Genomic DNA, 288,358 nt, shown 5'->3' with positions numbered 1-288,358 from the left:
CTCCCATTTAACACAGTTGCCTTTTCCTCCCAAGTCTCTCTTCACTTGTCTTACCGCTTTCAAAACAGTAGCACATGTTGGTGGTGTCTTTATGGCAACATCTGCTCCAGGTCCATTTTCTGTATCACTTGCCTTCTGATGGTCAAGGAACACATGTTTCCAGAAGTGTTTATCCAGCCCACCAGTGGTCTGGGGTTGGTGGACCACAGCTGGGCTCACGTGGAGCCAGCTTCAGCTACGCATCCCGCCTGGTGCCAAGGCCCCTGAAGACTTGGGTGTGACCCTACCAACTGGGAAGGAAAGAAGAATTCGAGTAATAATCCAGTTTACCACATGTGTATAGCAAAGAAAGATAAAGCACCTTGCTGTCCAGGATTTTGACATGATTGGGGATATGAATGATCAAAATGGATTAGAATCAGATTTTTGTGACTATAGTCTATAAAGCGCATCTTGAAATACATACCATAAAGGTCCATCACTACTGGAGTTCCAGTCAAGGCAGACTGAAGAAAGCTGGAGGCCACTGTGGGTCAGAGATTGGAAGGGTCGATCTGTCTGGCCAGTGGCAGTGGGGAGAAGGTGCCCTTGGCAAGGACTGCCTGGCACCTTCTAATTATTAGGTCCCTGGCTTTGTGAGAGGAAGAAGACCAGGGGGCAGACAAAACCCACAGTGGCTGTGAAAAGCCAGATTGAATGGATGCGTGCATGGTGCTTAATGGATTAGATATTCTTTCTACCCAGATATACCACAGACACAGAGAAAGATGAGAACTGAAGCATGACGCTTCAAGTTGGCAGTCATTGCTCCAGGAGCCTCGGGTTTCCAGAGCCTGTGCATCCATCCATCCACCTCTGTCAGGACGGTCCGGGAAACACAGCCAATACATTCTCAGCCCTCTGACGGGGATGTTTTCTCAAGGATACTCTGTAAATATGCACAATTTCTCTTGAGGATGAGACTCCGGAGGGAACGGATGCCAGCTGATAAAGATAAGAACTGTGATCACAGACGAGAGAGGCAGGAGGATGAGGCGCTGGCATGGTGTGGACGTGGAACCAATGATTCATCAGGCTTTATCGCCACATCAGAATGTCCTAACTCAGAATTCATCATGGTGCTCGCCCCGGAGCGAAGGTTTGCAGACGCGTTTGCAACAACGAGGGAGCCTGTGTCTGTTGTCCCCATTTCACAGGAAAATAAATGGAGGTGCAGCCAGTGGAAAATTTTGCTCAACCATCTCCAGAAAATTCGTCCCAGACAGACATCAGGACTCAAGTTTCAAGGGTTTGTGTCATGGCTGCGGCTTTGCAGGGCACTGATGATAACCCAACCCCCGGGGCTCCTTACATACGTGTTAGGAACCACACACGCCTCTGATTCTGCCTGAATTAAATCTACACAACACTCAAGTCAGCGTTTTTATGACACTTTTCCTTGAAGATCGATTCATAAGCTGTCTCACCAATTCCCACCTGTGTCAGATTTTCGAGATAATGACCCACTCGAAGGAGGAGACGTAACTTCAGAGTAACTGGATGTCAGGTAATTTCCCTTGTCAGCCCCCACGAAAGACTCCCATACGGAAAAGGAATAGATTTTCTGATAGAAAAACAGGAGGAGGAAGGAGAAGCCTGTCACAGTCCCTGAGGAGAAGTTTGTCTTCTCCAGGAGGTAAGGGTTTTGGAAAAGATGGGTTTGATGCAAGTCTGCTTCCACACGAAGGACATGCCATCCTGGAACCAGACTCGAGGGCAGCAGGACACTGCGGAGGGTCCAGGACCACACCGCCCGTCCTGAGGGCAGGTGACCCCAGCAGACACTCTCCCCCTACTGACCTGATCCTGCAACTGCCCCACAATGCCCGTCGGCTCCCCTCCTCCTGCCTCTGCTGCCCCTCACCCCGCTGACCACCATGGGATGAGGTCCACCCCTCTCACCTTCCCTGCCCCACGGCTGCTCTGGCCCACCTCCTGCAAGGCCATCACAGATGAGGGCAAGGTCATCTCTGTGTCCACAAGGGGTGGACAGGGCCACCAGGGCCAGGCCTACTTCTGTGGCGTCTTTCCATGTGGACGTGACAACTCAGACCCAGCATTTCTAACGCAAACTGCTCCTTTCACATCGTTCACTTTTCCAAATACCGTATGGCACCGAGTCCCACTGTGGCCCAGGCCTCAGGCAGGGATCTCGGCTCCCTGCCCGCCCTCCCTCGGTGGCCCCTCCTACAAGCACGATGCTCGCTGAGTTTGGATTCCTGACACCGTGCATGACCCTCCCCCCCTATCCCCCTCACCTTCCTTTTCTGGATTTCTGTCACCACCCTCCTGGGCCACTCCAATATTTCTCCTGATTAGATTAAATTCTATTCAACACACACTTACTGAACACCCTCCAATCACGGGCTGCCCACCAGCCGTCTGAGCGCCTGGCCTTGAACACGGCCCCAAGAACATAACGGCCCACCATGGAGGGCGGTGACCACCTGAGCCCCTCTCCTGTCAGCAAGTTCCCACAAGATCTTTCCAGGTGCCACAATCCCCATGTCACTGGCTCAGCCCACCCACAGCCCTCAGCCCTGCCCACAACCCACTCACAGTCTCAGGTGCTCAGAAGACCCAGTGGGAAATGCAAGCAGGGACAGCCACCCCAGGCACCTGCTCCCACCCTTCACCAACATCCCGGCTGCAAGAATCATGAATAACAACGTGCACACATGCACATGTGCACACATACACACAACGCTTGCATGCATACACACAATGCTCACACACATACACACGTGCACCCATGTGTGCACACATACACATAGATGCATATGTACATGCACACATGCGCACACACAATGCATGCACACATACACACATACACCCACATGCACACACATACACATAGGTGTTCATGTATATGCACACATGTACACAGACACAATGCTTGCACACATACACGCATGCACCCATGTGCGCACACATACACACAATGCTTGCACACATACACATATGCACACATATATGCACAAACATGCACACACTGGCTGGAGGAGTGACAGGAGGCATAATGGGGGCTGGTGAAGACAGGCTGGCACGAGCAGTCTTGGAGTGGTGAAGCCTGAGGGGGACAGATGGAAGCCAGGCCTTCAAGGAGGTGGAAGGTGGGGGGAGGGGGCTCAGTGGGGAGCTGCGGGGCCATGCTGAGGGGCCGGGCTCTGTGAGAGAGACAGAGAGGGTAAGTGTTGATGTCTGTGATGGAGGGAGGAAGGGATTTGCCGAAGGGGAGGCGGCCTGGAGACCAGGGCCTGGGTGGTGGGGTTTGCTCTGAGAGATGCAGAGGAGACCCCTTCTCTGATGGGAGCTGGAGAGGATCTTCTGGAGGCTACAGATGCGGTCGGGGGCAGGGACGGGAGAGCATCCTAAGGCACCAGACTCGGGAGCCTGTGGTTTCTGGCCTCATGTTCTGTCCCTCACAGCGAGGCTGGAAAGTCTCTGAGGCTCGTCCCGTCTCCTGAAGATTCGGGAGGGGCTCCTGCCTGAGGAGGGGGAAGACTCCACATGGCAGCCAAGCCTGAGAACTAGCCGCACCTTGACTGTGAGTTTGCTTGTCTGAGGGTCAGAGACATGGTCTCCAGTTTAGAGACCGTGCTGAGACCTCATGACTCACCAGCCTGGCCCAGACCCCATCTGATTTTTCCGGGAATGATTTTGAAATTGTTTTCCCTTTGTCTACCAGAAATTCAATAGCTGTTGCTCCTTTCGGTTTTGATAAATGTTTTTTAAAAAAGCCCCATCGTTCTCTAGACATGACATAAAGAGAAGTGGGAGGACATTCACAGAAAGGACCATTTTTTAAACATCCTATGGATCATTTAAAGAGAAAAATGGCAGAGACAGCTGCTCAGGCTTGCATTAATTACGACTAAGAATATAGAGAAAAACCCAATAGGAACATTTAGAGAAGAAAACCCTAAAGGGCAAGCAGGGCCTCTGTCCTGGCCACGTGGCCATGCCACCCATCAGCCGAGACCACAGGGCTTCCTGAGGCTGCAGCCACAAAAGCTGGGCTCCTTCTGAAAGCACTCTGTAAATTCCACTAGCAACACCGCCAGTGAGTGTGCACCCCACACAGTGCGCGAAGCAGCAGCGGCTCCTAAAACACACCTGGTCTCGCAAACCCTACAAGCACCACCTGCTCCAAACAGCTCCAGCTCGTTGGGGACAGGGACGTCAGAGCCCCTCTCTCCTCGACACCAGGTCTCCCAATCCTGTCACTTTATTTGTCTTCTGCTCACAGTCATCTTTTCATCACCAGATGAAATGACATTCTGGGACCCGTTTCAGAACATTGGCGATTCCATCAATCACACCAATTAAAATACAACAAACATTTCTTTGTTTGAGGGATTAATATCTCTCAGCACTGTGAGAAATGCCATATATAACGTCCTACCCAAAGCTCTCTTTTTATTAGAACAGAGCCGCCTTCCAGCTGTGGGAAGACAGCTCTGCCTCCGCCTGCCACTTCCCCTTCTCCTCCTGAACGTGGGGGTGTCTCCTGCCCTGTTCCATAAGTGGGTTCAATGAAATGAGAGACGCAAAACATCTTTGCCATGAGCTCTTCAAACAAAAGCTGCTATATTCTTAAGACAGCGTAATTGTAATTATGAAACCCCACAATTGAGAGGAGCCCACATCACAGCCTGCAGCCCGGTCAGAGCACGGGGTACAGGTGGCCATGCCAAGCTGCCCTGCCAGATGGAAGAGTCCAAGGGATGTGGGTGTGCTGGGGTGGATGCATGACCTGTGGCCAGAGGACCCCATTTCCCAGCACTGGAGGGACCTGGGGAGAGAGGCAGCACAACCCTGCAGGATCCGCGCTGGCTCCTCTGTAGGCAGGACAGACAGGAGGGAGGAGAGGCCATCACAGAGCTGGGTGTTCAAGGTCCACAGAGGCCAGGGGACCATCTCACTGCCAGAACCAGGGAATATAGTAAGGAAATGACCAGCAAGTCCTAGGAGCAGCCGAAGACTCTGACCCTCAGGGAAGCCCTCAGCCCACCCTCTCACAAGTTAGAAATCAGAAATAATGAGTGCAGTTGGATGACACCCAGCTGACGCTCTGGATCCACGAGTGAGCACAGATGGCTGAGGCCCAGCTGACACTCTGGACCCACCAGTGAGCACAGATGGATGAATACAGCTGACACTCTGGATCCACGAGTGAGCACAGATGGCTAAGGTCCAGCTGACCCTCTGGACCCACCAGTGAGCACAGATGGCTGAGGCCCAGCTGACACTCTGGACCCACCAGTGAGCACAGATGGATGAATACAGCTGACACTCTGGATCCACGAGTGAGCACAGATGGCTAAGGTCCAGCTGACCCTCTGGACCCACCAGTGAGCACAGATGGCTGAGGCCCAGCTGACACTCTGGACCCACCAGTGAGCACAGATGGATGAATACAGCTGACACTCTGGATCCACCAGTGAGCACAGATGGATGAATACAGCTTACACTCTGAATCCACCAGTGAGCACAGATGGCTGAGGCCCAGCTGACCCTCTGGATCCACCAGTGAGCACAGATGGATGAATCCAGCTGACACTCTGGATCCACCAGTGAGCACAGATGGATGAGGTCCAGCTGACGCTCTGGACCCAACCACACACACCAGCTGAGATCTCTTTCCCAGGCAGCTCCAGAAGCGGCTCCTTGTGGTGCATAGAGCAGGTTCGTTCGTGCAGACGTGGCTCAAATGCCCTGCATGAGCAGAGTCCAGAACGGTGCCGGCACTTTCTTCCCCTGCCCTCCCTCTGCCCTCCTGGCCCAGGAAGGGAAAGCGCCATGCCTGCCCTCGTTCCCTCCGTCTTCTCCCCAGAACTGCCCCAAACAGTCTCTGAGCATGTGCTCCATCTGAGCCTCTGCCCTCTGTGCTGTCTCCCTGTGCCTGGGCCTCTGGCTGCTCTGGACGGGTCTGCCTGGATTCATTCTGGGTGGCTGCTCGCTCCTTGCTTACGTCTGTGGCAGCCACCTCCAACCCAGCTCTGGTAAAGGAGAAAGAGCTCTGCGTCTCGTCTCCACTCTGCAGGGCTTGCGGCTCTGGGTTCAATCACTTGGTTTTGACTTTGACTCTCCAGCTGGTTGAAGAGAAGCTGGGATTTGACAGATTTTCTGGCTTTTTCCCCTTCTGAGGCTGGGAGCGGCATGAACCTGTGCCTTTCTACATCCTGAGGAACGTCCTGATGTTTGCGTTGTGCTTTGCTCAAACTGTGTGTTATAAAATGGTGTGAGAGTGAGTGTGATAATGTGTGTGAGAGTGTGAACGTGAGGAAGTGTATGTGCACGTGTGTGTGTGGTGTCCTACATGTCCTGCGTTTTTCTTCATGTAACAGCTGGATCTTAAGTTAGCGTGAGGGAAGCCATCTTAGGGAAAGGAAGCAACGTTGTAACTACGATCCTGACTCACCAGTCCCTGTGACGTGGTCTGTCCTGCTCGTAGCCTAGATGATTAAGCACCTCTCACTTTACAAAATGTGTGATCTCTAGTTCTTTGAATCTTGCTTACATTTAGCCCCCGGCTGTGATAAGACAATGACTTTTTCCTCTGAGTTCCCCAGGTACATGACGACCTCCAGAAAGAAAAACCCTGAGTCGGTACCCATCACGAATGACAGAAGAAAGAGCTAACTTGGCGCCTTGAAGTTCATCTCACCAGATAGTCCACATCCCTAACCCCTCCTTCCCTGCCCGTTTCCCCTGGGTAACTGCCTCGAGATTCTGCACGGCTTTCAGGCAGTCCTTCCCGACCCTAGCCCACCGTCTTCTGATTACGCCAGCTAATCGTATCAACTTCCCTGTCTCAGCCACCGGTTCCTTTGCAAGTGGTTGGCACCAGATTGTGGCGAGCAGAACGAGCCCCTTTTCGCTTGGCTACATTGAGTGTGTATGTGTGTGAGCCCACACTCACACACCTGTTCCTTCTGACACTTTGACAAGTTATTTCTTTGCTTTGTTTTTGGTTTTAGCCCTCGTTGTGGCCGCCCACACAACAACAACTCTCTCAGGTGTGATCCACCCTGTGAACAGCGATGCTTTAGGAGAATTCACGCCCCACATTTAGACAATTCCACTCCCGCCCCCTCACCCCCTCACCCACTGTTCTCTGCTCATTGTTCCCCCACAATGCGCCAGCACCATTATCCCGTTGATCTGCTTTCAGCATCTTTGATTCATGGCTCTCAAGAGGAGCAAATGGGCCCACTGGAATTGCCTCCCACGTCCCCGAATCATGTCCCCGCCACAGTAACAGCTTGTGTCATTTCCATGTGGGTGGATTTGTGACTCAGTTGCTCCGTTTCCGCTTTAGTCAGACTTGTGGACTCCGCACTAGGGCCAAGCTCCTGTTTGGATTCTCTGCTCACGCCCAGGACTGAACGCCGGCCTCTCCTCAGCTCTGCAAGAAGACTCAGGGGAGCTGCATCCCCGGTCCTTGCCTTTCTAAACTGCTCACCTGTTACCTGGATGCAGACACAGCATTACCCACGTGGAACACATGGCCTCCACTGCACGCCCGTTCTGGTGACGGATGCCATCCTGCAGACCTCCAGCACCTTTGACCCATATCCCTGCTGGTGCTGCCTCGGCGACGTGCGCGGAGAGAGGGAGCTCGGACCACTATCTCCAGCCTTACCACCCGAGGTATCTCCCTGGCCCCAGGTTTCATCTCCCCTTGGAGTGTAAACACACCTCTGGGAAAGTAAAACCCTCTGGATGGCACTTCTCTATTAATGAGGCACAATTTAACATCTAAGGCTCGTTTTGCAGCCCAGCTCCCAAGTTTTAGTAAAATTTGCCCAGAGAGCCCTAACTTTGCAGAAACGTAGAAAATATTCTCTCTACAATCGCACATTATTATATTAGGAGGAAAGTGTTCTTCTTTCACCATTAGCTGTGATGTTAGCTACAGCTTTCTGGAGATCTTTGTAAAATCGGTGAATTTACCTTTTATACCCAGGGTGCTGAGAATTGCTCTCAAGAATGAACGTTGATTTTGTCTGATGCTTCTTCTGGATCTCCTGAGAGGAGCACAGGGCTCTTTTTGTCCAGTTTGTTAATACGATGGATCAATTGATTTTCAGATGTTAAAAGAGCCTCGTATTCCTGAGACAAAGCCTGTCTAGTAATGCATGCTACTCTTTTTATATAATGTTCAACTTGATTTACTGAAGTTTCCTTGGGAACATTCTCCATCTTTGTTCATGAGGGTTATCGGTTTGTGTTTCCTTCTCTTGTGGCGCCTTTGGTTCCATTGTGATGCTGGCTCATAGATGAGTTTGGAACCATTCTGTCCACTTATCTGGAAGAGTTTTTGTAGAATCTGAGTTGTTTATTCCTTAAACATTTAGGAAAATTCAGCAGTCAAGTCATCTTGACCTGAAGTTTTACTTATGAGAAGGTTTTGACCTAAAATTCATTTTCTTTAAAAGAGATGCAGTTAATCAAGTTATCTACTTTTTCTTGAGAGAGCTCTGGTGCTTCGTGTCTTTAAGGAATTTGTCCATTTCGTCTAAGTTGTTCATTTATTGGTATGTCCTTGTTCATCATATTCTCTTATTCTTTTAATATCTGTAGACTCTAGTGGTGCCTCAGCTCTCATTCCTGATACTAATAAATTGTGTCTTACTCTCATTTTTCAATTAGTCTGGCTCAACAATTAGCAGATTTATTTGTCTTCTCAAAGAGTCAGGCTTTCATTTCATTGATATTCTCTGTCTTCTGCTTTCTGTTCCTCTGTTTCCATTGGGATTTTTATTATTTCCTTTCTTCTGCTTATTTAGGGTTTCATTTGACCAGATTTTTTCTAATTGAAAGCTAGGGTCCTGGATTGAAATGTTTCTTATTTTCTAATGTAGTTAATTGACATGTTTTCCTATAAGTGTTGATATATCATCATCCCACAAATACGATATTTTGTGTTTTCATTTATGTGCACTTAAAATGCTTCCTAATATCCCTCTTGATTTCCTCATAATCCACAAGCTATTTAGAAATGTGTTATTTAATTTCCAAATGTTTGGGGATTTTCCAGCAATCTTTCAATTATTATTCATAATTCATTTCCATCATGATCAGATAAATCACTTTATAGGAGTTGAATATTTTAAAATGCACTGAAATGTGTTTTATGGCAAAGATCGGCCTGTCTTAGGAATGTCCTGTGCACTAGAAAATAATTTGTATTCTTTTTGGTTTTGGATGGAGTGTTCTATAAATGACAAATAGAGCTTTTGTTTCAAAGTGTTGTTCAAGTTTTCTATATCTTTTCTGATTTCCTGTCTAATTTGTCAGTTATTGAGAAAGGGGTATTGAGGTCTCCACCTGTAACTGTAGCTTTGTTGACCTGTCTTGTCGTTCTATCATTTCATCTTCATGTGTTTTGAAGACGTTATCAGAGGCGTAAATGTTTAGGGTCATCATGTCCTCCTGATGACCTGACCCTTCGTCATCATGAGATCACCTACTTTGCCGTGGGATTTACTGGAAGAGGTGGTAATAGCTCTGTGACAGAGAGCATCATGTGGTCCATCTCATTGTGCCCCCTTGTTTTTATCCTACTTGAGTCTTTATATGTAAAGTAGGTTTTTGAGGAAGCATAGATTGGTCTTGTTTTCTTGTGAAAATAAACCAATGATTTATTATTTGAAAACTGTTTATCTGTTTATGACACTATAGCACCAAAGTTGTGATCTCTAGAACATTATTCGGGTAAAAATTAAAAGGGATCTCCATTCCCAAGCAGAATGACAGAGAGGTTGGAGGGCGAAAAGACCTCTGCAAAGGGTCCCCACAGATCAACAGGCTAAAATTCAGACACTGTTTTAATGACATCAGAGGGCAGCAGGAGAGTGTGGACTAGACGTCCTGATGCTACAGAGTGCACGGGAGCCCTTTCTAGATGAGCTGAGCCTCACCTGACTCTTGCCCTCTGGCATTATTCACCAAAGTTGCGAGCACAGAGGTTGACTTGGCCCAGATGGAGGAACCCAAATGGGACAAGAGACTCCGTCTGAGCTCCCGTGGATCCAGAGTAACCTCTGACACTCGAGTGTTATTGCTGGGACGGGTTGGCAGGCAGCCTGGGGGGCCAGGCAGAAACCTCCCACATACCAGGCTCTTTTTATTTTTTCAGTTTTGTAGAGCGAATGGGCTAGCAGACAGCATGGTAACTCCAGGTAATAATATTCTGGAAATATCGTTAGAGAGTAGATCTCAGATGCTCTCACCACAAAAGTAAAAATAGAGTTTTAATAATAAAAAGGATAAACTGGAAGATGTGGAGATAGAATTGACCCCATGTACAACTGGAACATACAGAATTATATAAGGTTTTTTGTCTTTTCCAAAAGGTTAGAAGGTTAAGACTGAGCCGACTGGAGAAACGGGAACGTGAAGGGATATGGCAGGCGTCAGCTGCTCACAATCTGCTCCTGAGCTTGTGTTTGGTCAGCTTAGGGATGTGGAGTTGTAATATCACACAACTCACGTAGCGTACAATTCAGGCATTTAAAATATACAATTCAGTTGTTCTTTGTGTATTCATAGAGTTGTGCCATCGTCACCACAGGCAATTTTAGAACATTTTCTCCACCCCAAAAAGAAGTCCTGAGCACATTAGTGGTTACTCCCCATCCTTCCTCAGCCCCCAGTCCCAGGAAAACTCTCACCTACTTCCTGTCTCTGTCGATTGCACTCCCTAGACATCTCCTGGAGATGGAGTCATGGAACATATGGCCTGTTGTGACTGGATTCTTTCACTCAGGGTGACATCGTCAATGCTCATCCATGTTGGGTCAGTGCTTCATTCCTCTATGATTCCAAATATTCCATTCTGTGGATAGACCACATTTTACTTACCCATTCTTCAGTCGATCGACGCGTGGGATGTTTCCGGATTTGGGTTATTGAGAACAATGCTGAGCCTCTCAGTCCTTCCCCGAGAGGCGACATTTACAAGGAGATTCAATGAGAAGATTCCCAGAGGAGCAGCGAGGCCAACCACAGGGCTCACGGGCACCTTCTGAGACGTTTTAATGGGAACCTAATGTGCCGTTTATTCAAAGGTCTGTAATCCACTCTGCACTTTGCAACAGGACTAAGAGCATGAATTCAACAGACAAAACCCACTTGACAAAATTTTAGGAGTAAAAAGAGATTAAAAGTTGTTTTGAGTTACATCCACTAAGGGAGGCAGATGTTAAATACCTATTTACAAATATTTCTGGCTTATTTAGCAATTAACTGAAAACGGACACTTCTTTCTGAAAATGGAGAGTCAATTGACATGGTTTTCACAAGAGAATCAAATATTTCTTAAATATCTAATCTACTTTTAAGTTCATCAGTATATATTATATACAATATATGATAATATACGTTAGATATGTTTCATTAAATATTAGGTAGATGAGTTTGGATTCACAATGAAATTTTAGAAAATCAATTTAGAAAACTGACAATACTCAAGTAGTGTCTTAAACTGAAGTCTTATTTACCATTTCTTGACTTTCGTCATCGTTTTTGGGATTAACCTCTCTATTGGAAGTTGAAATGCACCCAGGCTGTGAGAGATTTTCTCTGAGCAGGCAATTAAAAAATATAAATACAGATAATAATATAAATATAAATAATATAAAATATAAATTACAGATAACAATTGAATAAAAACTCTAGATTAAAGTATACTCATTTAAAAGGAGACAAAACGTTACCCTAAATCAGTCTTGTTGTGAGATCCAAAACAAGCTCTTCTTTGTCTTGGCACAACGAGTTGGCTACACGGGGCAGAATATGGCCGCCTCCGGAGTAGGCCCAAGCAGCTGCGTGCAGCTCTGGCAGCAGAGGGAGGTACATACGAAAGTTAACCTGGCACAGTTTAATCAGATAATTCAAATTTGACTAGGCAAACAGTTATTCCTAAAGTAAGCGAGTGGGTCTTTATATCCATCATTCACCAAATCACAGTCAACTAGACTGACAAAATGGTCGATATCTGTGTGGATAATTCTCGCAGTATTGGCCTGGGAGGGAAAGAACAAGTCAATTCATAACATGCTTTGCTTTTTCTAAGTACAAATGACCAAAATTTATTTTTCTTAATTTGCATTAGAGCCATATTTAAAATCCAGATTTAACTAGTAAATTTAAGGCCTTAGCATCCTTCGTAAATCTTCTGCTGACTATAACTTAGGCCACAAAATCTGTGAGAACATTGATTTAATTAAAAGGTGCTAAATTGGGATGATGTCAAGAAACATTCCCCTACAAAAGCAATGTCAGCTGAATAAATTTGGGACTGTCTGGATATCTTCTCTTTGCACCTCACATGCCTCCCTCAGTTGGCTCCATGCTGGGGATGGGCTGGACTTTTGCGGTGCTGTGCTGGGTGCCCACAAGACAGAGAGACTAGAGCAGTGTCAAAATCATCCTTCCCTTAATGTGGTCTCTGGATCCTGACTTTCAAGAGCAATAGAGGCTATTTTGTGCATCTGCGTCATTTATGTCTCATTCATGTGTATGGCCGTCTCAAGTCATAATCCCAGGTTTCTCCCAGAGAAGCACTATAAGCCAATTATATTTTTCATATAAATAGGAAAAAATTAACCTTCTCTCATATACACATTTTTAAAAGTCTGTCTCCTACCTAATAGACGTGGTAAGCACTTTATAAAAGTTACAAAATTTTTTCATCTGTTGGTTCAACAGATACTGAGTGCAGACAGTGGCCGGCCCCCCATAGAACATCACCATATTCGAAGCTGTAGGTTCCATCTCAAGGTGCTCAGGCCATCTCAGGGGGAGTCTGAAAACAGGACTCTTAACACATCCCTCTATATTAGAAACTGTCCAGCGGTGTCCTCGTCTGTATTTTTCACTAAAATAAATAATTGTTTACAAGGTCATGTGGTTTCAGATGTACGATGAACACATTGGCAGAGCGACTTATTTATTTGTAACAATATATTGAATTTTGAACAGCTGAAATCCTGATTAAGACAATAAACAAGTGAATTTTCAAACTGATGGTAATCTGAATGTATTTATTGACTACTAGGACTAAACTGACATTCAGGCCATGGCTTCCTCTTAGAATCTAACTTGTTTCCTTTAATAAACATCTGTGCAACTTAAAATTATCTGTAACTTAAAATGTCACAGGAAGAATCATCAACAGTGATATATTTAGATAAGAACTGCTATTTCACCATCCAAGTAAATACTCCCAGAAAATTGTGTATCCAAACAGTTTTTGTAAAAACAAAAATTGGAAATTCAATTAACATTTATATAAACTTGTTTTTTAGAAATGCTAAGAAATTGTCTACCTAACTATTCCTGAAGTGAAATGGGTTCTATGGAAGTGGAACCAGGGCGCCCCTTAACTTCTATCCATAAACAACACTCGAAGTGCTACCTGAAACGTGAAGTCCCATTTACTTGATTTCTTCCATGCTTCATCAACAAAATGGATCTGATTTAAAGGAATAACAACGTCAATGTTATTTTCTACAATTACAGTCGGTACCTTAATTTTATGCTGGCGCTGATTCATGACCCTGTTCTGGGTCCAGAGCTTAAGCATGGATCGCATCTGTGGAGGAATTCTCTCTCAGGCCCCCTCTGCCTTGTAAGCAGACACACGGACTGCAGTAGGAGTGTGAACCACTCTCATTAATTGAGTAACTATTTTCCGGCTCCCACGTGTGCTGGAGGAAGCTGGGTGCTAGAGGTAAAAGAGAGCTCAGTGTTCGTTCATTTTTAATTAATCCTCTTATTCGTTACGGGACACTCACAGAGCACCTCCTGTGGAGATGAGGCGCCGTGTGTCCACCTCCAGCTCCCCACCCTCAGCTCCCCCTGCTCCCCTGGGGCTGCATCCTCAGCACCCCCACAGCCACCTCCCCTTCTCCCACAGCTGTGCCCTCACCCCTGGGACCGTCCACAGTGACCCCTGGTCCTGGACAGAACCCTGCAGACATGGGCAGAAGCTACTCTGGATGAATTGTCCATTTCATCCACACACTTTGATTAATGTGTTCCCAATTATTTATAACTTGCTCTAATTTTCTTCAATCCATATGACTGTGCTTGGTTATCTTCCTCTTGGCATTTTCTGTTGGTTCTAGGTTCATCTCTTGTTTACACTGATCTTTCTTAAGACAAAGGATTGTCTTGTTAACTTGTCCAAATAAAGTCACTGGTTTGGTGGTGCTCTATTTTTCTCCGTAATTTCATTCATTTTTCTGCTAATCTCACCTTGTTATCTCATCTACTACCTTTTGGTTAACTCTGTTAATACGTTTGCATTTATTAGTTGAGAACGTGGCTGGAAAATACTTTTCCTATTTTCTAATGTATGGATTCAAAGCTAAATATTTCCCTGAAACCCACCTTTGGATGCAGCTCACATTGTGTAAGATTTTCAGACCTGTTTCATTCTGAGTTCTAATTTTCACCATTATTTCTTCTTTTGCTCATGAGTGTGTGTTTTATTTTCAAACTATATAGCACTTTTTGGCTCCCTTTTCATTTATCGATTTCCTATTCAATTGCATCATGGTCAGAAAATGTGGTTTATTTTGTTAAGGGTCACTTACATTTTGCCCAAGTACATATTTAGTTTTGCCAGTATAGACGTACGCCTACAAAGAATGTTCGTGTTCTCATTTTTACCTATAGAAGTCTATATGTGTCTCTTAGATGATGCTTGGTAATCAAGCTGCTCAGATGTTCTAAAAATTTGGCAATTTTTATTCTGTGGGAATCATAAATTCCTAAGAAAGTTGTGTTGAATTGTGCAAGATAAAGGAGAATTTTTTTCATTCTGCCCTGTCATCATGTAAACTCTTCACTGGTCTGTTGTTGGCTGGTTGAATTTTCCTGGCACACTGGCGTTTCATCACCGGCTCCGACGCCCTCTGTCCATAACGACGCTGCATTCCATTTAGGCTGCAGCCACAGCTGCTGGCTTCCTTTGCCCAACATTCGCTTGTAAAACATTTTCCTCATCTCCTTTCAGACTCCCAGGATCACTACAGTTTTAGTGCGTCTCTGTCAAATACACATTTTTATTCTCTTTTTTTTCTGTCCACTTTGGGGAAGATATAACTCCAATATCTTAATAGAATACTGGCCCTTCACACTTAAGTATGCCCCCGACTTTGTTAAGACATCGAGTTCTTCATTAGTCCCGCCCCCTCACAGACACTACAGCATCCTAAAAATGCTTTTCCTCCTCCTGATCCCCCATGATCATACCCAGGTTGTCACCTCATATTTTAGTTCCTTTGTGGTTTTAAGGCAAATTATTCCAATGAACTCCCCCATTGTCTCACCATTTTAATGAGGGCATTAAAAAGAAGTTTTCCACAATAATGTCTTGTTAAGATACATAGAAATATTTTCCAAATTTTTGCTAACCAATGCTCACTTCCTTGCTGAATTCGAGTTTCTGCATTTAATTTGGCACTTCTCTCAGTGAGGGTCTGAGTGGTAAAATTCTGCAGTGTTTGAACTTGAGAACACGTCTATTAACCTACATCCTAAACAAAACCAATGTTAGCTTCCGTGTGTTAGGTGAATGGTTATTTTCTCCCCCAGAACTTTGAACATATTCAATTTTCTTCTGCCCTTTTACGTTAGTGTTAAAAATTCCATTGTCCATTGTCCATGTAATCAAATTGTTTCATTTGTAGCAAAATTATATTACCTCTGGTGGCTTGCTGGCTTTATTCCAATCTTTGGTGTTCTGTAGTTGCACTACTCTTCAAACTTGGCCTAATTTTTATTTATTTTGCTCAGAACTTATTCAATCTGAGAATTTATGTCTAAAATAGGTTCTGGAAAACTGTCAGTTCAGAAAACTCAGATTTACTCCTTCAAGCATCGTCCCTCTTCCTCTTTCTGATTTTTTCTCCAAAGAGTGATATAGATGAGTATTACAATTCCATCTGCCCTCCAGTTGTAGGAGATTCCTTCTCAAATGTCCATCTTTCCTAGCCATTCCCAGGTCACTCCTAAGTGCTTCTTCTGGAATAGAGACCCCCTCTTTGTTTTACCTGACCCACCCCTCTTTAGATGACTCATCTACTCTTCCATTTAGGTCCATCGCCCACTTTCCATTTAGATTTCTTATCCACTTTTCTGTTAGATTGCTAATTCTTGACAGTGGCAAGTGAGAATGTAAAGCCCTGTGATAGGAAAAGTGACTAATGTTTCGTTAAATTAAATGTCTCACTAATAACTCAGGTGCAAATAACTGGCTGCTTCCCAAGAATCTCTTCCCAGTTCTGGCACACGTATTTAGGACCCTTACATCTTGCTGGTGGAGTGGCCCACTTATCACTCTGCATCAAGGAATATCTTTCCTATCAGCCAGCATTGTCTGAAACTGGTGTACTACTCCACTTTTCTTTTTGATGCTATTTATGCAACATATACATTATACCTTTCAACTTCTACGACTATTTTAAGATCAGCCTCTAAGTGCATATATTTGTTATATTTTTATTCTGAGTAAGAAATTTTGCCTTCTAATTGGAGTATTTATTCCATTTACATGCCATAAAATCACTGATATTGGACATCTAGGGGCCACTGCCTCTGCTTGCTCTTTCTTCTGCCTGTTCTGGGCTCCTCATCGCCTTCTTTGTGCTGATCCATCTCTAGTGATTCTATTCCTTCTCTGCCTCGTGAGCTTCTGGTTGATATTCTTTCACTATTTATGCAGGCTTTATAGCATGCTTCTTGGGTTTAATACCACTTCATGGACAATGCACGGACCTTAGAAGCCCCCTTTATTCTTCCTGCCGTTGGTGTTATTATTGACGTCTTTTTTAACTTCGTTTGAGCGGAGACCCCCAAAGCATTACCACATTGCTTTACACTGCAAATAGGTATTTGTGCCTGCATGTTTCTCTCTTCCTTCAGTCTTTGCTCTGCTGACAACTCTGAGCTGCCACCTGGGGTCAACATCTGCCTATTGTTGTGGGTTCACGGGGGACAAATTCTCTTAGTTATTGCTTTTCAAAGAGTGTGTTTATTTGCCTGGAGACAGTAGTCTGGGTTGGCAGTTCCCAGTGTCAGCACTTCTGTGTACATTTTCCTCTGCGATTCATTCCGCTTGCTGAGAAGTTGAGGGTCATCAACTTCTGCTCTGTGACACGAAGTTCCCATGCATTTCAGTTTTCCACGTTTTGGCCACATTGACCGTCCCCACTGCATATCTGTGGACAGGAACCGGACCTTTATTATCGTGATGCTGATGAACGAGTGAAGATGAAGCGTGCGACACACAGACACCCTCCCCTCACGCTTCGAGGCTGACCCAGGAGGGGCTGGAGGAGACGCAAGGCAGTTCTAGCCAGTTCTCAGGAGTCTGCTTTCCACAAGCTCACACTTGGTCAGCACGCTTCCAGTTCTAAATTTTCTCTTTAGACCTTGTCCCACAGTAATAGATTAAAAAGTGCCATAAGCTTTGTAAATGAACTTTGACATCCTTTAAAAATGTATGTTTTTATATTGAATTCTTTCTTCTTTCAAGTGTAAATTACCTCTACAGTTGCAATAACTTATTATGCAACCTTATTTTTTTTTTAGTTCTATCTAATTTATTTAGCATTTTACGTGCATTGCTGCAAGACTAGATAAATGAAAAATGAAAAATATTTGGAAGGCCTCAATTCTCAAAAATTAGATTTTAGAAAATATTCCAATTTGAGTTCCTCCTGAGTAATAGAAGCTTAATATAAAACTCTTGAAACTATGTTAACTTCTCTAGAAATGACATAGTTAATTAATTGTTAATAGCTAATTAATCTGCAGTTACAGTCATTGGTATTTAATGAGAGTGATAGAAAAAGATCTATTAATATTCAGTATTTACAGTTTCATTTGAGAATATTTAAAAAATAATCTAGTGTATTGCCAAATCAGAAGGAGAACTCCTCTTGGAGTTAGGGTAAATTTGGTAAAAAGTAAAAGTTAAAAAAAAGCTTTTGCATCTTTATGAAGTGAAGTTTCGTATACAGATTCTCAATTAGTTTTTACTGGACATGAAATGAAACACTTGCTTTCGGCTTAAATTTCATTGTAATAAATCGTCATCAGCCCGAGGAAAGATGTCTCTGAATAGAGTATCATGCAGTCTTCTGAGGATACACGACAGCTTGGGCTACTTCTTTACCCTCCAAATGTGTTCGGATTTCTGCAATAGCTTAAAAATTTATTAAATTGAACTCAACTCCAGGTGCATATCCTTTTCTTCTTAGCTCATCCAATCACTATGATCCTACAGTCATGCAATGAGTAGAATTAGTGCTCACAGCCATCCTGCAGGGGGGGACAGCAGGTGGGGCAGCACAGATGTGCAGGGGTGCAGGTGCACAGGGGTGCAGACATGCAGGTACACGGGGTACAGGTGCACAAGGATGCAGGTGTGCAGGTGCGCAGGGCTGCAGCTGTGCAGGGGTGCAGGTGAGCAGGGGTGCAGAGATGCAGGTGTGCAGGGCTGCAGCTGCTCAGGAGTGCAGGGGTACAGGTGCCCAGGGGTGTAGATGTGCAGGGGTGCAGGTGCAGACCCTGGGCTACACCCTGAGGCGCATGCCCATGCTCAGCCAGTGGTGGGTCTCCCTGGGGGCTGTGCTGGCAGAGTCAATGGCTGCTTCATGCTCTAAAATGTCTGAATTCAAATAGAATAACATCAATTCTAAAAACTTTTCAGATTGGTCATAAGTGATAAAAGTAAGATCAGGAAAATCAATATTTTAATTGAGAAAATTTGAATGTGTATTTATCTAAACATAAATCTAGGTTTATTTGTACTTATGAATGTGTTTATATAAATGTAGGAAATTCTGGAAGACACAACACAATGTGTCCAGTGGGTAATGGGGGAATTACGATGATTTTTAACATTTTTTCCGGGTTTCTTCTAATAAGCATATGTTATGTTTTGTTAAAAAGTATGCAACTTTAAAAATAGTTTACTATTTTTAATAGTTTAATGTTAATTCTGTCATGGTCAGTCTGAAGGTCCTGGGACCGAATCAGAACTGGGGGTACTTGTGGGATCAAGGCATCTCCGGGGAAAGTGCTCTGGTGGCGGGGTCATCTGGCGCTTCCAGAGGGTTCTGCAAAGTTCTAAGGAGGCAGTAGGATTACTGTGTAAAGTGGACAACTCCACCACCCAGGTGTAAAGGTGAAGCCGCTCCCCAGGTAGTCCTCCAAAATCCTCCATCCGCCGTCCTCAAGGCCGCCCTCCCTGGCCCTCTGCTCCGGGCCCCACAGTGACTTGGTTTCCCACCTGGTGTTGGTGCAGAGACTCAAACACCAGGAGCTGCCTGCCCACGGCTGCTTCGGGCTCTGCAAGGCCGCACCCCGGCCTCTGCTGCCCCATGGCCCCATTGTGCCCATGTGAGCTGCCACCAGCTCCTCGGGGTCCTCCCATGACTCCCCTCATGCACCTGCAGTCCAGGGTCACAGGGTCAAGGTTGAAGGGCCTGACCATGATGGACACGGCACCCAGCACACCCTGAGGCTGATGGACTCACTGGACAGTGAGTGTCCCCTGCAGACAGTGAGTGTCCACTTCTGTTCCACAGAGAGAGATGAGCCTGCATTTGAGGTCCTACCCAGTCGAGGCCGCCTGAACACTGGGAGGGGAGGGAGGGTGTGCGAGAGCCAAGGGCAGAGGTTCAAAGAGCTTCCTCCGCCGCAACTCTTCTTGTTTCCTAAGAAAAGCTCATGGAGAACAGACATGCAGTGTGACACCCCCGCGTTAGCTGCACTTGAAGAAACGCAAGACGCCACCCCAGGCTCTGCCGCCGTCCTCAGTGAAGACGCTGACACAATCTCCCCCTGGTGCTGAGTGTGTGACGTCGGCCTCGGTGCTCCCGGGGCATCCACAGCCCCTGGTCTGCCAAGGGCCCACTCACGCTTCACCCTCAAGGGCCGTGAGCTGTGCTCAGGTGCGCTCCAGACATCACGCTTGGTGCCTGTTTAAGGACGTTCCTCCTGCACCAGATGGGGTCACGCTCGAGGAGGTGCGTATCTGGCTGCATTTTCAAGTTGCGTTTATTAAGGATCGTTTCTTAGGTTTCACGTGTAGACACAGCTTTAGGTTGCTGTGGTCTAAGGCTGAGTGTCCTCTTTCTGAGGCGCTGTGAACGTGGAGGACATCACACCCGGCTCATGGAGCTCACGGGCTGGCCCATATGTTGGCGTAAACGAAAACGACCACTTCAGATTCTGATGGGCATCACCAGTTGTCTTCCAAAAGAGTTTAAAGAGTCCATAGTCCCATCAACAAAATATGAGCACACCCACTTCCACATCTGTCATGTTTTGAGATGAAATGAGAAATCGCATTTCTCTTATCATTATGTATGACTTGATTAGTGAGACTGAACCTCTTCACACACGTTAATTGGACATTTCTATTCCCTTTACTCTGAATTATGCACAAATATACTTTATTCATTTTCCTCTTGAGACACTTGTCCATTTCTTATTGAAATACAAAGATTTTGTTGAATATCTAAATATTAATCCTTTGTGCCAATTCTTAGCGAAAGGGTGTCTACTTTATTTTTCTTTAAAAAGAATTTAAGGGACCAGCCCAGTGGCATAGTGGTTGAGTTCCCATGCTCTGCTTCAGTAGCCCAGAGTTCATGGGTTTAGATCCCAGGTGCAGACCTACACACCTAAACACCAGGCATCAAGCCATGCTATGGTGGCCTCCCACATAAAAAATAGAAGAAGATTGGCATGGATGTTAGCTCAGAGCCAATCTTCCTCACCAAAAAAGAAAAAGAAAAAAATGTTTAACTTTTAATTTCCTGGGTAAGTTTCCCATGTCCCCTCAGTCAGTTTCTTGGTCCTGACTCCTGATCAAACTCTTGTTCCTTTTGCCAGTTTTGCTTGTCCCTTCTCTTCATTTCTCTTTCTCCTCTTGGGTTGAGTTGACGAAGGTCTGGTTTCTCCTTGGTGTTGTTCCGTGTATTTCTGTCTCTCTTGTGGTTTGGAATGTGTACGCTCTAGGCTTTTTCTTCCACTGGTTATTCTGTGTCTAAAACCAGGTACATTGTAAACAAACATCTTTCAAAACCAAGAGTGGGTAATTGCCACTATATCCCCTGAGCTACAGGATCACTTCTGCATGATTTGATTCTACATTGTTTACCACTTTGAAATAATCTGGGAATTCTAGTCCAGATTTTTTTTTTTTTTTTTTTGTATCCAAAGTAATACGCTGCAACAGAATTTAGGAAAAACTCACATCTTAGAGTTTTATTACCTCATCCTCCCATTCTTTCTTGCTTCTTTATTTTCTGGCAATTCATCGTTTTGCCTTTATTGAAACATATTCTGCTAGGGTCATCCTCTGAAAGGGTCTGTCCTCCCCTCTCTTTGCCTGATGGCTGGGTTTGGAATCAGCCTTAAAATCCTGGGAGGGGATGCTGTGTATTCCTCTGACGAGCTTGGAGATTTAGCTATTAAACCTGCAGTCTTGACCATGGTCATGGCGACAGCTATGACTTTCCCTGAATTAATCAAACATCTACTGACTCCTCCACACACATCGGGCACAGTGTTCTGAGCATCATGGAAACCAGATCGATATTTCACGGTTCAGGTCCTCCCGAGTTCACAGCGTCAGATCTTCACCATAGATGACTCGTAACCCAAAGCTGCTTACAGGGGTTTTCAGGTCTAAGAATTAATACCACATTTCACAAGGAGAAAGGATGGGGGAGTTTAAAAGGATGTTTAAAACTCATCAGCTAAGTTTCCTTGTTGATAAGGTGAGGTGACAGAGAGAAGACAAGGTGGTGGTGGACGCCATACCTGAGAGAAAGTCTCACTTACGTTTTCTTAGAAAACCATGCATCTCTGCAGGCCGCTCTGTGAAGGTGCTTCCTCTGCAAATCGGGACCTACAGCAGAATTTGCTAGGCCTGCGTTAGGGCTTGACAAGGCGCTCAGGGATGCCCGTGAGCTGTGAGGCCGTGTGGAGCACAGTTGCTGAACCACACTCTTTTAGGAGCCATTTTTTCCCGCGTGGCAGGCACAGTGGACACTCGCTGATGTGTGTGTTGGCTCCGCTTTGCCACCCCCTTGTGTCTCAGCTTTGTTTCCTCTCACCCCAGATCCAGATGTCCTCCACCAGGAAGGCGGTCTCTGGCGATCTGAGATCCAGTGCCTGCTCTGCCCTCCCAGCAGCTGCAGGCCTCAGAGAAGCTTCAAAGCTGCTTCTGTTGACCTGATGTTTACCTTTGGTTCATTAACAAGCTCTGACCCTCCTCTCTGTCTCAGGGCAAATTGAAAGTCGCACAACGAGCTCATGTGTGGGCTCACACACATCCCAGATTCGGTTGGGGCACTTGATGGCTGGGGCAGGAGATGGCGGCCTCCTTTTGTGGACCATGACCGTCTCCTCCCTCTTATGGAAGCAGAGGCTCCTGTCCATGGGCTCCAGGAGGTTCTGTGGTATGTTACGCTCAGCCCGGGGCAGGGCCAGGTACATGTCATACTGACAGCAGGTCTAAAGTGACAAGTGACGTGTCTGTTCAGAGGACAGACGGTGACTGTCATCTCTGGTTTCTGCATCACTTCAAACGGTCGTGGCAACAACATCAAAGTTCTCCCAACCCATTCTGGTACAAGAAGTGGTGGAATGGCTGCCGCTGTTCCTAACGGAGATTCAGTCCTATATGGGGAAAGTTATGGAGGCCCCTTGGACCGGCTGTAACTCCTTTCTGCCTGACGGAGGAGAGCAGTTAATCTCCAGCAGCCGCACGAGTCAGGAGGCAGCCGCTTGCCCACAGTCGCTCCATAAATTTGCAACCTGTCCATGAACTGACGTGCAGCACCCCGTGTAGGTGAAGCCGATCTGCAGTAAATCCAGATCAGGGGTGTAATTTAAGTTCTGATGAATCCTTAAAGGGACATCTGGAGAGTCTCTGACTTGGAGGAGGGGTCTCTGAGAAGATTTACACCCTGGACGGTGCTGGTCTCCACAGGTATATGAAAAATAGCTCAGGATCCCAGCTGAGTTGCATTAAAATTCTGTAATTATAGCAACCCTCTCAAATACACTCTGTCTGCATTTTGTAGAGACATATTTCCTGGAGATTCCTGAAAATGCCATCAGTTGCAATCCCCTCCAGTTAATCCTTGTATCTGATACACTGCATAGAAAAGCAAGCCAACCCAACAGCAACCTGGGACGAGGCTAGTTCTCAGAAGTTGCAGTTTTCACCAAATCCTGCTTGAGAAACTGAAGGAAATAAGAGTTAGAGGAAGCAGCTTCTGTGGCCTGACCAGAGACGCCCCTTCAGAGAGAAAGAAGGACAGCTTCCCAGCGCCCAGCCTCCTTCCTGGTGAGTATGTCCCAATCCTACACTCGGAAGAGAAACTTATGAAGGGTCAATTCTTTGTCAAGATGCTTAGAATTATGCCGATTAAAAACGACTAGTTTGAGCAGTACACAGTCTATCTGCTTACTTTTCTCTCCTGGTCACCTCAACTTGCTGTGAGTTTAAAGAGCACAGACTCTGACAGAAACAGAGAGAGCTCAGCTCTAATGACCAATGGATTCATAGAAAGCCGTCTGTAAGAAGCAGACAGTGCAGGCCTACTGTGAAGTGAGCTGAAAGAAAGCTTTAGGTTACAGAGAGGAAGGGAAGTTACATTTCAACAGTCCTGAGGAGTTCCTAATCCTCAGATATATGGCTTTAAATTCACTTTGGGTTGGACGACTTCTTTGAGGAATGTCAGTCGCACGGGCTCCTGAGTTTCGTAAACATTTAGGAGGAGGTGTCAATGATGCTCCTGTTTCTGTGGCACAAAGGCTGAGAGAGGAGGGGCCGTGGCGGTGTATCGAATAACTGGCCTCTAGAAACTGTGGTAATGGCTTTATGCTTTGGGGTCCCTTGGAAGCCTGAGGTTGGCCCGTAGGTCACGGAGTGACCAGGGAGTCTGCAAAGGCTGCGTGTGTGAGGCCGTGAGTCCCAGGCTGTGAGAGACAAGAGGACCCCACACCCAACGCCCTTGTGCAGTTCGGCTTCACTTAATGGGTCTCTCTGCGGGACCGTCCAGAGCAGGTTCTCAGGGTCACAGGTAAGTCTGTCTAGTGGGTTTCAGAGTGGCTGAGTACCCCCTGGTCCTCCTTGGCTTCAAGTGGCACTCCCTCCCCTTGTGCGTTTGTGCACAAGTTCGCCTTTTTGTAAGGACACCTGTCACGTTGGACGAGACTAGATGCCCTCATCTTAACTAATTACATCTGCAATGACCTTGCATCCCAATAAGTTCACGTTCTGAGGTACTTGGGGCTAGGACTTAACATCTGTCCCAGTCTTCCTCTATTTTGTATGTGGGTTGCTACCACAGCATGGCCGCCGAAAAGTGGTGTAGGTCCATGCTGGGAACCGAGCTAGGGCCACTGAAGCAGAGCTTGCCAAACTTAACCACTAGGCCATGGGGCCAGCCCCAAAAGCTGATGTTTTAAATTATTTTTCTCTCTGTATAAAAGAGTTTGCAAGTCCCTCTTATAAACTGCAAGATTTTCTACCAGTTACTCTCCATCAAGCCAGACTATTTTCCCCGTTATTGCATTTCTGTGTTTATTTATTGACAGCCTCTTGAATTCACTAGAGTTCAGGAAGACAGGAACTTTGCTTCTTGTCCTGTTTATTTATTGCCATCTGGGGATGTGAGCCATCACTAAATACATTTAAGGGCTGAGTGGATGACATGAGGAGTGAGGAGAGCTCTTAGAGTGAAAGGAGCATCAGCCACCATGACACATGGCTGAAGTGTCTGCAGTGAAGTCAAACCTCGGTGCTTGCTGCAGGACTGGTTAAATCATCTAATGTTGCAGCTTAGGGCATTTGAAATGAGATAAGAAATTGGACTGAGTAAGACCCCACAGTTATTTAATAATAAGTACACCAAGAGTAGCCTAATGGCCATCTGCACATCCGGATAGCCCAGCACATGGAGGCTCTGCTCACACTTAATTGGAGGCCCACAGGAGATGCTCCCTTCCTGTAAACCAGCCTGGGGAACCAAGTCTTATCAAGCACTGAAGGAGAGGAGTGAAGCAATGCCACTGCTCAGAATAAGGTTGAATTCCAGCTCAGGTGATGACTTGTATCCCAAAGATAATAATTATAGATTCTAGAAAATGCTTTTGAGAAGAATTTGTAGGCAGAGTAGGGCAAAAGCAGGCAGAAGCTGAGATGTCACCCTGTGGAAGAAGGACACGTGGGACAGTTCTCCCTGTATGTGGCTTCCTCTTAGATTCCTCCCCAGTTCTAAGGTGTGGAGTGGCCAGAACACAAGCAAAACCCAGTTTTGTCACCTGGAGATGTCTGAGAACAAAGTTTTGGCTCACTGTGATGGCTAGAACCTGAGGAAGAAGAGGAAAAACATAGATGGGGCTTCAAATTTTCTATAGGCTCCCCACAAATCCTTGGCTGACCTCTGAACTTTAAACACATGAGAACGAGTCTGAAAGCTGGGTGGAAAGCAAGATCCGTAGTCCTGGTCCATCTGAGCTGAGGTTTCAGCTGGCGCCCACCACAGAAGGGCGGAACTTGGAGTTCGAATCCTGCCAAGTTAGAATGGTGAGTAACAACCCAGCTTTGGATGAAACACCAGATGGAACTAAACATTCATGCTAAAATTCAAGAAAAATTGATCCTTATCTTTTTTAAGTCCAAGGTGATCAGCCAGCCACTTAAGTGCCAGCTATAATAAAACAATGCCTCATCGCTCTTCTGAGGGAGGTAACAAAATTCAGTCTCTTCATCAAACCATCCACAATGGTTAGTTTACAGTAAAAACAATTGTTAGATATAAACGGACACAGGAAAAAATGGCCCGTGTCAAGAGAAAAAATGGTCAAGAAAAACAAGCCATGTGATGACTCTGATGTGCAGTTAGCATGTGCTGAGGTTACACAGCTTTCCAAGCATTTTAAAGGACTTAAATGACAAGAGGTCATGATGAATGCACAGATGGGGAACCTCAGCATGGAAATAAAAAGTTTAATAAGAACTCAATGGAGATTCCAGAAACAAAACATGCATATAAGAAATTTTTTAAAAATATTTATGAATTCAAAAACCAAGTGGAGGTGACAGGTGAAATTGACAGTGAATTGAAGCAGATCAAGAGAAATTATCCAATCTGAAGAAGAAGATAAAAGACAGAAGAATCACGAGCAGAGCATGAGTGACCTGTAGGACACTGTCGTGTGGTCTGACATGCGTATTCTTGAAGTTCCAGAAGAGGAGAGAGATGTGGGTGAATAATTTTTTTAAATAATGTTTGAATATTTTCCAACTTCAGTGAAAATATCAACTTATAGATTCCAGAAACTCAGCAAAACCTGTGCAGTTTTCATAAAAAGAACACCATACCTGGCACGTGGTAGTCCCATAGCTGAAAACTGGATATGAAGGGGACATCTGAAAGCAGCTGGAAGAAGAAGACCATCGCAAACACGAACCATGAAGACAGCAGATGGCAAAGGAGCACACATTCAAGTGATGAAGGAAAAATAAAAGCGAAATTGGCAACCTGGAATTCTGTATCCAGCAAAAATCTTGTGTGCATTCTAGAAGGAGGTTTAAGGGAAATGAACCCCAGTGGAAATTGGGGTCTACAAGCAGGGAAGAGAAGCACCCAAATGGCAAATATAGAAAAGTATAAATAAAAATTCTCTTAATTTCTTTAAAGTCAAATTTCTGTTTAATGCAAGTAAAATGAAATGGCATGATTTATAACATATGCATATATAGAACAGATGACAACTATAGCACAGAATAAATAGAAGTCACCATTGAAAAATTCTTAAGTTTGCAATGAATTGTATGTCAATAACTCTAGATAGCAAACACAATTTAAAAGGTTATAAGTAAAGATTTTGGAGGAACTGAAAGAGAATTTTTTTTAAAAAAAGTACCCAAAATGCTAAGAAAGAGAAGCAGAAAAAACATTAGATGTGTTGAATTGAAACAAATAACAAACTGGTCCAGTCATATCAATAATTCATTTAAAGTAAGTGGTATAAGCTCTTTAATTAAGAGCTAGATTGTCAGGAGGAATGGAAAAGAAAGACTCAACTATATGCCGCCCATTTTAGATACAAAGATAGAGGTTGAAAGAGAGAGGATGGGACAGATACACCATGCACACAGTAAGCACGAGAAAGCTGGTCGGCAGCATCAATATCAGATGAAACAGACTTCAACACAGGGAGTATTACTGGAGACAAAGAGAGATATTTAATGATGATGCAACATCAATTCACCAGGAAAACATACAAATCTTAAACATGTGTGTGCACCTGCTAGTGGAGCTTCATCACATGTGATGCAAAAACTGTCTGACAAAGGGAGAAATAGACAAATACACATCACAGAGGGCAATGCCAACAGCCCTGTCTCCGTAATTGATGGAACACGCAGACAAAATTCAGTGAGGGCACAAAATACATGAGCAAGACTATCAATCACCTTGACCTAATTGAAATATTTAGAACATCTCATGCAAACCTGTAGAATACTCATTCTATTAAAGTAAAAATGGAATGTTCCCAAAATAGACCATGTGCTGGGCAGTAAAATAAGTCTCAGTAAATTTCAAAAGGCTGGAGTAATACATTTTATGCTCTCTGACTATCAAGGAATTCGTATGAGTCCATAACCATGAAACATGTAGGAAGGTACCCAATATTAGAAAGTTAAAACATGCAAATGCACATGCACATACTCACACACTCACACGCACACCCACGTGTATGCACATAGACGTGAACACACGCAAATACACTCCATACATATGAAGTCCCAAAGCAGGCAAATGAATCTACAGTGATACATTGAGAACAAGGGTTAACACTGTGGTTGTGTTTTCCTGGGGAAAGCCAAAATAAAACTTCTTAGGGTAGTGAGACATTCTGTATCTTGATTGTGGTGCTAATTAAATGAGTGTATACATTTTCCCAAACTCATCAAATATATCAAATTGTGTAATTTGTTGCATGTAGATTTTAATTTAATAAAAAATATGAAGGAAACAAACTGAAATAAAAGATGGTTAACTACCCTCTCTGCTCCTTTCCCTGCTGGTAATGGAAATAGCCCTTTGTGAATCACAGACACACCTGTTTGCCACCAGAAAACAAACCCCATCGTCCTTCCAGGCAATGGCAGGGGCCAGTCTTGGCTATTAGAGTCCCATGTCACTTTCAGTATTGGGGACGGTAACCAAGGAGTATAGAAAAGAGAAAATACCTTGCAGAAAAAATTCCCTTAAATTCTTTTTCAGTTTTGATTTTTCAGTAGAATTTTAGTATAAAATGAATGAAAATAGTACCTCCACAAAATCTACTCCAGGTGGTTAAACACCTTCTCGTGCGTTTCCTGGCTGGGCCTCAGACTGACTTTCCTTTGCTCTTGCTGACTTCAGAACAGGATCCACGTCCTCATGGATCATCCCGTATTTAAGTTCTAGCCCCTCAAATTCCAGCCCACTGCAAGATTGCTTTCACTTCTTATACGCTGCCGTCTCTCCAGAATCAAGAGAATGTCAGTCCCTAAACTGAGGGACTGTAACAAGGATATTGATGCCACACTGTTATGTTTGAGGAAGCCACTTGTTCAAGCCTGAGATTCCTCAATGTTGATGGAACGTTTACCACACTCTGAGTAACTCAAGGGATGAGGGAACAAAAACGATCATTCTGTGCCCAACACATGACAGAACTTGCCACAAAGTGCAGGCTCATTAAAGCTTATTTTATTGAATTCCTACTCATTATTAATGCTTGAGGAATTTATATTCATAAGATTTACTTAATTAACTTACCATACGGGGGATCCTGATCAAATAACAACCTACGTGAATATTAGCCACACTAGCTGACGTTGAAAAACCAACACCTGTTAGTAAGAGAGATTTATGAGGTCCTGGGGTCAGCCTTGTATTCTTGTTTATTCCACAATTCTCCTAGTATTTGAAAGTTTCCAAAATTTCTCTTAGAATGGAGAGAGCCAGTGATGTCTGATTTTGCCTAAAGTGAGTTCCCGAGATCTCAACTACTGAGATGGGAATGGGTCAATCCCAGGATCTCATTCAGTATGTTCCAAGGGTGAGTTACACAGAGTGAAGTCAGTAATTGTAAGTTGATATGGTTCTTCAGCTGGCCCAGCAATTGGTGATCCATCTCAGAATGACCCAGAGTCAACGAAGTGTAGGATTCCCAATGATGCTCTGCACTGATCATTCCGGTCTTGGAAAAGCCAAGCGTTTGGGGACAAAAGAGTCATCATATGGCCGACACATGGACTTGAAGAGACTCCTACCAGCCAGGTAACTGTCACTGATGCTTTTCACTGATGAAGCCACCTTAAAGAAAGCCATTTTACAGTGATTCTCTAAGAAAGTAAAATACTAACAGGAAAGGGAGACAATATGTAACTGCCGTATTCTGCGAGCAGAGTTCGTTGGCTTTGTTTGCTGTTATTATTTTCGTTGAGTGGCGGGAGTTTATACAGGGTAAAATGATTGCGCTAATGACATTCTTTGTTACTATTCAACCATGAAGAGCATAGAATGAGTTCCAGAGCCAGCCCCACTGGCCTAGTGGTTAAGTTCAGTGTGTCCCACTTTGGTGGCCCAGGTTTGGTTCCCAGGTGTGGACCTACACTGCTCTGTTAGGAGCCATGCTGTGCTGGCGACACACATACTAAAAGATGGAGGGAGATTGGCATGGGTGTTAGCTCAGGGCAAATCTTCCTCAGCAAAATAAAATAAGTTACTAAGTTCTATAGCTATTGACATGTTAACTTGTTCCACGGTGTGGAACGCATTAAAGGATGTACATTTGCATCTTCCACAGAAAGGCAGGTAAGTCTATAAAAATGTAGGGGCATTTAAATTTCTGACAGTGAAAATAGACCCTTTAGATAGGTCTTTGTTTTCATTTCAAAATCTCCTTTGCAAACCAGCCCCGACATTAATTTAAACAGATCTAAGGTTGGAAGGCACCTTTGTTGAAATGACTTTGAGGCAGATGGTACTTTCATCAGCAGGAGCAAGAATAATACAAATAGGCTCCAGCAGACTTCATTTGTCCCCGAAAACCGAATCTTCTTTCTCTATTCATGATTGACTGTCTTAGACAAAAAGGGTAGAGTGAAAATTAAAACACATTTTGATGGAAAATGAGCTCCAGTATGAAGAGTGTCAGTGTGTATCTGACCCACAGTGTGCGAGTTTCCGACAGGATGCCTTGCAGCTTCCTGCAGACTCGGAGCTAGCTCTCACCCACCAATGGCACGAGGCCCCTTTTCCCTCTTTAATCAGCAGCGTCTGGAAGGACAGCATAATCGATTGTGAGTGAAATAATCTCACTCCATTCTGGGGGAAATCATGAGTCCTGCCTAGGAATCACCTGGCCGTGATATGTGGAGCTAATATGGCACTATTTTTTTAATATTATGTTTTTCACAGAGAATTTCAAAGAATCTGTCTCATTCACTGAACAAAAGAGAAGAAAAGAAAAGAACGGAGGAAAAACCTATTTTCAAGGAAATAAAGAAACGGCCACATGCATTCTGTGCACGATATGCCATGAAGAATGACTAGCAAAGGTACAAGGTGACCGCGCAGGCTGGGTGAGGGATTCACAACAAAATGAACCCAAACACAAGTTTGACTGACGGAATTGACACTGCCACCTCCAGACCCCCACACACCACCCTAAACACCAGCAAAGGATGAAACAGAATTAGGCGAAAATAATGGAAAACCCGCCAGCAGTGGATCTCTGGGTGACCAGCCCCAACACCAAAGGAGGGCAGAACGCAGGAGACAAAGCACAGTTTCCAGGGAGCCACCGGGTGGAGCATCCAAGGACCAGCTCCCCACGGTCTCACACAAGGGCATCTCCAAGTACTGATCAAAAAGAGCCATGTGCATTGAAGGACGAGGTTATAGGACCATAGAAAGAGATGAAAGGGGAGCTCATGGACCTCAGGAAAGAGCGGGAGAGAAACAGAAACTGCAGAGACAAGTGCCACATTTAAAAGAAAAACATGATTATAGGAAAGATTGTTGACGTTTCTGAAAAACACAGAGCAGAAAACAATCTTTAAAGATCCCATTGACTAAATATTTTGTGAACTAAATTATGTCTGCAAGTTACAAGGGCATACCTCTTCCCAGGAAACACGCCAGACAACACCTTCAGCCCAAGAATAACCTGGATGTATGCTGAATTAAGTGGGGAAATAATTATAAAATAAATTTAGAATTCAACATGCAAAGGGGAATCCCTGCCAAGTCTAGACGTCACTAAAGCATCTATGACAGAAGAAACGAGAGCACTTTAGACACACTCCAGTTTCCCTAAATTATAGAGGAATTGGACTCAAGCTTATAAACCCAAGAATCTGTCTTAAAAGTACACCAAAAAAATCATATAATAAATAAAATAATAACTAAAGAATAATGAAGTCATGTAAAATAACTGGAAAAAAACTTGCACTCATCACTTTGAAGTAATTTAAAATACACTAAGACTAAACTATGAATAATCAATGCAGGGTAAAAATGTAAATGTCAGGCATCTTGAAATGCAAAAGTAAAAATGCCACTTGCGCAAATCAGGAAGTGAAATAAAGATTCTGTGGAGGTTACTTTTCAATGTTCTCACCTGTTGTGGAGGAGAGTCGATAGGTACGTTCAAAATGAGAACCATTTGAAGAAAACAGCTCTAATCACTGAATATTTTGCAGAATTATTTTCTTAAGTATAGTAGGATCTTTCGTGAAATAACGCTTATTAGGGTATTAGGGTGGATCATTTTTATCAGAATGTCACCAATTTTTTTCAGAATTATTTCATTTTATTTTTTCTGTTAATTCAATTTGAATTTGCAAACTGTATTGAAAAACAAGACTTAAAATCCAATGCATCTCCGAGTGTCGACAATCTTCCTATCTAGCCTTGTCAATGTCTCTCTCCATCTCCCGCCCTGTCTCCTCCCTCTCTCTGTCCGTAGACACGGGAAGAAGTCCAGTAGACCTCAGGTCAAGCTGTCCAACCACAGAATCAAGAGCTAAATAAACGGTGTTTTAAATCACTAATTTTTGGACTGGATTGCCACCGAGAAGATGTTAACTAATGGATCATGTAACTATGCTTTTCCTCAATTCCTCGTCTATGAAGCATTGAGTGAAATAATAGCATCCCTTAGAGTTGTTAGCATTAAATAAAAGGTGCACCCACTTAACACAGTGCCTGCTGCAGGCGGGGGCCCCTTACAGCTTAGTTAGGATTAGGGAAAAGAAAAACAACTGCTTTGCTTACTTATTTACTTAACTATTTTATTGAGGTCGTATTGCTTTATAACATTGTGTAATTTCAGGAGTAGATTAGTATATGTCTGTTTCTGTATAGACTGCATTGTGTTCACCACCAATAGTCTAGTTTTCATCCATCACCATACATGTGCCCTTTCACCCCCTCACCCTCCGCCTACCCCCTCCTCCTCTGGTAACCACAATCTGTTCTCCTTATCTACGTGCCTGTTTCTCTTCCACATATGAATGAAATCATAGGGTGTTTGTCTTTCTCTGTCCGACTTATTTTGCTTAGCATAATACCCTCAAGGACCATCCATGCCTTCACTAGTGGCAGAGTTTTGTCTTTTTTTATGGCTGAGTATTATTCCATTGTGTGTGTATATATATATATATACTACATCTTTTTTATCCATTCATCCCTTTATGGGCACTTGGGCTGCTGGCATGTCTTAGCTATTGTGAATGATGCTGCAATGAACATAGGGACACATAGATCTCTTTGAATTGTTGATTTCCTGTTGTTCAGATAAATACCCAGCAGTGGGATAGCTGCTCATATGGTATTTCTATTTTTAGTTTGGGGGAATCTCCATACTATTTTCCATAGTGGCTGCACAAGTTTGCACTCCCACCAGCAGCGTATGAGGGTCCCCTTCTCTCCACATCCTCTCCAACACTTGTTATTTCTTCTCTTGTTAATTACAGCCATTCTGATAGGTGTGAGGTATCTCATTCTAGTTTTGATTTGCCTCAATAAATGCAGACAAAGAATTTGACAAGATCCAACATCCATTTATGATTAAAAAAAACTCTCAATAAAATGGATAGAGAAGGAAAGTACCTCCACGTAATAAAGGCCATCTATGACAAACCCACAGCCAGCATCCTACTCAACAGGGTAAAACTGAAAGTCATCCCTTTGAGAACAGGAACAAGACAAAGGTGCCCACTCTCACCACTCTTATTCAACATAGTACTGGAGGTTTTAGCCAGAGCAATTAGGCAAGAAAAAGAAATAAAAGGCATCCAAATTGGAAATTAACAAATAAAACTCTTGCTGTTTGAGGATGACATCATTCTATACACAGAAAACCCTAAAGAATCCACCAAAAAAACAGCTAGAAATAATCAACAACTACAACAAAGTTGCAGGGTACAATGTCAACTTGCAAAAATCAGTTGCATTTCTATAGACTAATAACAAACTAGCAGAAAAACAAGTCAAGAATATAATCCCATTTACAACTGCAGCTAAAGGAATAATATATCTAGGAACAAGTTTAACCAATGCGCTGAAAGATCTATACACTGAAAACTGTAAGACGTTATTGAAAGAAATTGAAGAAGACATGAAGAAATGTAAAGATATTCCATGCTCATGGATTTAAAGAATAAACATAGTTAAAAAGTCCATATTCCCTAAAGCAATCTACAGATTCAATGCAATCCCAATCAGAATCGCAATGACATTCTTCGTGGAAATAGAATAAAGAATTCTAAAATATATGGAACAAAAGAAGACCCCAAACAGCCGAAGCAATCCTGAGAAAAAAGAATAAAGCTGGAGACATCACGATCCTTCATGTCAAAACATGCTACAAAGACTAACTGCTGTGGTTGATGACCTCAAAAACATGAGGAGTCAACACTAGTGTCCATGAGAAAAATGTTCTAACATCAGAACCACTTATGCAGATCTCTAGTCTTGATTTGCCAAATGCCTTACCTAGAACTAGTTTGTTAAGTGAACCCAGAACAAGAGAGTGGGTGAATGGAGAAGATGCCCAGGAGGGAGGGGCGGTGGAAGGTCACACAGCTTCCTCACCCACGTCTTGTCCCCATCCTGGCCAATCCTCTTCCCAGACTAAGAACAAAATCACTTGTTGTTATTTCCCTTTGATTTTTTTCACACAACCCTCATCTACAAATGTACTTTTGACTGAGTCTTCTCTAAGATCCTACTCTGATACTATTCTATTTTTTTAATTTAATTTTATGTTTCCGTGGTTGCATTTTATTTAATGTAATCGTTTAACTTTCATCAATTTTGTGCAGGAAGCAAATGCTTTCATGGGAGAAGGAAGGTTGACACCAAAGTGTTCATCTTTAGATGCTACACATCTAAAGATTCATGTTATCAAACAGCCAGCGGTTCTGAACAGGAAGATGCCAGTTCCCCAAAAGGAAGAAAGGAAGTTTCAGGGACAAGGAGGTAAACACTTGGAAGAATCAGCATCCAGGATTATTTGTATCCACATAGGACATTCAAAGAGAGAGAAAGGAAGAAAGAGGGTTTGGCTACAAGAGTTGCTTTCAGACTCTTGACTGTGAAGGACTCTTTTTAATTGATCATGTAACGGGAAGGGGAAAAAAAGCTGTAACAAGTAAGAAATTGTAACATTGGAAAAAATTAAATCCTTCCAGTGGCATGTTCTTTAAATATCAGGTAATTACAGATGTTAGGGAAAAGTTCAGGAAGCAACATCGCACATCTTCTGATAAACAGAGCAGAATCCGGCTGCGTTAAACATGTCTGCACACGTCCGCCCACCTCTTCAGCTGTGGAGCAGGGACATCTGTCAGCCAGCATTGCTGCACGTAATCTTCCCCAGGCTGTGACTTCAGCCTATCATTACTTTATATATTTTATATACGTAGGTTATTGGACTTGCCCCTGAAAATTTTTGGTGGAAGCACCTTATGTGTCTGCTGTTGGGAGAGGTGTATGCTCGCTCCCATAGCGAGTTCCTTTTGAGGCTTGTTTTATTTTGTTGAGACGAAGTGTCTCAGTGGGAGCCATTTCTGAGATTGACAGCAGCAGGTGCCTTCCTCTGGACCGTGGGGGTAGTACTGGTTCCTGACACGAACGGCAGTGGTACTCATGCTGAGAGTGACGGGAGTGACTTCATTCCTGACACTAGCAAGGGGAGTCATTCCTGAGAGCGAGTCTGCTCTTCTGCAGAAAACTGGGATAATATTGGTGTTTAGTGAGTATCTAATTATCAGTTATTCCCTGTTAATGTAATTAGTAATTATTCTCTGGTAATAATTCTCTGCTTCCTTACCAGTATGGATTAATTTATGATCTGGCCTCTCTGAATTGAAAGACACACGTATTGCTTTAAAGAAATGAAATTTCCTTTATATTTTTAGATGAATAAAATATTTTACACTTGTGTATGAAAAGCTAGATCCAAAGGCACAAAATTGAGCTTGTATCTAAATCACCAAATTCAGATCTGTGAAGAAATGCAGGTTCTAACTCCCAGCTGAGCTATAGCCTTTCACAGGTTAACCCCCTCCTCTCAAAATGAAAGCAATCCTCCTGCTTCTTAGAACCAGCCTTCTCCAATAACCCAGAATTAAATTTGTGTGGTTGCAGGCTTTTGTGTTTAAAATTCTTCATTTTGCCCATGGCATACCCATCATTTCACTTCAAGCTACATATTTCCAGCATAAAGATCATTCCTTCCAGCAAAAACGCCTGACGTGAAGGCAGTCAGTCCTTTCATTTTTGTCTCTTTGCTTGAATTAACTTGTTTCTGACATCTTATGCAGAACAAATTCGAACTTCAGAAAGTCGTCCCAATTGTGCACAGAACACCCGTTTGCCCATCACTTGGACTTACAGATTGTTGATGTTTTACCACATTTTCTTGATTTCTCATTCCCTCACTTCCTAATCTATCTACCCATTTTGAAGGATTTTTGCTGAATACTTTGAGCATTATTTGCAGACGTCAAGACAATTCCCCTAAATACTCCAGCACGTGTCTCCTAGTAACCAGGACGTCCTCCTATGTATCCCGACTCCTCCGGGCACCTTCTCTTCTCCAGGATCCATCCCCGACCTGGCGTCGAGTTCAGCCTCCCGTCCCTGTGGTCCTCAAGCTGATGAGTCCCGCCTTCTCCTCTTCCATTACACTGACATTTCTGAAAAGTCCAGGATGGTTGTTTTACTTAATTCCCCTCAATTTGGAGTGGTTGCCTGCCTCTCCCTGATGAGATTTGGAACAAACAGTTGGGGCAGGAACACTGCAGAAGCAGCCTTGAGTTCTCCTCAGGCAGCAGGGAGCAACAGGATAGGATCCCCTCAGTGGTGGTGCTAATGCTGCACATTTGGTTAGAGTGGTGTCTGCCAGGTTTATCTGCTTCCAAGTGCCTTTGACTCTGAAATTAGTTGGCAATAATAAATATGTGTCGGTTACATGCATATAATAAATATGCCTGGTAAATATCACCTGAGGGACGGTATTTAGAGAGTCTGTGTTTATCTTAGTAATCGTTCACCCAGTGGCGGGTGAGTCGGGGCATGCAGGGGGTTGTGCAGGGATGTGCAGGGATGAAGAACGCTTCCTTCATGAGGGGAGGAGTCGCTGTGCTCAGACCTGAAGACACCTGCGGGTGAGGATGTCCACCCGTCAGCCTGGAGGACCCACCTCATCACACGACACGCGTGAAAGCTATCACTTCAAAAATTGGGCGTTTTTTCTTTTTACTCAAATTAGAACTAAATTTGCCTATTTAATGTTTGTCCCATGTGGATCCAAGGTACGCTCTCTACATGTATTTCTTCCTACACATTCCAGTTATTAAGTTCTGTGTAAGCAAATCTTTTTCATCATACTTCTGTTGATGATCAGTGAAATGGTTCATGTAAAAGAATCAATTCAAAGTGTCAAATAAAAGCTCTTTTGAAGTTTAACGTAACTCTTTAAATCACCACGCCTCTCTGAGGAATATGATTTCAATCAATACAGGCAAGGAAAGCGTGTAACTACCAGGAAGGACAATAGATTACAAAGTCTCTCTCTGAGCACTTCCACGCTTGTGGCGAAAAGGCCAGGAGGGCTTTATGTGTCACGGTAGGTTGTTTATTCAAGTAGAAATAAGGCAGAGAGGAATTCTGCTTGCCTCTGCGGTATAGAGAGGGGAAGGGCTTTGTTCCCATCCCGACAGCAGCAACGCTGGATAAACTACAGAGTCACCCGAGTCCACCCGAGACCCGAGGGGACAAGGAAAGCAGGTGGCCAGAGAGCTGAGAAAGGTCGGCCCTCCAGGAGGGTGAAGGCAACACCTGCATCCTGGAAGTGGTGAGAAGATGAGCTGAAATGTTTGACCCCTGGCCACAGACCCCATGTGCCCAGGGGAGGGAGCCACACACAGGGGGCCCGCAGCTGCTCTGGGCTCTTCTACCAGGACTCAAAGGAGCCTGTACCACCTTGGGGCACGTGGGGCTGGAGGCACCTCCACTGGGGAGAGACCCAATGGCCCACCCCACCCTTCTCCCCTGGGGACATCTGCTGGAGAAAGAAGCTGTTACCTGGCACCAAAGGGTCGGTTCCCTAAGATTAATTCCAAAAGCGTGTGTGTAACAACAGAGCTTCTGACAGCACGGAGCAAAAACAAGGACTGACCGAGAGAGAGGCGAATCAGTTAAGTTTGGAGCTCTCAGCGCCTATCAGTAATCAATACAGCAACTAGATAGAAAACTAGCAAGGATGGAGAAGAAGCGAGGAGCACCGTCAGCCAACCGGACCTCCTCATCTGAAGGACATTTCCAGAACAATCCACCAACAAGAGCAGGATGCACTTCCTCCATGTGCACTGGATCCACTCCCAGGATACACCATGCTCGATGCCATAAGGCAAAACTCAGCAAATTTTACAAATTTGAAATCACACCAAGTATGTTCTCTAATCAGGACAGAATTAAACTAGAAACTGGTAACAGAAAAATATCTGGAAAATTCTCAAATGTTTGGAAATTAAATGACCCTGTTCTCAATAATCCATGAGTCAAAGAGGAAGCTAGAGGGAATAGAGAGCATCTCAGAGGAGGGAACCTGAGGACACAGGTGCCTCACTGCTCAGAGGAGCATGTCTCCACCCACGGCTTACAGCAGAAAACACGCAAAATCAGTTATTGAAGATCCTACCCGTTAAACTAGTAGAAGAGAAGAAATTAAACCCAAAGCACCATAAAGAAGGAATTAACAGAGAGAACAGAAATCAATTAAATTGACACAGAAAAGTACTAGAGAAAAACAGTGAAATGGAAAGTCGATTTTTTATAAAGATCCATAGAGTTGATGAATGTCTAGCCAGACTGATAATGAAAATTAAAGAGAGAAGAGACAAATTAACAATATAAGATTGAAAGAAGAGGTTTTATTAGATATCTTGTGGGGGTTTTCAGATGAAATGGGGCACACTCAGGTAAATTTTAACTTCAAATAACAACATACATGGGACAAACCCACACTGACAAAGTACTTGTTCTTTTATCTGAAGTTCAATCATTATTATTATACTAAGTCTGGCAACCCTACATACCACGGACATTTAAAGGACAGTAAGTTAGTATTATGAAAACTTTATGCCAATACATGTGACAATTTAGACAAAACGTACAAATTCCCTGAAAGACACAAACCTCCAAAGCCCGCTCACAGAGAAACATCTCCCATATCTATCAGAGGAACTGACTTTGTACTTAAAATCCTTTCAACTAAGATATTCATGGTCAATGTGGTGTCACCGGAAAATTCTACTAAATAATCATAGAAGAAAGAAAGCCAATGCTTGAGAAATTCGTCCAGAAAACAGAAGAGAAAGGAAGATTCCCAATAACTTGTGTGGCCAGCATTACCCCGATTAAATAAAAAACAGACAAATACATTATAAGAAAATTACAGACATATGTCCTCATAAAGACAATTGCAAAATCTTTAATGAAGTATTAGTAGATAAAACCTGATAACATATAAGATAGATATGACCAAGTGAGGTTCATCCTGAGAATGTAAGATTGGTTTTTAATTCATTGTATTAACAGACTAAAAAAGAAAAGTAGTATGATCATTTCGAAATGTAAAGGAAAAGCATTTGAAAAAGTTCAACATCCATTTATGAAAAAGCATGCAAACTGGAAAGAAAAGAGAAGTTTCTTGACCTGGGGAAGGGCGTCCGTGAAGCCCCACAGCTGACCTCACGTGCGTGGTCTTAGACCAGGACCACGAAGGACGTCTGTCTCACGCTTCCTGCCAAGCATCTAACAGGGGTTCCAGCTGGTATAACACGGCAAGAGAAAGGAAGAGCAGGCGTGCAGATTGGAGGGGAAATTAAAATTGTCTGTATTTGCAGACAACATGATTGTCTAGGTAGGAATACTAAGTAGAAGTAACAAGTGACTCTGGTGAGCTTGCAGGATACACAGCGGAGATAGAAAATTAACTGTAACTCTACATGGTATCAACGAACAACGTGAAATTGAAATTTAAGAATACAGTTTTCAACAGTACCAACAATACATTGAAATACTTAGGTATAAATGTTAATAAAAATGTGTACAAGTTCTGTATGACAAAAACTGCAAAACACTGAGAAAGGATAACAAACAAAACCGAAATAAATGGAGAGAGATGTTTGCTCATGGATTAGAAGTCGCCATACTTTGAAGACATCAGTTCTCCCCAAATGGAGGTACAGACTCAGCACAATCACTGTAAACATATGAGCAGGATTTTCTTGTAGAAATTGACAAGTTGATCTAAATTTATACAACAAAGCAAAGGACCCAGAACAGCCAAAATGATTTTCAAAAAGGAGAAGAAAGTAGGACCGACCCTACTTGATTTCAAAGCTTAGGATAAAGCTACAGGAATCAGTATGTGTGGTATTGGCAAGTGGGTATACACACAGGGCAAAAGAGAACTGAAGGTCCACAGACAGACCCCCACAGATGGGGTGACTGATTTCTGACAGCGGCCCCTAGACAATTCCAGGACAAATGTCAGCACTTTCGGACCCAGACATCCACGTACAGAACACCTGTCCAGAACGCCTAGGGCTGTGGCTCCCAGTTCAGACGTCGGTGACATGCAGCTGTGGTCCCCCCACAGTGAGAAGGGAGAAGGGAGGACACATAGAAAGAAGATGAACAGAGAGGGATGGAAAACACGCAGGACAAGAGAAGAAACGGAGACGCAGCTCTCACAGCCTGAGGCTTCTCACAGCTGCTTTGTCCTCATTCCTGTCGGAGCTCCTTCAGCCACCTGCAGGCCGTTGAGTATCAAGGGGCCCTTGTCTCCATGCATGAGTGATTCTTTAAAGGAGGTGATAACATACTAATGGATATTAGCTCAGTTTATCAATTTTGAGTTATTTTCAGGGTGGAAACAGGTTGACCATTATTAATGAATGCAAACCACGATTTTTTTTTCTTTTTCCTAATTCTCAACCAAAATTCCTAACATCTCAAGAGGGTTGACTGGATATTTGCTACTCTTATATTATAGATATAAATACAGAAGTAAGATAAAAGTTCTGTTCAGCTGTGTGACCTTTCCGGCGTCTTTAAAGTTACTAATTCATCTCAAAATTATTTAAAAAGTAAACACAGGAAAGAAACATAAAGTAGTTCATTATCTTCTCTATCCAGTGTGCTGATGATTCTCTTTTTTTATATTATTAACTAAAAGCAGGAATTTTTTTTTGATTGGCCCTGAGCTAGCATCTGTTGCCAATCTTTTTTTTCTTCTTCTCCTCAAAGCCCCCCAGTACATAGCTGTATATTCTAGTTGTAGCTCCTTCTAGTTGTGGCATGTGGAACGCCACCTCAACATGACCTGACGAGCAATGCTGGGTCTGTGCCCAGGATCCGAACCGGTGAAACCCTGGGCCACCCAAGTGGAGCAGGTGAACTTAAGCACTCGGCCACGGGCCGGGCCCCAGGAAATACTTTTCATTAACAAATATTTTAATTGCACAGTTGCAGTTGAGGAGAAAGAGCAATTTTGCAGCAATTGTAGCAGTCCTCAGATATGGCTCCAGTGGCGCGTGGTTGACTCTCTCCTAATGTTGCTGCTTAAAATAAACACATGCATCTCCTGTGGTACCTGACACCATTGGTTCCCAGATGGCTGCAGCAGGTTGGCACAGCCCAGGAGGGGCAAAGGCTGGTGGCGTGAGCTCACTACACCCCCTGAGCCACTCTCAACTGGTGACCTCAGGTCAGATGACGGTGACAGCACCGCAGCAGTCTAAACTCTAGCTTCAAAACGAAACAGCACAATGGGAAGACAATTCAACCCCACGTGAGTCCTTTCAGGGAGCAGACCCACTGTGTGTTCATTAGGTAGATGTCAGGCCCCACATGACCGTGAGCCTCTGCTTGTCCTGCTAGTTTTCCCAGGGGGGCAATGCTGCATCCCCACAGCGTGTGTCCTTTCCCAAGTCCAGCTCTGCGATTCCCCTCCTTTGGGTCCTAAGAGACCCATTTGTCCCTCTCTGTGCCGTTACTGAAAGCTCAGTATCTTAGTAGTGGTCTCATTTTTATTTCGTTTATTTTGCTTTGTGATGGTGGTCTTGTCAAAAACATTCTGTGGGACCAGGGTGTTTGATTCCAACAGCGGAATTTGTCTGTCTGTCTGGAGGTCCACTCTCTCCCTGCTTCTCCTGAGTCAGGCGTGGGAAGTTACTACTGCCTGATCATCACGTAGAAAGAGGAACGTCCAGGTTATGCCCAGCGTGCGTGAGGAAGGTTCCCAGGGAAGGCAGCTTTAGAGGAACGTCACGATGTCTGCAACATTTTGTTCTTAAATTGCACCTCAACTGATTATATAGAACATAAGTAACGGGGCCACAACTTGGGCCCACGTGCACTGCCTGCAAATCCCATTTGAGAGCTGTCCTTGGGAGAGAGGCCCCCACATCAAGGTGTCTAGCTGCCAGGTGGACAGACGTGGGTGTAGGTTTAGATAGATACAGATGTAGGTACAGGTGTAGGTTAACATTCAGATCTGCATTTGGATGTGGGCATGTTCATGTATCTGCGTGTTTGGATTTAAGGGTAAGTGTAATAGATAACGAACCTGTGACTCACCTGAGGGTGAGACGGAGGGTTAGGACGTGGGGGGCATCCTTCCTCAGGGCAGCAGGAGGCTCCGTTACAGGATACCTGCTGAGTCACCGCGCCAGGAATAAAGGCTCACTGAGCTGCCCCAGTGCCTGTTGCTGCTCCGAGAGACAGAGCTGCTCTGTGACTGTGTCCCACTCACAGCTTCTGCTGTAAAAGACTCTGGTTAATTAGTACCCTAGTGATAAACTCTTATTTGCATGACAAACTTTCTAGAACGGGGGTGTTTGATCACCCCGCAGGCAGGAATATCCAGCCGGCTGTCTTCTGCAATTTAAATAATGTAGCCGTATGGTTTTCAGTTCCCACTTCTAAAGGTTTTATGGCCTAACTTACAATAAATAAAAGGCTGTTAGGCTCTTGTAGACTCTGCAGCATAAAGCACGTCATGCGCCTGTGCATGACCACATGACTGTTCTCACACAGGCCCGGCCCTGGCTGGAGAGACCCATGTGCGGGGAATGTGAAACAGGCACCACATTTGACAAGTCCTTTTACTAACCTTCTCATCCTCCAACGCTGACCACCCTTCTTCTAACCCTCCGCTGATTCGGGAAGGGGTCTCGCTCCCTCCAATTCAGAACATTCTGCTCTGTCTTCGAGGAGTCGCTGGTCGTGTCTTTCCACAGTCAAGGTCTCAGGCCCAGGATGTTTGCTCCCAAGTGGTCGCTGAGTAGATGAATCGATTCACCAAGGATCCCCAAAGACAGACGCATCCTACGATGACTTCTGGATCAACAAAACACTAAAAGTAGCTTACTTATGTCAGTGAACATAAGTCTTGGAGTGGAGTGTTTCTAATTGATTTTTTTTTTCTTTTTTCTTTTTTGAAGAAGATTAGCCCTGAGCTAACTGCTCAGACTTCCATCTCCTCGTGATTCTGCTACGTCACAAGGACAGCGACCTCAGGGGGACATGATGAGGACTCAGGGAGTCTCGCCATGAAGCCCATTGAGCTGCTGGACATGAGCAGCTAATACGTCTCAGCTGTTGTTTCCTTTTTTTTTTTTTTCAGGAAGACTGGCCCTGAGCTAACATCTGTGCCCATCTTCCTCTACTTTATATGTAGGACGCCTACCACAGCATGGTGTGCCAAGTGGTGCCATGTCCATACCCAGGATTTGAACTAGCAAGCTCCGGGCCACCGAAGCGGAACGTGCACACTTAACTGCTACGCCACCGGGCTGGCCCCCCTCAGCTGTTGTTTCTTTTTCCTTCCTTTTCAACTGAAGATTTAATGTTACTGATGCATAAAATGTTCCCATTACTTGGATCTCGTCTCTTTGGGTCTGTTCCTCTTTGGTTTGATAAATGGTGTGGATGTGAGTGCTATTTTCTGTTATTATTCACTGGGGGTGTACAGTGGGCATCCGCTGGGCTGCTCCCCTGGGGTCTGTCCTGTGGCAGCTGGAGGTCTGGCTGGGACGGCGGCCGGCAGCAGCAGGTCCTGAGGGGTCTGGGTCCAGGATGGGGCCCCCGAGTTGGACCCTGAGGTCTGATCTTGGACGGTGAGCCATCTCTTATGGGACTTAGTAACAATGTGTTTATTTAATTTCCTATGATTTACCTGAAGTCATTTAATGTAGGTACAGGTGGATTCTAATAAATAGGGATGTTGTGTCTGGAGCCACTGTGACAAAACAGAGAGGGACGCAGCTATAAAGAAGCCAGCAGAGGTGTTACAGTGGGTACTGAAACCATTTAATAAAATACATGCACGAAAGGAGAGACAGGAAAATAAAGAACGGATGAGATGAGTGGAAAGCCAAGAACAAAATGGTGGACTTTGACCCAGCACGTCACTAATGACATGAAACGGGGATGGACTGAGCCTTCAGCCAGAGCCCAGTCTGTCAGTCTGGACTGACAGGACCACTGATGTGCTGAATGTAAGAGTCACACAAAGGGGGGAATCTTCTTGATTTTGGGTACACAAACTTTTCTTAGAACACAATAATTACAAAATATAAAATTAACAAATTAAAATTTATCAAAATGAAACAAAAGTGTTGTTTGGCAAATACCATTAAGGTCTGAAAAGCCAAATCACAAACTTGGGGGAAAATATTTGTAATGCATATGTCAGACAAACGAATTGCATATAATACACAAAACCACGTACAACTCAACAACAAGAATGCCAACAACCCAATTAAAGACATGCAAAATATTTTAACAGGCACTTCTCGGATATAGAAATAGCCAATAAGCACACGAAAAGGTTCTTAACACAATTAGTAGAGAGAAAAGTGCAAATTAAAACCACAATAAGATCTCAACATAAAGATACAGTAATTTAATTAACCACTCATCCTTTACGGCATTTTGTATTGATAGCCTATTGAGAAAAAGTGAATCAATATTTGTTTCCTTAAACATCTGTTAATAAACCAAACAAGTTTGAACGCCCAAGTTATGATAACCTTGGGACAGAATACCTTATTTAGTAAAACATCCAATCACACAGACTGCCTCTGAGCCCTTACTCAGGAGACGCTTTAACTAAAAATCAATTTATTTTCATAGTCAGCTATTGCACTTATTGACCTGCATCTTCTCCCCAAATGTAACTGTACTTGTTAGTGATGGAGAAAAGGGAACGTTATCTGGAAAGCGGCAGATTCCATCTGTGGTTGGAGGACGCTGTGCTGGCTTCCGACGCTCTGGTGCCGAGTTCTCCGTGGTCCAGGACAGAGCAGAGAGCATGTCAGGAGCTCGGTGCCCTGAAGAGCAGGCTGTGCCAGGCTCTGCTGAGAACTGTATTAATCCATTTCTAAGGAGGGAGATGTCCACATTTTCATGAGCTTGCTGGGCCCCAGTGGGTAGGCATGACCTCATCCATTTCCTGGGTGAGAAGCACAGAACCGCACTGCACCCCGTGGACGCCCCACCTTTCTCGTCCACGTGGGTCATTCTGAGTAAATCTGCAGTCCAGGGAGATCTCTGTCTCCACCCGCCAGACAGAGAGGACTTTAAAAGTGGACACTAATCAGGATAATACCGGCTTCAAACACTCCAGGCTGGTCCTTCTGGCACGACCCAACTGTCTTTCCAAACAGCAACGCAGACACAGGGCACTTCTGGAAGCTTCCTCCATCAGCACAGACACTGAGGGGGGAGGACACGGCTCCAGAGAAACCTCCAGAAGCACAGCTCAATTTAAACCCCGCTCTACACACATCCTGCACTAAGTGATGGAGAGAAGGCACAATGACAAGGGCACTGCCCTGGAGGTCATCTCAGCCTCGTGGGTCAGGTGTGCTGGGAGCCGGGATGCAGGGGAGATGAGTTGGGTGATGGCTTCTGAGACGAGGGCCCGTGAGAAACAGCCCCAAATCCGCACCTGTGACATGTGGGACGTGGCAATCGTGAGAACGTGTGGACATGCTTGTACGTTCACAATAAAGCAAAATAAAGCTTCTCGCTCCAGTCCCACCCTTATCTCCTCGAGTCCCAAACTCTGCTTCTGCCCCACGTCTCCTCTTGCCTCTGTTTCAGCCGCAAACTCGCCCGCTGCACCTCCTTCCCCCGGAGGACTCCCAGCCTGAGTTCCCCTCAAAGCGCTTGTCTCCGTCTTCCTTCTTTCCTGTTCTAAAGAACCACATGTCTCCCAGAACTTCCATTTCAAAATCCGGGAAGAATGTCTGACCCGTCTCTCTGTGGTCCCCTGCATCCAGAATGGTCACAGGTACCGATGGGTCTCGGCTGAAATGCCCCCTGTGTCTGTCTGTCCATCCCAGCCCAGTCCAGTCCTCGTGAGCCCGACCTCCAGCTGCGTCTGCTCCATTCTCTGAAGCTGCGTCCTGACCCCCACCTTCCAGCGCAGGGCAGTGCTGATTAACTCCTGCTGGTGCAGACTCGAGGCATTAACCAGTCTGTTCCCGCCTGTCAGTGTCCTCCCATCACGTTGGGCCTGATCCTCCCTCCTATGTCCATGCCTCAGCACAGGCAGACTCCGAGCTGAGCCCCGAGGATTTCCTGAGTTCACGCAGTTTTATCCCAATCGTGGCATCTGTGCGTGGGTCACACACGAGCAGTCCACTTTAATCTTCAACTGACAGGTTTTGTGACCTTTAGGGGCCTCACTTCTTGTGGGATCTCTTTCCGGCTCTCGTCCGTGGGGAGTTCCCTCACCCACGTGGTCATGAATCCCCCGGGTGTCTATTATTATGCACCGTCATGCGCCCTGGCTGTTGGGGCTCTAGGAACCCATGCCTGAGGGCACAGAGTTTATATTCCAGGGGAAGGACGGGTCAGCAATACACAGACAGGAAAACCTGCTCTTAGAGAAAGAAAGCTGGATGCTGGGGTAGGGGGTCAGCTGCTGCCCGAGGCCCATTGAGGACCAGAGGGAAGCAGGGGAGGGGGAGCAGGCACCTGCTGGGCAGGACTCAACTCTCCAGCTGCTCTGGCGCTGAGTGAAGAGGCCGGGGCAGGGGGGATGGGGTGTCCTTGAAGAGAGAGGGTCTGGGTGGCATGGAGGGGTGACTCAGTGTCTCCTGGGGGCGGAGCGGTGGGACTCGCTGAGATGGACGGGGAAGTTTGTCCTCGTCCCACCAGCACGTCCTCAGTGAGGCCTCTGCTGAGAATGTGTTTGCTGACGCAGGCGTTCCTCCATTTTAACAGCACTTCCTGAGAAGTGAATCCCACATACCGACTCAAGTCATATTTAACCCAGATGGCAACGCCTCGTGTATCTGGTTTCTGTTTGAGTTATTGTTTTTCACTGTTGCCCATGTATGTTGAGGGAGAGTGTGTAAGATCTCGCTCACGTAAATATTTTGTTCAATATTTTAATTCAAAAAAATCTATCAATTAGGGGCTGGCCCGGTGGCACAGTGGTTGAGTTTTCACGTGAGACTTTGGCGGCCCAGGGTTCACCGGTTTGGATCCCAGGTGTGGACCTATGCACCGGTTGGCAAGCCATGCTGTGCTGGCATCCTACGTATAAAGTAGAGGAAGATGGGCACAGATGTTACCTCAGGGCCAGTCTTCCTCAGCAAAAAGAGGAGGATTGGCAGCAGATGTTAGCTCGGGCCTAATCTTCCTCAAAAAGAAACAACAGCTGAGACGTATTAGCTGTTCATGTCCAGCAGCTCAGCGGGCTTGGTGGTGAGACTCCCTGAGTCCTCATCACGTCCCCCTGAGGTCCCTGTCCTTGTGACGTAGCAGAATCACGAGGAGATGGAAGCCAGGCAGCACCCGGGGACCCCATCCTAGGTGGATGGTGTGGTGGAGGCATGAAGCCCCTGCTGGCCCCCATGCACTGTGGTCAGGTCACCTTTGCTGACGAGTGACTGCAGCTCGGCCCAGCCGACCAAGTACACAGACGGAGACGTGGACGGGGTTTCAAAAGTGCAGTTTGGGTTATTTGAGGCATCGGGGTTCCAATTCTGAATTGTCTAATTAATTTTTGTTTCAGATGTGTGGCTGCCTCTTTCCTGTGCAGACACGTGATTGAACTACACGAACACACATGGGGCCTGAGAGAGGCTCCCTGTGCACTGTCTGCTGGTTTGCTTACTTTGTAAGCCTGAGCAAGAGATAAGGGAAGAGGGAGAGTGAGACTTTGCTGAGAGGATTGGAGGAAAGCGGAGAACAGGAGACGATGGAGGCGGTGCTGCAGACAGTGAGAGACGGGGTGGTGTGGAGGGCGTGGACCCGCAGGCCAAGCGCATGGAGGGCGGAGGTGGGAGGAGGCCCAGACCACAGGGTCCTCAGGGGCTGCAGGTCAGGGGAAATGCGGCCAGAGCCCCTTGCTCCAACCCCCAGAGGAACTGGGAAGGCAAGGAACAAACAGAACACATCCTATTTCAGAAACTTTTGTGACTCCTTCATTCTTGAACCATTTTGCTTGTAGAGAAAAACACACCTCACTTTTTATATTCCAAGAGCAAAATAATAAAAACAAATGTTTCAGAAGCTACGAATCTAAGATTAATCACTTAACTTGCTATGAAAATCCCACCAGCATCCCCGAGCAGTCTGTTCTGTGCAGTCCTGTCTGTAAATGGCCCCAGGTCTTCATTCTGGGGATGAGAAAACCCAACAGAATTGCTAACTGCTGACGCCCAGCGGGCTGAGAAGCAGGCGGGGTTGGCCTGAGCCCACGGCCAGAGTCAGCTGCCCCTCAGGGTAATAAGCCACTTCGTGCCGGTGCCTTAAAACTGAAGGCGTCCGTGACTGGAAATGGTGGCCGTGGACTCTAACATGAGCCACCCACCGTTACCAGGGAGGTTTTGTAAATGCTACGCGCCCTATTATTACATTAATTTACATGAAATGCTCATCTTCAAATATCAAGTGATAATTTTCTTTTAAAGTCCCTAAGTATAGACTTTTTTTTTAAAACGGAAAAGTCACCTGAAACCAGAATTCCTTGCATCCAAGGATGGAGGAGTATTGAGGTTGCACAGATACGTGCCCGTGCCGCCATATGGCCATTTAGCACTTTTTAGACTAGAATACCGTTTGTATAATTGTTTCTATTTAATTAAATGCTACTTATTTGAACAGGCTGTGGATAAAATCTAAATGATCCTGAAGGCGTATGACGAAATTAAATCTGGTTTTTAAACAGGTGGCAAATGATTGGTTTTCATACAGTGCTTCAAACTTTTAATATTGTACTCTACAAAATGGATAAACCTTCTTTAACAATGCTTTAATTTAAAAAAAGTAAAAAGATGGCTTGTATTTCATTTCTGTTGGGAGAGCTGTTGAGAAGTAATTCTTTTATCCTAAAGAGTCCTCGCTGTTCCCTGAGATTCTGGGTCTCCTGAGGCTCCTTATTTTCTGGAGAATCCCTAAGTCCTCTTTCCTGAAGGGCGTGGAACGCAGCCCTGCTGTCAGCCTGGGCTTCTAACAGGCTGCGGGGAGAGCAGACCGGGGAGCAGGCCCACCCTCGGCGGGGAGTTCTCACATCTCAGTTCAACAGAGCGAGGCAGGCGACAGCACACCAGGGGTCACCTCTGGAGACAGCCTCTGAGGACATGGGATTAGAGAAGTAAGCTTGGTGTGGTGGCAGAGGTTTATGTTTTCAAAAACAGCCAAAAGGAACTGAATCTTAATTTTCTCATTTGCAAAATAATAGCAGAAACTAAGATTTTATTGAAAGACTGAAATCTTAGCAAAAACTATGTAAATCCAGTATTTGAAACACTGAATGGGAAACCCCTGGTAGGATTTCTTGAAATCGCAGTGTGATAAGGAATATTTCCAGGCTGAGAGATGACTTACCCAGAGGGGGTCTAAGGAGCCAGGGCCGAGTGAGTGATGCGAGAGCATAGCGGCACCCTCCTCACAGCACGGGGAGAGATCCCGTGGGAAGTTTGCCCTAACTCAGCTTCTGCGAAAGCTGATAACCAGACCAGAGCCAGTGTAAATGCTGCCAAATGTCAGTGAGGATGAAGAGTTTCCTAAGAACATGGGATGACCCAGTTAAACAGTCACAGCCAAGAGTCGCTGAGCGTAACAGAATTTAGGGATCTCAGAGCTGGCTTTTTCTGATTCAGGACCCTGAAGGAAAGAGGGTGGAGAGAGAGCCCCCCCCCCAACATCCACAGGGCCCAGCGCCCCGTCTCCTGTGTCACCTTCAGGCCCCAGGTGTGAGCACCAGTCTCCTCGTCTCCTCAAATCCCACTGGAGAAACAGGGAAGGAACTTGAGAGGAACAGAGGGCAGGAGGTGTAGGAGGAAACCCTCCTCCACAGAGACCCAGGCCCACCCAGCTGGGTGGGGTCCAGTTCTGGGCTGGTTCTTACGTGGGTCCAGGTCCAGTGGGCCCCTCACCACATATTTACAGCATGCTGGCCTTATCCAGCTTCCCCTGACAGGAGTGGCAGGTGGGGGTGGCTCTCTGGGTGACCTGAGCTGGGCGGCTCTGGGTAACTCCTGCAGTCCAGGTCGAGGCGGGCTGATCCCCGAGCTGAGGGCGTGGGAGCTGGAACACTCCACCCTATGAACCCGGGGACCCTTCACCCGGGACCCCCACCTCCGTGCCCCAACAGCCAGGTGCAACCTTGACACTTCTCACCTCCAAGTCCTGCAAGAGACATGGAAAGGCCCAGGGAAGAGGCCTCCACATGCTGATACAACTCTGTGGTCTTGTAACATCCCCCTCCCACTATCTATAGTGAATCCTGCCAGAAGACAGACGCCTGGGGTCTTGGGAAAGCTGTGTCTCTCTCCAGTAACTGCGAGGAACAGGAGAAGGGATTTGTCACCTGACCACACTCTGTCTCCTTGTCTTTGGAGGTGATCATGATGCCCAGCACCCTGGCAGCCATCTTGTCACCACAAATGACACTCTGAGGGATAAAATCCTGGGTGTCAGGATACCAGGGAGGCTGGACAGTGCCCAGGGAGCACACACTGTCTGCAGACATCTGGGCACTTGGGGCAAATAAACATTTGTCGATTTTAATCAGAGTTGGCTTGGTTTGAGGCTATTTATAGCTTAAAGAATTCCTAATCAACACTGTAATAACATCAGCAATGACTTGATTTAACTTAAAAAGTACTGTAGCTGTGCTGGGGGCAGAGGGTGCGTGACACTGGGGGAGGGTCTGGGGAGCTCAGACCTCGCCTGCCCCAGTGGGAGCAGACGGCTGGCGGGATGGAGACACAGCAGCAGCAGTAGCTACTTTGCAAACCAGGGCGGTCAGTTCCTCAAGAGGTTAAACATAGAGTCACCACGTGATCCGGGAACTCCACTTCTAGGCAAGTACTCAAGAGAATTGAGAACTCACATCTGCCACGGACTTGTACATGAGTATTCATAGCAGCGTTATTCTTTTTTTTTTTAAAAGATTTTATTTTTTCATTTTTCTCCCCAAAGCCCCCCAGTACATAGTTGTGTATTCTTCGTTGTGGGTTCTTCTAGTTGTGGCATGTGGGACGCTGCCTCAGCGTGGTCTGACGAGCAGTGCCATGTCTGCGCCCAGGATTCGAACTAACGAAACACTGGGCCGCCTGCAGCGGAGCGCGCGAACTTAACCACTCGGCCACGGGGCCAGCCCCCATAGCAGCGTTATTCTTGAGAGCCAAAAAGCAGGAGCAACCCCAATGCCCGTCAGAGTGTGATGGATGAGCTCAGTGTGGCCCCGTCCATCCGACAGAGAGCTGTCCAGCCACAGAAAGGAGTGAGGCGCTGACTCGGCTTCAACATGGACGGACCTTGACAACACGCCCGTGAGAGAAGGCAGACACTGAAGGGCACGTAGTGCATGACTCCACTCCTCATGAAACGTCCAGAATGGGGACATCCACAGAGACAGAAGGCAGGTTGTTGTTGCTCAGGGGGGCTGGGGGTTAGGCAGGTGACAGCTGAAGGCTGTGGGGGTTCTTCTTGAGGTGATGGAGACGTCCTAAAGTTGACTGTGGTGGTGGTCACACATATCTTTGAATATACTAGAATCCATTGAACTGTACACTTCAAATGGGTGAATTGTATCTCAGTAAAGCTGTTAAGGAAATTTAAAAATCCCAGCCGTGAATGTCTGGAGGTGGGTAGTGGGGGATCGGTGAGAGTGACTGAGGCGCTCTGCGAGGGGGTCCGGGTGGACGTGACTGCCCTCAGGGTGGGCTCACCAGGTGAGGACTCCCCAGGCCCAGGGAGGGGCTGGGAGTTTAGAAGCGCTAACCCAATGGTTCTTCAGGTGAACAAACTGAGCACAGAGAGGCTGAGCCACCTGCCCTGGGACACGTGATAATGCTTCTAATCAGGGTGTCAAGTTCTCCAGTATAGGTCTTTGAGTGTTATTTTGACTTTTTAATTTACTCAAATATATTATTTTTTCAAATAACGTAGATTTCAATCTAGCAGAACAATTTACTTCCTTTATGCTTTTCCGGAGAAAAAATATTAAGTTTGCAACACAATATCACTAAATCATAAAGTTGAAACATTTTAGTACTAAAGACAATGCGAAGTTTGCACCTGAAGGCAGACTTGCTCTGGCAGCAGGACAGGCGGCTGGAATGACCAGGGGAGCAGTCACCTCTGACCGGTCCCCATGCAGGGCCCCCTTTTGTTTGTCCTTAAACAGCATCAGCAGTGGGGGGCTGAGCACATCCACTTTACACAGCAGGGGCCTAATCGCCCCTTTTCAACTGAACAGGACACATCCCCCACAGACTGCGGAATCGATTTTCAATTAAAGGACATCTGTTAAAACAAGGACCAACGCAAAATGGATTAACCCCTTCCACACTCTTCTCCCACCAACAGAAAAGCCAGTAACATTTTCCTCCAAGGAAGTTTCTTGTTCATTTTTTCAAAAAAATCAGGAAAATTACATACATTTAGTAAAAAGTTCCATTCATATGCTGAGAGCCCAGAACCAATTGCTGGGTGAGATTCTGGCGACACGGGAGTCCCCCAGCACCCCCAGCGCTGGGCGTCCACTCAGGAGCACGGCCCCCCCACCTGCTGCTGTACACTGACCTCCACGTCCGGGGACTAAAGAGGATGGTGAGAAATTAAATTTCATGTGAAATGCATCCTTTAGGGATTTTAACAGAGTTTATACATTGGAGAAAGAGGACATTTTTGTTGATTTTAAATGACGACTGGAGTGGTGGAGATGTTCATTGTGATGTGAGAAGAACAAATTTTAGTAGAAAAAGAACAGATGATATTTCTATACAGAGACGTTTTAGTGAGTATGTGTGGGTGTGCTAGAGGGTGTGGAATTTTATTGTCAAGTGTAGTCTGATGAGATTTACAGTTCTATAAAAAATAAAGATAATAATCTTGTCTTCTTTTCTATTTCCACATGGAGTTTTACTTAACATTGTAAAAAATATTTTCCTCCAATTTATAGCGAGTGATTTTAAAATGTAATCTAATAGTGCTCACTGTGTAAGATTTATGAAGTAATGACATAAATGTTTGATGGTTACTTCATTTCTTTGTTTGGATGTGATAACCTTTTATAGAGCAAAGTAAGCAAAACCCCATAGTTTGAGCCCAGCAGACACTCGGTCACATTCCGGGAGAGGTCGCATGGACGGTTCTGTGGATGTTTCCACAGCTGCGGAATGTCCGGAGCTGGTGAGGTGGGACATGTGCTTGAACCATGAGCCTCTGAAATGAGTCCAGAAGAAGCATCTATAGGACAATGACCTTCAAGATTGTGACCAAAATAGAGAACACCAAACCCTCTTACTTCCCTGTTGGGTTACAATTCTGTCTCACACTTGTGCTAATGTTTGCATGAATTGACTTTATACTTGTGAGCTAACGTAACATGAACCCCCAAAACACACCCCCCCAGATGGAGCACCACAGCCAACTACTCCTGTTTCAGGATGGAAATCTGTCCAAACCGGAACTCAGGGTCCAACGTCACAGCCACGATTCCTGCCAAAGAAAATCCAGAGAGCTTTGCTCAACACGGATATTTTGGATATTTTACCGAGGGAGAAACAAGCTATTTGGCAGCAGGGAGACTCCCCAACCCAGGCTTGAGGAGCTGCTCTCGCAGTTACAGCTCAGTTTACAAAGCCAGGAGGAGGGAGTGCTTGTGCTCTGTCGGGACTGGTGGCTGGAAACCTGCATTCCTTTCCATGCACAAGCTTACTTGTGTGCAGCTGATCCAAAGCTGGGAGGTCACGTGGATGTGAAGGAGGCTGAAGTTTTGTTTGAGATCAGAGTCAGCATTTCAGGAAATTAACAGGATTCTACGTTTTGGTCATGTGACTATGAGCGTTTGGTCTAGGGGTATATTCAAACTGTGGCCGTTGTTTTGTTTTTTCTTTAACACTCCTAAAATCAGACCTTACCATGTCTTAAGTTTAGCAGGAGAGTAAAGGAAGAAGGGGAGGGAGGGAGACCAAGGGAGGGAACCTTGTCCAAAGGGATGCTGAGAAACGTGATTTTTACTCTACCTGTTGGAGGCAGAGAAGAATGCATAAAGAGAGAGGATGAAAATTAAAAATCAGGGATTTTTTTCTCTCTTAAACAGAGAAATCAAACAAATATATTTGTTGAAAGAAAATTATGTAAACATATGTGTGTGTGTATATATGTGTGTGTATATACCTGTGTATGCACATCTACCTATATCTGTAACTCTGTCTCTGTATCTCTATATCCATCCATCATCCATCCACTACTCATCCATCTATCTATCCATCCACCCATTCACCATCTATCCACCCATCAACCACTCATCCACCATCCCTTTATCCAGCCAGCCATCTATGAACCAGTGCTTTTGACTTCTAAGCCTGCTCTCAGACGTCCTCAACTTTCAAATAAGGGACATGTGCTTCTCGATTATGTGCCTTCTGTTTCACTATTCAAAGTGCATGCTGTGTTGATACTACAAGATACTCAGAGACACAGTGAAAATAAAAACAACCAGAAGACGGGAGTGATTACTCCCCACCCTTCTCCCCTCCACCTCCCTCTCTCCCGCCCTTCTGCTGGGTCCTCAGTTCCCCTGGCCTTCCTGATGCACAGCCCGCATCCCCAAGCTTCCTCTAGGCAAGGCCTGTCTCTGCCGTCCCTCCTCCTCCCTCCTGATAAGAGGGCCACCACCAAGTTATTGTGCTGGTTAAAATGAAGGCAGTCTAGGTGACCGGCCCTGTGGCCGAGTGGTTAAGTTCGCGCTCTCCACTTGGGTGGCCCAGGGTTTCGCCCGTTTGGATCCTGGGCACAGGTATGGCACAGCTCCTGAAGCCATGATGAGGCGGCGTCCCACACAGCACAACCAGAGACACTCACAGCTAGAATACACAACTATGTCCTGGGGGGCTTTGGGGAGAATGAGAAGAAGAAGAAAAAGGAAGATTGGTAACAGTTGTTAGCTCAGGTGTCAATCTTTAAAAAAAAATAAAGGAAATCTAAATGCACAACATCATTTTCTTCTCCCTTTTTTGGGGAAACATTTGTACAAGAATCCGAGATCAAGCTGTCTGGTGTTTTCTCCTTCCACAAGAGGGAAGAAGAGAACGCAGCTGAGGCTCTAGGTGGAGAAGCCCTTCAGTGAGGGACAGGCATCCGCAGACATTTACTTTAGGCTCCCTGGTTTACGTTTGATCCAGTGAGAAGTTCTAGTCTATTCTAACATCTCTGAAAATGAGCCATGTGGTCAGAGACACTATGGCTGCAAAACTCACGCTGTGTTTAGAAGTGAGCTATCCAGACCTTTGCGCGTCTCCTCTACATGAGTCGTCCCTGAGATGAAGGGCCATTCCTCAACAAAACAGAATCAGATCGCTGATGGGCGCCTCACTGCTGATCCTGTGAAAACTCCAGTGACTGAGGCCAATGTCAACCGAGTCCATATAAAACCCCGATAATTTCAAAGATACCAGATTTTAGTAGAAAGTTGGCGGTGAGTAATCCCAAAGCTCATCTCCCTGGCCTACGAATGTGGGACGAAACCCTGGACAGGTGTTGGCGCTGGAAGCCAGTCCACTGAATGACTCGTCCTCACTGACAGATGCTGCGTGGCACCTGAGCACGTCGGGACTGGGGCTCAGTAAACGCGTGCTAAGACGTGCGTCTTTGGAAGGAAGACTAGTTCGTCCAATGCCTGACGGGTCCGAGCGAAACTGGGCGGCCCGGAGGTGAGGTCTGAGTGAGCAAGCCCGCTGTCCTGAGCCGACTCACGTCTCGTCTAAGCTCAGCTCAGTCTGCCGTTCCTGCATGTCTTCTGTGGGAGGCAGTTGTTGAATTATTCAATAATACCATGGTTTTCATTACTCAAAACTGTTTTACTTGTGGAAGGGCTGTAATAATGAGGATACCATTTTTCTCATATATGAATTTAATTAAAACCCCACTCTATGGAAAGCACACCCACAAATGTGATAGGAATAAACAGAGGGCGGGGTCACCAACGGCACACGTGGGCCACAGCTAGTCTCATCTTGGGGCTTTGAGGGATGGGCTAGTGGTGTATGAAATGAATAAACCTAGACAAATAGTCAAACGAAAAGATGAGGGGCCTCTGTGGGCCAAAGAGGACAGTGTTTGTAAGAAAAGCCTGGGATTTATCCAGTTCTGTGTTTCTGAGCCCCTTAAGCCGAGAGGAGTCCAGGCTGAGGGAACTGAATCCGCCCAGAGGTGCACGGCGGCCGGCAGCAGAGACAGTGTGCACCCCGGCCGGGTCAGGCCTGGCTGTGCTCACTGTGTGAAGCTGGGGTGACCTGAGCCCGTCCCGATTCACTCTGCATGTGTCTCCCCAGCACACGCTTGTTTTCTAAGCTAATGTTACACCAGCTAAAACAGGTTCCCCCTGTAACCCCTGCTGACCCATTTCCTCCCCACTTAGTGTCACAGTCCACCCTGGGCGGGAGAAACCTCTCCCCAACCTCATCGTCCCTCAGGCAGCAAAGGGTGTGCTGGACAGTGACTTGGTGGGAGTTCACCTTATTTTAAATTAATAGAAGGGTCTGCCTGGTGGCACAGCAGTTAAGTGCATACATTCTGCTTCGGCAACCCAGGGTTCGCCGGTTGGGATCCCGGGTGTGGACATGGCACCACTTGGCACGCCATGCTGCGGCAGGCATCCCACATAGAAAGTAGAGGAAGATGGGCATGGATGTTAGCTCAGGGCCAGTCTTCCTCAGCAAAAACAGGAGGATTGGCAGATGGTAGCTCCGGGCTAGTCTTCCTTAAAAAAAAGAAAAAGTAAATTAATAGAATTTTTTAAAATCCAGTTTTGGAGTGATAGAAGAGATTGAGTGAAAAGTACAGAGAGTCTCCTTACACCCCCTTCCCCCTCTCAAGTTCCCCTATAATTAAGATCTTGCATTAGTGTAGTATACTGATTACAACAGATGAGCCAACATTGATCCATGATTGTTAACTAAAGTCTGTAGTTTACATAGGGGTCCACTCTTGGTGGTGGACATTCTGCGGGTTTGGAGAAATGTGTAATGACATCTATCATCACTACAGTGTCATACAAGGTATTTTCACCACCCTAAAAATCCTCTGTGCTCCACCTACCACCCCTCACCACCCCTGGCAACCAGGGATCTCTTTACTGTCTCTATGATTTTGCCTTTTCCAGAACATCACACAGTTGGAATCACACAGCGTGTAGCCTTTTCAGACTGACTTCTTTCACTTAGTGATGTGCATTTCAGGTTCCTCCATGTCTTTTCGTGGCTCAATAGCTCATTTCTTTTTAGCACTGAACAATGTTCCATTGTCTCAATGGACCACAGTTTATCTATCCATTCATTTGCTAAGGGACATCTTGGTTGCTCCCAAGTTTGGCAATTGTAAATAAAGTTACTATAAACATGCATGTACAGGCTTTTGTGTGGCCATAAATTTTCAGTTCCTTTGGGTAAATACCCAGGAGCATGACTGCTGGAACACAGGGTGAGAGTATGTTTAGTTTTGTAAGAAACCACCAAACCACCTTCCCAAGTCGCTGTAGCATCCTGCGTTCCCGCCACAATGGACGAGAGCCCCGTTGCTCCACACCCTCGCCAGCGTTTGGTGGTGTCAGTGTTCCAGATTTTGGCCATTCTAGTAGATGTGTAGTGGTATCTTGTTGTTTTGATTTGCATTTCCCTGATGATGCATGACGTGGAGCATCTTCTCAAATGCTAGTTGCCATCTGTCTGTCTTCTTTGCTGAGATGTCTGTTCAGATCTTTCGCCCAGTTTTTAACTGGGCTGTTGGTTTTCTTGCTATTGAACTAAAAGCACTTGACTTTTAGTTTTAAGACTTCCTTGTCTATTTTGGAGACCAGTCCCTTTTCAGGTGTGTATTTGGCAAAGATTTTCTCCCAGTCTATGGCTCATCTTTTCATTCTCCTAATTTTTGCACCATTTTAAAAGTTGAGTATATTTTAAAGGACAGGTAGGAAAGACTAGGACTCCAGATGTCACCAGAGAGGACAAGCCCAGGGCGAGGCGTCCTCTCCTGTCCTGTGGACAGCAGGTGACAGAGACGTGGGAAGAGCATTTCTCTCCCGTATCTCAGCTCTTCCCTGGTGGAGGGTTCCCTGTGGCTGGAGGATATTTTCTGCTCAAAGATCCGACAATACAATGAGCTTCAAAGTAAATAGCTCTTACCTGTTAGGTTCTTCGGTTAGTTCACCAGCGGTGGTGGATGAGGGAACGCTTCTCGGGCTGGAGTTGCCTCCTCTGTTCAACCTGGGAAATGAATGAGCTTGTGGCCCTGGACCTTCTGAAGGCACCTAGAAAGCCAGTTGAACTTTCCGTTGTTCTATTTCAACAAACATTTGCGTTTTACAGTCCTTTACTATATTCAGAACACGGAATTACACCAGGGCAGTTTACTGAGTGACTCAGTGATGTTTCTTCTCCTTGAATTTTCACTCTGGAGACCATCCTGGGGCCCCTCTGAGTGACCAGTGTGAGAACAGCCCGAGGGTGGGGGCCAGTCCCACGGCTGAGTAGTTAAAGTTCTGTGCACCCCACTTCAGTGGCCTGGGTTTCACGGGTTCGGATCCCACATACAAAGTAGAGGAAGATTGGCACAGCTGTTAGCTCAGCAACAAACTTCCTCAAGCGAAAAAAAAAGAGGAAGACAGGCAATGGATCTTAGCTCAGGCTGACTCTTCCTCACAAAAAAAAGAACATCCTGATGGAGAGCGTGAGTGAATCTAGCTCCATAAAGAGACGAGTTGGACACCTGAGGGTCAGGTGGAAGGGGTGCTGTTGAAGGCGAGATGGACTGGCCTCCACTGGCCACAGGGGCAGCGATGGGGGCAGAGAAAGGGCCAGGTCCTCACCGCTCACCCAGATCAAGTCAGGAAACACTTTAGTTGTCTTCACGCCGTAGAAAATGCACCTGAGTAGGGCGTCTTGTTTAAACAGAACATCAGAGTCTTGTTTGTTTTTAGCCATGATGTAAAATCTATTTGAATAAAACACCTGGGGACCCACCTATTGCAGGCACGCTTGGTTCTCACAAACGAGGAGCTGCCTGGGACTCAGATCGAGCTCCTGCTCCTGCTTAAAACCCTTTCTCCTCAGCCTCAGCCTCTCTTCCGATCCTCAAGTCCTCATGTGCCCCTGCCATGGTGCCCTGAACCCCTGCCCCACACTTAGGGTCACACACGTGTGTCAGCACCGCCACGGAGTTAGTCCCCACAGGGTGACAAACCAAAATGCCTCCCCACCTTGCCACAGTCCAAGTGGGGCCACATCACCCCCAGCTCAGAACCGCTGACCAGAGGCGCGCCTGTGGCACGTTACTCGGTGGCTGAGGGCACCCAGCAGACCTCTGCACACGGATGAGAGAACTCTCTGCAGACACACGTCCCCACCCACCTGCGATGCCAGGGACAGAGGCACGAGTGTGAGCATACATGTGTGTGTGCGTGCACACGCGCGGGTGGTCTTTTGTTTTCTTGAGTAACTTTTCATTTTTCACATTACGCATGCATTTGCTTTACATCTCAAATCAATCTAGAAACATATCTTTTAAAAAGGCCTGTCCACAAACACTAAAAGCTGCTTTTAATCATTATCTAAATCTCATCCACTCATGATATAATTCATTGGCATTTATATAAAAATGATAAACCAAAGTAAAAAAATACTTGCTATTGCAATTCTATTCCTCTGTAACTCTATCTGAATTATGTAACAAGTAGCCACAATAAAATAAAAAATATTATCTTTTTCTGTTAACCACATAAACAGGAACTTTCAGAGTTTTTGAGAAAAGTTTTGAGAGAAAAGTAGAAGAAAGTAAAATTACAACATACAACTATTTTTATCGATTCTGTGCACTATTTTTCAGCAGACAGCCTCAAATGTCCCAGACATAGAAGCTGCCTATAATTTTTATTTTTTATCAGTTAAATCAAAGTTGCATAATAGTTCATGTTGATAAAATAATAATGTGCATTTCTAGAGCTTTAAATTCCCAACGTCTGATCAATTCAGAGCATGATATTGACAAAGTAACTAACTCTGCTAATTTTGATTAAAGTGTTTACAGCTTGGCAGGAGCAACTGTAACAATGTAAAACTCGCTAGTAGGCACCCAATTATTTTAAGGGACTTTGAGTCCCTCAACCAGAAAGTAAAACTGAACACTTACTACACAAATTTCAGCCCCAAAGATGAGCAAGGCAGCAACAGCCACAGTTTTTGGCCCTCTGATCCGAGGACACCGGGGCGCTGGGCCGCAGCTCTCCCTCTGCTGAGCCACTGCGTGCGGACTTCCTGCCCCCCGGACGGATGCTGCGCTGAGCCGGGCAAACTCTACTCACAGCCAGACGCAGAAAACGTGTGTTTTGTACCTGACACCAGAATTCTCAAGTATTTGTTTTCAATTCATTTTTTTTAATAATAGAAGACAAATCTTCCTCTGAAATGATCTCTATTTTTGTTTGATGTGACAAAATTTAAATATGACAAGAGTCTACCCCTGACATTTTCTTAGCTGCACGTGATTAAGCCTGACAATTTCAACAGCAAAGTTCATAATTTTTAAAAACCCCTCTAATGCTGACTACAGTTGACACAATTATAGATTTTCTCTTGTAGCAATAACCTAAACTTAAAAACAAACAAATGTTGTCTGTTTGCATCCCTGTTCTGGGGACGAGGGCCCTGGAAGGGACCCCTTTTCCTTCCCATGAGGAAGAGCATGTGCAGAAGGCCCTTCAGAACTGTGATGAGCTGAGTAGGAAGAATGGCAAGGAAGCCACTAAAATCCTTTCTATACTGGGATTACATCTTAAATTATCTGTAATTTAAAAACAGGGTAATACAAACCCCTTCGTTTTCCCCCCAAAGAGATGAGGTAATTTTTCTTTGAGATGTCCCTCATAATATTAGGAAAGCATCTTTTCCAAAAACTCATGTAGCTGATTCAAATGAACGTGTCAATCTTGGATTGGCATTGGGAATATAAGGAAATAGCTTTCTCCCTCCTTATCCTGCAGGCGCATTGTAGGCACTTAATAAATGTCAGAGCATCCCGGCGACCAGGCGTCTGTGAAGGCGGGCTGGCGAAACAGCCTCTCAGGGGGGTTTCTGTCGAGACTTCTTATTGGACCAGTTGACTCCGAAGTCCATTTTACTTTTCAGGCTGCATGAGCCTGTTAGAGACAGAACATCAGCAAAAGTGTGAACGTGTGCACGCACGAGCGTGTGAATGTACTCAGATCTTTCCGTGCCCGTGTGGACCACTGTGTTTCACTGACAATAATTTCCATCATCAGAAGATGTAATGACAGCCGTTTGTGGTTCGGAAGCAAGAATTAGTGCAGTCCACATTTCAAACGGAAAATGTGAAATACAATTTGAAAGGGAGAAAACTGCTGAGTGGACACTCAGAAGAGTGAGAGGTGTTGGGAAGTGAGTAGACGTCACCAGCCCTTCGCTTTTCTCTGGAACGATGAGAGCCCCAGCGCCCACGGCGCCTGTGCTGGCGGGGGTAGGGGAGGCCACCTCTGGGCAGACTCTGTCTACGCACAGTGTAGATGTCCAACCCTGAGTGAGGTGTCTGTGGGTTTCCTGCCATTTTGGGGTGATTAAATGCCTCATTCAGGCTCCAGTTTGCGGCTGGCGGCAATTAGAAATGCACTCCCTCCCTCGCACTGAGACGGTCATCTGTGGCATCAGAAGCAGCAGCAGATGACTATGTACACTCACACTCTCCATTTCCATGTGAGCACAGGGTGAAGGGACCCCACAGGTGAAGCACCCCCCATCAGGCACTGCTTTTGAGGCCTCGACCCCGGCACCTGCCGACACCACAGGAACCTCTGGGGTGCTCGGCACCTTCTGTCGTGGGCGCCTCTGACCCTTAGGTGGGTCCTGTGTGGACTCAGAGCTGCCCGGTGAGGGGCAGCCCTGGCATAGACCTGCCCAAACATCCGTGGTGCATCCCCGGGCAGGGAGTTCCCCCTGTGTCTCCTGGTGATGTCCTGGGCACTGGTGTCCTCATCTCCATACCTCAGATGAGAGTCTGGGTCCCCTGTGGGTGTATGCCACAGCGTCCACACCCATCCTCTCTGGCCGCTGGCCCTGTGGCTGTGAGCAGCAGCTGGTGCCATGGACGGAAATGCTTGTCTCCGGAGCAGGGCCAAGCTTCTCGAGGGAGACGTCCACTGAAAGGCCCCACCCTTTCTATGACCCATCTCACCTCTGATGTGCAAAATTCCACCTTGTTGATCATTAAGAAAATCAACTCCTTGCCCAAAATGTGCCACTGGGATCAAATGCCCAGTCGCTTTTCATTCTGATGTACATGGATTGATCCGCCTTAACTTTGTTTTCTCAATTATTTTCATGTCAGAAACCTGATACAGACTTTTTGTGTGATGAGGACTTTGTCAGTCCTTCTACTGAGCATGAGGGACCCAGTGTGATGTGAGGCTGGGAGAGTGGGATCCAGGAAGGTGCCTCCCCCCTTCACGGGGTGCTCAGGCCCATGACGCCCCCACTGAGGTCCAGCCTCCTCACCTGCCAATGATGCTTTTGTCACTTATCTGTGTGCTCTGGGGTTATTCTGTAAGACGCCGAGCATGCACTCCTGCACCTTCTCCACAGCATCACTTACAATGGCCAATGTTGTGCTCAAGAAACACCCGTGTCCCTGAATGAAGCCTCTAGAGCCACAGCTCTTCTCAGACGAGGATGCCCCGGACCCTTCTCTCCATCCCTTTGCTCGTCCGTCTCACAGTCTCTTCACCTGTGCAGGGTCCTCAGCAATCCCTTCCCTTGGGGTCTCTCCCATTCCCACGCCGCCCTGTGTGTGGTTAGTGCCAGGGGTCTCTGTGTGCCTGGGGAGGTGTTTCAAGCTCATTCGCAGGAGACAGAGTTCATTTAAAAACTTGGAACTTGCCAAATTAAACCCATTTGATTCATATAATTGGCATAATGTTCCCCCCAAGAAATTGACTTCCCCAAGGTACACTGGGCACGGCTTTGACACCTGGCAACCCAGAGCCTCTGATCCCAGAACTGGAATTTATGTGGGAAAAACACTCCAGCTGAAGACAACACCTTCTGCATAAACAGAAGACAATGATTATTCTCCCAGAAATGCGAGAGCCGTGTCCACAATGACACCTGCGTTTTCCTCTGTTCTACCTCGTTCTGAACCCACACACGAAGGTGTCACTGCAACAGCCCCTTCCCTCAGCAATTCCTCCTGTTTCACTTCTGGCTCCTGCCACCGCCAAGCCAGTGACAGGCGACAAAGCTCAGGGCTGTGACAAGGACAGCCGCCTTCCTTCTTCCAGCACCACTAGGGGGAGAAGAGGTTTGAGGTTCATTCGAAGGGGAGCAGGAGGAGGGAGCCGGCTGTGAGAAGCTTCTCTGCCTGGGGCCATCCTGCAGCCCAGCTCTCATCCTCTCCCACCTGTCACCGCAAGGGGTCCCCGCAGGTGGAGGCCACAGATGCCTGGGTCCACGCTTCTGGAGAGGAGGGAGCTCAGCCTGCAGCCAGGAACACTGTGGCCTGGAGGGGGCTCAGGAGGGGCGGGTGCAAGCTAGAAAGAGGCAGGGCTGAGCTAGAGAGACGGAGGGAGGAGAAAGAGAGAGAGAGAGGAGGAGGAGAGAGAGAGAGAAAGAGAGAGGGAGGAGACAGAGGGAGCGCTGGGGACCTGGAGCCCCACCGGCAGCCAGGAAGTAGCTCCCCGCACTGAGCAGCCGCCCTCCGGCTGGATCGCCCGGTCTTGGGGGCCTCGGGATCAGGACCGGGAACATGGGGTCGGTCCCTGGAGCCTTCCTCCCTGTGATCCTTCTTCTGTCGGCAAAGAGCTGGGGTCCAGCCATGGCAGGAAACACAGGTAAGTGCAGCGAACGCCTTAGAACTTGCATGAGGCTCTCCTGAAACTTTAAACTGTGTTTTCGTTCTACTGTTAGTGTTTAGAGCTGGGATCACAGAACACGTTTCTGAAAATGAACCATCTTGGAAAAGCAGAGAAGGACCTGCTAAAGTGTAGCCCCAAATAGGACACGTTCGGATTGCTTCTCCTCTGGTCTGGTCCGGGCGGTTCACGGTGTGTTTTCTGTGGTTTTGTCTAAAAACAACACACTGTGTCCTTGTCTCTGAATATTCACTGAAAAAGCTCAGTTCTAGTAAATCCTGAAAGGGGCGTCTCAGGGGATAAACAGCCTGCTGGCGTCTCCGTGGGTTCCTTTCTCGCACGACTGCATTTTAGGGATGAAGGCTGATGGGGAAGCAAGTAGCAGGCTTTCTATCAGGCAGACTTCACCGGGATGTGGCAGTTCCCAGGTCTGCAGGCAGCGCAGGCCACACCTTTAGAAAGAAGGAGACACCTGGGTGCTTCCCATGCCCTCCTGTGCTGACCTGGAGCTCCAAGTGAGGCTCCAACCGCTCCAACCCGGAGGGCTTCACAGTACAGCCCGGGGAGAGAAGGCACCAAAGCCTGCATTTCCAAGAGAAGTATCTCATTAAAGGAAGACAGATAAATCACTCTCCTCTTCCCCACGCTCCCTAAATAGCAGACGTGGAAATGATGGTGAGAATGACAATGCTTTAAGCCCTGGGTTATGGAACTTAATTTCCTTCTGTCAGTCAGCACCCTGTCTCTGTAGGTTCAGAGATCTCGGTCCTTATTTCTAGACTAGCATGTGGCTCTAACCCAAAGACGTTGTCCAGAAAAATCCAGGAGAAGCCACTTCACTGTGCACATCACAGCCGAAAGTTTGAAGAGTTGTACTTGGCTGGAGATATCTGTCGAGGAGATTGCTCCCCTTCTGATGAGTGTGGAGCCCGTGAAGACCCGGCGCTCCATCCCTCCTCCAGAGCCAGCCTCACTCTCCTCTCCATCCCTCTAAGTGCCCCGTGCCCTTCTGCTGGGGCATCAGGGGCAGGGGTGGTGGGCACCTTTAGGAGTTTGCAGCCCTGTGAGCCAAGCCCCCCGGACAGGAGGCGGCCCCCCAGGACGTCCCTGCACGTTGGGGGTGGTACAGGTGCAGGGAAGACCATCCCTTCTCTGGGGCCCCCACACCCGGGCTGCATGACGGTGGGATGGCTCTCATGAAGCCTTGGAGGTTGTCACCCCAACAACGGGCGTTTGACGCCTGCCAGTGGGCAGGCACTGCCCCGTTCCTCCTCCCTGTGTCTGTGCTCTCCGAGAGCTGCATGCTTTAATGACGGGAAATTTACACACACGGCAGAAACGCTCGAGCCCTGCGGTGGCATTGACATTTTCCTTAAAAACAGAGCCACAAAGAAATACTTTTAGAAACGACAGGCAGGTAATTGAGAAAAGACTGCTGATTATCCCACCAAGTGAGGCACCAGAGGCCACTGTTAGGACCCTGCAGGATGCCTCCAGCCTCCCAGAGAGATGCCTCTGAGCAGGGAGTGGGGTCAGGCACCTGCCATGAGGCTGGAATAAACACCAGCGCCTTCTCTATCTGGCGTTTGCTCTTCCAGGTGAACCCAGGGAGGGGGTAGGGTGCCAGAGGGGTCGGTGGCTCTTTTCTAAGCGGGCTGTTATTGGCTTGGCCCTGAGGTCCCCCCTTGAATTTCAGTGCTTTCGACTTAAGAACTGGCTCCGAGACATTCAGCGGTCTTGTATTCAGAAAGTGTTTAATCTCCTTACCAAAGAATCAAAATTTCAAAATACCCATGAAATTAAATTAGTAAGACCACTTTAGATGTGAAAGTTGGAGTCCTTGTCTCCACACCTGTGGTAGAAGTTACAGTTCTTCATGCATTAAAATGAAGTCTATTGACTTTATGACCCGAGTTCATCTTTTAGAAACAAGAAATCTGCATGTGCTAATTTCTTGTTCATCTCATTTTGAGAGTATTGTTTTTAACAGGAGAGATACTGATGAAGTTACTGTGTGTGGATGGCAACTTGATATCTGAGAGTCGTGACAGGAGGGAATAACGTTGAGGCCACAGTTGCGAGATTTGAGAGATCAGTTAGAGATGGGAATTCTGAGCGTTTGACAGCAGAGATGAAATTCAGCACGTGAATAAAATACCATGTGCATATGCTTTTAAGTGGCACACATTTTGGTTTTTTTTTCCTTTTGAGAAATGGTTTGAACTACTCATGTGATGCCTCCAGACAAGACTTTAGCCCAACACAAATGAAGCAATCCTGCGGGTCCCACGTGAGCGGGAGGATCGAGGTCTCCTCCACGAGGCCCCAGGACTCTCCCTCTCCGCCCGCTGGTTCTGCACACCCTCCCTGTGTGGGGTCGGGTGTGAGGCGGTCTCAACCGTGGGCACCTTTACTGGAGCTCCACGGAAGTCAGAGTGCCCCCCACAGGTGAAAACAAGATGGTGCTTGTCTCTGTGATTTGGGGGTTGTGCTGGACTCCCCCTCTTTCCACTTCTCCGGTGTGGAGTCACCCCTCTGAGCCCCTCTGCTCCCGGGCAGAGAGCCGGGCCCCAGGCAGAGCTGGGAGCAGAGTGGAGGCGGGCATGTCCCGCGTGGCCCGCAGGCTGTGGTGGCCTCGGTGCCCGGACACGGGGCTGGGGTTCCTCTGTGCACATCACCGTGTGACGGAGGACCCTCTGGGCCTCAGGATGCTGAAGGGAAGGGGCCTGGCTCTCCCCCAGCGAGGAGGCTGATCCACAGCACACAGTGGAAGGCTGGCCTCACTTGGCGAATGACGTCCCCGTTGACGTGAGGGCTCATTGGGGCCCAAGTGGAAGGGACCTTCTGGACAAATTCTTTCCACAGCTCTCATCTCGCATCTGGTCCCACAAGAACGGGCTAAGGCTGATGCAGACTCTGATCAGCTGCGTGGGGATGCGGCCTACGGGTGGAGATGGACTGACTCTAAACTGTCAGGTTGTGTAATTCCTGATAGGAGCTGCCTTCTGTTTACCTCTCCTGCCAAAAGCTCCTTCTCAGAGCAAAAACTCACTACAGGGAAGGCTGAGACACTGCACAACATCTGTGGCATGGGCTGGGTGGAAAAGGAGGCCCTTTGGCTGTGAGCACCAGCTTTCTGAGCCGCAGCGAGCAGGCTGTGCCCTCCTGACAGCGACTACGGGCCACAGTCACTCTCGTATCAGGAACCACGGGGCCTCACCTCTGGGCTCAGCTCAAGATCAACCCCCCGTTGAAACTCATTACAAGTCCTCACCTGAGTCCGTGTTACTGCCATGGCTGCAGCATGGTGGTTCTCCCTCTGCCCATCGTTCTGCAGCGACGTCCAGTTGTGAAAGGGCGTTGCTCCCCCGTCCGCTCACGCGCTCACTATCACACACTCACATCTGTGTGCACGGTGGCTCCTGCCTCACTCAGTGGGTCGCGTCCATCTCTGTTCTGATTTATTTGATGCTCAGACTGTCGTGGACCTTCCGCTTCCGTCCCTGTGTGTGGTCTCGGTGTCCTGGTCGCCCTCCAAGCAGGGCCTCAGGTTCTGGCACAGCAGCACCTTCCAGGCTCATCTTACGCTGTTCCCGTCCAGCTCTGGAAGAGCCAAGCTCCCGGTAGGAACAGAACTTGGAAACAGAGGGCTGGATGGGAGGCGAGCTCTTTCCCGGCATCGGAGCGAGCTGGGACGGCCTGTGTACTGTGTGCGCACCTGCCTCCGTCGGACGACTCCTCCAGCGCAGTGCGGGTTGGTGGAGAGCTGGTTCCTCCTCGTTTCTGATCCCTGGGGCCTCGTGAGTGCCTCTATGAGTCAGACGGGCTGTAAGTTATCTCGTCAGTGAAGAATCCTCCATCCCTGGGTTCTGAGAATGTGTCCTCATCAGAGAGGGCATTACACATCGTGAGAGGCATTTCAGCATTTGGGCCATAACCCTGATTTTTCTCTTTAGATGTGAATATGGCCAATTATGTTAATAGAGTTTCCAAAATTGGATGGTCTTCTCGTTCCTGGATAAGCCCCTGGTCAGGGTGCATCATGTTCTCAAGGAGAGTGTCATCCAGCCAAGAATATCGTAGTTAGTGTTTTTAACTCAATATTCTTGAGTGATTCTGGTTTGTAACTTTTTTCTTTTTTGCTCTTTTTATCAGATATAGCTATTAATGGTACTCTCGCTGCCTAAAAAGCATGGCAATTCTCCCCGTTTCCATGCTCTGGAGTAATTTATGTGGCGTTAGCCTCTCAGTTTTGCAGAATCACCCATGAAGCCATCTGGGCCTGGTGATTTTACCAGTTTTTCCAGTTTGTGGATTTGTTCTTTGATAATCTTCACTTTCTTTGACAGAAATTGGTTTGTTTAAGCATTCCATCTCTAATTTTGCTAAACTATATTTTACTTGGAAATTATTGTTCCGTTTACTTTTCAAATTTACTTGCACAGAGGTGTGCAAATTAGCCTGGTGTTTTTCTGCTTCTGTTGCCATGTGCTTTCTTTCCCTGTCATCTCTAATTTTGTATTTTTGTACTATCTTTCATTTTTTCTTCATTTGTCTGATGGTTTATTATATTGATTTTTTTCAAAGAACCATGATTTTAGATTATTAATTTGATTCACTGCTTTCCGTTATCTCCCTTATTAACTTCAGCTTTTATCTCTATTTTTCTCCTTGAGTTTATTTTGGTTTGAACAGTGGTTCCTTGGCTAAACGTTTGAGTAGTGGATTTGATTTCACTTGTTTTCATTCTTCTATTTATAATGACACTGACGTTTAAGGCTATGAAATATCCTCTGATCTCTGTTTTACTTATTTAACAAAGAATCTATCTGAAATGTAGTGTTGTTATTGTCATTATTTTTCAGAAATCCTCATATTGTGTTTGTATTTCCTCTTCTACATAAAAGTTGTTTAATGGAAGGTTTTATTTTTTTCCAAATGGAAGGATTGTTTTGCTTTTATTATTTATCGCATTGTGATCAGAGAATGATACCCATAATATTCTGTTTAATGAGACTTGCTGATACTTTTTTGTGACTAATTATATGACCAATTTTTATGAATGTTGCATATGTGCTTAAGAGAATAATCTTTATTAAATGGATATAGTTTTTAATCTACAGAATTTCTTTAAAGATTATGCTATATAATCCTCTATGTTTTACTATTTTTTCTTTTTCTTTCTTTCTTTCTTTCTTTCTTTTTTTTTTTTTTTTTTGCTGAGGAAGATTTGCCCTGAACTAACATCTGTTGTCAATCTTCCTCTATTTTATATGTGGGCTGCTGCCACAGCATTGCCACTGACAGATGAGTGGCGTAGGTCTGTGCCTCAGAACTGAACTGGGCTGCTGAAGCAGAATGCGCTGAACTTTACCACTCGGCCACTGGGGCTGGCCCGCTACTATTTCTCATCTTGTTCGCAGAGGATGTATTAAGATCTCCTTTGATTCGTGTTTCTATTTCTCGTTACATGTCCCATAATCTCTGCTGTATGGGGGTGGTTGTCATGGTCTGATCACAGATGTTTGTGGATATTGTATCGTCGCTGTGGATTGTGGTGTTGTTGCTCTAGGGTGGTCTCTGTTTGTGAGATGCTCCAACCCTTGACTTCTACCTCGTCCGCCATCAGGGCCACTTGGTCCTTTCCATGTGCCCCCTGCTGGCACATCTGCCCACTGTCCACTCCTGGTCCTCACGAGGTACGTTGTTTCAGACGTATCTGTTGGACTCGTGTTTGGCTGGGATTTTCTTTGGTAGCCAATTTCAAAACACTTCATTATTTTTTCTTTGTAACAGGTATGTTAAGCCCATATGTGTAGTTATGGCTGATCTGTCTGTGCCCTGCTGGTGTGACTTTGTTATAATCAGTGTTTGTTATCGCCCATGTGTTTTTACTCTCTGAGGTTTTCTGTCTGTGCCCTGCTGATGTGACTTTGTGTTATAATCAGTGTTTGTTATCGCCCGTGTGTTTCTATTCTCTGGGACTTGCCTTGTTTGCTCCCTCTATTTCTTTCTCTCTTTGGGTGTTGGGGAGGTTTGTTTTGTTCTACCACTCTCCTTTGCAGGAACACCTTTTGTGATGCTCTTAGGATCCTGACAATCTGGTTTGTAACTTTTGAGTCGTATTGGAATCTGTTATCAATACAATAGTCAGTGATCATCTCTGACTTTCCTTTTCCTCTCACTACTAGTCCCATATTTTTCTTGTATTCTTCTTACTTTCTCAGACCGTACAATATCCACATGCCTTTCTCCACACGTCTCCAGGCTTCTCTCAACCTCTGATCTAGAACAAAGTACATTGCCCCCTCCCAGCCCCCGTTCTGAAGTGCCCCCAGTCGTCTTAGGCTGATAATGCCCATTCTGCATGGAGTCGCTCTCGAATTTTTGGCTCAGGATGTCTTTGCACTGTGTGTGTTATCAAGGATCCCAACGAGCTTTACTTACGTGGGTTAGAGTTACTGACACTTATGCGAGCAATTAAAACTGAGAATTTAAAAATGACAAGAAGTCAATTACATGTTAACAGATTAATAAATTTTATGAACAATAACCATATTTTAAAAAGCACAAAAAACGGAAAAGTCACATGGTTTTATATTTTTGCAAATTTTAATATAAGGCTTAATGGAAGAAAACTAGATTCTCACATCTTTTCCATTTGACTTGTGGGTTCTTAGAGGGTGCTCATGGAGAAAAGCTGGCCTCATGCAAACATGTCACTGGGAAAAGGAAGAGTCTTTTGGCAGCTGTTTCAGACAATTTTGGATACGTCATGAAGCCTCTGATGCACTCAGAGAATGAACGTAAACAGGCAAATCGCATTTTACTATTTTTATGTCACTGTTTGGCATCATGGACCCCTGAAGTGGTCTCCCAGCTCTCACACGGAGATCTGCTTCCGCAGTGGGCTCAGAGGAGGGGCTTCAGGTGCTGCTCCAGGAGCCGCGGGCTTGAGAACTGACGCTCTACAGCCCGGGTGATGGAGGGCCACTCGGCAGGACACAAAGTCCTCAGCTTGACTTTCCTTTCCATGTGCTTCCTGAACACGCTGTTCCACAACTCAGGCGAAGTCTGATATCAGCCTGATTTTCTTACCTTTCTAAGTAAGGTGGTCCTTGGACCAGAGGCCCTGACTTTTATTTTGTATTTAATTCTAACAGTTTTGGTAGAACGTGTTCCTCAAGCATATGGCAGGCTTTTCAAAATGAAGAATTAGATTTTTCCTTATTTCTGGAAAGTTTTACTGGATTAAAATGTTAACATATTACTTCTTTTCCATTGTTTTTATATTTTTATTTTATAGGACCTCAAGATAGATGATAGATAGAGAGACAGATACATACACAGATGACAGATAGATGATAGGTAGGTGATAGATAGATAGATAGATAGATAGATACACATATACGTAGATAGATGATAGATAGGATATTTTCTTTTTCTGCCTTCTATTTTAGCCACTTTTTCTTTGATTAGTTTCCTTTTTTAAAAAAAAATCTTATTTTCATTCTCTCAATTGGATTTCTGCAGTTCTTCGATGTCCTTTATTAAATCTCATTTGAATATGTTCTCTCAAGCATCTTGCAAATGCATCTTCGTTAATGAAAGTCTTACACTTTTCTTTATATATACTCTTCTTGCAGCACGGTCCATTTCTCTCCTCTTTAACAGTTCTGATTTTGGGCTTTTCTGTACGTACGCATTTGTGTTAGAGGACTGAGGTTCTTTCGTTCGGGCTGCGGTGTTGTGTCGTAGCTCTCCGGGCTCTGTGCCGGCCTCCACGTGGCGGGCGGAGGAGCTGAGCAGCTGAAACATTTCCCTTCTCCTTCCTTGCTTTCCTCTCAGCCCTTGGCATGGACTTACTCTGGTTTATGTTGCGCCAGCATATTATGGACAGGGCCTCAGTCCGAGGACGCCCTCCTCAGTCAGTGGGATGGAGGTAAAATCTGTTGGGGTGATAAGAGGTGAGGAGAGGGGTGGCCATGGCCCACCTTGTGCTGTTCTCTTCAAAATGCGTCATTTCCCTCACTTCCTTTTCCCTTCCCACAGCCTCATCTCCTAGGAGCGGCTCCCTTCTCCATTCATCTCCTTCTCCTGAGCTGCCAGCCCCGTCCTGAGCTGGACTCACCCCATCGAGGTCCCTGGCTGCAGCCCTGGGTCCCCACGTTCCCACCTCGTGGGCAGGATTTCGCACTTTGTGCGGGACTGTCTCTTCATTCCGTGGTTTTCGCTGTGCTGTTGTCCACGTTCTCCATGCTCCTCTCCACCTTTCTGTGGGGAATCTTAGGCTCCTGCCCCTGTCTGTGCCTCCTGCAGGAGGAACTCTGAGAGTCTGGTGCTCACTTCTCTCCACGGTGTAACCTGAAGCCTGTGGCGGGCTCCATCTCTGGTGACGCTAAAGGCACGAGCCATGGTGGTCATACTTGTGATTCTTGTTCATCTTCGTGAACACATATCGTGTGTGTGTGTGAGGATGGGGTTCAAGGAGCCACTATAGTCCTGGCATTTATTTTCTGCTGTTTTTCTGAAGTGCAGACGCCTGTGAACATGGACCTTACGGGGCAGTTTCAAGATTTCATGGGGACCCATCCTGTCTTCTCCCCCATTAGAGGAGAGAATGGGCGCTGAAAACCCTAAAAGAGAAGCTACCACCTCTCCAGCTTCCAGGTCTTCATATTGGAACTGGCAGATGGATATTTTCAATGGTCTCATTTATCCAATTAGAGACTTTATTAAAAATACCTTCATATTTTAATTGATTTGTCCTTATTAGCTTTCTAGGCTGGGTGGATCTGGCCCTATTTTTGTTGCTTTTTAAAAATATGATTAGTGAATACACGACAGAATGCGTGTGGATAGAATAGACGTTTAGTGAATTAGCTAGAGCTGGGGAAATATTCTGACAAAATATAAAGAGCCTCAGAGTAAATATTTCAGTTATGAACTTTCAGAATTACTCTTTATGGCACTGACTTTCTAATTATAAAAAGACCATTAATAGTAGCATCCATAGTCCTTGAAGCGTGTTTAATAGAAAATGCCACATTTAGATTTTGTTGTTCAGTTGAAGGAGAACAGGTTCAGAGGGACAGGACCAGTTGGCCATGTTATGTAAAGTCAAGTAATCAAATGAGCTTAAATTCACTCCTTTTCCCTTAGTATCAAAAACGTAGATTGACCATGAAACGATTGAAAAGGTGTTGCATCAACTTTCAGGGAATAAGAGAGAAGTGGTTTTCCTGCAACTCTAGGTGCATTTCAGAATAACAGATGTGTGACTGACTTCCGGCCTGTTCCCCTCTTTACGGAGCTTAATGGCTGTGCTGTCAGCACTCAACATCTTCAGAGCTACCTGAGGGGGCTGTCGTCTGACCGAACGCTTCCCAGAGGGGGACTGTTTTCTTTGGGAGAAAAATGAAGTTCCGATGGCTCTAGGTCATTTTGCTTCAATAAAATTTAAAATAACTGTAATCCTTGTGTGTGTGTGTGTGTGTGTGTGTGGATGTGTACACATGCCTGCACACGTGCACACACACACAGTCCTGGGAAGGATGACCAGTGCAGCACAATATGACATGGTATCACTAAGGATGCGTTTTTTTCTAGTTCTATTTCTAGAGCACGAAATTTCTTGCTTAAATGTCTGTGTACAGTTTCGTTATCTGGCAATGAAATCCGGTGTTTAGTAATAATAAGGCTTTCGTATGCGAGTTCTACAACATGCTTCCATAGCAGGGGAAGCCTGCAGTGAGCAAAGTTCTCTGAGAAGCAGCATCTTCGGTTTGGTGGTTGTTTTTTTCATGACAGTTTTCCATCACTGTCTGTGAGAAAATAAAACTGTAAGCAATAAAACAGGGACGTGACACAGCCGCAGGAACGGCCCTCTCCGGGCTCCCACTAATGAGCACTTTGGGTGAAATAACTTGCAAAGTGATTGAAGCTGGAAACACTTGGGATTTTAAATCAGTAATGGTGGAATTATTTAAATTCCACACCTATTTAATTGAGCAGGTGGAAAACTACCTCTGAATTTTTAAACCCCAAAGGTAAAGAAGAAAGTACCCACATGAGTGCCTGTGTGTACACGAGTGTGCGTGTGTGCTTGTGTGCACGTGCATGTACATGTGTGGATAAACAGATAGAATTACCTGGTAGCCGTTAGAGCGACACGTCACGGCTTACAGCTCCCAGAGGTTATCTCTCTGGCAATTACAGAATTTATAAATGGGACTTTAAGGGGAAACTAGATTAGATCAAAACATGCCAATTATTTAAATGCATCTGTCTTCAAAAATTCCACTTATTATGTGGTTTTGGGCAATTTACAACGAGATTTCTTACTTCACTTAGCCTGCGATTTTACTGCATCAAGGTGGGTTATAAATTGCACTTTCTTTTTGGACAAATACATCCCTGCACACTCAGCCATCGGTGCACACTCACGCATCCCTGCACACAGAGTCCTCCCTATGCACTCTGACACTTTGACACACACAGACATCCACACACACTCAGCTGCCCTTGCACACTCAGACATCCCTACACACTCACCCTTGCACGCACAGCTGACCCTGCACTCTCAGACATCAGTGCATTGACTTCTGCACTGGTGGTCTCCTTGCTGAGGCCCCCCCACTACTGCTCAAACATCAGAGGTGCCAGCTTCCCACAGAGCTGACGTGCAGACACTTCTGGTGTGGAGACACATCTATGGGCCACGTTTTTTCCTCTTGTGGGTTTTATTCCTCGTTTCCGGTGATCTCTGAGGCTACAGCTGTCGTACGTTTTAATCTCGCTGCCCTGGTCCTCTGCTCTCACCATTTCAGAGCCAACTCTGTCTCAAGTCTGTAGCTTCACCATCACGTGGCTCAGCTTCCCAGCCGAGCAAACCGGGGCTTGTAAAGAAGCCAACTGCTCGTGAACCCTTTAAAAATTCCTTGAAGACGCATTTTATGCACTGTCTTTAACCACGGTCTCCAGGAGGAAACATCAATAAGACGTGTGAGTCTCTGGGCGCCTGTGTAGAGCTGCCGTCCCCGTGTGGACAACACCACAGCCTCCGGCTCTCAGCACAGCTGCTCGTCCAGTGACGGGCAGTCGGGGTGCTGGCTCCGGGGGAGCCAGCATACTTTTCACTCTGGGGTTCGCAGCTCAACGTTGATGACTGTTTTCCCGGAGAAAACTGGACTCGCTGCTGCCGGGCAGGTGTCGTATGAACACTGGGTGACGAGCCTCAGCCTCATCTGGGGGACAGAGGGTCGTAAAGCCTCTGATGGGAGATTGTCCTCACACATGGGCCCGTGGCAAACATGGGGTCTTGCTACTGAGCCAGAGTCTGCAGAGTTTCCTGAAGACAAACCTAAATGGTCACGTTCTGCAGTGAGCACCAAGATGCTGGAAGACAGGCGTCCTTGGACTAAAATTATAATTATAAAATCACACCTGGAGAAGAGGGATGGGCAGAGTCAGGAAAGTGATAAAGAGAGAAGCAACAAGAGGGACGGACACCATCTCTGTGTCCAGAGGTGCACACGGCACCCACACAGCTGAGGATTTGTCGCGACTCCAAATGATCCTGAGCCAAGTCCTTTAACTAAACTGAATAATATGTAAGTGGAACTATTTTACTGTTTTCCAGGCAAAAATTAGGAAACAATGTTCAGATAGGACTTCCCGATCCAGGAAAGCAGAGACTGGGCTGACAGAGGTGACAGGAGGGGACACATATGCGAAGCACCCATCCCCCAGACACGCTCACGGCCTCGTGTCCTGATGCCCCAGGAGCCGAGGGTTCTCCAGTCTTTGATCATCTGAGAGCGCCTCTCTGGGATCAGCGTGGGCCGGGCAGGTGGATCGGTGTTGCTCCGGATCGCTCAGCGCCCTCAGCAGTGTCGCTGCACCTGGGAAGTTTTCACAAGGAGACGACGCAGCCCGAGGAGCCTAGACAGGGAGGCTGGTGAGGAAACCCCGCAGTGGCCAGCGCCACTCCCAGTGCTGATCCGAGGGCGCCCGCGGGTCCTGGGTCAGCTGCTGAGTCTGCCGGGGGTGAACATCCCGCGGCCTCCACGCTTGATTTGTGTGTGCGCACGTGTGTGTGCAAGTGCACGTGTGTGCATGTGCAAATGTGTACAGGCTTGCGTGTTTGTGTGTGTGTGTCAAGAGTGAGTGAGCAGGAGGCACAGAGAGAGGGAAAGGAAGGAGCTCATGCTGAAAGAACATTTGGGAAAACACCACTGTTTTTGTTTCAAAATCTGTGTATTTCACTGGCCATGAAAACGCCGTTACTCACAATGTAGGATAAAGGTTGACGGCGTACATTCCTACTATGTCTCAAGTTCACAACCTCATGCTGCCTCGGTATCTCCAGATGGGCCCAGCCCAGCTCACCGCCTCTTTCATCTGGACCATGAGCTGAGAATACTTCCAATTTAAATGACTGAAAAAAATCAGAAGAAGAGTAATACTTTGTGACCAACAAGAGCTTTATGGAATTTGAATTGCAGTGACCATGTACAGGAGCCTGGCCACACTCCTTCACCTGTGTGTCACCTGGGGTGGCTTCCAGGCCACCACCCAGAGCTGGGGCCCCGGCAGAGATGGGGCGTGTGGTCCCATCACCACAGGCTGCTTGGTCCCCACAAGAGAAGGACCATGCTCGTAACTGGTCAGCATCGTTGCATGGCCACAGTCTGGCTGCCAGAGGAGTCCACATTTCGGTGGATGGGCTTTTTGTCCAGGGGTCCTGGGTGTCCCTGTCCTGGCAGATGAGCAGGAGAGGCCCCAGGGCATTGATAGCATTGCCTCCAGATGGCACATTTTCTCCCAGTAACATCTTCCTCCACTTTATACGTGGGTCGCTGCCACTGCATGGCCGACAAGTGTTGTAGGTCTGCGCCTGGGATTAAGATTTGATTGAAGAAAAAAGATGCACCCAAAACTCTCAGGAGAAAACTACAAAAAAAGTGGGGATTTTCAAGCCTAGAGGAGGCAGAGGAGCAGAGGAGATGGGAGGCCAGCAGACACTGGCAAGGGAGGCCAACCAGCCTGAGAACCCCAGCCCGGTGCTTCCAGAGACGAGCCTGTGGAGATGAGTGGGGAGCTGGCCCGGGTGAGCAGTGTGGGTCTGTGAAAAGGCAGGGCTTCAGCCCAGGGACTTTGGCTCCCAGGGGCATGGGGTCCTCTACCCCAGAGATGCACTGGGGCCCCCCCACAGCCATGTGCCCACCCTCCCCACCACACACACAGGAGGCAAATACAGCGGCATTTACACAGGAGGGCAAAAGACATCAGAGCCCAGAGGTGACCCTACAACCCAGACCCACCGCCAGTCTGGGAAAGTCATTCTCTACCGGAGAATGAAAATCCAATGAAGAAAAACGTCACAACCAAAAGACGGGCCCTTAGGTGAGGGCCCTGTGCGCCTGACACTGTTACCACTCCAAGGACACGATCTGCTTGCCGCGAGATAAAAGCCAGTCGTCGAGAAGCAAGATGGTGGCAGAGAAAGGGCATTTGATCACAGCTTGCTAGCAGGAGGGAAGATGGCTGACTAATGGCCAAAAGAATCATCTTAAGGGGGCACAGAGTCTTGAAGCAGTTATACAGGCCAGTGGGAGATGGGGAGGGTTAGGAAGGTTGACCCTCTGGTGTTACAGACTGGGAGCGGTCACACCAGCTCCTTCGGTTTTCATTGATGACGGCTGTCAGCATAGACTCTCTGTTTGGGGGGTCATCACATTCCTAAGGCACTCAAAAGAACAAAGTTATCATCTTATCGCAGCTGGGAGTTATATGCACTAGCAGGGCTCATAACATCTACAGAACAGATGGATCTGGAGGGTGCAAATTTAGCTGGGTTAGTTAGTCAGAAGTCATTCAAAGTTACAACATGGTCTCTTTTCTACAATATGGCTTCCCTTACGTCAACCCTGTGTTGAGCTGGTTTCAATACTCAGATTGAGGGAGAGAATATCATATTTAAAAGCAAAACAGGCAGCTGGTTATCTTGAAAACTGAGTAACTCTCTCACTGCTGTGGAAGAAATAGAATCACCCAGAAGACTATCAGAATGGATGCTGCTGGACACTGAGTTAGTGAGAGGGAAGATGGAACTGAAAACTTCTCCCAAAACATCATACCAACAGACAAAGACGTGGAAGTTCAGAGTGAGAAACATGCACACACACACACACACACACACACACACACACACACACGGCGTTCATGGGGTCAGACTTTCAGAGAGAAGACTTCAGAGTTGGGGGAGGTCTTCCAGGGCAAGGTGCTCTTGGTTCCTCTAGAATGCCTAAAAGTCCTGGATAAGACGTTCAAAACCAGTTTAAATGTCCAGTTCAGAGGATGGGAAAGTAAGAAACCCACAGAGGCCAGCAATGGGGACAAAGTGTGAATTCAAGAACAAAGGTGAGCATTGAAGCCACATCGTCGGGCGTCTGCAGCCTCCTTGGGGCCCTGAGGCTGGTTTAACCAGCTGCATGCCCGTGGGGAGTGGGGTGCAGGGTGCGGGTCTCCTACCAGGGCAGGTGGGGTCCACCACCCCCTCCTCCCATGTCGTTCTTCCATGCGGGGCTGGGACAGAAGCCACACTCTGCACCATCTGGCCGCCACCCCTGCACCCCGTCCATTTGTTCCAAGTCTTAGTACAGTTCCAAGAATTCGTGTGAAAACAGGGGAGAATTTACCAGAAGCTGAAGAAATGAGGGTTTAGGTTGACTAGTCTTAACTCATGCTAAGAAATGGCAAACAACCAACGCGACCATCTCAGTTGAAGAGACACAGCTCCAAAACGTTCTGCAGAAATAACAGCAATTACCCGCAGAGGAAAAACCAGACTTCCAATGAGAAGACGGGTCAAAGAGGCAAGGGAGCAATACACTCAACATCCTGCAGAGCAATAACCGTGGGACTAGAGCTATTTACACAGTGCAACTACCAACAAATAGGAGACTACAACAGAGACCATTTGAGACCCAAGGACGTGGAGTTATAACTGTCCGCAGACCCTCTTAAAGCCCCCGTGGGTGCTCTTGAGAACAAGAAGAGGAAAAAAGTGAAGGAAAATTGAGAAATAAGAGGCTAATGTGCAGAAAAAATAAGCAGGAAAACAAACTCTTATGTTTAGATGTGTGTTTAATGTTAAAGTAAGTTTTTACGACGTCCAGTAAAAAACAAGCCTTGACTAAGACAGGACAGACTTCATCACAAGGATTACTGTCACCTTGTGATCTCCGGGGCACAGAGGGCTTTCCTTTCAGGGGAGGAGCCAGCCCGGCTGGAAGGAGCAGGCACAGACCTTGGGGGACCTGATGGGTCAGTGGATGGAGAACGTTTCCCCGAGGCCCCTGTTCTCGGGCGGGGCCCCTGCTGGCTCAGGCCGGGTGGGCACAGTGCAGGCGCCTGGGTGCAGGAGAGGAGCAGAGCCAAGGTGTGGTTGACAAGCAGGTTGATCGCTTGATCAAGGGGACAAGCAGTTGAGCTAGTCAATCATCAGTGAGGACTTTGGAGGGTCTCTGTCTAGGTGAATGGGACCCAGCACTTCTCAGCTGCGTCAGTGTGAAGGGGGCTCTTTGTAAGAGTGGTTTCCAGAACACGAAGGGTGGGGCGTGTCTGTCTGTCTTCACCAGGCCCACAGGCTTGGTGAAGTCCATCATTGCCGGTCACCCTGCCTAAATTCACAGATTGTACCAAGATCCGAAGTAGGAGGTGGTAGAGCGAAGAGACGGGAGGGGAAGCAGATCAAAGCAGCTTCCATCTGGAGAGGGAGGGGGAAATGTTTGACTCCAGTCGTTGTTAAAAATGGACGGAGGTTACAGAGGTTACAAATGTGCAGGAAGTCGCCAGGATGTGACAGAATGGACAGTTCAGGATGTTTTCAATGTTGCAACTGGATCACGAGATGGATTATTTCTCTTTGGAAAGAAAATCCACACTGACTGCATTATGATTCTATCAGATAGGGGTACAAATTGAATAGCTTTTATCCATTGTTGTTTAAAGTATTTATGTTAAAAGACAGTACTTTTATACTTTGTGAGTTGCCGGGTGAGATCACTTGATATCAGCACGTGGGGTCTTTCTCCCGGCGTGGCATGCTTTCCTTCTAGAATGCTTATTCGCTTGTGGCATCTAAGCTGCGCGATGCTAACACGAAGGAACAAGACGGCTGGTTCTGGAGTAGCTGACAGCATTTAACTCATGTTATTAATGTCTACACAGCTGAAGGGGACCACTGTGTCCTTGATGAGATTTTACAACAGTGCCAGAAAATTAGCAGCTTTCTCAATCAGGTAACTGGTGATTTCTTAGTAAAGATTCCTTCATGTTAAAAAAAAAAAAGAGCACAGTTTATCAACTGAATAAATTACCTCTTGGTTGAAAAATGATTACAGCAAAAAGAGAGAAAACATGCTTGTGTGTGACACAGTGTGTCTACCCGCATCGGATTGAAAGAATAATGTGACTTTTCTCTTTAAAATCCCTGCCAACGTTGCATGTTATGATTCACAACTCCATCTAGGCACCTTTATCTTCCTCTCCCATCTCAGAGCATTATAATCATGCCTTTTACTAACAAGGGGAAGTGATTTCCAGAGGTTGTTAGTGTCATCACATGGCCTGAGAAATTATTATCATCATCAAACTTTTGAGAAGCTTTCAACTTGTCAGGTATCTTGCGGAGTCCTTTAAATGGAATAAAACACTAGTCTTCATCAGACATTGTGAATTTGTTTTTCTTATCATTTTAGTGTAAGTTCAATAAGTGTATAATAGCAGTATCTCCCATGAAAGATCAGAATATTCCTATAAATGAATTTAATTTTAGCAGCCAAAATAATTCCTAAAATTCATGGATACAGGTTTAGATTTACACAGGAAAATAAAAGATACACACACTGTAGGATTCTACACATTCTGAATCCTGTTGATTTCTGAGTAAAAATGGACTTTCAAATTTTTATTGCTATCTTACTGAGAAGATCTAAGGAAAATTGTCTCAAGTAGCCTCTTCAGGTAAATTTTCACCTGTCAACTGTTTCCTCATGAAAACAATATGAAACACGTCAATAGCTGTACTTGTTTCATTTGTATAACTTTATTTAGTGAGAAATAAGAGGCCCTCTGTTTATTTAAAGGTACTCTAATTTTGCTCTGCTCTCTCTACAAACACACACCCTTTTAAAAATGACCTAATTTTCTGCTTTGTAATGGGGATGGTGTATCGTTTTGAATAAATTTAATAGTTAAGTGAAATGCTTATCTTCTAGAAGCACTTTGGTGTTTGCCCAATATTCGCTTATTTGATTATATAAACTCATAGAACTTTTAGCTAAAAGACGTGCTAAAGAAAATGGGACCAAACAGCCTCGAACAGCGGTTCATTCTCAGAGTGTTTGGTCTCAGCAGTCCTTTGATCTTAGGAATCACTGAGGACCCCAGAAAGCTTTCGTCTTTGTGGGTTGTATCTGGTGGTAGCTATCAAAGGAGATGTAAAACTGGGAATGTTTTAAAATATTTGTTAACTCATCTAAAAATAACAACAGCTAACCTATTACAGGTTAACATAAGTATTTTGAAGAACACCTCTATTTTCCAAAGCAAAAGAAGAATTAGTGAGAATTCTTGAGAAGGAAGGGGAAGCCTTTGGGGGGACGACTGATCTGTGCAGTGTCTCGTCACACGGAGCTCGGTCTTGCTCGCTCACACTCGCCCTGCAGCCCCGAGTGGTGCTGACGAGTCAGAAGCCCGCCCCACACAGTCTCGCAGCTGGAGGAGGGGTCCTCCAACGGCTCCTTCAGACTGCTGGGGACGTGCAATGCAGCTTCTGGAAAGCTCCATTCTAGATTTGTAGGAAATGAGGGAAAAGGCAAACACCATCTTAGAATTATTACTCAGCTTTGCCATCACAGGTCCCCAGAGCCTAGGGTCCCTGAGACCCACGCTGGGGAACGGCAGCTATGGGAGCCCCGGGGTGAACTGGTGACGGGGTGTCCACATGACCTTCTGGGATGGAGGGCTTTTCCCCAGCTGCTGGCTCACCGGCCTCAGCAGTCATCTCTCTTCGGGACGTCCCTTGGCTGAAGGGTGTCCCCTCACCGGGTTCCCGCCCCTTCCAGGGCTGCCCATGTCTATTACTGGTCAGCAGGAGGGCACAGAGACCTGGCCCCTCATTCAGAGTCTGGACGCCTCTGCAGGGTCGGCCCAGAGTCAGGTGCCCTGCAGGGTCAGCTGGATCCTGCTCGTCCCCAGTCCCCCTCCAGGGCCGCCCACCTGTGGACCCACAGGTGACCTCCAGGTTACCTTACCTGCAGGGGTGCCTCCTGGAAATAAACCGAAATACTTGGTAATTCATCCTGTTCAACCTTAAGAATGATCTGAGCCTACACCCCAAAGACAAGCACCCGGTCCACCTCCCCAGACACTGTGTGGTTTCAGAGCTGCAAGCTTCTTGTCTCCTTTTCGGTTGCTGATGGTAGATTTCTCTTCCAAGAAAATCAGAGAAAGTGTGTCAATGGTCTCTGGAAAACAGCCTTGTCCAGAACAGACTGATTTTAGTTGCCTTTGGGCAATCCAGCTTTTCTCTCTTGGTGAAAAATGATTAACCAGGAGGACACAACCCTCCGTCGTAGGGTGTCACCTCCAGGAGCTGTCCCGGGAAGACGCAGAGCCCAGAGTGCCATCCTCAGAGGCAGTTAGATTAACTCTGGAACCTTCTGCTGGTTCAGTGGCTACAGCAAATACTCCATTCCTGAAATGACCCGTCACCCTATTCCCACATCAGCAGTTCCTTGGCTTACGGGCATTTTAGTTATTTCCTTCAACTTCCATATTCCAGAGAGTGTTCGATATATCACAAAGATCTTTCCAAAAGGATGGAAAATAATTTCTCACATAACCTAGATTTTACTTTAAAAATATGAAAACAGAAATGACATCTCTGAAGAAATTTGATAGTGTAGTTCCTAAAAAAGAATACGTGATGTCACAGGGGAGCGTTACTCTGATTATATTGCGTAATATAAACGTGTGCGACAAATCGCAGAGAAGTTCTCGTACTGGGTCCTCCTGAGGAATTTTAAAGCCATTCCTCTTCCCAACCCGGAAACGCAACGAGATCAGCCTCAGCTTTAAATATCTCGCAGATTCGCCTCTAACTGTAAATGACCACATGCAAGCTATCAGAGACATAAAAATGTGCCACAAAATATCGCCCTGATTTTCATTTTGTCTCCCTTCTTGTATACCCACTGTGGACATATTGAAATGATCTCATTACGGAAAATTCACTCTTTTGTTCTCTTTCTTAATTATTGTGGATTTTTTTTTAAATTAACCAGTTCGCTGTTGTTTTAGCAGAGCATCAAAGAGTGATTATGACGACCTCCACAATAGTCACACAGTGAAAATTAGATACTTTGTCCAGGAATTCGGGGGAGGAAACTGAAGTGCTGGACAAAGCTACAGGGTAAATGACGTGGCCATTCAAGCCTTCACCAGGCACTGAATTTCCGTCAGATGCTGCTTCGGTTTCACAGATGGTGCCGTAAATAAGACTTTCTTGCTCTCGTGCAGCTGACATTGGTTCTGTCACTTTGTCGACCAGGCAAATACCAAGTGGTCTTGGCTCAGCCTGTCTTTTGGGGACAGGCTCTGGCAAAGTGGTATGACTACAGAAAAGCAATTCTTTTTTCCTTCTTTCTTTTTTGTTGAGGGAGATTGTCTCTGAACTAATGTCTGTGCCAATCTTCCTCTATTTTGTGCGTGGGTCGCTGCCACAGCGTGGCTTGAAGAGCAGTGCTTAAGTCCGCGCCTGGGATCCAAACCTGCAAACCCTGGGCCGCCAAACTGGAGCACACAAATTTAACCACTACACCACCAGACCAGGCCCCAGAAAGCAATTCTTGAACTCAATTTTCTTTTCTACAATTTCAAAGCTATCTTAGTCAATTATTTTCCTGGTTTCTTTTGAGTTTATGGAATAATTTTTACGTTTCTGTTTTATCCCCACCACAGGCTTATTAGCTATAGTGCTTTAAAGAATAGTGGCTGCTCTAAGGTTTGGAATCTACACGTTTAGATTCTTCTTTCAGTCTGCATGCAAATTATATCTCACCATTTCATGCATAGTTGTAAGAATTTAGGGCTGTGTACTTCCATTTCTCATTCCCATCCACTGTGCTATTTTTGCTATACATTTTATTGCTACATATTTATAAACCACACAATACACTGTTTCTCTTTTTGCTTTGGGCAGTCAATTACATTTAAAGCAACTAAAACAAATTAAGTATCCTTTATATTAACCCTCATTTTTACTGTTTCCAGCACTTTTCATTTCTTTGTGTAGGTCCAGATTCCCATCTCATATCATTCTTCTGCCTAAAGAACTTCCTTTAAAATTTCTTCTCATGAAGGCCTGCTTGCAGTGGATTATTCAGCTTTTTTTGATCGAAAATGTCTTTGCCTTACTTTCCTTTATGAAAGATACTATTGCTCACTATGAAACCTGGGTGGATACGTTGTTTCCTTTCAGTGTTTCAATGACATGCCCCCACGGTTTCCAGCACGTCAGCTGTGAGCGTGGCTGTGCTCTCAAGCTCGTCTCTTCCCCTGGTGTGTGAGGCATCATTTTCCTCTGCTGTCTTCAAGATTTACACTTTGTGACTTTCACCAGTTTAATTACAGTGCATCTACTAAACATAATGTTTTATTTTTTGTATTTATACTGCTTGGGTTTATCTGAGATACTTGGATCTGTGCCTTTTTCTCTGTCATTGATTGTGGAAAATTCTTGGCCATCGTCTGTTCAAATATTTGTTCCTTCCTTTTGTTTCTCTCTCCTGTGGATTCTCTAACTACACACAGATTGGAGAGTCTGATATTATCCAACAGTTCGTGAATGTTCTGCTTTTTTTTACTCTCTTTTTTCTACATTGTGTTCCAGTTTATATAATTTCTGCTGATTTATCTTCAAGCTCACTGATTCTTCCCTCTGCTCTGTTCAGCTGGCTTGTAAGCCCATTGACAGAATCCTTTACCTCTGACAGCCAGCTTTTGATCCCTAATATTTCCTTTGGACTCTGAGATTTCAACTATGTGATTTCTGAAATTCCTCATCATTCATATATTTGTCCATCTTTTTTTCTGGATCCTTAACACATGGACTATAGTTATTTGAAGGTCTCTGATGGACTACGGTTATTTGAAAATCTCTGTTTCAGAGACCCAACATGTGGGCCATCTCTGTGCCTGCTTCTGTTGACTCTTCTTCCTCTTGACAATGGCTTACATTTTTCTTTCTGTGTGTCCTGACAATTTTAATTGAATAACAGAGCTTCCCCAGGTGGATTTCTTGGTGGTTTTCACGGGGTGGTCCCAGGATTGGCAACTACAGCATTGCCTGGGACCTCATCAGAAGTGCAAAGTCTTGGTTAAATCCCAGATCTGTCAAATTAGAAACTCTGGGGGTGGTGTCAGCAATCTGTGCCTTAAGAAGCCCTCCAGGTGATTCAGAATAAAGTGCAGATCTGCTAGATAGGGGCCTGGAGTTCCTGATCTCAAGGAAGGGGGAGGGACTTACTGTTTATAACAGACTCTCAGCACACCCTCATCTTCAGTCTCCACTTGCCTCTGCCTCCTATGGGGCCTGGAGTCCCCCTCACTGAGCATCCAGGAGCTCTGCAGGCCCCATCAGCCATCAGCTCCTCCTTCTCTGAGCTTCTCCCCCGGGAGGGAGCGATGGCCTCCAAGAGGGTCTGGCTAGCATGTCTCTGCTTAGGAAACCATGCTACATTCACGTTGTAACTTGCTAAAACCACTCTTCCGGTTTCTCTCCTCTGCCCATCTCTTTCTTTTTAAGTTTATCCTTATTTTATTAATTTGTTGCTATTTTGTCTTTCTCGGGGTACAGAAATATGCCATAGACAAAGTTTCATTCTTATGTTCTAGGATAATTCAATATATCATAAACCTATTACATTGCCAAAATTGGTATACAGAAAATTTGAAAGTTACGTTTATTTTCATACTTCGCCATTTACCTTATCTCATGCATTATTATGTGTGGCATTATATAATGCAGTTTATGAGGATGAGAATAATTTGGTACTTCTTGTGAGCAATCACAGAAACAACCATCCATTGAGTATTTTGCAGCTCGAAGTATGAGTTCTGTCATTCTGATGCTTTAAGCAATGTTTGTTGGACAGTGACTCAACAATAAGCCTGTAAATATCTATACAATCAAGCCATTTCTCCGGTTTATAATTTAACAAGTCACTTTGGATAGATAAATTATTTTGAAGCCACATTTTTAGGACAAGATTAAATGATAAAATGTAATAGTAGTTGAGTTTCCAAAACTATGTTTTCTGTATCATTAGTTTTACAGATCTCCAGCTTCTTACATCCTTCACTCTAGAGTCAGCTAGTCATGTGGGGAGCATCCTGCTGCTCAGACACCACAGGACACCCCACAGACACTGCTGTCACCCCTCCTGGACTGAATGCCATCCGATACACTGCAGGCAGGAGTGTGAGAGTGTGCATGTGTGTGTGCACATGTATGTGTGTGTGTTCATGCATGTGCACGGTAGTGAGTGTGCGTGCATAAGAGTGTGAGAGATCATGCGTGTATGTGTGCATGAGCCTGTGAGTGTATATGTCAGCATGTGTGAGTGTATGTGTGCACATGTTAGTGTGCGTGCATGTGTATTTGAGTGTGAACATGTGTGTGCATGTGTGAGTGTGTCAGCACACGTGTGTGTGTGTGTGTTGACAGTACCATCTTCTATGAAACCATGGCTGAGGCAGACCTGCCCCTTCCTGGATCTCTCCCCTCAGCTCCCGGTGTCTGTGGCCGCCTGTCTAGCATGTGCTCCATCCTTGAAGCCCACAGTCCACATGTGCTGCCTGTTCGGAAGCCAGGGTTCTGCTTCGCACACCGTGTGGTGTGGCTACAACTGTCCCCTCCCTGAATCAGACACTGCCACCCCTGCCCCACTGAAGGCCCCAGGCTGGGTTCGCAGCGCGTCCTGGTCTGTGTGGAGCATTGGGTCCTCCGGGGTCTGGGCCTCACCTGTGAGGCGAGCTCTGGACCCCAGCTCTACTTTGAGGAAAATATTTAAACTCCCTCTGTGTTTGCAAAATGCTGGCCTAGCTATTTCTAAAGGTTCTACTGCATAGAGTGTGCATTTGGAAATTCTATGATTTCACTCAGTTTATGAACTTCTCCCATAAAACGCCACCTGGGAAATGTTTTCTGGAGCCATGGATACTTATTGACTTCCTTTCCTTTGAGCAGCAAAAAGAGGATCTTCTAGTATAAATACTTTGTGGGGGATTGGTTCTCAACACCGACAGTTTTCCTTTATGGCTGTTCCCTGCCTCCAGTCACTGAAATCTCAACACCACACAGGCCCCACTCGCCCCTGGCCAGGGTGGTGGGTGGAAAACACCCCCTCTAGAAAAAGTGCCTCTTCCAGAACCGTGCGATTTAGACCAATGCAAGTCAGGGAGAAAGTGTGTCCTTGATGTGTAGACATTCGGGGATTAACAAAATGGGAGCGCACAACCCACTAAATGACAGCGGTGTGCTTTACAATTCTACAAACACCCACCCACGCCCGCTCAGGCCTCAGCATGACATGTGGGGCTGAGAACTAAGCTGTGGGGCTCCTGGTCCAGTGTCAGTAAGGCATCCTGGATGTGGTCTGTGGGACCGTCACGTCCTCTCCATCCACTCCTCCTGCTAAATGTGGAGATGAGCACGGTCCATGAAGGTCACGGGGCTGTGGCCCTGGTCCCTGGGTGTTATGGATGCCCCTTCATTAGCGGGTAGAACAGAGCAGTCAAGGAGAAAGGCGGACGTCCCTCCTCCAGGGCCCAGACGCTGGGGTGTGTTCTGTGCGGTCACAGCCTGCAGAGGTTTGAACGCTTGCTTCCTCCCGGTGCCACAGCGAATGAAGCAGCTAAGTTTCAAAATGTGCCCCTGGACATATATCTACTTACGGAGAACAACCTCCAAGGTCAGGACTTATCTGCTTCCTCAGCAAAGCTATAAATACACCGACTTTGCTTTTCCATGAGTGAGTCCGCCTGGCTGCTGACGGAGAAAAGACAAAGCGTGCCTTGTTCTTGAAAAGGGTTTCTGGATATGAGAGTCCTAGATTTTCTTATGGTCACCGGGAGGCCATGTTAACTGACAGGCATTTAGGATGCGACTCTGGAGTGACGTTAGCCCTCAGTACATGGATTTTATTCTGTTATTTTTATTTTTAATATATACTCAACACTTCCTTATTCTAATTTCAATGTCCTATTCTGCTATTCTGTTATTTCAGTTTTTAATCTATATTTGGATATTATTCACAAAAATACCCAGGTGCTTTTATGGGACATGATTTATTTCATCTCAAGTAGGATTAACAGCCCATCGACACAGCTCCGTGAGGCCAGCAGGAGGTGGGGGCCGCCGGCTGAGACCTGGGCTGGACCATGAGCGCCTGTCGCTGGATCCTGAGCCCTCGGCATCAGAAATGCCTGCCCTCCCATTTGGAGCTGCTCCTGCCAGAGCCGAGGCGATATTTCCAAGACTTAACTCGGCTCAAGTTACCGATTTATCCCGGCTGAAATGAAGCAGATTTAAACTAGCTTCTTCATCAATTTGCTAACAGAAAAGAACGTGTTCTTCGTTTATTGATTAAGCAAATGTGTGTAGTGCTGACTGGCTATCTATTCTGATGGGCTTTTTTCCATCACATAATCTTTTTTTCTCTAAAATGCCCGTTTCAGACATCTAGTCCATTGAGGTTGGGTTATTAATTGTAGGAGCCCAGAGACCTCAGAGAGGGAGTGACTGTCTCCTCCTTGACTCAGGGGCCAGTGGGAACCACACCCGGGACCTCTACCCACAGAAAAGTGCATGAGTCACGAAGTCACAGCCCAAGGGGGTTTCACAAACGGTGCTGGGGTCACAAACGGTGCTGGGGGAGCCCCACCATGTCGAGACTCAAGCACTCGCTGCAGCTGAGCCCACAGGGACCAGCAGTAGTTTCTGTCACCATAGGAAGGTTTCCTGTTTAGGGTCCTATATACGGGAGTCACAGGATTTGTTCTCCGTCACATATGGCTGCTGCTGCTTCTATGCCACCACGTCTAAGTTCATTTTGGAAATTTCTATGTGGTTTCCATTGCCTAACTGCTCCCAAGCTTATGTATCTGTTCTAAGGCGCTGAGCCTGTGGGCTGTTTCCATTTTGGGGGTGTCATGAATAACATTGTCGCGGATGTTCTTACGTGTCTTTTCGTGGACCTGGAGGATGTTTTCTGTTGAGAAGGTATCCAACAGCGGGCTTGTGAGATGGTGGTTCCAGCCCAACGGGTTTGCAGAGCGCCCGTCTCACCAGCCCACCTGCAATGCCGCTTCACGCCCTTGCTGATGCTTTAGTTTTGGAGGTTATTTTGCAGGTGTGGTATGGTCCGACTCTCGGTAAGTGTCTTCAGGTTTTCATACCTGTTCGACTTGTACTAGGGCACATTTTGGGTCAAGGGCACATTTCGGGTCAAGGGCACCTGTCATTCTTTATTCCCACCAGCTGAGAGGTGGCTCTCTTTAACACACTCACACATGATGGAGAGAGGCAGGAAGCACGCTCTGTTTTGCAATAAAATGCTCACTTTTTATCCAATTTAGAAAATATATTCTTGAATTTATGTGTGTTTTTTATACCTTTAGTTCTTTTCCACACATGCCCGAGTGAATGGGTCGACCGTGGGACAATCCCTACCTTCAAGAGCTTCCATTTTAAAGTACTCACATTGGACGACCTTCTTAAATAGCACATTTTTTAAAATTTCATTGAAAAATTCAGAAAACATCTGATTTTTAATTTAATGCAGTAGTTTTCCTGAGGTTGGAGATCATTTTTATGGACTCAGAGAAAAATATACCTCATTTCAAGAAGATTCAATTTTTTATTCCTTCAAAATAAAGCCTCCACAATGTTTTAAGAACATAATTCAGAAATTCTGAAATTGGACTCTTTAAGAAAATCTTTTTTAATCTTACACTTCATAGTTCATTATCTGGATTATTTGATAAGCTTTTTTATAACTAATCTGATTCCACTCCCTAGTTCTTGCTCAGGAAAACCACGGTTGGGAAAGGAACTGACTCCAGATGTGTGCAGAGCAAATGTGTGGTGACAGAGGACGTGGCTCCACTAGACGCGGACCCACTGTAACTACACACACGCACATCTGCACGCGTGTATACATACATGCATACATGTATGACGGCATATGTACAGACACGCAATTAAGTGGCACCAAGCATAGAAACCTACTGTCAGCTCCCTGGGGAACTGCGGGAGCCTCGCAGTGCTGAGATCAAGTGTCCAAGTGCGCGAGCGTTACATCCTGACCATGGTCCAGGGTGCCCCGCAGCCATGCCCACCACAGTGGGAGAGGCCCCACTGAACTCCCCACCCTGAAACTCCTCACCTGCACCTCAACAATCTCTCTTCAGAAGGTTCTGTTATTGTCACTAATTTCTGCTTCCTCCGATGTTTGTGATTCTTTGCAAACTTTATTTCCAAATATTGTTTTACTGAGATGTCACCAAGTGCTTCCATTTTTTCAGAGCCTGTTACCATCCTTAAACTCCTTAAACTGCTAGATCTGCCATCAAAAACAGTGGGCTTGTTGGGGTTGGACTGGTGGCGTAGTGGTTAAGTTCGTGCACTCTGCTTCAGCAGCCCAGGGTTCGTGGATTCGGATCCTGGGTACAGACCTACCACACCGCTCATCAAGCCATGCTGAAGCAGCGTCCCACGTACAAAATAGAGGAGGACTGGCACACATGGCTCAGTGGCAATCTCCTCAAGCAACAAGAGGAAGATTGGCAAAGGAGGTTAGTTCAGGGCCAATCTTCCTCACCAAACCCGCCTCCCCCAAAAAACAGTGGGTTTGTCTTCACTTATCTAAATTCTTTCTATTTATTATCTCTGACATGTCTTGTTTATTCCTATATTTCTTGGATTTTGTTATAAACAGATATTGTTTTTTCCATGATATTTTCAGGTGTTTGCATGCATATTGGAAAGCCATTCATTTTTTATATTAATTTTGTAGTTTTCTGTCTAAATGAATAACTTTAGTGCTTATCATAACTTTCGAGTTTGAACACTCAGATTTTTTTATCAGTAGGTTCGGATATTCCAGTTTCCCTGATGTCCTTAGAAGAAGAGCAAACAGTCACGGTGTCACTGACATTCCTGCTTGGCCTCTTCCTTTAATCAGATCATTTCTAGTGTTTTCTCACTACGATGATGCTAGTGTTGGTCTGAGAGAAACATGTGCAATGACACTGATGCCCAAATGGACGCATCCTCTTAACCACGTTATGAAGTGTCTGTATATTCCTAACTTGCGAAGATCATTTAAAAAGCCAGGAAAAGATATTAAATGTCATCAAAAGCCTTTTCAACTTCTCTGAATGTAATTTCCACTAAAATCTATTAAGGAAGTTACTCATTTCAAAAAAGAAAAAACCCACCAGTCTTCCATCCTTAGCATGAAAGCCACGTAGTTCTGGTATATATTACATTTAATTTACCATTGAATTACTTTTGCTAATATTTCACTTAGATTTTTCACGGTTATTTATGAGTGAAATGGCCTGTCCCTTTCCTTCTAATTTGCCACCGTTATCAGCTTGGGAATCAAACGCCACTTCAGCCGGATCGCTCAAGGCTTTGGATGCATTCCGTGGCCTTTCTGGTGGCGTTGCAGGCTTTTAATGTCGTAAAACCCCAGAGAAGGGAGGATGTGAGCAGAGAGGCGTGTGGGGCTCCCTTACCGCTTCTTCCCTCCTTGAGGGGACGAGGCCGAGACAGGGGACCCCGAGCGTGGCATCATCGCCAGGCTGACTGGTCTCCTGCCTCCCGCCGCATAATCCCCCCGAGAGCGGCGCTCCATCCCGTCTACGCGGTCCCTACAGTTCTTGAGAGGCGCTCCCTGCCGCCTCGCCTCCCTGAGGTCTTTGCAGACGAAGCATATAGTGTGAGAAAGGACCCTGGGGGTGAGAGCAGGAATGGGGGTCCGCGTGGACGGCAGCTGGAGGCACCGCCTCGGCGGGCAGGTCTGGGCACCACAGGCTCAGGGGGTCTCGCTCTCACCACGCTCCGGCGAGCAGTCGCTGCGGAGCCACGTGCGACTCCAGAGGGACATACCCCTCCCAGGGGCCAGTGCCTCCCACGGAGCACAGCTCGCAGCAGGGCTGGGCCGGGGTCTGTAACAATCACTCGCCCATTCCTCTGCTGAGCTCTCCGCGCAAATCCTCCAGCTCGATTGCGACAATAAAGGCGTTTTACTAACACGAGTAACCTGAGCTGGCCCCAGACTCACGGAGGGTCCGCTGAGAAGGTCCCCAGCTCTGCGCTCCTCCCACCAAGTGGAAGAGTCTACTGAGAGCTCCTGAATCTGGATGAACTTGGGACTTGCTCCTGCCCCACAGACTGTGCCCATCTGGGCCTCCCCTGCCTCCCCCGGTCATCCCGCCACCACCAGCCGCAAGCCGGGCAGCCTGCGAGTGGGAGAGCCAGCGGGAGCCTCCCAGGGAACCTGGGTCGGAGCCCAGCCAAGACACTTGGTGAGGACGCGAGCGTGTGGTCACGGCCTCTGAGCTGCGGGTGGGATGCAGCTACAGACAAAGAGGCCTCGGCTGAGGGCCTGGTGGTGGGACGGGCCCATCATCACCCGGACGGAAGGGGACAGCACTGCTCGCAGGACGCTGCCCAGAGACTTGGTTTGGGCATTTTCTGAGTTGCGTCATCCGAACCCTTACGCCCTCTCAGAGGATGTATCTCCCCGGATCTGTGGCGCCGTCCTGGTACTCCATCCCGGTTCTGTGCTTTTCCCCAGCGTTCGGGGTCCCTCGTTTTGTGCAGGGTCTAGTTGGGGTGGCCGTCTGCAGCCCGTGGGAAGGATTCGACGACCTCATCCCAGCCCGGCAGGAGAGCTCGGCGATGGGCCTGCAGTCATGACTCTCTTCACCAGCTGTGCTCTAATTAAAGAGAAACGCGTGTGGCGCGTGTAGTAATGTAATGATAAGATTAATGAAGAGTGTTTGCCTCGTCTCCCAAGGCAGAGTCTCAGGAAGGCTTTGGTTCCTGGAAGGTATTCCCAGGGGTGGGGGCACCGGGTGAAGATGGGGAGGCAGAAGCCTTGCCGGGCTGTGCTGTTGAGTTGCGGCCCCCTGGGCCCTGCGTCTAGGTCCCCTGCACCCGCTGTCGAGCGTGTCCCCCTGCCTCCCCGCACCGTCTCCCACACAGCAGCAGGGAGCCAGTGACGGGCGAGTTCTCTGGGCGGCCCAATGGACTCCCCACCTCTGGGCTGTGGTCCTGCCTGTGTCCGCCCGCTAGCCGGAGAAGCTGTCCCTGCCTCTGTGGCTGAACCCTCGGGTCCTCACCACTGGAGACACAGTCATCTCCACTGACTCAAGGGGCCAGCTCTGCATTGTGGGCTCTGGAGAGAGGACAGCTGACTGCTCTGCCCCCTCACTGGCCATGCTGCATCTCCTCCTCGATCACTGCTGACCACCCCCTGTGGGCGCAGGACCTCTGCAGGGAGCCTGGGCCAGCGCTGCAGTGTCACCAACCCCCGTCACCATCCACCCTGTGCCAGTCCTTCCAGGCCCACCCACCCCAGTTTCCTGGATCCCGATGGTTTGCGTTCACTGGGTTTGAGCTGTTTTCTGCATTTCTGTCTGGCGTTGTACCAAGACCTGACCCTCTGGCCCTGGGCATTACTCTGCAAGTACTGGGAGGAGGGCCGATTTGAGGAGGACCATGTGCACACAAGGTGGGGAGGCCTGGCCTGACCTCTGGCCTCCAGGTAAGGGGAGCTCTGTTCTCTTTGGGGGGGGGGGGGGTGGGCAGGACTGCCCCTTCAGGTCCAGAGGGCCCGGGATTCCAGGAGCACTTGCCCAAATGACCCTGCCCAGGTTCCAGACACCCTCACTGCCTCTGGGGCCTAACTGTGGTGTGGAGGGCCACGAGGGCCCACGCTACCACCCCGTAGCTCAGCCACACGCTGGCTGTGCCGAGGAAGCTGCCACAGCCATCCATCCTCCACGGTGGGCCCCTGTGGACGCCATGTTTCGTCTTCATGGCTCCAGAGCTGCCTTCCTCAGTCTTCCACCACGCCACCCCTCAGCTGCCCAGGCACGCCACCACCAGGAAACTGAGGCTGCCCTCCCCCTGCCTCCACCAAGTGCTGCTGAGACTGGCTAGGCAGCGAGCCGAAGGGGCAAACAGAACTAGTAGACAGAACACAATCTACATTATTCAATGGCACAGGGGACCATCAGCCTCAATGGCTGAGGTGAGGTCCCTCGGATCGCCACATATTTTTTTGCGGGTAAAGAATCTCAAGCAAGTACGATAGCGGGAACTCATGCCTGCAAGGACACACAAGCCCAAGTCCAAAGGTTCCATTCTTCATCCCCCTGAGGCACACCAGCCCAATCCCAGGTCATTCCCTTGGGGAGTATCTTAAGAACAATCAGCAAGGTATGCAGGCAGCGGTCCATTCCTGCAAGGGCCCGACGTTCCTAAACCCCCTGCCTTCATGCCTGTTAACGTGTTCCCCTCCGACCTGAGAGTCCAAACCACAAGCAATCTGGTATAATGATTATGAGACTCAGCAGATCACACATCCCCCCAGTCACCCAGTTGGAATTTATTTTCCCTAGGCTTAAAGCTTAGCAAGATGCTGCTATGATCTCCTGCAGCAACCAAGATTCTTCATAATTAGGATGCTGGGTGTGGCAGGTGGTCACCACCTCACCTTCCAGGAGCCACGGGCCCGTTAGCCCCTGAGCAGAGTGCCCACCTGCACAGTCCCTTCCTGGGACTCTGCTGTCAGTGCTTCACCCCGGAATCTGGGCTGAGACGATGCTGTCTGGAGAGGTGACCCTGGGGAGCGAGGGCAAGAACAGAGCCAGACAGAGGTAGCAAAGGCTGGTAGATTGTGTGCTGCAGTCAAGGACGTCCCAGCTCTGGGCCCGGGCTCCACCCCCCTGGACCTGCTGAGAAGCAAGAAGAATGACCCTCAGAATTCTCCCCCATCCACCCCGACCTACAGCACCGGTGGGGGTGACAGAGAGGCCCCAACGCCCCCTGCACTTCAGGGATGCATGGTTCCATGTGAGTCAGCTGTTGCCACCATGATGCAAAGTAACAGCCTGCCCCAGTGCAGCATCTTAGATAGCAGACATTTATTGTCACTCCTTGGGGGAGAGAGGGCAGCGGGGGTGGGGACAGGCTGTGTGTAGGGTGGAGCAGGCAGAATCCTGGAAACCCCAGTGAGGACCTGGAGGAGAGCACGCGGGGGACGCCTGGCCTGGTCAGTGCAGCGTCAGAAGGAATGGCTGTGCGGGCACCACGGGGACATCTCCTGGACAGACGCGGGCCCTGCACGGGTTCAGCAGAGCTGGGAGGTCACTGTGAGGGTGTCACCGCCTCGGCTGTTGTGTTGAAAATTGAGAAGGGCAGAGACAGGTACTGTCTGCATCTAAATGAAGAGGGTGTGGAAGTAACTTCAGAGCCAGCCCCACGACCACGGCCCCTGTTAACATAGCTAATAGCTGGATTAGTTGAGGCTGCACATTCCTCTCCTCATTATTTCTACTTAGAAAATGCAACGGCCAGACTTTGCCTGCCTTCCGTTCACCCTATCTCCTCCTTCGGATCACTCACTCAGACCTCGTCCTGGGTTCTTTTGTGAGGATTTTCTACCTATCTGCACAGCAGTCATAATGAAAATAATGCGTTTTGATAGTATCTTTAATATTTATTCTCTCTGCCTATTAAAGAGGAATCTCAATATGCCTTAACTTTTTCATATTAAGCCCTGTGTATATAAAACTTGAACTTGGGGTGGTTTTTTAAGTCCATTTGAAAAATCACCTTGCAATTCTACTAAAATAACATGATAGCACATATTCATATGTAATGTGATTGGTTTTGAATGGAAGCTGTTCTACAAAGAAGCTGGAGGACGGCTGGTTGTTCTGGGTTGTGTAAGAATGTGGTCGTATAATAGGTTTTGAAACCAACCTATGATAGTCGCCTTTGACAGATGACAGCTTATGTGCAGGTGTACGAAGAGACGAGGAGCCACGGCGACACTTGCCTCATCTCACTTTCTCTTGAGGGAAATTTGCAGAATTTTCTGCCTATTAGCTTCCATCTTCCGTACAATAAGCCCAGGCAGACAGAATATACAACAGGGAGACGGATTTCTAGTCTGGGATGACTGCGAAGAACTGGCTCCTCTCATGCCGGTTTTTGTTGTCAGTGTGTTTGTTTCTGTCCTCTCTTAAGACTATGCTGGTCTTTACGGAAGGTGCAAAGTGGAATAATTCACCATCCCACGCCCAACAGACGTACGCTTTAGTGATGGGCGAGGACTGCATCCTTGACCTTTATTTCACATTTCTGGAAGCTGCTCATTTTTCTCCTTCCTCTAGAAGACTCAGGGACCAGGTTTCACCCACCCCTTCCCTCTGCTTCTCCATTGTCGCCCTGCCTACGTGGGGCTTACGGACGTCTGTGTTGGTGTCATTGAATTTAAAGAGCGATGTGGGGAGAAGAAGCATCGTTCACAGTGCTGAGTCCTCCTGTTTGTAACAGTCAGGGTTCAACAAGAGAAGCAGAACCAGTAGAAAGTGATCGTTAAGGGACTTGTGCAAGGAATCAGCTTACATGACTGTGGGGACCGGACGGGCAAGTCCAGGATGGGCAGGCTGGAGCTCTGGGCACAGGCTGGAGCCACTCTGCACAGGTGGCATTTCTTCTTCCTCAGAGAAGTCTCACTGCTGCTCTTAAGGCCTTTGAACTGGTTGGACCCGAGCCACCCAGACTGTCCAGCAGAATCGCCCTCACAAGTCAGCTGATGTTGACTTTGATCCTGTCTGTAAACACCTTCATGGCAACACCTGGATCAGTGTTTGATGTAATAGCTGTCACCATATTCTAGTCAAGTCAACACACAAAACTAACCATCACTGTTCACCGTTTGTCAACTTGGCGCCCATTCGCATCTCCTTAAACCAACTCAATCTCCTAATAAAGACAGTAACAAAGGCACACTTTCACCTAATGTGACACAACTATCCTTTGTGTAGCCACAAAGATGTTAACCCTTCCGCCAGAAGAGGACACAGAGTCCTCAGTGATGTTCACTCTTCTCCTTTGATGCCCTGCAATTTAAATAGTAAGATCTAAAATTGACTGCTATGAACACATCTACCTTAGATGACAATGGAATAAGAAGGGGAGGAAAACAAATATGTTAGCTCAATTTATTATCTACCTATCGCCTATCTATCTATATCCATCAGTCTATGTACACACACACAGACAGACATTGATGACAAAATAAGGAACAAACACTCATGATGATTACAGTCACTGTAACTAGGTCACCTGGCCATGGCTGGCACTCTAACCAGACTCTTCCACCTCCCAGTCTGTGTTCCCTTTGCCCCAGCAAGCACCTCAGCTAACTGTGGTCTTTGCTTGATGGGGTGACCCAAACCTTCATTCCTGAAGGCTCTGGGTCATTGTTAGTCCTGCCTGGATTGGATTGTAGTTTTCCATTGACCTTAACCACAGGGCATGGTGATACTATGAGATGCCCTAAGGATCTCCTGTGTTCCAGACATGCTCTTCCTTACTCCACTGTGGAGGAGCAGTCGGATTTCCCCTTGGTAGTCAGGATCAGCCACCCAGCCAGTGCTGTAACTCTCTTCTTCACCTATTGATCCAGAGGCATGAGGAGCCCAAAGTGGCCAGGAGGTTGTCTCCAGTTCCAGTTCAATGGACTCATTGTCGTGTCTCCTGGTGGAAGCCTTCCTCCCTCTGGAACTAAGACTTCTAGTCTAACAGAGTATAAGTTGCAGGAACAGAAGAAAAAGATGGGCTGGTGAGTTGCTAGTGAACCACAGCCATTTCTACCCCTTGATTCTGGACCTGCGGATCCTGGCTGTGGGAGAAACAGCACCATATACTAGATGCTGACTCAGAGCATGAACCGCCTCCTGGAGAAGCTTGCTCCAGCCCTGAAAGGTCTTGCCACCCAGCTAGTACTATAACTGAGTCTTCAAAAGGTCATTCCACCATTCTATCAAGCTGGCTGATTCAGGAGGGTGAGGAACATGGTGAGACCAGTGAATTCCATGAGCGTGGGCCCACTGCCACACTTCTTTTGCTGTGAAGTGAGTCCCTTGATTAGAAGCAATGCTGTGTGGAAAACTATGTGGTGGACAAGCCATTCTGGAAGCCCATGGATGATAGTTTTTGTGAAGTATTGTGTCCATGGAAGGCAAATCTTTATCCAGAATCTGTTCCAGGAAGGACAGAATGCTGTCCTTCCATGATGGAAGCCCCCCAGTGTAATAGACCAGCCACCAGGTAGCTGCCTGATCTCCAGGGAGGGGTACCATAGTGGGGACTCAGTGTTCGTCTCTTGGCAGATTGGGCACCCAGCAGTGGCCATAGCCAAGTTAGCCTTGGCGAGTAGAAGTGCGTGTTGCTGAGCCCATGGTGTGCTTCTCGAAGTTCTGCCCACTGGGAGGACTTCCCTTCATCACATCCTTCGGGGATGTCCCAGAGAGGCACTATTTGCTCCAACTGTCCACCCTCAGGTGGTGCCTGCATATCCTGCAGAACCACCCGTCAACCAGGCTGAGTCTTCTCTTCCTCTGACGACTGATCACAGAGAACTCCCCATGAGGCCATCGTGCAGGGTGGGAGAGAGGAGTGTAGCAGGAATGGGGGCCATGGGCATTTGGGCCACTTCTTCATGTGACTTTACTTGAACCCTCAGGACCCACTTGAGCCTGACCTCATACATTGCACTTCCATTGATGATGGAGTGCTGCTGGCACACCCAACTTTGTGGGTTGGTGGGTCAGGTAATACCCAGTTCATAATGGGCAGCCCAGGCTGTATGGTAACTTGGTGGCCTGTGGTCAAGCGTTCAGTCTCTTCTAACGCCCAGTAGCAGGCCGACTTGATGAATCAAAAAGATGAGCACACTGTTCACGAGTATGGCATATCTCTCCACTTACATATGTAAGGTCTTATGCTAGGTCCATCACTAAAGTTTTATAATTTTCTCCACTACGTCTTAAACATCTTTTCAGAAACATTCTCAGGCATCTTATATTTTTCTTGTTATTATAAATGGCTATTTTTCTTTTTTTACTATAGTTAACCATTTGGCATATAGAAACATGATCCATGCTGGTATATTGATTATATACCCTGCCTCTTTGTGACATCTTATCATTTCTGATAAATCGACTGTGTTATTGGTTTTGCACTTTCCTTTGTCTATGAATTGTGACAATTCTCTGTCACCCTCCTGTTTCTTAGACACCTCACTCCCTTTCCTGTCTTGTTGTGCTGTCTGGGACAGTGGGAGCTGTCACAGTGGACATCCTGTAGTTTTCTAATGCTTCTGACCTTCCCCATTAACACTGGGTTTGCTCTGGGGTTTGTAACATTCTAGGTTACGATTTCCCAAAGGGCTATAACAAGTGTGTTAACCCGAATTCTTGGTTTTCCTCCGACAGATAACTGTGACAAGCCACTCGTGTCTGCCCTGCCCCCATCATCCTTCAGCAGCTCCTCGGAGCTGTCCAGCAGCCACAGTCCTGGGTTCGCAAGACTTAACCGAAGAGACGGTAAGTCAACTTCCTACCTTGCATTGATCTGTGGTGGGCTCCTTGATTTTCAACAATTCTTGTATTTCTTTTGATAAAACATTACAAGTGAATTATCTATTGCACAGAAAATAAAATTCCAAACAAATATTTAAATAGATTTACAGGCATGCTTCCATGTGACATTTCTGGTGTGTGGATATCGTCTGTTGATCGCCAAGAATGGCAAAGCTGGTTTCTCTCTTGCACGTTGGGGCCATGGAGGGCATGATAGCTGAAATGGCTGTGAACTACACTCATGTACAATCATTTCACCATGAAAACATTTAAACACCTTTGAATTTACCAAGTTATTTATCTAGGAAAATATTTTTTTCTACAACAAATATTCAGTTTTATGGGTACCTTAGCCCTGATTATTTAATGATTCATCTGCTTCAAGTTGAACAAAGAAATTGGAAGGTGTATAAGCTTCTTGTTGCTGCTCTAACAGATCCCACTCAAACCTCAGCAGCTAAAACAGCACAAATTTACTGTGTTACAGTTCCGAAGGCCAAAGGACTGGAATGGGTCTCACTGGGCTAAAATCAGGGTGTTGGCGAAGCTGCTTCTTTCTAGAGTCTTCAGCGGAGAATCTGTTGTCTTGCCTTTTCCAGCTTCTAGTAGCCGCTTGCACTGCTGAGCTCATGTCCCTTCCTCCATCTTCAAACCAGCAATGGCACTGGAGTCCTTCTCCCGCTGCCATCTCTCTGACCCTTCTGCCTTCCTCTTTCCGTTTAAAGACCCTCGTGATTACGCTGGGCCTGCCTGGATGATCCCAGATAATCTCAAATCCAGCTGATTATCCAGCTCAATTCCTTCTTGCCCTGTAAGGTGACACAGTCTCAGGCTCCAGGGAGCAGCAAGTGGACATCCCTGGTGGGCCGTTATTCTGCCTACAACAGAGGCTAGAAAGGCATTCTAAAAAGATATTTGCCAATTTTAAAAAAAGAAAAAATATTTGATTTCCTTCCCTTAACATCTGTTGTGGAGGAATGGGAATCAACAGCTACCTTCACAGCTCCTCATGGGCATTCTGTGTGTATCTTTGGAGACTTTGCTCCAGGAGCATGTACCCTGTGCCTACACTTAAGGAGAAGAGCAGAAAATTGCTCTGGTAAAGAAAGAACCACAAAACTTCCAGTCACAGGGAAGACATCCCCCTGAGCCTTCCCATGAAGTGCTGAGGCAAAAGTCTGCGCATAAATTCCAGGGAAACATGCAGAAAATTCCTATAGAAACCGCAGCTACGCAAAGAAGACATGGAATCGTAGACTTTGCTCTTCAGCCCCCACCTTTTAAGTCACTTTCTCGGCACTTTTTTTTTAAGCTTCTTGTCCTTAGTGCTCAACATTTGACCATTTTATTACGGTGAACATTTGTGACATAATAAAACGTAATTCCCATACAGTTTCTTAGGTATTTTAGATTTTCATCATAGATAGATGGACAGATAGACATTCTTACCATAGCGTTTATTCCAAAATAGAGGTTTGAAAACTTTCTGCCACTTTTATATGATTATTTTGTATTTCCTTCTATTTCCCTATTGCCTGTTGGTAACATGAGGTGAAGAGTAGGCAGAGTTAAGTGAACACAGGCGTCTCTGCCTCTGTGGGGCAGCGAGTACAGAGGGGAGCCCCACCTCCCACGTGGCCAGTACTTCAGCGCTGGCTAGTGATCATGTGGGTGAGGGTGCCTCGTAGTGTAATCGCTTTGGTGTGCATGTAATCAATGCCCCCTGCTTCCCTGAGACAAATGGTTTTTGGCGGCAAGGATGCAGCCTCTGTTGACTGCAAGCCAGGAGACCCAGCTCGCCCCTGGTGACTCCCCCAGTTTCTGCAGGCTCCTTCCTGGCTGCCCTGGCCCTGCGTGTCCTCCACTCCCTGGTTCCTGCTGGTTCATCCTGACTTGGCCTTGTTGGAGAGGGGAGAATTTCCCCCTTTTCCCCTTCTGGTTCTTGTGGCTGGTCAAATAAGTAAAATGACCGAAGGCAGGTTAGCAGGAGAAAATCAAACCAAGTTTAATACCTGCACACAAGGAATTCATGTTAGCGTGAAGAATCCCAAAGGGAGTGAGGCTGAGTGAGGTACATATGTCTTTCTGGAGCAAGAAGAACGAAACAGAGGTCCAAGACAAAGGGGAAGGAGGCCATTTACAGGAAGATGAAAACAGTTAATATTTGGTAAACAAATGTTTGCTGGGCCATTTGTAGACAATGGGACCCACGAGAGAGCTTCAGTAAAATGGGCCCTACTGGGTGCCTTCCTGTCTACCGCACCTGGAGTTATCTATGGCGCTGGCTCCCTCTGGGGACAGGCCTTCTATCTTAAATTCTTTCAGGCAATTTGTGGGAGGTCAAACATTCTTCCTGAGTCTTCTGAGCCTTGATTGTCTTCAGCTCAAAATAATTCACATGGCAGAGTGGTGCATCCCGGGGAAGCTGCCCTGAACCCCATCAGCCTCCATGGCTAGACCCCCAGCTGGCTTTCCTTCTGGGCCCTTAAACAGATGGCATCTTGGGAGGCCCTGTGAGCGCCAGGCCCAGGACCCCCTGCTCTGCAGCCTGACCGGTGTCCCTCAGCCCCTCTCTCCCCTCATCACTGCCTCTTACCTGTGCTGAGCCTCCCAGATTACAGGGGTGACTGCCACCACAGGGTTATTGCCAACCCTGTCCTCTGTTGTCAGAAATGCAGTCAGATAAAGGATCCCTCACACACACTTAAGTTGGAGGCCTTCTTTTGTTCTGATGGTACTTATTGGGCCCTGTTCCTTGGAATTTCTAATCTCTATCTAAGTGGATCAACGTGATAAACACTAAGGAAGATCAGATTCGAGCCCCTTCAGGCTCTTCTTGATGACAAGATGGATTTATCCAAAACTATCATGGTTAAAAAAAGGGGGGACATTTTTGTGCCAATAAAATACAATAAAGGAAGAAATATTTTAGGAAAATTCAATGTTCATTCTCATTTGAATTCTAATCATTGTACTCAGTTTGGGAGAAACATAGTATTTTTCTTCTGAAAAGAAAATAGAAAAGTCTATATTTCAATCAATTACTTTTAAAGTTTTCAGAATGAGAAGAGATACTATATTTAAATCGGTAAATTTATCTCCAGCTTGTCTATATGTTCAGTAAACGACAACTGAATTTATTCACCATGGTTGGGTAAAATCATTTTTCCCACCAGGATTTACAAGCCTCAGGATTTTCTATCAGTGGAAACCATTTTAATTCTCTATTTTGCTGCAGCTCGTAATGAAGCAAGATATCAACCTTAATGAATTTTATTTGCATGTTAATTAAGTTTAAAACAGCCCATTTTAATTATCTTTTACTTGCTAATTCTTTGTTTTTGATTGAGTTTTATTTTTTCCCCCTACGATAGCCTGCAGCATTCACAAAGGAGTTGCAAATTGAGACTGAGTTATTGAAGGCTGTCCAGTGTTTCCATTGTTTTAACATCTCTCATTTGGTGTGGATCAGGCTGTGAATGATGACTACACAAGTGATCTGAACACAAATAACTAGACTGACAAGTAAAGTACTTAGAGTCAGAAACCTGTCAACATTAGGTCTTCCCCCTGCAAGCCTGGGACCCTCATAGCTAAAGGAGCAGGAAATAGTCATCTCTAAGGAGATCACTCACTGCTTTAGCATCTCTGATCTAGGGTGGGGTCAGGGGTGGGGTTGTGTTAATAACCCCAGTGCATGGTGGAGGGCAGAGAGGTGAAGGGGCAGAGTAACTCGTCCATTCTCCTGAAGGGAGAGGAGCCAGCATTCCCTGGGTGTGGATGCCACTGGCAACACAGTCTCCTCACCTGAGGATGGACTGCAGAGTCATCATTGCTATCAGTAGGGACTCACTCCTTATTCCTTAGTAGAAGGAATTCAGTTTGTCCATGAGAGATTTCATAGCTCAGAGAGAATAATCCAGAATTACCTGGCAGCCGTAACAATGCTTCAGTGACAGCCCCTGCAATGCTCTGATGGGAGTGAATGTTTCTCTTTCTTTATCCACAATTTCCATGCACAGGATACAGGTAGAGCTGTAATTTTAGTATTTCTCTTTAAATAACGTGCACGGTCTTTCGTCATAAGTACTGTCTTAATCAAGCAGTCTCTGGGCACTATTAACATGTGAAATCATCTCAGGGCTGAACATGAGGCAGCGCGTGTGGAATGCAGAGGGGCTCGCTGGAGCAACAGCGTCTTCTATGTCAGTGAGACTTTCTTAGGCACTTGTTTACATCAACAACAAAAGAGGAAAAGGGAAAAAAACTCTTTTTACGAGGATTTCACAGCACCGTAGGGGAGGCAGAACTATTCTTCTCCCCTCTGGGTCCTTCTGGCTGATCTAAGAATTAAATTGACACCACATGGAATAACAGGAGAAAATCAAACAGTTTACTAACATGTATGCATGGGAAAGACCCAGGAAAACTGAGTAACTTGCCAAAATGTCTGAAACCACTACCTTAAATAGCACTTTCAGCTAAAGATGAAGGAGGAAGTTGGGGGTGGGGGTTTGGGACTTCAAAGGGGCAGAAGGCAATTCATACAGAGATGGAAAAGCAAATGCTTGGTCAACAAATGTTTACCAGGCCTTGCAGAGACAATGGGGTATGGAGAGGACTTGACTAAATGGGCCTTGCTGAGTTCCTCCCTGTCTACCACACCCTAGTTTATATGACACTGTAAGTGTCTCTCTGACAGCTCCTTCCTGGAACAAGCTTTCTAGGTTAAATTCTTTTAGGCAGTTGGGGGAAAGGTCAAAGTTTCTTCCTGAGTCTTTCTTCTTAAAAATAATCAAGCCAAAGAGACGTATTTTGGGGTGGCATATTCTGATCCCCCATAGCACCTTCTGGAGCCAATGCATGGTTTTCTATAATTCTCTTTTACCTGCCGAAAAGGGTAAAATCTTCTATTCTGGCTAAAAAGGGCATCTGCCCAAGTGCCTTGTCATTACCCTTGTCCCTCGGGTTGCTGGGTCCTCTGGAGCAAAATGGATGCAGAGAAAATGTCCCTCTGTCCAGAAGGAAGGCAGTGGTGGGCATTCCAGACACTGTGGGCAAAGGTGGCCCCAGGGAAGGTCTCTAACCAGCTCTGGGCCTGGCCAGCCTAAAATCGTTAATAGCTTCTGGATTTTCTCCATGGGCAATAAACACTTCCAATGATCATTGATTTTGGACCAATTGAAACAAATAGATGGACATCTGGTTTATTTAGTAAACATGGTCATTGCTGAGTTTGGTCCAGCATGTGCATAAGACAATTGTTTTCATGCAATAGCCTCAGCTGATGAACATTTGGGCATCTATCCTAGTGTCAGGGGAATGCTTTGTCATCTCAGGGCATGTGAGAAGGATTAGGGTCTCGGTGGACCCTTCCACTTGCTCTAGACACAGAAGCACCTGTGTGGCAAACACCCCATCGGTCCCTGGACACACTTTACTGCAGGGTCAGCCCAGTTTGTACCACTCTTCTTTTGTAACCTCGGGAACAAGCAGTCTTTGTGATTTTTCTTTCTTTGAATCCTTTTCAAGTTTATTTCAAGAGAAACACCAGGCTACTGTAAATGTGACAGAATTTTGAACACCAGGACAAAAACACAAGTTGCCTGGAGATTTCTCTTTTCCTCCAGCCATATGGAGCCATTGTTATCCTGAAATCTCAGATTTCAAATATCCTCAAAGTGAAAGGAGATGTCACACCAACAACTAAGATTACCACTGCCCCACTGTTTAACACTTCAATTCTCACTAAAAGTGGTCTTCCTGCAAATCTCAAGTGCATTTAGTATTGAGGACATAACCACATTGTTGAGGTTTGAAGAAAAAGATTTTCAAGATTTCCAAATACACCATTAACGTGTTTCAGACATTTATGTTATTGTAGTTGCTTGCTGTCATTTTGTCTACCCCTGCTGACAATATGCCTTGTTATGGTTGCAATGGGAATGCATTTCTTTCTGTTATTTTTTTCTTTTAGCTCCTACAGAGTAAAGATGATGCATAATTTAAAAACACTCTTTTCTTTAAAGAAAGAGAACATAGGACTTTGCAGCTGTAAATTTCAATGTTCCCAAGATTGAAATTTTTACTTATTTCTTTTTCCAATATTATTGTTTTATTAACATCTTTAACTTGGCAAATGTATGCACCCATGTAATCACCTCACCAATAATGTAATTAAAGACACTCTCACCCTATAAAGTGCCCTCCACCTTGTTCCCGTCGCCCGAGGCAGCTACTGTTCTGATTCTCGTCACCTCGCGACAGTCTGTCCTGGTGTAGACATAATGGAATCTTACATCATATACTCTTTTGAATCCAGATTCTTCTGCCTAATGTGACATTTTCTGAGACTTATCTATGTTTTCCTGGTGTTTCAGTTACTTTTAATTTCTGAGTATTATTCTATAATATGACTAGAACACAATTTGTATATCCGTTCTCCAATGGAAGGACACTCGGGTGGGTTTTGGTCTGCGGATGCCATGAATCAGCTGCTCGGAGCATCGCCCTGTGGGTCTGTGTGCAGGTGTTTTCATTTCTCTTGGGTAGAATCCTGGGAGTGTTGTTGCTGGCTGAAGCCTTATGTGAAGCCAAAGTGTTTTCTAAAGTGACTTTTGCCATTTTGCTTTTCCACCCACTGTGCTGGGGAGTCGGGCGCTCCACACCCCTCCAACCTGTGGTTTATGTAGTTTTCTTGGTTTTAGACATTCTAATAGATCTGGTTTCCAACTTGTACTTCCCTAGTGGATAATGATATGGAGCATTATTTCATGGTTTATTGTGGTTATCTTCTTTACAAAGGCATCTGTTCAAAATCTGTGCATTTTTTGTTATCGCATTGGGTTATTTTGTAATTGTTGAGTACTGAGAGTTCTATTTATGTTTAGATGTGTGAGCTGCACATGCAAATATTCTCCCTCAGTATGTTGCTTGTCATTCTGTTCTTTGAACAGTGTCTTTTGCAGAGTGAAAGTTTTATCTTAAGGATGACCAATTTACCATTTTTTTTTAAAGAAACAGCCCTTTGGGGTAAGGTGTATAAAATATTTTATAATGCAAGGTCTTGACAGTTTCCTCTTCATCTATGTGTCTTCACCTCTGCTGTCTATAGTTAGCTCTTATATGTAGGTTTATGATCCGTTTTGAAAAAAAATGTATGCGGTGTGTGGTATGGAAAAAAGTCCTTTATAAATATATGGATATCCAATTATTCCGGCACAATGTTTAGAAAGGACTATCCTTTTCCACTCAATTTGTCTTTGCACCTTCGTTAAAAAGCAGTTGACTACGTATGACTGAGTTGACTCCTCTTCTGCTCCATTGATCTGTCTTTACTCAACACCACACTATCTTAGGTACTTAGTTTTGAAATAGTAAAGTCAGGTAATTAAGTAGTGTAGTCATTCTTCTTTTTCAAAATTGTCCTGACTGTTCTTGGTCCTTCAAATTTTCCTATGAATTTTACAATGTTTACCAATTTCTACAAAAATTACCTTCTGATAGTTTTTCCCATTGGGATTACCTTGAATGTGGAGATCGGTTTGGGAACGATTGACATCTTAACAATATTGGTTCTTCACATCCATGAACATAATACATGTCTCCATTTATTAGGTCTCACATAACATCTCTTAGTGATGCATTGTACTCTTTGCTGTACACCGCTTGCAAAATTTTTGTCAGATTTATTCCTAAGTGTATTGTATTTTGTCATGTTTTGTAAATGGATCTTTAAATTCTGTTTCCTACTGTCCCTTGCTAGTGTAAAGAAATACAATTGATTTTATATTCTGAAAACTTGCTAAAACCATATACTGGTTCTAGTATCATTTCTTAGATTCCACAAGACTGTCTACATCAATGGCCATGTTGTTTTGAATAAAGACTGTTTGGCTTCTTTCTTCAATGAATATGGAGTCCTTTTATTTCGTTTTCTTTCCATATTGCCTTAGCTGGACTGCCCCTTGTGGTGTTGAATCTGTAAGGGCAGACATCCTTGCCTTGCTCCTGAACTCAGGGAGAAATCATTCATCTCTTACCATTTTGTGTGATGGTACCTTGTAGGGTTTTTACAGATGCCCTATTTCTGTTTGTTGAGAGGTGTTTTGTTTTGTTTTTGTTTTAAATAAGGAACCAATGTTGGATATTTTCAAATGCTTTTTTTCTGCATATATTTTGATGATCATATAGTTTAAATTTTTTTACATGTTCATATGCTAAATTACACTGATTAACTGTCTAATGTTAAACCAACCTTGCATCCATGGGATAGGTCACACTTGGTCGTGATGTATTAGCCTTCTCATGTAGTGTTGGATTTTATATGCTAACATTTTGTTAAGAACTTTTGCATCCATATTCATAAGATAGATTGATCTGTGTTTCTTTCTTTTCTGCTAAATTATTTGTATTATTTTGGTATCAGGATAGTACTGACCTCAGAGAATAAGTTGGAAAGTATTTCCTCCTTTTCCCTTTCTGGAGAGTTTGTATTGAATTTGTATTAATTCTTGCATAAATTTTTGATATAATCTATTTGTAAGCCCCTTAGACCTGGAGTTTTCTTTGTGGGAACTTTTAAAACACAAATTCAGTTTCTTTAAGAATATTAGCACTATTTAGGTTCTATTTCTTCTTGAATGAAGTTTGTTTCTATCTTTCAGGGAAAGTGTCCATATCATCTAAACCATCAAATTTATTGGAATAAAATTAGTCATAAGGTTCTTTTATTGTCCTTTAATGTCTGTAGTGATGTCCCCTCTCATTCCTTATATTATTAACTAACGGATTCTCTATTTTTTGCTGATTATTGTAAATAGAAGTTTATCAATTTTATGGATCTAAAAAGTAATTTTTGGTTTCACTGATTTTTCTCTACTGAGATTCTGTTGTCTATTGCATTAATTTCCATTCTGATCTCCATTATTTCCTTACTTCCATTTAAGTAAGTGGGTTTATATTTCTCTTCTGTTTCTAGTTTCTTGCAGGTGTGAAAGCTGAGGTCATTGATTTGAGAACTCACTCTTCTAGTATACTTGTTTATTCTTAAATTTTCCCCAAGTAGTGCTTCAGTGGCATCCAAAAATTTTCATAAGTTCTATTTTCATTTTTATTCAGTCAAAATACTTCCCAGTTTACCTTGGATCCTTCCTTTGACTTAAATTATTTAGCATGTGATCTTAGTTTCTGAATATTTGAGTATTTTCCAGATACGCTTCTTTTACTGATTTGCACTTTCATTTTGGATAGAGAATATGCTTTATGTGACTTAATTCTTTTCAATTTATTGAAGTAAATTCTGCGGCACATGATGTAGTCTATCTTTATAAAAATGTCTCGTGTTCACTTGAAAAGAATGTGTGTTCTGCTGTTCGTGGTGGGCTGTCCTACAAATGTTGGGTTGGATGTCCTACAAATGTTGATTAGGCTGAGTTGTTGGATATTGCTGCTCAAGTTTTCCATGCACTCGCTAATTTTCTGTCTCCTTGTTCTATCCATTATTGATGGAGGTGCTAAAATGTTTGATTATAATTACAGATGTATCTATTTCTTCTTGAATCCCTATCAATTTCTGCTTCATATATTTTGAAGCTCCAGTATTTTGTATAAATAACTTTAGGATTATTATGTCCTCTTGATGAATTGACCACTTTATCATTGCAAAATGATTCTTTTTCTCCCTGGATCTATGTCTTATTCTGAAATGTCCTTTGTTAGCCATGACAACTTTTATTTTTAGCTAGTGTTAGCATTATATATCATTTTCCATCTTTTTACTTTTAAACTACTTGTGACTTTAGTTTTAACTACCTCATAAGCAGCTCATATTTGTGTCTTTGTTTTTATCCAATGTGACAATCTACACCTTTTCACTGGAGATTCAGACCATTTACATTTAATGAAGTTTTTGACATGGTTAAGTTTAAATCCACCATTTTACCTTCTGATTTCTGTTTGTCCCATCTCTTATTTGCTTCTCTTTTTTTTTTCTATCTTCTTTTGGATCACTTGAATATTTTCATGATTCCCTTTTATCTCCTTTTCCAGTTTACTAGCCATAACCCGTGGCTGTGTTATTCTGGGGGCTGTGTAAGGGTTTGGAGTGCACAATTTCTACTATCACAGTCTTCATTGAAGTAACATGAGTGCTGATATGTTTAAAAAGTTTACAGATTGATTACTATTTCTCCTCTCCTAGTGTTTATGCTATTTAGAGGTATTTGAGTTAAGACATATTTTATCTTTGCCCACGATGTTATCATTTCTAGTGCTCTTTATTCCTTTCCTTAGATCCAGATTTCTGTATGGTTCTATTTTTCTCCTGGTTGGAGACTTCCCTTAATATATCCTGTACCTCAGGTCAACTACTGATTAATCCATTCAGCATTTTCTTATCTAAGAGTCTTCATTTGGCTTTCTTTTTTTTGAAAGATATTTTCCCTGGGTATGGATTCTAGATTGGCAGTTGTTGTTTTTGTTTGTTTTCAGGGTGTTAGAAATGCTGTTCCGCCATCTTGTCTTATGACTTGCACTGTTTCCAGTGAGAAATCTGCCATCATCCTTGTCTTTGTTCCTCTATATGTAGTGTATCTTTTTTCTCTAGTGGTTTTAAAGGATATCCTGTTATCACTGGTTTTTGAGAAATTTAATCATGATGTGCTTTGGTGTGGTTTTCTTCATCTTTCTTTTATTTGAGAAGGGTGGACCATCTCGTATTTGGGGGTTTATATTTTTCCTAAAATTGGACAACAGTTGGCCATTATGTCTTCAAGAATTTTTTTTTTCTGTGCCCTACCCTCTCTCTCCTCTCCTCTGGCAGCCCCAATTCCCCAAATATCATACCACTTGAAACTGTTACCCAATTGAATGATGTTCTGTTTATTTATTTTCAGTCTCTGTTACTCTCAGTGTTTAATTTTGGATAAATTCTAGTGCTATGTCTTCAAATTTACTAATGTTTTCTTCTGCAATGCCAATGGGCTCTTAATCATTGGGTGAACTTTTTTATGTCAACCTGTAATTTTCATAGGTAGAGTTTTGATTTGGGCCTTTTTACATCTTCCATATCTGTACTTCACACGCTCAATCTTCTTGCTGAATTTTGACATGTAGAACACAGTTATAATAATTCATAGTTTAAGGCTCTTGTGTATTCATTCTATCATTTATATCTTTTCTGGGTTGATGTAAATTGAATGACTTTTCTCCTTATTATGGGTTGAATTTTCTTCATTCCTTGAGTGCCTAGTAATGTTTTGCTGGGTACCAGATTTATTTTGTTGAGTTTTGGATTCTTTTGTATTCTCATAAATATTCTTGATCCTTTTTGTGGGAAACAACTAAGTGACCAGGGAAGGATCTAATCCTTTCTCATCTTGGGTATAGGCTCTGCTAGGTGGAGTGAACGTGTAGCCTAGGGCTCATTAGTCCCCCTGAGGCACCACACTTGACTCCAAATGGAGTGATTTCCGAGGGTTGTCCCCCTTCCTCCTATCCTGCGGCTCTTTCTGCAGCCACAGGAACCTCCTCAGACACATGTGCTGGTCAGTGCTCAGTGAAGGCTGGATACGCCCCTCTGCACGCTCTGCACTGCTCTCTGTGCCATCCTCTCCTCTCCTCTCTGACTCTCTGTCCTGAGAGCCCAGCCTCTTTGGTCCCCTGGGCTCCCAGCTCCACCTCCTCCACTCAGGTAGACCAGCAGCTCCACCTGGGTAGTCCCTCCCTGTGCCACGCCCAGAAACTCTCTCCAAAAAGCAAATGGGGACAATCACAGATCTTTTCTCATTTTTTTCCATATCTCAAGGATTTCTGTCTTGTTTCCTGATGCCCAGAGTCCGAAAAAAATTATTTTTGTGTATTTTAAATGGCTTCTTATTTGTTTCAGCCAGAAGGCTAGATCCAGACGCTGCTACTTCATCTTTCCTTGTACTGAAAGTCCTGATGATTTTTTAAAAACATGCAAACCTGTATCATAGACATAGTGCTATTGCACACCTAGTGGACTATAGTGTGTAATAGTGTAGACATAACTTTTGTAGGAACTGAGAAACCAAACACGTTGTGGGACTCACCGTATAGCAGTCATCTAGAACCGAACCTGCAACATCTCTGAGACACCCCTGCATTGAGGACAATCTAAGTTCAACTGTTTGGGATTTAAAATGATATAATGTTGGTGATTATGTTGAAGTTGGCAATGATTTGTAAAAGTTGTATCTTTTAGAGAACTGCATGCATGGTGTTCTGAAAACCACACGTCAGACTGAATGTTTTAGAGATAATTTTTCTACACTCGCGTAATGGTGATGATTTTGGGGTTACCCTCTCATTTCTCGTGCTCTCTGGAGGTGCCTGAGGCCCCAGTTTGTATAAAGAATTGGAAGTGCTCCCACTCCCAGACCAGGGCTGCTACTAATAACTCTATGAGTCAAATCTCATTAAATAGCCTGTTCTTGCAACAGGCCTCCCAGAGTGTGTGGTGGTGTTGCTCTGTGGACGTGCAAACTGAGGTCAGAGCAGGAAGGCTCCAGGAGGTGGCCGTGGGTGTGTCACGCAACCCCACATCACTGGCTTAAATGATTCACACCATCTTCCAATGCTCCACGTTGAATTCCTCAGGGAAGGAATATGAAGGGACCAAGCTCACGGTGACCTTCTGACACAGGAGAAGGACTTTGGGTCACCTCCATCATCACTGGGAGGAAACTCAATATCAAAATGAAGCTGCCAAAAGGGATATTTCCCAAATTAAAATTGATCACCCACCAAGTGCCATGGGGATGGTTCTGGACTGTGTGCTTCCCACCTGCTCTGGGCTCGGTCAGTCTTGGTCAGCAGGGGCCAAGGGCCACAGTGGGATCTGGCCACCAGCAGCCTGGGGAGATGGACAGGGCCTCGGTCCTGGCATCAGACAAACCTGGGTCAGTCGTTGGCCCCAAAAACTGTAAGGAAATTAAAATACTAAACCTTACATTGCCTTAAGATGGAAACAAAAATACCCATCTCAAAGGACTGTGCCAAAAGCACCTAAACCAGAAGTTAGTGTCCTTGGCCTTCAACTGTCTCAGCACCTTTATTATTTGAAACTTTCATTCCTTCCATTTGCTCTCAGAGCTAATTCCATCCTGCTATCTTTCTCTCCTCATTTACATTTAATTTACAATTTCCTCCAAGACAAATAGGCAATTATTTATAAAGCCACTGGATCCAACAAATGCCAGCAGAGATGACAGGACTTGCTGGGGCAGCTCCAAGAGGAAGCCGTTCTGTGCCAAGATGCTGTGGGGTGGACGTCCTGGGATGGGCGTTTGGAGCCTGAAGATGACTCAGGCAAAGGAGGAGGACGGAAAACAATGGGCAAAAGAGAAACAGGGATACGGTGGGTTCAGGGACCCCTGTGGACATGCTGACCCTCACAGGCCTCCAGAAACCAGTCCGTGTTTGAGGAACGGGCAGAGTGATTCATTCCAATTTTGCAGAAATAACTGGTAGGTTGAGGCTGGATGGAAGGGTGAGGGGCTGAGGTGAGGAGGCTGTCTCGGCAGCTACGACTGACGACCCTGGGCATCAGGCAGGGACCCCCTGCAGACCTGCCCCCCCCCAGGTGACCCCCCCCCGGACCCTCTTCCTGAGATGTCTTGCCTGTTTCATTGCCCCTATCTTTTACGTTTTCTATGTTTCCTTTGTTAAGGGTGTAAAGTCATCGTTTCAGGACATTCTCCAAACTTACAGAAGTTTACGAAATGCAAGAGGTGTACCAGAGTGTTCCTCTCAGCATCATTCATCACAGGCCAAAGTGGAAGCAACCCAAATGCCCATTGACCCATGGATGGATATCACGTAGTGAACTTTCCTCCCCTTTCTGTCATAGTTCTACCCCCATGTCTTGTCACCCTGTGAAGACAAATCCAGAGTGTCCTCAGATGAGTGAGGCAGGGTCTCCCCGGGTCAGGAGATGCCAGCATGGTGTGTGCAGGGACAGGTGCGCGTTCACAGCTTGTCTACGGTGCCGCCCCAGGTCCTGAGCTCTGCCCTCTGCTCTGATCCTTCCATAATGACTCAGTAGCTATGAAAGCCCAGGAGGGTCCCTTGGGCCTCTTTCCCCTGAGCTTCAATGAGGGCACTGAAGGTGTAGGCAGAGAGAAATGACCCCACATCACAGGCGGGGCCAGGCATGCGGTTGTGGGTTCCCCCAGAGGCAGACCTGAGACAAGTGCTGGGGAGAGTAGTGGACTTCAGGGCAGTTCCAGGAAGCCATGGGGGGAGCCAAGGGTGAGACAGTCACAGATGTGTCCTCGATCCAGCTGCATCTTGCTGGGGCCTCAGCCAAGCAGAGCTCCCCTCAAGCCCCCCCACCGAGAAAGGACGCTGGGCTCCAGGTTCCAGCTGGGCTGCTGCCCGGGGCATTGATGACTGGCCCTGGGTGCCTCCCCCAAGGGTCTGCTGGTTCAGCCATGAGCATCGGGGTGCAAAAGCTTTAAGATTGGAAAGACGATCCCAGCAACTCTGTCCAGCTCTCTCCTTATCTATGTCTCTACCCATCAAGCTTCTCTCTGGCTGGCTCATGTTGTTTTATTACATATAATTCACCTAAAAATGAATAAACTGCCTTTGGGGGGTTAGACACTTAACCAAACAAAAGATTCATAAGGATGCTTGGACTCACCACGTGTAACCAGAGCACACAGTGATGATTCTCCTAGGGAGGACATCCAACCTCTAAGCTTTACCAACAGGGAGTTTATGTTAACAAATGAATTAGCAAGATACTGGCTTGCCTTTGTCTGTGCTGTCACCCACCACCTGAGGCTGGGGACATGCCTAGCAAGAGAGAGGGGTGGGTCCAGGGCCCAGGAGGAGGGGATGGCTTCAGGTAACCAAACATGGCGTCAGGAAGGGGCAAAAGATGTGGCTCAGCCCAGGCAGTTGTGGCTTGTGGGACTTGCTTTCATATTGTTCTTGTTGACCCAAACAGGTAAAATAGCCAGTTAATCCACCAGCAAAATAGGTTTATTCGGGATAGAAGAGGAATTGCAAATAGGGACAAGCAAGCTATAGCAAAAGCCATAGGCAAGTCCAGCAGAGTTACTTTATAGGGAAAAAGGAGGACGTGGGAGGGGTTGTCATGAACAAAAGTCCACTGGTGGAAAGGGAGAGTTCAGGGTGCTGACGGCTCCTCATTGGGTGAGTAGCTGGGTAGTCGATTTCCTCTTTGGATGCAAAGGTGTACTTTTCCTGTCGGGTCTGTAACTGACAATCCTTCCTGCAATTCACCATTTGACCTGTAATTGACATCCTTCGTGTAATTTGCATTCTTCTTGTGATGGACATTCTTCCTATAATTGACTCCTTTCCCGTAATTGAGGATCCTTCCTGTGATTGACATCCCTCCTGTGATTGAACATCCCTCCTGTGATTGACATCCCTCCTGTGATTGAACATCCCTCCTGTGATTGACATCCCTCCTGTGATTGACATCCCTCCTGTGATTGAACATCCCTCCTGTGATTGAAAATCCCTCCTGTGGTTAACATTCCTCCTGTGATTGAACATCCCTCCTGTGATTGACATCCCTCCTGTGATTGAACATCCCTCCCGTGATTGACATCCCTCCTGTGATTGACATCCCTCCTGTGATTGAACATCCCTCCTGTGATTGAACATCCCTCCTGTGATTGGACATCCCTCCTGTGATTGACATCCCTCCTGTGATTGACGTCCCTCCTGTGATTGACGTCCCTCCTGTGATTGACATCCCTCCTGTGAGTGAACATCCTCCTGTATTGACATCCTTCCTGTAGTTGATATGGAGTAGGAATGCATGAGGGCTGCCTCTTCTGGCCTCTCGGTTTCTTCTATTCAGTTTCATGTTCTGGACTCCTTGTGCCTCGTGGAGATTGCTCCTGTTGTTTTCTGTCTTGAGTCCCCTGTTGGCAGGTTCCATTTTACTGATGAGCCTGGTTGCCTAAATTGAATCTTTTGGGGAGTTTTGCTAAAAATCAGATGACTCTTTTCATTACTCAGATAAGTCTCCAGCTCAGATGCCCCGTCACTCAGATGCCTGTGTACTGGGGTAAGTTCGTGTTTTCCTGTGTCTGCTCATCTAATCAGGCTTCTCACAACAGGCCAACACCACATCTCCATCTCCATGTGGTGGAAAATTTTAGATGAACCTTTTGGGGTATAATTTACATTACAAGGAATTGCACCAGTTTAAGTGCGGTTTTCAATGAGTTCTGATAAACGCGTAGACCTGGGCAGCCACCACCATCATCACATAGAATTTCCATCATGGCCTTCCAGTCAGTGCCCAGGACTTCCCCATGACCACTCTGCAGTGCTGATGCCACGTCTGTCTTCTAGTTTCATGTCAATGTGCCCAGCTCTCAACTCAGTGTAATCTCTGAGATTCATCCATATCATTACGTGGACCAAGAGCTTAGTCCTTTCTGTTGCTGTGTCATATCACGTTGTACAAACAGACCACAATTTGTTTATCTACTCACCTGCTGATAGACTGTTGGATTATGTCCAGTGTTTAGCTACTATAAATAAAGTTGATATGGACATTTGTTTATAAGTTTTTTTGTAGACATATACTTTCATTTCTCTGGGTAAATGCCTGGGAGTGGAATGTCTGTGTCAAAGTAGATAAACGTTTAACTTTTCAAAATTATTAACCAGTTTTAGTTAATAAGTGATCGGACTATTTTACATTCCCACCTGCAAGGCGAGATGGTCCTAGTTGCCCCATGTCCTCACCAGCACTGGGTGCTGTCAGTCTTTTAAATTTAAAAATTCTAGCAGGTGTACAGGGATATTCCATTTTTGTTTTAGCTTGCATTTCCCTGATGGCTAAAGATGTGAAGCATTTTTTCACGTAATTACTGATCATTCGTATGTCTTCCTTAATGAAGTGTCTATTCAGATCTTTTGTCCATTAATTTATTAGGTTGTTTATCTTTGTTATTTTTTAATCTTAAAAGTTCTTTACATCTTGTGGATAAAATCCTAAACAAAAAAACTAAGCGTATTGAACTTCTAGAAGAAAACATAGAGTATCTTATGAACTTGGGACGGACAATGATTCTAAGACAGGACATAAAATTATGAAACATAAAAGAGAAATAATAACTTGGACTTCATCAAAATTGAAACTTCTCCTCTTTGATAGTCACCATAAACAAAAAGAAAAGTCATGCCATAGACATGGAGAAAATATTCACCATACATGTGTCTGGCAAAGAACTTTTGTCAAATATATAAAGAGCAGCTCTCGTTCATGTTTATGACACTGGAATCCAGTCTCCCTAGACTGCCTGGTCACTCTCTTCTCCGAAATGCTGGCGAAGTCCAGGGTCACAGGGTTGGGGCCTCCCGACACTGGCCTGTGTGGGCTGGTGGAGAGATGGCGAGTGTCCCTCCAGTTCTCAGGAGAAAGGAGAGTGGAATCTGAGCTGAGAGAAGTTTCCTGCTCTAAGGGGTGGTGTGGGAACCTGCTTTCCTCTGTTCTATTATTTGGAGAATGGGGAGTGTTGGCGATTCTGTCCTTGACATTAAGAAATAGGATTTTATTCCGTATGAGAGTCTATGGAGCACAAAGACAACCACACAGGCGGGTCAGTCACAAGGAGAATTTGACACATTTCTGAGCTGCCCTAAGGTCTGTGGGTCATTCACCTCTTATTTCTAATGCTACCAATTGGTGGAATCATATCATAATTTCATCATTATGTGGTTTCAAACAAAGCGTACGTATTGCGTTTGCAAAATAGGAACCAAAAGGAGACCAAACCGTGAGGGTCTCACAGTGGGGACTGTTCCCCCTTCCATATGTTGGTTCAGGAGTCTGGTCATCAGTGCATGGGGCAAAGACTTGCATCCTGCCCACCGCCCGCAGGTGTCCTCTTCCGTCCCCCAGGAAAGCCACCAGGGTGAACACACTAACTGGTCAAGTGCTCCCCTGGTGTCCCTGGGGAACTGGATGCACCTTTTGGGGACCCAAACAAGGCCCCTGCTTTATCCCCATAGTCTTCACTACTAATGCTGGTTTAAAATGGCCCACGTGGCTGGGGCTCCTGGTGAAATGACAGGCCCAGTGTCCCTTTACAGAGAGCATCCCTTGTCTGCATCGGGGCGTGGCCGCCTTGACCAGGAACCACACCCTATACCTGGCTATGTGGATGCTCTGGGACCCTGAGGGGGCGGCACCTCTCTTATGCACGTGGTTTTCAGAGCAGGAAAGTGCCCGCCCCCTGAAGAAGAATTGTTTTTCACTTTCTGTTCTTTTTGTGTTTTCCTCCCAGAAGTGTGGTAAGTTATACACACACACACACATATATATTCTGAAAACGTGAAGTGAATCCTGAAATCCCACAGTTCATTCATACCTCGCTGGCTGCTGTTGTTGCTGTTAAGAAATCTGAGCTCTCGGAAATACTTGGCTTCCCTTAACAAGCTGGGCAGGGCTGAAACGAAATTCCCCAGAGTGAAATGTCATCGCTGCCTCAGAGAGAGAAGAGCAGTGAATCTGAAGACAGAGGCTCTCCCAGAACCGCAGTGGTTTGATTGGAGCGCAGGACCGTCCTCCGCGGCTCCCTTCCTCACATGTCTCAGGGACTTGATGAGTCTGCTGTGAAACAAGAAGTAATTAGTGAGAAGGAAAAAGGCACAGCCTGATGACCGACATGTGAAACGACGCAATTATCCCAGAAGGAAACTTCCTCCTGACAGTTTCGATGAAGCTGTTTGTGTGAAATGCAGATCACCAAAGAGGCCTGTCTGTGTACTGACGTCTGGAAACTTCACCTTCTTGCTTTTGCATCCTCGGAGAGCCTGCTGCCCATGCTTCTTAAGTCCCAAAGTTCCCTATGTAATCACCCCCTTGGCACAGTCGACATGTAACACGGGACCCGGGAGAGCTCCTGCCTTCCACGTGTGACCCCACAGCACACGTCAGGCCTCTGGTCAGGGAGAGAAGAAATGCATTAGCAGCTTCTCAGGTTGGAGGACTGCTGCATCCCCTCTAACTTCTCCCTACACACCTATCGTGTCAGACCAGGCTCAGGCACGCAGACACCCAGAGAGAGCACCAGACGGAATCACGACTACAAAGGCGTTCTGGCCCCGCTGTTTATAACCAGTTTGCAGTGAGTAACTGCTCCATTATCTGAATCACTCTGCGTGAAACTCACCACCGGGGCTGACAGAAGTATAATTTCAAAGTGGAGTAAAAAGTGAAAAGGAAAAAAAAAGAGCTGAACTAATGTGGTCAAATAAACTTTAAAGTATTTTTTCTTAATAACGACCACTAACTGCAGGATGTTGGTCAAACTTACTCAGTCTCTGAACCTCCATCTATCTTCTCATCTGTAAAGGGAGATGATAAGCAACTCCCTCTAGGTTTTTTTTTTTATAAGTTAATCATTTCCAGTGAACATTGCAGTGGTGTTGAGCACATTCACAACGATGTGTAACTGCCACCTCCATCCAGTTCCAAATCTCTTTCATCACAACCCAAAGGAAACTCCTTACCATCAGCAGGGTCTCCTCAGGCCCCCCTCCCTCCACCCTGGTACCCACCAATCTGCTTTCTGTCTGTGTGGATTTACCTATTCTACATGTTTCATATTAAAAAAATACTATGATGTGCGACCTTCCAGTCTGGTCCATCCGTGTGGTGGCGTGAATCGGTCCTCGTCCCTTGTCACAGCGGAGTCACACCCATTGTGTGGGTGCCCTACAGTTTGTTTATCCATTCGGCAGTTGATGGACACGTGGATCGATTCTTCTTTTCAGCTCTTGCGAGTAACCGCTGTGAACATCCACATACAAGTATTTGTTTAAGAACCTGCTTTTTAATTCTTTGGGCTGTATACCTAGGAGTGGAATTGCTAGGTCACGAGGTAATTTTACTTTAACTTTCTGAGAAGCCATTCTAGATACATTTAAGATTTAAGTAAGATGGTGTACCTGGAAACAGCTGGTGGAATCCTTAGCATGTAATGGAGGCTCACCTTCCTTAACTAATTGAAAAATATCTAACACAATTTTAGCTGCTCCTTCCAACTCTTTTTTAAAAATTAAATGTGTTGATTTTTATTGAGGTAATGTTGGTTTATAAGATTCCATAAATTTCAGGTGCACCTCATTATATTTCAGTTTCTGTGTAGATTACATCATGTTCATCTCCTAAAGACTAATTACAATCCATCACCATACACGTGTGCCTGGTCACCCTTTCCACCCTCCCCACTCCACCCTGATACCCACCAATCTAATTTCTGTATCTATGTGTCTGTTTGTTGTTGTTTTTATCTTCCACGTATGAGTGAAATCATACGATATTTGACTTTCTCTGTCTGACTTATTTCACTTTGCATAATACCCTCAAAGTCCATCCATGTTGTCACAAATGGCCAGACTTCATCTTTTCTTTATAGCTGAGTAGTGTTCCATTGTGTATACACACCACATCTTCTTTATCCATTTGTCCCTTTTTGGGCACTTCAGTTATTTTCAAGTCTTGACTATTGTGAATAATGCTGTGAATGAACACAGAGGTGCAAATATCTTTAAGCTTCGTACCTTAAGATTACTCCCGGGTGTGAGGTGCCGTGGCTAGAATGGGGCTTTTTTCTCTCCAGAAAGGAATTTCTGCCTCTTCCACCTCAGTCAGCACTGTCCCTTGTTGTGGGGGTTCTTTCTATCCAGTTTCCAGCACTTTCTCAGGAGTAATTGTTCTCAGCGTAGTTGTAGGTTTGTTGTGTCCACGGGAGGAGGTGAGTTCAGACTCCTCCTATGCTGTCATCTTCCCGGCATTCTCTTTCGGACTCTTGTAGACTGAAAATGGCCAGTAACAGATAAAAGAGCTACTGTGTCTGTGAAGATTTAGGGATTTGTAAAAAGTGCAAAAGTGGACACACACCCTGTGTACTCACTGCCTTGCTCAGAGTCACTATAACTCCTTTATCGTCTGCAAAGACAGCAACTGCTATGCCCCAAGCATCTTCTGTGTGTCAGCGAAACTGCTACAGAGTCAACACGCTGTCCTACCCAACCTTCGCCATTGTTGCGGAGTCACAGAACACATCCCCAAAATGTGCCTCTTTGGCATGAGGATGACTTTGATCTGATTATTTTAAGAATCAGCAGATGCAGGAGAAGCTCTGAAAACAGAGTAGAAATTGCCCTTTTGTAAGATAACTTTGCATCCATAAAGGAAATCGGCATTTGCAGAGGTGTCTCCCTGTCTGCACTAGGAAGAGGAGGATGGTGAATCCACCAGACCCTCCTCAGTGGAGACGGCAGGGGCCTGAACCTGCTCCACAACCCACCTGTGGCCTGCTCCCTCCGGTCCCCCCAGAACTGCCCCCACAGCGTGTTCTCTTTTATCTTTAGAGAAGGCAGCATTTGAGCTGGTGGTTTAGGCCACCTGGGGAGTTCCTCATTTCCCCCGGGTCTCTGCCATGTGTACTCCAGCTACACGTCAGTAACTTCTGTTTGCTTTTCTCATGTTAATCCTTTTATTACAAGTGTCTCAGAAAGGTGGAGGGAAATTATTTTCCTCCCCTACATTGTACTATCTGTTCTTAAGGCTCCTATGGTCGAGGACAAGGATTTCATCACTACATGGGACTTCACACAATCCAGGGGGTGAACCACACGTGCCGGGAGCTCAGGCCAGGTGGTGTCTGAGCGGGATCATGGGGGCCTCTGGGGTTTGAGGGCAGCCAAGCAGGGAGGGTAGATGGATGTGACTTCTGAGAGCTGTCCAGGCTTCCCAGGGCAGGCCCCACTGGGCCCCATGATGGTAATTTTTTAAGTGTCAAAGATGAATTATAATATCTTATTTGTGTAGATCTTACAGCATCATTTTTACATTTAGTAAAAAACAGAGTGTTTTACTAGCAGTTATCTGTGAGAAGACCACTATTTCCCCATTTTTAAACACAACAGCAATGCAGACTTGGCCATGTTATCATGGGGAGTGAGGGCATTAGCATGGGCCTGTCTCCTGGGAAGCCTCAGTTTCCCTATTTTCGCTATGCCTGGTTGACTTTCGTATCTGCTCATGGTTGCCTTGTGTAACGGTGGTGGGTCAATCCGTCCTGCCAGCCTAGAGTTCTTAGCATCTCTCTCCCTTATCGTCCTGCACTTTTAGACGTCTTGTTTTGAACTAAGTATAGACTACAGAATGGTTTTGAAAAAAGTAGGCAGAGGCTCCTCCAGTATCCTTCACCCCACTGCTAACATCTTACTCAACGGTCAAGGTCAGGAAGGGACACCGGTACAATAGTGCAGACCCAACAGCTGAGCCTGGTGCATTTGCAACAGTTCCTTCACCATCCTTTCTCTGTTCCAAGAGGCTACCCTGGACCCCAAGGTGCATTTACTAGTTATTCCTCTGTAGGCACCTTCAGTCCCTGGCAATTCCTCAGTCTCCCATCTTTTGTGACTGTCATACTTTTTTGCAAGCCCTGGTCAGGTATTTTGTAGAAACTTCCTCTGTTTGAATGTGTACAGTATTTTCTCTTGACTGGAATGAGGTTATAAATTTTTGGCAAGAGCACCTTAGAAATGCCGTCATGTCCTTTCCATGTGTCCTATCAGGGGCCATGATGTGGATTTGTGTGCCAATGCTGATGTCAACCTGGATCTCTTGTTAGTGACAAGCCACTTGGGGGAGACACTTTGAGACATGAAAATGTGGTTTCTCCTCAAAGTTTCACCCACCAGCCTGAGCATCCATCCCTGGGCCTCACCTTCAGTTCTCATGACTGTGGTATGTGCCTAAGGCGATTCTCTCTTTACTGATGCACCAGTGGGCATTCTCCTGTCAGGAGGAGCTGCCCCTTCCCCCAAAGTGTGCATTTATCTGATTATTCATTTGTTTATATCAGCATGGATTCATGGATATTCATGCTATTCTGTGGCATGAAATCTGCTTTTTAATCTTTCTGCTTCGACTGTCCCAGGGTTGGCCAACCTTCAGATTGGCTCCTGTGTTCTTCTGAGAAGGCTCCCCTCTACTTGAGCCCTTCCTTACTTTTTGGCCCTCAAGACATTCTAAGCCCATTTTGCATTTTCAGTGGAATCAACCACTTCTCCAGGGACCCCAGGATCGTTCTGTTGGCGACAGTGTTGGGTGTGCTCATTGTTACTGAGTGCCATGGCTTCAAGGCCTCCCAGCAGACAGATGTGGGAAATATAAGCATAAAAGTAAGCCATGAGGACACATACGTAACTGTATTTCTGTGTCTACCCATATTTGCATTAAAACCAAGATGTATGCTGAGCCTTCTGATTCCAACCCCACACCAGGGTTCATTTCTCCTTTCCTCATTCCTTATTTAGAAGAGTGAGTCCTTCCTCTAAGGATGAGAAAGCTGGCTTTCACTGCCTATAATACATTGACTTACTGGTCACTATGCAATTTATTCTTTTTTTAAATTAATAGACTACTTTTAGATCAGTTCAGTTTGCTGTGAAATTGGGCAGAAAGTACAGAGTTCCCATTTACCCCCTCCAACTCCCCCCACCATGTACACACACATGCAGAGTTTCCCCTATTATTAACATCGTGCATCAGTGTGATACATCTGCTATAATTCATGACCAATATTGAGGTATTATTATTAACTAGAGTCCATAGTTTACATTAGGGTTCACTCTTGGGTTTTGGCAAGTGCATGATCTCACACATCCACCGTGACAGTATCACACACAAGAGTCACTGTCCTAAAAACCCTCAGTGCTCCATGTATTGATCCCGCCCTCCTCAGCCTTGGCCGACACTGATCTTTTTACTGTCTCCACCATTTTCCCTTCTCGAGAATGTCACATAGTTGGAATCACACAGTCTGTAGCCTTTTCAGATTGCTTTCTATCACTTAGCCATATGCATTTAAGTCTTCTCTATATTTTTTCATGGCTTGACAGCTCGTTTATTTTTAGCACTGAATAATATTCCATTGTCTGGATGGACCACAGTTTATTTATCCATTCACCTGGTGAAGGACATCGTGGTTGCTTCCAAATTTTGGTAATTATGAACAAAGCTGCTATAAACATCCGTGTGCAGCTTTTTGTGTGGACATCAGTTTTCAATTCCTTTGAGCAAATACCAGGGAGCACGATCGCTCAATCCTATGGTAAGAGTATGTTTCGTTTTGTAAAAACAGCCAAACTGTCTTCCAAAGTGGCTGTAGCATCCAGCATTCCCACCAGCGATGGACGAGCGCCCCTGTTGCCCCAGCGTTTGGTGGTGTCAGTGTTCCAGATTTTGGCCATCCTAATAGGTTTGAAGGTATTTATTCCTTATTTTAAAGACAGTTTTGTCTTTTCCTTCCATTTCTTTCCTGAACTCAATCCATTTCTCTTATTACTTGATTTTTTGGTCCATTTCTGTTCTTAGTTTTGAACTTCTGATTCAAGGTGGTATTTCCGACCCTCAAAGGCTTGTTCGAGGACAGCTTATTTTTCGTGGAGTTCCTTTCACTCCATGATTGTTTTTAGGACGTAGGGATTTTCCTCAATTAATATTTGTGAATATTTGTTTCCTGATTTTCTGCAATAATTCTGTAAGGGTTTTACCATCCTCTCACTCAGTTTGGTGTATTGGACACTGTGTGGATTCTGAGCTTAATGGCGCCCAGTCCTGTCAGCCAGCAACGTGCAGGCTGCGTAGTGGTTGCTGTTCTGTCCTTCTTTCTCTTTCTTTCCTTCCTGCTTTCTCCCTTTCTTCCTTCCTTCCTCTCTCTCTCCCTTTCTTTCTTCCTTCCTTCATTCCCTCCTTTCTTCCTTCCTTTCTCTCTCTGTCTCTCTTTCTTTCTTACTTTTGCGTTGGAAGGGGGTTGTAAACCCTCAGGTGCTGTGGTTCTCTGCTGTCTTGCTGGCTTTACACTTCCCTCTCCATTCCCGTTGTCACTTTTATCTCCAAGAAGCGCTGTGCTCAGAAGACTGGCTTTGAGTCACACCTGCTCCTTTGAGCCTGGGTCTGGCCCTAATGGTGTGAGCCTGAGGTGAGCTCCACTTCCCAGTCTCTCCCCTGCCCCTCCCCTGGCCTCTGTGTCATCCCCACAGGTTCCCGCTCTGTCCCCTAGAGTCTCTGCTCAGGGCTGGGGTCTCAAGGAGTACTGGGCTCCACGCTCTCTTGCCGTTCTTCCTCCTCTTGTCCTCAGTCGCTTTGTCATCTATCTGTTCTCCGTCTGCAGGAGCCTGAGGTGCAGTCTGTTCTGTGAGACACCCCCCTCACTGCCCTGCAAGGCATTTCCCATGATTCCTTCTGCCATCACCCCCCCATGGGACTCACCTGCAGGACCACCCCCCAGTGAGTTCCTGAGCCTGCTACAGATGCCTTGATTTTCGTTTCTCCCAAGTCTGGGAACTCCTTGCCACAGAACAGGGTCCTAGCATCCTTGCATGCCCGGGGCTGAACATGGACATCAGAGGTGGGGCGTCCCTGATAGATGTAGACTCCACTGTAAGTTAGCTGCACCTCCAGACATCCTATAAGGTGTTGAAGGCTCGATGATAAGCAGCCAGCACAATGGCCAAGGAAACACTGTTGTTCTCTGGGGTTCTCTGCTGGAGTGTGCACCCATCACGTGCAGCAGCTGGACCCTCAGTGGACACCTGACCTCCAGTGTGAGGAGGTCACATGACTCAGGGGTGCACAGATGATTCAGGTCAGTCATTCATTACTCGATGAATACAATCATGGGGCATTTATTATAGGTTTGGAAATGCACACATTCTCACCCAGGTCTCTCCTCCTTCCAGACAAATTCTAACGTTTACTCCTCTTCCTGTGTCCTCTTCCACAACAAGGAGCCGGGGGCTGGACGCCGCTCGTGTCAGACAAGAACCAGTGGCTGCAGATCGACCTTGGAGAGAGGGTGGAGGTCACCGCAGTGGCCACCCAGGGCGGGTACGGGAGCTCCGACTGGGTGACCAGCTACCTCCTGATGTTCAGCGACAGCGGCAGGAACTGGAAGCAGTACCGGAGAGAGGAAGGCGTCTCGGTAAGTACGTCCCCTTTACGTGACACAACTTGGGGCCGACTTAGGGTGACTCCTCCCGCAGTCACAAAGCTCTCAAATCCACCAGAGAAACAGAACCTGCAGAATTGCTTTGCCAAGGTTTTTGTGCATTTTCAGATGCATGAACATGCATAATTTAGTAAGTATCTAAATGTGAAATCGTTTTATAGCATACTGGAAAAATTGAAGAAAAAGTCCTTTTGTTTCCATTGAGGGTGTGGATGGCGCCGTGTGTAACATGCTGTGTGCAACAGCGTGGGGGCTGCACTGTCTCCGTGTCGTTTCACACCCACACAGGGGCCATTGTCTTCACTCCTTCTTTGATCCGAGGTTTCTGAAGGGCACGCATGGCCGACCTCCGTTCCTGGCATGTGCCGAAACGCAGAAATTGCCGCACGCGGTCTGCGGGGTCTGTCCTGCAGTCTGTGGCCACGTTCAGCGAGTCTTTGGGTAAAGACTTTGATGGGATTCAGTGACCTTGTGTCTCTGAACACCAGGGCTTCTTTGGGACAAATTGTCTTTGTTTGGTTAACTTTTGTGACTTTTAGGAAGTTATGTATTTTACCACATCTCTTTCATTACAGAATCATTGAAGTAACTTTGCTAACCTTTGTTCAACCTTACCGAGCTCTGACAATGGTTTAAAATGTTGGGTTTTGTGGTCGGAGTGTGGGCCGATAAAGGAGAGACCATACAGAGGCAGGTTATTGAAAGGCGGTGGTGATGACAAAGTCACAGGTGACTGGAAACGAGTGTGGAAGGAGGAAGCTTGAAGGAGGATTTCAGGTGGAAGACATCATTCTTTTCTGATGTAAAATGACATAAAAAGGTTAGTTTGGGTTTGCACCCACAAGTACCGTGTCACAGCCAGATAACCCTTGATTTCTTTGTTATGAGCTGTTGTGACTGACGGGGTGGGGGGTGCAGGAAGTAACCACCAGTGACAAGCAGACGGCGAGGGAATCCGAGAGGGGCTTTCTCTCTGGAGTATCCACGTCCTTTCCTGAACCTCCCAGCACCCGGGTCTGCACCATCAGCTCCTGCGGGCGTCGCCTGGGTCTCCTCACCCTTGTTGTAGGGTAAGGAGCCCAAGAACCCCCCAGACTCAGAGACGTGAGCCAGGAGGCAGCAGCCCCACCTGCCAGGAAGTTGGTGCCGTATCACCTGATTCTTGTTCCAGACCAGGTGTTAGCTTCAACATGGTTGATTCCCATGTAAGGCACGTTAACAATTATATTGGTTAAGATTGATGCTGTTGACCCAATTTTTAAAAAGAGGAAGAAGGTGGAGAAACTGTGAGAATTTTTATTTTCCTGTTAACCAGCTTAGGCATCATCTCCTTGTTGCTTATTCTCAGGGGAAATAGAGCTGTGACTGACCCGAACAGTGGAAACAGGTGTGGGTGTTACTACACAACCCTATTGCTTGTGCGGAGGAGGAAAATAAGTTCCCCGTACCCTTCTGAGTTCTTGGCTGAGAATCCTGTAGGAAAAGAGATGAGCAAGAGAAGAACAGACACAAGTCTGTGGACATGTGTGTCTCATGTACACACGAGAGGTGCCCAGGGAAAACGAGGAACTCCTTGAGGAGGCTTAGAATTTGGGCTTAAAAACCAACTTAATAGGGAAGGAGGGGGACATGGCCTCTCATTTTTAGGGAAGATGACTCAGGAGAACAGATGGGGGGGACAGTTTGTGACAGAGTCTGGGTGTGGTGTCCACTTCTGGTCACCTCTCCTGTGACAAGAGTCCATCTTACAGGTTGGTGACATTCCCAGGGAGGGAGTTGGTGACACTGGAGTTCCTTTTGGAGGACCTGTCATTAGGCAGATGAGAGGGGTTCAGAGGAAGCCTTTCCCTGCATTTGCTGTTTTTCAAGTGTCTACAACTCAAAATAGTCAACGTACTGAGGCGGCAGGTTTTGGGGTGCTGTGTCCTGAACTCTACAGTCATGTTTTGGGGCAGCGTGTCTCCAACTTCTGCAATCATGTTTGGGGTAGCGTGTCCTGAACTCCTGCCATCGTATTTGGGGTAGTATGTCCTAAACTCCTGCAGTCATGTTTGGGGTGACATATTCTGCAGCCTTCATTCCCAGGAGACTTCAGATTGCATCATAATTGTTGGCTTTCTCACTTCTTTCCAACTCTTACTGCATAAGCCCCTTTAACATAAAGGATGTCTTTTATTCATCACTTTATTTATTTTTGGCATGCTTTCATTGTGTTAAAGATACATAATGTGAAATTGACCATTTTATTCATTTTAAATGTACAATTCGGAGCCATTAGGTACATTCACATTGTTGTGCAGCCATCACCACCAACATCTCCAGAATATTTTCATCTTTCCCAACTGAAACTCTGTCCCCATTAAACACTAACTCCCCAGCCCCCAGCGCCCACCATCCTCCTTTCTGTCTCTGTGCACCTGACTCCTCTGGGGACCTCAGAGAACTGGGATCATGCAGTATTTGCCTTTCTGTGTCTGACTTAGTTCACTTCAGCATCCTGTCCTCCAGGTTCTTCCATGTGGTAGCCTATGTCAGAATTCCCTTCCTTTTTATGGCTGCATACTATTCCATCGTATGTATAAACCACATTTTGTTTATCTTTCATCCATCTATAGATACTTGAGTTCTTTCCACCTTTCGGCTGTTGTCAATAATGCTGCTGTGAACATGGGTGTACAAATGTCTCGTGGAGATCCTGCTTTCCTTTCTTTCCCCAGAAGTGGAATTGCTGTATCATATGGTAATTTTGTGTTTAGTTTTTGAGGAGGAACCAGACAGCTTTCCATAGCAGCTGCACCGGTTTACATTCCCACCAGCAGCACCCACGGATTCCACTTTGTCTACCTCTGTGCCAACTTTATTTCATTTTATTTTTTGTAAAGCAGCCATCCTACTGGGTGTCAGGTGGCATCTCACTGGGGTTTCGATTTGCGTTCCCTGATGAGCAGTGATGTTGAGCATCTTTCCATGTGTTTATTGGGCATTTGTACATCTTCTTTAAGAAATGTCTATTCAAGTCCTTGCCCATTTTGTAATCTTGTTGTTTTATTGTTGAGTTATAGGAGTTTGTAATGTATACTAGACATTGACCCCTTATCAGATATATGATTTGGGAATTTTTCTCCCATTCTGTGGGCTGCCTTTTCACTCTGTTGAGAGTGTCCTTTAATGCACAAAAGTTTTTCATTTTGATGTAGTCGATTTCATCTACTTTTTTTGTCTTGTTTTATTTATTTTCAAACAGGATGTTAACAGGTGACACTGGAATAGCTTACCCTAAAGTAGTTTCAGCTGAGCTATAATTACCATTTACATCCTAATCTAGATGTTTCTCCTTTTTAATTTTCTTTTAACCAGAGCTGTTTTTACTTTCAAAGAAATAAAATCTCACTAGGTTGATAATTACTAGTTTTACCCTGTTGTCCTCACTTGAAATAAAACCGGCTGATCCTGGTGTCTCCAGCACCGTCATTCATAGTTAGCTCCTTTATGGTGAACTGGCATTTTATTAGAACTTCTGCCTTTTCCATAGGCATTTAGGCATTCGTTTTAGATTGGAATTGTAAAAGTCAGAATTAACTATTTACTTGCATCACCAAAAATATTAACACCGTTGTTAATGAAAATAACATACTCACCATTAGCTGCATCAGCGTGTTTGTAGCCCTCTGACTTTTGAAATCGCCTTCAGTGTCTCTGCCTGTGACGTGGGGATTCCTAGTTTAGTCCAAGAGTGTTTCACAGGGGCTCAGGGGGCCTGGGGGTTTGCTGGGGGCACGTCTGCTGCCTCCCGTAGACTTCATCCTCAGGCTCCTCAGGATGGGAGGCCCCCGCCCACCCCGTTTCCCGTGGGCAGAGTCAGCAGGGGCAGCAGCTCTGTCCCCTTGCAGCCTCATGGGGGCATGCTGTGTGCACAGCCCCCCACCTCGCACCCCATCTCCCCTCACAGCAGGGCCCACAGGCTCCTTCCACATGCCGCCCCCGCCCTCCATCCTGGTGCGTTTTCAGGTGTCTGTCATCCTTGCTCACTGTGCTCGCCATTAGTACTGACCTCCAGGGACTGGCTGATGAAAACAAAAGGAAAGGAAAACTGTCCTTTGTACCAACTCTATGCTCAGTGCGCCTCACTGGTCATTTGTCCAGATGACGGGCTTGTCTGAGAATGCCCTGGATTTGTCAGGAAAAGCGAGAAAAGGAAAAGAATCGAGAGACAGGCTTAAAGCCCCTGGAGTTATGAAGGCTGTGGTCAAGAGAAAAGGCCCATTTTTACTGCAGTTGTGGCATCTGGACGCTTCCTGAATAATCAGTATTATATTCAGGGGACAGGTGACTCTCCAGGGAGGTATGATCTCACTCAATGCTGTTTTAAGTGTGGTTTGGAACGGTCCCCATGTCCAGTCAGGTCTGAAGGGTGGACACCACAGATGCCGGGCAGGGGGACACGGATATTCCACCACCTGTGTAGCTTCCCGGGGGTGCCTGGTGCCACGATGTAGGAGTTTTAACTCCACACTGGGGTCGGTGCTGGGGTAATGGAGGTTTCAAGGTCAAGTTTAACAGTTCTAGAGTTCAACAGTTCTCGAAAAGTGTGCAGGGGCCATGTGAAGGAGCTCGGGGCCCGTGGACCACGGAAAGAAGACTGGCCCACAGGCGGTGGGTCAGCGGCCTGGGCGGTTCCTCCTCACAGGGCATCTGCACCAGTTTACTATGTTGCACGTGTCCACAAACCAGCAGCTCAAGCAGCACCCACACTTACGATCTCAGCTCTGTGGGTCAGAAGTCAGCGTGGCCTGGCTGGCTCTCCGTCTGGTGTGTCATGGGCCACAGTCAAGGTGTCGGCTGAGCTGGGCTCTCACCTGCAGGCTCTGGGGGACCGTCGCTTTCTTCCTGGTGGCAGATCTGGTGGGACTGAGGTCCCTGTGTCCTTGCTAGCTCCTGGGGCTCATCCATCTTCAACCCAGGGATGGCACCAAAGATCCTCCTTGGGCTCCGAATCTTTCCTTCTCTGACTCCTGGATCCCGATTTAGAGGCACATGTCATAGGTTAGGCCCTCTTCTCAGGTCAGTGGCGTCCTGCAACTTAGCCTAAAGGAGAGGGTCCCTCACGTCCTCCGTCCCAGGATTGCACAGGGCCTGTGCATTGGGGCGGGGAACTGAGGGTCATCGGAAAATTCTGCCTGTCACACACTCTACTGCTCCTGTGGGAACTGCCGATTGCCCACCTGCAAGGAATATGGTGAGAGTCCCGGACGCTGTCCTTGGAGCCCTGGTCTTAAAGCCAGGCTCATCCTGTGAGGTGGGGCTGGGCGCCTGCTCAGGTGAGGGAGCCATGGGGACGCACAGCCGCCAGCTCAGAGAGGATGGGGTCTTAGTGGTGCCCCCATGGGTGGGTGGATGCTGACACCCGTGGACTCTCCCCCTTGGCTGGGAGCGTCTGAGCACAGGCCGCCTGTGCTCCCAGCACACGGCTCTGTGATAACCCTCGGGGCCCAGCGGTGCCTGAGCAGGTGGCTGGCCTTCCCTCCAAGTGGCCATGACCGCAGTGGTCCTCACAGATGGCCACATCTTCAGGGCCCTCTGGGTCTCTACGGTGCTCTGTGGTCCTTGAGTCCTGCCCTGTCTCCATCATCTCAGCTGTCCTAACAAACAGCACAGGCAGCAGCCACCCAGCAGGCGCGTTGCTCACAGCCTGGAGACCGGGCGTCCGAGATTGGAGGTGAGGAGCTTTGGTTTCTGATCACGGAGGCCCCATGCTCAGGACCTCAGTCGCCTTAATCTCCTCCTCGAAGCTCCATCTCCAAATGCAGTCCCTCGAATCAGGGCTCCCACGCGTGAACTCTGGGGACACCGTTCAGCCCGCAGCAGCCCTGTGCAGTTTGTGCCCCGTTCTCTCCTCCTTTCTTATTTCTCCCATTTTTCTCTGTTTCTCTCCTTCTGTTACCATCCTCCCCACGCTCATGCCTCGGGGCCGTCCATTCCCTGTGCTGACCCCACTGCCCCCCGTGGGCAGAAACTTGTCCCGACGGGGACACAGAAACCCCTCTGGGTATTTCTGAGAGGGCCAAGCGTGGAATCGACAGTAAAATTTAGGAGATGATGGAGGAGTGAAAGGAGAAGTGTTAAGGGAGATTAGGAAGTGAGGGAGCCAACACCAACCCCCAACCCCAAAAGGAAAAGCACTTCTGCGCCCCCCATCACAGCCGGTCACAGGGCGGGGGCCACCACTGGAGGCTGCAGTCTGGACCCAGGGCCATGGTCAGCAGCACCGGCCCGGAGAGCCACAGAAGCTGAGGAAACTCATCTCCTGCCTCTGCCCCCGACAGCCTGGCAGAGCCTGCAGACAGGACCGTCCAGGCCAGGTGGTGGGTCTGCGGACGTCCTGCCTGGGGAGAAGGAGGGCTCCTGAGCCCTCTTGGTGCCACTCCCTCTCCCAGAAAACTAACTACCCAGCTAGTTGGTCAGTTAGTTCTGGTGGGAAGCCCTCTCTCCCCAGCCTGGTGCACATGGCGAAGGGACGCGGTAGAGACGAGCTCAGATCGGTCAGATTCCCAGGCGCACAGTCAGCCCCTCAGACGTGGACAGATGGACAAGGGAGGATGGGCGAGGACGGGCAGGGCTGGGGCCTTGCCATCAGCCCCATTCCCCTCCCTCCTTCTCTCCCTGTGCTGGCCTCTCCCTCCTGCTTTCACCTCGAGTATCCGTCACTCCCCTTGCCTCCCATCCCCTACAAGAGGCCGGCCCCAGACACGGCCAAAGGACAGTCCTGTCTCGTGTCAGCTGGTGCTCAGGGTACAAAGATCCAGTTGGTGAATCCTCTGCAGACTTTACTTTGGGGACGACTTCTAACTATTAGAAAGAAAATTCCTCCTTTTGGCTCCACCTGCATCGGAGGTAGCTCACCTGCCCAGGTGTCCTGAGAGCTGGACAGGCCAGGCCGGGGGAATGCCCTGCTGTCCTGAGAGCTGGACAGGCCAGGCCAGGGAAGCCCTGCTTCTTCCCCCACTTTCATAGACAGAGCCCCAGGAGGTGGGCCCGTGAGGACCAACTGCACTTTCCGCAGAAATAATGGGAGCTGCGCTGTCCTCGTTAGGAACCATTAGAACTCAAATTTAAAGGTCACGTGGATGTATGTGAACTTGAGGTGTGAGCTGTTCAGGATTCGATGACAACTTAAAATTTAGGAAGGTTTTTCCTGAGGTGCAAGATCTTTATGTGACACATACACCCGTCTATAACATTCTGGGAAAACATATTTGAGAAGAATGAAGAGGAAATTAATTAAAGTAAGTTTAAGTTTTAACATAAAACCAGTGTTCCACTTAATAGACACTTTTCTTTCTGCCTTCAAGAATCATGTGCCGGCAGGCATTCAGGATGGAATTCAGCAGAATTAGGGAATCATTTGCAGCCATAGATCTCTTGGACATCTTCCAAATAGAAGCAGGAAAATAAAATGGAAAGAGGAGGCATCTCGAGACAGGTCTCAGTTACACGGCAGTGAAAGAACCACGCAGCTTCCTGAGGAAGCAGAACAGGCAGCTAGCGCGTGTTAACACAGAGAGACGGTGGGGGCGTGTGGGGTGGACGGGAGGCTTCCGGCCACAGCTGGAATCTTTGTTTAACCTTTGGAAGATCTGCAGGACTTACAGAGAAGGTCGGAGTCGGTTCAATCCAGTCTTGTTTGTCTTTTCTTCTGTTTGCTCGAAATATCCCAAAATCTAAGTGATCATAATGAAGACATCCTGGATGCACTTTTAAGAGGAGTTAATAGGAACAGGAGGATTGAGTGGCCTCATGTGTTTGTTTTAGGACAGATAGTGAAACTGAGTGGGACCAACTTCAGTTAATTTAAAACTGCATAAAGGCTAATTGATCCCGACCCACGCTGGCTTTGGAGGTTCTGATGGGCAGTTCACACGTGGGTTCCATCAGGACAGACCCTGAGTCATCAGCAGAGCCATCGTGGCTGCTTGTGCACAATGAGGGCATCAGCATGACCTCAGGGTTGATGGTGTCAGAGCCAAAATTGCCCCAGACAAAGTGGAAAGGCCAGGGAGACCTTGCAATGGGAGAGAGAGAGACCAGACGCAGACTGAACTCTGCTCCGAGGAAGCAAAGGGCGGGGGAGGCTTTGGTGCTGGGACCCCCGTGGCCTTATCCAGAGGAACAGGCAACTTCTCACGTCTCCGAGACAGCAGTGGGTTTGCAGCGTGGAGACAGGCGCCCCCTGAAGTCAGGCTCCTGTACCCCTGCAGAAACTGGGGGACGGGCACCACCTCCTCGATGATCACGTTTCAAAGGGACAGCTCCCAGGTCCTTGGGAAAGAGGGTCCCGGGTGTGGAACCGGCAGCTCTGAGGCAGCGTCCCTGGAGCATAGCCAGAGAAGGGATGAACCCCGCCAGGCACCCGCCACCTCTGAAGATCTAGGTACAGAGTCACATTGGGATTCTCAACCTGGCTAATGATTTTAAAGAGAAAAACTGAGCGAAAGCCAAAGACTTCAGGTTCCATTTGAGGTGCAACTTGGTGGCTCATATTCCACACAGCCAGAGGTCACTGAAGGAGGCAGCAGGTTCTGTGCTTCCAGGAGGCCCCCTGAGGGGGGCCGTGGTCGCCAGGGTGCAGGGCATGAGGACCGCCCACTTTCCTGACCTTGCCCCCATGCAGGTGAGACCTGGTGTGTCTGTGGCTCTGGGCCCTCCCGTCATCCCTCCCAGCCAGGATTCACTTTGCAGAGCCGGTGTCCCCGGTCACTCGGGATCTTTGGGAGCTGTACCTGCTCTCTATTTTCCCAGGGGGCCCGCTAAGTCTTGCTGGCCATAATCTCTTCAGGAACGAAGCTCTCACACTCCAGGAGGCCGGCTTTTTCTACATCAACCTTCTTCCCTTCGATGTATTTTGGGTGGTGCCATTTCCTTGATATTTTTTTTAGTTGAAATCAAGATGTTGTTCAGACAGACAAACTAGAAAAATATGACACAATTTTTAACAATAATGCAAACACTATGCACTAAAGGATGTTAAAGTTTCCTTGCATTTGTAATTCCGACAAAAAATTAAAACACGTTTTTTTAAAATTCAGAGGTGGCCTAATTTCTGGCTAGATTTCACTGGCTTTTGGCTCAGCCCGGGCCCCCGGAAGGTGGGTCATCACGTCACCTGCATCAGCCAGGTGCCCTGAGCCCCAGGGGTGGGCTATTCTGGGGATAGGCTGCTGGGGCTCAAGTCTAGGGCAGTGGCAGAAAACCCCAGTGCACGGGGAAGTCACAGTAGAGTCACCGGGGGTTCTGAGTACCCGAGGCCCAGGCTGAGCCCCCAGTTGACGTAGGGAACCCCAGAGAGACCTAGGCAGGGCACTCTGCAGCACCTCTGCGGGTGGCGCCTATTTGCAAACCACCTGGAAGCTTCTTAGAAACACAGCGTCTCAGCCCCCCTCTCTTCTGAAGCCTAATCTTCAACCATCAGCTGCCGGGTGATTCTCTGTGCATTTCGGTCTGAGCATCACTCCCCACACGCTGCAGGGCCTGTGCACGAGCTCTGGGGTATGTTCCATCATTTTGAAAGAGTAACACATATCTGTTGTGTCTTATAATAAAATAAAACCTGGGCTTGTGTGTTTATGACATAGAGAGAACTTGGTCCCGAATTAGCTGCAGAAGTTAATTCTACTGCAGAAAGACGTGAGAATATGCCAGACCTGCCTCGTGTATTCAGGACTCTCGTGGGAAAGTCAGGCACGTGGGTGACCCCTTCTTGGGCATCGTGCACCCCCGATGAGTTTGTTTGGAGAATGCAGATGGCGGGGCGGTGACGCACACCCTCGAGGAGGAAGTGCTCTGAGGTTGAAGACATGAGATGCAGGAAGTCCCAGGACACCTGAGCCAGCCACAGACGGACCACACCTGTGGGCCGCCCAGCTCCCTGTGGGCCCGAAAGTTGTTCTCTTCGTGGGAAGAGACCATCTCTGGGACAATAATCGCATGGAGAAACCTTGACAAAGAAAGTGGACACATTCACTTCCACCCCGTAGACACATGTTAAGAATAAGTGGGAAATTAGCTCATCCCAGGCATCTTTTAATAAACTTGAGATGATGACCATTGGAAAGCAGAATTTGGTTATGTTACTAATTAGGTAAGCGGTTCTTACTGAGCCTGTGTTAAAATGATTTTCTTCCCCTTTACAACTCTAAAGGAGAAAATGAGAAGAAAAACTGTCGGTCGTGTGCTATCCAACATTGGTGTTAAAGAGGTTGAAACTCAGAGCCGAGAGAAACAAAGACAGTATGATGGCAGAACATTGATTATGAATCAAGAAGGAAAGACTAATCAACACCCAGTCGGAAAAGGAGGAAAGGTTGTTGTGAAGTGATTCATCAGTAGAAGAATGTAGGATGTTTCTAGAAACGGGAGCCAAGAAGTCAAGCAGACAGCAATACATCTAAAAATCATCTCATTGGAGAAGAGTGCATGCAAGAAGATTAAACACGCGGAGCCCTCCCGCCACCAGCCCCGGCCAGGCGCTGAGCCCCAGAGGAGGGAGCTTCCGGCCCCCCCCAGCGTCCTGTTCTTCGTCTCCTGGCTGAGAACTATCTGCACCTTGAGCCAGCAGCCTGCGAAGCTTCGGGTTGGCTTCCCCCTGGCTCTGAGACCCCCCACGTGTGTCCGTCCCTGTTACCTGAATATTAGACAATTTAACTTAACACAAGATGCAACTTGAGCTCTCTGGTCAGTTGGATGGCCATGCTCAGTCCCCTGTCGCGGGACCACCCCCTGTGGGAGTGGATGGGGCGTGTCTGCTGCCCATGGCGTTGGGCTCGGCCCGTCACTCACTTTGAGAGGGGACGTTGGTGGTGAGCGGCCCTACTACTCCTGTGACCCCCACTTGGTATTTGTTTCTCATGGACCTTCTGTCAACAAGAGAGACTCATCTGAGTGGTAAATGGAATGAGGCAGAAAACCAGGACCTGGCAAGTTGATCTGAGGATGTGAACAGTGAGAATCCGCCCAGTGTGGTTCCCACTCTCTCTCCTCTTCTCTCACTCTCTCTCCCAATCTCTCTCTTTCTTACACAGAATTGTGAGTGTCTGAAAACACCTGATACAGTCTCCAGCTGCTGTTTCTCTATAATGAAGTTTCCCTTTATCGCTGCCCCAGTTCCTGGATGCCTTCGCCCCAAGCCCACCCCCAGGCTTGTCTCCCAGCACAGACATGAGCTGAGGCTCTGAATAGGGGCACAGAGCTGAAGGGGCATGGAGAAAGAGGGGAGGAAGACGAGGCAGAGGAGGGGAATGTGGAGGAGGAGGGGGTATGGGGAGGAGGAGGACGTGGAGGAGGAGGAGTGGGTATGGGGAGGAGGGGGAGGCTGGGTTTCCAGGCCACATGCTCTGTGTCCATAGGTAGCCTGGGTTGGTTTGCACCCTCCTAAGAACACGCCCTGCAGGGACAAGACTCCGGGTGTCAGCAGCCCCACGGGGTCAGCCCACTGGCTGGAGGAAGAGGGAGGGAGGAGGGTTGTTGGGATTGAGTCTCCACGTGCAGCGCACACTGTATGATTTTTCCATGTGTCTATGGTAAGAAACACAGAATCTTCCCGGGTGTGGATGGGTCGCAGGTGCCATGATCTAGAGCAATGCCTGTGAAGGTTGAGTGACTGCTCTGCTCGGTCACCACTGGAACTGGCAGCGATCAGCCCGGGAGGAACAGCTTGTGGTGTATGTTGGATAGAAGATGAAACAACCTATTTTTTTTATGGTGTAGTGATAAGTGGCAGAGAGGTAATCGTGGAGGCCCCACATGAGTTGTTTGAAAGCTGCATAAGTGGGGACACGTCTGTGACTAAGATCTTGTGTGGACGCAGCTGTCGGCTAAGGATCTTGCAAGCAGGACAGAGCCCTGGGGCCGGCTCCTGGGGCCACTGACCACAGAGAGACCCTGGCCCGAGTCCTGAGCCCTGAGTCCATGCTCAGGCTGAGCTTCCCGCTGGCCGGGGGACAGGCTGGCTGCTCCCTCAGTCCCAGATGTCCAGCGGCAGAATGAATCACCGGCCGTGGGGGCGTCCCTCTTCCTTCTGTTTCCTGCGAGGGTCCGATGGCTCACCGGCTCCTACACCAGCTCTGAGATGGACTGTGAGCAATTGCATCTCAGCTCCGAGGAGGGACAGAACGAGCCCGAGGGTGCTGCACTGGGCACCTGACCCAGATCCAACCGAAACCCAGGTGGGTGCTGGCACTTTCTCCTTCCACAAGATGCAGACACATCTGTGAGTTGAGGGGCTGGTCTCCTCACCCAGAGGAACCCCGCCAGGGACACCAGGAACGCAGGTGTCATCCAAACAGGACAGTGCCCACCCAGGTCAGCGCTCTCTCCCTCTCTACTCGAGTATTCAAAACACTAAGAATTGGGCTGGAGTGATCAAATAAAGAGAAGGAACAGAAATCGAGACAGAGCACCCAGGGGTCAGCAGGGTGTGGAGCCCAGACCTCCTGACCAGAGACCACATGGGGCACCGTCACTGGGGAGCGGGGGGCGGATTCTCAGGGAAGCCTTTGCTGGACCGAGGAGACTCAGCCCCCTCACGCACCCACACACTCATGTAGGTATTCTGTTCCCTTTGGGCTGAGGTTTAAACAAAAGGAAAAACAAAGGCACCAAATTTCTAGCTCCAAGAAATGTAGCCAAACGGAAGCCGGGTGAGACGGGTGGGCAAGCCCTGCGGGGAGGGGCTGCTGGCTCCTGCTTGGTCTTCATTCATGGCAGGGCACAGAGGGGACAGCGACTCGCGGCTGAGCCCCAGCTCCCTGCTCCGGGAAGGGGAAGGTTACTCTCATCCACCCATTTCCTGCACGGAGAGATTCGTTTTGAGCTCAGAGTGAAACATAGGGCTGTAGTTATTTTTGTTTTCTAGAATTGCTGAATCAAGACGTCTTTACTTTCTCAGTAAAAAGCCCAACACGGCTTTAGAAACACATTTGTTGAAAATTAGATATTTGATTTGACAGATTCTGAAACATATTTGGTTGAATCCAGACTGATGAACGTTTTCTCTAAATGCAAAAGAGCTTCCATCACTTGTCAGCAAGTGCATATTTTTGCACAAACAAGAGCAGAGCTTCCACGATGAGCTTTCTCTGAGGAGCGGAGCAGGGCGTACGCGGAACCCTTGCTTGAGGGGATGTGATGAGGGGACATCTGCACGCGGCTATTTAGGCATCAGCCATTGTAGCCCAAATTCCACGTGGACACTGACCTCTGAAAAAGGGAACATTCATTCAGAAGTTCTCAAACTTAGGTTTGGAGAAGAATTATCAGAGTTTGTTTGGTAAACAATCATATCTTGCACTTTAGGTATTTGTAAGTAATTCATTTTGTAATAATCGAGGTTTATAACTATTGTCTAGAAAGTATTTTTTAAAGATATGGGCAAGCAAGTCATTTTTAAGATATTTTATTTATTATTTGTATTTTTTGTGTTGTCATAAATATAAGAACTCAGTGTTCTAGAAAATATTAATAGTTCATATATTAACAGACATCAATTTTTCATAGCGTTTATTGCAAGCATGATTATCAGTAACATTCTTCTGTAATACAAAATTCGCAGTCTGGCGATCTGAATCATGAGAGCCACAACACTGCTTGTTATAACCAAGGTCCGGAGCAGGAGCAGAAGGCGCCAGGTGCCCAGCCCGCAGGTGTCGTTTATTGCCAAAGGGTCTTCAGAAACCCTGTCAACCATTTCCTTTTCACCAATTAGAGTACTGAGAACAACAACTAAATGCCTCGCCCAGCCCCACAGACTGGATGCAACAGCTCTGGTGCCAGCATCCACCCTGCTCACCTGGAGGGCTTCACCTGGGAGGGTGTCTCTGCTGCAGGGAGCAGGCCCAGAGCACACAGCATCGTGTGCCATGTGATCTCAGGCACAGCCTGGGTGAGTGAGCCTGAGTTCAGCCCGGTCAGTGGACACAATAAGGGGAAGTTTTCAAATTGTGCTTGAAGCCAGGGCTTGGAGCCTCGTATCACAGTAAAGGGGAGGAATGATTCCTGCTCCCTCCCTTGTTCTAATTGTTCACTGAGTGTCTTTTCCTCGGGCACATCCTCGAAAACAGGGTATTTTTGGTGTTTCTGTATCTGTGTATGTAATAGTGTTTTATCTGCCATTTTACTTCTGTTTTTTAGTAAGAGGCTCTCATGTTGCTATGTACACACCCAGGATGTGGCTTCAGTCACAACATTGCACACTACTGATGCCCCCACCTCACGTCCACTCTCCTTTCTCCTTGTGACGGGCGCCCAAAGGGCTCTGACTCCCTGATGCTACAGATGACCCTGGGGTGGTCAGCCCGGACCTGTGTCCTGTGCCCCTCCCCTGATCGTTTCCTCACGTGTATTCCCAACTGCAGCAATGTCTGCCCACGGCGTGTGTCTGTGACCCACAGGTGCCGACGGCACCTGGGGATAGCTGCATCCATCTTCCTTCCCACCACGACCCACAACTGCTCTTGTGTACCCACAAACACCCACATTTCACACGATGTCTCATCGTCCCCATGTGCCCTGTCTTGATTCCTGGGTTCGTGGGTTCATTGGCTTTTTCTGTGTCCACTTCTGTGTGGCCCTAGGAAGTCACTGGATTTTTCTGTGCCTCTTTTCTGGAGGGAAAGTAGCAACTTCCCCCCTCACAGGGAGGTCATGAGCTTCAGAGTAGAGATTGTGCAAGAGAAGGGCGGCCCGGCTGCCAGCGCACGCCAGCAAACGCAGCTACCCATGCTATTTTTTCACTTGCCAACAAAGAAAGAAAGAAGATGGTGCTTCAAGAGGAAAAGGTAGACAGCTTTTGGAAGGGGAGCGGGTCCACAGTGTATGCCCATCCCAGTGGTCAGAGGACCATGGCCAGCTCTAAGGGGGTCGCTGGGTGTGTTTATGAGGTGGGTAGAACCACAGTGAGAGGATGATGGGGGCCTGGCCAGGGAGACGCTGGAAGGAGTGAGGCGAAGGCAGGAGGTCGGACCCTTCGCTGTAAGGAGGGGAGAGCAGAGGGAAAGAGGGAACGCTGTTTCTGACATTCTGCTTACGGCATTGAACTCTATGAGTATGGTAACCAGTGAGAAAACAGTACAACAGAGACATTAGCAATAACCCACAGCCACCCCCATCCTGTAACCTGGTAGGACTGCCAGCTCCTCCAGGAGCTCCCCCGTGCTGTCCCGGCTCTAACTGTCCTCTAGCTCCTAATTACATTGCTCATGTGATGCTGTCTCATGTCACATGCTCCTGTTCAGCCATCTACCAGAGCAGCATTTTACTGGCTTCATAATATTCCATCCAGTGCTCGTTCAGGCTGATTACATTTTTAATGCTCTGAATTTAATTAATTCAATATCTTCAAATAACAGACATCACAGATATCCAATTACCTTAATCAGACAGGACTAATCTTGCCAACGTGCATGAGACGGTGTGCCTAATAATCGTGTGTCTTTGCGCAGCCCCTCAGGAGACACACTCTGTTCAGTGTTGTCACCCAGAGATGCCACAGCTGGGCAAACAGATGCCTCACAGACCCTGGGGCCACCCTGCTGTGCCCCGTTGTGAAGTGGTGCCCCTGCCCCCCTGGGTCCCTCCCATCTGCCTGCACCTCTGTAAGCGGCCCAGTTGCCCCTCTATCCTCAGGTGACAGTGTCTTGGGCGCCTTCAGCTGTGCCGAAACCCTGGCAGGTGCACTAGGCAGAGAGGGTCTCATCTGACGCCTCTGGGGTGGGCGGGGCAGGCCCGGGGCAGCACAGGCAGCAGGAGAAGCAGGAATGAGAACCCAGGATCTCAGGGAGCATCTGTGGTCCGAATGGCGCCTGCATTCTCACCAGAACAGCTGGAAGTAGGGTCCACGGACATCTTCATGACATTCTGACGCAAACTCACATTTCATGGGTTTAACTCGACTTTCTCCCACATTTTCTAGAGCATTAAATGAGATCATGTGAAGCTGATTACTACTCATAGTTTAATCCATGCTTATCAAAAACAAACAAAAAGGAAACTTCCATTGAATTCATTGTTTCAATCGGTATCACTCATATTTTCAAATTAGTGCTCTCTGAAGACACACATGCTTCAAACACGGGGGAAGTTTCACTCGATTCTAAATATAAACGTGAAGTATTTTCTTCAATATAACCATGGTCAGTAAATCTCTCATTTATGAGTCTCTCTGGAGTTGATTACCTGCCTGGACAGGTGTGACCCCGACCGGGAGTGGTGGGACATTATCCTCAGACCATCAGATCAACGCGTGACAACAGAATTCATTCTTATTTATTCTTACCTTGAAACTGAATTACACAGGAAAGGGAAGATTACTTAGAAATCCTGACGTGATACGAGGCTTTGTCGTTTAGGTTTCACTGGCAGGATTGACAAACAGAGTGAAAGAGAGATTTGACTTCATACTGATCAGTACTTGATATTGGTCATTCATTCCTAAACATACTATTTTGAAGACCATTTACAGCCAGAAAACCCCACAGTGGTCACCGTTATACATCGCCAAAGAATGTGACTTATTGAACTTGGTCATTTATTAAACAGCAATTAGCTTTGATTACTGAATTAGAAAATGGCTGTGGGGCTTTTAAAGCTGTTGGGCGTTGTCCATATTACAGCAAATCGGTTCTGTGTCCGACCACATGGCTGAGCTGGCCTCACGTCCTAGGAACCCGTGGGAAAGCTGTAGGAGTTACAGGATGTGGGTGGGCTTGGACCCCCAACACTGTAACCCGGATCTTCAGCCTCTTCAAGTAAATACCCCGTCGGTACTTCACCGTAACGCATCCCCCTGCCCAAGGTCACATGTCTGTTAGTAAAAGAGAGTTGGGATTACAAGGTCTGTCTACACCATGTGTCAATTCCAAATCCCGGAGCTAAACCCTATGCCACTCTGCCTCATCCATTATTTGCGTCACTGAATCTGGATCTGAGCTTCTGAAGCGCTGCCTGAGGGGGTGCATTTTCAAAGGGAAAACTTGCTCCTACAAGCATAGAAACCTAACTTTCAGATTTGAGGAAATAAAGCAAGAATAGGTCTTCGTGTCTGTCCTCTCGTCCACAGTTGCTATATCCGTGAGGGTCCGGGTCCATTTTGGAAGATTCAAAACGAAGTTTGGAGACACTATGAACAAGATAGAATCTATGTGTTTGTTTTTGTAAAGATAAGCATTAATTTAGCACAACAGATAAGACCGTTATACTAGTCATTCCCAATCACGACGTCCCCAGCTTCCTCAGAGCTCGTTCCATTAAATTTCTTTATCTGTTAGAGCAAGTGCTCTGTCTGACAGCTTAAGGAAATAGCTATAGTTGTATGTAACCTACAAAATGCAATTCCTTAAAATTCACATAAGCAGGACTTGTATTACCACACGGTATCCAAATACATTTAAAACACGTGCAAATGCACTAAATACTTATTTTGCTAACAAATATCAGAAGGTTTACAAAATAGCATACTTGTCTGCTACTCTTCCTGAAATATTAAAGCAGATGGTACAGAGTCTAGAACTTGGGTCCTAAAAGGAACCAGGGCTCCTTGGAAGAGGAGCTGATGACAAGCAGAGGCAGGAGCTCCAGTTGAGCTGGGAGGAAGGGCTGCACGCTCATGGGGTTGGTGAGGGGTCTCCCCTGAGCAGATTTGCACAGTTTGAGAAAAAGGCAACAATGGTAACACAGTCCAAAGGAGCCGTTGAACCGTCTGCATCGTGAAAGAAAAGAAACAGAGAGAAAGCTCTTCTAAACAGAAGAGCATTAAGGACTCATCTGAAGAAATGCCGACATTGCATCTCCATTTCCTAAACCCGGTGTGGTGGCCGGTTCAGCCAGGTTCACAGAGGGCGCTGAACCACCACACGAGAAGTTTCCTGGGACAGGATACGCGCACGAGCTCAGAGGACCAGGCTGTCTCATCAACCAGCTGCAAAAGCAAGAGTCACTCTTTTCACCAAGTGATCAGAGTTCACGTCACCAGGAGTGCACGACTGAGGTCGTGTCCATGGTGGGTCACAATAAGAGGCTCACACCGTCACCAGGCCGTGTTCTTGCTCAAAACATGCGGCCTGACCTCCATCGGGAGGAGGCAGTCAGAAAAACCCAGCACGGCCCGCAGTCCATTAACCATGAAATTTTAATGTTCAATTTGGGCTGTTTTGTTGTTGCTCTGTGCACAGGTATACTGGTAGTTTTTCATTATATTTTTTCACAGTCCAATGCCATTTGCAAGATGTGAAAAGCTAGGACATTATATTTTGGGGTTTTTTTAAAATTACTATTTTATTGAGGTCATATTGACTTATAACATTGTCATATTTCAGTTTCTGTATAGACTGCATCATGTTCACCGCCCAAAGTCTTGTTTTTATCCATCACCATGAATATGTGCCCCTTTGTCCCCGTCACCCTTCCCCCGCCACCTTTCCCTCTGATAACAACCAATCTGTTCTCCTTAGCATGTGTTTGTTTATCCTCCATGTGAGTGAAATGATACGGTGTTTGTCTTTCTCTGTCTGACTTATTTCACTTAACATAATACCCTCAAGGTCCATCCATGTTGTTGCAAATGGCACGATTTTGTCTTTTTATGACTCAGTGTTCTGTTGTGTATATATACATCTTCTTTATCCATTCATCCATTGGTGGACACTTGGGTTGCTTCCATGTTTTGGCTATTGGGAATCATGCCGCAATGAACATGCGGGTGCATAAGTCTCTTTGCATTGTTCATTTCAAGTTCTTTGGATAAATACCCAGTAGTGGGACAGCTGGATCTTATGGTATTTCTATTTTTAATTTTTTGAGAAATCTCCATACTGTTTTCCATAATGGCTGCACCAGTTTATATTCCCACCAGTAAATTAATGCCATTTTAATAGAGTTTTTATATTGTAATTATATAATTGTATTATATTTTGTATTATTAAATAAGATCTAAATAGGAAGTTGAAAGGCACCATTTAGAGTGATCTTAGTGTTCTATAATAAAGACACAAAACTGGTAAAGACCAATGAGGCATTCTTGTAAAATGTATTTTCCTGCTTTTTGATGAACATGAGCAGAATTGAAATCTTTATTTTCTCCTCTAAACTATTATATTTATTTAGCTGAAAGCAAATTATTTACACCATAATTGATAAGGTTAATTTGAGGCTGAAAGTTGGTTGTGACTTCAAACAATGAATAAGTAGCCTTTAGTCTTTACAATGTGATATAAAATGAGGTAATAACCCTGAGCCTGGGGGCTGCCATGTCCCTGCCACATGGCCAAAGCTCTGGTCAGAGTAAGGGTCTCCCTGCCAGCACTCCCCCCCAACTCAACCCGCAGCTCCAGACACCCAGACTCCCAGGATCTCGGGACCTTCTTGCTTTCTTGCTAGAACTCGGCCTTCCTACTACAGCCTGCCAGGCAGCGCCCAGGAGCTGCCACGAGAAAGCCCCTCAACGTGATTCAGACCCACGTGGTGGTTAAGACCGGAGACCTAGGGAGACACAGCCCTCATGTGATGGGGAGATCTCACATACACACCCCCCCCGCAAACCTGACCCCCAGCCCCATGTTCCCTCCTGAATTAGCCGCCACCACATTAAGTGTAGACGCCCAATGAGGACACTCGCCGGCAGCTGATGCGCCATCCTATCTTCCATTTTTCAATAGTGGAACCCGGTTACAGGCCTCATGCCACACATCTTTCAGAAAAATCTAATTCCATCCAGAGCGTGTTAGGAGGAGCACGGCTGTGGGCTCACTGTGGCCCTCCGGCAGGAGGCCTTCCTCCCTGGAGGTGACATGAGCAGCACCCAGCACCCTCTACTGCCGGCCGGGCAGCCGAGCACACGATTCAAGATCGAGGCCCCTGGTTGCCCCCCAACACCAGACCGTACAGCGTTGAACTGTCCATTCAGTCAAGGAAACAGGGGTCTCTGCGCCTCAGGCTTGTTTCTCTACAGTCTCTGGGTGCAGCCAGGGGCCAGGAGCAGCGGCTCAGAGCTGAGGTGACAAGCGACACAGGCCCCAGGGGACGAGGCTGCAAAGACACAGGGCAGGGAGCCTTGCTGGGACTCGGAGCTCAGCAAAGACCCGTCTCAGAGAGTGACAGCCGAGCTGAAGGAGGTCCCAGGATCATGGAGCACACAGCCTGGGAAAAGCTCGAGGCTGAGGAACCTGGTTCCACACGCTGGGGACCTGGGGCTGCCCTCCCCCAAGGCCAGCACAGAGCGGGCCCCTCGCCCCCTCGTCCCTACAGCCCGGCCTGGTGGGGCAGCAGGAAGGGAAAGGACAGGCCGAGCCAGAGCTGCCGTGAGGTCTCAGCAAATCTCATCTCCCGGACCCAGTCCCCTGGTCCACCATCAAAGGGGTTTGATACAGCGACTTCAGGGACTCTCCTGCTGGAACCTGTAGATCCCAGTATAGATCCCTCGGACGTTGTCACGTGTTTGCCCCCCAAGTGTGTGTTGAGGGGGAATCTTTACTCCCCGAGGTCAGGACCCAAGTGTCCGTGGTGAGGGCTGCTCAGCACCAGCTCTGCAGGAGGCTCCAGGTTCCAGTTGGTTTAAAGGCTTGAATCAGCACAGGGGGCCCGTGGACTGGCCCCAAGAGGGTGGGTGGTGGTGTCCTTCTTGCTCTGTGACCGCAAACCCTGGTGGCTGGTGAGGAGATGGTTCCAGGTTTTCCTGCCTCTTTAACCCTCCGAGGAGCGAGGAGCCCCCGGCCGGTGCACTCAGGCCTCCCTCTCTTGCAGGGCTTCCCCGGGAACTCCAACGCGGACAGCGTGGTGCACCACAGGCTGCGGCCGCCCGTGGAGGCCAGGCACCTGCGCTTCCTGCCTTCCTCCTGGAACCCCGACAGTCGGATCGGGATGCGCGTGGAGGCCTATGGATGTCCATACAGTACGTGCGGGGCCGGCGGGTGGGCGCCTGCAGGTCTGCCGCATCCTGCAAAGATGCAGAGAGAAGGGCTCTTCCTAAAGTCTTTACCAGGCATAATTGACTCCACCCCGTGTTGGCGTAGGAACCCAGGGAGAACTCCCAGCCGTGCTTCCTGGATCTTCTTGCTGAGGGTCTGTTCCCAGGGCTCATGGCCATGGCCCCTCTCTCCTTTTTCTGTCTTTCTATCTCTCTGTCTCTGTCTGTCTGTCTGTCTCTCTCTCTCTGTCTCCTGTCTCTCTCTCTCTCTGTCTCTCTCTATCCAGTTATTTCACAAGCCCCACTGGCCCGCGTGGGCGGGTTCTCACCTCCCAGCCACATGTACACCGAGGTTCCCAGAGGTGGGGCTGTGTTGAGCAGCGTCCTGGTCCCTCGATCGCTCATTCATCACGTCCACACTCGTCAGGACTTGTTCTTTGCAGAGAATTACAGCAGGGATGTGATGTGGAAAGTGGGTCTATTTTCCTTACAATGAGGAGATGACACATGGATTATGCAGAACAAGGGTGACGGGGACAGCCTGGGCCAGGGAGCTGCCTAGGAGGGCTTGCAGCTGTGAACAGGGTAGAACAGGCGTCTGGTGTGGGTCCATCGGGGGGACACCCAGAGCTCAGGGGTCAGACTGGGAGCTGACGCTGTCACCCCCACAGGGTGACCTCGCGGGAGCCATCGAGGCCGCCGTCCCTCCTGACACTCTCCACCCCTCCCCGTGCCCCTGCCCTGCACGGTCCTGAGGGCAGTGGTCTCAGGGTCCTTTCGCCCAGCGCTTCCACCACCCGTCCCCTCACCCCGGACACCCTCATCTCGGAGGTGTTCACGGCTGAGACTCCGACACTGGATGTCCCTGGTCTCCAGTTCCCTGAGTTCCTCCTTCTGAGGGGGACGTGCGCTCCGATAAGGACCTACCATCAGCTGCAGCCACGTCAGCTGAGCTGGACCCGGCCCCCGAGGGAGTGCGGCCCTGCTGTTTCCACGGGATCAGCAGCACCCTCGGATTTAGCAAAACCGAGTCCCTGGGGACACAAGGTCTGGGTCAAAACTCAGATCATTTATGACTGTGATGAACACACAGCCCAGCATCTGCTCCCGGAAAAGGGAGACGCTGCCTGTTTATCCCCATCAGGGCGAGACCTGGCTGTTCACGCTCCGCTTTCACAGCCCTGGCTCCGCTGTGTGATCGCGGGGAGTCCGCCTCCTGCTCCGCGCGTCCCCCTCGACCTCCGAGGAGCCCCACCTGCTCCCGCCCCGCGTCCCCATGGCTGTCATCCTGCGCCACGCCCCCCGCCGAGCCCTCCCTCACGCCCCCAGCTTCCAGGCTGGGACCTCACTGTCGGCATAAACCCGTGTTGCTCCCCGCGGGCCGGTGGCCCCTGGACGAGCCTCCCTTGGTCTGGCCTCGGCGGCTCCCGAGCCCCACGTCCCCGCCCACACGCTCTCCTCCTGCGCGAGGTTGTCCCCTGGTCGTGCGCTCGTGGGTTCCAGGGTGGGCTGAGACGATGGGGGGACCTCATCCAGGACTCGCTCTCCACCCGAACTCAGGGAGGAAGCCGGGCTTCCCGCCCACAGGCAGGGGCGGGGACGAGACTCCAGAGGACACCTGGGGGCGGGGCTCTCTCCGCTCTGATGCAGCAGGGTTCCTGCTAAAACTGGACCGAGCCGGCGGAGGACCAGCCAGGGACTCGCGAGCAGGATGCAGAGGAGCCGGTGGCATGCTGGTCGAGGGGATCTCCTTCGCTGGGAGTGGACGGCTCGCCCGGCACAGGCTCCTTTCGCCTCTGTTGGGTGGAGGACGTCCTTCCAGGGCCCCCGGGCCCTTTGCACATGAGTGTCCCCCTGTGCCTTCAGCACCCCACTGCTCTGGGACGCCTCCTTTGGCTACAGTTGAGCATTCCCTCTAGCCCCCGACCCCAGCACAGTTTAGGGCCCCAAGTCCCCTCTCAGGGAGGGGACCTCCCTTCTCAGTTACTGGACCCAGTTACAGCAGAGCCACCCCAGCCCAGTCGATCCCGGGGTTCCAGCTTCCAGTTCATTTTCAATCCACCCACCCCACTTTGTCCTTCACCCTTGGGTTGAGTCCCAGATAACCGTGGCAGCCCCGGGGGTATCTCTTGACCCCTGGAAATGCTGCCTTGGCTGCAGTGAGCAAGAGCCTGCCCACCTGCCAACCCAACAAACACATTGGCCTTTGTCCCCAGCTGGGGGCCTTCGCTGCAGCCGCATTACTTCCTAATTCCCCGGCTGTTTCCCTCGGTCCTGCCTCAGGTCTGCTCCCCCACCCACTCAGGCAGCAGAGGAAGGAGCTGCCCCCCTGCAGCCAGGACGACCGATCTCAGCCCTCCAAAGTCACCACCATGTCTCTGGCGGCTTCAGGGCCTTTGCACAGACAGTCTCTGGTGTCCGCCGTGCTTAGCCTTCACTGTTTATTTTAAGACCACATCTGCTGAGGAGTAACATACATACAGGAAGGGACACAAGCCGCAACTGCACAGCTGTGAGTTTCCAGTGGCTCCTTCCGCCCTCAGGGCACCGACCCTTCACCCTGAGGGTCACACTGAGATTGCATCCGAGCTTTGAACACTGTGCACTGAACGCTGAGGACGGATAATTGCCCTGGCTTCTTTCCCCCACCTCCGCTGCTGTGCCTACTGCCTCTGAATCAGCCCCAATTCGCCTCCTTTGCTGATAACTCCCGGCGCCCCTGTCCGGGCTGGTGTCATGCCCATGTGCTGCCATGGCAACCTGCTCTGTCCCCATGGCAACCTGCACATCCTGGGGCAGAGTTGTACCCGTCCACTGGTCCACAGGAGGGAAATGGATGAATAAGGGAATGCATCATCCGGAGTGTGGAGGAGGTGGGCAGAGGTGCCCACCCAGGAAGGGGTCTGCTCATCCTCCATGCAGCCTCGGAGATCAGCTCTCCGCCTGACGTTAAGGCCAGAAGGGGTCGGGCGGGGCTCAGAGTGGACCACATGCTGCAGCTTCCAGGTGCCTGGATGCTCTGATTAAACGCAGATTGCCTGAGGGGAACCACTGGTGGGTCATCTCACCCTGCGATCCTGTGTCAACAATCCAGCAGGGCTGTGAAATTCTCTACCTTCAGGAGGGTGTGTTCTGTGCTGAGAAGGAGGGGCGAGCGGGAGCCACACACAGACCTTCCTGCTACTGCCGCTGGCTCCGCTATTAGCCACTTCCACTCAGGATACATTAGGAGCAAATAAAACAGCACCCGTGGGAGAAATATCAGCCTCACTGAGGAACCCTTCCCGCTGGAGAAGAGAGCTGGTAAGATCTCTGTGACACAAGCGGACGCTGGCTGGCGAGAGCCCTTGAGCCCACGAGGGCTTCTGTGCAAATGCAGATACGAGCTGGCAGTGGAGCTACCTACGGACCGTGACACGTGCATTCGAGGGACAGCCCCAGGGGAGGGTCTGGGCATCGTCACTGCTGCTTTGACAGTGGGGACATGAGGCCTCATGAACACCAGTCTGATGACTGATGGACGGACGTGTCCCCAATTGGAAACAGGGCATTGCGACCGATCAGAGGACAGAGGGCTTCACATCCTCACAGTGACCTGGGGCCTCCAGGCAGAGGACTCTGGGTTAGTTCTCAGCCGTGTCACCCTGGAGGAACCCTTAAAACTGAAACGATTTTCTGGTTTCAGAAAATAATGAAAATACATGCTAATAATGCATGAAAATAATTCTCTCTCTGTGATGTGTGAGTTCTCCTGAGAGTGCGTGTGCATGTGTGTACGTGTTTATGTGTGTGTACACGGGCATGTTCCTTGCCACAGGAGAGCCCCATAAGGAGGCAGAAGATGGCAATCCTCCTCAGTCACCACCCAAGTCGGAGGGTCCTGAGTGGAGGCCGGGACCCTCCTCTCACCTTGTCTACAGAAATCACCACCGTGGATGACTCATGTGCCCATTAAGCACAAAACAGCCAAATATAAAACAGATGGGCGTGGTGAATGACTAAATGAGAAACTGCAAGAAAGAACAAAGGAAACTTTATGGTATAATCCGTCTATGCCACAGGCTTCATGTTTTGCGACGTTTACAACCAGCTTAGTGATGCTTCAAAATTCCGTCTTCAGAATAAAAATGGCCCTCTGATTTCCTGTTGCCCTGAGAGCTTCTAGTCCGTGTTCAGGGGTGAGGGAAGGACACAGAGGTCAGAGACAACCATCCTCCCCCAGGCCACCAGTCACGGTCATCAATGACGTCCCCTCCTGTGTCAGTGCCAGAACTGGGACAGCCTCTGCTCGCAGCCACCCCAAGGGAGTGACGTCCAGGGGAACGGCCATCGGGGCGCTGGGCCTCGTCCATGACCACGGCAGAGTGCTGAGGGTGGGCACCACTGGTTGAAATGTTCATTCATTCATTCATTCAGTGATAGGGAAGATGAGCTTTGCCCACACAAAGTAACATTGAGGTCACTGCAGAGAGAGCAGAAACGGTCAGTGAATTACTCTGGGCGACACATTCGTTGGAGCACAACTTTGTCTAAAGCAAGTTGCACGTGGGCGTCAATACCACTGGCCATCGTCCCTGCCCCTCGGGGACGCGAGCCCAGCGTCACCGAGTCTCTGTGGCTCCAGCAGGGTTCACAAGGGCGCCTTGTGGCAGCTCTCCTGTCTGGCTGCACATTGATAATCATAGGACACACTGTGTTTCTTGACATGGAGTCCTGTGTTTTCATCCAACTTCACTCAGAAAGAATAATTGGCTAAATAACATACTTTTTAAACAGAATGAAGGATTTATTCTTTGTGCACTTGGTAAATAAATTATTTCTAAGTTCATTAACAAGATGTAAGAAAATAAAACATGGATTTTAAAAAGATCTCCTCCTGCGGTGGGCAAGAGTTGTTATTTGTGGTTTATTTTGCATGGGATGGACCCTTTAAAGGACGTGTACATCCACATACACAACTGCCAGCATTTGGGGCTTTGTCAGAAATAAGTCATGCGAGGGAGTAAGTGCATTGTGTTGTCTTGGAAGAAATGAGCCCAACAGTTCAATGCCCGCAGCCGTCCCCATTCGCGTGGTCAGGACACTGGGGACCCCCACAGCGCGATATGGAGGCCGGAAGCTGAGTCTGTGCTCCTGGATCCACCCCTGGGTGCCCCTGGGAACCCTCTGGGCAGCTCTCCTCTGTGTCTGCGACGCTCTACCGCAGCGTCGCCCAGGGCTCCCCACAAGTCGGTGGCCATGCCCTCTGTGCGTCACCCCCTTCCGAGGAGGCCGAGGGTCCTTGTGACCACAGGCGTTTTTCCAGGATAACTGCCTTTCCCCTTTAAATGGGCACCTTCTGGATGACGGGGCCCTGCTCTTCCATGCAAGTGGACCGCGCACGCATGTTCTACAGAAGAACGGGACACGTGCGCCCCGACGGGCAGATGGGATTCTTGGAGCCGGCCTGGCCCCCAGGACACCCTCTCCTGATGCTCTGGCCAGGCAGCTGCCCCCGAGACCAGGTGAGATCAGGTGCCCGTTAGCACCCGTGGTGGACAGAGGGGAGAGAAGGAGTCGCAAGAGCAGCGTCTCTGCAGGACGACCTTTACTCACGGAAAACAGGGCTTTAAAGGGAGCGTGTGTGAGAACGGGAAGTCACATCACCATCAGGAGCAGCAGGCCCGTCACCTGAGAGATGTCAGCTTCCTCAGCGGATGGAAACCAAGAATGTCTCCAAGGATGCTGCTCAGACAGGAGCGTCTGAGAGGCCACATGGTAGACACCGCCCACGATGTGAAGGGACAGCAGGCATACAAAACAGAGTCCAGGAATATTTCCATAGGAGAACTTTGAAAACAAATAGTGTTATATTGTTAATACACCAACGCCTGCTGGGAGAAATCATGTGTCATCTGATGGTTGGGCCGGAAATTTGCTGTGTGTGTGTGCGTGTGAGTGCAGGGATGCACACGTATGTGCCCATGTGTATGTGGATATATGTTTGTGGCTCTGTCTGTGTGTGCAAGGATGCACACATATGTGCCTCTATGTGTGTGGGTACACGTTCATGGCTCTGTGTGTGCGTGCAAGGCTCTGCACATCTAAACGTATTAATGAGAATCATGCTGGCGCCTGGTACAACGTGTGCCATCTTTTCTGCAGGATCCCAGGTGATTGATTTTGATGGAAAAAGTTCCCTGCTCTACAGATTTGTTAAAAATACCAGCAGTTCGGCAAAAGACGTCATCTCTTTGAAATTTAAAACCATGCAGAGTGATGGGGTTCTGCTCCACAGAGAGGGAAGAGGGGGAGACAGCGTCACCCTGGCATTGGTAAAGGGGACACTCTTCCTGCTCATCGGTTCAGGTAAGAGCACCAGGCAGGGAGCTCCACCATCTGATCGCCTGGTTATCAATGATATGGAAGTATTTTTGCACCCAGTCTTGTAGCATCATTACAGATGAAAGCCTGTCCTCACGTATCCTGTGTTTTCATGTAAAAGTGTGTTGTAATGTAATAATTGCACTGGCAGGCGATCCTTGGGGCTCTCTGTATCCTTCAGATAGAGCTACTTCACTGCATCCCAGGGTTTCTCAACCCCGGCACTACTGATGCCTTGGACCAGAGGATTCTCTGGGGGTCCGTCCAGTGCGTAGTAGGAAGTTAAGCAGCATCCCAACCCTCTACACACTAGAGGCCGGTAGCACTCACACCCCAATGTGAGCATCAAAATGTCTCCAGACATGTTCAGTGTCCCTGGGGAACAAGGTTACCCCATTGAGAACCTCTGGCCCACCCTAATATAAGTCAAGAAAGCGGTGGCCCTAATGAGTTCATAGCAAAGACAGTGTTTCCAAGGAAAACAGGCAAAAGGCCTTGATAATGAAAAGAGATGGCCAAGGATGGAGCTGGGATGGGTGAGAGGGACACATGTCCAGGGAGGGAGCTGGGATGGAGGGAGGGACACGGGGTCCAGGGAGGGAGCTGGGATGGGTGGGAGGGACACAGGGTCTGGGGATGGAGCTGGGATGGGTGGGAGGGACACGGCATCCAGGGAGGGAGCTGGGATGGGTGGGAAGGACATGGGGTCCAGGGTCAGCTGCAGCAGCTTGCTGAAGAGAGCTTGGTTTCTAGTGGGACCTAATGATGCCCATTCTCCTCTGCCCAGGTGACAGCTCACCCCTGTCGCCCTCTGGCCCTGGTGGTGCGCTGGGCAGCCTCCTGGATGACCAGCAGTGGCACTCAGTCCTCTTTGAGCACTCCCGCCAGCTCGTGAACCTCACGGTGGACGGGCGCTCACAGCAGTTCCGGGTGTGGGGAGACCTGAGCCAGGAGGACCTGGATCCTGAGGTGCGGAGTCCCAGTCAGTTGCCACGGGGTTAATGAAGGATTTAAATGTGACTTGGGCCCAGATGCACAGAGATGCCCTTTCCTGGTAGTTGAGGTCTGGGGTAAAAGTGAGCTGTCCTTGCTGTGGAAGAGCTTTGCAGCCTGGGGCCTGCAAGGCTGATGCTCAGGGGGAGCTGAGGAAGCACACTTCAGCTTTTAACCCAAACTAGGCGGAGCTTCCTCCTGCACAGCGAACGGGACTGGTTCCTGTGCAGACCTGAGGGGCGGGTCGTGCACTCCGGGCCGGTGCATCACAACAGATTCACACGCACCGTCCTATCACTCAGTTTTTAAAAGCACCTGACATATTTCCAGCCCTTTGCACATAGATATCTAAATTGCACTAAGATATAACATTTTCATGCCATTTTTGTAAAACATTTTCAAGTTCATGAACTATCAAAAACTAAAAACTGTTTCTATGCCCTTTTGGTATAAATGGACGTGACTGATACAGAAAACGGGCACTTCTGACCCTCTTTTGCATCATCCATAATCTTATCACCCTAAACTCTCAGTGTGCCGCAAAGACAACACCATGATATTTTATAAACAGATGACTGTATATTCCAGCCAGAGGTGTATATTAACTAGAAAATCATTTTAGGTTTTTGCCCAGGTTTGGTTTTGCACGGATCCGTGGACGTAAAGGTGGGGTGTTCCCCTCATCAGGGATGTGCCACAGTCAGATCTGTCACGTTCCCAAGGAGATCAGTTAATCCAATAGTGACGTTACTGAAGGGGCGGCTGCGCAGACCAGCTCTCTGGGACACTAAAGATGTGGCCTTGGGAAAAGCAGTGAGGGGACAGGGCAGCAGGACAGGGGGGCACGTGGTGGCACGGCGGAGTCAGGCAACAACTCTCAGGGCCACTCAGCCTGGTCCTGTGGGGACTCTGGAGAGTGGGCTGAATCCCCACGTCTCCCACCTAAGGCCAGGCCACTGGTTCTCGGGCCGTGCACCTGCCAGCATTGGAGAGGGTCCATCCTGGGCGGACGCGGCTTCCCCAGCTCTGAAGGGAAAGCACAGGAAGGTGTAGGAGGGAGGAGGGATCCACACGGGGCTGGTGATGCAGGAACAGACGCGACCCGGCGGGGCTGGTGTTCTGCTCCAGGGACCCTGAGTCCTGGTCCACCTGCACCTGTCGCCCCGTCAGGAAAGTCAGCGCCCCCCTCGCCCTCAGTTTCCCGGTTGGAGGCTAACTTATGCAGCCTCCCCAGTTATGGATGAAGATGCTCTACTGTGCTGGGGAGCAGCCTCCTGTAAACTTTCAGAATCTGTGTCTTAGAATCTCATCTAAAATTAACCAGCACAGCTCCACGCAGTTATGCAGAATTGGTGTCCCTGTGACTTCCGGCTACACCTATGAGTCACCGATGTTCTCAGCAAGTTATCAGAAAACCACTGAAGAATATCATTGATGCCATTTTTCTTTCTAAGATCAGCTTTGGAGGGATTCTAGCACCTGGAAAATCAGTGACCTTTCAAAGAAAAAACTTCGACGGATGTTTAGAAAACATTAATTTTAACGGAGAGGACATCATCGATTTGGCTAAGCGGCACGGACCACAGATTCTCGTCACGGTAAGAGTCCACGCGGGGCAATCGGGCGGGAGAGGCGCCAGCTCCACTGAGGGGAGTGGGGCCTCCCTAAACGGGGCATCAGGTCAAGCATGGCGCTTATTAACCTCACAGCCTCACCACCTGAGAAGTAGACACCGACCAAGGCACCCGTGGCTCACAGTTATTTGTTTTTATATGAGATGAAGAAACATGTGTTTGGTGAAATTCTACCACCAGGATGAAGTCTCAGCATGTGCTTCCCTGGGTGGCGATATCTTACTGTCCAGAGACCAGTTCTGTTAGCGATGAGCGTCCACCGTGAGCTGGAGCGGGTGCTGACCACCCACAGAGGGCCCGAGTCCTCGTCTTGAATGCCGAGGTGTCTGAGACCTTTGGAAGAAAGCATTTGCCGTGGGAGTTTAGACACACACCTGTTGTCGATGAGCTGTGGTGGTATTTTCTATGATTTACAGGGAGATGATAAAGATCTGAACGTGGGTGACTTTACATGAGAGGCCAAAATCCCGGACACGCCTCCTAATAGCCGGGTGATTGGGGCCAGTTGTAACCTCTCCGAGCTGTCCTGTCATTACTAGAGATTAACTAGCATTTCATTCTGGTTAGAAGGCCACTGTCATGAGTGTTAACCGAGTCCCCTCCTGAGAGGTGAACTTTGTCACAAAGGGCTGAGCCAGTGGCCTGAGGCTCAGGTGTCTTTTGGGGCCTTTGGGCATCTCCCCTGAGACACCAGGCTTTGTCCCGGCTGTTGATCGAGACGTGTGTAAAGCGAGGTCCCCTGGACTCGGGGTGAGAAACAGGCGTGGCCACGTTGCTGTCACCAGGGAGCTGGTGCAGCTGGTACGTCTGGGGGCGGATGGGGGCAGAGGCTGGAGAGCGCTGGGGGTGCTCATGCTGGTCAGCATCAGGCAGATGCCATCCTGGCTGAAGGCAGGATGCTGGTCTGGGAGGGGCCCCAGGGGGACACCTGGGTGACAGCACAGCCCCCACCCAGGGCCCCGGCCGCTGTGATGGGCAGTGGAGCCTCCTCAGATCTCCTCTCCTTCGTTCTCAGGGGACCATCTCCTTCTCCTGCTCTCGGCCACAGCCCGTGCCCGTCACCTTTCTGAGCGCCGGGAGCCACCTGGAGCTGCCAGGCACCCTGGGGCAGGACGGGGCCACCGTCAGCTTCCAGTTCCGGACATGGAACAGCGCGGGCCTCCTGCTGTCCAGCCGGCCCCATCAAGGCTCCGGGGGGCTCGTTCTCGCTCTCCGTGATGGGACCCTCAGGCTGGGTCTGTCCTCATCTCCAGGACAAGCCCAGAGTGACGTCACTGCAGGTAATGCCGCCCCCAGTCGCAGCCCACACGGCGCGTCCCAGAACCCACAGAATGTTTCCCACAAAGTGTACGAGTTTTCAAAACGGTTCCTCACGTCCCTAAGACACGCCGTCCCCACGTCCAGATAGCTGCGTCCTGTCCTCGAACACCGGCTCCTTGTTTATAGTCACGTAAAACCAGCTTAGTGCCCAAAGTGGCCTGAACAGAGACACCCGGCCTGCCTGTCCCCCAGACCGGCCACCGGGGGAGGGGTCGCCTGAGGAAGCCCCTCCTCACCCCGCTTCCTGACCCCCTGCTCCGTCCCTTCCCCCAGTAGCACTTCACAACCAGACACCACGGCTCACATCGCCTTTTCCACATCTGGCAACTTCTGGTGTGTTTGCTCTGCCATAAGATGTGACAGCAAGTGACACTGTTCTTGGTCTTTGGTGACGAGGGTGACAGCATCGCAGCTCAGCCCTTGTTAGCCGTGGAGCCGTGTCCACACCGTCTGGCTGGAGAACTCAGCCTCCCGAGCCCAGTGGTTCGTCTGTAAATGGCGCCTGAGCTCCACGTGGCTGTCACAGTCGGAGGAATTGTCACCTTCCCGGGCAGACACCCTCCTTTCTCTTAGTCTCCACTCCCACTGTCCAGTAAGGAGCTATTTGTGTTGGACAAAAGCTCTGATAAGGCTTCTGAGATGCAGGCTAACGTTCTTAGTTACAGTAAGTGATGGCTGGTCGTTTTTGGATGGAGAACAGGAGGGAGAGGAGAGAACGTAGGGCTGTGGGCGTGTTCTGCTCCTGGGGTTTGCAAGTTGGCATCAGGTCTGGGTGTCACCAGGGCAAAGGGGAGGAGGGAAGAGGGGGCACATTGACCGCACAGCAGCCAAACCACAGCCAGGGCTGTGGGGGCCCCGCTGAGGGGGTCACACTCTCAGAAAGCAGCGCCCTGGAGACCCGAGATCCGATCCGAGCATGGTGATGGCGGGGACCATGAAAGCACGGCCCTGAAACCAGTGAGGAAGGCTGTCAGGAGCCCCTCCAGGGGTGAAATGGCCCAGCCAGTCTGGCTCCCTTCTGCAGGCTCTGGGACCTGGGCGTCTCCATTTGGGAGAGGCTCTGCAGAGGGAAGCCAGTGTTCAGAGAGGCTCACACTGCACAGGGCAACCTCAGTGCCTTCTCCACGAGCTCTTCTGTCACACAACTTACCGCTGAGCGCTCTGTCTGGGGAGGAATGCCCTTCCTAGGACCTGGGAGTGCTGGCCGCCTGGGGACTTGCCACCACGTTTGAGCACCACCGTGTCATTTGCATGGTCAGAAATGATGTCACTAAAGGGTCTCTGATGGGGTCCTGCACATGACGTCCACTCCAGGGGGCTGCATCTGGTGAGGACGCACCCATGTCCATGTGGGATGCGGGGTTCTTGACCAGGGAGCTGTGTCAGGTCTTCGCTGGTTTAGAGCAATGTTGAGCCCCGTCTAATCATTGACCTCTGATGTTTAAGTGACTGGAAGTGGACCAAGTCTTTCTCTGTCAGGGAATCTCTGCCAAGAGCAATAAAATTTGAAGCTAAACACAAAGAAGGACAGGCACCTGCATTTCCATACACAGCCCTGCAACATAGTTCTGTTTTGCTTCACCCATCACTGGAAATGTGGGAGCTCCCAGACTCTGTCCCTTCACTGTCTTTAAAGGGCTGTCCTTTGGCCTCTCATGAATGCTCACAACGGGGTCAGTCTACAGAAGTAGGTGCACAAGACAGAAGGAAAGCACACTCAGGATCTTGACAACGGGCTGGCTTTGGAGACTAGCGTCAGAGCAAAGTTAATTTATAGCCAGTGTGCTATTCTCATGCATTTTACAGTGATGAACCTGCTGTGCTCTCAAGAGGTTTCAGTCATGCCCTGGCTGTGAACGTCTAGTAGAAGTTGAGCCAGGAGCTGGCTCTGTGGCGTATGGTTAATGTTCACGTGTTCTGCTTTGGCAGCCCGGGGTTCACTGGTTCAGATCCTGGGCACAGACCTACACACCGCTCATCAAGCCATGCTGTAGCAGCGTCCCACATAGAAGAACCAGGAGGACATACAGCTAGGATATACAACTATGTATTATGGGGCTTTGGGGAGAAGAAAAAAAAAGAGGAAGGTTGGCAATAGATGTTAGCTCAGGGCTAATCTTCCTCACCCAAAAAAAAAGTATACTTAAGAAAAAAAGTTGCTCTGGCACAATGTTACTTTAATGAGCACCATGAAGCCAGTGTAATTTTTAACCCATCAACTGGTATGAATATTTGAAAAGTTGCTAGGAATAAAATTACACGTGATAATTGATTTTCAAATCTTTATATTCATGTTTATATCCAACACAAGACTCAGTCATGGCTTCTAGGGGGGCACCCCTGAGCTGGTCCCCAGGGATCCTGCCTCCTGAGGTTCACGGCCCGCATAGTCCTCTCCCTACAGGATGAGCTGGATCCAGTGTTTTGCTACCAAAGAACAGAATGTGATGAAAGTGATGGCTGTCACTTCTTTGATCAGGACACGGAGTGATGGTGCCTCCATCTTGGATGTTCCTCTCGTGCCCTCTGAGGGAGGCCAGCAGCCATGCTGGGTCTCCCCGTGGAGGCCCCCATGGTGAGGGACCGAGGGCAGCCGCCAGCCAATGTCCACCAGGAAATAGAGACCCTCAGCTGACAGTCCACGGGGAACTGATTCCTGCTGACAACCAGGAGAGTGAGGGTGGAGTGGACCCTGCCCGGCTGAGCTGTCAGATGAGACGGTGCCCCAGCCACACCCTGCGGGGACCTCATGCAAAACTGTGACCCAGAGGCAGCATCTGAGCGCCCCCAGATTCCTGACCGGAGAAGCTGTGGAGTTGGGGGGCAGGTGCTCTGCAGTGACAGGTGTGGACACAACATCAAAGCGTTAGTGTGATCGTGGTCATCGCTACTGTGACACAGATTATCCGTGAGTGTAAAAGCAGAACAAACACGTTTACATGGGATAAAATACTTTTGCTCTCTGCTTAAGACGACCTTTTCCCACCAATTCCCACTTTTCGTTTTTCCTGTTTCTTCTGAAATTTTTATTGATTACTAGATTTAGTGAAGCAAGTGAATTTTGTAGTTGAAGATTAAAGGATTAAAAGATTAAATGATCTATAGATGACTTGACAATTTTCTTCCACTTAGGCAAAGATCTCTGACCTGCAGTTCACGTGACCGACGTTTGATCATCAAGGTAGCAATTCAAGCAGAGCAGTGAGAATTCAGTATAGTGGTCCTTTAATGAGAACAATGTGTTTATTTATTAATTATAATAAATTAAATAACTAAGAAATCATGTTAAATTTCTATTAAATCAGAGTGGCTTTTTTCTCAGCTATTAACATTTGAATTGGAATCTGATATGTGTTAAGATTCTGACATGGATTCAAAACTGAATTGTGTTGAGCATGGAGCAAAATTGAGTCACAATTTGCATAAATGTTTGAATTATAGGGTAAAGTTTTCAACATAGTCGCCAGCTTTGAAAATTTTCATTTTAAATTTTTAAGAAATATTACTCCAGCCAATTAGAGCTCAAAAATAATTCTGCATGCCACAGAATGCCTTGTAGATCTTTGCCACCCTTGTGCGTGTCAAACCACAAGAACTTCAGACGCGGCGGGGAGCGAAGAGGACCCACGACGTGACAGCGTGTGATTCCATGTTTCCTGGGTTGCGAACAGCGCCTTTTCCAGCTGGCCTCACGCTCGCTCAGGGCTGCAGACGCTGCCAGTCCCGGGCGATAACTCACCTGTGTTTTGGTTGACAGAGCCTTTTCTTTTCCGTTTTTCTTTTGAAGCAGTAGCCAACATTTAAAAATCAAGAGATTTGACAGCAAAGTCCTGATGCCTGGTTTCCTATGAGATTTGGGGGATCTGGTAGCACTGAGGAGTGAGGCTGCCTGTAGGCAGCACCCCCCTCTGCTCCCCAGAGCTACATGGCTGTGCATCCTCGCACCCACGCTCAGGCCCTGCCCTGTCCCCAGGCCTGTTGATGGGGACGAGGGGGGCCTTTGGCCAGTGGGGAGAATCAGGACTGTGAGCACGTTTGTCAGGAGCAGCAGCCAGAGGTGCTGAAACATCTGCCACGCACCTGCCTGGTGCCCTGGAACAGCCCCCACCCAGGGGACCCCCACCCCAGCCCTCTCCTGCTCCCTGGGCCTGGCACCGCCTCACCTCCCCTCGGCCCCTCCCTACACACAACCCTGCTCCCTGCTGGGGCGTCAGGATCCACAGCCCCCCACGTGGCAGTTACGTCTGACGAGATCGGCCTGGACGCACCACGTCCTGCGGTCCAGGGTGGAGTGTCTGGCCCTGTGTCAGAAGGTGCTGAAGAGCAGAGCCTGATGCAGCCCTTGTGCGTCTGCAAATGTGTTTGCTTCCACACGTTGGAACATCGGAGGTTCCCTCTGACACGGCCCAGCGGACGGTGGTCTGGCTGTCACAGTGGTCGCTGTAGAGACTCAGATCCTCATCCGAAGTTTGTGAAGCAGGAGCAGACGGCATGAAGCTTTCTTGCATTCATCCTGGAATTTGGGGAGGAGCTGCTCTTCTGAATGTCCCCCCAAACGTTAAATTACACAGATGGGAGCGGGAAGGCAGCCTGGGCCAGGCGATGGGCACTCTTAGACCCTGGGGGCTGTCCGGCCGCACCGGGGGTGGATGGGACCCCGCACCCTCACCCTCTGCACAGATGGGGAGCTCCTCCACCCTCCCTTCCTTCGGGCTCCTGCACGTGCTGGGCTCACTATTCACATGACTGTTTTCAGCGCGATGGGGGGCCAGGCGGTGCGTCTCTACCTGACTTTAACCTCCCCAGGGGTCGGACTGAACGACGGGCAGTGGCATTCGGTCTCCCTGACGGTGAAGAGGAATCAGCTCAGGGTGACCCTGGACCACGATGGGGCCGCCAGCATCCACGCCACGCTGCCTGTGGGGACCGGCGCAGGGGACACCTACCGCTTTGGAGGTGAGTGGGGGGCTGGGACACCTCTGCCATTGACCCGAAGTTCACGTGCCCTGCTCCCACTGGGGCAGCCGTGGCGTTTTCCTAATACATCATGTGTGGCTGGTTCCCCAAGATTCCAGCAGACGTGAGGAACTTTACTCTTTTCTCAGCTGCTTTATGGAGGTAAAATTTACATTAAAACGTTCGAGTCTCTTTATCCTCAGGATCCCGTTCATCCAGTCGTGTTTATTAGCAGCTTACTGCTGAGTCATTCACCTTCCTGTATGCGGCATCCCGGATTCAGAGAGGCCCTGCGTCCGTGTGTCCGTCTTCCTCCCCTCGCTCTTCCCCTGCTGTGGGCTCACCGCAGTGTCCAGGCGCCACTCTCGGGTCAAGGAAATAGTCTGTGAGTCTTCTCTGCACACGGCAGAGCATGTCAGGCTGGCTCCCAAGGGTGGCCAGCAGGGTGGCTGGTCTGTTCTGGCCCCGCGCTGCTCTCAAGCCGGCTGCTTAGGAAACAGAGCAGCCCGCCCCCACGTTGGAATTCTGCTGGTGCTGGTTCCCTTCACTTTTCTCCCCCAGCCCGAGCTCCCCGTGTGGGGTGTGCTCCAGCAGCTGCATGGTCCGCTGGCACAACTTCCTGCGTTCATCCCGTCAGGCCCATCTATGGCTGCCTGGCGTCCACCCCTTTCCTCCAGTGGAGTCTCTGTGCTGTTCCGTTTCACACTGTGTGTGGCTTTGGGTGGACGCCAGGCTGGGGGCACCACATCCTCCTCCGCTGCCCCCTCAGCTGGGGGAACCTGGTGCAAAGACACAGGCAACAAGCCACCTGCCGCCTCCGGCGGGCCGGCCAGCTGCTCCCCGGCAGTGCCACATAAGCTCCTGTCAATCAGGATTAGTTTTCTTCAGAAATGTTTCTATTCAGAGCCTCCACCAAGGGGCTCGGCTGGACCCCTGCTCCTTGCCCCTGCCTCTGATCACAGGGCAGCAAGCTGAGCGGCACCTTGCGTGTGTCTTGGCGTCCTTCTTTGTCGAGGCCCTCGGCCAGGTGCATGCGGAGTTTCTCTGTGTGGCTGGTCTCCATGGCTGCTATGGCCTCTGCTGTCAAAGCTTCAGCATCTGTCTTGTTCTGGAAGCGTTAAAGGATACGTTTCATGAGAAAGGGAGATCAGCAGAACTGTTAGTATTTCAAGAAGATAACGGTTGCCCCCCATTTTTTCCACACTAATATCCTCTAGCCCTAACATATTAAATGGCGGAAAGTGGAGCAGACTCGCGTGCAGAGATGCACCGAGGACTGTGGCCCGTCAGCCTCAGCGGATGCCTCACTACTCGAGCTGCGTGTGTCACCCTTAAAATAGGAAAATGTGAAGGAAGCTGACCAGATCCTTGTGCTGTGACTTCGCATTTCCCCTGGGGCTGGAATGGAGCCTCTCGCTGTGCTTCCCAGGGGCTGGAAACACACCTGTATTTGTCATGTAAATGTAGCTTATGGGGAAGAGAAAGTACTGGAGGGTTATGACTGTTTTTGAAGCTTAACTGGACACATAACTATCACGGACACTACGAGGCAGGAAGCCTACGCGGCTGGTGCAAGAGTTAAAATGCTCAGTGATTCTCACTCTGTTTAGTGACATTTATGACTGTTTAACTTAGGGCCACAGGGAGTTATTTTTTAAAAAATGACACATAAATTTGGTGGGTGAAGTCTATACTTAAAATAACATGTCAACTTGTTAAAATAACTTAAAATGATCATAACACCTCAAATCTAACATTATAAATAGTAATATAATTTGATAAGTTCTCATATTTAAATAACTGGAAGGTTTTCTAAGTTTAAAAACAATTGTTAAATAATTTTTCTTGGTAATTCGGGAAAAATGATGCTCCAGGCATGGAGATTAATGAGGCATCACTTTAGGAGGTAAGGAAAAAGTGGAGTAAAAGTAAGTCTCAAATCAAAAGAGCACGGGAAGGTTTGGCGTTAAATGATATGAATGCTTAAAACGGGTGCCCACGTGTGCTGTTTGCACTGGAAAATTTAATATTAATTGAGCGCATGCTGGATCTGCCCGCACAGTGACATCAACCACCGAACGCCACCCTGTCCCCACCCTGCACTGAGGGGCCTGGTTACACATTCCTGGTGCAGCAGCTCCCACATCCATGTGGTGGGACTCGGGGCAGCGGGGGGCACAGATGGGCCTCCACGTGATGCTGGGGTGCTGGAGCTCATGGTGGCTGGGAGAGGAGAGGCCCCTGAGTGGCCCCAGGACGGCCTGGGAGCCCTTGAGGGTCGAGGCTGTGACTGAAGGAACAGGGATGCCTGACGCCGGAAATTATCAAATGCCGGTTTCTTCTCTCATCCACATCCTTCAGGATGATGTTTTGGATGCTGTGCTTGCTCTCCTGTAGATGGTTATTTTCACGATATTAAGATGACACTGTAGACATTTAATTTTTGATTCTGTGTTTGACAAAATCGCCTGATACAAATCTGAGTGCTATAAAATACAGATATATTTTCCTTAGTTTGCTAAGCGAGTCTTTAGGATCCGCACTTGAACCAGCCTGTGGGCGTGTGCACTCCACACACGGGCCTCGCGTGGTTTCTGGATGAGTGCAAGGTGCCTGGTCACCTTCTGACTTAATACCGTTTTTCAAACACCGTAATTTCAGCAATGTCTACATATAATAAAACGATCTGTTATTTCATTTACAATTTTAAATCAATGTGCATTTAAATTTTTCTCGCGTACGATGCGTGATGCTAAAAGGAGTTAGATCTTTCTAGCGTGCTTCAGAAGGGGATCCTGATTTGAGTTCAGTCAGAATCTTAGATCATAATGTGCCTTCGTCTCTTTGATGTTCCCGACCCCAGTGTTAGTTCACACCCGCCCACCTCACTTTCGCTCTCCACCCTCCCGAATGAGCAGAAAGGACTTCTCCTCCAGAGGAAGAAGCCTCTGAGTGCCAGGCGTCCTTGAACGGAGTGGATACATTCAGCTTCATGTCCTGACGCTTTCTTTCTCTTTTTCCTGCGTCTGAACATGTAGGCTGCCTCCTCCCCGGCTCCGGCTCCGGGCCTGAATGTGAGGGGTCTCTCGGCGGATTCCAGGGCTGTCTGAGACTCGTCTCCATTAACGCCCAAGAGGTGGACCTGATTTCAGTGCAGCGGGGGGCGCTCGGGAATTTCAGCCACCTGCAGATAGACGCCTGCGGCATCCTGGACAGGTGAGGTTGGTTCCCCGACTCCCACACTCGAGATGGGAGGGAGGGCCAGAGAAGAGATGCAGTGGGAGACGGCCCCTGTCTCTCTCTCTGTCTCTGTCTCTCTCTCCCTTTCTCTCCCCACCACTCCTGCTGTTCATAGCAAGTAAGATAGTTATATTTCCCATGGAAAGTTAAGAAAATTGCATCTATAATTGTATAAAGCAGCTTCTTTCAAATGACAGCATCTGGGCAGAAGGCACATGCTCCTGAATGCTGTTCCTGTGTGCCCACCAGCTCCTTCATCCAGAGCAAACACGGCTGATGTGGCCGCAATTGCCTGTGGGTGGAAATAGGTGAATAATGTGTCATGGAACAAAACAGATGGTGATCATCAAATGCAGGAAACCAGGGGCCCCTGTGGTCAGGGCTCTGTTCCCACTGCCACCCCGCTGGGTTGGGTGGCCTTGAGAGTGGGACACCCGAGCCTCGTCCCAAGTTCCCCAGGACAGCAAAGGCTGGCCCTGCCTGAGGGGACAGGCTGGGTTAGTGCTGGGGAAGGAATGAGGGTGATGGCGGCGGAGCTGGGTGGAGCGCAGCTCACGATGGAGGAGAAGAGAAGTGACGCGACAAGAAGGAACTCCCGTGTCCCCAGGGCGGGAAAGCCAGGCTCTATAAACAGAATGTCTCTTCATTCATTCATTTTGCCTGGGGAACATCAGAATTCTTGTATCTGTGGGTTTCCAACTTTTATCAAATTTGGAGAAGTTTAGGCCACGATGTATTCAATTGTTTCTTCTTTTACCCCGTTTCCTCCTTCAGGAACTTTAAACACACGTCCAGCTGTCCACGTGGAGCCGTCCCTACAGCCCACGGGCCCCGTGGTTCATGAAGAGACGTCACGTTCTCTGATCTTTTCTGCAGCCTCTAGTCATCTGTGAATTCCATTCAGCATATTTTCATGTCAACACTGTGCTTTCACGTCTAGAAACTCAGTCGATGCCTTTTTTATATCTTCCAGTCTCCGCTTACAGTTGTTAATTTACAGGAACCGCCTGTCTGCTGAGGGGGACCTGTCAGCTCTGGGCCGTTGTTGGTTATTTTTCCCCGGTTTTGGCTGCGTTCTGCTTCTTTGCAAGCTGGTGACGATCCATGGCGGCCACGCATTTGGATCCTGCCCTTTCTGTTGTGCAGTCTGTGTTCCCATGGGAGTTCCTGTCTCACTTCTCAGTGGTGAGGGTCTGGGGCTGAACAGCACAGGGTCTCGGGGTGGCCGTTTTCCAGGCGGAGGCAAGACCACCCTGAGTGGCCTCCGGGTGGTGGGGGCGTCCTCTTGGTTGGTGGACAGGCACCCCCAGCCCTGTGTCAGCTCTGGCTACTGTCCCTTCACTCTCACTGGTCGTGGGTGGTTTCCTCACACCACACGAGGACCAGGACTCTGCCGACGGCCCAGGGCCCCCTCAGACCCCTGAGCAGCCCCGTCCTCTCCAATCACCCATCCTGTCACACGAGCTGCCTCGGTCGCCCTCAGCCCTCAGCTCCGTCTCCTCACCTGGGGGGTCCTGTGGCTCTGTGGGGTGCCCGCCCTTCCTTCCTCACCACCTGGAGAGGCCCCTGGGACAACCACATGACGTATCGTGTTTGCTTTCCATCTCGTAGCAGTTACCATCCGCCCTTGCCTCACGGCCAGTGTCTCAGAAACAAGCTGTCATTTCACATGTTTCATCCTTTTCGCGTGTTTGTTGCAGGCGGGGTGTAAATCCCGTCCCTGTCGTTCTGTCTTGGTCACTGCTGGCAACTCTGACGTATCGACGTCCACTCTTGGTCTGTGTCCACTCTCCACGACTGAACTGAGCACACTTCCACCCCCTGGCCGACTCTGACACTTCAAATATTTAAACATTTGTGACTTTATATGATTTTCTGAACACTCCTTTTTCCAGGTTAAAATTCTCTAGTTCTTAACCGTTTCTCAAATGTCGTGTTTGAGGAACTGCCCAGACCCCAGGTGCCCTCCGCTTAGTGGAAATGTATGGTCCACACGCCCCCTGCTGCCTCTCGCACCCAGGGCCCCACTGTCCTCGCCAGGGCAGCAGTCACACAGCAGCCCACAGAGGGCCCTCCTCCCTGTGCGTGCAGAGTCCACATCTCCACTCGTGTCAACTTGTGCTCCACTGAAAGCCCAGATCCAGGACCCTGGAGAGGAGTGAGACTCATGCTTGTTTGACACACTCACACACTCACCCAGTGCTCACACACACACTAACATGCATGCTCACACTCACTTATCCACAGCCCACACATTCTCACATACACTTGCACACATACACAACACTCACACACGTGCTCACACACTCACCCAGTGCTCACACACTTACACACTAACAGACATGCTCACACTCACTCACTCAGTGCTCACACACTTAAACACTAACAGACATGCTCACACTCACTCATCCAGTGCCCACACACTCACACGTACACTTGCACACATATACAACACTCACATTCACTCACTCACCCAGTGCTCACACATTCACACTTGCACACATATGCATAACACACACACAAACACTCACACACACCAACACAGAGCGTGTGGCCTTCCTTCCTGTGTCTGGTGGCACATGTGGGGAAGTCAGGCAGCTCCTTCGGGGTCAGAGGGACTCGGGTGGGGGAGGGACAGCAGCTGCTGGCCCAGAATGGGGGCGGGTGCGCTCGGCCCTGGTCTCTGAGAGGAGGAGGGAGCAGCAGAGAAAGACAGCCTCTGTTTCCAGGAAGTCTGATTCCAGCTTCTCGATTGGAGACTTTGAATGGAGAGAACGGGTGTGAACTGTGCTCTCTCACACCACATGCCCTGTGGCTAGTGGCTGGTTTACCTGGACTAGTTCACACAGGAGGAAAGTCATGAGGAGACGCCTCGGGCAAAGGGGGGCGGGCAAGGTGCGCTCTGCACAGGAGGGCGTGGGTGGAGGGGTCTAAGGCCCCGGGCCACCGGGCAGAGTGTCATCAGGAGTCACAGCCCACGGGGACCACCTTGAAAAGAATGAACACGTGAACGCTTTCTCCTTCGGTTCACAACACTGAAACTCCCAATTCCAACGCAAAAATAGGAAAAGTGGATTCAGCCAATGGATGGTGAAATGCAGGTCAATGAGAGAATAGCACACGTACCACAGAGTGAGAGCCTCTGTCTCTAGTTTCTACATGGAGTGACTTAGCTCTTCACACGCTGACCTGATTTTCTCTGGAGTCTGCCCAAAACCACCACCACCGCCACCCAGGTCTGCCGTTTGTGAATCTGATCAATCGCTGGTGTTACTGCTTTTCTGTTGACCTCAGTTGTTTATGGACTCTCTTCATCATACAGGTTTCTATTAAATTTGGATCTATACCTTTTTAAATAAACTACGGTAACTATGTAATGGGTTTCTTTGAGGGATAAAATGTGCTGAAACAGGCCAGCAGTTAAGTGCGCACATTCCACTTCGGCAGCCCAGGGTTCGCCGGTTTGGATCCTGGGTGCAGGTCTACACACTACTTGTCAAGCCATGCTGTGGCAGGCATCCCACATATAAAGTGGAGGAAGATGGGCATGGATGTTAGCTCAGGGCCAGTCTTCCTCAGCAAAAAGAGGAGGATTGGCAGCAGATGTTAGCTCAGGGCTAATCTTCCTGGAAATAAATAAGTGCTAAAACAAATATAAATTGGTTACTTGGAAATTCTCATGGCACATTAATGAATCATTGATAAGAAATTTGCAAAATATCATGTGGTTACATTTTTATATGCTTAGATATAAACATATGCACATGCATAACTATAATACTTATTTTATAGGCTGGGATTTCAAATCATTTTGACTTTCTTTTTTGTGTTCTGATAGATTGTTTGAATATTTGATAATGAGCATTTACTTTCTATCTTTGATAAAATCAATTATACTATGACCAATTAAAATGTGCAAGTCCTGGAAGTGGAATTTCAAGGGTCCCCTTCTTAATTTTAATTGAGAAGATGACAAAATATCCATCCTGCGTAGACGGTTATTGGGTTTTCCTGCTTATTTTCTGATTTATTTGTTTTTCTTGGGCAAACATAATGCATGTAAAATTTTGGTCCCAGCTGGCCTTTTATTCCAAATTCCAAATGGAAAAAGAATCAGAAGGATATGCTCTCTGTGCCCTCTTTCAGGTGTCTGCCCAACTACTGCGAGCACGGTGGCAGGTGCTCCCAGACCTGGACAGCCTTCCACTGTGACTGCACCAGCACCGGCTACGCGGGCGCCACGTGCCACCACCGTAAGCATGCCCACCCTGCTTCCTGTTGCCTCCGGGCTCCCCTCTGTCCTCCTCCTTAGGACAGGTAAACGTGCCTCTTTCTCTGCAGCCACAATAAACACACGTGTGTTTCCGCATCCAGTGGAAGGCTAGGTTGCTCATTTAAAGCCGCTTAGAGAAACATGAAAATTGATGGGAAAGAAGAAGATAGCAGAAAAGGGGAAAATAGACCGAGAAAATCGATTATAATCAAAGAGAAACATGAAAGGAATTCAAGCCGAATATCCTCTCGGGTTTGGTTTCTTGAGTTGGGTCCCGGGTTTGCTTTGAGCTTCCCGGCAGCACCATCTGATGGAAAGATGGTTGTTACTAGATCATCAGTGTTGGTAGAATTAGACAGAGTCCCAGGAGAATGTGGGCAGCAGCTCCTCGCATGCCGTAGGGGTTCAGATTTCAGAGAGAGCCCTGTGGACCCTGATGCCCTTCGACAATGATGGTGATAATTGTTAGTGTGACTTACGGGCATCTCAGACGTCAGGCCTGGTCTCCTGACCCGTGTGTGTTGCCTAATCCTGTCCATGCAGCAGATGCTACTAAAATCCTATTTTCCAGTGGGGAGCCTGAGCTGGTTCCGTAACCGCCCGGCCATTCTTCACCTGATGTGGGGTTTCTCAGCCTCGGCACCGCTGACGTTTGGAGCCGGTGGCTCTCTGTTGTGAGGCCGTCTGTGATCGCAGGATGATTAGCAGGGTACTGGCCTCCACCCACGGGACTCCAGTGGCACAAAATGGCCCCAGTGGAGGACCCCTGCCGGCGAGATGCTCTGCGCTTCGTACTTAATTTAGCCCAGATGAGATTGCCTGAAGGACGGCAGTGCAGGGGTCGCCATGAGGCGCTTTCTTACGGTGGGGCCTGCGTTTCCGTCTCAGGTCTTAAAGTCTCGTTCTCAAGGAGGAGATGAAACCAGACCTGGGCCCCAGGCTGGGGTCTCACAAAGAAGCTTGGGAGGAGGGGAGGGGTGATCAGGAGGGGCTTAGCTCACCCACCGTCAGCCCTGCTTCTCCGCGTTGCCTGTGGGAGAGCTGGCTGAGGAAGCACCTGCTGACCAGTCCCCATTTACACGGAGGCGGTCGTGGAACTGGGCCCAGGGCCTGACCCGGGAGGAGGGGCCCCCATAGGCCGCATCCTCTCCTGTGTTATTTGTTCCCCGTCGTGCCCGGCACAGAATCCTACACAGAGCAGATGCCGCTTGAATGTGCTCTGATGCATTGATTTTCTTGTTTAACTGTAAGGAGCAACTTTAAACGCAGGAGCTCTGAGAAAACAGTCGTAAGATAAGTGGATGGATTTTCCATCTGAGCCGCTTGACCTGCCAATGGGCTTGACTGTGGTTCCTCACAGATAGAGCAGAGGGGGATGACATTGGCCAACCCACAGTGACGCCCCGGGGAGGCCGTTCTGAGAGGTGAGGCCAGGCAGAGAGACCCAAACTGACCCGTTACAGCCTCTTTTCTTGATGGGACTGAGAGAAGGGATGAGGAGTGAGACAGACGCAGAAAGAGTCAGGTTTCCCTATTCAAGGGCGTGAGCCGGCAGAGAAAGATGGCGCACTGTGCGTGACGCGAGGCCTCCGAGCAGACACTCGTCATGTTTCCTGGTGATGTCACAGTGAACCAGATCTACCACTGGACTGAGTGATTTTATTTGCCATTAGGTATTTAAAAGTGTTATAAAAATGCTCGCAGGGCCGGCCCTGTGGCTGAGTGGTTGAAGTCCCACATGCTTCGCTTCGGCAGCCCGGGGTTTGTAGTTCAGATCCCGGGCACAGACCTACTCCACTCATCAGCCATGCTGTGGAGGTGTCCCACATACAAAATAGAGGAAGATAGCACAGATGTTAGCTCAGAAACAATTTTCCTCAGGGAAAAAGAAAAGAGGAACATTGGTAATGGATGTTAGCTCAGGGTGAATCTTCCTCACCCAAAAAAAAAAAAATTGCAACATTCTTTTCTTCTACTTAATTAAATGGAACCGTATACATTACTTTAAAAAATAGTTTTGTATTTGAAGATATGGTCACATTATCTCCTGGAGGGTAAAAATTTACCACAATGCAGAACTTGGAATTTTCCTCCCCTCCTAATTAAAAACGTTAAGGTCCTCATTCCGTTTCATTTCCGGTGGATGACTTCCTGATGTCCCCAGCCCTCTACGAGCAGTCCTGTGAGGCCCACAGGCACAAGGGCAGCCCCTCCGGGCTGTACCACCTCGACCCGGATGGCAGCGGGCCCCTGGAGCCATTCCCGGCATTCTGTAACATAACAGGTGAGTTCTAGTTTTGACTTACAAGTTAGACTTGAAGACTCTTGTTGAACACAAAATCACAGCCCATCCAGTAGAAATCTACCTGGTCAGCAGCTTTATTAGAAGAATCTTCAATAGTAGGTCATTATTCAATAAAGGTGTTTGATACAAATTTAAAAAAAATAGTTCACAAGTGAAAATTTGTGGAATATTTAGAATTAAAATTTTGACCATCAAATCCTAAGACAAAAAGTTTCAAGACTTATCTGATTGGATTAACGGATGTTAAAGTTAAAGGAAATTTCACTTTTTTAAAATAAAACTTGCATATATTGAAGCAATCAGCACAATGACTTGACACGCATATATGCACATGGCATGTCTGCTGTAGGAGAGATGCACAGGGAGATGACGGCTGCAGTCAGGCAATTAGCGTCTCATCCCCTCAAGAGCTGCTTGTAAATGAGGGTGAACATATAGCCCGTTTGCCCTGAGCTCCAAATTCCTGCCCAGATACAAGGCGTCTAACCTACGATTGCTGTATCTGCTCCTGTAACAGCGGCCACATCGCTGCATCTTGTCCCCACTGGAGTCCGTGCCTGCAGCCTGCCTCCCCCACCCCACGCTGACCGAACCCCTCCCCACCCAGGGGGGCTGCCTTCCGTGATGCTGGAGTCCACGCCTGCCTCCCCCACCTCACGCTGACCTAACCCCCACCACCCCCAACCCAGGTGGGCCGCTGTCCATGGTGCTGTTTCTCCATCGCAGCCTGTGACAGTGACAGGTGACTCAGCTGCAGTCTCTGGATGGAATTGCTCCTTCTTTAAATTTTCCACTCTGCTAAGTTTCAGCACAACAGAAACAGCACAAAGTAAAGCAGGGCGCATATGGATGGTAATTCAGATTTTGAGTGTCTCCCCGTGCCCTAGGTTGGATGGTGTACCCCCAAAATTCATGCCTACCTGGAACCTGTGAGTGGGATCGTATTTGCAAATAAGGTCTTTGCACATGCCATCAAGTTGAGGCAAGGTCCTGGTGGACTAGGGTTGGTCCTGGATGCAAAGGCTGGCATCCCCATGAGGAGAGGGAGGTTTGGAGACACAGGCACACCTGAGGGACGTGGGCCATGTGATCATAGGGGCAGAGGTTGGAGTGAGGTGGCTACAATCAAAGATCACCCAGGGTCCTGGCCACCACCAGAAGCTACAAGAGGCAAAGAAGGACCCTCCCCTCCAGCCTTCAGAGGGAGCTCGGCCCTGCAACCCCTGGGTTCCAATTCTGGCCCCAGACCCATGGGCAAATCAATTCCCGTGTTTGAGTGCCTGATCTGCGGTTCTCTGTTACACCAGCCCTAGGAATCAGAGATACCTGGTTAGAAATGCAAATTCCCTGATAAGAATCATTTGTGGGTAGGCTTTTTTGTTTGGATGACTTTTGAGTGGCTTGAAAACCATCCTCGGGAAATTTTGGATTTTTGTCTCCTCAATACTCAAGTTAAAATCTGCCTTTGCCTTTATTCGATGGGTTTGCCCAGGTGGGTCAGGCAGGTCTTCTGGCCAAGGACATAGACGGAGCTGGAGGATTTGGGGCAGCGGGCACAGAATGGCTTTCAACATCAAAGCCAGGAGAGCCGCAAGGTGGACACAGGCTCCCCTGTGGGGACAGCTCGGGCCCAGAGCAGAGGGCAGAGAAATCCCAGGGAGGTTTTGTGCAGGGCGTCTCGGTTCAGGGTAAACACACCCTCCTCCTCATTTCCTTCCTGAGAACTCGAGCGCCTGCCTGGTGCCCGGCACCTCTGATGTCCATGTATACCGAGGGTACGTCCTTGCTCTGGAACATTCTTCCAAGGTCACAGCAACGTGCTGGAGAGACCCCGTCCTGGTTCATCTGCCCAGAGTGTCCCGCTGTGGGTCCAGGCACCAGACTTTCAGACGATGTGATGGTGTGTCTGAGAAATGACTGTCCTGTGAATAAGAAAAAAAATGAAGGAGCCGGCCCTGTGGCCTAGTGGTTATGTTCAGTGCACTCCGCTTCAGCAGCCTGGGTTCCGTTCCCAGGCACAGACCTACGCTGCTCTGTTAGCAGCTGTGCTGTAGCCGCAATCCACGTACGAAATAGGGGAAGATCGGCACAGGTGTTAGCTGAGGGCAAATCTTCCTCAGCAAAAAAAATAAAAGAGGGATTGCAATGCTCTAGAAGACCAGAAGACGTGCCCTTATGCGTGTGTGCAGGTGTGCATTTATGTGCACACATACCATGTGCATGTACACGTGTTCACATGTGTGGGCACACAACGGCTAGGGTGGTTGCCCGGAGCGTGTGTGCTGTAGCTCGTATGAAGCTGCATGTTCCACGGACATGATCTTTTGGTCCCTTGGATTCTGACTTGCCACAATCATGTGGGATTCTCTGACATCTTCAGACTCTCCCCGGTGTTGCACAGGCCATCTGGCTGACAGCTCAGCTCGTCACACCTGCACAGTGAGGGCGCGGGGCCTCGCCAAGCGCCGGCAGATGCCAAGGTCAATGGAAATTCCAAAGCATCATGATTAATTTGGCAGGTTCTTGACTGTGAGGTCTGGTGTCTGCGGGAGTTTTATTGACCACCCGCTGTTAATTTCAGAAAGCTCAGGGCCAACTTTATGAAGACATTTGCCCCATCAACACCATCCAGACCGTGACTGTCCCCTCTTTATGGCTGCGGTGAAGGCTGGGGGTCCTCAGAGGGGCAGCAGTGCAGCTTTCCTCATCCCGTCTTCTCACTCAGCGATGTCCTCCTGGGACGCCCCGCTGCCCGCAGGGACTCTGCTGTCCTCAGAGAGGTCAGCGGGATGATGATGCGATTCGGTCACTGCCCGCAGTGCTTGCTCTGCAGTTCTCGCTGCCCCTCTGTGACAGTGAGCCCCTGCCCGGAGCAGGGGTGTTAGAGCAGACATCCAAGACGAAGGGACAGCTGGGCTCCATGCAGTGTCAGTGAACCCCAGAATAAGGGGGACAGGGCCTCTGATGGCTTGGGGTGGGGGAGTGCAGAAGACAGACCCCTGGTGGGACCTCGCCCCGGCCTCCCTCCACCAGGCAGCTTGATGCCAAGGCCAGTGAGGCCTGAGGAGGGGCAGCTGGTGGAGAAGGCCCTCCTCTCGGGTCTGCATGAGACGTCTGAGCTGACGGGCCTGAGGCAGGGTCCCCAGAGCCCCACCGCCTCGCGTGGCCCCAGAGCACATGGTTCCTGTGCACTGGGAATAGCATCACAGGCGTCTGGGAGCCCAAAGGCCATGGTTGGATGGACGCTCGTCCCGGCTTTGACCAAGGGCTTCTCCGCGTCTCCCACTGGCGGGGATGGGCTGGCGTCCTCGTCAGGGCACAGAGCACCCGCGAGCCCTGTGCATGGGTCTCAGAAGATGGCGTGTGGCACAGGGAATGGAAGTGACTTTCCTGGCTCCTGTCGCCAGAAACGAGGCGTGTGCCGCCGCCTGCCTCCGGTGACAACGTTTGGCACAGATGGGACTTCCTCTCGGCCCGTGTGAGAAAGATGCATTCACCCTCGTTCTCTGGAGGTCAATTTCCAAGTCGTAACCTCCACGTTTTCTCCATGCCACTCTTCTTTTTTCCTCCTGGGGACGTGGGCAAGGGGAGCAGGTGCTTCTGACGTTGTCGCGGGTTTTCCTTGAGGTGCGAAATCCACCACCTGTTTTCTGCTGACACATGTGACGAAGGTGGACGTGCCGTGGTAACAGGGGCATTGTAATGACAACAGAGTCAGTGTCACTGCTCGAGTCCCCGTGGGCCCAGCCCCTTCCTGGAATTAGCCTGGTTTCCGTAACTGAGAGTTCACCGGCTGAGTTCAGAGAGTGACCCTCGGTCTGCAAATCATCAGCGGTCGGAGCAGACATGGACGAGCGCCACCCACCATCCGACGTCCTGCCTTGGGTCCCCTTGGGCTCCTCTGCTCTTCACTGTTGATTTGCAGCCCCTCAGCTACCTCGAGGACGGTCTTGGCCCCTTTCCTGGGCTCCGACCCCTCACCTGCATCAGGTGGGGCCCAGTGAGCCTCGAGGAGTCGGGAGGGTGGGACGCCGCAGTTGGCCATGGGCTGTGCACATGTCCACATCCCCCTCCTCAGGCCACATATCCCAACGTGCAGGATGAGATGCATAGGATAGAGCAAATCAACTAAACCACAACCATGGACGGCTTTCCAGGCCCTTTAACTGGACAGATCCCAACAAGAACAGACCACTTGACCAGCTCTTCACAGATGACGCCGGGGGACTGGACCCACATGTGGACTCAGTGCCACGGGGCCCGCAGTCCAGTCCTCGTGTCCAGGTGGACAGAGGTTCTGCTGGGGAAGAGGTGGCCAAAGATGGTGCCATCTCAGGCCGGGCCTCCCACTGTGGGCAGGGGCCGGCGTCCAGCCGGGGGCAGGCTGCTCCTGGAGCCTCTCACGTCAGGCTGTGCTGCCCCCAAGGCCACGGTGACCTGCCTGACCATGAGGGCCGGGAACGCACAGGTGCTGATGGTGCAGGCAGTGCGCGATGGACGCCTTCTCCAGCGAAGAGAAGGGTTTGTAAGAGTAGAAAGCTGCTGTTTGATTATGTTACTTTAGATTATTTACAGAAATTTAATAACTCACTTCTGCTCCTTTCTCTCTCCTGTAAACATTCCAAATACGCAGAAGTGCGCGTTTTCCTGAAAGGATCAGCTGAGACACACACTGACACGAGTCGTGCCAGGAGGATGCCCTCCCGCGGCTTAAGGTTTAGGATCCCGTCTCGTTGGCCCCGTGTCTCCCACTAGAAGGCGCTGAGCGCGCGTCCCGTGTCCAGCTCAGTGACGCTCCTCTTTCTCTCCCTCTCTCCCGAGAGACGTCCCGTGGACCATCCTGCAGCACAACGGCTCGACCTTCACCAGGGTCAAGGGCACAGACCGGGAGAACCCACACAGGGCCACGTTCCAGTACGCAGCCACAGCAGAGCAGCTGTCGGCCACCATCGCCCGCGCTGGGCACTGCCAGCAGGAGCTGGAGTTCCACTGCAGAAGGTCTCGGCTCCAGGACACTCGAGGTGAGTGGCCCTCAGCCCCTCGGAGCCACACCGACAACCCCAGGTGGGACGGCCCTTCCTGGACCTGACCTGACCTGGTGAGTGAGGTGCATGCAGGTGGGGTGCAGGTCCGGCTTGATCCAGGGACAGCTTGCTGACCCTGCAGAGGGTAGACAGTTACCCCAACTATTTTCCATGCTCTGTCTTGTGTGTCCAGTCGGCTTCTAAATGCTGGTTCAGGGTGTGCATTTTCTCCCTTCAGAACATCTGACTATGTCACTGTTTCTCTTCTGTCCCTGTCAACTCCTCATGTCCCCATTCTTCATTGCTGCAAGGCTTCCATCCCACCCCCTGTTTCTGGCCTCTAGATTTTCCAAATTGTCCAATGGTTCGCTCTCTATGAACAGACAAATCTTTCCAGATTCTGGTGTCTTTCTGGACTTTGTTTCCACCGTGCACTCTCCTATTTCAGAAGCCCTTGGGCCTTGCTGGGCACAGGGACCCCCTGACACTGCCCCCATGACTTAACCTGCACCTGCTCCCCAACTCCTGGTTCCTTAACTTGGGCCTGGGTGTGGCACGCTGAAACTGATTTATAATGACTTTAGCTTGTCCTTGAATTTTGCAAATCACTCCTCTTTCTACCAACTGGGGAAATGAGAGAAGAACATAAGGGAGCCTCTAATTAAAACCACGTCAGCCAATATCACCTTCACTCCATGTCTTTTCCTGCAAAGGAGCAGAGTCACAGGTCAAAGGTCAGGACAGCCAATGGCTCCCGGCCCCTGGTGTGAGCTGTCATGATACATGTCGTGTCCAGAGGACGCTGCTGCCCGGCCCCTGGCCCTCAGGCAGGTCTCAACTCTGGGCCCCACAGCCCGAAGGGTCAGGTCCCCCCACACCTGGGGGCTGGCCACCTGCTGTCAGTGTGGCCTTCCTGCCTCCCCCCCAGATGCAGAAGCCCCTCCTCCTGGCTCCCTCGGAGCTCAGCTCTGCCCTCGGCCAAGCCCCTGGTTCTCCCATGCCTGGGACCTGAGGGAGGTGCTGGGTCCCCTGAGCCGAGGGTGCTTGTCAGGATGCCCTTGTCATCCACCCCTGTCCTGCATTTATAGGGAACATGAGACAGCCCAATGCTCATTTCTTAGTGCATCTTTGTTGAGTTTTGACCACTGAATTAAAAACAAAAGGACATGTAAATATTGAAGTTTGTTCTGAGGAGAATGAGCAGAAGAAGGTGCCCTGGGGTGACAGAAGCCTGTCACTAAACAGAGGGGAGGCAGCCAGCAGGGCCCCAGGGAGCGGAGTGCAGGGGCTGGCCATGAGCACCCCACTGCCCACAGGTGGGCCCCTCCGAGACAGAAGGAGTGCTCCCAAACGGGGCGGGAGAAGGGCTGGAACCCGGGAGGAAGGCTGCACTTGCCAGAGGAACGGCCCTGTGCCTGCCCCGAAATCGTGTCCACCCTCACACGCAGGGGTGACTCACACCCGAGAACGTCCAGTAAAACTGTCACTTAGACGTCCCAGAGCCTCTGAGGGGACAGCTGGAGGCAGGAGGCGGGGATTTTGACGTCATAGTTTGCACACTGTGACATGGGGTCCCTTGGGGCCCAACTTGTGCTGCAGGTGACTCAGAGCGTCAGCTCTGTCCCGGGCGTGGGCGGGGTCCCAGGGGCTTAGCGGGTGGTCCGAGAACAGGCAGAACCCAGGGGCTCTGTGCGTGGAGCCAGGAGGCAGCTGCCTCCTCCAGCCTCCAGCCTCCAGCCCAGGGCTGTCTGACTGAACGCAGGTGCGCACAGGTGGCCCTGGGGCACGGGGCGGGTTGGGCAGACAGCGCCAGTGCAGAGTCTTAAGGAGTTGGGATCCGGGTGGACCTTTAACGATGGATGTGGCCGGAGCAGGTTTCTGGGCAGGTCCAGCCCTGGTGTCCAGCAGGTCCAGGTAGAGCTGCTGGGGTGAAAGGTCAGAGGACAGATGGCAAGGATGCTTCCACCTGGGCTGGAGGAGGTGTGTGTGGGGGCCTGTCTGACGACCACAGAAGGAGCTTTGTGTCGAGGTGCCAGCGCCTGGTGCCCCCACAAGCTTCGTGCAGATGGTCTGGGCCTCAGCCTCCTGTGGTCCCAGCCCTCCCAGGTGGATCTGGTGGGAGAGCATCTCAGCAAAGACGCTCCAGCGAGGGTGACAGCACCGGGACGAGGGCCATGTGCCTCCTGCAGATCCCTCATGTCTGCAGGGCCAGGGTGTGAACGTGGATAAACACACAGACAGACAGACCCAACGAGCCAGTTGTGGTGGAGACAGAAGGAGAAGAAAGGCCAGGTGGGGGTGAGGTCAGGACGGGGAGGGAGAGAGGTCCCAGGGCCCAGAGGCTACAGGGGCAGAAGAGGGAGACGGGGAGGGAGGGCCTCAGCTGAGCATTTAGGATCCCGAGGGTGGTTCAGACGTGGGTGTGGAGGGAGCAGTGCTGGGGGTGGGGAGGCTCCGGGGAGAGGAGCAGCACCATGCTGCCCGGGGGCTGTCTGCTGGGGGGCTGGGGCCTGAGGCTCAGGAAGTGTGACTCTGGGGGTCTCCCAGCCAGAGACCCAGTTAGGAGCTCTTGGAACGCGACTCCTCATGCACCAGGAATTTTCCTATTTCTGTCTTTATTTTCTTCTTTATATCTTCCCTTTGTTTTATTAATTATTTCTTACACCTTCCCCAAATCTCTAGAATACTTAAAAATTCCAAAATGCAACCAAAAGACCCCAGATGTCATTAAAAGCGTTTGATAATTGCTGTTTTATTGGAAAGATTGGGGATCTCACGTTAAAAACGCAATTATAAGTTGGATTGCAGTGATGTTTTTCCTCTTTGATTTCTGAAAGCATAATTGTGAAGTAATTAAAATTTTAAAGCGTCATTATCAAAATATCTATTAAATATTTTAGAAACCTTCTGCCTCAGCAACAAGCTCTTGGCTTAATTGGGAAAAGATGTGTCTTTGCGCACAGCTCGCTCTCCACGGCCGCTGGGAGCTGGCGGCGGGCGGTGGTGGGTTTGCTCATGAGCGGCTGTCCAGTCTCACAAGGGGAGGGAGGGTCCCAGTCTGACGGGAGCTGGGCGCGGGCACACATTCTGATACTCCGGCCCGTGGTGACCACTCATGGCTCAGAAGGGAGTGTGGAAAAGGCCAGCATCTCTGAGAGTGGATGCCTTGGACGGTTCTTCAGGGCGTATCCACCTCCTCTGGCCCCTCTGGGTGGTCATGCGCCCACACGCTCTCTTCGCATCACCTTCTCCCAGGTTTGGGTGCTTCCTGGGGCTCTTGGCAACGCCCGACCATCTTGTGCTGCAGGCCTGGGCGTTCAGGAGGCACCCAGTTCTGTGTTGGAATCCTGGCCAGGCGGCCATGGGCTCCAGGCCACAGTCAGGGGCACAGCTGGCCCCCAAGCGCAGGAGGAAGGTGTGTCTCTGCAGACGGACAGACAAGCTCTCGGTGCAGCTGAGCCCAGACAACGCAGGCCCCCGCAGATGGTGTACCACTCGGGGCCCCACAGTGCCCACTCGAGGCCTGCAGCCTGGGAGCCTGGGTGGATGCACAGGGGGAAGTCAGGGCCTCCCGGAATGTGTGCGTTGTGTTGTTTTGATCCAACAGGCATGTCAGCTTCCCCATCAGACATCGGCTTCCGCTTATAAACAGCCGCTGCTACTGTTTTAATTGTGACAGTGACTCATTCTTTAATGTGGTTCTTAAAGAAACCGCATAAATTTGCCTATTAAAAATTACTTCATAGCCTGACTAAAGGATTAGGCTGTATTGTTCTGTTTGTGTGAAGGAGAAAGTCATCGCTAAAGCAATTTCTCTTTGCTCCGTAGGTTTCTTGATGATAAGCTGGGAGGGACGGGGCTGTCTGGGTGGTGGGGACCCAGCGGACGTCACCTGTCTCGCACTTGTCTTTCAGATGGAACCTCTCTGAGCTGGTGGGTTGGAAGAAGCAACGAGACACACACTTACTGGGGAGGTTCTTTGCCTGAAGCTCAGAAGTGTCCTTGTGGCTTCGCGGGGACCTGCATAGATTCCCGATATCATTGCAACTGTGACGCTGACCGGGATGAATGGTGAATTGCCTGATTTCCTTCACAAGACCTGGTTTTGTTGTTGCTTAAAATGCGTCTGTTCAGGGGCCGGCCCCGTGGCGCAGCAGTTAAGTGTGCACGTTCCACTTCTCAGCCACCCAGAATTTGCTGGTTTGGATCCCAGGTGCGGACATGGCACCACTTGGCAAGCCATGCTGTGGTAGGCGTCCTGCATATAAAGTAGAGGAAGATGGGCATGGATGTTAGCTCGGGGCCAGTCTTCCTCAGCAAAAAGAGGAGGATTGGCAGCAGATGTTAGCTCAGGGCTAATCTTCCTCCAAAAAAAACTATGTGTCTGTTCAGGTAGGTATTGCACAGCTGGTCCAAAGAATGAGAGACTGAGGTATGTCCCGGCAGGTTAGGAACCACGTGGTGATGAAATAGGATCCAGTTAGTCTGAAGCCTGATCATTAAGATCAATGATTCGCTGGTTTTCTTTCTTTCTTTGATTTATCTGTTGTTTCATATTTCTGACCTGTTTATTGTGGACAAGGTCAAACTGTGAAGAGACAATAATGCTAATGAACCCATGTACCCATCACCAGCTCATGGTCAGCCTCCACTCCTTCGTCCCCCGCCCGGGTTATGTGGAGAAAACCCGTGTAGCACGCCATTTCACCTGTCAATATTTTGTTTTGTGAAAAACAAAACGGTGAAAAAATTCCGTGTGAATCATGTACATTTTTTTTGCTCAGATGATATCAGCCTCGTTAAAGGTTTAAAAAGGTTTAAGTTCTACCTAATTAAGTTCACTTCAGAGATCTCTCGTTGACAGGACATCATTTCGGAGGTGTGCCCCTCCAATGTTGTTGACACTAAGGGGGTCCCCAGTCCAATAGATGGCGCTTCCTGCAGGGGGTGGGCTGGCACCACAAAGGCTCGGAGACGCCCCCAGGAAGGCGTCCACCCAACTCCCAATGGGGTCCAAAGGTGTTTGATCATGTGGTTGGTCAAATTCATGTATGTCTAAAAACATATATCACAGCGTGGGCCATACTCTGGAAATACCAACCCACGGAATACCGAGGATTTAAAGACGGTCCTCACAACTATTATACGGGAGGAGTGTCTCCCGTGGATAGAAATCTGTGAAACGAGAAAATTTGTTCATTACACTGGAGGCTAACCATCTTGCATTTTATTGCATATTGGTTTTGTTTTTTTTAATTTATTTGTAAAGCAAAAATGTTTAGAAATCTCTAGGACTTGTGTTTCAATATGGATTGCCAATTCAGAAACATTTCAGTCAGCCCAAAAGCTTCAGATGTTCCATTTATATGCTACCCGATGAGCATTGGTCATGGACCCCAAATCACTTTTAAAAAGTAAAGTTTGATCAAAGTGCTGTATTGGGCTGCAGAATGTTTGGTATCCTCAGGAATCAGTCCACTCAGAAGGGAGCCCACCGTTTCCGTGGCCAGCTGTTCGTCTGGGTCACCCGGCGTGCACAAAGACCAGGACACTTTGGTTGTAGGATATGATTGCAGAAGTCAAAAAAGGTGCTGAAATAGAGTATCCTGGAGGGCAGTCTACATGGAGAACGCTGGTGCTTTTAAAATGCATCCTTGTGTGAAGGACACTTTCCCTCTTACTCATTTCCAAGTTAAAGAGGCGCCCAGGCCACAGGCGGGGCCTCCTTTCTCCCTCTGCTTACAAATCCCAAACAATATCCCACTTAATCAAATAAATGCAATTTCATCTATCAGAAAATATATTTTAGCCTTACTTTTAAAATGTGAGCACCAATCATTTTTCACAGTCAGTGTCTTTCACAGCCAGTAGAATAGCCTGTAGGTAAGAAGATTTTTGATATTAAATGGAAACACAGCCTTTGCTATAACAAAGACAGTCCCTTGCTGGCCCACTGCAGCGAGACCACCACAGGCATCTCCTGCTTCCTCTTCCTTGCGCCAAGTCGCTGGCCATCTCCCTTTGCGCCTCCATCTCACTCCCAGCTCTCCAGGACACCCCAGTTCTACACACCCCCAGAACTCCTGCCTCCCAGCTCCACATAAGCAGTTGGGAGCGAAGGCTGGGCCACCTACTATGAGAGAGTTTGGGTTTGCAGGAGCCTGGATCGCCCTGTGGTGACCTATGCACACATTTAGAGAAAAAGCTATGTCCTTCTTCCAAGATCCCGTGGAGCACTCTGCTGGGACTAGCGCCCTCATATTACTGACTTTACACTTGGGAGAGGCGGCGGCCACAGGGGAGCTGGGCTGGGATCCTGGGCCGGTGGCTCCTGACTGAGCCGTGCGGAGGAGATGAGAGGACCCAACGCGCCACTAGCCAGGTCTGGGTCGGATCCATGGAGCGGAGCAGATGGCATGCATGCCTCGGACAGTAGACTCCGTCCTTTGCTGGAAAGAAAGCTTGGGAAGAAACAGACTGGCAAAGCCGCCGCATCCTACACCCTTGTCTTGACTGTTTGGAAGGGTTTGGAGGCTGGTTGCATCTCCATGAGGGTTTATTTGTGCCATGTTTGTACACGTATCTGGTTGCAAAGACCTCACCTGAGGCAGGTGCCTTGGTTGATCCGTGTCCCACTGGAGATTCAGCCTCGCCTCACCTCGCTGGCACATGCTCTGGTCTTGGGAAATGGACTGAAGACTCGGAGAGGTGTACATGCCGGAAATGACTGACTCTCTAAGACTCACCTCCTCTCCATGTCCCCAGGACAGCCAAGGGCACTGGCAAAGGGAACGCCCCGTGGAAGGGGCCCTGGCTTGGCTGGGAAGAGCAGGACTGGTGGGGAGGGGTATTGCTATAAGGCTGAACCACAGGAGCAATGGGGTAGAGAAGATTCTGGAATGGCACTTAACCGCAGGAAGCCAAGTGGATGCAATGTCTGGAGGGGCGATAAGTCGGGGTTACAACCTGCCTTAGAGGGGTCAAGGGGACAGCTAACAGACCTAGAGGAGGGTAGGGAAAATGGACAGCCGATGACAGCACTGATGGACCTCTACAACCAGAAATGAATCCAGAGAGGTGGTCTGGAAAATGGCATAGGAAGTCGTGATCCCTTTTCCATCTCAGACCGTGGTTCCGGGAAGGCCAGCATCCTTGCGGAAGGACGCTGTGATGCCAGCAGGTGCGTGGAGTAAGTGGTCCCGCTCCCCCCTGCAGGGTCCCCTTGCACGGGGTGGGGGGGGGGGGTGGACAAGCTGCCCTTCTGAGGGTGGTGGTGCAGGGTCAGTGTGTGACCTGACTGATACCTTGTTGTGAGTCGTTGGTACAGGCTGGTGAGCATCGTACCCTGTTGATGTTCACACTGCAGCACGGGGCACCACAGGACCCTAGGAATTATAAGTGGTGGCCATGTAGCAGTGAGGTAGTGACACAAGTATGTCATGGCGCAAGTGGTGGCATAAGGGATGGACATAAAGGTGGTGATTAGAGGATGTCTGTGGGGTGGGAAAGGGCCGTGCAGATCCCTGGGGTTCTGGAGGGCTGTGACTTGTCTTCACTAGGAATGATCTGTTTCCAGTTGTGGGTTTGCCTGTGGACCCTTGGACAGTGCCGTGGCTCACAGAGGGTCTGATGTGCACGTGGGTGGGCAGAGCATCCTCTCAGACGCAGAGCTGTGGCTGCACACGTCCCTCATCTCTCCACGTCCCTAGTGCACAGGAGCTGCCGGTCACACAGTGTTGGACTAACGGTCACTGAGAAGCTCAGCCAAAGTGACAGTTTGGGGATAAACCCTGTGGGATCAGGTCAAAGCAGTGGTGGTTGTGTGGGTCTCTCCCCAGTACCTGCAGCATCGCTGACCCCTCTCGTCATCCCGTCCGACGACTCAGTGGGGGAATCTGTGCTCCTCCTCTGCACAGCTTGGAGTTGTGTGGTTCGAGGCCCTGGGGCGACACTTCCTCCAGTGGACACTGAACCGGAGCCACAGACCTGATCCCTCTGGGCGACTCGTGCCGGCGAGCTCAGGCAAAGGACGAGCTTCATGTTTGTGGCTGTGAGGACTGGCTTCTCCGTAACGGGGTGGGGAGTCCACCTGGAACCCTGAGCATCCTCTGGCACCGACACACCCAGCGTTATCAATAAAGGGCCGGCACAGCAACCGTGGCTGGCAAGGGAAGGCTGACGGTCAGACCCTCGGGAGCAGGTCTTGGTCCACCTCTGGGTGGGCAGCCTGGACCTGCAGCAGTGCCTCAACAGAGGGGACTCTAAGACGAGCAGGGTAGGGAGCCAGTGAACTAAGACCTCAGAACCCCCTGCAGGAGCTACGGCGTGGCCCCTGGGGCTGCTGCTGCCACCACCCTGAGAGTCAGCGATGGGACAGAGTGGATTCAGTGTGGACCCAAGTGGATCAGTGCAGGGCGAGGGGCGGACTGTAGCGAGCCTCCAGATGCCATGCAGCCAAGAACGCCTTCACCTCTCAGCCGGGACAAGTGCCGGCCTCGGGAGTGGGCTTGCTGTGCAAGACATGAAGGCGAACCAGAGTGTTAGCACGCCCAGCACACCCCGAGGATGGTGAGGAGTGACAAAGTGTGCACAGGGGCTCTCTGCTGCAATGTGTCTGTTAGTCTGGAATTAGTCAAAATAAAAGTTGCAAAATAACTCAGACAGAGGTGTGTGTGTATGTGTGCACACGTGCATTGACAAGCTGATTCTAAAGTTTAGATTGAAAGCAAAATAGTCAAGACAATGTTAAAGAAGAAGAAGAAAGCTGGAGGATTTGTGCTTCTGGATCTAAAACCTGTCAGTGGCTCTACTGACCAAGAGAGTGTGGCATTGGTGCAAAGACGGACAAGGATCAACGGCAGCATAGCGTGTGCCGAGACAGAGTCACAGACACGCGGTCCACACAGACACGGACGGGAGGGTCTTTTCAGTGAGCAGAGCCGAGTCAACTAGATGTCCATGTGGATGAAGTAAATCCTGACCTTTACTTCATACCACACAAGGGTCAATTCCAGGCAGATTTCCGAACACATATGAGAGGCAAGGGAATAAAGACTTTAGGAGGAAACAGGAGAGCGTCTCCTGACCCAGACCTCCAGAGGGTTGCATTCCCATTTCCCATTTTTACGACCACATAGTCCCTCTCTCCTTAATAATTTATCTACTTATTTATGTTGGTGTGCACTTGTGCATTTTTAATTTCTTCGTGTGTTTCGATCCTCTCTTATCATTATTTAATTTGATGCTTCCGCTGTTCCAGATTTGGCTGGCGGGAGCCATTTCAAGCTGTGTCCTTTGACACGTCCTCATCGTTCTTTGAACATTTTGTTCCCTTCTGGCAAAACAGGAGCTTCCAGACTCACCTCGTCCTTTCTCTGTCCGGCATTGGAATCAGCCGTTCCTCCACGGAGCCGGTTCCTTTCAGGGAAGGGATTAATGCTCAGAAACTAACTCTTGGCGCTACTTCTGTGTCTCTTGGGAAAGTTTTAAAGTTTTCTTCATACTCATTTGCTGCATTTTCTGTTAAGGTTGGTGCTAAATCATTTTCTCTGGTTTCTTGGTCTTAAATGGAGATATCGTTATTTCCTCTAGCTGGTTGTTACTTACGTATTTGAGGCCATGTTTTTATTGAATCCTGTTGGTTCACTGAATTCCTTTATTGTTTCAGTTCGTTCTGGCAAAGATGCTCGAGGGTTTTGGGGACATGTTCACATAACCCACAGATACGGCTCCTTCTTTCTGGTGACTCGCCTCACTGCTTTCTCTCTGCACGGAGCACCGGCCGCTCCTCCAGCTCCATGTTGACAGCACTGGCGCCCTGGCCTCGTGGTCTTAGTGGAATGTCCCCAGTGTGCTCGTTAGGTGAGATACTGGCTTTAGGATGAAGGTTTTTAGATGACATAAATGTTGATACCCTAGATGCAGATATGGATGTAGATACAGTGTTTGCCTCAACAAAGAAACTCCACTTTGGGGAACTTCCTGGTATTTTCTCTGCAACAGACTAAATGATCAGTTTGTGGCGGTCCCACATGATCTTGGGAAGAAGCTGTCTTGTTTCTAATGGGATGTAACTTTTGATCACTACTCGTAAGATCTACCCACTGATGATGTTGTTGAGGTTTCCTGTATCCCTACTCATGTTTGTCTCCTTTTTCTGCGAGATTCCCCTGTTGTCTGTGGGTCTCTATGACCCCGTGCGTTTTCTGTAGATCTCACTTTGTGAAGGCGGTTGGTCTGGTATTTGATGCAAGAGTGTTGATAACCGCTGTGCCTCATCACGGTTGTGGCTTTTGGCATCGGCGCCTGCCCCCTCTGTCGCTTGCGGGTCTTGGGTTGGATTCCACTGTGACATGGCACCACCACTCATGCACCTGCAGGTCCTCTGCTCCCTTTCTGAGTCCCTGTGTCCGAATCAGGTGTCTCTGGTTTACAGCCTGCAGTGGTGTCTTGGTTTAGGGGCCAAATTTGAAAACTTTTGTCTTTTAAAAGGTGAGTTAAGGCCATTCACATTTATTGACAAAACTGATATGTTTGAGTTCAACCTTATCATATTATTTTATGTGATGGTTGTTAATACAAATCATTATATTTGCTGTGTTTATTTTTTTCCTGATGCATATTCATTGATCTTTTTAAAAATCCTTTCTTCGTTAAGTGGGGAAGCTTGCTTTTTGTTCCTGTGGTTACCTCTGCAGTCGTTTCTTTTTAAATGACTTCATCCTGCTGTTTTCTTATTTAACCCATTGCTGTCCGGCTTGTAGGCGGCTCTGCTCTATTGCCCGTATGATCATCCGAGGCTTCTCATCTCCCCCTCTCTCCCCTCCTACCCTCCACATCGTTCCTGTCTCGTCAGAAAACAGCCCTAACGATGTACAGCCTGCGTCACGTGAAATGCCCATTGTCGTCCTCACCATCATTTCAGCCTCAGGCCTGCAGTTGAACATAATAAGGCTCCATCATCATCGTTTCTGCTGAGGTTCCCCGTTTCCTCTGGTTTGGCTGATGTGCGTGTTGCAGGAGATGCTTCAAGAGCACAGTGGATGCCTCTGACGATCGATCCCCGGTCTGTGAATGCTGGTACTTATTCTGCAACCTCCATACTTAAAGGACACTTGGCTGGAGAGGAAACCCGTGGTTCCACGTTTCCTTGAATATTTTGAAAACGATATCCTCCTGGTACCTTGACTTGCACGTTACTTTTAAGAAATCTGATGCCCTTGTTCGTTATTTCACCTTTTTGCCTCAAAGCGCTGGTGATTTTTCCTTGTGTGTAAAGTCCCGTGCTGTCACCAGGACGCATCCTGGGGTGACAGTGGCGGGACGTTTTCTCCGGTGCTTCTGCGTCCCTTCATACACAGCCTCGGGCTCCCTCTCCCTTCAGGAAGATTTACTGGATTCCAGTTGTGAATATGTTATGGTTTCATTGTTTCGTTGTTTTGTGTTTCCTCTTAAGGGCCTCCGATTACGTAGACATTGGATTTTCTTTGTCTTCCTTCCATTTCAACATTCTGATCCACTTTACTCTTTTCTTTATCAGATTTTCATTCTTTGAGTTGTTTTGTGGATTTTCTGCAATGACCTTTATTACGTTTTTGCCTGAATCTATTGTCTCACTGGCATGTTGTAATTATTCCTCATTCTTGTATGATTTTATAGGGTTTTTATATTTATTCCTTAATTTCCATCAACTCTTGTTTCCTTTCCTCCTCATGGTCTTCCATTTTTGTTCTTAATTTTTGAATTTCTGATCCACGGTATGTTGGCACACCTTCTCCTACTTGTTTGAGGATATTTAGTTTAGTTTGGAGGGTCTGTTATAGTTTTATTCACTTCCCTGGAGGTTTTTTTCGGGGGTTCACCCCATTGCTGTTTTCATTTTGTTTTGCTTTGTTTGATAGTAGATTTGTATTTATAAAGATGGTCCGTTTGGCTTTCTGAGGGCGAGGCTGGCGTTGGCAATAATTTACATTCTCCGAGGTCCAAGCACCCCCTCCGGTTAGCAGCTTTCTCAAGGATGACCCTCCACCCCCTGCATTGAGAGTGCCGTGTGAGGGGAGGGCTGCGTGTCCACTGCCATTTTTCTTGATTTCTTTCTCCTTCCAGGACCCTACGCTCTGCGCTTCCTTCTTTTCCATCACACCACACGGTTTCCATGGGGGCGTCTCCTCCTTCCTCCTAACCCTCCTGCCCAAAGCGTTTCCTCGGCAAGCTTGCCTCCCTGAGTCCTGCGTGTGTTATGTACCCCCTCTCCCTGTAGCCAGTGCTCTGTGTCCACGTGTCCAGTATTTTCACACTTGGGGTGGACTTCCCCTGTCTCTGGCTGTGGTTTTGGACAACTCTTAGGTTCACATCTAGCTTCCCTCTTCTCTTTCATGTTCTTTCTCCAAACTGCCCTTGTTCTCTGCCAGCATCTGGGACAGAGTTGGGCCAAGGGCTCCCTTGTCTTCTCCATGTTCTGTTTATAGACGACTCGTACACATGCGTCCTGTCCTCCAGCTTCCAGGTGACAGGTGTCTGCAGGGATCCTCGTTCATCCCTGGTCTTGATCTTGTAGAAGGACACAGCTGCCACTGCTGCCATCGACACTGGTTGGGGATGGCGTCAACACTTCAGATAAATTTAGAGGGGTGGACGTTTTTACGTTAAGGAGCTTTCCAACTCTAATTTTTCTCATAAGTATTTTATAGCAGTCAGTAGCAAAGTCTTAAGTACCTTTCATTAGTTTTATCCCTAGAGATTTTATATCTTTGATGTTATTGTGAATTGTATCATTTTACCTTTCATTTTCATTTTGTGTTCCGGGTACATAGAAAAACAATTGACTTCTGTATAATTGGCCTTGTGTCTGGTGGCCCTACTAGACTTGTATTTTTAATCTTAATAGTTATCCTGTAGATTCTTTTGGATTTTCTGCACACATAATCATTTCATCCATAATTAATTACAGTTTTGTTTCTTCCTTTCCACTCGTGATATTTCAGTTCTTAAACTTAGATGGGTACATTGGTGTTTATTGCATTGTTATTTAAGCCATTTTCAATGTCTGATTTATCTCTAATATGGTAAAAAAATGTAAATGACTAAGCAAGATTTTAGTGATAACTTTTTTTCTGTAACTTAAATTGTTATAAGAAGGTCAACATCTATCTCTCCATTCATTTGGAACTGTCTCCACATTTAGTCATAAAAGTTGTTCTCAGTGATCTTGCAGGCAATGGGAACACTTCAGTTCTCCCCAAAACCGTGGCTAATATTAGAGCTGGCTCAGCATCTCTCCCCTCTTCCTTCCCAATTTCTGAAACTATCCTGAGCCACACTTTGTGAACCAAAAGTCCTCTCAAAACAATGAGAATTTTACACTTTCTTGGAAAGTCATAAGTATCATTTCCATAGTTTTAGGAGTTCCTAAAAATGAAGTTTAAAAGTTCTCTTATTGAATTCTTGAGGTCCGTGAGAGCATGTGGCAAATGCACTGTTTCTAAATTTGCATCGCAGTGGACGCTTTGAGAGAAACAGAGAAAACACGGAAAAACCCTGAGCACCTCTTAGCTAGGCAGGTCTGTAGGAGTCTACACTCACCCGAATAAGACGGGGCCCTGGAGCCACGTGCACTCACACCACACTGGTGAAGGCCATCTTCCCTCAATTAGGCAAGAACATGGTTTTCAAACCGCACGGAACAGAAACTTACTTCGTTATCTTTCTTAACACACAGCAACACACTGAGACAGTTGTTGAGTATTCTCAACACTCTGGAAATATTGCTAATGTTAGAGCCTCAGTAAACAGCCGTGGTTTCTGAAAAATAGATCTTTAAAAATTCACAGACCCATAAAGATAAGTACAACACCTGCATTTCCCTGAAGTGTGCTCTGTCTCGACAGGCGTGAGGGTTTGTGCCGTCCGCAGAGATGACGGTCGAGGACAGTCATTAATGTGATTGCTTTCTATCACGTTAATGCCCCGGCTGACTGATCACACATCATACACATCCATACGCCATGGTTCTCCCTGTCTACTCTCTGTTTATCCCAATGTCAAGTTTAATGGGTCTGGGAAATCCAAGATGTATCTTCTTCTTTGTCATAAAGAAATAGAAGCTTGGGCCAGCCCTGGTGGCCTAGTGGTTTAGTTCTGTGTGCTCTGCTTTGGAGGCCCAGGCTCAGTTCCCAGGCACAGACCTACACCACCACTTGTCAGTGGCCTTGCTGTAGCGGTGCCCCACATACAAAAGAGAGAAAGATTGGCAATGGATGTTAGCTCAGGGTGAATCTTCCCTGGCAGAAAAAAAAAGAAAAGAAAAGAAATAGAAGCTTAGGGGCTGGCCCTGTGGCCAAGTGGTTAAGTTCACACGCTCTGCTTCAGCAGCCCAGGATTTCGCTGGTTCAGATCCTGGGTGCGGATGTGGCACCACTTGTCAGGCCACACTGAGGTGGCATCCCACATAGCACAACCAGAGGCACTCACAGGTAGAATATACAGCTATGTACTGGGGGGCTTTGGGGAGAAGAAGAAAAAAAAGAATAAGATTGGCAGCAGATGTTAGCTCAGATGCCAATCTTAGAAAAAAAAAAAAGTAGAAGCTTAACTAGGTGAAGCAGAGGATCGTTGAGGCTAAATTTGGCAAATAATCCGGTTCCTCCAGTAGACTATGTCTCACTGTTCAGATTTAATATTGATTTCTTCGTGTCTCAGGATACACACTGCGTACAGCTACAGGATTGTTTTTAACAGAGGAAGACAAATTTAAATAACAATTTCTATTGTAGTTTGATCTAAAAGTAAATGCTTAATTTATCTTTGATAACTTTTTATTTCTGGTAAATAGAGAACTTTTAATTGCACAAAAAGTAGGAATGACAGCGTGTCTAGGAACTCGACTCTTTTTTCCAAGTCTGGACAGAGGCGTGATTAGCAGGTGTATAAAGGATAGAAATTAGTGCTCACCCAGTCCCCACAGAGTCAGGATATTAGAAGGTCAAATCAGAAATCCACATGAAGTTGAAGTGCCCCAGAAATACATGAGGATGTTGCAAAAAGTGTAAACAACCCCTTGTTTCAGAGAAGTGGAAACTGGCCCAAGTGGAGTAGGTGTGCGCCAGGCCAGCAGCCCCTCCAAGCCCTGCTTGCACTTTTCCCAGAGGTGTTGATGTGTTTCCACCAAACGCTCTCCTACAGAGCCGCACGGACGGCAGTGCATCTCCTGGTAACTGAGGGCCGGGGTTACATGTGTGGCCAGTTCCCCTGCAGGCATGTGGGAGGACACCTTCCCACATCCCACCAACTGACCAAAGTTCAGGGAATATTGCACTGAATTTTATTCCCAGCCTGATTTCAAATAAGTTTTTTTAATTATAAAATCAATAAGGAGGGACAGCGAAAAACTTAGCTTTTCTAAACGACGAAAATAAAATTCTGAGCAAAAAACTATGTTTACATTTATATATTATAAAGAATATTGTATATTAATATTTAACTTCACCACTGCAGGGTTCACCCACAGGACACTTAGTAACGCATGAATGCATAAATACTGCATTTAAATCCCGTGCTGGTACCATACTGAGAAGAGCAGTCGGCCGTTTAGGTTGAAGCGTGACCTCGGGCTGGCCCGATGACCTCGCTTCTAAATCTGCCACCAGCCTCCTCTGAGGTCAGTCAGTGGATGCCAGTCTGTGCTTGGAATGGGCCCACAAACCGTGTTACATGTGGGTGTCTGGTGGGCGACCCACCCTCCCTGGCAGGTAGGCATGTGGAGCCCATTCCACTGGTCCCACACGCTGTTAACAGGTGTTTCTCCCACAGGACCAATGACACAGGTGTGCTCTCCTACAAGGAGCACCTGCCCGTGATGCGAATCGTGGTCACAGACACGGCCCACCCGAGCTCCGAGGCTGCCTACAGGCTGGGGCCTCTGCTGTGCCAGGGGGACCGTAAGTAGCTCCCTGAACTCTTCTTTTCCATCAGCGGCCAGTCAGTGTGGACGGCAAGGGGGCTGCAGGGTCTAAAACAGCACCCTGCACCTGGAGACCCGTGCTCCATCAGGGGTTGATGAAAAAAGAGAGATTACGTCCCTTTCTAAAATTAGGAAATCGATTGATGCTGTGTCGCTGTTATTCAATATTTGGTGAAATATTTACTTTGCTGTGAAATGCAACACAAGAGCCTTTGAGAAAGTCTTCCAGCCACTTGGAGACACCACAGCCCTGTCCACTAGAGCAGGTCAAGTGCCCTGGGAGGAGAAGTTTCCAGAGAGCCCGCGGGTGCCGTCAGGTGCACAGACACCCTGTTCCATCTCCATGGCCCAGTAAGAGAACCGCAGATCCACGGAACACTGTGAGCCTCGGCTTTCCAGCGGGCACGAATGGCTGAAATCAGAACATCAGCTGGAAACAAGCAAACTGATGGGACGGTGCGAGCTTTCTCTCTCTCCTTCACCTCTCAGCTCTCGCTCTCCTTTCTCTCTGAAGCGATGGCCCCTGCCGTGGCGTCCGGTCACCATGTCTGCGCTCTAAAGCAGCATTTTACAAATGCAAATGGCAGTTTTTATGCAACTGTACATTTCCATCAGACTGTCTCCGTGACCTCTTCCCACTGGGATGACACAGGGGGCGTGTCCCATCAGGTGTGCCTCTGACACCACGTGACTTCTGATGCTCCTCACCATGTCTGTCCCCTCATTCATCAACCCTTCTCACAGATTTTCTATTCCAAGTCTTTGACCAAAACTTGAAATGAAAATAGAGGAAATATTATTCTAAATTAAAACTGTGCTCGAGTTTATGTTGTTGCCGTTGCTATTGGTATTTGGAAGAGCAGGTGTGTTTTGGAAACCACGGGAACTCCAGAAGGTGTGCGCTATGCTGTAGTTTGCGAAGCTCAGGCAGAGGTGGGGTGCACAAACAGATGTGGATACCAGCTTGCCCCCCGCCCCCAGCATCACCCCCGATTTTTACCCAATTCTCGTTCAATTGTGACCCCCTCCGCCATCTGTGGTGCAGGTGGAGGGAGGGATCTGCAGCCTGAGGCACAGAGAGCGGGCAGTAAGACCCTCTGCTGCTCGCCCTCGGGCTCCGGGTCTGCCCCCATACAGCAGTGACCCAAGACTGCTGAGTGCAGAAGTCACATGCTGATTCTGGGGTGGACTTTTCTCCAAGATTTTACTTGGCTCTTTCCTCTTTCTTGGCTGCCAGCAGCCCCCACTTCTCCAGGTTCAGGATTATTCTTGGGAGAATTTTGATTCCATTTCCCGATTAGGGTCTTAGTCTGTGGGTGCAGACAGGGATGACATTCATCTTGTTTAAGAACCATCGCAGGCTGGAACTGACCTGCCAGAACAACCCACAGCCCGTCAGACAGAGGCTGGATGTCAGCTGGAAATCAGGTCAGGACCCGCACTGGGGTTCAAAACAAACTTGTGAGAGTTATGTTTGCTGCCAACGGCACTTTTTAATTTTGCTCATTGTTCTTCATGCCATCAATTGTGGGGAGAGGTAAATTCTGTAAATGCTCTTCATGGCACCGTCTTCACCCAAAAGTCTGTGTGGGAACATTTCACGTGTGGAAGGAGGTATTTCTCAGGTGCACTTTCCATTCAAGGATCTGAACCGCAAAGCCCTTTTAAATCTTTGACATTTGAATTCTGCAACCCATTTTATTCACTGTGTTTCTTTTCAGATAGGTTATTCCATTAAAATTTTGAATTTAAGCATCTGTCTTGCTGCTCCTGCCAAAGACGTGCAGTTGGAAAACTGCTCTAAGAAGTGTCCTGTGGTCTGAAAAGCCATAGTTGGGCCACTGAAATTGGTTCTTTCATTCTGTGTGCAGTGGGGAGCCAGAGCTCCAGAGTGCATTGCCGTCTGAGGTGCGCACAGCCCCAGGGCAGAGGACTCGTAGACAATTTCATTAATTTCTCCTGCATTTGGCTCTGCCACATCAAAACCACTTCAGACGAAGGTGGATCACTCCCATTTTCAAAGACCCCCAGACAATAGCCCTGAACAGATTTCTCTGGTGTCGATTCCACCCGGGACCTCGTAATGCCCACCATTTTGAAATTGCTACAGTATTCTTTCTTTTCTTCAACCTCCCTGACTGCCCCACCCTCCACCCCCTTTCTCTCCTCCTCTCCCTCCATCTCCCCTTTCTCCCCTCTCTACCTCCTACTTCTGTTTCCACAAATAACGTGGTCAGGATTATAGGAAGATGAATTATGAAACCAAAATGAAAGGAGTGTCCTACCTTCTCTTTGGCTAAAGAAAAGAGGAAATATTGTCAGGACATTTGGGCAAATGCTTATTGAGTGCCTCCAGTGATGCAGCAGGGGGCAAGACAAAGGGACAGCACCGTCCTCCCAGGGCCACATAAAATGAAGAAGCATGTCTGTGCGCACACGTAGGTAGCCGTAGACTAAGTAGGGAGAAGATGGAGGAAGGTGAGGGGCTGTGGAGTCTTCCCTGGAAGGTACCATCTGGGTGAAACCCCACAGGACTCCCGGACACACACTGGAAGCACGAGGAAGGGTGTTCCAAGCAGGGGGAATAGAGTGTGGAGTTCCTGGCCCGGGAGCCAGCACTGACTGAACCCAGGGCGCTGGGGGTAGTGAGAGCTGGGTTGAGATTTATCTGAAGGTGAAGGCAAAAGAGTTTAAACGGCAGATCGATGTGAGTTATGAGCAGACTCAAGATAACGCCAGGCGTTTGGTCCAAGTGACAGAGAATGGAGCCGCCGTTAATGAAATGGGCTTTTATCAGCTGGGGGACCGATATGAAGAGCTCAGGTTTGAGCACACTGATCCAGATGCTTGTGAGATGAACTTGGTCTCAGAGATGAGAGGGAGGAGACTGGACCTGCTCACGTGGCATCCCGGGGAGAGGCTGCCCGCCGTCTACAGGAGTCATCAGAGGAGAGGTCTCCAGGCGAGTGAGTGTCCAGAGAGAAGGGAAAAAGTCAAGGACAGAGTCCTGGGGTTCAGAGGTCAGGAGGTGGGCGATGGTCCAGGATTTCTGGGCAGACAGAGCCTGAGAGGAGGAGGAAACCGAAGAGACGGGGCAGTGCCTAGGGAGGAGGAGGCTCCCTGAGCAGAGCTGCTGCGGACCACGCAGGAAGGCAGGAATGACCATCCGACTTGGTCGTCTCAATTCCTCCAGTGCCAAATCCAGCTCCCACGCTGCACCCAACCCCACAGCTGCATCCACTTCAGTCTGAGATGCGTGAGAAGTCGCAGAAGTGGTGCATGCAGAAAACTAAAAACCATCACTCACTAATTCCTTATCTAGCACCAGAATAAGGTGGGAGAGCTACTCAGACCTCTGAGTCCAGTTACTTCCTTCCACTTCCTGCGGACCTCTGATTCTAAGTGTCTATAAGAATAAACAGCAATACTGAGAAAAAGCACAACGTGTGTCACTATGCTCTAGACCCTGAAAGCATCTGTGTGTGTCTTTGGAATATTAATAATTTTGTAGGAGCTCCAAATATCGGAATAGTTGTGCACAAATCCGGAAGCAATATGAGCAGTGAAGACCCATGAATGCCTTTTCTCTGAGGTGGCTTCTAAGGCTGTTTGTCGTATGAATGACTCTGAGGAATAATTATCACTTTCTGTTTGCCATACCAATTCATGCCGCGTGTGCCTCGGTGCGAGGTAGTGGATTTTCTATGGAAACATATATGAATAGCTTTGTTCCCTTCCAGCTGAGCTATGAAACAAAAACTGTAATTATATCCAGCATAGTCCATCATTTTCATTTCAATTTTGCTTTATATTTGATCCCAATTATTATTTTCCAAAATATTTGAAAACAGCATTAGGAATTTCAAAAGAGGAACCGCAGACATGAAGGATTGGTGCCTCAGTCTTCAACCTTCTCAGAACAGGAGTCACAGCCACCTCGGGTTCTCTCTTTGTTAAAAAGCCACGCTCACCAGTTCGTTTTCTTAATGCTCAGAAAGATGAATTTGACTAAAGAAACAGTTCTCATCCTAGCATTTTCATAATTTCTATTCCCAGTCTTAAAAAAGCAGATTGTTTATCTTTTGTGTATGTTTGATTTTGGAAGCAAACATCCTTGTTTTGTAAAGTAATGTGCCTTTAACATGATCTCTGTTCCTTTTTAAACGACAATTAATTTACTATTAAGATAATGTATTAATGGGTCAAAGAAAAGTTTAGAAAATAAAATATTTACAAAATCGCCCTTACTCCAGTCAGGCTAATGAAATTCATTTCCCTACGTGGGCAATGTCTATCCGTGTGTCTGTCTATTTATCTCCCTTTATATGTTTATGTATGTACACACAATGTGTACACAACACATACACCATATATATACATACTGTATACATACATAGACTATACATGTAATGTATATACCAAGCACTACAATGTATATATAGTTTATATACATGTTATATACATGATACTGCTTCTCCCTCTACTATGTAAATAACTATTTGGATTATGTAACCATTTTGTAACATACACACAAGCACATGCACAGGAAACAAAGGTCGCCTTCAAGCAGGCCTGTTATCAACTTCGACCTTTAAGGGTCATTTGAAACTGTCACTCTCTCCTGACAGGTGAAGTTGGTCTTTATCTTCTCCCAGTGACACAGCAGCGCACGTTCACCTCGGCACCTGGAGCTCACGGCTCCACATGGCGTGGCCCTGGAGCCCTCTCTCCAGGGAAACCGGGGCACCCAGGAACCCCCACCCCTGGATCTCCCCCTCCTCCCTCGAGGCCCCCAGAGGACTGGGTGTCCCTGAGGGTGCAGGTGACTGCAGTGGTGCTCACCCTCCTGGTCACCCACCCAGTTCCACTGATGACTTGGTGACCGGTCAGAGCCGACATTAGTCAGAAGGCTTCAGCAAGTGGGGGACAAGTGGTGTCACCCCTAGACGTGGTCATGGTCTAGACGGGCAGCCCATGGGAAACAGGTTCTAATCTGCTCATTTAAACCAGTCGCAGAGCTTCCTCTTCGGTCTACTTATAAAATTGAAATGAAATAGACCTTTAGAATTTTTTTTCTCCAATTTGGGTTTTTAAGGAGCCCAAAGTTTCCTGATGACCAGTCAGCCCATTTTGGGGAGGAGTCGCTTATTTTCTCTTTAATGCCATCTTAATTCAAGCTTTTTCTGTAACAGTTCAACTAGAAGAGCATTGTGGTCCTTCCACATGTGGCTGCAGGGACCCCAGGACCACAGACGAGAAGTTATCCTGTCAGCATCTGGCATAGCCTGCTTCGCTGGGTCCCTAGGACAGACGAGCGCAGGAAGAGCTGGAAAGAGGAAACTAAGATGTTATGCTCCAGACAGAGAGCAGTAAAACATCTTCAAAATGTATTCTCCAGGGGAAACACAGCCAAAGGAGCTGTTGGCCGCATAAGAGCCGTAGGAAAACCTGCAAATTGACTCCTTGATTTGGGCCCCCACCAGAGAAAGCTGGAAAGCAGACAAGCAATGCTCTTGAGCTTTCACATGACAGAAAATCAATGCAGATGCACGCATGGCTCAGCGCAGAGGCGAGCCCGTGGTGGCATCTGTCCTCTGATAATAGAGTGGAGGGGTATCTGGGGTCACTGTTTTCTGACCCCAGTGCATAAACTCATTCTTCAGGAAAAGCAATTTAGATGTGAGGATGTTATCAAATATTGTCAATTATATGCAGTGTGCTGCGTAAATTAAAGATCTGTATTTCCGATGCATGCCCCTACGACTTTGGTGGCAACGCCAGCCCCTTTCAGAGCCCAGGATGGCACAGCTCACTGACCGGTCGACACCGACTCCTTGGGGACAGGTCACATTTCACCATGCTGCATCAGTTTGTTCTGTGCAATCCAGCATCCAGCCAGATGCAGGACAGCTCACAGCATCTTCTCCAAAGGGAAGCTGTGGACAGCCAAGAACAGAGTGAAGGGCAGACTAAAGCTGTAGTGGGACAGTCCTGTAAACTCACCTCTGTCACATGATCAGACGTCTTTTTAAATTTCATTTCAATTAATTTGCTAATCTTTGGGAAGGTGCTTTTTTCAATTTTAGAAACTTTAGATGTTTTAAGGCATTTATTTTTCACTGATTTTGAGCAATATGAAGTGACACCAGCAGAAACCAGTGTGAGCAATGTGACAACTTCCCAACCCGCCTGTGTAAGGAACAATGGCAACATGCTAGTGTGGCCGTGAGAACGTCATGGTAACTTGAGATTCCTGTTCTCCTGGTTGGTCTCTGCTTTCGAAGAGGATGTGCCACCTCCTGGCCCCAGTTAGGGTGGGAGCTCCCACCCTGTGGAAGTGGCCTTGACTGAGGGATGGGCCCTTTGACCTGTCTGGATTGGTAGGTTAGGATGGGCAAGCCTTTGGATTTCTGCAGGATTTTGCTTAATTCAAAGTTATGTGGATGCCTAAAATTTAAAATGATGAGTAAATTAAGGTGTGATAATAAAAGCGTGGTGGGACATTATCGGAGCAAAGCCATTTCCTCCTAGATGATGTGAAGGGAACGCTGTTGCCCGGGGTCCCTTTCCCCACGATGATGGAGGGCGCTCTTGGTTGACCCCACGCTCCCGATTCTCCTAAGATCGTCAGGTTTCCATTCAGGGTCCCGTAAGGTATGTCAGGAGAAGGTCACACAGGAGACGAACACGACCCCCAGGGTTTGCCCACCCTTGACAGCAACCTTTCCTCTACTGTCATGAGCTTGTTTTCTGACGTTTTCCCTCCTTTCCCACAAGGATTGTTCTGGAATTCAGCCTCCTTCCACACTGAGGCTTCATACCTTCACTTCCCTACTTTCCACGGAGAGCTCAGCGCCGACGTGTCTTTCTTTTTCAAGACGATGGCTTCGTCCGGGGTGTTTTTAGAGAACCTGGGGATCACAGACTTCATCAGCCTCGAACTGCGCTGTAAGTTTCCAGAAAATTCCCTGGGGTGGTCATTATTGGACAAAGAGCCCTAGAGATGGTCCCCTGTCTAAAGTGCTCTATGCCTCCTGCACCAGCCAGGGCCGTCTCTTCACTCATTTCTAAGATTCTGTGAATTCCACGAAGCAGCTGTAAGATAAACTGCATGAGGCTGATAACACACTTGAAAGCAGACAGGAAGAACCCGTCTTCACAGGCCCAATTTAGGAAGCGTTTCGCTGGGTGTAAACAGGGCTTTAAATTTGACTAGCTCTTCCATGAAGTGCTCACTGATTGCCCAAACACTCTCATTGTGCAAGCCCATAACACGTGGTCCACGCCCCCGCGGCTTGCTTGTAGAAGCATATGAAGTTCTAGACTAAATTCCGCATGCAAATCCAGGTCTTTATGGTGTCTCTGCATGGGAAATTATCTTTTCAATTCAGTACGTATCAAAATGAATAGCACATTCTGAGCTTAAATTCTTTAAATCAGTATTTTCCCAAATATAAGATAACTTTGCCCCTCCAACCTCCCTCAGAAGATCATTTCCTGCATTGACATTAATCCACGTGGGTGTCAGACACTCGGGCTGTTCCCGGCGGATGCTCTCCCTGGGGACATAACTTCATTCTCTCTCGTCTGATTCCAGCTCCGGTGGAGGTGACCTTCTCCTTCGATGTGGGAAACGGGCCCTGCGAGGTCACCGTGCAGGCACCCACTCCCCTCAATGACAACCGGTGGCACCTGGTTCGAGCTGAAAGGAACGTGAAGGAGGCATCGCTGCAGGTGGACTGGCTCCCACGCGGGACGCGCGCTGCCCCCGAGGACGGGCACATGCTCCTGCAGCTCAACAGCCAGCTCTTTGTGGGTGAGTGCTGCCCTCAGGGCCATCCCAATCACACGGCTCCGGTGGGGGCAGCTCCAGAGAAAAGGAGACGATAAAACAAGGATAGCGGCACCCGCAACTCCCCAACCACGCTGCTGTCGGCCCATCGGGCACCTGTGGCTCCAGGCGCCGGGCCGGGCACTTCCTGCTTGATCTTATCCTCATGGCACCTGCCAACAGGTGACTTCCCCCGCTTCACGGACGAGGAAGATGTGGGGGAGGACAGCACACAAATGCCTGGCGGCTCAGGGCACCAAGCCCGCCCAGGACTTGCTCCCAAGCGGTACCTGGTGTGCGCACACTCTGGCCACTCTGTGTCCAGTGCAAAGCGTGGTGGTCAGCTGTTCGCACCTGCTGCTGTCTTTGCTTCCAGGTGCAGAGACGCCTCTGCCCAGGGAGCCCCCGAAACAGAAATAGAGGGAGACAGGAGCCAGTGGCCCTCGTCTGACATCCTCATCCCCTCTCGTGCCCCGCCCTGACCTCCGCCTGACCCCGGCACAGCCTCCCGGGTTGCAAACAAACCACGTGGGCCTCCTTCTCTACTCGCTGTTCCTCCCGCAGGCCTGGAGCAGCGTCTCTGCTGCGGTGGGGGCCCTGGGGTTCACTGTGGGTTGTGTTGTCCACAAACAACTTTATTCTGATTCGGGGTTCAATCAGACAGTGGAATCAGCCCTTCTGTGGCCACCCCACACACTTCATACACATAAGGACGCTAGTTATTGCCAACTCCAGTAAATGAAAATAATCACAAACTATTCCTGGAGTATCAGAGGTACAGGTTTGAGCTAAATTCCTAGGAGTCCTACTCATTTTCATTACTTAATCAATCAAGTCTTATCAGCTTCTTCTAGCCAAAAGATTAAGCTTATAGTCACATTTGACAAACACAATTTTTAGTATTTTCTGTGTATTTGTTTTTGCTTTTTTCAACTATTTTATTTAATTGGAGAGATTTATTGAGATTTCTATGCCTAGGACACTGCATCAGATATCCTCATTGTGATCATATGGACAAACTTAAACAACGGATGTAGAGAGAGTTTTTTGTAGTTAAGAGTAAATTTACATAAGATATGAAATTCTTGAAAATTCATAGACAATGTCATTTTGCTTCTTACACCTTGTTTTTTTGTTGACTAAAATGTCTACCGACCCCATTTACATCTCAGTTTTCATGCTGGGTTAGTTCATGGTAAATCCATGAATTTTCAAGGTGTTTTAACATGAAATCTCAGATATGATTCTACATCAGCATCTGTCCTCCTGAACTTGGCAGTGCAATTGTGCTGTGATCTTAAAGAATTTGAAAACTCAGAAATAGCCTTCTTACTTTGAAAACGCAGAGGATGGAAACTGTCCTCACATCTTGGAGTGGAATCTGCTCTACTTCTCCTGCAGCTGCTTCTTGGAGCGTCTGTGAAGTTTTGAACCTGTTTCTAGAGTCAGTGTCTCCTGTTCTGCTGAGGACTGACTTCAGGCAGCATTCCTACAAGTCGGAGAAGTTCTTCAAAGCTGGCACACTGTCAGGACAGACGTCAGCCGCAGTCGTCAGCCGCCGGGCATGCTCTCCAGGACTGGAGGAGTTATTCTCCACGGGGAGTCTCTCGTGTGTGGTCAGACCCACAACCGGAGCTCTCTGTACACCCAGATAGCTCTCTCCTCCTCTCACCTGCTCTTCACTGCACTCAGTTGCAGCTACTATATATATATATATATGCATTTTGGAAGACATTTATTTGCATAGAAACCCTTGATTAAAAGTAGCCTCAGAGTCTGTGGCTTGATTTTTTAAGCTAATACAAATAATTGTAGTTGTTAATTATGGGAGATTAATTTAATAAGCATAGTACACACATTTTTGAAAAGGCTGCTTTTCTCAAAACACCATTTATTTCTCAATTGTGAAATAAGAGAAATTTGGGCTTGATTTTAATAACTTATTTTTTTACCTACTTTGATGAGAAAAATAAAAGATGGGCTGCAATGCAAATAAAATGTCAGCCTTTGGAGGCTGGCCCGGTGGCATAGCTGTTAAGTTCACGCACTCCACTTTGCCAGCCTGAGGTTTGCAGGTTTGGATCCTGGGTGTGGACCTACACACTGCTCATCAAGCCATGCTGTGGCAGGCATCTCACATATAAAGTAGAGGAAGATGGGCACAGATGTTAGCTCAGGGCCAGTCTTCCTTAGCAAAAAGAGGAGGATTGGCAGCAGATGTTAGCTCAGTGCTAACCTTCCTCAAAAAAAAAAAAAAAAATCAGGATTTCCAGCATAATCTAGCACAGGAATTTAATTTCTCATTTGATGTTTCACCAAACCACATCCTCCCAAGATATCACAGCTTTTCTGGACTTTGTTGCTCATTTGAAATTTTATTTGTCTACCTTTAGTGAAATTTAAATTGTCTTTACTTCATTCTCAATAATGAGAATAAGATCAAATATCAATACCACACCCAGGTTCTCAGAGTTGTCTATTCACTTAATTCCAAGTAGCTATTGAGGAAGTTGGTGACTGCAGATCTCCTGCGGTTTATTTCTGGGTGTTATCCAGGAAGACCCCCTAAAGACCGGTGCTCGTGTCTGTGGATGGAGAGGGGCTGGTTAGGACGCTGTGCCCGGCAGGGTGGGGGCTCAGAACCTCCATCTCAGCCCTCCACTTACAGAGAATCATTTTCTCAGAAAAGGTCTCTAACAAACCAATAAATACATAAGGTGTAAACCACAATAACAGTTTATTACCTTAAAGTTGTAATACAACCATCAAACAAATCTCAGTATTTATAAGTGTGGATCAGCCCATTCTTCCCCATTGGTGGGTTAATAAAATTCATAGCAGAGTTTGCCTGGAGTCAGAGCTGACTGGTCATTGGGAGTATCTGCGTGTGAGTATGTATTAAGTGCCGAGGGCCGAGCTGTGTGAGAAAGGGTTGGGTGCATGATCTGATTACGTCCCATTTCCATTTGAGAAGCAGCGGTCCACAGGGGAGCGGGACGTTCCCGCGTCCACAGAGCTCACTGGGAAGTGGTCTGTCCTCTGCCTCAGCTTCATCTCAGGGAGCCCACTCCTCCCCACCTGCCTCTGTCTCCCAAAGTACAAGGGCACCTGTTGGCTTCCCTTCCCCAGCAGGGGAGTCCAAAGCCCCTCACAGGTCCCACCCCCCCCCACCCCCCGTGTCACCCTGCAGGATATCAGATGCATTGCTCACGACCTTGGGCTGGCCCAGCACGCTTGTATTTGAAGTGTCACCACAAACCTTCACAGGAGATGTGTTCTGTCCTCTCTGACGGCCATCACCTCTTGCAGGTGGTGAACATGACCTACAGTGACGTAGCTGTCCCCATCTCCGTCGATCTATATGGCTCCCTAGGCAAAATGCCAAGGGAGTTCTAATTTCCCTTATTTGCAAGTTCTAGGGTGACAGCTCCCAGTGTGCTGTGTGCCAGCCCACAATTCTGAGAAAGAAGTTACTGGTTTGTACTGCTACATCCTCTGTAGACGTGACACACGCTTACTAAGATGACAGGAAGTTTTCAGAATTGCTGTTGCTTTATTTTTGTAGTAATAGTTTTCAGCACAGACTGCATGGAAGAAAAGTCTTTAAAAATTTAAGAAAAAACTAAAAAAAGAAAGTTAATGGCTTTCCATGCAGCAATATCATAGAATTTAGCAATTAGGATCCTTTTCGCTTGAAAATAGGGCTGGCAGAACACATAATAAATCATTCAGTGAAATTCAGGCCTTCTATAAATTTGTTAGATTAGAATATAAATATGAAACAGACGTTGCACCCTCATGCATGGGATAAAGTTTACTTGAGATGCTATCTCTAAGGGTTTCATCAGAAACAAGCAGATTTCTTATTTAACTAAATGCTAATTTTCTTTAAATTACATTCTACATTTTATTATTCCTGTGCATCAAGGCCCATGTGGTATTCTGGGATTACATTTTAGAAGATCAACTTGCTGGCCTCTCTCAAAGGATGGTCTGAGGGAAAACATGGAGAATCCAGGCTGGTTTCTCCTGTGAAGATCATGTCTTCCTCAGATAAGATCGCCAGTGAGAAAAACCATAAATAAGACCAAGAATAATAACTGGGGAATCCACTGCACCTCTGGCTCGATCTGCTCTGGAGAACTTCTATCAAAGGGTGAGCAGAGAACTGTGTGGCAGAGACACGTGTTCCCATCTCAGGTCACGTCCTCAATTGACGAAATCACAGCGACGAGGTCGATGAAGAAAAACACTGCAGAAGAAATGAGGCAATTAAAACGCATTTCCCCATGCGGCGCGTCATGGCCCCACAGCTGCCCTGGACTCCTTTGACCTATTTTGAACATCCTGTTAGTGGAATCGTACAGTGGGAATTCCTCTGAACCTGTCCTGGTTTGTCCAATGTAATGTTTGTGACGTTCATCCTTGTCGCTGCACAGGCCTACTTTGTTCCTCTTAAACTGCTGGGAGTGGTCCATTAAACGGACGTGTCACAGCTTGATTACTGCTTCTTCCACGGACGGGCTTCAGGCTGTTTTCGAAAGGCTCTACGCTCTCACAGGTGGAGCTGCTCTGAGCATTTTTGTGCAAGTCTATCTGTGCACATGCGCACTCATTTCTCCCGGACGTGCCCACAGGAGGGGAATTACCGGTTCATGGGGGGGCTGGATCTGCAGTTAACTGTACTAGAAATCTCCAAAAAGTTTTTCAAAGTTTTTCCATTTTTTTCATTCCCACCAGGAATTTGTGAGAGTTTTACTTGTTCCATGTTGTCATCAACATGTGGGTCACGCTGCCGTGTGCTCAATTTGCAATTCCTTGATTACTAGTGAGGTTGAATATACACTTTATATGTTTATTACTCTCTTGAAAATCTTCCTAATGAGGTGCCTATTTAAGTCTTTGGCTCAGTTTTTAATTGGCCAATTTGCCTCATTATTATTGATTTGTAGAAAGTCTGTATATTCTGGATACTAGTTTCTTATTGAATACACTCATCACAGCTATTATCTACCCGTCTGAGGCTGGCTTTAGCTTTTCACCAAGGTCGCAGTGAGCAGTTTTAGTTTTGATTAAACTTTGCATTAAAAATATTGAAGTCAATTTATCAAAGATTTCTTTTATAGCTAGTGCTTCTTGAGTCTTCTCTAAGAAATCACTGTCTACCCAGGTTTTTGCAGAAGTTCTGTTTTCTTTGAGAAATTTTATATCTTTTGCTGTTTACTTTTAGGTCTATGATCTATCTCAAAATATTTTTATATATGATATGAGGTAGTGTCCACGGTTTAATTTTTATACCACTTTATTGGGGTATGATTGACATGTTAAAAGTTACACATATTTAGTGTATACAACAGGATGCGTTTTCTTCCGTTTGTGTACCCGGTCCCACAAAGCCGGGCTGTAGTGACATCATGTTGATGTTTCACAGAGTGACATGCTAGGAGATCTCGTTGTTTCAGATTCCATGGTGCGGTTTAATGTCCACAGAGCTCGTAGGAAATACCAAAGGAACAATTCAAGGATAGTTAGTGATATCCACTCTCTTATTCATATTGATGCTTAGATGCTACCATTGCTTTGTGGATAACTTCTAGGAGATATTTATTTTTAATTTTTTAAGTGTTCCTGGTAAGATTTTTTCTGGTTTTATTGAGATATAATTGACATATAACATTGTATGCGTCCAAGGCGCACAACAATGATTTGATATATGTGTATATTGTGAAGTGGTCACCACAATAAGTTGAGTTAACATCAATCACTTCACACAGGTACAAAATTTTTTCTTGTCATGAGAACTTTTAGGATCTACCCTCTTAGCAGCCATGCAGTACTGTTGACTGTAGTCATCAAGCTGTACATTACATCCCAGAACTCATTTGTCTTATAACGGGAAATTTTTTACCTTTTGACCACCTTCACCCATTTCCCCCGCCCACCACCCGCGGCCTCTGACAACCTCCAATCTGTTCTCTGTATCAACGAATTTGGTGTTTTTAGATTCCACATGTGAGAGAAATCACACAACGTTTGTCTTTCTCTGTCTGACTTACTTCACTTAGCATAATACCCTTCAGGTCCATCCTCCAGATTGTCGCAAATGGCAGGATTTCCTCCTTTCTAATGGCTGAATACTGTTCCGTTGTATATATAGACCGTATATTTGATATAAAACCCTATGGGTTTGGGGGCAAGTATACACCCATGAAGCCATCACCACCATCAAGGCCGCAGACATACCATCACCTCTCAAAGTTTTCTCCTGTGCCTTCTATTATTTTTTTTATGGTAACAACACATAACACAAGATCTAACCTCTCATGAATCTTAAGTATATGATACAGTCTTGTTAGTTATAGGCACTAGGCTGTCTAAAGATCTCTAGAGCTTATCTTGCAAAACAAACTTTGTACCCTTTGATCATCAGCTCCCAGTTTCCCCTTCCTTCCAGGACCTGGCAGCCACCATTCTACTCTCGGTTTCTGTGAGTTTGACTATTTTGGATTCCACATACAAGTGAGATGACATAGTATTTGTTTTTCTGTGTCTGATTTATTTCATTTACTATAACGTCCTCCAGGCCCATCTATGTTGTTGAAAATGGCAGGATTTCCTTATTTCTTAAGGCTGAATAATATTCCGCTGTGTGAATATATCACATTCTTACATACAGTGTGAGGTATTCATTCCTTCATGGACATTTGGGTTGTTTTCATATCCTGGCAATTGTGAATAATGCTGCCATGAAACTTGGAATGCAGATATGTCTTCGAGATACCGATTTCAATCCCTTTGGGTAGATACCCAGCAGTGGGATGGCTGGATCATATAGTAGTTCTATTTTTAGTTTTTTGAGGAATCTCCCTACTGTTTTCCACAGTGGCTGCTGCACCAATTACATCCCCACCAACAGTGCACCAGGGTGCCCTTTTCTCCACATTCTTGTCAACATTCATCTTTTGTCTTTTTTACTAATAGCCATCCTAACAGGTGTAAGATAATATCCATCCTAACAGAGGCTTTTGATTTGGATTTCTCTGATGATTATTGATATTGAGCACCTTTTTATATATCCATTAGCTATTTGTACGCCTTCTTTGGAGAAATCTCTATTCAGATCCTCTTCCCATTTTTCAGTCAGGACATTTTTATGTATTTATTTATTTTTTTGCTATTGAGTCGTAGGAGTCCCTTATATATTTTAGATATGAACCCCTTATCAGATTTGTGGTTTAGAAATATTTTCTCCCATTCCATAGGCTGCTTTTTCATGTTGTTGATGGTTTCCTTTGCTGTGCAGAGGCTCTTTAGTTAGATGTTGGTCCACTCATTTGTTTTTTCTTTTGATGCCTATGCTTTTGGTGCCAAATCCAAAAAGCATTGTCAAGACCAATGTCAAGGAGCTTTTTCCTTATGTTTTCTTCTAGAAGTTTTATAGGTCTTACATCTATGTCTTACATCTAGGTCTTCAATCCATTTTGAGTTGATTTTTGTGTATGGTATAAGATATGGGTCTAGTTTCATTCTGTTGCACATGGATAATCAGTTTCAAAACAGTATTTATTGAAGAGACTGTCCTTTCTCTATCTTGTTTTTTGGTGTCCTTATTGAAAAATTTGACTGTATATGCTATGCGTGGGTTTAATTCTGGGCTTTCTATTCTGTTACATTAGTTTATGTATCTCTTTTTATGCCAATACCATGCTGTTTTAATTACTTCCAGCTTTGTTTTTCTTGCTCAAGATTGCTTTGGCTATTTGGGGTCTTTTGTGGTACATATGAATTTTAGGATTTTTTTTTTGTTTCTAGTGAAAATGCCATGGGAATTTTGGTAGGAATTGCAATGAATCTGTAGATTGTCTTGGGTACAACAGATTTAACAATATTAATTCTTCCAATCCATGAACGTTGGCTTTGTCCCATTTATTTGTGTCATCTTCAATTTCTTTCATCAGTACTTTAAGAGATGCCTGGCTAGCTCAGTTGGTAGAGCATGAGACTCTTTCATCAACATTTTATAGTTTTCAGTGTATAGACCTTTACTTCCTTGATTAAATTTATCCCTAGATATTTTACTATTCTTGATGCTATTGTAAATGTGATTGTTTTCTTAATTTCTTTTTCTATATTTCATCGTTAAAATATAGAAACACAACTGATTTTTGAAGGTTGATTTTGTATCCTGCAAATTCACTGAATTCATTTATCAGTTCTAATAGTTTTTTGATAGAACTTTAGAGTTTTATATATAAAATCATGTCTCTGCAAACAGAGACAATTTTACTTCTTCATATCCTAATTTGGATACCTTTTATTTCTTTTTCTTGGCTTATTGCTCTGGCTAGGGCTTCCAGCACTACGTTGAATAGAAATGTCAGGAGTGAGCATCCTTGTCTTGTTTTTTATCTCAAAGGAAAAGCTTTCAGGTTTTCATTGTTGAATATGATGTTGCCTGTGGGCTTGCCATATATAGCCTTTATTATGTTGAGGTACATTCCTCTGTACCTAATTTGTTGAGAGTTTTATCGTGAATGGATGTTGAATTTTGTCAAAGGCTTTTTCTGCATCTATTAGATGATCATGTGTTTTTTATCCTTCATTCTGTTAATGTGGCTTATCACTTTGATCGATTTGCATATGGTGAATCATCCCTGAAATATCCCACTTGATCATGATGTAAGATCCTTTTAATGTGCTGTTGAATTCAGTTTGCTAGTATTTTGTTCAGGGGAGAAACATTGGAAAATTCACAAATGTGTGTAAGTTAAATGACACATTCTTGAACAACCAATCATTCAAAGGGGAAATCAAAGGGAAATTGAAGAATCTTAAGACAAATGAAAATAAATGGAAACACAACATACCATCGTGGAACATGGCCTGTCTTTTCTGCACTTGTTTCCCTGGTCCTCATCCTGGACCTCACAGAATAGTGCTCAGTAAGATATGTTGAGCTTGAGTGAGCTGCAAACCAGATGAGATGTGTGCAAGAAATACAAACCAACATGGCAGAGTGAGAGTAAGAGCAGAAGCCCTGGTTCCAGTCCTAGGTGCTGCCGTGCACAGCGCTGGACGCTGGGATGACCAGTGACCTTCTCCAGCCCTCCTCTTCCTCATGAGCAGCATTAAGGTCAGGATGAAATGTATGCCTACCTTCAGTTAGAAACTGTGTTTTTGCTCAATTATTGCATTCATACAGTCTTCCAAGTGATGCACAAGGCACAGGGGATACAAAAGTAAATTAAGCAGGCTTCTGACCTGGAGAACACAGTCCTCTTCCATCCGTAGTGCTCCGTGTCAAGTACAGCAATGGTTACGTTTTTGTGTTAACTGGGCTAAGGGATGCCCAGATGGCTGCTAAAACACTATTTCTGGCTGTGTCTCTGAGGGTGCTGCTGGAAGAGGTTAGGATTTGATTTAGTAGATCGAGTGAAGAGATTTGCCTTCATCAACATGGGTGGATGTCATCCAATTCATTGAGAACCTGAATAAAACAGAAAGGCATAAAAAGGATGGATTTGCTTTCTTTCTTCTTGGGCTCAGACATCAGAGCTCCTGGTTCTCAGGCTTCCATCTCTGTCTGGGAGCTACACCATCATCTCCCCTGGTACTCAGGTTCTCAGACTTGGCCTGGGGAACACTGACTAGAGAACACTGATTGGGATTATGTCAAATCTGTGGATGAATTTGGAGAGAATTGACATTTAAGCCATATTGAGTCTTCAGCTCCATTAATATGGTGTATCTCTTCATATATTTGGTCCTTCTTTAATTTTTCTCAACAATATATTATAGTTGGATGCATATAAGTCTTGTACATCTTTGATTAGATTTATTCTTGATTATTTCAGACCTTATGCTATTGTAAATTATATTTTAAAATTTTAATTTCTGATTGTTTTGTTGCAAATGTATAGAAATGCAGATGATTTTTTTCTATCTTGATCTTAACTACAGCCATGATAACTATACTTATTAGTTCTAGTAGCTTTTTTGTGGATTTTACCAACTTTTCTTCCACAGACAATCATGTTATCTTTATATTTAATATTTAATTTAATATTTATCTACTGTTTGACCCATATGTTCTTTGCTCCCTTTATCTATTTCTTTTTCCATTTTAATTTGGATTGAATAATTTATGTGATTCCATTTTATCTCCTTGTTTTGACTTATTTGCTATAACTGGTGTGTGATATTTCACTGGTTATCTTGAGGGTATTTAATCATCTTTAATTTATCACAGTCTACCTTCAAGGGATATTTTCCCACTCTATGTGTAGTTAAGAAACTTAGGGGGCCGAGTGGTTAAATTCGCATGCTCCGCTTCGGTGGCCCAGGGTTTCACCGGTTCAGATCCTGGGCACAGACATGGCACCACTCATTAGGGCATGTTGAGGTGGTGTCCCACATGCCACAACTAGAAGGACCCACAACTAGAATATACAGCTATGTACTGGAGGGATTTGGAGGGCAAAAGCAGAAAAAGAAAAAAGATTGGCAGCAGTTCTTAGCTCAGATGCAAATCTTAAAAAAAAAAGAAGAAGAAGAAGAAGCTTAGAATAGAATATTTTTATCTCTTTCCTCCTGGGATTTGTGCTTTTATTGTCACACTTTGTGTTTATGTAACATACATAGAACATGTTATAAACCTCAAAATACATGGTTAGTACTTTTTATTTGGTCAGTTATACTTTCAATGGGTTTTGCAATACTGAAATGTTTCTGTAATTTACCATGTGGTAGCCCTTTACAATCTTCCTTTGCGCGTGTGCAGATCTCAAATTCCGTCCGGCAGCACTTCCTCGACCTTGAAGAATTTCCTCTTATGTTTCTTGTAGCGCGAGTCTCTTGGTGATAAATTCTTTCAGCTTTTGTTTACCAGAACAAAAGGCTTATTTTACTTTCACTTTTCAAAGATATCTTTCTGGGCAAGAATTCTGTTGTCAGTGGGTTTTTTTTCTTTCAATACTTTAAAGTTGCCACCCCGATGTCTTCTGGCTCACATTGCATCTGATGAGAAATCTCCTTTCACCTTTATCTTTGTTTGTATGTGTAATGAATCTTTTTCCTCTGGCTGCTTTCAATATTTTTTATTTATTCATGCTCTTAAGCTACTTTTAAATGATGTGTCTTAGTTTATTTTCTTTCTGTTTCTTGTGTTTGAGTTTTATTGAGTTCCATAGATTCTAGGTCTATAGTTTTCACCAAATTTGGAAAATTTTATCTATGACGTTTTTGGTCCCCTGCCCTCCCCTTTCAGGAACTCCCATATTTTGATGGCTTAAAGTTTTCCTACATCTCAGTGATACTCTTTTTTTTATTAAAGATTTTATTTTTTTCCTTTTTCTCCCCAAAGCCCCCCAGTACATAGTTGTATATTCTTCATTGTGGGTCCTTCTAGTTGTGGCATGTGGGATGCCGCCTCAGCGTGGTCTGATGAGCAGTGCCATGTCCGTGCCCAGGATTCGAACCAACGAAACACTGGGCCACCTGCAGCGGAGCGCGTGAACTTACCCACTCAGCCACGGGGCCAGCCCCATCAGTGATACTCTTTTAATCTTTAATTTCAGTTTGTTTCCCCTCCCCTTGCCCCCTGTGATTTGTTTTGGCTAGTTTTACACTGCCAGGTATTCAGGTTCACTAATCTTTTCTTCCGTCAAGCTTAATCTGTCATTAATCCCATTTAATGTATTTTCCCTCCTCAAAAATTATAGTTTTATCTCTAAAAGTTCAATCTGAGTCTTTTTAATATGTTCCATTTCTCTACAAAATAATGTTCAACCCTTCCTCTTGCTTCTTGAACATATGGAATTCAGTCATAATAACTGTTTTAATATCTTCACCTGTGAATTCTATCATCTATATCATTTTTGGAAAACTCTTGCTTTATTGATTTTTCTCCCCTTGACTGGTCATGAATTCCTGTTTCTTTGTACGCCTGGTGATATTTTAATTATATCTGGACTTTGTGGATTTCACCTTGTTGGACGCTGGATATTTTTCTGCTCCTTTGCATGTTTTTGAGCTTTGGTCTGGAACAAGATTAGTGTTTGGAAACAGTTTTATTTTTTGTGTGTTCTCACTTTTAAGCTTTTTTAGGTAGAACTGGAGTGGTAATTAGTCTAGGATTAATTTTTCCCACTATTGAGGCAAAATTATTTTAGGTTCTGTATCAGATGGCTCTTGAATTTTGTGGTTTGTTCCACTTGCTGTGGGGAACAGACAGAATCCCAGTCCTGGGAGAGCCCCAAGCCCTGGAGCCTAGTTCTAACTCTAACCCTAGCCCTGACCTAAGTCTGTGGGAGCCTCTCTGTCTCCTGAGTCATTCCATCCTGGCCTCAGATGTTTCCTCACAGAGAATATTGGCCAGTCTTGAGCTCACTACATGAGTGGGAGCCTCTGCAGACCTGCAGCCTTCTCTCCACTTAGTTCCCTCCCAGGAGCTGAGGAACGTGAGCCCTGCTGCATGCCCAGCTCCGCCTGGGCTCCCACCCCTGCATCTGGGCCTGGAAACTCTCCTGGCAGAGACCTGGGGGCAATTATAGGGCTCGGCTCATTGTTTTCTCATATCCCAGTGATCTTTGCCATTTGTGTCCAAATGCCCAGTGATTCAAAACTACTGTTTCACTTTTGTTTTTTTAAGTTATTTTCAAGATGGGAGAGCAAACCCAGTCCCCATTGCTCCATCTTCGCCATCAATGGAAGTCTGTTTTTGTTTATGCTAAAAAATTCTCACATTTTAGCTAATCATGTCAATGTTCACCATATTATAGGTATTACAATAATATTGGTTTCATTAAGTCCCGTTCTTATTCTAAGGAGACTGACTTAAAAATAAATCCCTTGGTTAATTAAGGAGGAATCTGTTTAGAATAAACATTAACCAAAGTCAAATTTTTTTTAAAAATTAATTTTTTTAGTGTTCTTGAATATCTCCCAACTGCATCAAAATTCACGTTTTGAAAATTATATTTGTTCATAAAACTTTTTGAGAAGTCACTATTCTCACATCTTTCCGTAAAGCCCTAACTGGACGAGGTCTGGACTCTCCTGTGCTTCTGTGTAGGCGGCACGGCCACCAGGCAGAGAGGGTTTCTGGGATGCATTCGGTCTCTGCAGTTGAACGGAGAGACGCTGGACCTCGAGGAAAGAGCCAAGGTCACTCCAGGAGTGGAGCCCGGCTGCCCAGGACATTGCAGCACCTACGGACACTTGTGTCACAATGGAGGGCGATGTCGAGAGAAGCCCCGTGGATTCTCCTGCGACTGTGAGCTCTCGGCATTCACAGGGCCCTTCTGCTCACACGGTGAGTACGAACGAGGAATGTGACCAGTAGGAATGAGTGGGCTTGTGTTGGATATTTAAAAATCGAATTAAACCCTTTCTGTGTAGCTGTTGGATAGAAGTATTTCAGTTCCTAAATTCCTTTTGTAAATCACTCTTTTACAACCAATCTTATTTTACTAGAAAGAAATGTGACTCTACTCTTGAAAAGCCAGTGGCTACACTGTAGAATCCACCATCGGTTCTGTGATTTTCTTGAAATACCATCCATGCATTCTAACTCTTTCTAGCTGGTGCCTATGTTCTCAGAAAATATGTTATTAAAAATCTGCCCTACACAGTCCTTGCTTATTTAAATATCACTTTAGGTGTCATTTTTATTTAAAGTAATAGCTTCCAGTAGTACAAGAAGAATTTTCTTCCCAAAATATATTTTATTGGCATAATAAACACATTTTCCATTATATTAAGATGGCTAAAACACAGCCACTTAAACATATTGCTCTGGGGCTTGTTGATTATCTCTTGCAACAATAAAAGTGATAGAATATTTTTTAGTCTCTCTTATTCTGAGAAGTCACAAGCCGTGCTTTGAAATGAAGAGCTGATTGTAGCATGGACATAATTCTTGGAAAGTACTTACGAGTTTTATACTTTCGTAGATATTCACGGAAAACTGCATCATCAAAATAAATTCCAATGCCTTCATTCAGGAATCTCTGGGTTGTTGCATTTTGACCTTAAAAACCCACTGGGTTTTGGGGTACAAACTGGGATACCAAAATTGGATTTTCAAAAGAATTAACTGCCCAGAAATGTTCAGGACACCATTATATAAGCTATATTTGAAGATAAATCTGTGATGGTAAATCAAGTCTTCCATCACCATTCCAAGACACTTTTCACCTACAGAGGTCAAATCCAACTGGAAACTTCTAGTCATGTGGACAGAGTGAAGTGGCCATGCAAACCCTCCCTCCCAGCGTCCCAGGGTAGCAGAACAGCTGTAACTGAGGGGGAGAGCATTGGAAGCAAGGAAACCGCAAAATGAACAAGTCCTTGAATTTGAATGTGGCCTCTGCCCAAATCCTTGCCTGACTCCCAAGTTGTACAGACTCGGGAAGACTTCAGAGGCAGGTACAACAGCAAAGAGATGAGCAGACTCATACCATGGGACACACAGGACTGAAGCTGGAGTGCAGACGTGGTAGCCATCCACTACAACAAACAAATAAACACAACCACCACAAAAGAATGAACAATAACAACACATGGAGTTAAAAATATTTACCAGGAGTTATCTATAATGTCCAATTTTCAATAAAATATAGTAAATATGTAAAAAATCAAGGAATTGTGTTCCATACTCAGGGAAAAAATGCAGTTAAAAATTCACTCTGAGTAGGTCTGTTTTTTGCTTTCAGCAGACAATGGCATTCAGTAGTTATCACAATACATTCAATCAAAGAAAATAAAATTCAGAGAAACAAAGAAAATAGACAATCAATGAATAAACAGATATGAAACTTCAGCAGAACAATGAAAATCATATTAAGAAACAGAGCTGAAAAATACAGTTATAGAAAATTTAAAAATGCTTACTAGATGAGCTCAACAGAAGAAAGAATCAGTGAACTTGATGATAGGGCGATAAAAATCACCCCTCTGAAGAACAGAAAGAAAAAAATGAAGGAATTTTGAAGAGTCTGAGAGTCTTCTGTGACAATATCAATAATTAAATACTTTAATTCTAAATAATCCATGAGTCAAGGAAGAATTCATAAACAAAACTAAAAAAAAAAAGATTTTAATTGAAAATAAAATTGCACCATGTTAAGTTGGAGAGATACAGTTAAAGCAATATTTAGGGGGAAATTTTTGACTTTAAATTATTTCATTAGACAATAATATAAGGGTAAAATCAATTATATAAGTTCCCAATTTAGGAATCTAAAAGAAGAATAAAAAGAAATCCAAAGAAAGTAGAAGTAAAGAAATAATAATAAAGGTAGGGCAGAAACTAATGAAATAGAAAATAGAGAAAGAAGAAAATCAGTGTAATCATGAATGAAATAGCATCATGTAACTACATCAATGTAATCAAAAGCTGGTTCATAGAAGAGATCAATAAAATTGATATATGTCTGACTTGAGTCTCAAGAAAAAAGGAAAGAGGACACAAATTACAAATATCAGTAATAAAAGATACCAAAGCAGATGCTACAAAAATTTAAAAGATAACAATGGAATACTATGAACAGCATTATGACAATAAATTTCACAACTTGGGTTAAATGGAAACATTCTTCCAAAGACACAAATTACCAAACTGATACACAATAAATATAAAATCTTCATAAGTTATAACTACTAAAGAAATTGAATTTCTAGTGAAAGGTCTTTCCACCATGAAAATTCCAGGACCAGAAGAATTCACCGGTAATTTCTACAGAACATTTAAGAAAACGATGATACCAGTCTGACACAGGCTATGTAAGAATAGAAAGGTGAACAAAATGTTTCCCAATGTAATTTATGAGCCTACTAATACTCTGATACTAAAATCCAACAAAGACTTTACCAGAAAGAAAATAAAACAAACAAAAACTACAGAAATAAACTCATGAATACTGACAAAAAAATACTTAAAAAATTATTAGCAAATCAAATAAAAAATATAGAAAATAAACACATCATGGATAAGTGGGATTAATCCAAAAGGTACAATGCTGATTTAATTTTCAAAAAAATCTCAAGGAAAGTCACTATATTAACAGAATAAAAGAGAAAAACAGATAAGTGTTTGAATATATACAGAAAACACGTTTGACAATCTAAGAATATAAGGTAGATTTCCCAACTTGTTAAAGGATACCTGACGTCGTATCACTAACATACTTAGTGGTGAAAGGCAGAAAGAGAAAAACAAAGATTTCTACTCCCACCACTTCTTTTCAACATGCTGCAGGGCTTAGCTGATGCAATACAACAAAAACAAAATGAAAGAAATAGCGTGCACACATTAGAAAGATGAAGTAAAACTCTCTTTAGTCATAGAAGATATAATCATCTATATAAACTGTAAAGAATTTACTAAAACCTACTGGAACTAATGAGGGAGTTTAACAGGGTCACAGAATACAAGGTCGATAGACAAAGGTCAACTGAATTTCTATGCCCTACTTACAAACAATTGGGAAAAATTTTTAAATAAAATTCCATTTACAGTAGAATCCAAAAACATGAAATATTTATGGATACATTTAACAAAATAAGTTTAAGACCTCTACACTGAAAACTACAAAAGAAATTAACATCTAAACAAATGGATGCATGTACCACATTGATGAACTGGATCACTACCATTACTACTGTATCATTTATCCCCAAACTGATCTATAGATTCAGCACTCCAACTAAAATTTCAGCAGAATTGGCAAGGTAATCCTAAATTTTATATGGAAATGGAAATGGCTTTGAATTTCCAAAATACTTCAAAAAGAATAACTTAGCAATGGAAAAGAATAGAGAATCCATAAATGAATATATATATATATGCAACTTTATGCTTAACCCACACATATACAAATGCTAACTTGAGCTGAGCAACAGACATAAATGTAAAAGCGAAAATTATAAAAATTCTAGTAGAAACATAGAAGAACATATTTGTCACCTTGGAGTAGGCAAAAATTTCTTGGGACACAAAATCATGAATAATAACAAATTGAAATTCATCAAAATTAGTGACTTTTACTCTTCAAAAATATTATTAAGAAATGACTATTTAAAATGACATAACATAGATCTGTCAAAAACTTGTATCTAGAATATACAAATAACTTTTACAGCCCAATAATAAGACAGACAACCAAAAGGAAAAACAGGCAATGATTTGAAGAGACACATCACAGGAGAAGAGATATAAATGGTGATTAAGCACAAAAATATATGCTCAGCATCATCAGTCATGAGGAATATGCAAATTACACCCATAATTATACACCACTACACAGGCCCTGGGATGGTTAAAATTAAAATGACTGACACTACCAGGGCCGGCCTGGTGGCACAGTGGTTAAGTGCACACGTTCTGCTTCGGTGGCCCGGGGTTCGCCGGTTCTGATCCCGGGTGCGGATATGGCACTGCTTAGCAAGCCATGCTGTGGCAGGCGTCCCACATATAAAGTAGAGGAAGACGAGCATGGACGTTAGCTCAGGGCCAAAATTCCACAGCAAAAAGAGGAGGATTGGCAGCAGATGTTAGCTCAGGACTAATCTTCCTCAAAAAAAAAAAAAAGGACTGACACTACCAAGTGCTAGAACTGGCATTCCAATTCACTCCTGGTCTGAGTGTAAAATGACACGATCACTTTAGGAAACTCTTCGGGAGTTTCTCTTACATACACATTCATGCAGTCATCACGTGATCTAACTATCGTAGGTATTTACCCAAGTATGTGAATTTCAGGTTCACCCAAAGATTTGTACACAAATGCCCATGGCAGATTGATTCATAATATCCCCAAACTATAAACAACCCAAATGTTGATCGATAGTTGGGTGGGTAAACAAACTGTGATGCATCCATAGAATGCAATGCTGCTCTTCAACATCGTGGCTGAATTTAAAAATCCTTATTCTGAGTGAAAGAAGTCAGACAAAAAAAAAGACAGAATGTGTGATTCCATTTACATGAAATTCCAGAAAATGCCAAGTAATTTAGAGGAACAGAAGGCAAATCAGTGGTTGCCTGAGCATGGGGTGTAAAGAGGCAGTCGACTGCCAAGAAGCAGAAAGGGGCAGAAGAAAATTGGAAATGTTCTGAACATTGGCGGTGGTAGTTATTTCATGGGTGTGCTCATCTCTCAAATTTTATACCTTAAATGGGTGTGTTTATCGTACCTAGTTATACCTCAGTGAAGTCCATTAAAAAGGTATTTTTCTTCTCCTGGATGGCTCCGTATCCACCTCCATTAAGTGTGATCTGAGTGTTTTAATTCAGGCAAACATTCCATGAGAAGTTGATGTTGTGGGTGATGAGGAAAAAACTCTGGTTGGTCAGAGGGCAGTGGGTTTGCAGGGAGGTCACTCAATGTCCATGCCCACTGGGCATGGATCTGCTGAAGCGATGGAGACAAGCAGAGGCACAGTGGCTGGACTGCCTATGCTCTCCCCTCATCCTCGTGCGCACACACATCTGGAGATTCATCTTGTGTAAATGCCAGTGAGACACTCTTGTGAACTGATTTAGGAAGAACATGGACAGCCTTCTGGCCCCTGCCGCTCAAATGACCACTTCCCACTCTCAAATTCACGGAGATGCCTCAGCGCAGCTTCCTTTTCCAGTGAGCAGTAAATTAAGCAGAGGACTAGCACACTGGACATCTGTCTGTGGGTCTTTGAAGGGCAAGGGACCCTCCATCTCCATCCTTCATCACTCTTAGGTGAGATTGCTACCTGTGAAGCAAAAGACTGACACTGATGAAAACATCAGGAAGGAGCCAGGAGATGGAGCAGGTACCTTGTTCTGCTTGAAACCAGACAGCAGTGCACTGAGCTTTACTGAGGACTGAGCGTATGTGGTTCTAACACCAAGATCTATTGAGGACTGTCCTGAGTCCCAACAACTCACTGTGCTCTTCCCTTCCGAGATATGCAAGTCCTTGTTACATCCTTCTCCACTCTCTCATCTATGAAAATGTTCTGAAAATTAAAAGACTTTGAATGTCCACAGGGATACCTAAAATTAACACTTAATCTTTTATAACTTAAAAATTGCATATCATATCATTTCAGAGATTTCTGCCTACTTTGGACCTGGGTCCTCCGTGACTTACAATTTTCACGAATATTATCCGTTAAGTACAAACTCCAGCCCTCACGCTGCTTCGTTCCAGGGGGACGTGACACTAACCAGAGAGCTGATCACATTCAGCTTCCTCACAGCACAAACCCCGAGCCTGCTGCTCTATGTGGACTCCTTCTATGAGGAATACCTGTCAGTTATCCTTGCCAGAAATGGTGAGTGTTGTTTCAGGGTCGGAAAATTACAACGCATCACTAGAACTGTACGTGTGAAGTTTTGAGTGTTCAAGCCTCTCACACTGCAAACAAGAGACAAGTTGCAGGCTCTCCAAATGCCATTTTGTTTGTGTTTGTTTTATTTTCCAGGACTACAAAAATATTGTTGCAAAGATACCATTCCAGTAATTACACTGAGATTCTTTCTTCTAGAAAATTTTTTATAAATTTGCATGTCTCAGGTAAACAGGAATTTTATTATCACTGGAAGCTCTTTATTAGAAGTAAAAGGTGTTCAGTTACATGTGGAAAATGTTTCCTCCTCTTTCTAAGTAAAGGGGGGAATAATTAGGTGGGTGCTAACACACTAAGGCGGTGCAGAAATGACTGTCCACACCCACGAGATAAACATTGTTTTTACTCTGTCCATGGTCCTGAAGTGAATTAGCCCATAGGCACTCGAAGATGGAAAGCACAATTACAGCCATCAGCCAGCTCCCGTTTTTCCATGGTGGGGAAGTAAGGAAGGGCTTTGGGCATTGTAAGTGAAAAGTGAGGGCACTAATTATATGTCTGGGAAAACTTGCAAAACTTTCTGGCTAACAAGGTTTTAGCACAGCCCCTGTGACAGAGCGTGAGGGTGCCTCTCTGTGGAGCAGCTCAAGCTGAGCCAGATGTGGATATGCACAGATCTTACATCCTGGAAAAAGTATATCACTGTATCCCACTTCTGAATTTTCTTGTTATGGATGCAGATTTTAGAAATAGAACCTCTGGTGTGTGAATAAACAAACCAACATACTGTAAGCCATTTCAAATACGACTCCAGGGACTTTGATATCCAAAGTATACATAGGAGTGTTAAGTAGGAATATTTAGCCTTAGTTGTAGATTTAAAGTTGTAAGCCAACAAACGGTAGGAGCATTTCATTGACACGTTGGATGTTACCATGGGAAGTGCAGTGACTCATCAGCCAGTATATAAGCAAGGAAAACTCATTCTAGAGGTACACTTTGTTGAGATGCACTTCCCCCTGGCCAGCATTTAAAATCTGAGCCATCACCAACTAGAATTATCTTCATGGTCCCTCGAGCCTCTGATAGCCATTGGCAGCCCAACAATTCCCAGAGCCTACTGAACTTTCTTTTTATTATTCATCTTTCAGAATTTGGGAAATATATTCAAAGAAGACAAGACTAAAAAAAAAACAAGAAATAATTTCAGTATTTCACAAAGCTTCAGCTTCAGCATTTCTTAATGTTCTTTTTGCAAAGATGGAGTGGAATTTAGATTTGGGATGTCTTCAATTCAGATGTTTTCTTTTAGAGAATTGAGGGTTGTAGGAAAGAGAGTTCTTATTAACAACAACTCTGGTCTTGACCGTGCAGTGGCATGAGTAGAGCGGGAGGTGGGACCAGGGGTGACACTAAAGAAGCAGTCATCGTTCCAGGGAAAGTGATAATTAAGAAAATAACAGTGCATCCAAATGCACCGTGTCAAGTAAATTCCAACAGCAAACTTTTGCTCCTGGAAATGAGTGAACAAGAATAACTCTCTGGATTATGGAAAAGCAGTTTAAAACATTCTGTTGTTTAAAAAATGTTATTCTTTCTACCTTAGGGAGTTTGCAGATTAGGTACAAGCTAGATTTACATCAAGATCCTGATGTTTTTAACTTTAATTTCAAGAACATGGCTGACGGGCAGCTTCACCGCGTGAAGATTAGCAGAGAGGAAGGAGTGGTCTTTGTAGAGGTAACAGCGTGTCCAACCAAGCAATAGCTAAAGTCATAATTCCCCAGTATGTGTCACCTAAAGCAGTATTTTGATAATGAAGCATAATACAAGTTCCTTTTTCTATTCTATTCTCTCATGTGTTGTGGACAAGAAATCAAATGTGGTCTGGCATTTTTGCCCATTTGTTTAGTAATGGGAATCTGCCAAATAGAGTATAAAATTTTGCCTACTTAAATTTTCCCTCATTCATTTTAATTTAATTACTAGAGAAATATTGTCTATTTTATCATGGTGAATTACAGGCAGAATTTTTTTAATGATTCTCCAATGTGAATCCATGAATACAAACGTGATGACAAGTTAAAGAGATGATTCGTATAAAATATGATTATGATTAAAATTTGCAAAACTAACAAAATAGACAAGTCATTGGAGAGTAAGTGACATTATGCACTGTCAATACTTTTGAAGAAAAAATATTGGTGTGTTTGCTCTCTACACGGAATAGCATACTTTGGCTTCACTCTTCAGGTTTTATTTTGAGATTTGTAAAAGCTTTGGGCTGGGAAAGTCTTTCACAACTTTTTTGTGGGTTCTAATGATTAGAGATCATTCCTACTGTATCAGGAAGTAATAAGAACTAGGCAGAAAAATATGGGAGGGTTAGGGCTGGGCTGTGAGTGAAGGGTATCTGAGATAGTATAAAATTAGTTATGAACTAGTATTCTACCGTTGAAATGGTAAATGCCGCCCAACCAGGCTTTTCCATCCTGGGCAGCACTAGGTTCTTTTTCTGTGATCATTTTTGTCCCATCGCCTCCCTTTGCTTCCCACCCTGTTACTGACCAATAACAAACGTGTTTGTGTTTGCTTCTCACGGGGCAGGTGAACCAGAAATCCCGGAGACAAGTGAGTCTGTCCTCGGGCACGGAATTCAACGCTGTCAAATCCCTGGTGCTGGGCAAGATTTTAGGCAAGTAGACACAGAGACCCCACCCCTCGCCCCCACCTCGGGTCACAAAGTCACACTGCCAACACAAAAACAAGTTCCTGTTTTATTTTCATTACACCGCTCATGCCAATCAGGGCAGAAATCACGCTGTGTTCAGAGTGCACCCATAATCATGAGAAACAAGTGCACGCCTCTAAAGATAGAGCCACACTTCTTCCCTCCTTCAGCAATCAGCACCAGGATCACAGCGATTTTCTTACCACAGAGAAGAGCAGTGATCAAAACAGACACAAAGTTCACAGATGACGCGTTAAACAGCTGCAGGTCCGGAAACCTCACGAGGACGACGTTTGGAAGGGGACCTGGAAAGAGCACGTGTCTGTTGTCCTTCACTCAGGATGGCACCCTGGGCAGGGATGCGGTCCTGCTTTGCTGCTGTGCACAGAGGTGGCTCTGCGCCCGGTCACCATGTCTGCAAATCAAACTACACATTTCAGTCTGCTCATACCTGTCAATCACCACTGGTCATGGCATGAGCGTAAATGCAGAGCCCGGGCATCCTAGGATCAAATATGCATGCTTGCGTTTCTCCTTGTCTCCCAATATTAAAGTAAAAGCAGGTAAATATCAGAGGGCTTGCTTTTTAGTTATAAATAGACTACAAACTCCATAGATTTTCACGTTACTTTGGGGAGAAGGCTCTTGAGGTTTGTTTCATATTAATGGTCTTGTTTTGGCACTAATGGGATATATTTTATCCAAGGTAATGATTTTTTAATCTTTTCATTTATTGTACCTATATTCCTTAGTCATTCACATTTTTACTCATATAGAAGCTCAAAATCCTGAGTTATCATGCGTAGACACACAGGCAGATGATAAAAATATAAATCACTGAAAAGGATGATAGCTAGGTTTTTAACCCTGCTTATGTTAATGTATTTTCAAACATGATGTTGAGCATTAAAAGTATGCATCCCCTTCTTCAATCAGCATGGGAAATGCTATGAATTATGTTCTACCAGGTTGCTACACTGAATAGAAGAAAAATAATATTTGAAAAGCACTACTTTTGTATTGCAAGTTTAATGGCAAATTCAAAGTGAGCCATATAGTGTTTATATATATGTGATTCCTTTCAGTTAAGCTTGAAATATGTAAGAAGGCAAATTTTGTGTCTATATATAATTTACTTTCAGGATAAATGTGTAAGTAATAACAAAGTTGATTTAAAGTGGTGATTCTGCTTTGGCAAAATGCTTTAACATTTGATTAATACTCTGATGATTTTGTGAGAGATAAATAGATTGCACATTAAGTCCTGCCATGTGATTATCAGTTTTAGTCCCAATTCATACTTAGAGAAACAGTGACTAGCCACTCCCATAAGAAAACAATGGCAACAACAAAAACAAAATAGCTGTTTTGAATTCCAAATGCACAGTTCATCGTCATTGACTGGTTGACCAACATGTGCCGGGGCCTCCGCTGACAGAGGAGAAACCACGTCAGGCAGACGCAGCCCCGGTCTCGTCCTCCATTAAGCTCTACCTTCTGGCCCCAACTCATAGATATTGTTTCTGTCTGAACAAAGTGAGCTGTTGATGATCACAGAGGTGTCCAAGTTCTGCAAGCCGAGGCGAGGCTGCCTCCCCACTGAATCCATGCATCTCATGAATGGAAGGAAGGAGACAGTCTTTCCCAGCAAGCTGACCAAGTCTTCACTGAGAGAACACGTATTGATCAAGTGTCTCCCAGTTCAGTAAACTACATCAGGTGCTACGGCAGATGTGGTGTAAAAATATACCAGTTCTGTCCTCGAAGACTCAGAGTCTCGGCTCAAAGATGAAGAATGCACACAAGTAGTTTAACAAAGTTAAAAAGCATTAATCATTATTTAAAAGCCTTGACAAGAGAATATTTTTAAAAACACAACTTAGGTTCAGATGAGATGTCAACATTATTGATGAAAAGGTTCTGTGCAGGAGTGTGCAGTATACTGAGTAACAAACTGAGAAAGTGGACTGCATCGTATGAAGTGTAATGAGTGAATAAAAACGAAGCGTGTAGTTAGTTAACATACGTACATTCCCTTCAATCAATTGCGTAAAGAAGATTAGGATGGAATTGAATGTATTGATGCTTCTCTTGAAGAATTGTATGTTCATTGGTGTGTTATTCAGACTCTAGAAGAACACTGAAGTTCAAGCTGAGCAGTAAATTTTATAGCTGACGCAATTGGGATTCATGAAATTTTAAATAAAACTTCATTTATAATATGCATGGGGGCATGGATTTTGACCAAGTTCTAATGAACTTTCCACGTTTTGGTAGTTTTAAGATTTTTCTCGCCATAAGCCTGATAAAATTTCCAAACCATTTTGCAAGCCCAAGAAAACTGAACCTTCGCGTTCCGGGTTAGAGCACGACATGAAGTGCCTTGTGATCCAGGCGGCCAAGGTCTGCTGAGAAGGGGGTTCCTCGTTCCCAGGTCAACACCGAGCTTAGAAGCCAGCTTTTCTTCCTGGAAGCCTATAGGTTTATGCTCCGCCCATCCCCTCTGACAACGGCTTGTGAGCATCTCCAGGTGGATTCTGAGGCAGAGGCCCTGTCCCGAAGGCCACACCCTCCCGCCTGGAGCCCCTCGTGAGGGGGTGTGGCCAGGGGTGACTCGAGTCGCCAGAGTCTGCACTCTGAGGCTTCAGACAGAACTGTCCAGAGTCCTCACTGATTAAAATGTGTGTTTAAACGTCACCACTCCGAGGGGTCTCCCTTGCTGATGCCTGTTCCAGTTATGTTTTCTCAGATTCCATACAATCATTTCAGAGTAAGACACTTTTAAAGGTAAACTCTTGAGAAATAAGATTTTCTAGTTTTGACTATGACCAAGAATATGTCCCTAAAATATGAGAGCTTTTCAAACACTCTCCCTTAATCACAGAGTTGCAGCTTCTTATTCAGTGGTGACGCTGAGGAACTCTGCATAATCGGGACTCTGTCAATTCTGAATTTTATGGGCTATCAAACCAGTGGAGGACCAAAACATAAATTCTAACAAATAAGCAAACACAACTCCTCTGAACTGAGGGAGGTCTTTCTGGGTTAGAGTTGAAACAATAAGAAAGGAATGCCTGTTCTACTAGAGTGACAGCACAAAGTGGTCACGTTCCAGCCCGCGGATGCTCCGGGTGAGCAGGGGGCCTCCATCGCAGGCACATGGCAGCATGTCAGGGTTCCAGGTGTGAAGGGCTCAGAGCCAGGCGTCCCACTCAGGTGTCTGTGGGAAGATGTCCCGGAACCTGGATCCCGCGTGCTGGGCATGACTCTTATCAGTGCCCATTTAGCTCTTTTTGAAGAAACGTGATAGAGAGGAAAGATACAGGAATGTGGAGCGTTGCAGGATGGATCTGAAACTGTGCACCATGGACAGGAGGGAGCAAAGATATCACCATGCCCATTAACGTCTCCCAGCGGTTGTCAGGCCCCTCATCCTATGGGAAGCCTGGGCAGGAACTCTGGGTCAGCCACACAGACTGCTACCTGCTGGTTGTGGGGCCATCTGCCAGTGACCAGCTCTGTGCTCAGTTACCCACCTGTAAAACGGGATAATGATGCGAAGGGTGCCTCACAGAGCAGTTACAAGAAAAAAATGAGCACTTAGAACAGTGGCTGCTACTTAATATGTAGCATCTGAATTTTCACAATACGAGTAAAAATGGGCTAGATTAGGTCTACGATTGCTCTCAAATATAAAATTCTTAGGTCCTACAACAAAAGCAATCAGCCATTAGAAGCCACTTCAGACAACAGATTTCTTGAGGTTTTCAAAATTATACATCAGAGACTGTCTGCTGACTCTCTCTGGGGTTTTCTCCTTCTAAGTTAAAGATAATGTTATGCTTCTCAGATTTCCCCATTTAATTCCATGTCCATTGGGACATTCGTATTTCTTGAACCTTTTAAGTATAACATATGTAGGGGAAAGTGCAACATTTTTAATGCACAGCTGGAAGAATTTTGACAAAGTGAACACAGATTAACCAAGAAGAGAAAGTGACCAACCCGTAGACACCCCTGTGGGTCCCTCGCCAATGGCAGCCTCTCCCAGCTTTCAGCAGCACAGACACAGCCGGCCCGTTTCTGAACTTCACATGGAAGCATCCTACAGTACATGCTGTTCAGTGTCTGCTTCATTCCTTCCACCTTCGATGCTTGTGAGATGAAGCACTCGCTTTCTTGGTGAGCTTTCTGACTATTTTATTGGGAGGAGAGATCCAGGAACGCAGGGTAGTTTCCCAAGGCTCTGCCTTTGCTGTTGCACCCGCCCCAGAAACGCTCCTCCCAGTGCCCAGGGGAGACGCTCTTCACGCAGCTGTCAATGTCCTGGTATCTGATTATTCCCTTAGCCCTTGGGTTAAAGAATTTATTCTTCAAAAGAGCAGAAGCTGTTCTTTTCATGGAACACACAATTCACACTAATGGATAAGGCAAAGCTGCCTAAAAATCTGAGTGAGGAGGGAGTTTTCACAACCTGAGATTTCAGAAATTTGATTTTCTTCTCAAGAGTTAGAAAATTTTGTTCTTAAGAGAGAGGTTTAAAAACAGTAATGCTTTCATTTGAGACACTCTGACCAGTTCTACTGAAAATCACAAAGCAGAGGAAACCTGTGCCAGCTCATGGTCACCCCACTGCCCGACCCTTCGGGCGATTACCCCAAACCCCCTGCACTCTCTCCCTGGACACCTGCTCCGCTATATTTTGTCCTGAGTCTGATCTCTCAAGAGAGCAAAAGACAGTGAAGGAAAGACGAGGACGAAGCTTCAAGCACTAGCGTGTGCAACCCTCTCCACATTTTTCTAAGGACATATATCTTACAAAAGATGTATAGATATAGAGATATGCAAACACACGTTAATGATGAAAAGAGGTTTACGCTAAAGAAAGCATGAATGGTGCAACTCCAGGCATCCACAGGGAAGACACTCATTTTGGCCTCTTTCCAGCACGATTGTTAGGTCAACCGGGCAGCAAGCAGGTGGGGTGGGGCCGAATCAGCTCCTGTGGGCGGGTCCCCCTGGGCTGGAGGGAGCCTGGGGGAGCACCGAGAAGCCACTGGGGCAGAACCCGCCTCCTGGGGTCGCTGGAGAAGGCCTGTCTGTGGATCCCGGAACCGGCTATCTCCAAGGATCTGGACCAATCTGAGTGTCCGGCAGAGGGGCCTGAGGACAGCCCTGCAGGACACTTGGCCGTCGGGGACGCGTGCTGGGGCAGCATCTACATCCCACGGAAAACAACCCGACGCCCAAGGGACTCACAGTGAGAGGGACGAGTCCCTACAAAGTGAAGCTGTCAGCGGGACAGGAGCGCCCCCATAAAGCCTCATGGAAGGACAGGAGATCTGAGTAAAGTAACAGAAGAACGCGCAGGAACCTCAGCTGAGAGTCAGCAGACGAACCGGAGGAAAGGGGTCCCCGCTGCCGCTGGATTAGAGTGCCCGAAAACGTATGAAACCGCGTCAGAAACCCCGAGAGCTCCAGGAGGATGTGGAGGAGCATCCAGGAGGGGGAGGGGCAGCTGGAACCACGGGAGGAGAGCGAGAGAACTCAGAAGGAGCAGCAGAGCGTTTCTCTGAGCTGAAGCAAACCCCAGTAGTGACAGGGGTCGCCGAGGTCCGCCTGGCTGAGTCACGTCAGATAAAATGCAGGAACTGCCATCGCGGAGAGAACCCTACCGGCCTCCGGTAGAAACAGCGAGTTACAAAGACCAGAGCACGAGGCTGGCGTCCGTCTCCTCTGCAGCGACGCAGGAGGATGCTCTGGGGCACCAAGCAAGTTTCCCCTCCAGCCCTAAGAGAGGAAACCTGATCCATCAATGCAAATCAGAGCCCAGAAGAGGAGAGCAGGAGGAGGGGCCGCAGCGTGAGCTGGGAACGTGTCACCCCTTTAGGAACAAACGCACCCTTATATCCGCTGTCCATCTAAATGGATAATGATAACCTGCTTGGAAACACGATCTATACGCACTAAATAAAGATGCTGAAGTGTTCTCTGCTTCCCACTATCTGCACCCCAATTACTGCATCCCTCTAAGGCGCCTCACTAACCGCGCTCTCCCTCCCGCAGAGCCCGGCGGCCACGTGGACGCGGAGACGGCGCGGGCGGGCGCGCGGGGCTTCTCCGGCTGCCTCTCCGCCGTGCAGTTCGAGCGCGCGGCCCCGCTGAAGGCTGCGCTGCGCCCTGGGCGCCCCGCGCGCGCGTCGGTGCGGGGTCCGGTGGCGGCGTCTGACTGCGGGGCCCGAGGCGGGGACGGCGCGGCGCGGGAGCGCACGCACGTGCGAGCAGGTGGGCGCGGCGCGGGCACGGGGGCGCCTCGAGGGCCCCGAGACATAGAGACCCTGGTGTCTGTCGTTCGGGCCTAGACTCTGGCACGGGCTGCTGAAATCTCAACCTTCCGCCCCTTTGGCCAGTTGTACGAGCTGACGATTCTAAAGTTAAAACAACATAAACTCCAACTTTATGGGATGATTCCACTCTGGTTTAGCATTGTGGATTTTTCACTCACTTTCCTTTCTCCCGCTGTAGAACATTCCGGAGTGATGGATGAGGGGGAGCCCATGGCTGACGCCACCAGGGGAGACTCTGCAGTGATTGGAGGTGACTAGAGGGTGTCTTGGTGACAGCCAGGCTGGCGAGTGGGTGGAGGTTGAGACAGGGGGTCTAACTAGGTCCCTCTGCTGTGACTGACTGCCCAAAACACGGTTACCCGGAGCTCGCATTCTGCTCCCCCGCCCCAGCTGTTTCAGCTGCCCAAACTGTTCAGATGACCTCAGTTTCTTTGGACAGTAACTGAAGGTGAAGTTATTCTTGATCGTCACCAGTCTTGCCATGAAACCAACCCAGAATTGAAGAGACAGACTTCTGCGTGGCTCCTATAGTCCCAGAGGCGCCCCATGGCCCTACTGCCCCTGCCGGTATGGAGGTGACCATCACTTTACAGGCAAAGTCAGCTTCTTTCTTTACTGCAAATTACAACAGACCTCAGTGTGGAGGTTGGATGAAATCTCTCTCTCTCTAAAGCAAAGACCTCTAGTGAGACATCCAAATAATTATAACCTCTCTGTCGTTTTTTTCCAAGATGAGACAATGCACATCAGCCCTGGAATGCTGGCTAAGATGCAAGCTGCTCCCCTTCCTGGCAGATGCAGCAGCATGTGCTCATTGCCTTCCTTCTGCCACCGTTAGAATCCGCGTGTGCAAACGCTGTTTTGTGGGCTCAGTTTGCTGCAGGCTCTGCCCAGCCCAGCATGTGCCCACAGCACATGGGCCTAATTAGGCCAGCCAAAGCTCGGAGTCCACAGGACTCCACCACGGTTTCACGAACCACCTGCACAGGGACGGCAAGCTGTTTCCATGGTTGTTTCAGTAGCAACCGTGTTTTCTGATGTTCAGTAATGGCAGGACACGTCAACACCTGTATTAACGACCCTCAATATATATAACTGGGAAATGACATTTGACATTTGTGTACTAATTCTGCAACTTAGAGTTGACATCTAATTTCCACCGGTACAATAGCGTGAGTAAACATTTTGCTATGATATAGCTCGGTGTTTTTCAAACTTGAATGTGTGTAAGTATCGTTGAAAAGCCTTCTAAAACCATCAATTTCTCCCACCTGGAGATTTTGGTGAAATTTGTCTAATGTGTGCCAAAGTTGAGAACCACAAGCTTTGGTTTTAATCATCAAAACATTTTCAGGGGGAGACCTCAAGTCACTTGGATCCCATAAATTCCCACATTCAATACATTTCTATAATAAATTTAGTGACAGAGACCATTTTCATATTGCTAAAAGTCACTCTGCCATACCCAAGTTGTTTAAAATTAATTTCACTAAAATGCATGCAACTTAGTTTCCTTAACAAAAATACTGAAAACTTTGGGAAGGTATGATGATACATTCTATACTTTTAAAATAATTTGAACCTGTCTGCTTCCTAACACGGACAGTGCTCATGGTCTGAGGCATACGCTTATTTACTTCCGGAAGCATTAAATGAATCCCATTGTAATTTGACTATAAGGGCATAAAATAGAGCAATCCGTATGAGGTTGGTAGAACTCAAACTTTAGGATACCACCTGACGTAGAAATCCCTGAAGCTTCGATGCCCAAGCTTATAACAGAATCTGGGCTTGATGGGCGTAGAAAGTGATCTGATTTGGACCATCAGCAGTGAAGCCAGGCTAGCATGTGCTTGGATACAATGCTACCATTTGAGGTCTGATGCCGCGTTCCCTCCTCCCTCACCAGGTGTCATAGCTGTGGCGGTATTTGTCCTGCTGTGCGTCGCTGCCATAGCCATCCGCCTTTATCAGCAGAAGAACTTGTACTCAACCAAGGAGGCAAAGCCACCAGAGAACCCAGGCCACGCCCCAACCGGGCTCCGGTGTGAGCTCAGCCTGCAGAGCGCAGTCTGCGGAAACCAGAAGGAGTACTTCTTCTGAGCAGGAGCCAGGGTGGACGCAGTCTCACAGCAGGCTGCCCTTCTCCTGTGCCTGGGGCTCCCCAGGGCCAGAAGTCCCCTTTGCAAATGCAACAGTTTGAGACGCAACCGTGCGGCACAAATCCCGCCTCACAGAGGGTCTGATGGCATTATCCCTTAGCTATCGTTAGCGTCACTGCATTTTATGTCACCATGAATCAGTATCGTCATGATCCATGTTTGTTTCCAATGCTCTAATGTGCTTTTAAACTGAATTTTAGCTTGCTTAGCCGCTGGGGTTTTGAAAGGGAAACTGGCCCTCAGCCGTCTGTCCCAGTGGGACCTGAGGCTCAGCTTTACTCGCACAGGAGGCTGCGTTTTGTGATCAAAGAACTGAACATCCTTCTTGACCACGTTTGTTGAATATTCACATCTTCTGTGAGCCATAGCCACGTGGCCAAAAATAAACAGCCTTTCTGCCTTTCTCTTTGTTGGTTGATGCCAAGCAGCACTCCTCTCTCGGGGTATCATTGCTGGTTTGTTTGCATTGCTTTTATTTAATGTTTCCTTCAAATGCCCACGGTGAGTACGGATGCTTCTGGCACTACGTGCTCGTCTTCAGGGGTAGAGGTACGGCGTTCGGACGGTGCAGAGCGGACCGTACATGCTTTACTTTTTTCCTTCATCTTATGCCATCGAGGTCCGTGATTGACATTTGGCAGTGCCCTGACTAATGTTGATTTCACAAAGTTTTTTTTAATTGAAATTGAAAAGCAGATAGAACCACAAATTCTTAATACTGAAAATGTATTTTTTTGCATCTGAGATACCTGGATGATACATAATAGTAAATTTATTTCCCTAAACGCCCGGTCATTTGTCAGTGTTCTTTGTCATGGTAAATTCTTCTGTTTCTTTGCTGTTTGTTGGCTTGGCTTTTCTCCAAAGGTCTCCCCAACTTTGCTCTGCTCTCCCGAGACTGTATTCCATGGAGCTTCTTTCTCGAATATTCGAGAGCAAGTCACTTTATGACTTTTCTAAAGCTCGGACTGTTTCCAGCATAGACTCCCACGTGCATGGCCACCCAGTCGCAAAGTCCTACACGTGCTGACTCTGAGCCACAACCACGCCCCAAGCTGAGCAACCAGAATCACCCTGAAATTCATTCTCCTAGTCTCAGTTCCAGGATGCAGAGATCCATGTCTCAGAGCTCCCAAAACCGGTGGGAGCTTCTTGGGGAGCAGACCAGGAGAGCAATGGATGACAGGGGATTCCAAGGAAACTGTCTAGTCATTAATTTTGGAACCCCGATAAATGAACCCTCACGAGGAGCCTGCAATTAGGTCCCATAGAACCAGTTGACAGAAGACACGCTCCTGCCCCTGCTTGCCCTGTGCCAGAGAGCGGGGATCCTCCAGCGTGTCCACGTCAGGAAAGGGAAGAAATGCCTGGCCTCCATGTTGCTTCTCCTGTCGATCTCACATCTACTTTTTGGTGTCCTTTTCCACATCACCTCTGTCGCAATTTGTCTGTTAATAATTGCTATTCTTTTTTATATGCTAGGACTTGCTGGGGTTTTATTTTCCTGTAAATCTAAAGTTCTCAACTAATACAGTCACTTAAAGACAGATCTTGGTGAATGGTGCACACGTTTCCCCATTTGTAGCATCGAGACAGAGATGGTAAGTTGGACGATGCAGAGCTGGCTACAGACTTGGTGACCTCCAGGCCGCCTTTACAAGTGAGGGGGGCTCACTGGCACCCGATGTCTCAGGAGGACAGACGGGGGGGCTGCACGGCTCTGTTGCCCACCTCCCACCCCGAAGCCCCTCCATGCGTCCCGTGCCCTCACTGTCCTTCCCTGATTTGTAAAGTTTACCTTCTTGTTTGTTAATAAAACAAGACTTTTAAAACAAAGTGAGGGATATATTTTAAGGGAATTTATATAACATTTTACAATTATGCAATTAGAGTTTTTCAAACAGTAAAAAAGTGTAGCTGTACGCATTCTGCACTGGTGTGTGTATTTCTTTACATGTCATAGGCGGTCCTAGGATTGATATTATTTGCAAATTGGTGCTGCAGTTACCGTGGTATTTTCTTTTTAATTTTAAATGGCTCAAATAGAAAGTGGGAGGAAAATGGTAGCTATTTACAAATTGCTACAGTAGAAGTGATCTGCAATTGCAGATACTCATTGTAGACTAACCATCAGGAAACCATTGGTGGTGCCCTCAACACAGGATAAGTTGTTTGTCGTGTGCGTCTCCTTCCTAGAGCTTGGTGGGGTGGCCTGTAAGTCCTGGGGTGCTGGCTGGAAGAATTTAGCGCACTCATAAAAGTTAAAATGCAAGAATACATAACTGTTTCTCTTTTCAAATTAAAACAATATAAACACTGTATAATTGGCACTCCCTTTGAGAAGCCTGAGCTTTTCTTTCCTTAGCCGCTCCCTTTCCGGTAGGAATCAGAACACTGCATGTCACGCTGCTTACCTCTAATGGTGTCGCCTGACTCCCAGAAGCAGCGTCACGAGACGGCTGGGCCCCCCAGGGCTGGGCTCCAGTGCTGGGTCCTTGCCTGTATCTCATGCAAGATGTGAGAATCGCTTGATGGGGAAACAAAATCATTTGAATGTCTTCCACTGGGGGTTGTGGCCCTTCCTGGGAGACAGAGGCACCGAGTGGAAGAGATTATGGATTTGAAAACAGCTTAGATTTTGTTTTTAATAATCTGACTTGTCAATTTACAAATGAAGAAGCCAGAACACAGGCTTGTGAATGAATTTCCCCACAGGGCTGGTGCTCACAGGCGGTGAGGTGGACAGAGTCACCAGCCTACCTCTCTCCATCACCACGTGGCCAATGCGGGTGCTTCCATCCTGTTAGTCCCAAAATGTTACTTGAAGAGAAAAACACCTGCAGGACATTATCTTATTTTTCTAAATCAATGTATAATTATACATCTGTTTCCACATCTTTTCTCATTGAACGTCAACTTTACACGATGGATCGTCGATGGGTCACTGACATACGTATATATCAGATTATTCTGAAATCTAAGCATCAGTTAGGTTTGACTGCACAGCTGAGTCATCAAATTATACTCAAGATGGAGAAGGATGGAATGGCTTTGCCGTAAATCAAAGTGTGCTTGTTGGATGCTGGATTTTATAATCCATGGACCTGCACACGTCCCCAAACATTTAAATGCTTCCTGGCTTCCTGCTTTCCCACTGGGTGATGAGGATTGTAATCATGAAAGAAGTGCAGAGTCTGTCCTTATGTCCGTGTGTTGGGGACACGCCCGTGAATAATGTGTGTGTACGTGTATGTGAGTAATATATGAGCACGTGTGTGAGTAATACTGAAAGAGTAAAGGATGGAAGAGGGGATAGTTTTAAGTGGCTAATCTACTGGAGCCCGTGGGCATTTCAAATTCTGGATCAATAAGGACAGAATTCACTGCCTTAGTTGAACAAAAATAGTACCAGTGATAGACTCTTAGCTTATGAACCACACATAAAAACAGCAGATTTTTAGCCTGCAAAAGCACGCTCATTGCCACGTCTTGTGGCGTGGGGTTTGGCAGGATGACGCCCATGTTCCTGGGACCCTGGATGCCTGCATCTTGTCTGGGATGTGGAGGTCCCTCAGAGGAGGATCCCACTTCTCGTCCTGAGCGCTGTGGAAACCGGCTCAGGACAGGGGAACTGGGCTGTCCTTGTTCTGAATGAAGGGTTTTCTTTATCCGACATCTTCTGGGAGGCCCTTTACCCAACTCCTCCCTTTTCCATTTCCAGTTGTTTCTGTGGGATGCTCTCCATCCGCGCTGAGTCCCACCCCATGCCCTGCTGTCAGGGCCACCAGGGGCCTCTGATTCTGCAAAGTTCAGGGACCCGGGCCCCATTTGCCCTGTTTCCTGTTTGCATCTCCAGACGCTTGGTGGGCGAGCGAACCTCGTGACCCGTCTCCCTCTTCCCCTCGGCATCTCTCACAGGTGCTTGTCCCCTTTCTATTTTATTTCATCTTGCAGGTTTTTTTACCTTTGTGCATTTTTTAAAACTGAATTGCAGTCAATATAGTGGAGTTCTAAGGATAAATGGAAGTTGAAGTTTTTCTGTGTTTAGCTAAAAGTCCCCTACCTGACATTTTCTCATTTTTAAAAAGTGTAGGCTTCCTCATGTGAAATCTTGTGATGCTGTGTGCCTCCATATCTAGGAGAGTTAAAAGCATAATGTGCATCCCCCATCTTCACGTAAGTGGCAGCACTTTCTATAATGGTAGAGACTCACGCAGAGAACACGGTGGCACCTGAGCTTCTCCACGGGGTCTCCACATGAGGAGTGAGCAGTGGCACCTGCCTCCTCCCTGTTCTTCGCTCCCAGGGGAGAGGGAAAGCTCTCAGAATGGGCGTGCTCTGTGCTAGCAGGCAGCATCAATATTGTTTTCTGTGAAATAGGAGCTATAACCATTATTCTGAACAGACACTGAATTGTTGCTGTTCATTACACTCAGCTCGTCACATTAGCAATCCAGCTAGCCGAGTCTGCAGTGATGTTGTTACACAGCAATAGATAACTGATACAGGGTGTCACGTGTGTGCACGTATTTGCAAAATTTGTATTGTACAAATGTGTTTGAAATATCCAGGGGAAAATGTGGGATTCTTTCAAAAAATAACTAAGGTCCACAAAATGCAGGGCAGTCTGCTTCAGCACCTCCTGTGAGCATCAAGGTAAGGATGTCACAGACAAGTCAGGAGACGGGGGGACATCCCAATCCTGTGTCCTGGAGGACAGTGCCCAGAGCCTGCCCCTACCATGTAGGGGGGCTGAGCAATGAAGAAGTATTTTGGAAAGTAAGATAGTCTAAGAAACAAAAAAATCTCAGAAATTTCAATGCCCTAGAATTTTCAGGACAAATTCAAAACTGTGATGCTGGGTTAATTAAACCAAAGCAATTAGCAGGAGCATAAGGATGAGAGTACAGGGCCCTGCACACAATTTAAGATGTGCCTGGACCCTGCACGCAATTTAAGACGCGCCTGGATCCTGCACACAATTTAAGACCTGCATAGACCTTGCAGACAATTTAAGACTCCCCTGGACCCTGCACACAATTAAGACCTGCATAGACCCTGCACACAATTTAAGACCTGCATAGACCCTGCACACAATTTAAGACCTGCATAGACCCTGCACACAACTTAAGACCTGCATAGACCCTGCACACAATTTAAGACGCCCCTGGACCCTGCACACAATTAAGACCTGCATAGACCCTGCACACAATTTAAGACGTGCCTGGACCCTGCACACAATTTAAGACCTGCATAGACCCTGCACACAATTTAAGACCTGCATAGACCCTGCACACAATTTAAGACCTGCATAGACCCTGCACACAATTTAAGACCTGCATAGACCCTGCACACAATTTAAGATGTGCAAAGCATAGGAGAATAAGGAGGAAATCAGAGTTAAGTTGAATTGTTCTCAAAAGCAGCTGAAATGGGCTTGGCCCTGTGGCACAGTAGTTAAGCTCAGTGTGCGACACTTTGGTGGCCCAAGTTTGCAAGTTCAGATCCCGGGCACAGACCTACACCACTCATCAGCCATGCCATGGTGGAGAACCACATATGAAATGGAGGAGGATTGGCATAGATGTTGGCTCCAGGCTAATCTTCCTCAAGCAAACAAAAAAAGGGGAAGATTTCCTCAGTTTAAAAAAAAAAAAAGCAGCTAAAGTCATTGAAGAACATTTTCTATGGTAATATTCTTTGATTCTTTCATTCTGTAATAGGGTTCTTCCTTGAGTAACATGCAGAACTTAAAAATCACTGAGTGGGTAAATAACGAAGTTGACTTTTGGCATTTCTGTCCCAGAAACCCAGGGTTTTGTTGTGACCACCTGTGTTCCATCAGCAGACGTCCAGGTCAAGCACAGTCCTCGTAACTGGGCGGTCAGCAGACTCTCAGTCTGAAACAAGCTGCACCCTGGTCAAGGAGGCCCGGCAAGCCTCTCCTGAACCAGGCGGCAAGAGCTCGTTCCTGACTCAGCTGTGTCCACAGGGAGTGTGACCTTCCCACCCTCCCTTGAGGAATAACCCTCACGTTTCCTACAGTGTTTTGCTACCCTTTGGTTTAAGATGCTGCTTTTCCAAAAATGCAGAGGACTTGTACCCATGGGAAACTATCAGCAGAGTGTGCGTGGTTGCCAGGTAACAGGCCATCATCCCCACACCTTGTCTCAGATGCATCCCAGCAGGGACCTCGCCGAGCAGAGGGAACCAGGGCGCCTTCCCTCAGGGTTCCCTGAGCCGCTGGGCATGAGGCCAGCACGGCAGCAAAGCAACCGTCAGAGATGAAAGAGAGCTTCTCATGCTGTTTGAAAAATGAAAGTTTTTGTAATTATGCATAACATTTTATTTCCTTTCTAGTAGTACCATTTACTTTACTCTCTGAAAATTGCTACAGGTGCATGAGTCAACAGTAAACTGTCTGGGTTGTTCCTGAGGAGCCACGTAGGGTTGGCTTCAGGACTCAAAACGCATTTGCCGTAAACGTAAATTCCTCACATTATAAATTATGTAAAAGAAGAGTATCAATATGGAAAACGTGAAAAGAGTTGTTAACAGCCAAACTGCTGAAGAGGGTAAACAGGTGCCTACAAGTGCAAATCTTTAGCATAAGTATATAATATGATGCCCCCCCCTTTTTTTTTCTGCTGAGGAAGATTCGCCCTGAGCTAACATCTGTGCCAATCTTCTCTTTTTTTTTGTATGTGAGCCACCATAGCACGGCTGCCAACAAGTAGCGTAGGTCAGTGCCTGGGAACCAAACGCAGGGTGCCAAAGCAGAGCATGTTGAACTTAACCACCAGGCCATGGTGCTGGCCCCTATAATATGACACTTTTAAAAAGCGTTTCATTACTGTAAAAGTAAAATTTAGTGATTTTATGGCTTTGAGTCCTCAGGCTTTCTCTGAGATTTCCTTACTCGGGCATTGGCTAGACAGGTCAATTAATAATCGTAAATGAGCCCCTGAAAGCAGCTTGTAAAATATAGAATTTAGATGCAGTGGATGCTCCATCCACGGTTATTATTTTCAGAAGTGCGTTGAGTGTGTGGCGGTTGGCACCATGGCCTGGGAAAACAGGCACTTTATAGCACCACGCTTAGCTAATGCTGCACAGGTTTCATGTGCTGGTTCTTCTTGCTTGTTCTGAACCCGCTGTGGCTGTCCCCTCCGTACCTGGAAATATCCCTGGAGTAGACACACTCAACAACCGCCAGCGTCCCCAGGCAATCTCCAGCTTCTGGAGTGGACTGTCATGCAGGCCGGGCCACGTGGGTGCCGGGGTTTCCCCTCCCCATCAGGAGAACGACACTAAAGCAGGACTTCATCTCGGGGGGAGCTGCAGAATCTGGGCCCCCTCTAGAGACTGAGGAGCGTGGGGCGAGGTCTCGCTCGTCCCCATGTCTCTTGCCTGCTTATCCTGAGCAGGAGGATGGTGGTTCCTGGGTAACGAGTGTGGATTAGCTCAAATGCAATCATTTTAACCCGCTTGCTCTTCCAGATGTGGTACCTGGAGGAAAATCAACACAGCCCTGGACACATGGCGTGCCGTTAGTGATCGAGACCTGCTCTTTCTTCTATCCCAATTACACTGGAACACCGGAGGATATCTTTGCGAACCGTAAAGGACCTGCAAAAATCAAATGAGAACACTGACGACAAAGAGTAAAAATGAACGTTTTCAGGGGCCAGCCCGTGGTCGAGTGGTTGAGCTCGCACGCTCCGCTTCCCGCGGCCCAGGGTTTTGCTGGTTTGAATCCTGGGCGCGGACATGGCACTGCTCATCAGGCCACTCCGAGGCGGCGCCCCATATGGCACAACTAGAAGGACCCACAACTAAAAATATGCAACTATGTACTGGGGGAATTTGGGGAGAAAAAAGCAGAAAGAAAAAGAAGATTGGCAACAGTTGTTAGTTCAGGTGCCAATCTTTAAAAAAAAAATTAACATTTTCAGAACTCTGGAAAGTAATCAAGGCACAATCTGAGAAGCGTTTGTTCAAGAACTGAGTTAGCAACCACAAAAACCTTCCCAGGATGGGATGGTGCCCCTGTGAATTCGACCAAACATCTAAAGAACTAACAATCCTTCGCAAACAGTTCCAAAAATAGAAAGGACGGAACACTTGGCAATCCTTCTGCAGTTGTATTCAGGCTGGCATTACTCTGATGCTAAAACAGAAAAAGACATAGTAAGAAAAGCACAGACCAATATAACCCTCACGAATGTATGAATATAGATGAAAATATATGAAAAAACATATACATAAAGATACATACATATACATATGTATATATATATATATATATATATATATATATATATATCTCCTTAGCAAAATACTGGCTACCAAAGCCAGCAGCATATAAACAAGGATTTATCCCAGGAATGTAAAGTTGTGTCAACATATGAAAATAAATCAGTGTAATATACTGTATTTATATTCAAAAAAGAACAAAAACCAGGTGATCATCTCAACAGAAGCCGAAAGACCATTTGACAAAACCCAGCGTACTTTCCTGAAAAACTCAATACTCATAGACATAGAAGGAAATTCACTTACCCCGAAAAAGGCAATCTACAAAAACCCACAGTTAACCTCATACTTGGTGATTAAAACAGAAACCTTTCCCCTGAGGTCAGGAAGGAGACAGGACGTACCCTCCCACCACATCTGTCCAACACTGTGCTAGAGGTTCGAGCCATGCAGAGCAGGCAAGAAAACCCAATAAAAGGCCTCAAGACTGGGAAGGAGGAAGTGAAACTCTGCCTATTTACAGATGACCCGATCTTGTAAATAAAAACTCCTAAGGAATCCACACAAAGTCTATAGAGCTAATAAAAATAGCTATTAGACCAAGGTTGCAGGATGAAAGAGCAATATACAAAAATCAACCATATTCCTACACAGCCGTCAACTCTCTGAACAGGAAATTCTGCGAGTGCCTGAGGTCCCTCCACTGCTCACAGTGACCCTGACCACCACGGCCTGTGGTCATCCCTCCTCTGGAACCTCCACATGTCAATCACTCAGTGCTGCGCACTGAGCAAGTACTAGGCACGAATCGTCTGTTAGTATCACGTTCTCCACTCTGTCTCTACATCAATTACTGGGAAGCCAGCAGATGGATGGAATTCTCTATCCTAGAAACCAGGACACTCGAGAGCGACTGGGGTGTTGTAAGGAAATGCACCAGGAAAGACTATAAACCGGGGCTGTCCCAGGCCCGTCCCAGGCCCACTGCATCGTGAGGGCGCCCTGCTAACTGGCCACACACATTAAACAGGGCCCATCAGCAAAGGTCCCCCAGAAGCTGATGCCAAGACAGGATTGCAGGTGTAAGAGGTTGAGGGGAGGAACGCTGCCAGGTACGGAGGAGAAAGGGGAGGGAGGAGGAGGGTGGGGTCTTCCTCCTGTGATGACGGATGGAAGGAAGGACATGTCCTTCACCGCAGGGCAGGTTCAGAGGAGCCTTCACTCCCAGGAGTGGTGGCATCAGCACCCATGGCTGGGCAGCCTGTGGGGCCTGGCCTCGGTGGCTGAGTCACATCACTGCCCTGAGCCTAGGGCAGGAGGGTTGGTGGGACGTTTGGGATCCTCTTTGCTTCTCCCCCAGGGATCCTGGGAGCATCTCTCCAGAGAGGAAGTTGAGCCAATCTCCCCCAGCGGGAGGAGCTGCAGGCCTGCCCAGGCTTGACCTGGAGGCCTGACTGATCCCATCTCTGCATCCTCCAGGCTCCCTTCTGCCCTCCTCTCCCCCTCAGCTGTCACCTCGCAGGCCGGGGCTCACCTGGTGGTGAGAGCCAAGCCTTCCCCGGAGGACTCTGGACCCTCCGTGGGCCGGGTGGCTGCTGTGTGTGCAGTTACAGCAGGCAAGAGCCCTGGGGGCATCCAGGTGTCAGCTGGGCTGGCAGGATGGGGCTCTGCCACCTTCCTGTAAGAACAGACACCCACTGGCCAGGGCAAGCCACCTCTGGGCATGCTGACTCCTCCTCCCTCCTGATGACCCTGCACACAGGATGTCCAGGTCTGTGTCCGCAGCCATAGCCTATAGCTCATGGACCCCCACTGTGAGCCCTGACTGGAGCCCATCCCCTCTGGGGACCAGGACTGCCCATGGACAGGGCTCAGGACCGCAGGGAGGGGAAGCCACTGCCCTTGGGTCCCTGGGAGTGACGATGCGGGGAGCTGCTCATGGCCCCCCTCCGGCTGAGGACCCGACCCAGATGGAGATTCAGTGCAGACACGGCTCTTGGAGGACCCAGCCCACCTCTCGGGGCGTTGGCTGGTGCACGAGCCTCGAGAAGGCTGGACCAGCGTCCTGCCGGGCTGCCTCTGGATGGTGAGCTGTGCAAGTCAACCGGTGGACCCCACCATCACAGGCCCAAGTGCAAAGCTGTCTCCACCAGGGGCCATTTCATAAGAAGCACTCAGTTCTCTGATGTGTCGGTGCGCCTCGCTCCAGGATCCCAGGCCCTGCATCATGACTTGGCCCCTGGGCCTCTCGTAAACTCCAGACCCTGTGCTTTCCCACCCGACGCCTCCAATACCCTGGGGTCTGTGCGATCGTGTGTCACAGAGCCGTGTGTGCCCTGCGCTGAGTCTTCCCCATCAGGCTCCTGGGCCTGACCATCCGTGCCCAGAAGTGTCTAGAGCAGCCGCCAGAACCCAGACGGCTGCCAGGCTCTGGAGAGGATGCGGGGGATGGTTACTTGTCTGCTACTCTGAAGGGTCGTCCAGGGCGCCCCCAGAAACCTCACCGCAGTGGCAGGGCCTGGATCATGTTGGGGTTTGTCCCACATCCCATGAGCATGCGCACTCGTCCTGTGTGGTCAGCATAGTGAGAACCACACGGTGGCCGTGCCCTGTTTGTGCGACACCGGCTGGTCCACATCTTCCTGTTGGGGGAGGTAATGTGGCCCTAAAGGAAAACTCTCAATCAACAGGATCCTCTGTGGTGAGCGGAATGGAAAAGAAAGCATTTGCCTGGATGAACCAGCGCCAGCAGCCGGTCCCTGTGGGGCATGGCCACTGCCAGGGGCTGTCTGCTTGGCGTCGTCTGCAGCAGTCCCTGGTCGTTCTCCAGGATGCCCATTTTCTGCAGGGGTCAGGCTGGAGAGCGGAATGGGGTGAATGGGGCCACGGCCCCCACATCTGAGTGTATTTAATGGGGGCACCCACCACCGGGATGCAGGGTTATCTGATTCGATAACTTGACCAGGATGGGGGTTTCAGAAGTCCCACCTACTTTTCTACACCCCACAGGCAGGGGTCAGAGCAGGGGTCAGCCCCCTGCCAGGGGTCAACTCCAATTCTGCTCTTGAGGACAGGGTGGGTGCTCCGCGTGGCCAGTGTGCACCCCGGGAGACGTTAGCCAGGCTCCCTCTGTTCCCCGGCCCGCAGAGCAAGGGATCAGGCTCTTCGTGGGCTCCATCTCGTTCTGCAATGGGCCAGGCTGTCCCGGCGAGCAGCATGCTGCTGGCTGCCACTTCCCCTGTGGGCTCAGGCTCCGCACCTCTTCTCTCGCTCCATGCCCACCAGGCCTGGGATGCTGAGTCAGCTTTGTGATCCCCTCTCCTGGAGTCAACCTGGGGGGCACGGGAGCCAGCCCACACCCCTAGTGATTCGAGGGCCCATCTGGCCTGGGTGAGGGTGTCCCTCGTGGAATGGGAACCTCTCCACGGTGTTCTGGCCTCACAGAGCTCTCGCCTGGCTCTGCCCCGTCCCCTGGCCTTTGTTTCTGTCCTTCCCTGTCTGCCAGGACAGCCCAGGCCCTCATTCCCACATCTCCCACTGGGTGTCCACTTTCCCGTCCCCCACATCTATCTTTCGTAGGCAAAGCAGTCTCACCTGCAGGCCGCCCGGCACTCTCTCGGGCACCTCCAGTGGCATCTCTGGCTTCCACCTCGCCAGGACCCTCGTGCTCAGGACGGCTGGGCAAGCGGGCCCCCTGATGCCTGGTTCTCAGGCCACCCCCCAGTGCCACGCTGGTTTGTCTGGGTCCCCAAGGAGCAGGTACCAAGATGGGGTCGGACTTGAAGAGTCTGCGAGGGAAGCATCCTGAGAGAGGCAGAGTGAGTTGAGGGGAAGGGTGGACCCGTGGAGGAGAGAGCAAGGAGGGAGGGCAGGACCCTCGGGCCCAGCATAGCTCAGAGGAAGCTCAGCCAAGTCTGCAAGGGGTCCCCGAGCTCCGGTGACCCAATAGAGGAGCCCCCAAACCACAGGGACGGCCTGCCCCAGTGGCCCCACTGTGCCCACTCACTGGTTGGGAGCAGCCATCAGGCCTCAGAGCAGATGTGGGATGGAGGAGCTGCGAGGGACACAGCCCCCCACAAATGGCCGAGGGGGTGGTTTCCAGAGAAAATGAGTCGATGTTGCTGTCCAGGAGTCTGATGAGTTTGGGATCCTGCGTTTGCACTTCGGGAAGACAGAACTAGGTTCCAGTGCATACCGGGTTGGGTTTCCAGTCACCAGGCAGGTGAGCCCTGCGTTACCTGCTGCATTAACGGATGCAATGGCTCTCCTCGAGACAGCGGTTCTGGTCAGGCTGGCTCCAAGGGATCCTCTCCTGAGAGGCGAGGGGGGAAAGGGCTAAGCATTTTGCAGCAGGAGCCCTTCTCCCAGTTGCTCCGTCAGCACTAGTCTGGGTGCTGCCGGCAAGGGCTTTGCAGGTGTGACTAAAGTCTCTAGTCCAGATGGAGGTCATGGGGGGGGTGGCCAACTCAACCAGTGGGAAGCCTGTAAAGAGAGGGAGGACCTGCACTTCCTCTCCGGAAACTTCCCTCCTGGCTGCCTGCCCCAGGGAGCTGGGAGCTGCTCAGCCAGCCCCACAACCGTGTGAGCCCCTCCTCGTCCTAAACCAACAAACATCCCTCACTCAACAAACACTCCCCCGACTGGCCCCACTTCCGTCTGAGCTGATGCCACAGTTGGTGTAAATATTTTGAGGCTCTATTTACGGAATTCTCCAAACGCCCCATTTCCTCCGAGCAGAGAAAAATGTTAGAGTAATATCTTGGTTTCTTTACCCTCGGGTGATTTGGGGCTGTTTCTTCTCTAAACGGAATTAATTGAATTTCCTGGTGTTGTGGACAGAGACTGCACCTGAGGGTGGGGCTCCATGAATCGCTGCCCTGTTCTGTTCACCCTCCGTCCTGTTTTCCTCACGACGCTGTCTATATTCTAACTTTAACAACAAAAACAACGTGGCAGTTATCTTTACTTCAAATTTAACATCCTTTCTCCTAAGAACGGGGGCTGCATCTCTGGTTTGCTGGTAGATAGGCTTTCAACTCGAGTGTTCGTTGAGCTGAGACGAGTGTTGTGTTTTACAGAAACCTGGGAACGGAGCCCAGGTCCCGCTCACGTATTGTAAATAAGGCTCCTCGCCATGGATCTGAAAACAGTCCTCGAAATATAAGGGACAAGCCACAGAGTTCTGCTGTGTTACTGTCATCGAGAAGTCCAGGCTCCAGCTTCCCAAAGTGATTTTTGAATCTCCATAAATATGAATTAAAACCTATATTGCTCCTGACTTTTAATCCAGAATCTGATCCAGACACTATCGCTTGACAAGTGGCGTATGTTATAGATCTCAGAAGATGAGGGAGCTGGGTGTTACATACGCTAAACCCTCACATTAAAATGCAGTTACAAAGAAATAGGATGAGATTCTGCACAGTAACAATTGAGGCCGAGTTCCTCTCTTTTTGCAGCCACGGAACCCTGCCTGCAGCTGGGACAGTGACCAAGTCCACATCTCAGGGGACAGGCGCTAAACCACAGGATCTTCAGAGCCAAAAGAGGGACATGTATCACAGCGATGATACTTATCACTTTTTACGACTCCCTCGTTTCTAGAGGTTGTGAATCAGGAGGCCTGTGCTGGCCGGGACACAGGATCCTGTAGTGCTGAAGACAGCCTGGTTCCGGGCGCTGCTCACCTCTACCAGACACGGTGCCAGGAGACCCCTGACGTTTCCGGGAGATGTTCCCAGGGATGTGGCTGAGGGGCTGAAATTCTGAAGAGGAGGCAGTAGGCTTGGGGGCTGAGAGAGCAGCTAGGACGCAGAGTGTTGAGTTGAGTTGTGTCCCCCCAAATTAGGGGATCATATTTGGAGGTGGGGTCTTTCCCGAGAGGATTAAGTTCAAATGAGGTCATGGGGCCCAGAATTCAGATTTAATGGCTTCCCAGGTAATTTTCAAAGCTCAGAAGGTTGAGGACCCCCGATGAGCCTGATCACCCATTTCATAACTGCAGCAAGTCAAAACCCTGCTCATTGTGAAACTCCAAAGACTCAGGATTGGTATGGAAAGTGTGTAAATGCATAAATACCTTTTATATTAAAATTTAGGATACTAGGGGCCGGCCCCATGGCCCAGTGGTTAAGTTTACACACTCTGCTTCTGCGGCCCAAGTTTTCACTGGTTTGGATCCTGGGCCGGGACCTAGGACAGCTCATCAGGCCATGCTGAGGCAGCGTCCCACACAGCACAACCAGAAGGACCTACAACTAGAATATACAACTGAGTACTGGGGAGGGTAGGGGGGCACTTTGGGAAGAAGAAAAAAAAGAGGAAGATTGGCAACAGATGTTAGCTCAGGGCCAATCTTTAAAAAAAAAAAATTAGGATGCTAAAAATAGACTTAGCTCCTTAGTCTTGGAAAGAAGTAAATTTAAGAGAAATTGAGGAAGTGCCAGCTTTCGCAGGTTACAGGGCATTTTGCTGTCCTTGCCTAAGACAAGAGCTGAGAATAAATACCTGTCAAACGCTTAAAAATACGTCCCTGACATGTCTTGTTTTTCGTAAATAAGTGTTTTGACATCTCCTTAATATCGACTTCATGGCCAACAGCTGTTCCATCCACAACCCTCAGAGCCACAGCTGTGACCACACGGGGGGACCACTCTTTGCATCAAGCTTTCATTCCCTTTGGGGGTGGGGGGAGAACCATAGCATCTCTGTTAAGTTCTTGGAGTCCATTTGAATCAGCTGACCATTGGGAGCATCCTTCTTCACAGGTTGACGTTCCTTAGCACTCGACTCCCATTAATTCACATTTTGTGACTTGACTTAGGTTGACACTTCTCAGTGTCACTTCTCAGCCACTGCAATACCAATTTGCCAGCTGTGACTATCCCCCCAAATTTTGTCTGAGTCCTGATGCAAAAGCTCACCTCTCCTGGGGTTAGGTCATCAGCTCATCACTGGGAAAATGTAGGCATTTGACTTCAAAAAGTACTTGTTGACACCAGGATAAATGAAGATCCCTTTGCAACCACTCATTGTCTCGGACCTCCACAGTTGGGTGTGACAAACCAGAGTGTCCTTTTGACAAAACCTGCCCATGAATTATGCTGCAAATGCTCTGCTCCCCAGGTGCCTGGTAGAGGACCAGGGGTGCAACCCTGCCCGATCCTGTTGGGAAGGTCTTTAAAGGAGGCGGCATTCTAGAAATGCATGCTGCCTCCCCATCACTTGTTTCATCAGACGCTTCCTTGATTAATTTCTCTGGAATCTGAAAACACATTCGTTCAACCATTGGCCTCACTTCCCTGTAGTGTTTGAGAGCTCAGAAGACACATGAAATGAAGACAGCAATGTGAAGACAGGAATCAAATGTGGAAAGTGAAATTTCTTGTGTGGCCAGGGGTCTCCCAATGAAGCCAATAAGGTCCATGAGGCCATTAGAACAACCGAGTTTGTGGGGAGGGCATAAGGAGAGAGCAGAGACCCAGTCCCCGCTCCCTAGACATGGAGGAGGTTTCGCAAAGGGGCATCCTTCTTTCCCGTGACTTTGGGGGATGCTGCTGGGGGGTGGGGAACATTGAGACCCAGAGAGGGTCTGTCAGGCCTGAGAGCAAAGTAAGTTAACGTGCCTGTATAGTTGGGCACAGTGAATTGGGGGTTGGGGCGTCTTTCCCACCCCCTCTGCATTTCCTTCCCTACATCCTCCAGGGCAGATGGAGCTCGACTCTGGGTCGACCAGTTATAAGCTGTGCAGGTGGAATGGGAGGAACAGGACCTCACTGTTCAACGGGAGGGCATCTTAGAACTTAGGCCCTGTTTTACAACCTCCACACATAGTAACAGGGATGCCTGAGGCTGGCTGTATCTTGAAAACTGTGACCCCAACTTCTCCCAAACAGAAACCTAAGGGAAAAACTATACAATACAGAACAAGGATTCTAGAGTAGCCATGTCTGATATTTCAACAAAGTAGGAAGAAATATAGACCAAAGAGATGAAAGGATGGGGGATAGCAACAGGGAATTGGAATCAACAACTATAAAATGACATGAAATAAAGAAAAATAGCATATCTGAAATGAAGAGCTCAAATGACAGGTTTTATATCATATTACAAATAGCAGAAAACTGAATTGGTAAGTGGAAAAAGTTCAATGGAAAATATATACAAACTGAAGAACAGAGAGAAAAAAGTAGCAAAGAAAAGAAAAGATGAAAAAAATAGAAAGTAAGAGACGAGCCACTGTCAACACAGCCCTGACGATCATCACAAACAGGACTACAGGTCCAGAGAGAGAGAGAAACAGGAACAGCTCAGGATTTCCCGACACACACAAGACATCACAGCAAAACTACTGACGAGACCAATCAAACGACAGCATTGCCCTCAGAGGAGGGGCAGCCATAGACTGACACTCACAGAAGAGGAAGGGTCCGGAACCCAAGGTAATGACCCCCTCAGAGCTGAAGAGAACACCTCAGCCTGACTTCTATTCCCAGGGAGAATAATCCGAGATGTTCAACTGTGAGATGAAATGAAGAAGTCCAGAGAAAAACACTGCTGAGGTCGTTCATGGACCATGGATAGCGCTCACACCGCTAAAGGAATCCTAATGGGAGTGCCTCGGATGCCAGAGAGAAAGACAGAAACTCGGGCGGGAATGAACAGCACAGGGAGTGGCAGATATGGAGTAGATGTAAATGCTCATTGATTGCATAAAACAAGAGTGGTACTGCTTTGTGAGATCTATGATGTGGAAGGTAAACATTTTTGGCCACAAAAATGCAAAGAGTAGGAGGATGGTGAGTGGAGTTAAGGATTATGTGGTGTTAGCCTTTTTGGGGGGTTGATGTAACTGTCAAATTACCAGAGAGAAAATGCAATCCAATCAACCAAATCGTAACAAAAAAGAAGACAAGAAAGGAGAAAAATAGTGTCATGAAGGTGGGTAAAACATTAAACAAACAAAAATAGTGCATTAACAATTTCACCAACTGTCCACAGCTCAACACTCCAGGTGAGAGAGGAAGAGTATCCGACTTAATTCTAAGACATCACCTAAATGTTCCTGCAAGAGTTCATCTTTAAATTTAAGTTCACATTACGGTCAAAAGCAAAGGATGAGAAAGATAGAACCCACAAACACTAATCGAGACATAACCCAGGAAGCCATCTTAACCACATAGGGCAGACTTTAAGGCAAGAAGCATTTCTAGAGGTGAAACAAGTAAACCACATCAGGACTATAGAGGGTGAGGTCAAGAAGGAGGACATGGCCACTCCAGTCTGCCAATGCCCAGTGAAGTGGTTGACAAATGGTCAGGAAAAATAATGACACAGCTAAAAGGAGACATAGTCAAATCCATATTCATAGACCCGGATGTCAACCCACTGGTCTCAGTAGTAAATAAAGCATCAGTGAGAATATAGAATATCTGGACAATTAGTTTAATTCACCAATTGAGACATATATGACCATTCCTAACACAACAGAGCTGACTATTTTTTTCAAGTGGGTTTACCTCATTTACTGAAATTAAGCATAAGCCAGCCAGTAATATAACCTCAATGAATTTCAAGAGATTTTAAAACACACAGCATGTGATGTTAGGGAACAGTGAAACTAAGCTAGAAAATAGCAAAAAAAAAATAATATATAAAAAATATAAAATAATATAAAATATAAAATAATATAAAAAAATAAAAAATAAAAATACTAGAAAATACCTCTTACCTGGAAATTAAACAACATAATTTTAGATAATCTGTCACTCAAAGGAGAAATCAAAATGAAAACTAGAAAACATTCTGTACCATTGGAGAGTGTGGAGACAACACATTAAGCTCAAGGAATGCAGCCAAAGCCATGCTCACAGGATATTTATAGCCTCAGGTGCATATAGTTGGAGAAAAACATTGAGCTAAGCTTCTGTCTCTGTAAGCTCGATAAAGCACACAGTAAATCAGACTTAAAGAAGGTAAATGATAAAGATAAAGGCAGGAAGCAATAAAATAGAAAACAAATATACACTAAAGTCAAAACTTAGGTTTTTTTAAGAAAAATACATGTATTTGATAAACTCCTGTCAAGACTGATCAGGAAAAAGAGAAAAAATATTACTGATATCAGAAATAAGATAGGGCTATCACTACATATCCTTTAGATACGAAAGATTTACTAGGCTATTATGAACAACTTCATTCCAGCACATTTAGCAGTTTAGAGGGCGTGACAAAGTCCTGAGATGAACACAGCTTAGCAAGCTGACCAGCCTGGAACCTACTAAGGAGACAGAATTTCTGTTAGAACTGCAACTGAAGATGAGAACTTTCCTCAAAAAATCCAAATGCTTTCATCAGTGAATTCTTTCAAATACTTCAGGAAGTAACATCACAACCTGACAAATTTTGTTTCTAGAAAATCGAGGCAGAGGGAGCACTTGGAACTTCTTCTGAGTCCACCATTGGCTTGATATCAAAACCTGGCACTGGGGCCAGCCCGGTGGTGCAGCAGTTAAGTTCGAACATTCCGCTTCAGTCATCCAGGGTTCGCTGGTTTGGATCCCGGGTGCGGACCTATGCACTGCTTGTCAAGCCCTGCTATGGCAGGCGTCCCACATATAAAGTAGAGGAAGATGGGCATGGATGTTAGCTCAGGGCCAGTCTTCTTCAGCAAAAAGAGGAGGATTGGCTGCAGATGTTAGCTCAGGGCTGATCTTCCTAAATAAATAAATAAAGCCTGGCGTTGATGTAACAGGAGAGAAAATCTACAGACCACCTCCTTCATAATCACAGCCCTCAATATTCTTAAGAAAGAACCTTCAGAGGCTGGCCCAGTGGCATAGTGGTTAATTTCATGCACTCTGCTTCAGTGGCCAAGGGTTGGTGTGTTAGGATCATAGGTGGGGACCTACACACCGCTCATCAAGACATGCTGTGGCAGCATCCCACATACAAAACAGAGGAAGACTGGCACAGATGTTGGCTCAGGACTGCTCTTCCTCACCAAAAAAAAAGAGAGAGAGAGAGAGAAAATGCCTGCAGATGGTGTCCAGTGACATGTAAAAGGATGATACACACCAGAGCGGGTTCATTCCAGGAACGTGAAGTTAACACCCAGTAAGACGGTTAGTGCACTTCACCACGTTAATGGATAAAAGAATTCGCCCTCTTGAAAGATGAAAATAAAACATTATATAAAACTCCCACCCCATCCATGATAAAAGTATCAGCAAGCTGAACGTTAATGAACTTCATGAACCCGAGAAAGCGTATTGATGAGTCGACAGCAGGCTCTGCAGTTACCGGGAGCGTGTTGAAAGCTGTGCTTTGTGACTGGATCAATGAGGCCTCACTTCTCCATCTCCACTCCAGACTGGAATCCCAACACCGTGCCCGCTTTTCACAGCTGCCCGGCTGACCGACGCGCAACCTTCCATTGACTGACTGGATGGCGTCAGGCCTCCCCACTGGACACTAGTCCTTAGAAATCCGTGCGTTGACTCCCTCCCCTCCTTCAGTTCTTCAGTCAAATCTCACCCTTGAGGTCTACTGTCCACCTGGTTCACAATCCAGTCCACCCCAGACCTGGCCCCCAGCCAAGGCCCCAAAGCCTCTCCAGGTCCTTTCGTGTCTGTAGCCACTAATCTGATGTAATAAAATGCAGAAGAAAAAGCTAGAGAGGAAGTTTCAACCTGGCCTTCTTAACCATGGTCTATGACTGTGTCCTTGTTTTTGCAAGTCAGAGGGTTCAGAATGTGGAGTGGCTTCAAGATGACAGACGTTCAGAGACGTTTCCCGGTTAATTACGTCCTCGGATGTTGGAGGTGTGCTCAGAGATCCAACAGGAACTAGAGACAGAGTGTGAATTTGGATATTTTAGGAAACGTATGACAAAAATAACACTGCAAAGATGCAGGTATGGTAGGACCAGTGAGAACGCCTGTGGTCAGGTCAATCTGAAGGTCGGAGTGGGGACCCTAACCCCTTGTGGACAGGTCTCCACTGAGTACGTCTGGCAAAGGCTCAGTTAGGAAGGACAAGAGGACAGAACCCAGGGCCAACACTCTCAAAAGCCCTTCTTCATGTATCCCAATCTTAAAATTCTTGAACTTCGTGTTCCCAGATTTTTTTTAAAGCATCTATATTTTGTAGTTAATTGAGTGAAACAAAACTATGCAGGAGAGTTTACAAACATGTTGTAAATTAATAAATTTTCTCAGCAAATTAAGCTGCATATCCTTCATATCCCTTTTTTTTTAATAGCCTTAAGGTTTTGGGGTAGTTTCTCTCCAGTGTGAGTTACATTAACAGTTTTTGGAAGACAAGCCAAATTTATTTAGCCCTTCTCCTATTTTGGCACAACCTGGGTATTTGCCACATTTCCAGCCACCAGAATCTCATCGTGTTTCTATTTTGGGTGTTTTCTCCCAGGAGCCCCTCCGTCAGTGAGAAGTTAGGGTTCATCATGGGAAGTCCTGTGATGATGAAACTACTTTAAGGGCTCCTGTAGCATAATCATTTGACTCCAGGTGTATTAATACCCGGCAGGGCTCTGTGCTGTGTGCGGCTTCAGGGAAGTTCTGCTCCGTCATCCTGACAACCAGCTCTTACTGCACAGATGCTGTCCAGGCCCGTGATGGAAACCAAGACGGTCAGAGGGGCAGGTGCTGCCCTTGGAGGGCTGACGTCCCACAGAAGACACAGCTCTGAAGGAGTCAGTGCACCATTGGTTGGTAACAAACCCCAACCAAGCTATTTTAGGCAAAACCAGGAGGAGATGGATATTGGCACCAATAATCCCAGCACGGAGGCAGGATGCAGCCACCAGGATGGCCGGCCCTTCCCAGATGGGGCCCTGCCCAGGTGGGACCTGCCCAGGTGGGAGCCTGTCCAGATGGGACCCTGTCCAGGTGGGACCCTGTCCAGGTGGGACCCTGCCCAGGTGGGACCCTTTCCAGGTGGGACCTGCCCAGATGAGAGTCTGCCCAGGTGGGACCCTGTCCAGGTGGGACCTGCCCAGATGAGAGTCTTCCCAGATGGGGCCCTGCCCAGGTGGGATGCTGCCCAGATGGGATCTGCCCAGATGGAACTCTCCTCAGGTGGGACCCTGTCCAGGTGGGACCCTGCCAAGATGGGACTCTGCTCATGGGGGAAGGTGTCACTGCAGGGCGGAGTGGTGTTTCCGGGGGATGCGATGGAGGTTAAGGGGGAGAAGCAGGGAGGCATTTGGGGTCTGTGGCCCGGGTGGGGTGACATGAGCTATGGATGTTGAGACAAGCTCTCTCCTCTCTTTGCAACTCAGGGGCCTGGATGGTGAACAAAGCATGAAGGGTGGACCTGTGGAGAGCTGGGCATCAGCCAGGCTGACCCTGGCCCAGGGACACAGGTCCAGGTGGCACAGCCTGAGCCCCAGCACGTCAAACATAGATGGCTCTGGGGCCTGGGTGGTGCGGCGTCCACCAAAACATCAGCATTGGAGGTGCTGGCCAGGGAGGGGCTGGACCAGACCTCTGCGTCAATGTCAGGCCCAGCCAGCCCTTCCCCAGAAATAGCCAGGGTGGGTGGACGTCCCAGAGCCCTCCTGTCATCCACAGCCGTGCAGGGGGACAGGGCAGGACTCCAGCCTCTCCTCCACGCAGGCTGCTCTCCGGCCTCCTTCAGTGGGAGTCACTCTGGCCACAAATGTCCTACAGAGTGATGTCGTCCCCTCACAAACAGACGTGGCAATGACTCAACTCTGTGACAAACCAAGCATTGCTAGACATGACTATGTGTGAAGTATAGACACAAATCTGAAACACTTACGGCCTGTTGTCCTTCTAGGTCTACACAGGGTGATGCAAGCTCCATCCTCAGTCCAGGAGCCTGTGCCCGGATGACTCTGGTTATAGCAACGTCCGCTGACTCAAGAGAGAAAAATACCACGTAAGTTATTTTGGCACATTTCTTTAAAAAGGCCAAGACATTCACCTCATTTACAGAAAACCTCTCAGGAATGTTCGTGCTGAGTTTCTCAAGCTTCTCCTTGTTCCATGACTTGTCTTTATTTTATTACCTGTCTAAGTGCAGCACACAGTTCAAATATTTTTTGAAAAACATTCTTAAATTATTAGCAGTCTTAACAATAGTTAATGACTGAAAACCTTTTGAACAAGGGGCCTGTCCGGTGGGACAGCAGTTAAGTGCGCACGCTCCCCTTTGACAGCCTCTGGTTCACCAGTTCGGATCCCGGGTGTGGACATGGAACTGTCTATCAAGCCACGCTGTGGCAGGCGTCCCACATAGAAAGTAGAGGAAGATGGGCACGGATGTTAGCTCAGGGCCAGGCTTCTCCCCCAAAAAAAGCAAAACCTTTTGACAAGTATATTCCACTTGACAGAATAATTGACATGAATTACTGGTCATTTCAACGTAGAACGTGGGCTTTTTCTGGTCACAGAGTCAAACAGTAAAGGTGAATTCAAATGAAGTCGAAGATTACAAATAGATTTTATAGAATGTTGTCAGATGAAATGCGCCCTTGGGAAGTCAAAGGAGTTATTACCTCAGAGGCAGGCACACGCAGAGGACTGAAGAGCAGCGTGTGCCCAACAGTGAGCTTGACAGGTGGTCCGAGGTGCGTTACAGACCTTTCCTGATGGACACGCCCCTTCCGTGCTCGTTGTTGCCTGTATATTTTTAACTTCTTTTTTAACCTTGAAAACTGCGGGTGTGTTTACCGGCAGAGGGCACGTTGACGGGCAGGAACACAGAGCAGGGACGTGGGGCAGAGGGCCGGGTCTCGGGAGACGCCGTAGAATTTTCTGGAGGGTTGTTTAGTCACTTCTGAGCCTTCCCACATCAGAATTCTTATTATATTTAAGAATTATTTTCATTTTATTCCTCCTATTTGTTTTACTTTGGGCTATTATGCTAACTTGGTGAAACGCTTGATTGGGTGGGTTTTACCTAAGATTTAATTTTAGGATAACAGAGGTCTTTTGGGCACCTCTTCCCTCAAGGGAGGCGCTGGGTCGAGCGGGTGGGCACCCTGGTCTTGGGAGAAGCCCCCTGCCTTAGTAAGTGTCACCCGGGGGCAGCTCCACTTGTCTGCCCTCTTAGGAAAGCCAAATCCGCCTGCTGTGAAATCATCGGACTGGGAAACAACAGGACTCGCGGAAAGGTCGCCTCCACCACACCCAAGCTGTGTAACTGCCTGGCTGTTTCCTTTAGTTACTTTAACTCTTAATACCGGTGGCCCAGGGCGACAAGACACCGTTCCCTAAACATTGCTTTCTTTTAATTTTCAACGTATCGAAATTTGCCCAGAGGTTTACGGAAGATTCCTTTCTGATACAAACGACAGAACAGTCAAGTCGACGATTTCCAGACTGCCCTAGGGTCGCTCTGTGTTTGGGGTCTGATGGAGTCCCACCGATACCAGCCCTGGTCGGCCACCCGCTGCCTGGAGCAGAGCCCGCCCTTGATGCTGTGGTTCAGGTGATAGGGATTTATTCATCCCCGGCCCCACGTCAGTGGCTGGGCTGTTTCCTGGGATAAATGACTCCCGGAGGCATTAACTTTAACTTTTCGTGGTCGTGAGATTCTATAAATCCACCCTGACTACAGCGGCTCAAAGCTTTTTATTTACAGCTGAAATGGAAAAGCTGGTCAGAGGTGAGCCTGGAGGGAGCCAGCCGCCCTGGAAACGGGGGAGGCCGGGCAGGCCCGGGAAGAGTGAGAGGGGCAGGTGGCCGCCTGCAACTCAGACGGTGCCGCCTGGGCCAGGAGTGCCCAGAGGGGGCCCAGAAGGCTGAGACTGTATGTGTGTGTGCGCGCGTGTGTGTGTGTGCGCGCGTGTGTGCATGTGTGTGTGCGTGTGTGTGTGTGTGTGTGTGTAGACCTGCGCTGTCCTGCATGCAAGTGTTTGTGTAGTGCGTGTGTTATGTGTGCACATGTGCCCATGCAGGGATGAGTGGTCTGCTAACATGAATGTGTGGTGTGTATTTTGCGAGTGCGTGTGCACATATTAGTGACGGGTACATGTGAGGGAGACCAGCCCAGGATCGAGCCCTTCGCCGGTCTTCTTCCATCTCTCCATTTTGGGTAACGTGGTCTTTTCCCACCAGAACTGGTTAATCTGGACTTGACATCCTCCCTCAGTGACGCCTGCCCCAGGCTCCTTCTGGGAGCACCATCCCCGTTAGGAACCCTTAACGTGGGCTTGTGGCTCGCCCTGACTTAGAGCGTCAATGGCGGCGACCTGTTCAGCCACTGGAACACGTGCACATACTTTGCTTCTCCAAGGGCCTTGGCACATTGCAAGCAGGACGGCCCTGAAAGGCCGCTGCTGTACAGTAAATAGACTTTGTGTTAATTTGTACACACAATCTTGTTAATATAAATTTGCATAATGAGTTCGATCTGTTCCTGGGCTCTCTTGAGCCCTGAGGTACAGCGTGGCTGCGCTGACTTCCCTCTGACCCCAGGAGAAGGCTGTCGGGGGGAAGCCATCATTTTCAGGACTCACCATATGGAGTGGCAGATCGCACTGCCTGCATACGGGCAGCAGTCATGGGCTGAGGAGGCATGCACATTTTTAATCAACACCAGCACCTTAGGAAAAGTTGCATCCCAACCAGGCAAACTGTTAGGAACAGTTGGCACGCAGGATGATGTGATGAGAATTGCTCACATTCGACAGACGCGGTGAGTTACAGAGTGTGGTTCATTGCAAAGAAAGTACGAATTGCAATGAGTTAACGTCTCCCCACATTTACGGCCACATTGACTTTCAGTAAATCCACTCATGGAAAAGATTTGATGGTTCCAGGTGGGACGTTGACCCACCCATGGATAGCTGGACCTCCCGTCCTTCAAAGACCGATGTGGTGGTAACAGGAAAGTGCAGGGACTCCCCTGGCCAGGTCGCTTTTGTCTGTAGAGCACACGGCTTCGTTACTCCGGCTTTTTTCAGAGTCACAATAAATATTGGACTATTTTGAAGTGGCTGTTGGATTATTAAATTTTTATTTAGGAGAAAAATGCACAGAAAGTTCTGCAGTAAACAAGGTGCCTGTGCGGATAACCAGGTTTGACTTGTGCGAGCAAGGGGACGACGCACGATTAGCTTCTGTGCATTCTGCCACTCACACCTCAACGGTGTGAGGAATTTCATACGTGTGCTGTTTGATATAATCTGCATGTGGCCGATTTTTCATGTTGCACAGGTTTGTACACACAAAGCCTGTAAAAACCCGTTTTATAAAGGTTGTAAAGACTTTCAAGGGCAGCTGGGACACAATGAAATTTTCACCCAGTGGGCTTATTTTTTAAAGCCAAATTTCTCATAAGATATTACCAAAATCTCCTTATCTTCTGTCGTTTGAGTACGTGATCCCTCTGCCCTGCAGCGTGTTCAAATCTCTGAATGTGTATACGTGTGCACGTGTGTGTGTGCACGAATGTGTATAGTGTGTGTGTTCAGTGGGGAGACGAGGATGGAACCTGAGGGCTTTTATTTATCCCTGGGGGCACACATTTCAAATGTGTTAAAAGGCAAGATTACTCTCTTTGCTGGACACAGAATGTGTCCCAAGCATCTGATGTGAACAGTGTTCCCCCGGCACTCACTGGGGCCAGTTTAAGGTCACGTCAGTGACAACTAGAAATGCGATGACCAAAGGTAATTGTTCATTTTCGATATTTTCCATATCAACAGGACTCACCATTGGGTAATCCCTTAGGAGGGCAAGATGGCAGACTTGAGAGCTCTGTGGCCCGAGCGGCTGTGTCTGAACGGGAGCCCCCTGGGACGGACGGGCTGCCTTGGCCAGCACATTGGAAGGGAAGAGAATCATGAGCCCCGGCCTGTTGCCCAGGCTTTCCATTATTAAAACAAAGGGGACTTGAGAAACAGGCTCCAAATGGCTCGTTAACTCATCTCTGTATCGGGCAGAGGTCAGGGCACTGCAGATTAAGAACCAGCCCGGACATTCCCCATGGGAAATGGAAGCTCTTTCTGGAGCTTAAATACCCTAGGAGGGCGTATTTGTCACAATAATAGTGGGTAACAAAAAGTCATTTGTGTCCTAGCCCTCCGTAACTTACTAAGTCACACATGGGATTTCTTCCCCTTAATGCCTAAAAATAAATTTGACAGAACTCCTAATGGGAACATTTGGAAACTTGTATGGGTAAAATTTACATAATGTCACCAAGAGAGACATATAAGTTTTTATAGCATTTATCTTGTTCGTCGATATATTTATGCTTCATAGAGAAAATATTTTCTTTATAAAAACAAGTTCCTTGTGAAATTTTCAGCAAAATATAGTATTAAGTCATTACAATTTTATAAGCTGTTTTTGAAATAAAATGCTTATTTTGAAGCCTTGGCTTATTTCAACTTATATAAATATTAATGATAAAATAAATTTCAAAATGTTGTTATTAAAATTCAAATATCTCATGTTCAAAACCAATCCTACTCCTAATTTGGGGGTTTCTGAAGTGCTTCAGGCCCGTGGACGACCGTCTTCCTACTATGGGGCCGTGCGCTGTGGGTCCACTCACCGAGCCAGAGCCCGCCGGGAGGCTCTGAGCTCATTGTCACACGCTTTGTGCCTCAGCTTCTGTGCCTGATCGCATTGCTCAAGTCAACGTGAGAATTGTGTGATCAAAATCCATGAAAGATTTGCAATTAGACACATTGAAGTACTTTTTATAAATAATAGGTTATACATATACATGTTATTTTAAATAAAACATCTGTCCTTATTGAAATTTAATACAATTTTATATTGAAATTAATAAGACTTGTTAAAATTTAGAAAAATGCTTATCCTCTCAAAAAAATTGGCTGCTAACTCACCCCTTTCCTCCCATGAGACGTGATGTGGGTGCCGCAAGCAGTGGGGCTCGGGTGGGGCAGGCAGGAGGTGGGCACGGGGCTCCACGGCCCCTCTGAGAGCAACAGACCTGACCTGGGAAAATGACCTGCCGATCCAGGGACTTGGCATCTCCATAAAAAGCCCCTACACACCTGTCTTCACTGCAGTGCAGCCCTTGGTCGCCAACCCAGAATCCTGACCTTCCACCGGGGACCAGCGGCCGGGATCCCCCAACACGCGAGGGAAGCTTCTTCATGCAAACACCCAAAACCCAAGGGACGACGAAGTTCACAGGAAACAAGGTCAACGCAGAGCACGGGGCCTTCAAGAGTCCACAGTGTTGTCAGAGAAAGAGAGACAACACTGGTTTACTGGATCCAAAGTTCGCCCCAAAGGGATCACAGGTCTGTGTAAAACCTGACACCATGAAGCTTCTAGGAGAGGGCCGGCCCCATGGCTGAGTGGTTAGTTTCCCACTTGGGCGGCCTGAGGTTTGCCACTTTGGATCCTGGCCACAGACCCACACACGGCTCATCGAGCCATGCTGTGATGGTCTCCCACATAGAAGAACTAGAAGGATGTGCACCTAGGATATACAACCAGGTACTGCGACTTTGGGGAGGACAAAAAAGCAAGATTGGCAACAGATGTTAGCTCAGGACCAGTCTTCCTCACACACACACACAAAAAGACTTCCAGAGGAAAGTCTGCATTGTCCGCGGTTAGGCAAAGAGTTCTCAGCCATGACGCGACAAGCCTGATCCACAAAAGAAAATATTGACAAATGGCATTCAAGAGAAATTTTGAAATTTTACTCTATAAAAGTCACTGTAGGGTCCAGCCTGGTGGCGCAGTGGTTAAGTGTGCACCTTACACGGCAGTGGCCTGGGGTTCGTGGGTTTGGATCCCTAGTGCAGACATGGCACCACTTGGCAAGCCATGCTGTGGTAGGCGTCCCACATATAAAGTAGAGGAAGATGGGCATGGATGTTAGCCCAGGGCCAGTCTTCCTCAGCAAAAAGTGGAGGATTGGCAGTAGTTAGCTCAGGGCTAATCTTCCTCAAAAAAAAAAAAAAAAGTCACTGTAAAGAAAATGAAAACACAAACTGCGGACCAGGAGACAGAGGACTTGTGTCCAGAGCATATGCAGAACTCTCAAACTTAACAATAACAAAAAAAAACAAAACCCATTTTAAAAAAGTGGAGGACAAAATATTTGAGCGGATGCTTCTGCTACCGATGGTGTGTTGGTCCATGTAGAGACACTCGACATCGTAGCCGTTAGAGAAACGCTAAGGAAGACCACAGCGAGCCATCCCTCCACCTGTAACAACGGCTGAAAACAGATGAAAACAAGGCGTGACTTGCGATACCAAGTGCTGGGGACAGTCAGAGCCACCAGAACCCTCCTGAACTGCGGTGGGAGTGGGAACTGGTGGGGCCGCTCTGGAGGGCAGCTCAGAAGGCTCTGACCGAGTCCGCCACACCCTGGCCACATAATCCAATGACCTGCTCTGGGTATTTTCCCAAGAGAAATGAACAGATGTGTTCACACAAATGTTTAGATCAGCTTTGTTCACAGTCACCCAGAAGTGGAAAAAATAACAAGGTGTCCATCAGCAGGAGACGGTATAGACAAATGAAAGGGACGCCAATTGCAAATAAGAGGAAGGGCTCTCGACATACACGTGATGTGGATGAACTTCAGGGCAGCATGCTGACGGGAGGAGGCCAGGCTCGGAGTGTCACAAATGATCCCACTTGAGAGACACTCTGGAGAAGACAGACCAGAGTGAAGACAAACAGGACAGTGGTTCAAAGGGTTAGGGATGGAGGGGCTGAGGGGAAAAGACCAGCAAGGGGGAGGGTTAGGGGTAATGGAGTTGGCTGTCTGCATCCTTCTGTCATCCATCCATTCTCTGTCTTGTGACACCCGCTTTCCTCAGCTGTGTAGACAGAGGCTGTGCTTTCACTAGAGTTAGTCCTTCGAGTCAACATCCAATAAAAGGCAACATCCTTTTTGTCTCTAATTATTCTACCAGATCCTCTTTAAGAGAAGGGTTAATTTTACTACAGTTAGCTTAAAAATGTGGGTCGTTAGTACCTTATCCTGGAAAGAAGAGTGTGGACAGAGTGTCGGATCAGTGCTGTGTTCACATTCAGTGGAGAGAATGTGGCCTCAGTGCCGTGTTCACATCCGGGGCCTCTGATGTCTCCTGAGTCTCCAAGCTCCGTTCCAAGGCCCTCAGCCGGCTCAGCCTGCGCTCAGCCCACTCTCAGCCCAACCGCAGAGCCCGGGGTCTAAGGCTCTTTCCTTCTGTTTCCGTGAGAGCACCTGGGAGAACCCGAGAACATATTCTGAAAATACCTGTTTGAAGGCAATAGAAGCTTCCCAGACCGTGATAATGCCAGGGGCAAGGTCCGGGCAGGCGGGAGGCCCAGACAGGGCGGTTGACGGTAAGAAATGCTTTGTGCATAGAGGGAATTGCTAGCTTCAAAAGCAAAGACCCAAAGGCCAGGGAGCTGAGCCGAGCTTTCAGCAGACTCCTGGGCGGGGGATGGTTGAGGGCTGTCACGGAGAGGATCCTGGGCCAGCCCCTGACCTCGGGCCTCCACGGGACCCCAGTGTCGTTGTAGGAGAAAGTGTGGTCTGGGGGAACACAAGCCAAGGAGACTGACGCCCGCCAGTCAGAAACCGCCAAGTCAGAAAGCCACTTCCCTCGATGGTCGTGGGACAATGAGGGACAGAAGCCATGCTTATTTACTTCTCAACTAAAGGCTTCTTAAGTCCTTTCTCGCAAAAATAAACACATTGCTTTTGACCAGATTCTGAAGTCCTCATGACGGAAACACGTTCCTCAAAAGGCACATGTGGTGACATAGGGGGGATATGCCCTCCGGGCATCAGATCCCTTCCTTCTCATGCGTGTGCGGGCTTTGGGGTCAGCTCTGAACCCCAGCCCACTCCTGCACCATTGGAGGGAGTTAATAGGTAAGTCACTAAATAACCGTTCCATGAAATGAGTCAGATCGAACTTCCTGCTCTGCACAGATCTCTTTAATTCAAGGAGGACACTAGCTTCCTGTCTTCCTTTATTCTGCAGTCTGAGCTGGTATTAGCTATGAAGTTCATGGGCTAATTCCCCGGATTTTTTCTTATTAGGGGCATATATGGAATATTTAGTCTCTGTCTCCAGCCCAAATGGAAATCTCAGGTCTCCTGGTTCCTCATGCTTCCCTCTGGGGTTAGAGTCATTATGCATCCTGCATGGAGAGGTCAACACGTCTGGAGTCACATGTCCATCCAACAGGCGGCAGCTTCCTCTTCCGGATTCCAGCCCCTCGGAGCAGACTCCGCGTGGCCGTTACGCACAAGCACATCCTTGAAATTGCCCATGAAGTCTGCTGCCAAGTGGGGTCAGAGTCCTGTCACCCTCTATCCTTGTTGTCACCTCAAGAGCTTGACCTCATGGCATTTCACAGAAGGCACTGATAAACCTGTATTTCTGTATGTAAAGAAACAAATTTGTCAGATTCACCTGTTTACAAGACATCCTTTTAAAAATAATTTTACAGGAAATCAAAGAATGTAAATAGAATTTCTGTCTTCATTCCTCGATTGCTATATGACAAAAGCTCATTTCCACATTTTCTGGATAAAAGGACTTCAAATTATTATACTTTAGAACCACCTAAATGTCTTTAACATATTCTGAATGCAGAACATAAGCCTCAAATTAAAGAGATTATCATTCACCATTAAGATGGAAATCTGTAAGAAAGCCTCATGCATCTCATTGTTGGCCCATTTGTAATGTACTCATTCCCATAAAATCACCTACGAGACATTTTAATCTAAAGGTCTTCAAGGCTATTCCTTAAGTAATTGCATTCCGATGAAAGTCTCATTTAGAAGAGAAATACAATTATTTAGTCAGATTAATTTTTAAAGGGTAAATGACCAAGTATAAACTGAAGTTCTGTTGGTTCAAAGTTTAGATTAATCCCAGGGCGCATGTCAGCAGCAGCCCCACATCGTAGGCCTGTGGTTTTCCATGGAAAAATGGATTGTCTGCAAACGCACAGAAGTTTAATCCTTGGATGTGCATAAACCATGAGTTTTTTTTTTATCCCAAAGTTCAAAAGATATCATGCTGGGCAGGAAAGGGAAGAAATTGTGAGACAGAATCGGAACTTGCTCCTCCGGGCTTTCGTTCCCCAGCTCACTGCAACTTTCTTGGGCTGACGACCCGTAGGGCCCAGCTCCTCCGTGGGTGCTGGGGTCATCCTCATGGACACCTGCTTCGCCCTGTGCCTGGGATGGAGCTGGGTGCACAGCACCCTGCTGAGGACCAGGTGGGACAGCACAACCAGGAAGGTGGCCTCAAGTCCATCAACAGGCAAGACTTGAGCGGCCTTGACAGGACTCGCGTGCTCTACACACATTCAACCCGCAGGGATGGGGCGAGCCGGCACCTCTGTGGTCTGAGGAGGCATGAGCAGAATCCCACGTAAACCCCCATCCCAGCAAGATGCCTTGGCCTCTGTTTGGTAGTCCGTGAAGAGGGTGTCATGTCGTATGGGTAAGGGCAGGATTTAGGGATCCATATGGTGCCTGATGGGCCATGCAGCGTTCCTCAAGTGCAAGGCGTAGAAGCAAGGAGAAGTCGGGGAACCTCCAGCAGCTCCCCCACCTTTTCCACCTTGTTGGGCAGACGAGTCATGAGGCCTCTGAGTGAGGCATGGATGCCTTCTCTTATGCTGTGAAAATCTGAAAATCATTCAGCTTCATGACAATTTCCAGGGAAAATGACCCAGAGCCCAGAGGTTTCAGGTGGGTGCTGTGAGCCACCATAGACCAAGCAGGGGCATCTGCTTGGAGCCCCCACGGGCCTGGGTCCCTGACTGAGCACCACGCAAGCGTTTTCTGAGAGTTCTGTCCTCAGCAAGTTTAATGGGACCTGACTTGTCTGTTCATCTTCTGGGGCCGCTGCGGTAGATGGAAGAAGGGTGCAGGACCAGCTGACCTTCCGCTCCTCCACCTGGGGTCAGGACCCTCAGAGTGGATTGGAGTGCCCCCACCAAGCACACAGTTAAAGCTGATCTCAACCCTCTGCCTTACAGCCCCGTGCCCCATACTGGTCCCCAGAACACGGATCCTGACCTCACTCCCATCACCCTGACCCCGAGCTGTGTCCTGGGGGCCCCACTCCCCTGCAGCTGACCCTGTGCTGTGACGTATCCTGGAAACTGAACACCCACCAGCATTGCCTGCCCATCCCCTAATGTCGTCTGCACGTTCTCACTCCCAAAACTCCTGGGCGTGATCTAAACCAGGTGTGTTTTTCCTTTATACCCACATGGGCTCCGAGAACTTTAGAATCAAAACGTTCAAAGCATTTCGTTCAAAATGTCTCTTTCTTCTGCATTATGTGGGTCCTCTCGCTCTCTCTCTCTTCTCTCTTTTTCTTTCTTCTGGATCTAACCAGGCTCACTTATGCTTCAACAACCCAATGAAACTTCATGAAACAAGGGTTATTACGCCCAATTTGCAGCACAGAAAGGTTAAATGAACTGCCCAGGTTTCGCCTGGCCGACATTTGGCGGAGTCGACATTGGAGGTCACATAGGACTCTAGATGCCTGTTAACTGGACACAGCTGTTTTCCAAGATAAATCAACAATACATTCTCTTCTGCATTTTCACCTAATTATGCTTTCTTTTCCTTTTATTCATGGATTCAATATTCTGTGCTTTTCAAAAACCGATATTTCCCCTAATTAGGTTTTGTGGTTTCAGTGAGTGTCTGATTTGAGATGCTTTAAAATACAGAACCCTGATCATGCACGAACAGGTGTAGAGAGCAGGTCCCCTCTGGAGTGACGTCAGAGCCGACCTGAGCGACTGAAGCCAGTTGTGAAATATTCCATTTCATAACTGTTAACGAATAATTCAGTTTTGTGATCACTTGAAAATGACACTTCCATTTGTATTACGGCAGGTTTCTGTCCCCAAATCCATGTGCATGTATCTTTCTGGCGCACAGTTTAGGAAAAGGGTGGTCCGTGGGGGTGGTGGGCAGCTGGTCGAACATCACATGGCAGAGGTTCCTGGTCAGGCTTCGGGATCCGTGAGCGGATCCGACCCCGTCGGGAACGAGTCTGTCCCCCACACTGGGACGCAGGTGCTGTCTATGTCTCAGAGCCCACCCCTCAGTCCAGAGGCACCGAAGGGAAACCCAGGGGTCTGAACCACACTTGGATTCGCTGAAGCCGAGCAGCTGACGCCTCTCAGAGAGAATCCGGGATGCACGGGGCTGCATCCCCTACGGCAGACTCACCTCACAGCTCATCTCATAGCTGAAGAGGCTCTCGTTCCTGTCTTATCATGACCCACGAGAATATATGATTTCAGCTTCTGCCTAAAAAGAAAACCCAGAAGGCTTTGTTCAGAGGACATTTTTCCATAAGGGGGATGGCTTCAAACACAAGCAGTCAGAGCACGCGATGCTCACCCATCAAAGCTGAACAGGTGGTTTGAACTTCCTGGACGAATTAGGCCACGTAGGGTCATTTGAAGGACATCCAGAGCCCTCCCTTCTCTCTGCTGGGCCCCCTGGGCCTCGGAAGGGGCTGTTTGTGGAATTCAAGTGCATTTCCACGAGACACGGGGGAAGGGAGAAAAAGGGAACATTCCAGAGCCTGTCAAATGCCTGGACTGTTGACCGGATGATGGAGAGGATGGTGTGTTCTCTGGGAAGCGCCGAGGGGCCAGTCCATCCTGCAGAGCCCCTCCTGACGGGGGACCGATGGCAGCTGTGCCAGACCAGACCCTGACCGACCGGGGGCTGATGGTCTCCATCCCGGTCATGGAGTCTCCTCCCCACACGGCTCTCATTCCACCCGCGTGGGTCAATCTCCGTCCTCTACAAATTCATTCCAGGGCAGCCATCCATCAGCCCAGACAGCCGGCCCGCGTCCTCCCTGGCCCATTTTCTTACTTGTATTTTTTCCTTGGCCTGCAGTCACTATGATGAATCCCTCTGAGCAGAGAACAACCTCTTATTTATGAAAAATACCTGTTATTCAATCAGCAAACTGTCTGGGCTTTCCCACAAGGCCCAGGACCCTAGTGGGGAGGAAGCAGGGCGTTGAGGAGAATTTTCAGAGGTCAGGAATCAAAAACACGCAGGTCATATCTAAATTCACTCATTTTCTTTGCAACACTCTTTACCTAGAAAGTGACACACGCTCACACCCACACACTCACACAGGTGTGATACACGCACCACCGACTGGTTCCTGCAGGTGGCAGCGCATGGCCCGTGTGCTCAGAGGTCGATGGGATGAAGGTGTCTCTGTGAAGGTTGCACAAGGTTACACAAGCTGCTTGGAAGTTCCCCTCCAGACCTGGGGTGGGGTGGCCTCTGCAAGGGCCTCCTTGTGTCCAGGCATCAGAGGAAGGCGGGCTTTCCATGCGGTCACGGCCCTGCTGCAGCTGGGCCATCTGTACAATCGCCTGGTCCTGGGGAGCACGGGGACCTAGGACACCCGGTCAGGCAGCTCCCTTGGGAGCAGGCGGTGGCTGGAGCCCAAGGTCACATGGGTCTCCACTTTCCCCATAAACGGGCCACATTTTGGGTCCAGGAAGAAAAGACGAGGCCTGACTGCATCCAGCGGCATCCTGGATTTCTGAGCCACAGCTCTGGGTCAATGGACGCATGTTGGAGACCGCTCCCCAAGACATGGAAGAAGGAGTAACTGGTTGTCTGCCCTCAGTCTGTCGGACACCAGGCTGGAACAGAGCAGGTGAGGCCCCTGAGTGGCTCCAGCAGGAACACAGGCCTTGGGGTCCAGGCAGTGGGCAGGAAAAGACTCAGGCGGCCCAAGGCCTGGCAGATGATGGAGAATGGACGCAGAGCCTCAGACCACATCCCAGCCGTGGCCTCTCTCCCTGACCACTCTGGGGAGGGGCAGTCCCTGACCCCTGCCCACCCCACATCCCCATGGCTCTTCCAGGTGAGATGACGTGGGGAGCATTTTCTAAGTGTAGGCTGACCTGTGCAGGCAAGGACACCTCAGCCCAGGCTCCTGGCCAACCAGCCTGTGTCCAGCTGTAACTGAGGGCCTGAGGCGATCCATCTTCTTGAGGACATTGAGTCCCTCACCGCCACTCCAAGCTAGATTTCAGCAAGAAATCAAGCTGCATCGTTCACTGTTGTCGTAGTTTTTGTGGATAATTATTGTTCGCCTTAACACTGGAAAAGTCCGTGAACTAACCAGCCCAGAATGGGTGATGCCTCTCTCCGCAGTTCTCGGGCCAGCTTCATGGATGACGCCGCCACCGCCACACACTGGGAACCCGAGAATCCCTGTGCTTTTCGTAGGACGTGTGGCAGCCAAAGGTGATCAGGCGCACCCAGCCCATCACAGACACAGTTCGTACAGGGGATGAAATCAGCTGTTAGCAAGAGGCCAGGGTGTGTGGGTTTGCTGAGCAGCTGCAGGAAAAGCTGTTGGCCGTGGGGACATGCCTGAGACGGAGCCGGGACCCAGGGAATCCTCTGGTGGAACACAGATTGCAGACTCATAAACCGAACCGTATAACAAAAAGCCCCCCGTGGGTAATATATGAGGGAGACGGGGCTGAGTTCCCCGGGATGTCCTGGCCCGCAGAGGAGGAGTCCAGTGGGGAGGGGCATCTGCTGTGTGAGGGGAACCCAGCGAGCAGGAGGGTGGGCCAGGACTGAATGGGAGCAGAGACATGGGGGCCGCGGGGAGCTGGGTCCTCCTGGAGGGGTTTCTGCTGGTGTCATGTTTGTGAAGCTATGGACAGGGGTTGACAAACTCTGATCCATGGGCCAAGCACAGCTGGCCTCCTGCTTCACTGCTTGCTGTGTACCATCCACAGCTGTGTCCTCCCCACAACAGAGGAGGCAGCACTCAGGACAGAGGTGACAAAGTCTGGGATGTCTGCTATCTGGCCCTTTACGGGAGCACCCCTGCCATCCCCAGACTGGAGATTCGAGGAAAGAGGAAGAGAGCCATGCAAATACTGAAAAGTGTGTAGTGGGTGAGAGGTCTCTCGCAGAAAGACGGCTCTTGTCTAATTAACCATGAGGTGGGGTTGCCCATAGGTATTGGAGGGGCATCTGGGGAGAGCAGGATAGAGACGGTCCTTACAGACAAGGGGTGCTGGGGGCCCTGTGGATGGGAGACCACGTGGGCCAAGGACCACCATCCCTGCTGCTGGAGCAGAGCGGTCCGAGCTGTGTGTCTGCAGCCCACAGCCTGCACGGGGAGACTCCCTCCACACGGGACACTCAGCGTCCACCTTAACACACCAGACAGCCAGGCCCACTGCCCCAGCATCCCAGGGCATGTGGAGGATGTGAGGAAAATGACCGTCCGGGGTGTTGTATCCACCAGCTGGGCCGCTTTGTTTCGACGTTTCCGTTCTGCTTTAGCCACACTCCTAACGATTGTTAAACCCTTAACCCCCGCGTTAACCCTCTTCCGTCAGCGCGCCTGGCCTGGCGTCGCTCTGGCGCGTCGTGGCTGCTGGTCTCGCTTTTTTCCTTCACGCGTTTCTTTTGCACCTACCTCCACGTCACACCCTCACCTGCTGCTCCCCACGTTATGGTTGAGAAAAATGGGGTTTCTGTTATCTGTCAATCACGGCTGCAGACGGCACAAGGTCCTGTTGCAAACCTGTTAACTCTTCCAAAAGGGAAACACAAGCCCCTCTCCATCACCTGCATGAGCGTTTGTGGGAGTCCAGCCCACCCCATGGGTTATAGGACAGTAACGGCACCTTCCACTATTAAACCACTGACACCGGGCTCGCCCTTTCCTCTGCAAGCTGCCTCTAATTTCAGAGATGGTCATTTATCACAATCAAGACATCAGAAATCAGAAATCATTATTTTATGAACAAAAAAGAAATCTCCTTCATTTAATGAAGCTTTTATTCTGCATTTTTCTTTTTCAAGGTAAACTTTCTTCGGGGCCTGCCTGGTAGTGTAACAGTTATGTTCGCCTGCTCTGCTCCAGTGGCTCCGGGTTCACGGGTTCAGGTCCTGACTGTGGACCCACACACGACTCATCAGGCCACGCTGTGGCAGTGTCCCACATACAAGATAGAGAAAGATTGGCACGGATGTTAGCTCAGGGCCAATCTTCCTCACCAAAAAAAAGCTAAACTTCCTTCACAGATATTGTTCACACGAGGCGTCCATTAAGAATGTGCTTCAGTTATTTTCTGCCACTCCCAACTTGAAGTTAGACAATCAGAGAACACACATTTTGTGATGTTGAGCTGACAACTTTTCCCAAAGATTTTGGACTAACATGAAAAATTAATGCATGGTACACAAGATGTGCAAAAGATTTGTTTGGAGGAAAAATAGCAGGTTACATTTTTTAAAAATTCTTCTTGCATTTAGATTGGTTTTTCTTTTACAAGAAATTTTTTTTACTTGAGATATTTTATTGAAGCATTGTTCAAAATGCAAAGTAACCATAAAACTTCAGTAGTTCAAAAAATAATGTTAGCACTTAAAATCATAGTGCTGTTCCCCTTGGACAGATTTAATTTTTTTATTTTGGTCAATCTGATCACAGAAGCTAAGTGATTTCTCAGCTTCACAAAATTTTCAGCCCTTTGCAGGAATTAGAAATGAACATTTCTAGGATTTCTACTGTACAGGCCTTCGGGGTGGTGTGTGTGTGCATCTCTGTATATGCATGTCGGCATATGTGTTCACATGCACGTGTGTCTACATGTGTGTGTTGCCTCTGTATGTGTCTGTGTACACATGTGCGTATGTGTGTGCACATCTGTCTGTGTATGTTTTTTCATGGTTTGCTCTCTTAAAATATCAACTAAAGCAATGATTCCAAAGAATTTTAAGTTAATCTTTATTCTTTCTTATTTTGCTGAGTGGAAGGCAACTGGAGGCAAAACATCCTATTTAAAATCATTCTGTGAGCCGAGTGCTAGAATAAACCCACCAAGAAGGGAAACCCATTGAAGACGGGGGGCATACAGAGCGGTTATATGTCATCTTGGAACAAAGAGCATCCATCACATATGACAGGAATGTCTCTTTTACTGCTGTCACGAGATGCTTGGCTAGCACAGCAGGTCAGAGGTCACAAGGTGAGCACAGCAGGTCAGTGGTCATGAGGTGAACACAGCAGGTCAGTCATTAACCCTTAGTTTCTGGGAAGAGATGCTTATCCTTAAAGAAATGCTGATATGGAGGCAAGCTACATCCCCATCTTCAAGGTGATCATTCTTGTCTTTGGGACATAGCAAATATTTAAAGTGGATGTAGAATGCTGCTCAACAGGTCACATCAGGCTTTTCTGGAAAAACAAGGTCAGGCCGAACCAGCATTAAACCTAATGCCTCCTCGTGTGCTCCAATGTAGCCTACTGCTTTTCCTCATTCATCAGGCTGCCACACGAGAGGCCAGGCGACACTCAGGACCAGGGAGGAGACAAAAATGGCAATACTTGTGAATGTTATAGATGCTCAAGAAGGAAATAGCAGGCAGATGGCATGTAAAAGACAGAGTTATTAGAATAAATAAGAAAGACGTATTTGTTCAAGAAGACAGAGGGAGGATCTACCTTGATCCCCTTGGAGTGGTTTTCTACGGGGTGGAACGGGAGAGGGAAGGAGGTGGACATATAAACCAGCCAGAGCAGCTCTCAAGACAGAGACGGAGACGGGGTCTGCCATGGGAGGGGCGAGAGTCCTGTCACACAGGGTTGGAGACACAGCAACCGCCCAGGTATTTAAGCTGAGGTTTCCTACAGGGGGCTTGGGCTCACAGCAGGAAGAACGGGAGGTGGTCCTAGGCAGAGGCTCCAGGAGGGACTCGGGGGTCGAGGGAACTGCCCCATCAGGGAGCCGGACCCCTGAGTCACCCCGACCTGTGCCTAGGGTCGAGGCCCCACCCAGCCATCCCTGCGGCCTCTCCCTCCTGGGACACTGGCACTCCTCTGCAGAAACCTGGGATCTCAGCCCCTGACTAGGGCATGTCAGCGACGGCTCAGCTGCTGGAGGAAGATGGGCGGCTTCACTTCCAAGGATGCTCTGCGTTTCGCAGCTCTGCCTCTGAAATTCTGGGCACGACTGACGGTCTTTTGATTATACAGTTTGATATAAATTTCTGGTGCTGAGAAATAAAGCAAGAAGCAATGAGGACATGCCCCATTAAAAGTAAATGCTGATTTTTGTGGGAGAACTGCATTCTCGGGGGGCACTTGGAATGCAGAGCACATTGGGAGGTGAGGGCGGCATTGGAAACCCAGCCCCAGTGCAAGGTCAGATGTTCTAACCGAGCAGGAGAGAAAGAACACAAGGACCAAATAAGGAAGAATGGAGAAAGAAAACAGAGAGGGAGGGCTCCCCCGGCGGCCCGGCTGTTGCTGGCCTGGCCGTTGCTGTGACTGAGTGAGCCTCCCAGTCGGGGAGGGGAACGCAGTGAGGGCGCACGTTGCTCCCGCGCCACACGCTTGACATTTAGAAATACACCCTCCACGTCACAATTGCATTTGCTAAATTAGATACACTTCACTGACACTTGTAAGGGCTTTTACGACTTTAGAGGAACGCAATGTATCATGGAATAATTGGTTTTCTTTTCCACGGGGCTTCTCAGGAGACTAAACAGATTCCCTTAAACCTCCCCTAGAATGAAGCCCACGCTCCTCCCAACCCGACATCTGAGGAGCCCAATCTGCTCCCTCAGTCCTCAGTTAGCCGACCCCTGATCCCCTTCCTGACTTCACGGACCTGCCTCCCTCTTTGCCTGGACCCTGAAGAAGCCGGTGGTCGTGTTGGCATCTCCCGCTCAACTCCAGCTGCCTTCTCTAGTTAAATTCCAGCAAATTCCTTCACTTGCCTTCTTCATAAATATCATCAAAATACTCAACTTGCCTCCTGATGGAGTGGGTAATTTTATGCAAATTTCTTCACTCGTTAAAGACCAACGTTCATCAAGGAAGGAAAAATCTTTCCAAAAGGCACAGGCACCTTCTAGTAAACATTTCCCCGTATAAGAAGATCTGATTTTGAGGGAAACATTGCTCTGAGTGAGTTTCTGAGCCCGGTGATTTAAAGCCGTCTCTCTGGTACTTTAAAACTATGAGGGTCCCTGTGACAGCACAGCTCAGGATGTGGTCGGTCAGGTCAAAAACTACCCACGTTTTTTCTCCATGCTGCACAATCTGAAATGCATTTGCATGTGATGCTGGAGCAATTAGAGGTGGAATTCGAATGGCAAGAGCTGATGAATATGCAGATTTGGAGAATCCATGATGAATAGCTAGAAACACAAATGCAGATTGGCTGAATGACTGTGCTCCTCAGACACATTCATTCCAAATCTTCCTGATTTGGTGAATTGTTCTCCTGGAAGCAGGGGGCTGTCCCTGCACAGCCCTGAGTGGGAAACAGCATGGGGGCAGCCTCTCTGTTCCTCCCTGTCTCTCCCCCCTCAGCATCATCAGGGTGGAGCTGAGAATCCTACCCACGATGCAGCAGGGCGTGGACCTCCTGGAGACCCTGAGGCCCAGCTCCTCCCTCCTGGAGGAACCCTCCTGCCTGAGAGACACACCAGGCCCTGGCCAGGACTCCCTGTAGCAACACTCATTCCCACCCCTGGACTAGCTTCGTGGCAGAACTGGGCACGCTCTTTTCTGTGCCTCTTGAGCACCCAAACACGTGTGGACTCACATGTGACCTGCACCACGGGAGCTGCCTGGCGGATTTTACCTTCGGTCAACAGCACCACACAGCGCCCTCGTCTAGCCAGCATGGACAGGCCCCAGAAGAGACACAGACAGCACAGCCCACTGCTCTCCTGGGGTTCCCCTGGTCTGGAGGAGCCACCTGGGACCAAAGAGGAGGATTTCACCTGCAGTGATAGAGAAGCACCTCACACATGTCCATGTGAGCATCTGTCCCCCATCGGCCCCACTCTGACCAGGTGCCATGGAGAGCTTATGCCTGGCCCAGGTCCATGGGGAAGGTACTAGTGATGACGATTTTTAGGCTGGTTACTTTTAAAACTGCAGATGAGAAGCAGGCTCCAAGGACTGGAATTTTGCTTGCCCTTTTGAGACATTTGCGTTTGTGAAGGAAGGGGGAGTGACCTTGTAGGGACCTGAAATTGGCCACCCCAGGATACGTCTCTTTGGCATCAGGATTGTTTGGGGCTGATTGCTTTTGATAAACTGGGACAGGGAAGGAGGCTCTGGGGAATGGAACTTGCCCTTGTTGGGACACATTTACATTTGTAAGGTAAATCTCTATCTGTAAAAGGTGCCTCCCTCTCTGTACCAGGAAGAAGAAGGGAGATGACCTTGTCCCTAGAAGTTCTTAATGGGGAAGGCAAGAACTTAAGTTGGTTGCTGTCTGGCAATCTCATGTAACTGATTTAGGGTGGTGGCTTCTGACCTTTACTTAATCCGATTTGATTCTTGTCTAAAAGTCATGGGATCACCCAATGACCAGACCCCACCGGCATTGATGCCATTTTAACTTTTTTCATATTCTTTCCTTTGTCTTGTAAAGAGATAACTCACATACCTACACCTTAAATTCAGCTCTAACCCTCAACTTGGGGCAGCAGAAGCTCTGACTGCCTATGGGTCCTGTCCCCATGCTACTCTATTCTCTAAATAAAAGAGCACTACTGCCAGATCTTGAGAGTCGAAGAAATCTTTCTTTCGACTCCTCGGCTCACCGACCCCGCATCATTTCGACTGTGGGTTCCACGTGAATGTGTAACTGTGAAGGGCACTGGTGGGGGCCACACTGACCAGTGGGGTCCTGCCATGGTTGAGGCCAGCATGGTGCCCCAACACTCATCCCCCTCAGCCTGAGCCCAGCTCCCCACAGCTGCCCTGCAAATCCCCAGCCAGGGAGACCCTGGGGGGAGTACCTCCCTAGGATGGTGCATCTGCCCCACCACTTTGGGAACATAGTTGGGATATCCTCATCCTCTTTCCAGCAGATCACCAACACCCAGGCCTCCGGGAGAGCGGATCATGGCGTCATGCCCCCAGAAGAGCTGTGCGTGGTTGGCTGGACAGCCAGTCCAGGTCTCAAGGCCCAGGGGCCTTTGATCACGCAGGTCCAGTGCCAGCTGAACTCCCACAGGTGATGCTTCCACCATTCGTGGTGTGTGTACAGTTCAGGGACATGGGACGCACCGCAGTGCTGGGTCCCCATGAGATCGTGTGTGGTTGAGTATCCCAACACCAAGGTGCAGTCTGTCTGAATACGCCACAGTGGTTCCCAGAATTATCCGCCTTAAGTCCCAGGGGAATCGTCAGTGATGTGTGACCACTCAGGCCAACGCCACCCTCCTTGACACCACCCTGATCCCATTAAATTCTCCGTGCTGTGTCCGTCCACACACAGCTGGCCAGTGAAAGAGCACATGGACCCTGACACAGGGCAGTGGCAATGATGCGATGCCTTCCCACCCAGGTGGTTACCTGTACAGGTGACCCTGACTGCAAGCAGCCTGATGCACCCTCCACCTGTCCTCACAAAGGCAGGGTAGACATGGCCCCCTCAGCAAACAGGACAGAAACAACCCAATGACAACCCAACTCGCTCTCTCAGGGCTCCTCAGTGGACGTCAGGTGATCCAGTCGTCCGAGGGCATCTTCCAGTAAGTGCTGGGGTCTGGCTTTAGGGACACTTCCTGACGAAAAAACCATGATAATCTCAATAGATGCAAAAAATGCGTTTGGCAAAATCCAACACCTTCTCATGAATAAAACACTAAACTAACTAAGCATAGAAGGAAACTTCCTCAACCTGGTAAAGGCCACAGTTACATCACACTTACGTTTGAAAGACCAAATGTTTTCCTCCTGAGATCAGGAACAACGCAAGGATGTCACTCTTGCAACTTCTCTCAACACTGTGATGGAGCCTCTAGTGAGGCAGGCAAAAATGAGAGGCGAAAGTCACGAACGTTGGAGGCAAGAACTAAAACTGTCTGTATTTACGGATGACACGGTCTGTGTACAGGAAATCTTCAGGAGCACACACGCTACTGTAACCAATAAATGACTTTGGCAGTGTTGCAGGACATATGAAGAACATACAAAATCAACTGAAGTTCTATACACCAGCAACAAAAAGCGGAAGAGTGAAATTAAGAAAGCAATTACATTTAAAATCTCGCCAAAAAATAAAATACTTAGGAACAGATTCAACTAAACAAGGACAAGACTCGTACACTGTAAACTACAAAACACTATTGAAAATTAACTTCTAAAGAAACAGAATGATGTCTCACATTGAAACTGTGGAGTCCATGAGTCATGAAGTTGACAATTTCCAATAAGCATGAAATGTGGCTCCTTAGCTGAGAAAATCATCATGATAGAGGGATTTTTTTTTTTTGAGGAAGATTAGCCCTGAGCTAACATCTGCTGCCAATCCTCCTCTTCTGGTTGAGGAAGCCTGGCCCTGAGCTAACATCCATGCCCATCTTCCTCTACTTTATATGTGGGACACCTACCACAGCATGGCTTGACAAGCAGTGTCATGTCCGCACCTGGGATGCGAACCAGCGAACCCCGGGCCGCTGAAGCGGAATGTGCAAACTTAACCACTGCCCCAAATGGGCCGGCATGTTTCATCATTGTGTTCAGGGCAGTTCAAGGGACTGATATACAATTTCTCCCAGAGAGATGTGGACTTCAGTGGAGACGATGGTAAGAGATTTATTCTTGGGGAAGCAGAACATCTAGATGGCGGTTAAGAAATAGGTGCCCATTGAAAACTTACATGAGGGGCTTTAAAAACAAAGAATTAGCAGAAGGAGACTCATCAACATGAGAAGCCTTTGGCCATCAGAGGCCATATTTGACCTCCATAAGCAAGGGTGGTGGGAACCCCCAACCTGGGAGCTGAGGGGTACAGGGCAGTGGGGAGGGGACCACAGAGGGTGTTGGCTCCTTCCAGGAAGAGCAACAGTTGAAGGGCTGGAAAGGCAGAGGGCAGGGTCTGGGTCCCCCGTCTGTTGCCTCTGGTCCTTCTGCAACGAGCTTAAGTCATGATCTGAAAGAATGGAAGAGCTGTCCCACCGCCTGCACAACTTTTGTTCCTTACATCATTTTAGGGTGTAATTGTCTCACAGTGCAGTCTTTCCGAAGACTATTTACTCCCTTTAGCAATTTGTGACCGCATATCCTTTTTACAGGCACTGCTCCTTGGTTGAAAAGGCATGGACGAAAAATAACACACCATCGCAGACGTATGACTGATGTACCAATGTCACCTCACAATTACATTTTATAACAGATCGCCACCCACCACCAAGTGTAGTTATTTATTTAGAACTAGGCTGTTTTGAAGGTTACTTAGAATGGTACCCATTTATTTTATGAGATGGCATAACATCACTGAAGGCCATAAAACTCTAGGTCCCTTTATCACTTCTGATATATATTGTTATAACACTTCATTTTCCATTGAAATATGTATTGTAGCAATTCTGCCACATTAAAGAGAATTTGATATTTTAATAAATATTATTTTTACCTTGAGAGATAATATAATGCCTTTAAAACAAGCATGAAACCATGTATGGAGGCTGCAAACCTGGAGGCAGAATGTAAAAGCTGAGTTTCTGGGGCAGTCGCTCTAGGAACAGCCCTGTTGTAGATGGAGGAAAGTTCTCTGCACATTTCTGTGTCTGTGCTCAGACTGTCAGATAGCACGTGGCCTCACCACTTCTTCCAATAATGAGCCACAAAGAGAGCCCCTTGAAGAAGTAGAAAGACAAGGAAGTGGGCTTGGTTGGACTGAATCTAGATATGCGTGTGTGGTGTATACGTGTATAGGTTTTGTTTTATTTTTGCTCCTGGAGTATTTCCATTCTTTGAGCCTAGAAATCAGACACACCACAGGCCCTGGCTCTCCCACAGCAGGAAGCTCCAGAGAACGCCCAGTCTCTGAAGGCTGTGGAATCTGCAAAGGGTCGCTGAGCACTTGCTGTGTTCTGGGTCCTCCATTAAATGCTTTGCATCCGCCTTCCAGCAATTCTGTGAGGGCAGCTCTGTCATCAGCCACTTTCACACAGTCCCAGGGATGTGAGCAGCTCCTTCTGGGTCACACACCGCATTGATGTTGAAGCAGAGTCGATCCCAGGCAGCAATTCCTCAGCAGCCCAAGGAATGGGCCTCCTTTTGGTGACCAACAGGTTCAAAGAACCTGGGACAGGAGACTGTTACTGAACCAGGTTCGTTTTTGCCCGCCGCCCAGAAAGCCAACCACCCAGATGACGAGATTGCAGCAGAGAGAGAGTTTACTCACAAGGCAGCCGTGCCAAGAAGCAACAGCACGAGCCTCCAATTCGCTTCCCCAAAAATAGGGAGTCAGGGCTATTTATGTGATGGGGGGCAAGGTGGTCTGAAACATGGAGAGAGGTGAATGGAGGTGAGGAGAGGTGCGGTAATTGATGATCTGTGCAAGCGTAGTCAGACTCCACGCCTCTTCATGGGACCCATGCTCACAAAATGGCAGCATTAGCATGATCTGAGGGTGGAGTTTTTAGCCTCTTGACGTCAAAAGGTCGCTTATGGGACATCTGTGTGGGCCCAGATGATGAGCTGGTGGTCTCAACCGGCCTGGAGTGGACAAGGGGTTCTAATTCCTGAAAAATAGCCCACACACCCATTACCATGGCAACCCAGGCTCCAGGGAGACGTTATCCATAGGAACCTAGTGGGAGTCAGAGAGCATGTTGCCTAAACAGCACAGTTAACAATGGGTGTGTTAAACAGCTAATAGCTATAATCAGTAACTGCAGAAAAGAGGAAACTTTAGTACCTAGATACTTAATCATCAACGGCTGTTTGCCAGTTTCAAGACCTGCTCAGTAATCCGGAGAGCTGACACCATCACCCAAGCTTCGTGTCCAGGTTAACAGCATCGCGGTAAAACCACTGGGATGGCAGGACAAAATCAAGCACGTCAACACCGACATAAAGATGAAGATGACACCGTAAGGTAAGATTAAGACAGGCAGCCTTTTCTGCACCAAAACTGTCTGTGAGCTCAAATTATCCCACGGATCCCATGGTTTCAGGGGGATTCAAAGAATCCGGCTTCTCGTCGGCACTGCAGGTTTGAGTCAAACGCAGAATGAGAGAAGACAGGAGAGTCCTTCCCCCACGTCTCTGCTTCCTTCCTTAACCAGAACGAAGGCGCACATTGAACCACAGACCAGGGGCTCCTCCCAAACCTGCTGGGCTCCACATACCAGGGGCGCAGATTATTCATTTCGTTAGTTCATTCAGGGGCATTTTACCCCAGCGCCTCCGCAATACCAGAATTCACGAGGCTCTCTTGTTCAGACGCTCTTCCTCCTTCTACAGCGATTAAGATCTACATGGAGAGGAAAATCTGCAAGGAAGCACTCAGAGCACAAACGTGCAAATAGAGAAGGGGACGGGAAGCAGGGTTATTTCTTCTCTATGTGCACAATGTTACAATTTACTCCTCGGAACACAAAGGGTATTTTTTTTTTAAAGATACATTTTCCACAATTTCTGGCAGTTATCCAAACCTGAGCCACTTGGCTCATTTCCAAATGTGCCTCTACCATGCGAACAAGCACTTCTTTCAAAAGAACGAAAATGCTCCATTTGAGGTTCTATTTGTCAATACTTAAATATTTTTATTACAAGTTTTCCTAACAATTCAACCTCAAAGGAGCTTCTAAGACAGCACGCCCCATACATTTTGCTGATGGGTAAATGCAGTAAAATGTTCACTGCATTTTGGAATAAGTGGATTCACTGCGATAAAGTAAAAATGCTGTGAACTCAGTGGTAATTTCGGTAACTATGTTCTAGGAAAACGTCCCTGTGACTTGAAATTGATCCTATTAATATGGACACGAGCCTTTGGAATCTCCTAGTGAACTGAGAGAACTGAGTGACGGTCTCTCAACAAAACGCCCTAAAAATCCTCTAAAATGCACACACTGTCACGTTTCTCTTTGATGATACAAAATAGGTTAATGTAACTAATGCAACGTTAAATATTGAAAATGATCATGGGCTGTGTGCTTTTTCCTGGGAATGACGAGCATCAAGAGGAAAGTTACCTCAGCATCATTACGTGCAAGCACATGCTCCATCTGTCGGCTGCGTTTCCATCTCTGTTTCAGTGGCTCGCTGTCCGAGGGGAGCCAGCACAGTCGCCTGGTCTGGGCACCGCTGTAATGGAGGAGCCCCCCCTGCCCTCGCTGGCTTCCCCCTCTGCTCCTCGGAGAGCCCTGCGTCACCCAGAAGCTCCTAGCATCGGCAAAAATGCTGCAGAGGACGAAAACTAGCTCTCCGCTGCCTAGACCTGGATAAAAATCTGCACACCACCTATGAAACGCCTGCAGCCAGGGTCATTAGGGTGGAAAGATGCACACAGAGCCAAGGTGGAGCATGAAGGATCAGGAGCCTCCAGCACCATCCACACGAGGAGGAAACTGCAGAAACTGGGAATAGCCCCTGGGGCGGACAGGCCTGAGCGGATCCTCCCTGCTCCACAGAAACTGCTCAGCTTGGAAGGCGCTGCTGACCGTTCTCACGTACTCGTCAAAGCTGCACTGAGCGTCCACGCTCTGCCAGGCACCTGCAGCTCAGAGATGAAGCAACAGGCCTCGGGAGGATGGGCGGATGGTGTGCCATGGGATGCATGCCATGCAGAGCTGGAGAGGTGCTCTGGCCTCAGGTAGGGGTGCACCTCCTCGTGGGAGCAGGGTGGGGACTGGCTCTGGCCTGGCCCATGGTGATGACCAACAGAGACTCTCAACAGTAACCAGCCCACCCCCCACACACTGGTCTTCAGAACTGCACTCTACAGTTTGCTCCTGTGCCCACGAGGCCACAACTCCCCTTTGCACCCCTGATGAAACCCCGGCAAGGTCACTGCCCCCAGCTCCCCAGAGCCTGGCACACAGCCCGGCATGAAGGGGGTCTTGACACACAATTACCTTCAGGGGACCAATGCGATCTTGCGGCTCGTGGAGACACAGGTGTAGCCGTCACCCAGCGTGCTGCTCACCAGTGATGCTCCTTGGATCAGCTGTGGGATGCACTCTGTGTCTTCACCCCAGGAAACATCCACAGGGAAGCCCCGAAAGGTCTGGACTGAGGGAACTAACCTGCGTCCAGGGAGCTGTCTGGACTCCATCCGAGCTGCCTGATTCCTCATGGACATGCTCTCCCCACCTGATGACAAGCTCCCTGAGGGCTAGGACCTGGTGTGTCCCTCTTCTGTTATACAAGTTAAACATCTACTGTGGGCAGAACACTGCTGTGTTAGGTTGTGGGGAACACAAGATCCATGGACACCTCCGCCGTTTCAACACAGATGTGCCTGCACACTCACACACTCACACGCACGCACTGCATGAACATCCCCAAACACACACGGCCACACACACACACAAGTGCGCACACTCACGTGCCCCCGCACACGTGAGCACACTCTCCCACACACAGCAAAATAGGTATAAAAAGAACTTATCGCAAGCAGTAAAGGCCGCATAGGAAAACCCACAGCTGGCGCTGTAATCAAAGATGAAACTCTGAAAGCTTTTCCTCCAAGATCAGGCACAAGGCAAGGATGCCCACGCTCACTTCTGTTCAACATGGAACTGGAAGTCCTAGCCAGAGCATTAGGCAAGAAAAAGAAATAACAGGCTTCAACTCAGGAAGGACGAAAGCAAAACTATCTGTTTTCAGATGACATGATCATATATGTGAAAACCCTAAAGACTCAACAAAAATCTGTTATAACTAATACATTCAGTAAAGTCTCAGGATACAAAAGCAACACACAAAAATCAATGGTGTTTCCAAATGTTAACAATGAACTATCCAACAAAGAAATTCAGTAAAAGGTCTTGTTGAGAACAGCAACAAAAAGAATAAAATATTTAGGAATGAACTTAACCAAAGAGGTGAAAGATTCATGCTCTGAAAATTATAAAACATTGATGAAGGAAATTAAAGAAGACACAGGCAAATTGAAAGACATCCTGTGCTCACGGATGGGAAGAATTAATATTGTTGAGATGTCCACACACCCAAAGTGATCTACAGATTCAGGGCAATCCCTATGAAAATCCCAACGGTGTTCTTTATAGAAATAGGAAAAGCAATCCTAAAATTCATACGGAAACACAAAAAAACCCAAATAGCCCAAGCAATCTTAAGCAAGAAGAACAAAGATGGAGGCATCACACTCTTTGATTTCAAAATATATTACAAAGCTATGATAATCAAAACAGTATGGTACTGGCATGAAAGCAGACATATAAGACCAATGGAGCAGAATAGAGAGCCCAGAAATAAATTCATGCATTTACAGACAACTGATCCTCAAGTGGGGCACCAAAAACACACAATGGGGAAAGGATAGTCTCCTCAATAAATTATGTTGGAAAAACTACATCTTCCCATGCAGAAGAATGAAATTGGACACCACTCCCACACCATATACAAAAGTCAACTCAATGGATTGAGACTTAAAGTTAAGACCTGAATCTCTAAAACTCCTAGAAGAAAACATTGGGGAAAAGCTCATTGACGTTGGTCTTGACAATGATTTTTTGGATATGACACCAAAAGCACAGACAACAAAAGCAAAAATAGACAAGTATGATGATACCCAACTAAAAACCTTCTGCACAGCAAGGCAAACGATCAGCAGAGTGAGAAGGCAAACTATGGAATGGTAGAAAATATTTACAAACCACATATCTCATAGGGGACTAATATCCAAAATATATAAGGAACTCCGACTACTTGTTAGCAAAAAAACACCAATAACCTGATCAAAAAAGGAGTGAAGGACTTGAATAGACATTTTTCCAAAGACACACAGATGGCCGATAGGTATACCAAAAGATTCTCAACATCACTAATCATTAGAGAAATGCAAATCAAAACCACAATGAGATATTACCTCATATCTCTTAGGATGGCTATTTTCAAAAAAGACAAGAGATAAGCATCATTGAGGATGTAAAGAAAGGGAATCCTCGTGTGTTGTTGGTGGGAAGGTAAATTGGAGCAGCCATTATGGAAAACAGTATGGGGGTTCCTCAAAAAGTTAAAAATAGAGTTACCATAAGATCCAGCAATCTCACGTCTGGGTATTTACCCAAAGGAATTGAAATCAGGGTCTAAGAGAATCTGCACTCCCATGTGCACTGGAGCATCGTCACGACAGCCAAGACATGGAAACAACCTAAGTGTTCAACAGGTGAATGACAAAGAAAATGATAAAGAAAATATATGGACGCGCACAATGGAATATTATTCATCCTTTAAAAAAGAAGGCAATCTTGCCATTTGTGACAACAGGAATGAACCTGGAAGCTATTATACTAAGTGAAATAGGCCACAGACAGAAAGATAAAAATTGCATAGTTTCATTTATACGGGGAACCTAAAACAGACTCATAGATGTGGAGAACAGAATGATGGTCACCAGGGATGGCCTGGAGGAGGAAATGGGGAGATATTGGACAAATGGTCCAAAGATTCATTTTTGCAAAATGAATATGTTCTGGAGATCTAACGTGCAGCATGGTGACCATGGTTAACATGCTATATTGCGTGCTTGGGGACTTAAGTGTTCTCATCACAAAAAAAAAAAGAAAGAACAGAAAAATAGGGTAACTGTGTGAAGTGATGGATATGTTAACTATGTTAACTGTGGTGATTATTTCACAATGCATACATATATCAAAACATCAGGCTGTATACCTTAAATACGTACAATTTCTATTGGTCAATTATACCTCAATACAACTAAAAAAAAAGAAAAAAGCTTTATCTGAATCTCAAGCAAATAAATAATTAAATAAAAACTTGTTTGAATTTCAAGAACTTTTTATCAGTTCAGCTAGCATGTTTAATTTTGTCTTCGAACACTGAAGATTTTTTAATTTGTATCTGTTGGATTTACACTGTTATTACTCCAATGATACGTTTTATTTTTAATAGTCAATTTGTCATATTGGTTTCACAATTTGAACATGTCTGTTTCATTTAATGTATTCAGGGACATATGCAACCTGTTCTCAAAGCTTATTCTCTTCTTTTTCTTTCTTTTTTTTTTTTTTGGTGAGGAAGATTGGCCCTGAGCTAACATCTACGCCAGTCTTCCTCTATTTTGTATGTGGAACGCCTGATGAGCGGTGTGTAGGCCCACGCCAGGGGTCCTAACTGGAGAACCCCAGGCCACCAAAGCAGAGCACGTCACCAGGCTGGCCCCCTCGAAGCTGCTTCTTTAGGTAAAATTCACATATTTAATATAAGATTAAATTCGATAGTTTAGAATACTCATGAATAAAGGCTTATTTTGCATTAATGAGATATTTGAGATTATCCCCCTGGAAAGTCGTGCGTTACACAGGGGAATAAGTGAGCTAATTCATGTAACTGCAGCTGCGCAGTCCTTGCATCAGACCCCCTCCCACAAGGCGGAGAATTTAAAGCTTACGGTTGGGAGAGTGATTTCATGGGTGACTGAAAATCCTTTGACTTCTGCTGTCTCGTAATCTGAAACTGCATACGGCTTAAACGATTCAGTTTAAAACTTTTATCCCCAGAGTGAGCAGCACTTCAAAGTTCTCTGTCATGGATTCCTACACCAGCCTCAGGCCGGTGGTATTGGCAACGAAGTTCCCATTGACCGGCGGGAACCTCTGGGAAGTGCAGGTCGGTGTTCGGGTTCATTCTGCATTTGATAAGCAGAGAGAAGGTTCTCTGTTCTGTTTTTTAAATATCCTTCAAATCAAAACAAAACAAATAATAGCATTGGGTATCCTATGTTAATTTCTGATTTAAAAAGGAAAACGCAGGTTCTTGAATGAGAAGTTCAGAAGACAAAGGCTGAAATCACCCCTCCTGGGTTTCCTAGGGTTTTCCTGAGCAAGGAGATATTTTCCATTTGCCGTTCTCACGTAGTCCGGCTTGTTAGCCCGTTCTGTCTTCGTGGCCACGGGGTCTGGTTTCGGGACTCTGAGACCCCGTCATCCCATCGCTTCTCTGTACCACGCTGTGCATCTTTCATTAACCTTTGTCAATATTTAATTCCATTTTGCCCATTGCCACTCATGCTGCTCTGCTGGAGCCGTCTGTTCTGTCTTATTAAATCAGACCGATGCCCGCTAGTGCCCTTTTGTAGAAGTTTTAGAATCACCTTTACTTCTTTACTACAGTGAAAGTTAGCTTGTATGTTAAATAGTCATTTACCAGCTAAGTGGCATAAACTCGAACAGGGAACTTGCATTCGGCGCAGTCCTGCATCTCGTGCCGGCCTCGGCAGCGACAGAGTTACCATATGAACTTCGGCGATACGTCTGGTGATTGGAAATGTGAGCCATTTGTGCGTTTCTGCTAAAACTGGAAGCGCCAGCGTCCTCACCAGGGCAATCATTTTTCCCTCTTGTACAACGTGTGGATTCGTGCGGGACGTCTCTGGGGTCACAGTACATCCCGCCTCAGGATTTCCTGACTGAATTTTCTTGTATGCATCGGTTGGTTCAAATCGAATCTATTTTAAGAGGAGCCCTACAGGTAATGGGAGATGCAAGGTGAATTCGAATGTGTTCTCCAGCTCCTTCCCCTTCACAAATTGGCTTTGCGGGTCATTGCCAGAAGCATCTCCCCTATCCAGGCAGATCACGGTCTCAGAGAGGCTGGGAGGTCAGGATGGGAAGCTCAGGTTCCAGATTCAGGACCGTTCACCCTGTGGGCACTGGCAGGGTGCGGGCTCCATGCTGAACCCCTGCATCCACTGAGCCCACCAGGGCGGGCTGCCTGCAACCGGAGGTGGTGTATACCAGGAAATAACAAGAGTCGTCTGCGCCTTCCTCCTCCTGGGTTTTCTTTCCAGTCTTCAGTATCCCCTGGGCTCCGACCTGTGTTTGGGAGTCCTCTGCTTTAGACGGCACGGCAGCAGCAGCACCTCCTGTGAGCTGGAACGGCATCCACAGCTCACAGCCCACGCTGACGTGATTTCACTTTTTCCACGGTCTTCACCAGCAGAGACGCACCGTTCCAGGAAAGTCCACCAGGAAGACGAAAGTTGCAGATAACTGTACTGTTCATTCTAGGAGATTCCTGAAATTCCCGTAGTATTAGTTTGCCAGGGCGGCCGTAACGAAGTGCCCCAGATGGGGCGTCTTAAACCACAGACATCCATTGTCTTCCGGTCCTGGAGGCTGGAACCCCAGGGCCAAGTGTCAGCAGGGCTGGTTCCTCCTGAGGCCTCTCTCCTGGGCGTGTAGACGCCATCTGCTCGCCCTGGCCTCACATGGTCGTCCCCTGTGCCTGTCTGTGTCCTGATCTCCCCTTCTTATGAGGACCCCAGCCCACCCTAGTGACCTCATTTAACCTAAATCTCCTCTTTCAAGACTTATCTCCAAATACAGCCACATTCTGAGTCCTGGGGGCTGGGGCTTCAACATAGGAATTTGGGGGGCACAATTCAGTGCGCAGCACCCTGCCTCCACCAATCCTGCATGATTACATCAAGACTCCTACTTAGTCCTGGCCCCTAAGCCCCCTCTGCACGCGGTGTCTGCGCATCAAAACACACCTTAAACCGGACCCAACACCACATAAATATCCCAGTGTTGCTGCCCCCTGCATGGACTTGGGACCCACCAAAACTGTGGGGGCGGTGCTGTCACTGCAGTAAACACAAACTCAGCTTTACCCCGGCAAAGGGCGAGTTTGGTGACATTTGAGGCAAGTCATGTTGACGATATTTCAAGGAGTCAATCTTCAACAGTATGTTAATCACATCACTCAGCCAGCCATTGTCTGCGTCAAGGAATCCGGGCTTCACGCAGGAGCGAGGGGTGATGGGGGCTCTGAACCCCACTTCCAGGAAGGTCACCTTTCCATCAAAAATGAAAAGAAAAGAAAATGCCAAAAGAAGTACGTAGTCGCTCCTGCTGTCCTATTTTGTAGTAGGAAGCGGCTTCATAAACGCTCCCACTTGCCTCAGAGTCATTTTCCACCTAAAGGTTCGAGAACCTGTCTAAAGCCAGGCGTCCCCTTCATGTGCATCCCTATCAGGGTGTGGAATTAAAACTCACGTATAGAGTAAGTCAAGCATTTCATCTCTCTGAATATCCAAGGTGGAGAAAAGCAGCAGGAGCATTGCTGATAACATTTAAATATTATTAATCCACCTCTCGAAGGCCTCGCTGAGCTTCTCTCCGAGAAGCCTGACGGCCTGCAAAGCAGAGAACAGCTTTTCCAGGAGACACCTTCTCAGAACCTGAAAAGCACGTCCCCAAAGCCATCGCGACTGGAGTATGATTGTGCTGTGGTTGCTGGGAAAACACCAACTATGAGAGCGGCCTTAGGTACAGGGACTCTGCTCATTGCTCCGGGCTCCTTGGGGAAGGGAAGTGGCTTCTGTGAAGCAGAAACTCAACCCTCTCAGCAGAAACCTCGGGGCAGGGCGCCAGGTGCAGAGTCCAGGAGGGTCCCCTTCATCCCACTGCGAGTTCACTTTGATCCGTGATGACGGAAGGTGGGCAGGTTAGAACTGTCACAACCACTGGGTAGAAAGCCAACCAGAGCATCTTCCCACGTGGTTAAGGTGGCAGTGGGGGAGGGGTAGCAGCCCCAGGATGGCCACGGTCCAGGGATGACCACCGTCCAGGCACAGCCACGGTCCAGGGATGGCCACAGCCCACGGTTGACCATGGTCCAGGGACAGCCAAGGGCAGACACGACCCCCTGCCAATGGATTAAACACCAAGTCAGAGCAGAGGGCCGTGCTCATGGGGAAGCCGCCAGGTACTTCTCCGAGGCAGGACTTGGCGAACCCGGCAGAAGGTCAGGCGGGAAGGAGGCCCATCCAGATTTGCTTGTGTTTGTTTGTTTTATTTCGAGTGACTGAAAAATAAACAAGGAGCATGGTGGGAATAGAACTGCTCCTCGTGGTCTGTGAGGGTGAAAGAATGTGGAATCAATGGGCTGATGATGCAAAAGGGAGAGAGAGAACCTAGACAGCGAGCAGGGGCTTCCAGGGGGGTGAACTTTTCCAGACATTTCCAGCACTTCGTCAATCAGCACACATTGTGTCCAGAAAGATCCCAGAAGTTCTGAAGACTAAAAGTTACAAGCAACACCTAATGTGTGTGGAAGAGTCACTGTGTTCCACGGGTTCTCCAAACCCGTTCCATGCCTGGGAGAGTTTCATCCTACAACCACCAAACAAGGCAGGTGCTGTCATCACCTGCACTTCCAGCTGAGAAAAGTGAGGAACAGAGAGGTGAAGTGAGAGCCAAGGGACACACAGCTGTGAGTGTGGGGGCTGAAATCCCAAATCCTGGAGGTCAGAATTTGCCTAAGCGTCCACCCCTAACCAGGACGATGCTGGCCTGTGCAGGATTTGCCCCAGAATAGGCTGGGAACATTTACTTAGGGATGAGCAGGACCAGGATTGAGGAGCCCTGCTGCGCTCTCCTTTCTCCTCTGGGGCACCGTACTGGGCTTGTCTGGCATCCATTTGGCAGACGTTCCCCCGACTCTGCTCAGAGGGCAGTGTCTGCTCTCTGAAACTCTAGCTGTGGTAGTAATTAATGTCTGTATGTAATTAACATCTGTGTATAGTTAATTTCAAGACAAAAGGTCCTTTACTAAAAGTAATTGTCACCAAGGAGGATGCACAGATGCCAAGTAGTACGTGAGAAGGTGCTTGGCACCATTGTCCACCAGGGAGATGCAATGAAAACTGTAGTCGACACACATCAGAGTGGCCAAAATTTTTAAAAATGTGTCACAGTACCAAGTGCTGTCGAGGACGTGGAGAAACTGGATCTCTCGTGAATCTGAGTTGGTGAGAACGTAAAATGAAACAACCACTTTCAAGATTCCTTGAAATTACTGGGTTCCTATAACGCCCTGCAGTGGAGGTGGCTGGCCTCATTGTGCCTTGTAGGTGGACGTTCTGACTCCACCCAAGATGTAAGGAGCTGTTGGGTTCCCTCCCATCCCGTCGTGCACTGCAACGTTCAGAAGTAAGTCGCTCCTCGTCCAAGAAAAACGACTTGCGAAGCCTCACTCCCTGGCTTGTTAAAGTTTCACGACAAAATGGGTTCTCTCCTGAAACTCTCGGTCCCTAATCCATCGTGCACGTGTTCACACAGGTGGGACGCCTTCCACGTAATACAGGAAGACACTTGAGAGTGAGGCCACCACTCCCTCCTCTGTACTCGAGCATGTGTAACAGAGCTGTGAAGATTAGAAAGTGAAGAAATCGGGGGTCTTGGGTCTCGATCACAGAATCTATTGTGGATAACCAGAACTTCATGGGCATAATCCAGAAATATCATTACTTATTTATTTATTTTCGCCAAAATATCTTTTTTTAAAGATTGGCAACTGAGCTAACAACTGTTGCCAATCTTCTTTTATTTTTTCTTCCTTCTTCTTCTCCCCAAAGCCCCCCAGTACATAGCTGTATATTCTAGTTGTAGGTCCTTCTGGTTGTGCTGTGTGGAACGCCGCCTCAGCATGCCGGGTGAGCAGTGCTGTGTCTGCGCCCGGGAAGCGAACCTGTGAAACCCTGGGCCGCTGAAGAGGAGTGCGCGAACTTAACCACTTGGCCAAGGGCCAGCCTCCAAAATATCTTTTAGTGAGCCATAGGCAATTTTCCCCTGAAATTTTCCATTGAAACATGTTGACCACTCTTCTCAGTATTTGAATAATGAATTATTTATTTTGCTGTAAATTGCATG

The 288,358-nt window shown here is 47.5% G+C and overlaps 1 protein-coding gene across 1 annotated transcript; it reads left to right on the top strand.

The window, feature by feature from the left end:
• The first annotated feature begins 63,592 nt into the window (after positions 1-63,592).
• On the top strand, positions 63,593-233,339 carry LOC103558188 (contactin-associated protein-like 4). Its single transcript, XM_070620323.1, has 24 exons — positions 63,593-64,110; positions 99,793-99,903; positions 125,773-125,966; positions 146,778-146,925; positions 153,085-153,288; positions 154,091-154,272; positions 155,751-155,894; positions 156,946-157,210; positions 162,057-162,206; positions 165,245-165,422; positions 169,593-169,699; positions 171,884-172,003; positions 176,848-177,045; positions 180,963-181,119; positions 192,856-192,983; positions 199,784-199,954; positions 200,604-200,822; positions 213,910-214,149; positions 219,927-220,151; positions 221,773-221,906; positions 222,774-222,861; positions 228,964-229,182; positions 229,423-229,494; positions 231,154-233,339. Exons 1-24 carry the CDS (start codon positions 64,026-64,028, stop codon positions 231,345-231,347), a joined length of 3,933 nt encoding a protein of 1,310 aa, XP_070476424.1. The 5' UTR covers positions 63,593-64,025; the 3' UTR covers positions 231,348-233,339.
• The last annotated feature ends 55,019 nt before the right edge of the window (positions 233,340-288,358 follow it).

This window comes from Equus przewalskii, chromosome 5 (genome assembly GCF_037783145.1).
Source record: "Equus przewalskii isolate Varuska chromosome 5, EquPr2, whole genome shotgun sequence".
NCBI classification, from domain to species: domain Eukaryota; kingdom Metazoa; phylum Chordata; class Mammalia; order Perissodactyla; family Equidae; genus Equus; species Equus przewalskii.
Note: the sequence above shows the minus strand (reverse complement) of the source record. Positions and strands in the feature narration are given on the sequence as shown.

What these genes read in the sequence shown, in the direction of transcription:
- LOC103558188 (XM_070620323.1), top strand. Translation starts at nt 64,026, where the DNA reads ATGGGGTCGGTCCCTGGAGCCTTCCTCCCTGTGATCCTTCTTCTGTCG. An exon ending in GACGCTGACCGGGATGAATG is followed by an intron (nt 181,120 to 192,855) that starts GTGAATTGCCTG and finishes TTTCTCCCACAG; the next exon opens with GACCAATGACACAGGTGTGC. An exon ending in AGACTCTGCAGTGATTGGAG is followed by an intron (nt 229,495 to 231,153) that starts GTGACTAGAGGG and finishes CTCCCTCACCAG; the next exon opens with GTGTCATAGCTGTGGCGGTA.